At 41.6% G+C, this 258,828-nt stretch overlaps 15 protein-coding genes, 2 long non-coding RNA genes and 1 pseudogene across 33 annotated transcripts; 10 read left to right on the top strand and 8 right to left on the bottom strand.

Annotated features, from left to right (window-relative positions):
* Window positions 1–42,163: 42,163 nt before the first annotated feature.
* Window positions 42,164–45,960, bottom strand: atp23 (ATP23 metallopeptidase and ATP synthase assembly factor homolog). Its single transcript, XM_086269271.1, has 6 exons — window positions 45,565–45,960; window positions 45,323–45,368; window positions 43,909–43,990; window positions 43,686–43,823; window positions 43,317–43,400; window positions 42,164–43,231 (listed from the first exon to the last, which is right to left on the bottom strand). Exons 1-6 carry the CDS (start codon window positions 45,710–45,712, stop codon window positions 43,028–43,030), a joined length of 702 nt encoding a protein of 233 aa, XP_086125397.1. The 5' UTR covers window positions 45,713–45,960; the 3' UTR covers window positions 42,164–43,027.
* rpap3 (RNA polymerase II associated protein 3) lies at window positions 45,381–52,423 on the top strand. 2 transcript variants are annotated; one of them, XM_086269269.1, is made up of 17 exons: window positions 45,381–45,500; window positions 46,801–46,961; window positions 47,048–47,212; window positions 47,312–47,425; window positions 48,135–48,262; window positions 48,366–48,487; window positions 48,562–48,632; window positions 48,718–48,852; window positions 48,954–49,081; window positions 49,164–49,285; window positions 49,392–49,462; window positions 49,622–49,714; window positions 50,715–50,914; window positions 51,019–51,190; window positions 51,603–51,700; window positions 51,893–51,993; window positions 52,108–52,423. In XM_086269269.1, the coding sequence occupies exons 1-17, from the start codon at window positions 45,479–45,481 to the stop codon at window positions 52,191–52,193; spliced, it is 1,989 nt and encodes a 662-aa protein (XP_086125395.1). In that variant the 5' UTR covers window positions 45,381–45,478; the 3' UTR covers window positions 52,194–52,423. The 2 variants fall into 2 exon arrangements, with proteins under 2 accessions (XP_086125395.1, XP_086125396.1); XM_086269270.1 differs by lacking the exon at window positions 45,381–45,500 and adding an exon at window positions 46,452–46,606.
* Window positions 52,424–54,616: 2,193 nt separating this feature from the next.
* LOC147310578 (uncharacterized) lies at window positions 54,617–66,262 on the bottom strand. Its single transcript, XM_086270019.1, has 10 exons — window positions 66,174–66,262; window positions 65,914–65,964; window positions 65,535–65,786; window positions 65,182–65,445; window positions 62,969–63,217; window positions 62,617–62,880; window positions 60,404–60,652; window positions 56,149–56,397; window positions 55,797–56,060; window positions 54,617–55,378 (listed from the first exon to the last, which is right to left on the bottom strand). Exons 1-10 carry the CDS (start codon window positions 66,217–66,219, stop codon window positions 55,290–55,292), a joined length of 1,977 nt encoding a protein of 658 aa, XP_086126145.1. The 5' UTR covers window positions 66,220–66,262; the 3' UTR covers window positions 54,617–55,289.
* Window positions 66,263–68,754: 2,492 nt separating this feature from the next.
* On the bottom strand, window positions 68,755–74,756 carry LOC147310577 (uncharacterized). Its single transcript, XM_086268876.1, has 7 exons — window positions 74,377–74,756; window positions 73,425–73,478; window positions 73,031–73,273; window positions 72,649–72,906; window positions 69,459–69,707; window positions 69,256–69,359; window positions 68,755–69,045 (listed from the first exon to the last, which is right to left on the bottom strand). Exons 1-6 carry the CDS (start codon window positions 74,453–74,455, stop codon window positions 69,271–69,273), a joined length of 972 nt encoding a protein of 323 aa, XP_086125002.1. The 5' UTR covers window positions 74,456–74,756; the 3' UTR covers window positions 68,755–69,045; window positions 69,256–69,270.
* A 222-nt stretch (window positions 74,757–74,978) lies between these two features.
* mapk12b (mitogen-activated protein kinase 12b) lies at window positions 74,979–82,935 on the bottom strand. 3 transcript variants are annotated; one of them, XM_086268870.1, is made up of 12 exons: window positions 82,592–82,935; window positions 80,584–80,713; window positions 80,391–80,449; window positions 80,198–80,309; window positions 80,078–80,107; window positions 79,007–79,054; window positions 78,800–78,914; window positions 78,627–78,725; window positions 78,313–78,392; window positions 76,457–76,535; window positions 76,208–76,381; window positions 74,979–75,260 (listed from the first exon to the last, which is right to left on the bottom strand). In XM_086268870.1, exons 1-12 carry the CDS (start codon window positions 82,708–82,710, stop codon window positions 75,196–75,198), a joined length of 1,110 nt encoding a protein of 369 aa, XP_086124996.1. In that variant the 5' UTR covers window positions 82,711–82,935; the 3' UTR covers window positions 74,979–75,195. The 3 variants fall into 3 exon arrangements, with proteins under 3 accessions (XP_086124996.1, XP_086124997.1, XP_086124998.1); XM_086268871.1 differs by having other exon boundaries at window positions 74,981–75,260; window positions 78,627–78,698; XM_086268872.1 differs by lacking the exon at window positions 74,979–75,260 and having other exon boundaries at window positions 76,212–76,361.
* Window positions 82,936–83,874: 939 nt separating this feature from the next.
* Window positions 83,875–101,205, bottom strand: mapk11 (mitogen-activated protein kinase 11). Of its 2 annotated transcripts, XM_086268873.1 has the most exons (12): window positions 100,969–101,205; window positions 93,875–94,004; window positions 93,713–93,771; window positions 93,374–93,485; window positions 91,615–91,644; window positions 89,678–89,725; window positions 89,471–89,585; window positions 89,294–89,365; window positions 88,810–88,889; window positions 88,519–88,597; window positions 88,156–88,329; window positions 83,876–86,973 (listed from the first exon to the last, which is right to left on the bottom strand). In XM_086268873.1, the coding sequence occupies exons 1-12, from the start codon at window positions 101,079–101,081 to the stop codon at window positions 86,900–86,902; spliced, it is 1,086 nt and encodes a 361-aa protein (XP_086124999.1). In that variant the 5' UTR covers window positions 101,082–101,205; the 3' UTR covers window positions 83,876–86,899. The 2 variants fall into 2 exon arrangements, with proteins under 2 accessions (XP_086125000.1, XP_086124999.1); XM_086268874.1 differs by lacking the exon at window positions 91,615–91,644 and having other exon boundaries at window positions 83,875–86,973.
* Window positions 101,206–108,413: 7,208 nt separating this feature from the next.
* Window positions 108,414–118,807, top strand: LOC147310574 (FYVE, RhoGEF and PH domain-containing protein 4-like). Its single transcript, XM_086268795.1, has 16 exons — window positions 108,414–108,675; window positions 111,193–111,333; window positions 111,461–112,025; window positions 112,147–112,624; window positions 112,834–112,979; window positions 113,210–113,366; window positions 113,447–113,585; window positions 113,769–113,827; window positions 114,968–115,111; window positions 116,180–116,352; window positions 116,472–116,502; window positions 116,609–116,692; window positions 116,833–116,958; window positions 117,051–117,194; window positions 117,293–117,433; window positions 118,402–118,807. The coding sequence occupies exons 1-16, from the start codon at window positions 108,555–108,557 to the stop codon at window positions 118,699–118,701; spliced, it is 2,949 nt and encodes a 982-aa protein (XP_086124921.1). The 5' UTR covers window positions 108,414–108,554; the 3' UTR covers window positions 118,702–118,807.
* Window positions 118,808–120,737: 1,930 nt separating this feature from the next.
* LOC147310573 (DENN domain-containing protein 11-like) lies at window positions 120,738–134,136 on the bottom strand. Its single transcript, XM_086268799.1, has 9 exons — window positions 133,248–134,136; window positions 128,683–128,782; window positions 128,312–128,470; window positions 123,387–123,543; window positions 123,157–123,295; window positions 122,715–122,846; window positions 122,424–122,574; window positions 121,719–121,787; window positions 120,738–121,440 (listed from the first exon to the last, which is right to left on the bottom strand). Exons 1-9 carry the CDS (start codon window positions 133,633–133,635, stop codon window positions 121,245–121,247), a joined length of 1,491 nt encoding a protein of 496 aa, XP_086124925.1. The 5' UTR covers window positions 133,636–134,136; the 3' UTR covers window positions 120,738–121,244.
* Window positions 133,535–140,685, top strand: arl1 (ADP-ribosylation factor-like 1). The gene is made up of 6 exons (XM_086268800.1): window positions 133,535–134,358; window positions 135,937–136,074; window positions 138,663–138,744; window positions 139,124–139,235; window positions 139,409–139,587; window positions 139,680–140,685. The coding sequence occupies exons 1-6, from the start codon at window positions 134,355–134,357 to the stop codon at window positions 139,708–139,710; spliced, it is 546 nt and encodes a 181-aa protein (XP_086124926.1). The 5' UTR covers window positions 133,535–134,354; the 3' UTR covers window positions 139,711–140,685.
* A 53-nt stretch (window positions 140,686–140,738) lies between these two features.
* utp20 (UTP20 small subunit processome component) lies at window positions 140,739–164,606 on the bottom strand. Of its 2 annotated transcripts, none has more exons than XM_086268793.1 (61): window positions 164,356–164,606; window positions 164,096–164,176; window positions 163,934–164,000; window positions 163,698–163,830; window positions 163,421–163,609; window positions 163,076–163,157; window positions 162,538–162,675; window positions 162,272–162,427; window positions 162,043–162,195; window positions 161,798–161,932; window positions 161,588–161,665; window positions 161,332–161,510; window positions 161,086–161,253; window positions 160,134–160,222; window positions 159,623–159,728; window positions 159,342–159,492; window positions 159,122–159,184; window positions 158,875–159,042; window positions 158,102–158,178; window positions 157,772–157,851; window positions 157,398–157,653; window positions 157,126–157,308; window positions 155,852–155,942; window positions 155,632–155,717; window positions 154,990–155,115; window positions 154,284–154,450; window positions 153,633–153,841; window positions 153,373–153,516; window positions 153,205–153,284; window positions 152,873–153,108; window positions 152,187–152,331; window positions 151,965–152,052; window positions 151,659–151,802; window positions 150,369–150,422; window positions 150,068–150,220; window positions 149,807–149,962; window positions 149,556–149,696; window positions 149,337–149,474; window positions 149,097–149,236; window positions 148,928–149,010; window positions 148,546–148,838; window positions 148,314–148,453; window positions 148,052–148,208; window positions 147,606–147,704; window positions 147,324–147,491; window positions 146,067–146,233; window positions 145,816–145,963; window positions 145,592–145,708; window positions 145,331–145,501; window positions 145,122–145,253; window positions 144,927–145,037; window positions 144,693–144,842; window positions 144,380–144,562; window positions 142,860–142,991; window positions 142,641–142,773; window positions 142,373–142,554; window positions 142,192–142,263; window positions 141,796–142,083; window positions 141,570–141,696; window positions 141,321–141,466; window positions 140,739–141,231 (listed from the first exon to the last, which is right to left on the bottom strand). In XM_086268793.1, the coding sequence occupies exons 1-61, from the start codon at window positions 164,404–164,406 to the stop codon at window positions 141,076–141,078; spliced, it is 8,436 nt and encodes a 2,811-aa protein (XP_086124919.1). In that variant the 5' UTR covers window positions 164,407–164,606; the 3' UTR covers window positions 140,739–141,075. The 2 variants fall into 2 exon arrangements, with proteins under 2 accessions (XP_086124919.1, XP_086124920.1); XM_086268794.1 differs by having other exon boundaries at window positions 161,086–161,250.
* A 2,168-nt stretch (window positions 164,607–166,774) lies between these two features.
* LOC147310570 (sodium-coupled monocarboxylate transporter 1-like) lies at window positions 166,775–174,526 on the top strand. Its single transcript, XM_086268796.1, has 17 exons — window positions 166,775–167,103; window positions 167,224–167,343; window positions 167,947–168,012; window positions 168,112–168,163; window positions 168,277–168,344; window positions 168,726–168,764; window positions 169,046–169,161; window positions 169,556–169,696; window positions 170,486–170,615; window positions 171,504–171,592; window positions 171,771–171,880; window positions 171,988–172,055; window positions 172,189–172,275; window positions 172,642–172,856; window positions 173,032–173,132; window positions 173,225–173,313; window positions 173,394–174,526. Exons 1-17 carry the CDS (start codon window positions 166,885–166,887, stop codon window positions 173,511–173,513), a joined length of 1,830 nt encoding a protein of 609 aa, XP_086124922.1. The 5' UTR covers window positions 166,775–166,884; the 3' UTR covers window positions 173,514–174,526.
* A 5,447-nt stretch (window positions 174,527–179,973) lies between these two features.
* Window positions 179,974–202,158, top strand: LOC147310569 (sodium-coupled monocarboxylate transporter 1-like). Its single transcript, XM_086269818.1, has 17 exons — window positions 179,974–180,303; window positions 180,424–180,543; window positions 181,147–181,212; window positions 181,312–181,363; window positions 181,477–181,544; window positions 181,926–181,964; window positions 182,246–182,361; window positions 192,843–192,983; window positions 193,776–193,905; window positions 194,794–194,882; window positions 195,061–195,170; window positions 195,278–195,345; window positions 195,479–195,565; window positions 200,249–200,463; window positions 200,639–200,739; window positions 200,832–200,920; window positions 201,001–202,158. Exons 1-17 carry the CDS (start codon window positions 180,085–180,087, stop codon window positions 201,118–201,120), a joined length of 1,830 nt encoding a protein of 609 aa, XP_086125944.1. The 5' UTR covers window positions 179,974–180,084; the 3' UTR covers window positions 201,121–202,158.
* Window positions 202,159–203,935: 1,777 nt separating this feature from the next.
* LOC147310568 (uncharacterized) lies at window positions 203,936–208,056 on the top strand. Its single transcript, XR_015125708.1, has 5 exons — window positions 203,936–204,177; window positions 205,252–205,343; window positions 206,069–206,226; window positions 206,646–206,703; window positions 207,638–208,056. It is a non-coding gene; the product is annotated as an uncharacterized LOC147310568 (long non-coding RNA).
* Window positions 208,057–209,131: 1,075 nt separating this feature from the next.
* On the top strand, window positions 209,132–209,460 carry LOC147310567 (ADP-ribosylation factor-like protein 6-interacting protein 6). The gene is made up of 2 exons (XM_086268291.1): window positions 209,132–209,141; window positions 209,228–209,460. Exons 1-2 carry the CDS (start codon window positions 209,132–209,134, stop codon window positions 209,458–209,460), a joined length of 243 nt encoding a protein of 80 aa, XP_086124417.1.
* A 664-nt stretch (window positions 209,461–210,124) lies between these two features.
* LOC147310565 (uncharacterized) lies at window positions 210,125–226,534 on the bottom strand. Of its 10 annotated transcripts, none has more exons than XR_015125818.1 (7): window positions 225,795–226,533; window positions 214,642–214,721; window positions 213,851–213,925; window positions 212,646–212,825; window positions 212,068–212,568; window positions 210,862–211,584; window positions 210,125–210,719 (listed from the first exon to the last, which is right to left on the bottom strand). It is a non-coding gene; the product is annotated as an uncharacterized LOC147310565 (long non-coding RNA). The 10 variants fall into 10 exon arrangements; XR_015125824.1 differs by lacking the exon at window positions 213,851–213,925 and having other exon boundaries at window positions 210,862–211,306; window positions 211,464–211,584; window positions 225,795–226,531; XR_015125817.1 differs by lacking the exon at window positions 213,851–213,925 and having other exon boundaries at window positions 210,862–210,983; window positions 211,089–211,584; window positions 225,795–226,530.
* LOC147310566 (sodium-coupled monocarboxylate transporter 1-like) lies at window positions 218,220–223,640 on the top strand (annotated as a pseudogene).
* LOC147310564 (sodium-coupled monocarboxylate transporter 1-like) lies at window positions 225,120–235,435 on the top strand. Of its 3 annotated transcripts, XM_086269816.1 has the most exons (17): window positions 225,135–225,580; window positions 225,943–226,062; window positions 226,237–226,302; window positions 226,413–226,464; window positions 226,557–226,624; window positions 227,453–227,491; window positions 227,918–228,033; window positions 228,143–228,283; window positions 230,756–230,885; window positions 230,978–231,066; window positions 231,193–231,302; window positions 231,429–231,496; window positions 231,667–231,753; window positions 233,818–234,032; window positions 234,385–234,482; window positions 234,616–234,704; window positions 234,787–235,432. In XM_086269816.1, exons 1-17 carry the CDS (start codon window positions 225,356–225,358, stop codon window positions 234,889–234,891), a joined length of 1,818 nt encoding a protein of 605 aa, XP_086125942.1. In that variant the 5' UTR covers window positions 225,135–225,355; the 3' UTR covers window positions 234,892–235,432. The 3 variants fall into 3 exon arrangements, with proteins under 3 accessions (XP_086125943.1, XP_086125941.1, XP_086125942.1); XM_086269815.1 differs by having other exon boundaries at window positions 225,128–225,580; window positions 225,943–226,302; window positions 234,787–235,435; XM_086269817.1 differs by lacking the exons at window positions 234,385–234,482; window positions 234,616–234,704; window positions 234,787–235,432 and having other exon boundaries at window positions 225,120–225,580; window positions 225,943–226,302; window positions 231,653–231,753; window positions 233,818–233,978.
* Window positions 235,436–243,859: 8,424 nt separating this feature from the next.
* LOC147310563 (sodium-coupled monocarboxylate transporter 1-like) lies at window positions 243,860–258,444 on the top strand. Its single transcript, XM_086269101.1, has 17 exons — window positions 243,860–244,194; window positions 244,557–244,676; window positions 244,802–244,867; window positions 244,978–245,029; window positions 245,122–245,189; window positions 246,086–246,124; window positions 246,558–246,673; window positions 246,830–246,970; window positions 247,294–247,423; window positions 247,517–247,605; window positions 247,732–247,841; window positions 247,973–248,040; window positions 251,389–251,475; window positions 257,088–257,302; window positions 257,694–257,791; window positions 257,924–258,012; window positions 258,095–258,444. Exons 1-17 carry the CDS (start codon window positions 243,970–243,972, stop codon window positions 258,197–258,199), a joined length of 1,818 nt encoding a protein of 605 aa, XP_086125227.1. The 5' UTR covers window positions 243,860–243,969; the 3' UTR covers window positions 258,200–258,444.
* Window positions 258,445–258,828: the final 384 nt, after the last annotated feature.

Genomic DNA, 258,828 nt, shown 5'->3' with positions numbered 1-258,828 from the left:
CCTACTGGTGTTGGCCAGAGGGGCCGATGGCGCAATATGGCAGCCTCGCTTCTGTCAGTCTGCCCCAGGGCAGCTGTGGCTACAACTGTAGCTTGTAGTGAATGAATAGTGGAATTGTAAAGCGCCTTGGGTGCCTTGAAAAGCGCTCTATAAATGCAATCCATTATTATTATTTTTGATGTAAGAGGAGAATGGCCAGGCTGCTTCGAGTTGGGAAGAAGGCAACAGTAACTCAAATAACCTCGTTACAACCAACATATGCAGAGAATTATCTCTGAATGTACAATAGCTCAGATTTGAAGTAGACGGACTACAGCAACAGAAGACCACAACGCCAGTCCTGTCAGCTCAGAACAGGGAACAGGTTACAGTTCACACGGGCTCACAAAGATGAAGAGAAGAATGGAAAAGTCTTGATATCTGCTGCCACATTCAGATGGTAGGGTCAGAATTTATTGTAAACAACATGAAAGCATGAATCCATCCTGGCTCATATCAGCTATTCAGGCTGGTGGTGATGTAATAGTAGGGGGATATTTTCTTGGCACGCTTTGAGCCCCTTTGTACCAACTCAGCACCATTTAACCCTTTAAATCAGGGGTGGGCAACTCCAGGCCTCAAGGGCCGGTGTCCTGCAGGTTTTAGATCTATGATCCAACACAGCTGATTTAAATGGCTAAATTACCTCCTCAACATGTCTCGAAACTCTCCAGAGGCCTGGTGATGAACTAATCATTTGATTCAGGTGTGTTGACCCAAATCTGAGGCCATGGTTCTCAGCCAGAAAAGGGTGGAGTGCCCACTCTGGGTCGGGGATGAGTTCCTGCCCCAAGTGGAGGAGTTCAAGTATCTCGGGGTCTTGTTCGCGAGTGATGGGAGAAGGGAGCCGGAGATCAACAGATGGATTGGTGATGCGGACGCTGCACCGGTCCGTCGTGGTGAGGAGGGAGCTGAGTGTAAAAGCGAAGCTCTCAATTTACCGGTCGATCTACGTCCCTACCCTCACCTATGGCCATGAGCTGTGGGTAGTGACCGAAAGAACGAGATCGCGGATACAAGCAGCGGAAATGGGCTTCCTCCGAAGGGTGGCTGGCCTCTCCATTAGAGATAAGGTAAGAAGTTCAGCCATCCGGGAGGGGCTCAGAGTAGAGCCGCTGCTCCTCCACATCGAAAGGAGCCAGCTGAGGTGGTTCGGGCATCTGACAAGGATGCCTCCTGGGCGCCTCCCGGGTGAGGGCATGTCCCACCGGGAGGAGGCCCCGGGGAAGACCCAGGACACGCTGGAGAGATTATATCTCTCGGCTGGCCTGGGAACGCCTTGGTGTTCCCCCGGATAAGCTGGAGGAGGTGGCTGGGGAGAGGGAGGTCTGGGCTTCTCTGCTTAGGCTGCTGCCCCCGCGACCCATTCCCCAGATAAAGTGGAAGAAGATGGATGGATGGATGGGTGTTGACCCAGGGTGAGATCTAGAACCTGCAGGACACCGGCCCTTGAGGCCTGGAGTTGCCACTACTGCTTAAACCCTAACCCGTCGCTAACGACGGGTTAGGGTTTGAAGAGTTAAACCCATTTAGACACAAAAGCCTGAGTATTGCTGACCATGTCAATCCCTTTATGACCACAGTGCATCCATCTTCCAATGGTGCTTCCAGCAAGATGCACAAAGCTCAAACTGGCCTCTTGAAAAAAATAAGCTCACTGTTAATAAAATGGTTTCCATGTTTACCAGATCTCAATCCAAAAGAGAAACTTCGGGATATGGTGCAACAGGGATGCAAATCTGCATTAACTGTATGATGCCGTCATGTCAATATGAACCAGATTCTCAGAGGAATGTTTTCAGCATAGTTGAGCCCATCGTGATTGTAAGCTGGTAACAGATGCTAATGTTACGGGCCCCAGGAATGGTGCCACAATAACAAAGAAGAAATCCCTGCAAACACAGGTAAAGTTCAGGAGCAATGAAGACAGTGCACTCGGTTTGCCTCTCAGATTGCATCTCTTATTCAAGTTTCAATAAACATGAACAGCATTAACAATATCCACGTGTGCATGACTTTTTCAGTCCCAGTGTCCATATCTGTCCATTTCCCCAAAGTCACAAGTAGAAAAATAAATGAATTCACACTCTACACGTTCCACTATTTTACATGTACTTCATGCGATCGCTCAGTCTAAGCAAAACAAAAGTACACACCTGCTCTTACTTAAGCAGTTGGAAGCCACTGTAATCTACAATGAATTTACAGCAATATACGACTGTACAGATTCTGAATACTGAAATTGAGCAGAATTAGACACACATTTACAGCACACTGAGGATGAAACTCACTTTTGCATAGCATGGGCAACCTCTTTCTATTTCACATGTCATTAACACCCACATATTAAACAGCTTTATACTTTTCCAAACCTCAATGACACTTTAACAATAAAACATCTTTGTATCATAAACTTTATATAGAATAGTAAAGTGTGCGGGAGTACCAACTTTCATAATGAAAAGAAAATAAATCTATATGAATGACCTTCCTACAAGACAACGCTCTGGGCGCTACGACCCACAATACAAAACATTACCGCGCCATTTCTGCTAGCGGCCTGCGCAGCCTGACCCCGCTGTCTCACACTGATGCGAGTCGACCGCGCGGCAGTGCCCATAAGTGTTACAGGTACTGTTCTACTTCTTCACAAGTTAACATGGAGATAAAACATTGTTATGTACAAACAGTGGTAGTATTTCTTTACCAGGTACCAACCTGCAAACACAGGTAAAGTTCAGGAGCAATGAAGACAGTGCACTCGGTTTGCCTCTCAGATTGCATCTGACTCGTGGGCGGAAGTCCATCCCCCTAAAGCAACCGGGTTGCACCTGTCTTGGAATAATATTTCCGCCTGGGGTGTTGCTCCATTTCTTTGTACTTTCTATACAGTTTATGTGACAAAATAATGCACTGGTTAGGTTGGTCATGTTGTCAAAGTCATTTTGGATATTAATAGCCACAGAAAATAACTGATAAACAAATTAAATAAATTAATTAAATGATTAACACAAAAGTGGCCATGCATTTTGGGTGTGCCACACAATCCCCTACAAACAAAAGTGGCTCCCGACACTTGCAATTAACAGTGTAAACTTCCATTAACTCTGAATCAAGCTTTAACTCTTCACTCAATATACTCACAAATTACAAATACATATGGGTGTGCAATGATTTTCTACATTTTCTGAATACCCAACACTATATGTACCCAAGGTCCTATGCCCGTCTTAAACTCAGCAGCAGATCGGGTAAGTGACAGCGGAGTGTACACCAGGCATAATATGGATGGGTTGGACTGAATGCCAGTACGATTGTGGACACTGGTGCATATAGAACACTGGCTGTACACCCACAGAACTAACAGCAAGACGTGGCTGATACGTTGGCTGGCCAAGGGAAGAATAGGTCAGTATCTGGCCAGGTCTCCTCTGCCTTGTAGATCTCCTTAGTACGGGCTGAGGTTCAGGTTGAGACCCTTGAGTGTTTTCACTGGAGTCATTGGTCTGGGGCGCCAGCTGCTCTTCGCCAAACTCTGGTTCCTCCACAGGGGGCGAAATGTCATTCTCTCTCTCCTGCTCCATCTCTCCTACACTCACTCGGTCAAACTCTGATCCCATAGGAACATCGCCACCCTGCATGTCACCAGGTGTCTCAGGACTTACCAATGACCCGCTCACTGGGACCTGATTAGGAATGTCCCGATTGGTCCTTAATGATTCTCTGGGTACCCGCAGCCAGTAACAAGGTGCCTCCTCATCTGTTTCAGATCCACTTACATCACCAGCCTCTATTTGGTCGACCGTTTCACGTGGCTGATTTGACTTTCCTTTTGCCCTTGGCGGTCTATCAGGCATGCGATCATCTGTAATGTCTGCTGGTAGATCATTAACTTGAAGCAACAAATTTCTGTGGAGGGTGCGAGTATGGTGACCTCTGTTTTCAGGGCTGACCTTATAAACTGAGTTGTCACCAACCTGCTCTCTGACAATGTAGATAGTTTTCTCCCAATAGGGTTTCAGTTTGCATGGACCTCCCCTTTCTGCAACGTTGCGAACAAGAACCCTGTCACCTGGTTGTAGGGTTACACCCCTGTTCCGTTTGTCATAATAGTGCTTGCCTTTGGCACTCGAATGTTGGCTGTTCGTGCTGGCTATCTTGTATGCTTCGATCATTTTCTCCTTCCATCGTTTTGCATATCCACTTGGAGTGTCGGCCTCGTCCTCAGCTACCAACCCAAAGAGGAGATCGACGGGGAGACGTGGATGGCGACCATAAAGGAGGTAATATGGAGAAAACCCAGTGGACTCATGTTTGGTGCAGTTGTATGCGTGCACAACGTGAGACAGGTGATCTTTCCAGTTCTCTCTCTCTTTCTCGCCCAACGTCCTGAGCATTTGTAGCAGAGTCCGATTGAACCTCTCTGCAGGGTTGCCCTGTGGATGGTATGGGGAAGTCCTAGAATGGTTTACACCGGCCAATTGCCTGAGAGTCCTAAACAACTCATTCTCAAACTCCCGGCCCTGATCATGGTGAAGCTTAGCTGGATAGCCAAACTGTAGGATGAAGTCACCGAAGATTCGCTCCGCAGCGGTCTTTCCAGCCTTGTTTTTAGTGGGGTATGCTTGTGCGAATCTGGTGAAGTGGTCGACTACAACCAGTATGTATTCGTACCCACCCCGGCTGGTCTCAAGGTGCAGAAAGTCAATGCATACGAGCTCTAGGGGCGAGCTCGATGTAAGGCTCCCCATAGGTGCCGTCAGGTAAGGCTGGCTTTTTTTGCTTAATGCAACGACATTGTCTGGTGATATATTCCTCAACCTCTCTCTTCATAAAGGGCCAATAAAAGCGATCTCTTACTAGGCTAAGGACTCTTTCCACGCCAACATGTCCCATGTTGTCATGGAGGTGTGAGAGGACAGTTTGTTTGTAGATGGCAGGCAGGACTAACTGCTTTCGGCTGGGAGTCTTCCTATAGAGTAAGCCATTTTCCACCTGCAGCCTACTCCATTCTCTTTTTTTTTTTTTTCCATTCTCGTGACAATTTCCTTGTGGACTTGTCCAATGTTCTCCGAACCTCATCAGTTAGATCTCTGTTATTCTCCTTTAACTCTAACATTTTGCTGATAACAGGATCTTTCCGCTGCTCATCTGAGAGCTCTTTGCAGCTGATGACTGGAAATGTTCCAGTGTCTGCATGTGTCTGGTGTTGTGATGTTATGTTGAGGGCTGCCACCCATGCTACATCCCCTTTTTCTGCAGTCCTAGTTCCCTCCCAAGTGGCACACACTGCCTCTTCTGGTAGTCTTTCTGAGCACTGATCCATAAAAACACTGATATCAAGTGGACAGCGTGAAAGCGTGTCTGCATCAATGTTCTGTTTGCCTGGCCGATACCTGATTTCAAAATGGAAATCGGCAAGCTGCCCCAGCGATGACCCACAGCATTGAGCTTGGCTGTGCTCATAATGTAGGTCAGGGGGTTGTTGTCCGTGAAGACCGTGAAATGGGGCGCATAGTACAGGTAGTCGACAAATTTTTCACATACTGCCCATTTCAAGGCCAGAAACTCCAGTTTCCCACTATGGAGGTGGTAATTCTGTTCTGCTGGGGTCAGTGTGCGTGACCCATAACCTATCACCCTCATCTTATCATCTTGTTTCTGGTACAGGACCGCCCCCAGGCCCTGTTGGGACGCGTCTGTGTGCAGTATGAAAGGGTGATCAAAGTCTGGGTAGGCTAGCACTGGTGGGCTTGTTAGAATGTCTATGAGACGCTCAAGAATCTGTTGGTGTTGGCTGCCCCACTCTACTGGAGTCCGTGAAGATAACTGCGGCCCCTTCCCCTTTTCTCTTACAAGGTTAGTTAGAGGTGGGCTGGGGTTTGTCTTGAGCAATTCATAAAGCGGTCTGGCTATGCGGGAGAAGTCCTGCACATAAGCCCGGTAGTAGCTCAGAAAACCCAGTAGCCGCCTGACATCACCGACTGTTTGAGGGGCTTTTTGCTTTAGCGCCTGTACTGCCTCTAGGTCCTTTGGGTCTATCCTCACTCCATCTGCCGACACCTACCTACATACCTGACCTCTTTGCGGAGTAGCTCACATTTCTCAGGGCGGAGCTTAACTCCATGGCGTTGCAGAGCTTGAAGTACACGCCGCAAGACCTCAACATGTTCCTCAAAGGACCTGGAGAAACATAGCACATCATCCAGATAAGGGATGCAACACTCATCCCTGAGTGTGTCCAACATTTCCTCCATGCTTCTTTGGAAGGCTGCTGGTGCATTAGAAAGGCCAAACGGGATCCTGACCCACTCATATAAGCCCCATGGGGTGGTGAATGCAGTCAGGTGCCTGGACCCCTCCGCGATAAAGCCTTGGTGGTAAGCCTTGCCCTGATCTAGGATGGAAAACCACCTGTAGCCTCCGAGTGAGTCAATCAGGTCCTGTATGCGGGGGAGGGGGTGCCGATCTGGCACAGTCTTTTTGTTGAGAAGCCGGTAATCAATGCACAGGCGCAATGATCCGTCTTTCTTTCTCACACAAACAATAGGGGCAGCATATGGCGAGTGTGATTTTACAATCCACCCCTTCACAAGCAACTCCTGTATATATTCTTTAACCTCCCTGTACAATGGCTTTGGGACTGACGCATAAGCCTTTTGGACTGGGGTGTCATCTTTGAGTCTGACATTTGGAGAGAGGGTATACATCCAATGTCACTGCCGTCCTGTGCAAAAGCAGCTGATTCCTCATTCAACATTTTCTCGACTATTCTCTGCTGTTCTGAACTAAGGTGACTGAGGTCAACCGGTGGTCGCCACAGGTCAGCAGGGGGAGTACCAGGAGAGGCCACATTAACTTCAGCCTTCAATACACAAGCTTGTGTTGGACCCCCATCTCCAACGTCCTGTTCGCCTGGCTCCAGAACTTTGGCAACATGTTGGATGGAGCCAAGTTGGGACCTCTTTGGCAGAGTGATTACTTGGTTTGTGTGGTTGGAAATTGGCACTCTAACAAATGGTTGTTTGGTGTTACTGATTTCCAACAATCCTTCCCCCACACTCAGCTGCTCTAGCGTGGCGCTATCCTCTAGTGGCTCATACAGGACAACAGGGTTGGAAATGTCAAAGGTAGATGGTACTTTACATCGCACATTTACCGTTTTACCAGGTGGAACATAAACATTTTCCTTCCCTACCCTAATGGTGGTTATACTGTGGTTTGACTCTTTCTGCAGATTGATAAAGTTGACCATGGCTCTTGCCTGTTCCTCCTCCACTCCTAGGGCTTTGCGGAGAAGGCTGAGGATCATAGTGTGTGCATCTGCATCACACTTATGACTATTAATCATCCCTTGGAGGACATTGGCTCCCAGTAGTGGCTGGGGGAGGGGGAGCTGGCTGATTAGGAAGGGTACTTCCATTGTAAGGTTGGGATCGGTGTTCCACGGGAGATTAACTGTTAGCTCCACCCACCCATCATATGGGATTGGCTGTCCATTTGCTGCACACAGGTCAAGGCTTTCCCCAGGATCAAGAAGTTCTTGTAAGGGCCTCACTGCATATTGGGGAATGAACATCTCCTTCCAGGATCTATCAATGATGCTCACTTGTGTGCCAGTATCAAATAGTACTGTCACAGCATAGCCGTTGACAAAACAATTTAGTAGGCTCTTTTTACCAATCAATGGCACTGTTCGGGCTGTACTGTCAGTAACTGCTTGGCTTTTCGGTGGGGAGGGCTGGCTTTCTTCTTTGCAGCGTTTTTTTTTCCTTTCCCTTCAAACGTCTCAGTTTGCTAGTGGGCATTACTGAGTGGGACTGGGGATTTGGGATGGTCTCTGTCTGTCCCTCAACAGAGACCGGCTCCCGTTTCCCGGCTGGTTGGTTCGTTTTAAACAGCCAATTGCCCTATGCCCGGCATCCCCACACACAAAGCAGTGATTACAGTTTTCTGAGCCTTGCTGCATACATTTGGTGCAGCTGGGTATTTTACCTCTCCTTGTGTAACGGAGCGGAAAGGCTGATTATGTTTCCAAGATGGTTTGTGTTTTTTAAAAGGAAGGAAACCTTCCTCAAAGCGGGCAGAGCAGTGGAGCCGCCGAGGGAAAAGCACACGATACAAAAACTGTAGAATTAAAAATATAATTTATTATATTTAAATAGTTAAAAAGGTAAAATGAATTAAAACAACCTTGGCCAAGGGAAGACACAATAAAAATCAATAACACACAACATTAAAAGTCCAGTGGAATCCACCACGGCCTAAAAGTCACAGAAAAACTAAGAAATCCAGCGTAGTAATAAAAGAGGGAAACCCAGCAGAGTCCTCGCCTTCCTCCTCGCATTCCACGTCCTGGTGCACTGAAGAAAGGGAGGGAGCGGCAGTCACTATTCCTTTGGCAGTTTACTTTATAAAAAAGGATAAGTCAAAGACTTACCTGGGAGGGCAGAGCTCTCAACTCCGCCCGCCGCTTCCTTAAACTGCAATCGGCACCGCGGTCTCACTGCTTCTGTTCTCCCGCAGTGCACGAGCTGGCTCTTGTCGTTATTGCCACTTGACTGCTGCTACGCGTCCCTAGTCACTGGTAATCTCTTTTCCTCCCCAGTCGCTGGTCATCTCTCGCTCTCCAGTCGCTGGTAATCTCTTTTCCTCCCCAGTCGCTGGTCATCTCTCACTCTCCAGTCGCTGGTCATCTGCTTCATCTGATCATCTCTACTCTCTGATCGTCTCTCGCTCTCCCCTCTGATCGTCTGTGTCTTTCCTCTGTCTGTCTCGCATTCTTCGTGTTGCATCCTCTGTTGAACACCGGCTCCAACCCTTTTATGTGTCATTGAGCACTCTGTAAATTACCTTTCCTTTCCTCTTCAGGTGTGTCCAATTAGTCAAAACGGGGAAAAGGGCGGAGTCTCTCCAGGACAATTTGACGATAACTAAAACATGCAAACTAAATAAAACACTACACAAAATATAACCAATGCATGCAATATAAAAAATAAATATGTACACTTCACATTAAAATACAGCACAGCAAAACAACGTCCGTCCTTCCCTGGATGACATCTGCAGCTGAAGGTTGACTTGGTGGAGGGGTGGGTGCCTGGTTAACAAGAGGTTGGGTGCCATGGAATTGGTCCTGGCCTGGCGTTTGGACAGGTGCAGTCTTTGATTGGGTTGTATGAATAGCTGCCGCTTGTTGGCCCATTAAAGTCGCAACCATGTTAGTCAAAGCCTCTACTTGTGCACTAAGCTGTTGGATCGCATCATTATCCCCACTCTTTGCACTCACATCTCCTCCTTCCACCTGGACACTATGTGTATGTGTTGTCTTTTGACGGGGGGCATGACCTAACCTACGCTGGTGTTCATTTTCATCGCTAATCATCTTCATAACCTGGCTGAGAATCTCCTCATCAGTGACGTCGCTGTTTGAAAGGAGTGGCCTTAGTTGCTGTCTGATGTCAGTATGTTTTGTGCCCAGGCCTTGGTAGATACTGTGAAGAAAGACTTCCTGAATAGTTTTGGGTTCATAACGAATGTCTGTACTGACCTGTTTTGATTGGAACAGGATCTTCTGTTTGAGTCCAATCATGCGGTACAAGAACAGTTGTGGGGTTTCTTGTTCACTCTGTCTTGCACACATAAGCTCTTGGAACAATTCAGTGCTGTCCTTTTCACCCAGGTGTGATCTGAGAAAGCCCTTGAGTTCATTCACAGTGATTTCATCTTTGTTGATGAGCATATCCTTGAAGACACCTGGCTTTACAATTCTCAGTACACCCCGGATAACCTCAGTCTCTGTGAAACCCTCTCTAATGCCTTCATCTATCTGTTTACACATGCTGCTGTAAGTTATGTCAGCATTGTGGTCCCCAATCTGGCCACCATGTACCTTAAATTCCCTCCGTTGGAGGTAAGAGAGGTCCTTTAAGGAAACCATTCTCTCAGTGGTTACATGTGATGAGGGGTGAGGTATTGCTGCATGTGTTACTGGGTCACCTATACTGTGTGCCCCACTAGGATGTGTGTTACTTGCATTTCTAAAATGCTGTGGCTCTCCACCCCGCTCATCATTTATGATTCTAGGCTGGGTTGGTGGTGCGAGCCTGTGCACCAAAGTCAGTCTGCTGTGATGTTGTAGGCTCTCTGGGGATGGAAAGTAAGGGGGTGGTATGCTGTTGAGTGTTAGTAACTGGTGGTAACTGGCCTAAGGTAGCATGTGTCACTGTAGTGCGCTCGACTGTCTTAGCACTAACAACTGGTGACTCCAGTGGCTGCGCCACCCCATTAGCAGTGTTCAATAGGCCACGATTTTCAACCATACTGCATACAAGATCATTTAGCACCAGCAACTGACTCATTCCCTCATCCTCAGAATTTAACAAAGCATCTGACTGCATATAGTTAATAATGCAATCCACACAACCTTCTTCATCAGTGGACTCTAATTCACTACTCTGGCTGTCTGTGACCAGGTCCCTTGCGAGCTGATAGGCTTCTGCACCTGAAAGCTTATACAAGTTCTTTTTGATGCTCCAAACCAGCTCCTTGCGCGCTGCTGCCATGATGAGCTTCATCTAATGAGACACAGAGGTGCAGTTCCGTTGGTGGAGTGAAGACCCTTGTACAGATCTTGACTTCTCTTTGTGGACACCCACCAGCTGTCGTCTCGGCTACAGCGATGCCATCTCACGTTGACTTTCTGGTTCTAGTATCTCTGGACCCTCTTCCTTAGAAGACTCAACAGGAAGTGGATCCCGGACGAGCCCCCACAATTTGTTACGGGCCCCAGGAATGGTGCCACAATAACAAAGAAGAAGTGCACTCGGTTTGCCTCTCAGATTGCATCTCTTATTCAAGTTTCAATAAACATGAACAGCATTAACAATATCCACGTGTGCATGACTTTTTCAGTCCCAGTGTCCATATCTATCCATTCCCCCAAAGTCACAAGTAGAAAAATAAATGAATTCACACTCTACACGTTCCACTATTTTACATGTACTTCACGCGATCGCTCAGTCTAAGCAAAACAAATTACACACCTGCTCTTACTTAAGCAGTTGGAAGCCACTGTAATCTACAATGAATTTACAGCAATATACGACTGTACAGATTCTGAATACTGAAATTGAGCAGAATTAGACACACATTTACAGCACACTGAGGATGAAACTCACTTTTGCATAGCATGGGCAACCTCTTTCTATTTCACATGTCATTAACACCCACATATTAAACAGCTTTATACTTTTCCAAACCTCAATGACACTTTAACAATAAAACATCTTTGTATCATAAAATTTATATAGAATAGTAAAGTGTGCGGGAGTACCAACTTTCATAATGAAAAGAAAATAAATCTATATGAATGACCTTCCTACAAGACAACGCTCTGGGCGCTATGACCCACAATACAAAACATTACCGCGCCATTTCTGCTAGCGGCCTGCGCAGCCTGACCCCGCTGTCTCACACTGATGCGAGTCGACCGCGCGGCAGTGCCCATAAGTGTTACAGGTACTGTTCTACTTCTTCACAAGTTAACATGGAGATAAAACATTGTTATGTACAAACAGTGGTAGTATTTCTTTACCAGGTACCAACCTGCAAACACAGGTAAAGTTCAGGAGCAATGAAAACAGTGCACTCGGTTTGCCTCTCAGATTGCATCTGACTCGTGGGCGGAAGTCCATCCCCCTAAAGCAACCGGGTTGCACCTGTCTTGGAATAATAGTTCCGCCTGGGGTGTTGCTCCATTTCTTTGTACTTTCTATACAGTTTATGTGACAAAATAATGCACTGGTTAGGTTGGTCATGTTGTCAAAGTCATTTTGGATATTAATAGCCACAGAAAATAACTGATAAACAAATTAAATAAATTAATTAAATGATTAACACAAAAGTGGCCATGCATTTTGGGTGTGCCACACTAACAAAGCTTTGCAGACCAGTATCTATGTGTTGTAGCTGTCTATCAAAGTGAGCCTTGAACCCACGAGGTGGGCTGCTCTTCGGTTGTCGCTGATACTTTGGATTTGTGGCATACCACAGAAAGGGCAGAAGTCATATTTTGCCAAAAGAAAACCCTTCTTTGTGTCAGAGTGAAACTGAGTGTTAGAAACAACAACCTAAACTGCCGACAGCAGCCATTCTCCATGCTTTTCGTGTGTGCCTGTTTGATCTTTGATGGCGTTTTGTTTTGTTTTTTTAATCCTTCTTTGTAGTCAACTCCACTGTGGTTTGCTTTCATGTTTAAGCCAACTTTTAAACCAATCGCCATTAAATTTACTCACAGTGTCATCACCATGGGGCTACATGCTGTTGGTTTTTTGGTGGACTGCTCAAAAAAACCGAAATGTATGAGAATTCTCAAAATCCCTCTGTCGCTCTACGTAGCCAAAAAGCAAACAAAGAAGATCAATGCGGGGCCATAAATCCTGCATGAGTGGACTGTATTAGAGTCAGAGCTAATAAATATTGAAACGAGAAGACGGCATGTGTCACTGGAAGAATACTGGCCTTTTGCCTCCTTTTATTGGCTTATACGTTTTTATGTCTGGATACTGAAGAGACCCATCCTGCACCACACGAATAAATCTTGTAAGTCCGAAATGTTGTTAATACCCCTCCACCCTCAGCTTAGCAGGCAAAGTATCAAGGAAAACAAAGTGTTAATGTCATACAAAAAGATAAACCAGCAGAAACTATGATAGGGGCCAGTAGCCTATCATTAATAATAGCTCTTTAAATAACGGTGCTTATAACTAAGTAACAACATGTAATTTGCATTAAACCCACAAACTGCCGTTAGAACAGTATGGCACAATATACCTTACTCCATACTAGACTCTCTGTTTGCTGGATGACTCATCCCCCTCCCCTAATCCCCCCAGCCCTTCTTGCCTGGCGGTTTGTTGTTTCAGGCCTCTCCTCTTCAACATGAGGAAAAAAGGTGTGCTTGTGCACCGGGCTAGCTGTTGAAACTTGCACTTGGAACTTGTCTTGCGGCTCCCTGGCTGCCACAGTGGAGCTGTGTGTTTATGAAATGGAAGATTCACGATGGTGGTGCCGGCAGTTTGGAAGAGGATTTAATCAGATCCCCTATTCAGGAGCAGTAACTTTAGTCTTCCACTCGGTCTACTGTGTGAAAAGCATTGTAGAGGAAAGCAGTGAAACTGACTGCTTTTCTTGTAGTCATGTTCACCGTAAAGTTCTTTGGATTCATGCACTCAGTTTGTGTATGGAAACACTGATGTAGACTCTTGCTTTCATAGGATGTGTTATTTCTCTCTCATCCTTCTGGTTGACTAATGTTTAAGTACACCTGGCTGTTGGCTACGCTGGTCTGGTTTGTATGCTTTTACCCCAGTCTAAAGGAATGAGGGGGTTTGTTGGAAGTCTTGCCAGTTCTTCGAGGAGGCTGCGATTAAGACAAGATGGTGGAGCCACACACATCCAAACACCTGGGAAGCAGCTGCCGTGCTTTTGCTGCTGAAGCAACATTCAAGGACTGGTCCACTTTTGTCTAATAATCTAAAGTCAGCGCAGAGCCGAGCTAGTTCACTTCACAAAAGGACTTCTCACAAACACGGCCTGAAGCATGGATAAAATGGGACTGGGGAGTGATAAATGATAAACTCAGTGGATTCTGATTACACTTCTTGTTCGACAAAATGTGGTGATATTTATAGGAGTGTCACATTTTATTGTTTTGCAAGTAAATAGTCAAACCTTTGCGTGAGCTCGATGATATATGGTGATCTGGTGCTGTATGTAAGGCATTCATAAACAGATGTTGGAACAGAAGAGAAAATGTACTTTCAGGAGATGTAGTGGTGAAGAAAAAGAAGAAGTAGAAAGGGGAAAAAAAATTAGTTTGAATGGTAGATTTATGACTATGAATGTGCATCAGATACCCAAACACTGCACAATACTTAGAAGTACTTTAGAAGAGAAGTTTGGAAATCTGGAGAGTTATCTTGGCAACTTTTGCTTTGTCTTTTGTTGCAAAATCTGTGCATAAACAGTAGAAATCTTTTGCATTGTAAAGTAACATATTTCAGTTAGTAGCTTCCACGCTGGCCCTGGTGCACCCAAGTTGACCGTGGTACACAACGGGCTTTGTGTTTTGCAGAACATTACAGATATTCCTGTCTAGAGATCTTTTAGATCTCTGTAGAAAATGAAAACACAAATCATGATTGATACAGTATACAGTCATCATCCATCTATTTGTTGTCTTCCAGTTACCGAAAGTCAGGTCACGGGGGAGGTGCACGAGCCAAGGTATTCCAGAAGTCCCTCTCCCCCTCTCAGCAACACTTTCCAGTTCATCCTGGGGTATCCCAAAGCATTCCCAAGCCATGCATGACAGACATATAAAACCTTTCCAGCAGATTCAGAGTTTACCATGCTGGCTTTAAAAGTGTGCCCATCTGTTGACTCCATGTTAAATCACAGAGCAGAAATAAAATATAGAAAATGAATAAAGTTAGACTTAGCTACTGTGACATCACCTTTAGTTTTTGGACTTCACGTTTCAACTGGGAAATTAGCCTCTTGCCAGTCTTTTTTTTTTTTGAGGGTGTAGCACTAAGTAATCAGTTAATTGAAACAAGCTCGATTAACAAAGTGCAATAAAGTGTACACATCCTACACTTATTACTGCTAATTGTTGCTATGAAATAGATACATATAATCAAATTTCACTTATCCAAAATGGACCACAGACCTGAGAGGTCTGTTAGTACAATTAACCACATAGCAAGCCATACTGCTTTAGGTAACAAGTGAGTGCTGGCAGCTGCTAGGTTTCCATTAGACACTGCCTTGATTAACCAAACTCAGCGTCCTCAATCTCCCAATCATATTTGTGGTGTTGGTAGTATTTTTAATGTTATTATTCAGCAAATTGCAACTTTCTGTGTAGTCAATAGAGTACAAATAGAAAATCTTCTCAGTATTTTATGAATAGGAAATTGGCTGGTATGTTTGAAACACACCCATACAGTCTATGCGCTCACATTTCTAAAACCAAGCTAACGGACGTTAGCCGATAGCCTACTACTGGACCTTTTCCTAATTTCTGGCCCCTAAACACCAAAATGTTCATATCCAAAATGCTTGGGGCAATTTTGTGGTCCACAAGACAGTGGGTTCTATCGCTGTGGCTTCATCCATCTTTGATAAATAGTTTTTGATTATTATTAAAAGCCACCATTTTCTACCTGCTAAATACAGCTGATGGAATATCCGCATCTATCTCACTGGAGTTTTCAGTATATATCTTTGGCTGGTGACGAGATAGGCCAGCTAGGCTGATGGAAAACAACCTTTTTCACAACCTATAAAATCCTGCAAGAATTATGTTAAAAAGCTCAGATTCAAGTCTGCTGACAGCAAGAAATTCTCAAGGTTTTTTTCACCCCAACTGCTGTGCTCGAGGTCCTTTCCTGTAACAGAGGGAACAACTTTAACTCCACTTTAGTATTTTACAGCTGGTCTGGTGGATTCAAGTCTTCTTATCAACAATATGTGATCTGCCTCTTGAAAGCAAGGTTTTACACTATGCATGTTACAATTAACTGGGTGGATGTAATTCCCCTCAGAATGGTTTATTTACTCCTAAAGTCTCTGAAATTGCTGCAACCAAAAAACAATTTGTGGCCTAACAAGCGACTGAGGCATGGAAGTTTCCCACTCTAACAAAAAAAAAAAAAACAAGACTGTGTATCCAGAAGTCTCCAGCAGTCAGTGACAACCTTCCCATTTCCAGCCGGGGGAAACACCCGCCAGATTGCAGAATAATTTCCCCTCTTTGATTCTGTGTCCAGAGAAACGAGACAGGAAGCTGACTGTTCCTCCAGACCACCAATGACTGGCAGACAAACATTGGAGCTCACTAATCCTGGTCTCAGATCAGACTCTGATCTCCATTTTCAGACTGTACTGTATACACAATAGCAGTCGCATGCCGATCTAGGTTCAGCTCCTTAGGTCATCGTTGCTCTCGACCCCCCAGGGTCTGAGCCAAGAAAATGAATTTAGCATGCCATGTTCTTATCAAACTGCCAGACACCCTGAATTTTGTAGCTAATTTGCTTTCATTATTACCAGATGTGGTGACATGCAGACAGATGTTTATTATATTAAATAGCTACAGGCGGCTCATAGAAATGATTATTCCTCTATTATGAAGCTCGGGAAAGCTGCTCAGGGATTGGTGTCTGAAATTTACGACTGCTGAGCTGTTTTTCCAGGATTATATATGCTTCGTCGATACTAGAATACAGATTTAAAAAATGAGGTGACCCTGGATTGTTGGTATGTAAGGTCACACTCACTCTGACTTCTCAACTGCTGACAGATGAATCCAGAGAGATTTGTGTAGTGCTGTTTTCTTGGAAGGTTTTCACCTTTCCTGGCTGTCCATTTGGGTTATCCTTTTATGTAGCCAAACATTTCAATCATTGCAGATTATCTTCAAGCCTGCAGAGAATCTACTGACCGTATCAGACAAGAGAAACAGCACTTGCTTGGCAAAAACACACCAGTGCCAAATTCAGCCTGGAAACACTGAGCTGGAGAAATCCCCTGGCCGTGTGTGACGTTCACACGAGTTGCCATCAGTGTGAATCCCAGCATGGACTCCATAAACCTCCATCAGCCCATCTCTTTTCGATCTCTAGCTCTTTGTACGATTAAAAGCATATACAAGAGCTTTGCATCTTGCAGATGTTACCATAAATCACCAGTTGGCCCTGCCTCTGCAACTGGCTGCCTGACAAATGCTCCACAATAACTACAGCCCCCACCCCACCCTTCCAGTAAAAGAGAGAGAAAAAAAGAAAAGGGGGGTAAAAAAAAGAAAAAAGAAAGAAGTCTGGAATTTCTACCCGGCTGCTTGTAACTCTTTCAGGACTATTGTAAAACCTCAGCCATGTCAGCACAGGTGGAAACCTGAGGGGTCGTAAAACTAGAAAGAAAAGAAGCCCGCCCACTCCAGGCTTTCTCTTTCCCCCACAATGTCTTAAACTCCCCACTGGCCTGGCTAGCCCTCCACTGTGACTAATTCCACACAAATCTAAAGAGCTAAATCAGTCAGTCTGCCTGTGTGTCTGTAACCGACACCCCCATGCCCGTAAAAAAGACGTGACCATAATGGCTGAGATGGAGACCAGGCTGTGAATCACAGTCTCTGGGGCTTTGGAGCAAAATGCTGTCTGTAGGCAACTTTCAAAGCTTAAATCCTCACCACCATCCGTGCAACTTTTAAAAGTTTTACACTGATATTGACAAGGAGGGGAAGCCAATTAAGGGCCGCTGGAATTGGACAGTTGAAGTCCAACTTTTCCTGTTCTGCAGGTTATTTTACGCTGTAAATTGATTTGAGGAGTGGCTGACAAAGTTGGATGGAAAGTTTGAAATCATGGGATTCAAAAGTTACAGAAAAGTGTCTGGCAGTTTGGATCAGTCATCGTACTATACATTAAAAAATATCCAAATTTTCACAAAGCTTAAGTGCTGAGTGATTAGCTTATCATATAGAGTGGGAGCAGAGTTAGTGCACAGATTTAACAAGAGAGATAGTGGCGGGCTCCAGGGATGGAAGTATTTTGGTTCAGAGTTAAGTGTCTCAAAAACTGTTGGATGACTTGCCATGAAATTTCTGTACAGATATCCAAGGTACCCAGAGGATGAATCCTAATTACTTTGGTGATCCCCTGACTTTTCCTCTAAAACCCCTAAGACATAAAGGATTTCAAAAGAAATGACTCAACATTTTTTATGCATGTATTGCCATGAAATAGAGGACAAAAATCCCTGTTCAATGTTGACTAATTTGTAGTAACTTTAGTGATGCCTTAATGCTTCATCTAGAGTCATCTGCTTCAATATAACTTTAGTTCATAAACAAATATTTACTTTGCACTCCTATTAGCTTAACCTTTTGGAAGCGATCAAATATTAGCATGCTAAAAGCGTTTGGCACCACCTATAGCAAAACTTAAAAAATGAAATAAAAAACTGGACAACTGTACTCACTGACAACTGCTATATTTATATATTATAAGTTATAAAGTTACATAATTGTCTAAAGGTACACTGAAGGTGGTAAACATTGTACCTGATTAATTAGCGCATTAGGTTAAATCTTGTTTATTTTTTCTTTTATTTATCTACTAAACTTTCTATAATTGGAATCTTAAATTTATGGCATCTTAAGGGCAAAGGTTCTGCCTGGAGAACTCTATGATGAGGATGCTAGTTAGCTTAGCATAAATCATTTCAGTTATGCTATTAGATTACCTTTAGCTCTCTAACAAAGTTCAGCTGTGCTCTTCTAGCCTTGTTTTAGATACGGTGTTTTATAATAAGGTTTTGGTGGGTGGGAGTGAGGTGTGAGGTCTGGTAGTGATGAGAGTGGAGGTTTATAAGCAAGACACTGAAAACAAACTGCCCGAGGGTTAGCTGTTTCCCTGCACCTGGGATATAGTTGCTTTGTTTGTTTTGTTTCTTAACAGCTCTTACTTATTATCTCTCGAATACTTACATATTGCAAATGCCAAACTAACAAATTGTATGTTGTGTATTTTGATACCATATAATTAAGTCTCTATTAAATCTGAAAGTATCTTTAAAGTGAAAGGAACATTACTGAGAACAACTGATATTGTTTCCATTGTTCCACACCCAGAAACTCTCAAACACTTTACCAATTAGGAAGTAATTGCTGTTGATGTTTAGCTTAGGTTAACCATTCGGTCTGGATAAATCAGGTCTGGTGAAGCACTAACCCACATTTTTTCCTTTTTTACAAGCCACAGTAGGAGATAAATGAAGAAAGGTGACCTTGTGGGTTAAGTTTAAGATCCAGGTGGTTTCCGCTCATCCTGTCATTGCCCATCTGATGCTTCAGACAGGCTGCATTCCTTCATTGTATGTAAAGAAAGCTGTGCTATGGTGGCTAGTAGTTGTTGCAAATGGCCTGCAATTATCTTTTCAGTTTGTCTGATCCCCTTGACAGAGTATATGGAGAGCCATTTCAAAGCAGATGATGATAAAAACACCCACAGATACAGTATAGAAGGTGAATTATGGATAGCCCCATACTGTATATTTCAGACAGACAGAAATGCAGATTGCAGTAATACCTTTAAGAGGCAGAAATAAAGATCCACACAACAGCAAACTAATCAGTTTGGCATGTCGTGTTGCAACACGCCCAACGCTGACTCAATTCTAAATCTTACTAAATCTTTACATGTGGGCTCTTGCTTCAGTTGCACATCTATCCATATTTTTTTCAGTGCAAAGTGCTTATTTTGCCGTTACTGTCTTATTTCCTACTGAATACTTAAGTAATCTCTCAGAGAGCCTTTTGTGATATATTGTATCTTTTCTGCACACCGCTGGTAGAAGAGGGATTTAAACAATTATACAACAATGTATTGATCCTCTTGGGGTAATGCACAGCAGCAAGTAGTGACTCAAATAAAGCGAATAATAAATATCAGTGGAAAAAATGCTAAAATTTGTCAAATAAAAACTACGACAAATGGATTTGTGTAGACCCTCCCTGCTTTTAGACTGTTTTTAAAGGGGCCTTTGGTAGAATAGCTCAGTCGTCACTCTTCGCCTGACTTTTGACCTTATAGAGCATCAACACTTCAGACACTCCTGGATCAAACACACTGACACTGAGTGTGTGCTTGACCCCAGATTATGTGCTAAAAATCTCACACCTACAAGCTGATGCAAACTTGCCATAGAAACTATGCTTTTTTGTTAGTTAGCAAATGCTGTGTTCCTGTTGCATTCCTTTTTAAAAAATGATCAATTTCATGCATTCTTTAATATTTGGACGCTCCTTGCCTTTTTGGATGCTATCCCCTCCACCAAGCTGTTCTCAAAAGACGTGAGTGATGCTGTCTCTGGGAAATGATGGGAAAAGCCTAGCGCTGACAATGAGCAAACAAACACTAAAGGTTTTTAATTTCAGGCCAAGCCTGCTGTCAACAGCTCGAACAAATGAAAGCAAAGGAAGGAATGGGGATTGGTTGGGGGGGGGGGCAGCAAAGACCAACAGGACACAGTGTTCATCGAGCCTCTTTCTTTGAAAAAAATCTCTCCCTTTTGTTGATGCTGAGAGCTCTTTGTAGAGTCCTAATCTGATAACGGGGTGTGAGTGTTTTCACAAGTTAACCTCTTTACTATTTACTGAGACCCAGGGACGCCAAATGGCGCATGTGAAACCTGCTGTGTTATACTGGGGAGCGACACTTCCAAACAAAGGTTTAATGATGTTCTGATGGTTGGCCTACAACTCACTTGGATTTTCAACGGCTTCTTTGGGAAGGAATGTTTAGACCGCTGAGTTTATACGTTAGCTGAAATGTCACAGCAATTCTTTGATACTTTCTTCATGTGTGCCAGTTTATTAATGAGTACAATGTGGCCAGTCTGTCCGCTGGATTCCATCTTGGCTGGGTGGAAAGTGAATCCAGATCCAAAGAAGTTAAACTCGAGTAGAGTGTAAGGACAGAAATCAGGAGTTGCTGTACAGAAGAAACGCAGCTTTGCATTTCTAACCTGGTCTCTGACAATACCATCATACCCAGTGAGCTTTGTGAGCATGTTCTGGCAGGCACTGTTGTGCAAACAGCTCAGGCTTTTTAAAGCAACTGAGCTGTCAAATATTTATTGTTTGGTTAAGGGTTCAGTGAGAAATTATGACATCAGTTACAGGAGCAACAGCTAGGAGCTGAGGAGATGGGAGAGAAAGGGGGGATTTCCCACTTTTTCCTCAGACAAACCCTGTCTGAGTCAAAATCCACAGATCTGTCCAGAAGGACTGCACTGAGGCCTGATGGGTCTGTCTTTGACTGATTCTTTTAACCTAAAACAGGCTTTTCAAAGCGACCGTGTGCTAATATTCTGGGTTTGAAACAAGCAGTTTAATGACCAGGGTGATAAAGCATCATTCTCTCCTGAAACCTGAGTGATTAAAAAGCAGTTCTCACCTTAGAGGTCGGATAAATTCAGAACACTGTCTTAATAGTTTATAAACCAACAGCAGGGGAGTTCAAAAGAAAAGTTGGATACAGGGGAAAAAAGCCTTTGATGGAGTTAATTGGGCATACTTTTTCACCTTTTCACTGCACTTAACAAATTGGTTTTTGGAGACATTCTCGAAACTCCCAAACAGTCGCACTAGTGCAGCCGTTAACTGAATCAACCTTTCCAAAGTGGATAAAAGTACCAGATTTTGCCGTGTTTGGCCCTCTGGAGCCATTCATTTGAAAAATATCATTAGCCTTTTGAAGTTTTAAAATTTCAAAATGTTCCTATTTGGCCATAATTTCGATTTTAGGAAGCAACATTTCAACCACTAGATACATTTCAGAGGTTTTACTCTTGAATTGTCATTTTTACTGCAAGTCAAATTTATAACTTTGCCAGAGAGTCTTTAAAATCATTGCAGTGGTACATATGCTGCATGTTGCTCCAATGGTCCGATGACAGGTCAGTATGAGAGTATTGGCCTTTAAGCTTTCTGACAGCACCATGACGTTCAGACATTTAACATTCATCCAGTGCTAATTTATTCCCGAATGTCATGTATTTGATGCATGAAGGCTTTCCTTTACCCTTGGCTCAGCTCTCTCATTGCTGGCACAATGCTTATTTATGTAACAGGCTAACACAGAGAGACAGATAACTATTTAGTGTCACACCAGCAACTACTTTAACATCACCAATTAATCTGACAAGCAGGTCTGTGGATGGGTTCACTCCAAGAAACGTCCTATGTCAAAGCAACCAGTGCACAAGTTATTTGCTATATCGGCTGCATCACATAACTAATCTAATCACATCTGTGTCCTCTGCAACTTTTACTCTTCTTTTTTACTCTCTCTTAGCACACAAAGCTACATCCACAGACCCATTTTTAATGCTCATCATACACTGTGCACACCCACATGGTATTTGCCTAAAAACACCTCCTTTTGCAGGAGCTGGGAATCAAGCCACTAACCTTGTGAATGGTAGGTAATCTGCTCACCATAAACAATAAAAGATTTGATGTCCACCCAGGAGATGTGACTGAAATATGTAGTGTGTAGTATCTGTGCAAAATATTTAAGAAGAAAACAACAACTCTGGAGTGATTTCAAACTTCTAAAGTTGACTTTTGTGTGGCAGAATGTGAATGTTTTGATACTGTGATCTTTCAGAAAGACACATGTAGTAGCATTTGGGTAGCGGCACTATACTCACCAGGCTTTCAAACATGGATGCACACTCTCCAAGCTAGGCATAGAGATTGTGGAAAGTGGATGTGGTAGTGAGTTGCTGCATGGTCTGCTTATGCTAACAATGATGTATTTTGAGTATAGCACCAGTTGTTCATTACAATTAGTATAACAATATAGCGTACCATTAACTATCACCAAAAATATCTGCCTATGCAGATTATATCATTGTATATCTCACAATCCCAAAAGACTAAAAGACCCAAAAGATCTCGTAGGACTACTCAACGAATCAATGTAAATCCACAATTTTCCTCTTTGTGCTGACAGCTGATGTGTATAAAACTCCAACATTCGCAGGGACAAAAGGCAACATCTGATGCCTCTGTGTTAATATTTCCACTTATTTCTTTAGGATTGCCAAGAAGTCATAAAGTACAATAAAGCTTAAAACTAATACGCACATGCCACTTTTCCTTTCTTGAAAGTCTGGGATTCATTTGCCATGTTTAGAGACATATGAATGAAAACTGTTTAAATAACTGCTAAAAAACAATCTGACAAAGAACAGCCTCATATTGAAGCAGAACATCCATGATTGATACTTAATGGCCCATACATCAGTCCAAATGTATTAAAAAACTGCTGAGAAATACAAAAATAATCCCTCACAGGCTTAATATGTTATGCGCTTGTGGGCCCACCCAGAAGAGTGACTTGCAGCCATTTGTATTTTTTTCATAAACTATTTTATCATCCAATGTGTTGTACAGAAAGCATACACACATCCTCCCACGCTGACTAAGCGAACTCCAGATGGAAAATGGAGCCATCTTTCCCCCAGCACGCAGGACAGGCATCTCTGCACTCTTTTCATAACAAAGATTTTTAAATGTTTTCCAGACTGGATGGCAGCAGCCTCTGTGTGGCGACTCCATCAGCGTCTTGGATGATGTCTTGGCACTCTCGGATAGATTTCTGAAACATAAATACAAGTACTGGCTGCCTGCTGGAAAGGGGCTCCAACAAGCCTCCTACTTAGTTGTTCAGTGCCCCCTCTCTTTGGGGGAAGGGGTGTTCACATGCTCTTGTTTGCTGAAAATAGGTAGATGTTCTCTGTTTTAAGTAGCATAACTTTTTAAGGCATACAGCAATCTATTATTTCTGTCCAGAGTGAATTTTTACAATATATGTGGATTTATGGTGCTATTAAGTAAAATAACAGCAATGAAAGCAATGAATGAAAACGTACCATTTGATGTGCTATGATTGCAGAGTATAGCAGAGTAACTTAAAATGAAATTAATAATGGTTTCAAACAAGCTAAAGGGCGCATCTCATATAAGGAAAAATATTGAAAGTCAAGGTAAAGGTGGGGAAGGGTTGGAGCGAAAGAAAAGGGAGGAAAGACGGCCCTGCAGAGGCTAACATGTCTTCTGGCCTGAATTACTATCATTATTGTAATGACTCTGTAATGTTTTCTTTCCTGAACCAGTAATTGTTACCAAGCCTGCTGTTCAGAAGTGCAGGTGGACAAATTGCTGCCAAGCATTACTTTCCATGATAGCGGGGAAACATAATCATTTCCATCTCGGCTTCAAACAGGACAGTGCCCTTTCTCAACCAAACTGGTGGCATTTGTGATAGTTAGTATACACGCTTGAAGAGTATAAAGCAAAAGAAAGAAATAACTTTTGCTTATGGGATATCAACCACTCAACCACACTTGCTGTACATATTCTGTTTATGTTAACAGCCTTGTCGACTCCTTTTAGGCTAAAGAATTATAACATTACTTTACTATTAGCTGACAATAATGCAAGAGAATTGTTTTAGAACAGTTCCTTTATTAAGTGTAGCACATTATTAAAATATCTCACAGCACATAAAACTGTATTTACAAATTTAACTAAAAGGATCAAATTATAAAAGTCATATTATTTATGCTGCAGAAAAATGTTCCTACTAGTGTTACATAGATCAGTATTACCACTGCAGAAACTTCAGGTTAAGTTAAAAGTTCAAATACTTTATATCTCCACTAACAAATGTTATTCAAAGAGAAATCATAAGATTGACAAGTGGCTAGGATGTGAGAATGCATCTTTAAAAATAGCAAAACAGCTCAAATTGTACCTCAGAAGCAGCTTGTCTAGCACACCAGAGACCACAGGGCAAGCACTGCCTGTCTTGCTTGCCCTGACAGAAAGCTGCTGCCTCGGTGTATAATCATGTCTTCCTCTGGGTTTTTGTCTGAGCCTTTACTGTGTAACCTGTTTCCTCTATGTAAATTTTTGTGTCTTCATGTTTTATAGTTTGGACCTTTTGCTGTTTCTGGATTTTGGTTGTTATATTTTGAAGTTTGCATTTTCTGTTGCTGCACACTTTTTGTCTGCAATTGCTGTTGAATGAAACCTTAACAAAAGGAACTACAAAACAGATGATTGATGAAAGCAAGTTAGTGAAGTTTAATATTTCTTGTTTGATTGATTTTTGAAAATTACTGCAGTTTCTGTTGTTTAGGAAGCAAAAAATTTTTTTTTTACCTACTTGCAATGTAGTGCATTAGCCTCTAACAACTAGGGCACAGACGGCTGAACAATATTCAATTAGGGCTGAAACAATAACAGATTTCTTTAGCTGTCTATGTCATGTCTTATGGATTGTTTTTGCACTTTTGACTGTTATAAAACTAATGTTAGGTGTATATATATACATATATATGTTATAATATTTGTTATGTTTAATTTGTTCCATTTTCAGTTAAATATATGTTTGAAATGTCTTGCAAATAATTGCATTCTGTTTTACTTTGGGTCCCAACATTTCAGGAAACAGTGTTATACCTCTAGTTACTGTTGTAATGGCTGACTAAATGATATTACTTTATCTTTAAAGGTCATTTCATAAAAACAAATGGGAAAGAATGCACATTTTTCCTGCTGTTTTCTTATTTCCCCCTTTTTCCAGTTAACATGAGCATAAGCTATGTTGTACTTGCAGGTACTGACCCTTTTAAACTTCCACGGTCCATATAACCCACATGAACCTCCACCCAGCACCACCACCACCTGCGGCAAACTGTCCATGACTCTTAAAACCAGCCAGATGTTGCCTTAAGTCGAGGATTTCTGTGCAGTTTCACGATCAGGATTGATGCTAATTGCTTTGGTGAGGTGGGAGATTTTTATTGCCGTGTAAGATGTAGAATTGCATGTCTTTATTTAAACTATGAGGAAAGGATATCTCATTAAAGTAATCTAATTACTGAAATCATTTATTGTTCTCAACATACTTTCCTACATTTCCCAGAATTGCCTCCAACTACCCCAAAGGGAACATGACTGGACTTGTTGCTCTCAGCAGTTTTAAAAGTAAAAGGAGGGTTGAAGGAAAAGAAGAGCAACATTTTTGTTTAAAACAAAGGAAATTCTGGCTTGTTTTCCGCTACTACTAAATGTATTTCAGGAAGTGGGTTGCTGAACATCAGTGCAGGTTTGTGAGTTAAGAATTTAACACGAGATCTTTACCCAGAACATTAAATAGAATATTTTAGATTTGCAGGAGATGTATTAGAATTTGCTTTGTCTTCCTGGCCAATCTTCAAAGAAGAGATTGAAACATGTTGCTGCAACAGACTGCTCTTAGGCTTCTTTCCTACTCTTTGCTTTCTCTCCAAAAGGATTTGTCTTTTATTTTATGAGAACATTTGTTTGAAGTTACACTAAACCTTAGTTTTTCCAGTGTTGACCATTTCAGTTACAGGAGGAAAGGCACCTACTCTTACTCGGCTTTGTGATTATTTTATAGCAATTTAACTGAACAATCAACATTTAACATCTAATTAATAATAAATTGCTAAGCAAAAAGGCTATAACCTAACATTAAGATGACCTTTAGTTATATAGAAGTTGTGTTTAAGAATATCATACAAATTACTTGCATATATGTTAAAAAAAACCTTAACGTCTGTATTTTCTGCTTTTTCACTACATCCAATGGGCACATAATGCAGCCTTGGATGCCACATTCCCTTTGCAAGACATTAATGTGACAGAAACACTTATTCCTTCTCTCCCCCCCCTTTCTTTTCAGTCCCAGATGCAGGCAACATCAAAAGCAAAATCTACATCTTTTGAAAGTGTTGTAATTGCCAACATGAATGCAGCGCACATGTGACACACACTGCATCAATCACACGGCAACACCTGACTTTAATCACCTCCCCATGGCCGCAGTAATCGTTTTGACACCCACAAAATAGCTGAGAGCTAAATGCTTGAAAGAGGAAAAGTAGGATATTAAAAACTATAATTTTTAGAGCGGGGAATGAAGAAAAAAAAACACATGACAGCCACCAGCTCATTTTATTTTATTTTTTATAGAATGCACAGCAGTCTTAAATGACTGTGTTGTTTAGTTCTCTTCCCTGCAGTAAATTTGAAAAGAATGAACGCAGGCAAATAAAAAACAAAACATTAATTCAGCTCCACAATCCACAAATAATAACACAAAGATGTAGTGTTTTTTTCCCATTTTGATGACACGGGGAGGGGGGATCTTTCAGGAAGACATTGTGTAATCTTAGACTTGACCACAATGACATGGGTTTCAACCACGGGGAATTTGTAAAATGTGTTGCTTATGTACTTGACCTCCCAGAAATCATTAGATAGTTAAACAGAAGAGGGCAGCACCATGACATCTGTTAATGAGGTTCTGCATGTTCTGCTAACAACTACTGATGTATTCTACTATGAAAATTCCTCACTGACTGCATAGGGTTTATGTGCTAGTCCTACAAAGTCAACTCAACATATTCTGCTGTTTGTTTCTAACATAAAAGCCCGACATTAGAGCTCATAGTGATACATTCAAACATCAGCGGTTATTCAGTCTTTTCAGAAGTAATTCACTTTACTGACTAAATATGTGTTCTCAAAGATGAATAAGCCTACCAGTGTAAATGATCCGTATTCTTGTAGCTGCAATTCCAGAGAGAATTCCAAGAGAGACTTGGCAGCAGATGATGACCAAACATAAAAAGCTGTATACATGCAAATTCCAGTGATAATGTGATGTTTACAGTTTGTGCTGCTGTAACTTTACAGCTGGGCTTCTTCCAGTGCAGTTCAACACACTGCATATACAAAAGGTATTCCTTCAGCACAGATCTATAATTTGTGGGGTTTCCAAACAATTGTAAACTGAAACTGATAAACTGAATTGCAGTAAATTACTAAAAAAATAAATAAATAAATATAAAAAAAAAAAAAACACCCAGCACGCCCCTGCGGGCGGTTTATCCTTCAAGCTCGGGTCCTCTACCAGAGGCCTGGGAGCTTGAGGGTCCAGTATCTTAGCTGTTCCCAGGACTACGCTCTTCTGGACAGAGATCTCCGATGTTGTTCCCAGGATCTGCTGGATATATATATATATATATATATATATATATACATATATATATGGCAGCACAAATGAACCAGCTGCTAGTTAACGAGAGACACCCGGAATGGCTAACCGAAGGTCGGACGGTCCTGATCCCCAAGGACCCCAAGAAGGGACCGGTCCCCTCCAACTACCGACCAATAACCTGCCTCAGTACTACATGGAAGCTCCTGTCAGGCATCATATCGGCTAAGATGAACAGGCACATGGGTCAATACATGAGTGGGACACAGAAAGGAATTGGCAAGAATACCAGAGGCGCAAAACACCAGCTACTGGTAGAAAGAACAGTCAGCCGAGACTGCAAGACCAGACTGACCAACCTGTGCACTGCCTGGATTGATTACAAGAAGGCCTATGACTCAATGCCCCACAGCTGGATACTGGAATGCCTAGAATTGTACAAGATCAATGGGACCCTAAGAGCCTTCATCAGGAACTCAATGGGGATGTGGCGTACAACACTAGAGGCCAACTCCAAGCCCATAGCACAAGTCACCATCAAGTGCGGGATCTACCAAGGAGATGCTCTGTCCCCACTGCTGTTCTGCATAGGCCTGAACCCCCTCAGTGAGATCATTAACAAGACTGGCTACGGATACCGACTACGGAACGGAGCAGTTGTCAGCCACCTCCTGTACATGGATGACATCAAGCTGTATGCCAAGAGTGAACGAGACATCGATTCACTGATCCACACTACCAGGCTATACAGCAATGACATTGGAATGTCGTTCGGACTGGAGAAGTGTAGTCGGATGGTAACAAAGAGAGGGAAGGTAGTCAGAACTGAGGGGATTGAACTACCAGAAGGCAACATTGCAGACATAGAGGACAGTTACAAGTACCTGGGGATCCCGCAGGCAAATGGGAACCATGAAGAGGCCGCTAGAAAGGCTGCAACCACCAAGTACCTGCAGAGGGTCAGGCAAGTCCTGAGGAGTCAGCTGAATGGTAAGAACAAGATCCGGGCCATCAACACGTACGCCCTGCCCGTGATCAGGTACCCTGCTGGGGTAATAGGCTGGCCAAAGGAGGAGATAGAAGCCACTGACATAAAGACAAGAAAGCTCCTTACCATGCATGGAGGGTTTCACCCCAAGTCCAGCACCCTGAGGCTGTACGCTAAGCGGAAGGAAGGGGGCCGGGGACTGGTGAGTGTCAGCACCACAGTCCAGGATGAGACAAGGAACATCCAAGAATACATTGGGAAGATGGCCCCAACTGACCGAGTGCTCAGTGAATACCTCAGGCAGCAGAAACCCAAGAAAGAGGAGGGAGACGAGGAACCATCATGGAAGGACAGGCCCCTGCACGGTATGTACCACCGGCAGATAGAGGAGGTGGCTGATATCCAGAAATCCTACCAGTGGCTGGACAAAGCTGGACTGAAAGACAGCACAGAGGCACTAATCATGGCAGCACAAGAACAAGCTCTGAGTACAAGATCCATAGAGGCTGGGGTCTATCACACCAGGCAAGACCCCAGGTGCAGGCTGTGTAAAGATGCCCCAGAGACAATCCAGCACATAACAGCAGGGTGCAAGATGCTAGCAGGCAAGGCATACATGGAACGCCATAACCAAGTGGCCGGCATAGTGTACAGGAACATCTGTGCCGAGTATAATCTGGAAGTCCCGAGGTCAAAATGGGAGATACCCCCAAGGGTGGTGGAGAATGACCGAGCTAAGATCCTGTGGGACTTCCAGATACAGACGGACAAAATGGTGGTGGCTAACCAACCGGACATAGTGGTGGTAGACAAACAGAAGAAGACGGCCGTAGTGATCGATGTAGCGGTTCCGAATGACAGCAATATCAGGAAGAAGGAACACGAGAAGCTGGAGAAATACCAAGGGCTCAGAGAAGAGCTCGAGAGGATGTGGAGGGTGAAGGTAACGGTGGTCCCCGTGGTAATCGGAGCACTAGGTGCGGTGACTCCCAAGCTAGGCGAGTGGCTCCAGCAGATCCCGGGAATAACATCGGAGATCTCTGTCCAGAAGAGCGCAGTCCTGGGAACAGCTAAGATACTGCGCAGGACCCTCAAACTCCCAGGCCTCTGGTAGAGGACCCGAGCTTGAAGGATAAACCGCCCGCAGGGGCGTGCTGGGTGTTTTTATATATATATATATATATATATATATATATATATATATATATATATATATATATGCACACCGGATTATAAGGTGCATTAAGCGAAAGAAAACAGTCAGATAAGTCAAACTTTACGCAGCTCATTCTTCTTGCTTCCTCCTCTTCCGTACCATTGTTTTATCTGGCAGATGCTCTATTCCCATGTTGTTGCAGTATATTAATGACTAACCTCGTATTGTGGATGGATTATCTCAGTTGTTCTCCTGACTGAAGTTTGGTCCATTTACAGCATCCTGCCATGCGATTGCATTTGTCCATAATCATCGGGAACCCTGCCATTAACAGTGGAAAAAAGTTAGCGTTCATCCTCCAGCTTCACTGTTTATATTATGCTAACATAGCTGTGTCGCTAGCAATCACGTAGCACATCATTATATACCAGCTAGCCCAACTTCAGTAACCCTACAAATGTCACTGCTGGTTAGTTTTCTGTCTTCATTTATGTTGGAAGTGATAGCAGAGCTGTACGTTTGAATTTTTCAGAAATCTCTCAGTCAGAACATGCTATATCATGTTTAGGTGGAAACTAGCGAGCTAATTTCCTGCTAACTTCTAACTCCGTTAAATTTAATAAATCCTGTTTTCATGGATGCCTGGATGTTAAACTTAATTGTTACACCTGGTAAAGCAGCAACGCTGATCATTTTTATTAAAGATGAAAGAATTTAGACAGTTTTTGGCTCTCAGTGATGCTGCAGTGTTCGTTTGTTTTTGGGACCTGAAGCAGCACCATGAGCACCATGTACCACATGAAATTGGTTCGAGGTCAGTAAGCACAACCTGAATTCATAGATAAGGCACACTGTCTATTTTTGAGAAAATTAAAGGATTTTAAGTGCGCCTTATAGTGCGGAAAATACTGTACCCCAAAACATGCTCTATGAAAAATATCTGAACCTTTTTGATTTTATTTATAGCTAATAGCACATTGAGACAACAGAAGTTGACCCAAAGTGCTCTATGAGACAGGCACATTTACATTGCAGGTCTTCAAAAAACCCAGTTTCAAAATACATGAAAAGCTTAAACTTAAGTTTTGTTGTGTTGTCTTAATTAATTATTGTTGAAAACTTGCATTGATTTCGTGGTCATTAAAGTGTGTTCAGCATTTGCAAATTGATGTTGACTCATGTAATAAGTCATGACACACTGTTCTCCCCTATATAAGCTGTATCGGTATTGATATCGGCAATATTGGCCCTGTATTTAATTGGTATCAGATCCATAACAAAATGTGCAGTATTGCACAGCACTATATACTGTATACTTTCTGAATTAATTGTATCTCCTGTTTCCTTAGCAGCTTGAAAGAGTTAGTAAACATGCCTACTGTCACAGTAGTCATAATACAGCTATGTTACCTCCCACTGCGGTTCTGACACCTAAACTTTGTCCTTGGAATAGCCGGAACAGCCGTGACTTTTAGCATTAACCTAGCTGAAAATGTAGCTTCATACTGGGCTCTACAATTAGAGGGTTTTAGAGCCTTGTCAGTGAAAACAGCTGCGTGTAAAAATGATTCTGAGACTAGGGAGTGTGAAACGGTAAAATTGTGGGCTATAAAATCAAAACAACTAAGAAACATGAAAACTCTCTGAAGAGCTGAAGGGAAGTGCATTTGTGTGTTTGCTGCTACAAGTCACTCATTTTAGTCATTGTTAGAAGAAGAATATCGACAACAGAAGCTTGTTTCTTGATTTTTTTAAAGGTTTAACAGTGTGACCTAATTGAATACAAATGTTTAAACACCTAATGGAAAATAAAATGTATTGTGCTTTCAGGTCAACTCCCACTGGGTGGCTTGTCATGCTTTGCGGTGTTTTTAAAGGTCACCTCGCAGCATTAGCAAACATTTGACATGTATTTTTCCTTGTGTATGTATGTGTCGTTCACACATGTTATTATTCAACCCCTGGATTATTGTCTGAGTTAGCGAGCCTCACCATGTTGTGGGGGGGGTGACTCATGCAGCATGTTGAACCATGTGAAACCACAGCTCTGTGCCCTTGTGTTAGTTTGCCAGGAGGCCTGCAGGACTGTCGGAGCGTGCCTTGCAAGCCGTTTCCATGCTCTGTCAGCGAGCAAACTTGCAAACAGCTGCGTTTTCCATCAGAAGTGGTTTCAGGAGATGGATTTCTTTCCTGTCTTCCTCGGGAAGGGGAGGAAGGAGAGGGGGGTTGGGAGGTAAGAGCTGCAGATAAAAGTGAGACGTGCCTCGTACACGCTGGTACAACAAAGTCTTGAATTTGCGCAGACCAAAATTTACTGATGGGAACGGGCAACTTAAAGAAGGTCAACCTGGCCTGTGGGAGAAAACCAATCAAGAGTGTTTTCCTAACTAATGAACTGTGAGATGAGTCACTTCAAGTTACATTAAAGGAAGGGCTTTTTAGCAAGAAGTCTGGCGTCTTGTCCTGACTTCAGGTTCAGTCTTGTGTGCAGTTTTTATAACTTAATGCAGGGATTTAAAATGCAAACAAATCATTCAGGAGGTCTGGTTGATGCTCAGGTACTCCTCTGTACTCCTACACCTCCTCACATGCTGGGTGTATAGACACTGTATGCAAATACAGGATTTGGTGTGCACTGTGTGACTGTTCCTCATGTTAATGCAAGGGTTAATAAGGTGGATTAAGGCAAAACAGAGAACTATATGATACAGAAAGCAGCGTTAGAGCGACCTCTAGTGGATCCAAGTGTAATTTTAGTAGGTAATCAGAGAAAAGAGGAAGAAAAATTTGGGGAGTGTTTTGTACAGATTCTGCAAACGATGTTATTCTCCTGAGAAATGTGACAACACATTTTAATTTGATGACGTTTTCAAATGAAATACAGAAAGGCATGTACAGATGTTATTAATGAAAGTGTGGAAGGTTAAGAAGCAGGCTCAAGTGTCTCCAGGGAAATCAAAATATTCTTCCTTTCCTCATCAGCTTTAGCAGAGCTGCCCTCAAGCAAGGCTCTTAATCAATGTCTGTATTCAACCACAAGGATAGCCAGTGGCAAAATGACCAAAGATTAGCCTTCTAATATAATCATTTATAGAAAGAGAATCAGTTTTAACCACATTTCCTTTTGGTATTGTTGCAGTCAATGCAGCCTTTGTACGTGCGCTGCCTTTGTCACTTCACTTTGAGCCTTTATCCGAGCCACCCAAGTTCACTCCAAGGTCGATGTGTTTCTCTCACTCCAGCACGTGTGATAAGTAGAGCGTTTTAAGGTCATATTCTATGTGTGTTTTCTTTTTGTTTACTCTGTAATTGCCCGCCGACTGAGAGAGACAGAAAAGTGCCCGAGCCAGTGGCTGATCAATAGCGGTGGGTGCAGCGTTAAAAGCGGCATAGCGGGCCGATCCTGCCTCATCCGTCGCTGACTAATGAGTGTGATGTGTGGTGAAGATACAGGGTCAGAGTCATCCTCACCCTCCTGAGTAATGAACCCCATGCTGAGTTAGAGTGCATGTTAACTCTCTGGGAAATGATAATGAGACAGAATGCTGCAGGAGTTCGAGATGTGCTCTCATTTAAAGTCGTGTTTTGATGATAACAACCTTAGGTTGTTGTGGTGCTCTTCCCCTGGTCAGGACTCCAGTGATTTGTCCTGAGAATCAATAACTGCACAAGTGCCTCTGAGGTGTGTGACCTTTATAAGCCCAGGTTACTGGGCAGGTTGGACCGAAAAGGTGTGAAAAGACACAAACTACCAGTAAATACCAATAAAGAAAAGCAAAAGTGTATTTGTTGCCAAGTCTTTGCATGTATGAAGCTCAAGAACACAGTGTAGCAGTTGAAGTGATCAAAAATTTGACCTTTCAGTTATCGAATAGTAGGCCTGTGTCTTGCCAAACGCTCAGTCTGTTGTCCCAATTCCTATCTACGATGTCAGAGACAGGAAAATGTCAGCAAAAAAGAAAGAAAAGAAAAAAGGAAGACACGGTAATCCCTCCAGTTGTGGATGTTCAGGTTCAGCTGTTCCGCCCGCTGCCAGAGCTCAGTCACACAACTGTGACAAAGCCTTCAGATTGGAGGACACTTATCTGGACTTGGGACGCAAGAGACAAGAGGTCAGACTAAATTGGCTCACCAGAGAGTGGAGTCCACCCTTCAGGCAATCTCCTACTCCTCCCTTCAATGAATTGGAAGTCCCACCGGTGGCACGCTTTGGCTCCGAGAAGGCCGGACACGTTTCACAAGTGGGGCGAGGAGGAGAATGAGGTGATCCTCCGACGTCCTTGGAGTTTTGCATGACAAAGTATTGAAAGGCAGGAGAGCATTCAGTCTTAGCTGTCTTCACAAGGCTGCCAGTCTCCAGACCGCTGATCTGGTCCCTTGGACAACAAAGAAAAACGACAAAATATGTCAGAGTTTGATAATAAAATCAATAATTCTTCCTGAAGAAACAGAGAGTTGAACATATTAGTTATTCAGTCGAATTTTTATGTATATAGAGGAGTACAGGGTTGCACAGAAAGGGCTCTTAACATCTCCACTGATCCTCAAGAGTCTTTCATCTTGAATCCTACCTAATTAAGTTCTCACTCCACAGCTTCCTCTCAGCATGATGCCAAGCTGATTGCTACAACAAAGGCTGTGACTTTAGAGCTGATATGTGTTCTTTTAAAGCTGCACTAATTGATATTTTTGTACAGGCAATGGAGAAATTGCCTGCATTTATATTATAGTTGTCACTTTTGGTGACAAACCCACAGAGAATAATCTGCAAAATTCTCTGTGAAATTTTAACACAACTCTCCAGAGAGATTTAAGTACCTTTGTTTATGTTTGACAGCCCACAACTTCACAGTTTGAGTTCGATCAATTCAATTTTGATAGTGCCGATTCACAGCAACAGTCACCTCAAGGCACTTTATGTTAGATAGACCCAGAAGACCCTACAGAGAAAGCCCCAACAATCAGACGATCCCATACGAGGAAGCACGTGGCACCAGTAGGAAGGAAAAACATCCTTTTAAAAGCGCTCGTAAAACCAGGCTCAGGGCAGGGCAGCCATCTCAGGAAGGAGACAAAAGACACACTGTGGAAGAGACCCAGAGATTATTAATAATCTGTGTATTTTGCATAGTTGACGTAGACCAAAACAAAGCTAAAAGATAAAGAAATGGTTACACTGCAAATTTATACTAATGTCTTCTAGATCACCGACCTGACTCACTGATACCAGGCGGCGAGAGTTGAGACTCGGGTGTGAAAATGATGATTTTCAGGGTTTTTAGCATTATTTTTTTGATCGTTTTTATCGTTAACTCGGTTTCCCCGGGTCTTTCCCGTGTGTTATGAATGAAGCTTCTCTTTTTTTGGTACCTCTACTGGTTTTATTTTGTTGTATTTATCGACACCTTAAAGGACAGTCCGTGAAAATATTGTCAGACATAAATCGGTCGGTGGTGCAAAAAAGGTTGGGGACCGCTGTCCAAAAGTTGAGCCACCCCTCATTTCTTTAGATTTCAGGAAATGGATTTGTGTATTTATTGAAACAAGTGGAAAGGGGAAAAGTTTCAAGCTTGTACAATAGCTTGAAAATCAGTATTTTGGTATGACCACCTTTATTCTTCAACATGGCTTGAACTCTCATAAGCAAGCTTTCTTTAAGTGGTCTTCAGGAATAGTTCTTTTAAGAATAGGTTGGCTTCAAAGCTCTTCTTGCTGAATTCCTTTTGTTCTGTTGTCTGTAAAGATGAGCCCGCACTGCTTCAATAACGTTGAGGTCCGAGCTCTGGGAAGACTAATCCATGTAGAATCACCAGTGTGTGAATATGTGTGTGAATGGGTGGATGACTGAATGTGTAAAGCACTTTGGGGTCCTTAGGGACTCAGTAAAGCGTTATACAAACACAGGCCATTTTTACTATTGGAGGTCCATCTAGGTATGCTTTTACTGCATTTGCATTGTGTTTGGGATCATTGTCATGCTGAAAAATGAAGCCACTGGCAATCACATGTTTTCTAGATGGTGCTGCATACACGGTCAAAATCTAAAAGAACTTTTGTGTGTTCATAATGCCATCAGTTTTGACAAAATCCTTAACAGCACTGGCTGAAATCGAGCCCCAAACCATGACAGAGCCACCACTGTGTTTTACAGATAGTTGTAGGCACTGACTGCAGATGTCGGCAAAAGCAGAAGAAAGAAGTGAAAACAAAATCTGCATTTTTGCAACAGAAGATACAATTTAAAGTTGGTTTGTTGCTAAGTTGTCTGTGGTTTACCCCTTGAATTCATTACACTTAAATGAGTCATAGGTCAGTGTTTTGTGGCTTAAAAAACAGAAGAAGACCAGGTCATGGTCTTCCTTGGAAGAAAAATATAAAGAAATTACTTCTGGACATCAGTTAGATTTACTTAGAAAAGCTAGTGTTTGTTTTTGTGTGAGATTGGCATGCAGCCCAAATATCTTTATTGTGTACAACATTTAATTTTCTGTCCCTAAAACCCAACGTCAAGCCAGCTTAATTTTTCTAATATTTCGATTTTTCTTCTTGTTAAATTTTCTTAGGATACCAGGAAGGGAATGCTAACGTTTCATATCTCTGATTTACAGTCTCCTTGAATGAGCAAAGACAAAGTGTGGCAAGGTTCAAGTCACAAATTTACCCTCTAAATGTTATTAAAAGTTAATAACACAAAATTTTGCTTTTCTCTAATCGGCTTTTCAGTTCAACCTTGTGTTCTTTTGTATTCAAGATTTCTTCCTCCCTTCTTTTCTCGCCTTATTTTATTAATTTCTCTGTTTATCTGGTTTAATCATGCATCTGCTTCCTTTCTTTTGTTGGTTATAATTCTCTCAGCTTTCGGGGTTTTTGTCCTTCTTCAATGACTTCAACTGCATCTTCCTGGGCTTTTAGTTTAGCCTGCAGAGTTTATCAAATTACTTTCAAACAAATACATGACTCACTTGTCAAGGTTAGCAGAGGTGGCTGCTAGGATTTATTAATGAGCCTGTGGCTTTAGGGAGAGTTAATAAAAAGAAAAAACAGCCCTGCTCTTACCCTGGGACATTGTCCAGCGGTTGTTATGTTAATCACTTAGGCCTAATTAATACCATGCATATTATTAGCAAAATGAACATTCAAATGCCAGCATGCGTTAATTACTGCTGCAGAAGTCCTCTAGCCTACATTTCTCTTGTGAATTTTTGACAGTCTGCCAGTGCTAATTTACCTGAAGCCCTCTCATCAGCGCCAGAAATTATTGTATAAGTTTACAGAGTCAACAGAGAGATGGAGGATAAAATGTGCATTTAAACCCCCCACAAAAAACAGCAACTTTGAGGTGTTACTGAACTGCATCTCTTTAATGCAGAATTCATATTACCTGTGTGCTTTTCAGTGTCTCTGCTGTTTGACTGTCCATCCTAAAACGGTGCCTAACTCGTACACAGGATGTTTAATGGTTGTTTGAGATGATCCACGATCTGGTGGGCATACCTGTGTGCGTTTTAGAGGGATTTCCTGATCTAAGCTCCAGTCCTTTCATTCTAAACAAACACCATTCAATGAGCCACAAATCCCTCGACTTATTGTTATTATTGAGGCAACGTGGGAAAAGGAAAAGGGCACTTACCTGGCTCACCTCCTTGTACTTTGACTTCAAACGACTATACGTGATAAGTCTGCATGCAGATATTTTCAATGTATTCACGTTTTTAACTCTTGCATCCAAATGAGCAATAAAGACTTACTCAGTAGGAATATATAGTTGTAGTATGGAAGGAAAGTACAGCTTGGTGGTTTTTAGGTTGTGCCTACAGGTCAGCACAGTTCAAGATACAGCAATTTATGTCAGCACCATTTCTGTGGTAAAAGAATGAAAACAGTGAGGGGGGGGCATTGTAATTTGGGTCAGCCAGTGTTGTTATATTTAAATTATGCGTGCCCCGACAGTAATGGAGTCAAGCCAAAGAGGGCTGTGTTAAAATTCTAGAAACCTATAGTAATATGAAGATGATCTCAGCCAACTTTAAACAGCTCCTTAATTAATCCTCCTCTTGCACACGTAATTAATTGATTTACATGCTCACCTCCCCACAGCAGTCTCAAACAGTGCTTTCCTGCTGGGGAAGTTAATTGTCAGGTTAGACAGTCCCCCCCCCCTGAGAATTTGCAGTCTGAATTATAATTTCAACTTTTTTCCCAGCGTTTTGGCAGTCAACAGCCTAATGAATTATCCTGTGACACTTACATAAAGAAGTTTATGGAGCACAACAAATGCTATTTGTTGGCTGTACTGGGTACAGTACAACAAGAAATGTTTCTGCTTTTATTGCTAAGGGGGAGGCTGTTTTATGTTTTAAGAAGATCTGCTACTTGTCATTGTCTTTAGCGTCTTCAGTTGCATCCACACTGGAAGGAATCTGTAATGTTGTGGCAACCACACACCGCAGAAAGTCAATGACATTCAGTGAATTCAAGCGACTACATCCGAAAGAAATGCTAGCAGTGCTAAGGAGACAGGTCTGATGTTGCTGTCCGCTGGGAGCAGCTGCTTATCTGTCTGGAACTTGAAGTCCCACAGAATCCTAGCCATGTTGTTCTCAACCACCTTCGGCAGTGTCGCTCATTGGGGACAAATCCATATGTGGCACCAATGGGGTGGCTGTGGCTCTCCCAATGCTTTCATCGGCGTGTGAATTTGTGTGTACATGTTAGATAGAAAGCACTTAGATGTAGGAAAAAAGTGCTTGTATGTACGTGTGTGGGTGAATGACATCTGCTGTATAACATGGTTTGAGTGCTCAAGTAGAGTTAAAAACTGCTATTTAAGAACCAGTCCATTTACAATGTTCCTGTACACCATCCTAGCCACCTGGGTGTTCCTTTCTGTGTTCAGGCTCTGACACTCATTAATTCTTAAATCTAAATGAAACAATTCTACGTAACTACGGAACAATTTTGTAGCTGTGAAGCCGACAGAGCCTGTTAGCTTAGTTAGCGCAAAGATAGAAACACAGTATGCTATTTTTGCTTTCTGCATTTTGTTGATATTAAACTAATGAGTTACTTAGAATTGTCACTTAGTAACACTTGTGATTTAGTAGCTCTGATGTTGATAGTAGGAGGATTAAATTAATTGTTGTTTCCAGTTTTTGTGCTGAACAGCTAGCATTAGCCTTTCATTTAGCTCTTGTTAAGGAAGCAACCTCCAAATATCTCTAAATTACTTTTAGTATTACAACTACAATAATAGCTGTCACAGTGTAATTGTGTAATAATTGCAGTGGTAATACTCTTACATTGTATTGTTTTTACAAGGTTAAACTTTGCAAGTCATATTGTACTGCCCCATTATATAGCTGTCTATTTTGTAGCTTGTTCTTTTCACGTCACATTTGTGCCTTACACCATAGCATCAGCAGATAAAACAAGGTGGCCATCTTTAGATATGCACTCTTGTCCTCAATCATCTGACTGTGATTGTTCTCCTTAGGCTAAAGGACAGGAGACTGGGCTCAATGTATTTGCTATTGTTCACAGGTTTTCCCCAGAGTACTGGAGTCAGGACAGAAAAATGACCATCTTGGCCACAGCCTGCCAAGTCAACCAGTCTTTTCCCTAGGTCTCTCCTGTGTTGCTTTCTTTCATTCACAGTCATTTCAAAGTCACCCGAGACCTTGAAAGGGAAAAAATATTTCTTTCTGAAATGTTTTAAAAATGACATGTTTTTCTCTGAAAAAAGAACAAGAGAAAAAAGCGTTGTGTAAACAGTCTCAGACTACTTTCAAGGCTAAATAATTCAACGGTTTCTCATTATCAGCTCCACTCCCGTGAAGAGCAGACACCTTAAAACTTCACAAAGGCAAGTGGGCGTCCTTGCTTTTCATTGTCTCTCTATGCTACAACTAAATCTGACATTATTCTAATTAATGAGATGAGTTCATTACTGCTCTTGGGGTTAATGTGTTGTCCTCCACAGATTAGTGAAGGGATTTCACTTTTGCTGGAGTACCTAATTAGATCACAGTGGGTGCTGCCTGCTTAAATAGATGGAATAATGAAAGTCGTCACTCTTCTCAGCAGCAACTTGATTACTGCGCCCTATCTCTGCTCATAAAAGGCTCACATTCACCTGGAACAGGACTCAGTGAAAGGAATTCAATTATATGTATCAATAAAACAGCAACAGCACTTTCTTTTTAAGTTTGAGTTGGACTAACTTGGCTGTGATGATCAGAATTCTTGGGCCAAAACTGCCATCTAAAGGACCAAGACAGTACTGCAGTCATACATTGTTACGCATCGAGGTTAAGGTATTACTGTTTCTGGACACAAAATTAACAAACCATATTTGAGAAATTAGTAATTAGCATGCGGCAGAGGAATACACAAATGCTGCATCTAAAGTTACAGAGATCATGATCATCTCTTTCGCACAGTCTGTTTTATTCTTGAACAACCGTAATACATAAGTGTTAAGAATAATTAGTTTCTATACAAAAAACATGATAATGTGATTTTCCAAATGAACGTTCCTTTAATTTGTAAGAAAATTGTAACGTACGTGTATTGACATCAGTATCATGTCCTGTATGATCCTGTTATTATAAATAAAAATCATTTCTGATATAATAAAAATGGAAAACACGTTATCACAAAGGTTTTAAGCTCTTATTCAAAGTGTTTGTGTGTTCTCCTTCCATTTTTGCTTAAAAATACTCACTGGCCACTTATTATCACTACTTACACCTTGGTAGTACCATGTTGTCTATGGCAAATTCTGATCATACCATGTGAATGTGGCAACAGAGTTCATCAGAGCAGGCAATGATTTTATAATGTGTAGCTGAGTTTTGATGAGTGTGTAGTATGTTTTCTGTCTTTATCTTACAGAAGTGCCACCTGGTGAATCACGGTTGCCTTACTATCAGCTTGAAGCACTCCGACAATTCTCCTCTGACGTGTGACAAGGCATTTTCACCCAGCAAACTGCTGCTCTCCGAATATTTTTTCTCTCTCTTTTTTTTTGAACAGGTGTACCTACAAAAAATCTTTAACCTCAATGGCATTCAATACCTTTATGTTCTTTTATAGCTACACTATTTAAGATATTAGTATTAAGAGAATAAACAGAAAAACTGAAGGCTATTCGTAGTGTAAAATAAGTAATTGCAACACACCTAAAATATATACAATTTCCCTCGGGAGATGTTGGAGACCAAAGCAAGGTTAAAATCACACTTATTATTTGGTTTACAGTCATTAAATGGCCTGAAACAAAACTCCAAATTAATGTTAATCATGTTTTGTGCGTTTTACATATTCAAAGTAGTAACTGCTAGCTTAAAATGCTCAACTTTAAACCTTAATTCTTTGCACGTAATCCTAAATGTCTCCCTTATATGCATCTTTATATTGTTAAGAATACAACGGCAGGGCTGTTGTATCACTGAGGTTACATCCTCTGCAGTTTTTACCTACTTGGCACTTTAGAAACCTGAGTAAAATTCAGCATTCTTTAATTAAAATGCTAATATGGTGATTTTTTTTTAATCAGCCAATTTCTGTCATTTATAAATGAACGTATTCCTAAGAGACTTAAACTAGTGAGAGAGTTTGAATGACCTTAAATCCTGACTACATTATGGAAAACTAAAATAAGTCATCGTAATAATTAAAAGTATTTGGCAGCTAGCATTTGATATGTACACAATTCCACTAGTAATTCTATTGTTTTGTACTTATTTATTACTTGTGTGTATGACATTGCACAAATCCAAATATCATTTTTGTCCTTTGTTTTCTTCACATTAATCCCACTGCCTTGAAGCTTCATTTTCTCTGTTGGGCTTCTTAAAATTCACCTAATCTCTATTGCCCGTCCCACCCACTTATCGTGTGGTTTTGTAGTGTCTTCTAAGAGGAGAATATTGAGTAGCATATTGCACTCAGACACTAGTCATTAGGCACAGGAACTGTTGTCTTTGAGATAGGCTGAAGTGGTGGAGGAGAAACAGGAGGAGGGATTATGAGACTAATTCCCTCATAACTTTTTCCCCTCATTAATTTTGTTGGAGGGCATGAGATTCTTTAAATGCTAATGTCCAATAAAGATGTCAGCAATGACATTTTACAGTGACTGCACAGATGTGAACAAGGTTGACTGTGTTGTTGTGGAAGAACTTTTCCCACTCGCCTCATCTTACTTGTCTCACATGTTAATTTGAAGGATCCTTTATTGGGATTAAACATAACGTTCTGACACGTACACTTACTTATCCTTCTTATATTCAAACAAGGTCAGATGCAACGGGTATGTCCTGTCCTCAAAATAACTTTGTGGTACTGCTTGAGTCTAGCTAGAAAAAAATATTGGCAACCACCAGCGGTACCCCTCAGCCTTCTAGTAGACACACAAAATCCTACGTCACCTCATTGTCAAGTTATCGCACTCACATGATTTTCAGAAAACTTAACTCTGAGCTGGAGGTCGAGGTCATTGAGATTCAAACTCAGCCGAGATTTTTAGTAGACACACCTATGACATCAATATGAAGCTCCTACGTGGCCTCTTTCTTGAGTTACCTCATTCACAAAGTTAAGTGTCCCAGCCACGATGACAATAATCCCATGAGATTCTTACAGCTGAGGGGTAAAAATCTACACACAAAACCCCAAAATCAAACATTTCCAGAGGAAATAAACTTTAATTCACATACAATTTGATTCTATTTAATATACATACAATCAAGTATATTTAGAGGAAATTGATCGAGGTCAACGTGGCAACAAGTTGATGAGCCACCAAGAGAAATACATCCTTATTTGTCATCATAGCACACGCACCGATGTACAAAAAGGCAATCCTGTATTTCCTTAACAGCACCCATTAATCACCTAAAAACAAAGGACAAAAATCACTAACACTTCCAGAGTAAAATCAGTCCTTACAATCCCACTACGCTGAATTAGTGTCCAAAAGGTAGCAGGTGAAATGTATCTGTACGCAGCTCCTTTGTTTTCTCCTCCAAGGACAAATCATCGTCTGAAAATCCCTTTTGAAGGGATACGATTGTTTCGACACACAGTCATTCTGCTGAGGCTGACCACATTGCCAAGCTGCAGTCGGCCCTGCGCAGCACCCTTTGGGAGTTTCATGAAAATGCGGCGACACTAAAGGTTTGCATAATATCGGTCCCTGTTCATGTAATCTCTGTACGCAAACTTGGCGTCTCTCTTGCTGTGCGGGATCCGTCCGAACGGCGCATGGTCGTTGAAACATGAGTCGAAGACCTCGTCGACTATTTTCTCCGCCTCGGCTCGGCTAATTTTCCTCACGGCCAGGATGGAGCGAAGGGCGCGGCCTCGGACGCACTCCTGTCCAAGGAAAGCACACGAGTTTGGTTTGAAAATGGAAGCTGCGAGCTAAAATCTGCAAATAATTTTTGACCGGTGAAAGTACCTGATGATGCCGCTTAAAGCCGAAGTTGAATCTAGCAACTTCGTTGGTGAAGGAGCAGTCTCCGCTCAGGTTAGCTGCCCGGATCTGAAACAGAGGCACCAAAAACTAGAATCTTTGAGGAGCTTCACTCTGTGAGGCTTAACCAAATCCTCCCAGAATCCAGTCTCACTACTCATCAGTAAGTTTCACGATGCTTCCAGACACTTAGTCAGGGGGGAGCAACATTAGGGAATCTAAACAGCTGATGCCTCCCTACTGTTGGAAATTCCAGATCATTCTCAGTGGAGCTTTTGGACACTAGTAGTATTATGGAACTACTCTTGTTATTCAGTCCCAGTTTTCTTGTGAAAAGAAGACTTCACCACTCACCTCTGAACAGGCCAGATGTCTGAAGTTATTGAACCAGTCCACATGGGCCCGGCAGTGGTCAAAGGCATGTATGAGCTCATGCGTGACTACTCGGTTCATGTGGGACTGCTGGTGGATGTTGTTCTGACACAAAACGATCTGGGGGGAAAAAAACCCAACACAAATACGGTCAGTTCTCATAGGCCCGCACGGTCTGCAACACCTCTGTTCTTGTGTTTCCTACCTGAGACGAGGCCGCGTCAAATCCACCGCTGACCGTCCCGTCACAGTCCTCACAGGAAAAGTGCCGATCTTTAAACACTTTACTGCATCCAGAGAGGAAAAGTGAAAACACTGTGACGCTCTTTATTTTGTAAAACTGTGCTTTGGCATATTTGTCACACTAACATGTTTAAGAGCAAACAAATTGTAATATTAGACAAAGATAACACTAGTTAATACAAAGTGCAGCTTTTAAAAGATTATTTCATTTATTAAGGGAAAAAACTGTCCAAACCTACCTCACCCTTTGTGAAAAAGTAACTGCGATTAGAACTGCAATCAAGTGTTATAAACAAACTGGTAATGAGTCTTTCACATCACTGGGGAAGAATTTTGTCCCACTCTTCTTTACAGCATTGTAATTTATTTTGGGGGTTTTAGCCATTCAGAGGTGGACTTGCTGGATCGTGCTGCAGAACACAAGTGTGCTTGAGCTTCAGAGCATGAAATGATGACCGAGCTTACAAGCAGTCCAGACCATCACACCACCATGTTTGATTGTTGGTATGCTATTCTCCTTAGTTTAATACCAAATGTAACAAGACACAAAACCTTTCAGAGAGTTCAACTTTTGTCTCATCAGTCCAGAAAATATTTTCCCAAAAGTTTTGGGAATCCTCGTCTCAAATGTGAGACGAGCCTTTATGTTCTCTTTGGTCAGCAGTGGTTTTCTCCTTGGGACTCTACCATGGATGCCCAGTCTCTTTCCTATTGTTGAATCATGAACTCTGACCTTAGATGAGACAACTGAGGCCCGCAGTTCTATAGTTGTTGTTCTGAGTTCTTTTGTGACCTCCTGGGTGAGACATCAGTGCACTCTTAGAGGCACTCCTGGGAAGGTTCATCACATCACTTTTTAAGAGCTTTTAGACGACTTCACTTTGTTGAACAGGTTCTATTTAAAAGATTTCTTAAAGGTCTGGTGGTAAACAGGCCTGGATGTGGTTAAAGAAATTGAACTCTGCTTTCCAAAAACAAAAAAACGTTGAAATATTATCGACAGGTAACTCATGTAGGGTGGGCGATTACTTTTTCACACAGGGCCAAGAAGGTTTGGGTAGGCAAAAATGTATTTATGTTTTGGGGAAGTGAAAATGTTAGTGAATTTGTTACTCTGGAAAAAATTGAAATGGCTTTTTAAGCATTTGTACTTAAGATTTTTATATGTATATAGTAGCTGTAAAACGAATAATCTGCAGCAAAGTTAAACTTGTAAAACTGTTCATTTCGACTGCTTGTTAATAATAAAAAGCAACAGCAAGAGTATCCCCCCTTTCCCATTTGTTGGGACTGCTCTGTATATAGATATCACTACAGTAATATGAGACTAACAGTGGAAGGTCAAGCGTGGTACTTTATTTTGAAGTGGCACGTACCATCCTGAACTCTTCATGGCACTGAGGAGGAGTTTGGCGTAAGGACCTGAGAGAGAAGCACACAAGCTAGTTAGCATTATCATTCACTGCTAACTGAATCAGCTAACGCTAAAAGTGCTGCCAATATAGACTGTGACTTTGTACACTGCAAAAGGCATGCAGTCCCCCGAACCGGCAGGTATTTGCTTCTTACTGCTGAGGTGACGTTCCCTTTTTAAAAAGTAGCTAACACTGATACTCACTGGTTTCCACTGCGAACTGTAACATGACCTGACACTTGTGGTTGAAAGTGAACAGGCTCTCTGCGATTGAGGTCTTTTTGTGCTCTCCCGGTTTTCTCTCCGGGAATAAGTCATATCCATATTCCTCCTCTTGTTTAGTCTGGTCCATTGTGCGAAATGCCCAGAGTATGAAAATGTCACCATGAAGGTCCTCCTGGTTAGCTGCAGACAGCTAGCAGGAGGGGTCGTCACTGTTTTGTAGGTCACGTGGGACATTTAGGTCAAAGGTAATGAATATGGAAATTGAGTTTGTTATCGCTGACGTCACTATTATGAAAAATAAAAATAAAATATAGAAATATAATTCAAAGAAATGCGGAGAGCAATAAAATGTTAGTCTTTTATATAGTTAATTGGCTAGACTACAGTGAAGATCGTCTATTCGGAATGGGCAGAAAAGTCGTTAACTCGAAGTGGGTCTGAGGACCAAAATTAAACCAGTGTATCAAACGTTTTCATTTATAAGCTGAGTATATTTTGTGTTTCGTAGTTAATGTACTGTCAATCTACAGGCGTGTCAGCTTATAACAAATTATATGGAGTGACATTTGTGCCTTTATTATCCAGTCAATAGATTTGCGATTATAGATTGGAGGCAGAGTCCGTGCAGGTTTGGAAATGTGAGTTCAAAATGCAAAAAGTTTTAGATTTTATCTTTTGATGCTAGCCATCCACTGGCGAGTCTTCACTGGAGTGACAGCTTGAAATCATCCACAGTCAGGGAACTTAGATATGTTTACTTGCAATAAAAATACACTGCCTTTAATTTTAAACTTCTCATGTTTGGGCGCACATTAAAGTCACCAAAGTGACCCCACACTAACATAGACGATCTCTGGGTACGTGCAGTGCTGCTCACGCAGAGCAAAGGCTGCTGGGACCTTGCTGTCATGGCTGCGAACGTAAACAGAAAGCTGTGAATAAACGGCACTTTTTTCTTGTAGTTTTTAGCCAAACTAACGGAAGCTAAACTCTAACTGTGAAGCGGGAAGAGAAGTAACAGGTATTTCACACGTTTTGAGCAGCAACAGTCCGTTTATTTTATTTAAGTAAAGCAATGTTTTTGCTAGCCAGCTAGCTTCTAGCCAAAGAAGCGTGACGGCGTGATTCTCGTGTTTTCTTCCCGACTGCCGCACGAACCCAAAGGCGACAAGTGCCGCTAAGAGTTTGTCCCCCAAACAAATGTGTGTTTCACAGGGAGGGACATGTCCGTGGGAAACAAAGCCGCCGAGTTACAGCTTCAGATGCGGCAAAATGTGGAGGAGCTGCACAGCTTTGTGAGGGAGCTGGAGAACTGGGAGGCGGACATCAAGACGAAGGATGAGGAGCTGAGGACAGGGGTGGTTCAGGAGGTTCAGGTATGCCCCCCGCTGCAGACAGCTCGCGAGGCTCTTGGTGAACTGAAGTCCGTCCAGGTGTCAGCAGCTTCTTGTCTCTGTTGTAGAAAAAACTCCCTCCAGTGAGGAACAGGGACTACAGAGCCAAGAAAAGGGAGAAGAAGAAGAAGAAGGAGGAGGTTACTGGAGATGGTGACACAAAAACAGAGGAGGCCAAACAGGCTTCGAGAATAAAATCATATGACTATCAATCCTGGGACAAGTTTGATGTGGTATTTTTAAAAACCTATAAAACACACTTGGCTTTAGAAGTAAAACTTGTATGCAATCTGCTACAACTTTTATTTAATTTGTTTGATTTGTTGTGGCAGGAAAAGGTAATGGAAGAAATGGATAAGGAGGAAGATTGTCCTGCAGAGTCCAACGAGTCAGACTCGGAGGAAGCTTCAGTAGATCCAGAGAAAGCGCTGGCCGAGAAGGAAAAGGTGGATATTATATGTGAGGCATTAAAAAAAGGAAAAATAGATGTAGTACTGTACAGGCCAATCATGATCAACCCAATGTACGACATAGGGTTTTACAGGGGCTTGCAGTCACGATGTAGGTTTAGATGTCCTGCTGAAGGATAAATCTCCAATCAGGTGATCATGCAGGATACATCAAAATAAGTTATATAATCTGAAAGGGTCTGATACTCCTTCAAGGCCAATATAAATTTTTTTTAATACAATTATATTATAACCAAAAACTGCCTTTTTAAAGTGTTTTCCAGGTAAAAACACATCAAACATGTGAGCTATTTGATTACTCTTTGTCACAGACATTTGATTATTGCAGTTTTTACCTGAAACTATGATTTATCCCATTATATTCCAAGTTTCTTATAGAGAGTGTGCACTTGTATTCATTTATCCTTGCTAACAACATTTTTTTTTTGTCAGATGTTGTTGATTATTCATTTGTGGCGTTCCATATCCAATGTTCCCCTCATAACATGGATGAGCAGTGATTCTCTCGTCTGATCTTTAATTTTTAAAATTTCATGTATTGGCCTTTATAAGTCTAGATACCGATATATCTGCAGATGGTTAATGAGCACTTATATACGTTATGTTGTAGGATTTACAAAGATCAGAAGCCCCCCCCCACACACACACACACACTTTACAGCTATAGTTTCTGTTTAATTTTCAGGGTAACAATTTTTTTAAAGATGGGAAGTACGATTACGCGATTGAATGTTACACGAGAGGAATGGCTGCCGATCCTTACAGCCCCGTGCTTCCCACAAACAGAGCTACATCATTCTTCAGGCTCAAAAAGTGAGTCGGAGCACCAAGAATGAAATCACACAATTAGAATGTTTGTGTAGTTTTTTTTTAATTTTATTTTTTTCATTATTTTTTCCATTTTGTGTTTGTGCAGGTACGCTGTGGCTGAGTCCGACTGCAACCTGGCAATCGCTCTTGACAGCAAGTATTTCAAAGCGTACGCGCGGAGAGGAGCAGCGCGGTTTGCGCTGAAGAAGTATGAACCTGCATTAGAAGGTAACAAGCGTACCAACAAGACAGTATATTTTAATTTGAGCGCCCTTAGATGACAGTAAAAATATCCTCTGTAGATTACGAGATGGTTCTCAAGCTCGAGCCTGACAACACGGAGGCACAGAATGAAATAAAGAAAATCAGAGAGGTGGGTTAGTGCACAATGTGTGTTTGTGTGCGCACAGTCAACTTGGCGGTTCATCCTCTTTGATCTTCTCCTGTGTCCGCTTCAGGCCCTTGGACATCAGGTGGCTGCCGTTGCAAGCAAAGCTGCAGAGCCCCTGGAGGCCCCTGCAGTCGATCCTGATCAACAGAGACAGATAGAGGAGCAGCAGAGGAGACAGGAGGCGGTTTTCCAGAAGGACAGAGTAGGATTTTTGATGATGATTCATGAAGGTTTTCATGATTTTAGCAGTGTTTCTGCTTTCTTCCAAAAGATCTTAAGTGATGAGGGTTATTGTGTCTCTAGGGGAATGCCTACTTCAAAGAAGGGAAATATGAAGCAGCTGTAGAGTGCTACACCCGAGGCATGGAGGCAGACCACATGAACGTGCTGCTGCCCGCCAACAGAGCCATGGCTTATCTCAAGCTGGAGAAGTAAGGATACTTTTTCTTGACACACATTAAAAAGGCCTTCTTGTTTCTGACTGGCTTTGTTTTTCCTTTCCTTCTGCTGCAGGTTTAAGGAGGCGGAGGAGGACTGCACTAAAGCCATTTTCCTGGACAGTACTTACTCCAAGGCTTTCGCCCGGAGAGGTACAGCCAGAGTGGCACTAGGAAAGCTGGAAGAGGCCAGACAAGGTGCAGTGTGTTTGTGTTTTTATGAGCCCAAAAAACGACATTGTGTCTTCTGTCTGTTTGCTGTTGGGTTGGTTTTAATCTTCGATTCTGTTTGTGTGTGTCACAGACTTTCAGCAGCTGTTGAAACTGGAACCTGGAAACAAGCAAGCCCTTAACGAACTCCAGAAACTGCAGATGGTATGTGTCAAAATCCAGTCATTAGCCCAAAACTAAGTAGTCATAGAAGAAGAAAAACAATTAAATAATGAGTCAAAAGCATTAGCTCCATTAGCTTCTGATGTCTTTATTGGGCTTGAGATTTTTCTCCTCTCACTTTAGTCTTTCTCCTGGTGTTAGTACACAGGCTCCAGTGGCCGTCTGCAGGCTGTGAACGGCTCACAGATGAGAACAGTCCAACCAATAGACAAACCAACACACCTTCGCTCAACCGTGAGTAGCAAATGTCTGTTTAAAAAGCATTTCCTGGATTGCAAGCGTCACTCTTGGCACCCCTTATTGTGAGGGACCAAGCAGCCAAAACAAAGAGGACACAGGCAAAAAAATATCTTCAAAAAGGGTTTTCTTTATTTTAACCCTCAAAAAGTCCAAAATTCAAAACCATACTTGCAGGCCCATAAAACAGGTCAACTAAATATAACTCTACAAAAAGTAATTTCCAGAAACTTAAACAAAACAAAGTGAGACACAACTTAACTCACAAACTGACCTAATTACAAAGACACATGAGGGTAGCTTTTATAATGATTTGGCCAAACCATTTGAACACAATAGGGGGGAAAACAAAAACACACTAATATTAACTAAGCACAGAATAACCTAACTAAACCTAAAACACCCCTGCTCCTGGTAAGCCCATGGTTGGTCCTGCTGAGCAGGCATTTTGTCCCCAGAGTCCTCAGCCACACCTTTTGCCCAGACAGGAAACAGCCACCGCCCAAACCCAGGTAACTCAAAGAGAAACATAATTAATATAACAAAACATTTTAGAAAAACCATACAATGCTACTATGTGCGCGCCTCATAATACCAGTGTTAGGTTTAACCAAATGATTAATGAATTATATTAATGAAGAATACTGCAAAGCAAAATAATAAAGTGAAAAATGGACTAATTTACCCCTGTGTGGCTGCTGCCATCACACTTAGACTAGTGTATTTGTAAACTAATATGAACTATGTGAAAGTGGATTTGTGATCCAGCGGAGCTCCGTTTGAACACGCTGCTGAGAGAAGACAAACACTTATTTTGCCATTGCTTGCATGCTATTTTGTTTTGTTTAGTTTTGTTTTGTTTTGCAGGCCCATAAAAATCTTCAGTGCACATGTGACTTTTATTATGTTAATTTTAATCTTTCCTGGAATGACCAGAATCAACGGTGGGGTCCTTTTAATTTTATAAAGCTTGACAAACCTTTTTTTTTCTCTGCAGAAACCTCTGAGGAGGATAGACATCGAGGAAATCAGCGGAAAGATTGTGGTGCCCGAGGGGGAATCAGGGGCATACAAGCCCTTGGTGCAGGAAGTGGTGAAGGAAGTAGAGGAGGCGTCTTCTCCCCTGTCTACATCCCCCAGCGCCAAGATGATCAAAATCGAGGAGCTGTCAGAGGTCCCCTCACAGGCATCAGAAAAGTAGGTGTCAGCATTTTTGAGTATTGCTCTTAACTTTTCTGCACTAGTTGTTATTTTATTGTATCAGTTTTTGTCCTATTAAAAGTTATTCTTCATTTCACCAGACAGCCCAAACAACCAGAGCAGGCAGAAACCGTTCATCCTCCTCCTGAACCATCAACCGAACCTTCCTCAACAGGAACAGACCTGCCTCCTCCACCAACAAACAGCTTCCAGCTGGAGGTGGACCTCCGCAGGATTGGAAACCAGCCCGAAACTGTTTACAGATATCTGAAGGTGAGCCTCCATGCGCTTTTCTTTGTCCCGTCTTCCTCCCCTCACCTCACCCAGTCGCAGCAGATGAGCCTGGTTCTGCTGTTAAAAGGAAGTTCTTCCTTCCCACTGTTGCCAAAGCGCTTGCTCATAGTGTCATATGATTGTGGGGGCTTTCTCTGTTTTCATTATATTTTTGTAGAGTGTTTACCTTACAATAAAAAAGCACCTTGAGGCCACTGTTATTGTGATTGGGCGAGTATAAATAAAATAAAATTGAATTTCTATCAAGTTATCAAAGATTTTTGGCTAACAGGAAATAGCTGTTCTGAACCAAATGTTTAAAAAAATGAAAATAGGCTGCTGGAGTTTGTTTTAGCTGAAATTGTCGTCTTTGTTCTTGCTTTTTTTGTTTGTCTTGTGTTTTTATGTACAGCAAATAAAATCTGAGGCTTACGCCAAGATTTTCCACAACTCCCTCGAACCTGATATCCTCAGTCTTATCCTGAGGACTCTACATGACTTCTACATCAAGTAAGTTTTTTTTTTTTGTTTTTTTTTTTTTAAATGGTGTCTACGTCAAAGTTATGGTTAATCGTAGTATTATTATGCATTAAGCATCCTGTTATTTTCAGTCATACTCAGACAAATAGGTGCAGCTAAACTCTTAAAGTAGTGAACACGTGTAGCTCTGTGGTGGATTTAAAAAAACAGCTTTGTTTGCAGGAATGAAGAGCCGGCCGTCATACTGGAGACTCTCAGGAGTCTTGCAAGCGTGAGGCGCTTCGATATGGCTGTTATGTTCATGTCATCACCAGAGAAGAAAGGTGGAGTCTTTACATGATGCGCCGCTGCAAACGGCTCATAGGTTCACTTTGTCTTTTTCATCCACATTTTTCCAGCATATTGATCATTTCTGGGGGGGTTTCTTTTCCTCACAGTGCTCAAAGAACTGTTTGACTTTCTTCACCAAGCCGACCTGGACAGATCATCTATCACGGCTTTGCAGAAGAAGTATGGCGTGTAATTGCATTGAATGGAAATTTGGCGCCTCAGACTTTGCATTTCAGAGAAAACCAAAAAAATCAGCTGTTGTTTGTTTGCTGAATAAACTTTTGTTTAATAAGACTGCAGAGATGTGAATCTTTCCTCTGGAAAGGCGCTGTCGTTTTCTGTCATAAGCGAGTTTATTTAAAGTTGGAGGCTGGGAATTCAGTTTCAGCTGCATTTTAATAAAAAATAAAGAAAAACTTTTCACAGAGGTTCACTTGACTGTTGATTAAGATAGACTCTGCAATTTGCAAATGCAATAAAAGCAGATGTTTACCTTCAATAGCAAGAAATTGTTCAGAAATGTAAATGGAACCAAGTTATTAATCACAGATCCTTTATGGGGTTTTTGGAATATCTAGGCAGGCATACAGAGGCGATATTTAAACGTACCACTCCTATTGTCCCAAATTTAAGTTTGTAAAAGTTTAATTGAGAATTAAAGGTTTTAATCAAATTTTAGTTGTGTTAAAACTCTGTAACAATATGAATGGGTCTGTGTGAGCAGTTTGAAGTAAGCCAAGAAAACTAAATAAGTTTTCAGTAAACTGAACACCAAATAAAGAATCTTTTTTTAATGTGTTTGGACTTCGATAATTTGATGAGTCTCCCCAGGTGTGAGAAATGGAAGAAAATGAGTTTTAGTAAATACCCAAGCTGTTGAGTCTTAATAAAATCCAGGAAAATGTGGAACCGAAAGGTTGATTCTGTTCATCTGGATGCAGCGTTTTCAGTGGGAGAAACGTTTGGTCCAATCCAAGTGACGTCTTCAGTCTCAGCTGACTGCAGGTTTCACCAATTTTGTAAACAGTACATTTGCATAATGACTGAAACCAGCCCACTGAATGAACAATGGGCTGTGAGGTCAGTTCATTGATCAATATGCAAATTGTCATGATCAAAGACCTGAGTATCGCTCACAGCATTGTAATATGGTGACAGATGGACCCTTAGGCCCCCTCTCCAGTTCAGAGATGTCCTTTTCCTTAAATGACCTCTTTGATTGCCGATCAAACCAGCGTTCCTCCCTGTCCAGGATGTGTACATCCCCATCATTAAAAGAGTGTCCACTGACGAGGTAGCTCTTCTGTGTTGTGCCATCCGCTTAGCCAGATGTTTGGTTTCCGCGATGTATAAATCATGGCAATCCTCCTGGCACAGCGTACGCTATATTACTGTGTTGGAGGACCGATTCCTTGGGGTGGACCAATTTTAGGCGCAGCGTGTTTTGGGCTTTAAGCACCACAGAGACTCGGTGTTTAGAAAAAATGTGTCTCAACTGTTCTGATACTCCTGACACATCAAGGATCACTAAGGGTTTTAGCTTAGGGAGCATGTTCTTCAGCTTCCCTGGCCGCTGTGTCTGTGGGGATGGTGTTGGCTCTATGTTGTAGTGTCCTGATGACACCCAGTCTGTGCTCAAGTGGGTGATGAGAGTATGTGGTAGTTGTAAATAGTAAATGTGGTAGTGCAGCTACAGAATGGGTAAACATAGCCTTGCACATACAGTATATATGTTACTGATGCTTGTGCAGAGCGGACCAGTGGGTGCAGTTCTTCTAGCGTCTCCATGTCAGTGAGGCTCTGCAGTGAAAAGCACATAAATCAGTGCACATGAACAACAGCTACAAACACCGAGCCATTTTCTGATGGGCACAGAAGAGATGCCAGTCTAAATTTTGTTGTACTTGTATAACGACAACAAAGATGATCCTATCCTGTTATTGTAATTACAATAAGTGGAGTTATTTCAGTTGCAGGTTGTAACACACAGTAGCATCTTGATGAATCTAACTCACCCAACCACCTTCAGTGTGAATGCCTACCAAACTGTTGCATATGTCTGCATATTTTTAAAATGCAAATGTTAGCTTTTGTACAGCAGGTGGAGCCAAAGCTAAAACAAGACTAGCTAAATGAGAAACTGGGCATGCTTTCCAGTTCCAGAGCAGTTTTAAGACTATACACACACTCTTACAGGTGATTTCACTGCACGGTCAGATTTTATTTGTTCAGATTTTCAGGATACAGAAGAAAATATCTTGCCACGTGTAAGTCGTCCTGATCCCATACGTTCTTGTTCACATGCTAAAGAATGTCACAAATATCTTAATAGCTATGCCTCGTATGCGCCGTCCCTTCTGTACTCTGATATGAAAGTCCTTTCAGCTTCACTGATTAGAAAGTACAAATAGAGACTGGCCCATTGTAAACAAGTGAGACGAGCATAAAGTGCTGCATTGTCAGGTTGCAGGTGAGTCATTCACTCTCAAAGCCATTTTATCTTGAGCTGATTCACAAAGGCCGGAAAATCTGACAGAGAAAAACACACATATATGAAAAAGAAACATTTAACAGTGAGATAAAAACTCCACATCTTTATTGTAGTTAACACTATAGTAGCAAATAATAATAATTGTAAAAAATGCTTAGAAAATTAATAACAGATTGTCACGGTGCTTGGTATTTTGACAAAGCTTATTTATTTATTTATTTTCTGAAAAGTTGCAGTGAAGTTGCAATGTGTTTGACCCCTCTGGGCCACTGTACTTTTGGGATTTTCAAGGTTGTTTTCTTCACGTCCATTCTCTCATAGTTTCTTAGTGTCTGGTTTCAGTCTGCTTTTAGTTAGTGCCTTCCATTTTGTTAAGGCTCCACCACCAAGGTAGATGTTCCCACTTTTAGTTACTTCCTGTTTTAATATGGTACCTATTTGTCTTCAGCATTTTGTATTTAGCTTTACTTCCCCATGCCTCTGAGTGTTTGTACCTATGTGCTGTTCCCCAGCTGTGAGCTCTTCCCTTGATTAGCCTTGTGTGTATGAGCAGCTTTAGTTTTCCCTCATTCTTTGTCTATGTGTTTCTTAGTTTAGTTTTTCCTTGCTCTCATGTTTTCCCTGGATTTTGTTACCTTTTCGACTTTGTTTTAATTTGGACTGTTGCTTCATATATTCGTTAAATATACATTGTAAGTTTTCATTTCAAGGTCCACTAACAAGACAGATAATTGCAAAAATAACAACAATACAACAGCTGATTACATCATATCTCAGGCGAGTTCTGTCGCTACTCGATCACAGTGTGAAGGAAGCAGGAATGATGAAGGCCAGCAGCAGCACAGCTGAAGATTCTTCAAGACGAGTGGCCAGGCTGCGGTTTGCCGCTGAACAGGAAAAAGCAAAAATATGTGTCAAGTCAACACTTGAACCACACGACTGGACTAACTGTGGAAAAATGACTTCCTGCAGCTTCTGCTGGACTCTACACACAGTCCTGTCTTGATGCATGCTCAATCATCCAGGTAAGGAAATCCCAAAAAGTTGATTCTGTTCATTTGGACTCGTTTTCAGCAGGAGTTTTGTCACTTGGATGAGTGAAAATGTAACGTCCAGATGAACACAATCAACTTTCTGGGATTCACTGTGATCACGTGATTCCAAAAGAGAATGAAGTCTCACAAGATCAGATGATATTTGGTTTTAACTTAACTTTAGCAAGTAGCAACACAAATGATGCACTGCCTAATAAGAAGTTCTCAGTGTCTTTATTGTTAACTCGCAGACTTAAAAACCTTTACGTACATGCCACCTGCAGAGACTGAGTCGTGGAGATGTAAAGATGTGAGAGGGAGTTCTGAGCTTTGCAGGTCAGAGACCCAGAGAGAGTGCTGGGAGGTGGAACGATGGAAACCGGGTTTCCTTCTACAGTACTGAATGTCATGCCATCGAAGTCAACTCTCCATATATAGTTGCAGGAGGGGTAGCACTCAGCCGAGCAGGTGAAGTTGGACGCAACTCCTGTAGTGAGAATTCCTGGGCCACGTATCTGTATGTTTGAAGGTCCGGCTGAAAAGTTTGAAAATAAAAAACATTTGCTTGAAGTTATTGCTGCTAAGACAACTTACGAGATCAAACTGAATCTTGCTGTCACTACCTGCTGCTTGCAGCATCTTTTGGGCAGCGGCTGCTGTTTTGGTAACAGGATTGACAGCTGTGCACGTCAGGTTTTGGGCTGCCTGTAGTTCTGTAAGCTGCAAGCTCAGCTCTGGGCCCTGGGAAGTCACATTCCCCCAGGTCCAGGTGAACTGACATGCAGGGTAACAACTGGCCGAGCACTGAAAACTGTACAGTATCCCCAGAGTCACTACATCAACCACACTCATGGCTACTGACGCTGGTCCATCTGAGGTTAGAAGCAGAACAGACAAGATGAAAAGCTTCATTTCTTACTCAACGCTGCAAATGCTTTGCTAATAGAAAGATACATATTTCAGTTATATTGTGGAATATGTTTTTTTCCTTATTTTGCTTTTTTTAACCACTGTATTATTTGCCTTTATCACAAATTACTGCATCAATGTAGTCTGACACAGAGGCAGTGACTGAGGTGTCAGTGAAACAGAGGTTGCTTTGATAGTCATACACATGGTTAGTAGGGGTGCAACGATACTCGTATCGATATTGAATCGTTCGATACAGTGCTTTCGGTTCGGTACGCATATGTATCGAACAATACAAAATTTTTAATTTATTTTATCAACTTTCCTTCTGACGATGCTGTCTGTGTTGAGCGCTCAGTGGATCTGCGCTCGACAGTGCAGCCTAGGCGGAGTAGTCGAACCCAGATTCACTGAGCGCAGGGCAAGCTAGCAGACAGAAGTTAAGCTCTCGTTGCAACATGGCAAATTGAACCTCCCCCACCCTCATTCAGATCTGGCGTTTGGAACTATTTTGGTCTTCATGTGATGTATTACCCTGAAGATAAGCGTGTCATGGACTAAAGTAAAACAGTATGTCGGATGTGCCACGCAATGCTCAATTACATGGGTGGGAACTACTGCGTTAGCGCAGTTAGCTCGTTAACGTGTTGATGCCATCCAGCCCCACGCACAGGGCGATCCGCGGTAGCTCGTTAACGAAGATTTGCAGTGTTGTGGCGTTAACATCATTTCAGATTAACGCTGACAGCACTAGTGGGAACACAACGAATATGACTGCACATTTACGCCGACATCATCCTAGTGCAAAGACAAGTGGAAGCAGAGAAAAACAACAAGCACACATGCTACAAACTTTACCCGAGTCATTTAGACAGCCATTAGCACATGATTCTCCTTATGGGGACCTGATATGTTTAATGTGCTGCTGAGAATATACCCCAGAAGAAGCCTATAGTATAGCTTTTATTTTGGAAAGAGCCATTTCTCTGTAATAAACTCTCTTTTCCAAAGATGAGTGATTTCTCAATCAGATTTATTATTTTATCCCTTTGTTGTTCCAGCAACATTAAATTTTAAAACTGTACTTTTGAGTTAAAATATATTTATAATTTTAATAAATGACAAATGAAAAAAGCATGAACATTTTTTGTATCGAAAAAATATCGAACCGTGACACCAAAGTATCGAACCGAACCGTGAATTTTGTGCATTGTTGCACCCCTAATGGTTAGCAAACCATGATGGATGCTCATGTAAACACAGCTAAAATATCAAACAGTAAGCTCAGTTTCATGAACACTTACGAACTTTCAGCTTTAAACTGAACTCTGATACCTGTCATGTGTAGAACAAGAATACTGAATGTGTTGAAGCTTTCTGGGAAGAAACTGAACCAACATTCACAGCTATTAGGACTTAGACTGTAAGATTTCCAGCTGGATTTATACAGTAAACAACCTCTGGTTAAGCAGATGGTATAAAACAGAAAAGCTAACTACTCAGGCCAGGACTCTGCAGCAGAGGTGGGACCAAGTCATTGTTTTGCAAGTCTCAAGTAAGTCTCAAGTCTTTATCCTCAAGTCTCAAGTCAAGTCTCAAGTAATGTCAGGCAAGTCAGAGTCGAGTCTCAAGTCACTGGTGTAAAAGTCCGAGTCAAGTCACAAGTCTGAAACTTTGAATTTCAAGTCCTTTCGAGTCTTTAAAAAAAAAAAATGAAAAAAAGCATGTTGCAGTTATGCTAAATGTAAATATTAGACCATGTAATTTTTAAATCTGTGTTTTTCTCAACACATGACAAAATAGTGAACTTAGAAAATATACACAAATTGTGAAATTGCACCTCTTTAAAATGCAGCTCAATTAAACTTAGCTCCAAGAATAATTTTCACCAACAGTTCTGAGATAAGCTGCATGTTATTCTTGGATGCGGTTGTAGGACCAGCTTTAAAATCGCATGACAAAAATATCATACACATTAAAAAAAACTGTATCACCAACGTAGCCTGGACAACATTTGCTAGTTAGATGAAGTCAGCTATCTCATCGTAGCATATTTATATGCATATTTATAATTATACGGTTCTTGGAGTGAGTGCATACACTCATGAAGTTTAGTAACTTCAGGTCACTGCAACAAGCCCAGGTACAGTTTACCGACGGATGGGTGCAGGACCTTGAAATGCACCGTGTAGAACGAAAGACCATCGTACGTATCATAAGTTTACCAGTCTCACAAATCGTCTTCATAAATACACATTCCTTAACAGTTTATTAATAGGACCTTTGAGCTCAACGGTAATTAATTAGCAGTGGAAATAATTTCTGGTAGCATCACAGAAATGTAGCAGTGACAATAATATTGTATGCTGTAATCGTACTGGACAATTAGTGATACAAAAAACCTGTTTTATCCTGTGAATAAAAGTATATGTTTTTGTCAATGTACCATAATAACAGAAGCGAAACGCAATATTGTGTCAGGATAATTCACTATTTATGCACGATAAATAAAGGAGCATAGCGCGACAATTTCTGTTCAGCACCAGACTTGCTTGTAACCTATATCACTAATTATGTTATGAAAATGACGTATTAAGTACTAAAAAACACTGACCTTTGTGTAAATGCTTGGAGCAGACTAACCTGTGAGCTGGAGGGTTCTGGGACGTTATATTTGATCTTTGAATGGCTGTGATCCAGGCCATCCGTGGCGTCTTTGTTACTTCGGAAACATGGCTCGAACAATTTCTCTTCAACGACGTAATCCTATAACAACCGATCTCTTTACCCGTCGGCTTCCCGTGGCTGTCATGCGACCGGCTATTGCAGTTAATAATACAACGGCTTCTTGACATTTTTGTGTTTCTTTTTATCGCTGCATAACTGATTTTAATTGAAAGCCTGCGTGCGCTAGTACCGCTTGCCACGAGTTCCCAGAATCCTTTGCGGTTCTACCCGTGAATGACGTCACATTTTCAATCTCTATATAATATGCATGTTAAATTTTATATTTGGGGTAAAATATCAAGTCTTTTCAAGTAAACCGGTTCAAGTCCAATTCAAGTCCCAAGTCATTGGTGTAAAAGTCCAAGTCAAGTCACAAGTCTTAGAACATTTTTTCAAGTCAAGTCTAAAGTCATAAAATTAATGACTCGAGTCTGACTCGAGTCCAAGTCATGTGACTCGAGTCCACACCTCTGCTCTGCAGTCCTTTTCCGCCTACAGGCGAGTGGCCACTCTTGTTCAATGACAATGATGAGGGTGTAAACACCCTGGACCAGGAGGAACGCCACCTCTGAAACAATTTGCATATCAGTGATCGTGAAGCTGACCTCACAGCCCGTCAGCAGTGCAAGTTTCAGTCATTGTGCAAATGTACTGTTTATAAGGTTTGCACACAAAACTCCCAATGAAAATGTAACGTCCAGATGAACACAATCAGCTTTCTGGGATTCACTGTGATCACGTGATTCCAAAAGAGAAGGAAGTCTCACAAGATCAGATGATATTTGGTTTTAACTTAACTTTAGCAAGTAGCAACACAAATGATGCACTGCCTAATAAGAAGTTCTCAGTGTCTTTATTGTTAACTCGCAGACTTAAAAACCTTTACGTACATGCCACCTGCAGAGACTGAGTCGTGGAGATGTAAAGATGTGAGAGGGAGTTCTGAGCTTTGCAGGTCAGAGACCCAGAGAGAGTGCTGGGAGGTGGAACGATGGAAACCGGGTTTCCTTCTACAGTACTGAATGTCATGCCATCGAAGTCAACTCTCCATATATAGTTGCAGGAGGGGTAGCACTCAGCCGAGCAGGTGAAGTTGGACGCAACTCCTGTAGTGAGAATTCCTGGGCCACGTATCTGTATGTTTGAAGGTCCGGCTGAAAAGTTTGAAAATAAAAAACATTTGCTTGAAGTTATTGCTGCTAAGACAACTTACGAGATCAAACTGAATCTTGCTGTCACTACCTGCTGCTTGCAGCATCTTTTGGGCAGTGGCTGCTGTTTTGGTAACAGGATTGACAGCTGTGCACGTCAGGTTTTGGGCTGCCTGTAGTTCTGTAAGCTGCAAGCTCAGCTCTGGGCCCTGGGAAGTCACATTCCCCCAGGTCCAGGTGAACTGACATGCAGGGTAACAACTGGCCGAGCACTGAAAACTGTACAGTATCCCCAGAGTCACTACATCAACCCCACTGAGCACCACTAAGGATGGTCCATCTGAGGTTAGAAGCAGAACAGACAAGATGAAAAGCTTCATTTCTTACTCAACGCTGCAAATGCTTTGCTAATAGAAAGATACATATTTCAGTTATATTGTGGAATATGTTTTTTTCCTTATTTTGCTTTTTTTAACCACTGTATTATTTGCCTTTATCACAAATTACTGCATCAATGTAGTCTGACACAGAGGCAGTGACTGAGGTGTCAGTGAAACAGAGGTTGCTTTGATAGTCATACACATGGTTAGTAGGGGTGCAACGATACTCGTATCGATATTGAATCATTCGATACAGTGCTTTCGGTTCGGTACGCATATGTATCGAACAATACAAATTTTTTTATTTATTTTATCAACTTTCCTTCTGACGATGCTGTCTGTGTTGAGCGCTCAGTGGATCTGCGCTCGACAGTGCAGCCTAGGCGGAGTAGTCGAACCCAGATTCACTGAGCGCAGGGCAAGCTAGCAGACAGAAGTTAAGCTCTCGTTGCAACATGGCAAATTGAACCTCCCCCACCCTCATTCAGATCTGGCGTTTGGAACTATTTTGGTCTTCATGTGATGTATTACCCTGAAGATAAGCGTGTCATGGACTAAAGTAAAACAGTATGTCGGATGTGCCACGCAATGCTCAATTACATGGGTGGGAACTACTGCGTTAGCGCAGTTAGCTCGTTAACGTGTTGATGCCATCCAGCCCCACGCACAGGGCGATCCGCGGTAGCTCGTTAACGAAGATTTGCCGTGTTGTGGCGTTAACATCATTTCAGATTAACGCTGACAGCACTAGTGGGAACACAACGAATATGACTGCACATTTACGCCGACATCATCCTAGTGCAAAGACAAGTGGAAGCAGACAAAAACAACAAGCACACATGCTACAAACTTTACCTGAGTCATTTAGACAGCCGTTAGCACCTGATTCTCCTTATGGGGACCTGATATGTTTAATATGCTGCTGAGAGTATACCCCAGAAGAAGCCTATAGTATAGCTTTTATTTTGGAAAGAGCCATTTCTCTGTAATAAACTCTCTTTTCCAAAGATGAGTGATTCCTCAATCAGATTTATTATTTTATCCCTTTGTTGTTCCAGCAACATTAAATTTTAAAACTGTACTTTTGAGTTAAAATATATTTATAATTTTAATAAATGACAAATGAAAAAATCATGAACATTTTTTGTATCGAAAAAATATCGAACCGTGACACCAAAGTATCGAACCGAACCGTGAATTTTGTGTATCGTTGCACCCCTAATGGTTAGCAAACCATGATGGATGCTCATGTAAACACAGCTAAAATATCAAACAGTAAGCTCAGTTTCATGAACACTTACGAACTTTCAGCTTTAAACTGAACTCTGATACCTGTCATGTGTAGAACAAGAATACTGAATGTGTTGAAGCTTTCTGGGAAGAAACTGAACCAATATTCACAGCTATTAGGACTTAGACTGTAAGATTTCCAGCTGGATTTATACACTAAACAACCTCTGGTTAAGCAGATGGTATAAAACAGAAACGCTAACTACTCAGGCCAGGACTCTGCAGTCCTTTTCCGCCTACAGGCGAGTGGCCACTCTTGTTCAATGACAATGATGAGGGTGTAAACACCCTGGACCAGGAGGAACGCCACCTCTGAAACAATTTGCATATCAGTGATCGTGAAGCTGACCTCACAGCCCATCAGCAGTGCAAGTTTCAGTCATTGTGCAAATGTACTGTTTATAAGGTTTGCGCACAAAACTCCCAATGAAAATGTAACGTCCAGATGAACACAATCAGCTTTCTGGGATTCACTGTGATCACGTGATTCCAAAAGAGAATGAAGTCTCACAAGATCAGATGATATTTGGTTTTAACTTAACTTTAGCAAGTAGCAACACAAATGATGCACTGCCTAATAAGAAGTTCTCAGTGTCTTTATTGTTAACTCGCAGACTTAAAAACCTTTACGTACATGCCACCTGCAGAGACTGAGTCGTGGAGATGTAAAGATGTGAGAGGGAGTTCTGAGCTTTGCAGGTCAGAGACCCAGAGAGAGTCCTGGGAGGTGGAACGATGGAAACCGGGTTTCCTTCTACAGTACTGAATGTCATGCCATCGAAGTCAACTCTCCATATATAGTTGCAGGAGGGGTAGCACTCAGCCGAGCAGGTGAAGTTGGACGCAACTCCTGTAGTGAGAATTCCTGGGCCACGTATCTGTATGTTTGAAGGTCCGGCTGAAAAGTTTGAAAATAAAAAACATTTGCTTGAAGTTATTGCTGCTAAGACAACTTACGAGATCAAACTGAATCTTGCTGTCACTACCTGCTGCTTGCAGCATCTTTTGGGCAGCGGCTGCTGTTTTGGTAACAGGATTGACAGCTGTGCACGTCAGGTTTTGGGCTGCCTGTAGTTCTGTAAGCTGCAAGCTCAGCTCTGGGCCCTGGGAAGTCACATTCCCCCAGGTCCAGGTGAACTGACATGCAGGGTAACAACTGGCCGAGCACTGAAAACTGTACAGTATCCCCAGAGTCACTACATCAACCCCACTGAGCACCACTGAGGATGGTCCATCTGAGGTTAGAAGCAGAACAGACAAGATGAAAAGCTTCATTTCTTACTCAACGCTGCAAATGCTTTGCTAATAGAAAGATACATATTTCAGTTATATTGTGGAATATGTTTTTTTCCTTATTTTGCTTTTTTTAACCACTGTATTATTTGCCTTTATCACAAATTACTGCATCAATGTAGTCTGACACAGAGGCAGTGACTGAGGTGTCAGTGAAACAGAGGTTGCTTTGATAGTCATACACATGGTTAGTAGGGGTGCAACGATACTCGTATCGATATTGAATCGTTCGATACAGTGCTTTCGGTTCGGTACGCATATGTATCGAACAATACAAAATTTTTAATTTATTTTATCAACTTTCCTTCTGACGATGCTGTCTGTGTTGAGCGCTCAGTGGATCTGCGCTCGACAGTGCAGCCTAGGCGGAGTAGTCGAACCCAGATTCACTGAGCGCAGGGCAAGCTAGCAGACAGAAGTTAAGCTCTCGTTGCAACATGGCAAATTGAACCTCCCCCACCCTCATTCAGATCTGGCGTTTGGAACTATTTTGGTCTTCATGTGAAGTATGACCCTGAAGATAAGCGCGTCATGGACTAAAGTAAAACAGTATGTCGGATGTGCCACGCAATGCTCAATTACATGGGTGGGAACTACTGCGTTAGCGCAGTTAGCTCGTTAACGTGTTGATGCCATCCAGCCCCACGCACAGGGCGATCCGCGGTAGCTCGTTAACGAAGATTTGCCGTGTTGTGGCGTTAACATCATTTCAGATTAACGCTGACAGCACTAGTGGGAACACAACGAATATGACTGCACATTTACGCCGACATCATCCTAGTGCAAAGACAAGTGGAAGCAGACAAAAACAACAAGCACACATGCTACAAACTTTACCCGAGTCATTTAGACAGCCGTTAGCACCGGATTCTCCTTATGGGGACCTGATATGTTTAATATGCTGCTGAGAGTATACCCCAGAAGAAGCCTATAGTATAGCTTTTATTTTGGAAAGAACCATTTCTCTGTAATAAACTCTCTTTTCCAAAGATGAGTGATTCCTCAATCAGATTTATTATTTTATCCCTTTGTTGTTCCAGCAACATTAAATTTTAAAACTGTACTTTTGAGTTAAAATATATTTATAATTTTAATAAATGACAAATGAAAAAAGCATGAACATTTTTTGTATCGAAAAAATATCGAACCGTGACACCAAAGTATCGAACCGAACCGTGAATTTTGTGTATCGTTGCACCCCTAATGGTTAGCAAACCATGATGGATGCTCATGTAAACACAGCTAAAATATCAAACAGTAAGCTCAGTTTCATGAACACTTACGAACTTTCAGCTTTAAACTGAACTCTGATACCTGTCATGTGTAGAACAAGAATACTGAATGTGTTGAAGCTTTCTGGGAAGAAACTGAACCAATATTCACAGCTATTAGGACTTAGACTGTAAGATTTCCAGCTGGATTTATACAGTAAACAACCTCTGGTTAAGCAGATGGTATAAAACAGAAAAGCTAACTACTCAGGCCAGGACTCTGCAGTCCTTTTCCGCCTACAGGCGAGTGGCCACTCTTGTTCAATGACAATGATGAGGGTGTAAACACCCTGGACCAGGAGGAACGCCACCTCTGAAACAATTTGCATATCAGTGATCGTGAAGCTGACCTCACAGCCCGTCAGCAGTGCAAGTTTCAGTCATTGTGCAAATGTACTGTTTATAAGGTTTGCGCACAAAACTCCCAATGAAAATGTAACGTCCAGATGAACACAATCAGCTTTCTGGGATTCACTGTGATCACGTGATTCCAAAAGAGAATGAAGTCTCACAAGATCAGATGATATTTGGTTTTAACTTAACTTTAGCAAGTAGCAACACAAATGATGCACTGCCTAATAAGAAGTTCTCAGTGTCTTTATTGTTAACTCGCAGACTTAAAAACCTTTACGTACATGCCACCTGCAGAGACTGAGTCGTGGAGATGTAAAGATGTGAGAGGGAGTTCTGAGCTTTGCAGGTCAGAGACCCAGAGAGAGTCCTGGGAGGTGGAACGATGGAAACCGGGTTTCCTTCTACAGTACTGAATGTCATGCCATCGAAGTCAACTCTCCATATATAGTTGCAGGAGGGGTAGCACTCAGCCGAGCAGGTGAAGTTGGACGCAACTCCTGTAGTGAGAATTCCTGGGCCACGTATCTGTATGTTTGAAGGTCCGGCTGAAAAGTTTGAAAATAAAAAAACATTTTCTTGAAGTTATTGCTGCTAAGACAACTTACGAGATCAAACTGAATCTTGCTGGCACTACCTGCTGCTTGCAGCATCTTTTGGGCAGTGGCTGCTGTTTTGGTAACAGGATTGACAGCTGTGCACGTCAGGTTTTGGGCTGCCTGTAGTTCTGTAAGCTGCAAGCTCAGCTCTGGGCCCTGGGAAGTCACATTCCCCCAGGTCCAGGTGAACTGACATGCAGGGTAACAACTGGCCGAGCACTGAAAACTGTACAGTATCCCCAGAGTCACTACATCAACCCCACTGAGCACCACTGAGGATGGTCCATCTGCTGGGAATGGTTGAACAGATAAAGCTGTTACATTCAAGTAAGTTATTGGATTGTAATTTTTGACAAAAGTTCGAGATAAAACATCATTTTTATAAGATTTAGAAACATAGTGATCGAGGAATCTTACATGTAGAGTCTGCTGTGGTTCTAAGTAGCTCAGTTGTGTTGCCATAAAATCCTTTATCATGAAAAATGTACAAATTTCATGTCAAATTAACACCATATATTCCATATGTTCCAGGTCACACTACAATAAATAAATTCAACTTTTAATTCAATAAGTCCATAAAAAAGTTTCACCATACCATTTTCATAAAAATCTGATAACCTGCGCTTAGATAATTCCAACTCATGCAAGCGGACGTGAGGTGTGTGTGTCTTCCTTACCAGGCAGACACGTGAGCAGCAGCAGACAGGCTGACTGATGAACCATGGTGTCCGCAGATGCTGAAGTATCCACTCTCTTATGATCATAAAGACTGTACAGTCCTTATAATACATGGGAGAAATGGTATGCCCACTGTTATCAACCACTCAACACAAAAAGCAAACAACCTCGAGGGGTAAAAGAAGTACATGTTGGTTATCAGCTGGTTCTTTTGTCTGGGTTTCTTTTTTTCTCTGAACAGTGCTGCAAAAAAAAAATCCTGTGCTCACAGATCTGTCTCTCTCCACTTTTAAATCACGTCTCAAAACCCATCTATTCAGAATTGCATACACCTGATCTGTCTTAGTTCATTTTTACCTTACTCAGCTTTTATACTTTCATGCTTGTGTTTTTGTTTTTTTACCTTAAGTCTAAATCTTTTTTTGCCATGTTTATTGTATTTTATTGCTGCTATTGTTTTTGTGTTATTGTAAGGTGACCTTGAGGGTCTTAAAGGCGCCTATAAATAAATGTATTATGTGGCCAAGGTAGAAACACTTGCCATTGAAGCTAAAACGTTATAGTTAACCTAGTTAATCACAGATATGTTGTAATTCAAGTTGCCAGGATTTTTATAAACTTCAAAATTATTATCCCAAACACACAATGGTTAGTCCAGCTTTCTTTCCTAAGATTATTTATTTATTTTTCTGTATTTCACACTTTATTTTAGATTTTCCTTTTTGTTTCTTTGCGGCTCTAGTTCCTCTTCAATTAGATTTAAATGAGACAGCACACTTACAGTATCCGTTTGTCTCATAGTCACATTTTTTCCTATCCGTCCATTCTCTTCCACATATCATTTTCAGGGTTGCTGGGGCCTATCCCAGCTGTGTTAGGGCGAGAGGCAGGGTACACCCTGGACAGGTCACCAGTCTGTCACCGGGCAAACACATAGAGACAGACAACTATTCTCACTCATATTCGCATTTATGAGCAATTTAGAGTTACCAGTTAACCTATCCCCAGTAACTGCATGTCTTTGGACTGTGGGAGGAAGCCAGAGTACCCGGAGAGAAACCACTCAAACACAGGGAGAACATGCAAACTCTAAACAGAAAGACCCCGGCCTGATGGTGGACTTGAACTCAGGACCTTCTTGCTGTGAGGCAACTCTGCTAACCACCGGCACGGTGGCATTTCTGACACTCTTGGATGCCTATACCCACAGGCCATACATCTGAAACAGAAAGTTCTGTTTGTGTAACCATGTATATAAAGTTGGGCTGATTGGAAATCACAGTTTTAATGTTTGTTTCAAATTTAAGTCACATTTGGTGTTTCTGCTTTTATCTAGTCTTTTCTTTTTTACTGCTGATGAGGAAATTGCTGCACATCTTAAAAGTAATGAGACCTAATACAGAGCTGAATCATTTGACATTTATATTACACTTTTTTATAATGTGCATTAGGATACTTAAAATTCATCACATCTTCAGCAAAATAATTCACCACAGTTTTACTGAGAAGAGGTTTGACTTTATGCAGAAAAGATATAGAATTAATAAATACTTAATCTGCTAATTATTGCAGTCAGAGCAAATACGTGCAGGTCATCTTCCTGCGATGATTTACAGTGTCAGTGTGGAGGTGTCGTTTGGTGTTTTCAACATTTATTTTTATAAAACCAAAATGAAAAGTTCATTTGTTAAGTAATAAGTTCATGCGCCTTTAGCAGCTCAGTGTTAATTGCCAGTGCTCTTTGTGACATGAGATTACAGCCTTTAAATGCACAAGTGTGGGAAACACTTAACAGATTAATTCATAGGTAACCGCAAATAAAGTTCTAAATGTGATAAGATTTATGAAACATATGACATTTTCCCTGAGACTGCAAACATTGTGAAATTAAATAACACTTGACTGCTCATTAAGTGCAGATTCTTATCAACAGGAAACTGTGGCTGTGCTGGTTACTCATTCTTTCTTCTGATAAAGCAGGGCGTGAAACTCATTTCAGTTCACGGGTCACAAACAGCCTCATTTAATCTCAAGTGTGACAAACCAGTAAAAAAGCGGCATAATATTAAAAATAAATGAATAATAGAAATTTGAACTTTTTCACATTTTCTCCTGGCTTTAAATGTTGCTAAGGCCAAGTGAAACACACCTGCCACCCATCGCCTTTAAAAATATAACACTAAAAAAGTTTTTTTCTCATTAAATTAACTTTTCTTATTTACTGATTTAGTAGGAAACTGAGATGACTCAAGTATGTGTGACTTCACCAGCTTTTTTTCTTTTGTTGATTGAGTGACAAAGCAAAAATTTCCCAGGTACAACTTTTGTAACTGAACTATATTAAATTTTTCAATTTTAATTCAATTTTATTTATATAGTGCCTCAAGGCGCTTTATATAAATATATTTTACGTCTTTATGATTTTCAGAAGCTTCAGCTCCTGTAGTAAAGCTGATAACACCACACATGGATTAATAGTGATTAGTTGTGATTTATTTTAGCACTGATTTTCCATTTATAAAGATATAAGTGTTTGCCTCTAGGTTTACCCAAACCATTTAAAAAAAGACTGTCATTGAGTTCCAGAGTAGGTCCGTTTTTATTAATAGAGATGATAATTTTGTACATGTCAGAAGAAGAATGTGTTCTTTGTACACATTTAAATTGTATCAGTGCAGAAGAATGTCAGTTTTGTACGAACACTCCCTTCGCATACAACATTTCAAGTTAATTTATCAAGTACAAACATGGATCCGCCTATTAACAACATGTGAGGCAAATGCATAAGATCAATGTGCACTAGGCTACAGGTGAGTCAGCAATTCAGTGCCATTTCTTCGCAAAACTGATCCTCAGCGCCTAAAAAAGGATCTGAGAGAAAAGAACACAGAGACAAGAAGATAAATTATTTATCTGATGAAAAAAAATGTTATTGACACTAAATTGATGCTGACACTTAATAAATACTGTATAATAATAATACTCAAACGTAATAATAAACATGCTACTACTACTACAGCCAAAAACTATTTGTGTAATATTTAATAATGATAATAAACTGTGCAACATGAAGAGCCTCACCTGTTCTGTACTCAATCACAGTGTGAAGGCAGCAGCAATGCCGAAGGCAAGGAGCAGCAGGGCTGATGTTTCTTCAGGGCGAGTGGACAGACTGCGGTCTATCACTGAACACAAGCAGAAAGCAAAGATCTGAGTCAAGTATCAGTAAAAACAGTTAATATCTTGTAAGCTTTACATCAAACCATGGTTTTCAGCCTGTCTACCTTTCATCTGTACAGTTTTTAGGGCTGTAACTGTCTTCCTTGAGGCAGTATTTTGTGCTTCACACTTGAGAGTCACCGATTTAAGCGGATGATCCAGTGTCATCTCGATCACATTGCCCCTCACGGTCTGACTGTCCACAGACGACAGGAAGCGACAAGAAGGGTGACATTCGGCAGTACACACGTATTTATACGTTTCCGCAATTTCTACAACGTCTGGGCCTTCAATCTGAACCTTTGATGGTCCAACTGAAAGACAGATGATTTGTGAAACACATTGTCGTACAAAGTTAATATACAATTACCTCGTCAATATCTCTTTTAAACACACTACCAACAAACATGTGTCATGACAGCAAACATTCGCTTATCACTTCTGTTTCTTAGGTTAGGAAGGTAGCTAGTAGCTGGCTATACTGTAGCGGTGTCCCAAAACGTAGGCCGCATCCTTCGGACCGGCCTTCGCGGTCTACGTGGATCGGGTCCTTCGAAGACCGACAAGGCCGGAAGTGCGAGGCTGTGAAATGGGACGGTCTAGCCTTCAGATCTGCGTCTCCGTCTCGGTGGAGTTAAATAAACTCAGCCATCTGCTCCTTGCTATCTAAATATAACCGGACGCTGGAGTAAATTCACGACCATCTCACACTTCTGTTTAGTCAGTTTTCTGTTTGACATTTATTCAGCTGTGCGAAAATCCCAGAGGAACCCACCCGAGTTTAAAGTTTAATTTAATCTAATCTAATCTAATAACTTTGATCTCAGCCAAACCAATTTACTCCGGAAAAAATAATACACCGAAAAAAGCCAAACAATTACATTTTTAAGTTATCCGAGTGACTGCAAAAGTATTCAGCCCCCTTGAACTTTTCCCCATTTTGTCACATTACAGCCACAAACATGAATCAATTTTATTGGAATTCCACGTGAAAGACCAACACAAAGTGGTGTACACGTGAGAAGTGGAACAAAAATCATACATGATTCCAAACAGTTTTTACAAATAAATAACTGAAAAGTGGGGTGTGCATAATTATTCAGCCCCCTGAGTCAATACTTTGTAGAACCAGCATTTGCTGCAATTCCAGCTGCCAGTCTTTTAGGGTCTGTCTCTACCAGCTTTGCACATCTACAGACTGAAATCTTTGCCCATTCTTCTTTGCAAAACAGCTCCAGCTCAGTCAGATTAAATGGACAGCGTTTGTGAACAGCAGTTTTCAGATCTTGCCACAGATTCTCGATTGGATTTAGATCTGGACTTTGACTGGGCCAGTCTAACACATGGATATGTTTTGTTTTAAACCATTGCATTGTTGCCCTGGCTTTATGTTTAGGGTCGTTGTCCTGCTGGAAGGTGAAGCTCCGCCCCAGTCTCAAGTCTTTTGCAGACTCCAAGAGGTTTTCTTCCAAGATTGCCTTGTATTTGGCTCCATCCATCTTCCCATCAACTCTGACCAGCTTCCCTGTCCCTGCTGAAGAGAAGCACCCCCAGAGCACAATGCTGCCACCACCATATTTGACAGTGGGGATGGTGTGTTCAGAGTCATGTGCAGTGTTAGTTTTCCGCCACACATAGAGTTTTGCATTTTGGCCAAAAAGTTCCATTTTGGTCTCATCTGACCAGAGCAGCTTCTTCCACATGTTTGCTGTGTCCCCCACATGGCTTGTGGCAAACTGCAAACGGGACTTCTTATGGTTTTCTGTTAACAATGGCTTTCTTCTTGCCACTCTTCCATAAAGGCCAACTTTGTGCAGTGCACGACTAATAGTTGTCCTGTGGACAGATTCCCTCACCTGAGCTGTAGATCTCTGCAGCTCGTCCAGAGTCACCATGGGCCTCTTGGCTGCATTTCTGATCAGCGCTCTCCTTGTTCGGCCTGTGAGTTTAGTTGGACGGCCTTGTCTTGGTAGGTTTACAGTTGTGCCATACTCCTTCCATTTCTGAATGATCGCTTGAACAGTGCTCCGTGGGATGTTCAAGGCTTGGGAAATCTTTTTGTAGCCTAAGCCTGCTTTAAATTTCTCAATAACTTTATCCCTGACCTGTCTGGTGTGTTCTTTGGACTTCATGGTGTTGTTGCTCCCAATATTCTCTTAGACAACCTCTGAGGCCGTCACAGAGCAGCTGTATTTGTACTGACATTAGATTGCACACAGGTGCACTCTATTTAGTCATTAGCACTCATCAGGCAATGTCTATGGGCAACTGACTGCACTCAGACCAAATAAGAGTAATATTAAAACTTAGTAGCTGCCGCCATTGTTGGAAACTGGAATTGGCTGGGTCGCGCTATGAATTCTGGGATATGGTGGGCCATGAAGGACACACCCGACCCATCCTTCAAATTTGGGGAAATGAAGGACGCATTTGTTGGCTGCATTTGAAGGAGTCGATGAATTGGGACAGCCCTCATCGCCTGGCTGTGACGTAACGGGTCTTCAAATGCAGCCTCCAAAGGATACAGCCTACGTTTTGGGACACATATAAATGGTTATTGTTAGCCATTTATAATTCTTAGATACAAATTTACTACCCATGGGTCAGAGCCAGCCAGCAGGGTTGGTAAAAGAAAAGCATCAAAGCAGTTGTGAGATGAATAAAGAGGATCAGTGCAACTTTTGGTACACAAATCTCTTGCTTTTGTTAGGTATGGTAAGGTAAAATGGGATGTACAACAACTATTTTAATATCTGAAAAACATTTTTTCATCATTTGTAGCTCTTTCCAGTAGTAGGTGATTTTGTTTGAAGTTGTTTAAGTGTGGTAACATATTAGAACTTACTGCAGTTTGGAGTAAATATTTATTATGAACCTAATAGTTTTGCATTGAAGAAAATTTTTTTTTTGTCTATACTGTCAGTTGTGGTTCTTAGAAAAAAATGAATTGGTGCATCACTACATAAAACAAGTCCCTTTGACACTTCTGTTTTTGTAGAAGATTAAATATGGTACAAAACATCTAAACCTATAAACTTTAGAGTTAGCAAATGAAAGGCTTGCAGTTCTGCTTGGGCAGGCTAACCGTCTGTAACAATCTTCTTTAAATATTCAACTTCCAGATTTCTTCTATTTAAAAAAAATTACTGGAACTTAAGAAGTAGTTATGACCATATCCCTCTTTTATTAGTAAAATAATCTTTGTGTAAAGGTATTTGCTCCCAGTTTTGCATTTGTCTCCAAATCTTGACTTACATGTCACAGCTATGTTTTGAGTAGCAGTGGCAAACAGCCCAGAGATGCGATTGGTGGCTTTGCAGGTGACAGTTTTGGAGGTGTCCATCTCCCGAGGAGTGATAGAAACAACATTTCCTTGACTACGGATCCATGGGCCTTTATCTGTCCTCCAGCTGTAGTAGCAGGATGGCTGACAGTACGCATAGCAATTATAGGTATGGCTCACTGTGGGATTCATCAAACTGGGGCCTGAAATGGAAACATTGGTAGGTCCAGCTATAATAGAAAAATATATATTTGTCATTAGTGGAACCAGTATGGGCTAGTGTCCGTAATTTTTCACATGACAATAACTCAGTGAACTGCTCTTAGTTTTGTAAAAGATCTAACAAGCTCATACCTAAAACCTGGATGTTCTTTGTTGCCGTAGCACTCAGCCCGTTGTCGCCTGAGACTGTACATGTCACTGTTAAAGAAGGTACCCAACTATTAATAGTAAAGGCTAGCATGTTGCTTTGACCCACGGCACTTTGTCCATCCAGAGACATGGAGTAGGTACATGTCCCACAACTGGAACCGCACTCAATGCTGCTTGGCACACCCACCGTCACATAGTTTGGGCCAATAATGACTGGTTTCAAGCCTTCAGAAAATGTCACAAAAATTGGTACTTTATTGCACATAATGTTCAAATTTATTTACAGCTACAGTTCATTTATTATATATTGTTTATGATGATACCTAGAACAGCATTAGCATAAGACTTGTATTGAATTAAATGTAAAATCACTTACCACTGTCAGCCAGTTCAGAGGGCTTTCCATCTGAAGACAGTACTGGGTGAAAGCCTAACAACCAGTAAAGCAAACTACATAAAACATGTAACCTTTTAAGTTTACAAGAAAATGTAGGCCTAAACAAAGTTTCAGCTATTTTGGGCTGTTTTCGGTCATACAAGGTAAGGAACAGATTGTTAACAAGTTTTTTATTTGGGATTGTTTTTATTAATCAACTCTACTTGCTGCTTATTTTAAGCTAACAGGTATGTGAAGAATCATCTAACGTTAGCAAAGTGTAGCATTACTGCAGGCCTTGTGCTGACTTTACACTTCTTCTGTACTTGTGTTTATAATTACACCGTGTTAGTATTATCTTGTTAATCATGGCCATAGACCTATGCATATATCTGTGCAGGTTCTCAGTCATCCAGGTCATGCTAATCTAAGGAGCTTGGAAAGAAAAACAACTGGACTTCATTTCACCTCACCTCACCATAAAGAAGTCCAGCCGCTTTTCTCGCCAAGCTCCTTGGATTACTGATGCATAGGCTTACAGAGGCTGATGACTAGATATTACCAGTAACTATTTTACTTGGGAGGCTTAAATAAATTGCATAGCCTTCAAATTGTTTTTATGAATAATCTTCACATGGATCCATAAGTTACCCACTACTAACTTGGCAGCTGTTGAGCTTAAAGTTATACAAAAAATATACGATAGCAAAACATATTTTAAGAATCAAAAATAATAGTGCTCATAATGTCTAACTTGATTCAATTTACTTTTTCAGCATACTTTTGTAGATAAATATAGAATGTTAAACGTAAGAATTTGGAAAAACAGCAACAAAACTGAAAAAGCAGAAAAAGGTTAACTGTCAATAGAAACGCGTTAGCCCTATGTACAGTGTGCCACGCTAACTTTTTTATCACAGCTACATTTGAGTTCATCGAAGGATTGTGTTACCTGCCAGAAACAGAAACACCGAAATTCTGATGACATTTGTGTTTTCTCCTTTTGGTTTGGATGTGAAGGTATTATCCATTTTTACTGTACGAAGCTGAAGTGTATCTCCGGGAAACAGTCCACTGACACAGAGCAGTCAGGCAGCCAGTCAACATGACTAAGCACACAGCTCATATCAGTAAGAGCTGAAAAGAAATCACCCTTCTTCGTCACCGAGCAATCCATTGCTTTTGTTTCGTAGCACAGTGCGACCCATAGTGGTTACACAAAGGTTTCAGAATTTCATCAGCTATGTATAACCGATTTAGATGGATGAGTTTGTGCACCTTGGGTCAATTTTCCAGAAGCTGATTTTAAAGAGTGGAGAATTACACTGCAGCAGTACTCCCATCTTTGGGCTACAGGCTCAGAGCCAGATAAAAGGAGTGCTTTGAATCTAGGGTGGTGATAGTTGTAGAGAGTAGCCCAAAAAGGAAATGTCACAGGTCTGACCACTCGAACAGCAAACATTTAAATAGAAAGGCATTTATATAGCAGTTTTCTAGTCTTATTGACAATTCAAAGCACTTTATATATCTCAAACTAATCAAACACATGCATATAATAAACTACAACACAACAACTTAACACAACTTAAAACAACTGAATAGACCACATTTATTGAAAGCAAACATTTTGACAAACTAATAACATTCAGTCTTTCTACACAAATACTAAATGTCAAAGGAAAAGAATACTTGTGGGTGTAGGTGCAAGTAGGTGCAATTTTATTTGTAAGTGTGTGTGTGTGTGTGTGTGTGTGTGTGTGTGTGTGTGCTCTTAAAGTGACGTCTCTTTCGAGTCCTTGGGTGGCCTGAAGGTCAGTATCTCTGTGAAAGTGTGACCTGCACAACACAAAAGAGGAAACTGTTATTAACAGCAATGCTAAACTCAAGTTTAACAACTAAGACACTGCCTGCCTTGCTGATTATGTTACGAATCAAGGCAGCTTCTGTGTATTATTAGATTTGAAATCTGCATCAAGTAAGATTAGCGTACACTGACCTCTTTTGGCCTAGGGAAGGTACTGCAACTTCATGGAATTAATTTTTTTTTTTTTTTTTTTTTTTTTACTGTCATTCACATTGTCAATTTTTACCTATTATCTATACATCTTTTCTGTATGTTTGGGGTTATCTAAAGGAAAAATCTGGTTCTTCAGCAGTTAAATGCCCCACTTTGTTTGGTTGTTTGGTGTTAACCAGGAAGCATTAGAGGCTTTCTTAGATTTGTTTTTTTAACCTGAAGAACAACTGCTGGCTGCAGATTAGAACAAAAAAAGGAGAATTGGGGGGAAAGGACCAAAACAGTAAAGATCTGTGCCAAAACATTAACAGCTGAGTAATAGGTTTTTTGCAACTCGATTAATTTCAATTGAATTCTATTTTATATAATGTAAAATCACAACAACAGTCATCTCAAGGCGCTTTATGTTGTAAAGACCCTACAAATATACAGAGAAAACCCCAACAATCAGATGAGCCCTGTGAGCAGGCACTTGGTGACAGTGGGAAAGAAAAACTCCCTTTTAACAGGAAGAAACCTCTGGCAGAACCAGCCTCAGGGAGGGGCGGGGCCATCTGTCGTGACAGCTGTACCTCCCATTCTACTTTTAAATACCTTCAGAACCACAAGTAAGCCAGCAATCTGATAGTGTGATGTAGAGGGGACACGGTTTTATGAGGTCTTTTAAGCTAAGATAACATGATTTTACAATCGATTCTGGATTCAACAGACTTCTGTCATATTTCTTTCAGAATATTTTTGAACAACTCCAGTATTTTTTTATTACGTTTCCACAGGTCCAGCGGCAGTTCTGTGTTGTCTAGGGTCTGATCGTATGGCAGCGCCTCGGTCTCCTCCTCCGTATCTCTGAACTCACTGAAGAAAGGGAGGTCAAGCGCCTCAGAGGCGCTCAGCCTCTGGTCAGGGTCCAGAAGCAGCATCTTTTCCAAGACACATACAGCTGTAATGCAGAGACATGTCATATTCTGGATGATAGTAGCTTAGTGTAATTTATGGATGGTGTATGATCACGTACCATTTGAGCTAGCTTTGGAGAAAATTGAGTGCAAATCCTTTTTTGGCACTTTTGGTAAGCTTCTGATGTAGTTTCTGGCCTGTTCGCAGAGGGAGAGGAAGAAGGTTGATCATTTGAAATATTAAATCAGTGACAGCACATATGTCTACTATTGTCATTTCAACAAGCCCCACCCACTTACTGCTCAAACCTTCTATTTGTGAGGGGCAGCCAATCATGAGAAAGTTGCTTTAAAAGGAGGAGGGGGCTGCACCAAATCAATCTAATGCAAACCAAGATTAAAACTTTTGGAAATGGAATTGAGCATAAGAGGTGACCTTTCCACATGCTTGATTAAAGTCTACACAGGAAAGTAATTCTTTAAAGTCTAATTCAATGCAAATGTCACCTGAGTGCTACTCATGTAGAATACAAGAATAAGACGCATGCACCAGTTTGGCGAAATGTACCGTATTTTCCACACTATAAGGCGCACTTAAAATCCTTTAATTTTCTCAAAAATCGCCAGTGCGCCTTTTAACCTGGTGCGCCTTATGTATGAATTCTGGATGTGATTACTGACCTCGAACTGATTTTATGTAGTACACGGCGCTCAAAAATCTGTCAAAAAATGTTTTAGTACGACTTTGGTAAGCTATGAAGACACAACGCTTGATGGAATGTCGGACAATTGTGACTACCGTAGTCAGAAGCCTTGCGGACTCTGTGTAATCTGGGTCTAAAATTCCGTCAGCTTCAGGTCCCAAAGTCAAATGAACACTGCAGCATCACTGAGAGTTAAAAACTGTCTAAATTCTTTCATCTTTAATAAAATGATCAGCGTGGCTGCTTTACCAGGTGTAACAATTAAGTTTAATATCCAGGCATCCATGAAAACAGAATTTATTAAATTTAATGGAGTTAGAAGTTAGCAGGAAGTTAGCTCGCTAGTTTCCACCTAAACATGATATAGCATGTTCTGACTGAGAGATTTCTGAAAAAATTCAAACGTACAGCTCTGCTGTCACTTCCAAAATAAATGAAGACAGAAAACTAAACAGCAGTGAAGTTTGTAGGGTTACTGAAGTTGGGCTAGCTGGTATAAAATGATGTGCTACGTGATCACTAGCAACACAGCTATGTTAGCATAACATAAGCACAGTGAAGCTGGAGGATGAACGCTAACTTTTTTCCACTCAATAAAGGTTTATGCGAGGGTTCCCGATGGTTAGGAACAAATGCAATTACATGGCAGGATGCTGTAAACTGACCAAACTTCAGTCAGGAGAACAACTGAGATAATCCATCCACAATATGAGGTTAGTCATTAATATACTGCAACAACATGGGAAACGAGCAGCTGCGAGAGAATTCAACATTAATGAATCAATGTTACGGAAGTGGAAGTAGCGAGAAGAATGAGTTGAGTAAAGTTTGACTTATCTGACTGTTTTGTTTCACTTAATGCACCTTATAATCCGGTGCGCCTTATGGTACGAAAAATAGAGCATTACAGTAACTAAGAAAATAGGTAAGGAAGATGCACTGCACTCGACTCCCAGTGCCGAGAAAGTCCTAAACACAGCTACTCCTGTGCTTTCAATCTGAAAAATATGTGTTTCAAACATACTGTGAGAAAAAAGGAATGGTTTTGATAAACTTCTGTGCATCTTTTTGTGATGAGAACTGTGAAAACGCTGTGACCAACTTTGTATTGGAATGCATTATAGCAACTATGAAACCAGACTGACCACAGCTGCTTTTCCCTTTGAGGTCTGAGAGAGCAAATTGCATATCTTTTACAGCCCTCCCCTTTTTCAACTTTACAGCCAGTGTTTCATACTCAAAGGGAACTGTAACCCCAGGTTATTACTTACATCTTGACTTTGTAGTTTCACAATAAAGTCAGGAGATGGGGTTCCTGTAATCTTCATGATTTCCCTCAGCTGGTCCAGGTCTGACAGTGAAATATGGTTAAGAAGGGTGTGTTTAACTGATTTTTGATATTCAATTGTGAGCTTTCTTTTCAGCTTGCAAGTGGGATCAACATGAAGAGACAGTAAAAATAGGAAAATGGGGAATAAGTCTTAATTTTGCTGTGAAGTGAAGGATTCAGGTGGTTAGTCTTAAACATAGACTGCATATAAAAGATGGCAAGGGTTACACGCTAGACTAACACGGTGAAGGATACGGTCGTTGCCTTTGAACAACGGCTTTCCCAGAAGCATCTCCGCCATTATGCAACCTGCCGACCAGATATCCACTGCAACCCAAAGCCAAGCATCTTTATCTGCAATTTTGGATTAAGAAAGAAATATATCCTCCTGATTTTTACCCCCATCCCTATAAGAAAGATAGCTGTACCAGTTTGCGTATAGTGCATCCAGTTGAGGATAACCTCTGGCGCTCTGTACCACCGTGTTACCACATAGCCGGTCATTTCAGAATCAGCCTGCCTCGCCAGGCCAAAATCCAGAATCTGAAGTGGAGGAAATAACTGAACTTTAACAGAGAACGTGACTACGTCTAGAGACTTCACATCGATACATCTTCTTTGTTATTCGGCATTACCTTTAACTCACAGTCTGGGTTAATGGCTAAATTTCCAGGTTTAAGATCCTGTGGTGAAAAGAAATGTTGAGACCAATGAGACCAAGAGATACAAACAGTATGTGATTCAGGTTTAACATTAGTCATTAAAAGTAGGAATTCAACTCAATTTTATTTACATTCCATGTAACAACCCTTATTATTGTGATACAGCACCACTAGGGGGTGTTGTCCTGATATTGTAGTAGTTGGGGAGACTCCTAGTGTGTGTGTGAGTGCAGCGGCAGCCATTACAGCCGAACAGTCTGTTCAGAGAGAGACCTCATCATTGTAACGCGATGGCACCGGCGACTACCCATCCCCGCACATGTAAGTATGGACAGAGGAGAGCCGTGGAGACCTGGCATGTATGGTCTTATGTTGCTAACATCAAATAAGGTCTGTTGTTCGATTTAACTGACTGGCCTCGAGTTATCCAGCTAACCTACACACCACATGCCCGCTGGACCCACTAGCCGCTCTTTCTTCGCCAGACTGCCGTTACAATAACAGACATTGCCTCAAAGTGCTTTATATTGTATGCATAAATACCCTAAAATTTATTAGATTAAATTACATAATCCCCTGTGAGAAAGCACTTGGTGACAGTAGGAAGAAAAAAATCCCTTTTAACAGGATGAAACATCTGGCAGAGCCAGGGTCGGGGAGGGGCGGCCATCTGCCGTGAGTGGTTGGTGGTGAGGGGAGAAGAAGAGAACGGAGGGAGGCAGGACAAAGGATTTGGAATTGGAAGGCTTGTTTCTTTAGCAGGGCTAGCAAGGGTGAAAAAAGGACACATTTTTTAGCAGTAATTGATACGTTTTCTGCTCTAATAAGCAGTTCTCTGAGAGGCAGGAAAAATCAAGGAAAGGCTTTTGAAAATAGACATTTCAATAACACGATCTAACAGTCAGCGTATCAGACAGAAACGCACACACTCACATAACAAAGCTCCCTGTGTGGGAATCGAGATGAATGGGACCGAGTATAAAAAAGAGAAAGTAGCCCCGCCACCCCCAAAGCTCATAGTCTAAAAGGTCAAAGGTCACCTACCCTGTGAATGATCCCTGCTGAGTGGATATACTGTGGAGAAAGCAGAGAGAGGGGGCATCAGATCAGCTCACTGAAACACTTTCCTGTTGTTTCAAGAAATTTCATGAGGGTTTCATTCACCTTGAGTCCTTTCAGCATCTGATAGACGAGGAACTGCACTCTGTCCTCCGATAACCTCTCCAGCTTCATCAGCTTGCCGAGGTCGGTGCCCATGAACGGCATCACCAGATAACTGCGGAGAGGCATGGGATCAATTCAAATGAGCTCTGTCTGATTCTTTAAGAGTGGTTAAGGAGAGCAGAGAGAAACTTACAAGTCACGAAACCGGTCGAGTGAGATTTCAGGAGTGAAAACATCCAACAGCCCAATGACCTGATAAGCCAGGAGGGAAAAAAAGCTCAATTAAAATCCGACTGGAATGATATTTAATCACATCTCTTCTCCTTCAAGCATGAACTTCAACATCTGCTATAATGTGAGTCGTATTTGCTGTTCCCGCGTCTTACGTTTTCGTGCTTCATGTGTTTGAGAAGTCGCAGCTCTCTGTAGGCCCTTTTGGCAAAAAGTTTGGTCTGGAAAGGCCGGTGGAGTTTCTTGATGGCCACCTGTGTCCCTATCCGGCGGTCCCATGCTGAACTGATGAGCAAGAAAACAGGTTTTATTGTCAGACTGAAATTTAAACTGGAATTACAAACCCCGATTGCACAATGAAACGTTTTTTAATGATCTGAATTAAAACCAGAAACAACTGCATCTTTCCATGTTTTTTCCATAGAAATGTGTTTCTTTTGTTGTGTTCTTGGTTTCAGTCAGGCACCTGCCCCATTTTTAGTGTGTGTGTGGATGTATTTCCCAGTTAAGCAAACTTGTGCTTTTCCTAGCAGGACAAGTCACCGTGTCTGCAGTGGGAAAAAATGTAGACTGCAATGTGACTGGAGACAAAGTGCATTCTGAGGAATTAACTCAGGGTCTTTAGCTTGACCCTAACAATAAGAGTTGGGGGTGGGTTTTCTTTGTTGACCCTCAGTCACAGTACACAATGCAAAGAGGGGCCCTAGACAGCCATCTGTGGAGAGACCACTGACCAAAAGAGCACATACAACCAGGACCTGATGCTTAGATAGGCTTTTATTGCAAGATAAGATGCAGTGATGTGCAGAAATCTTGAGTCGCTTTTCATTTATTTACAATTTCCTAGAAAAATGGGAAATGGAAACAGAGATTTATTGAGACAAGTGTTAAAACATACATGGAAATAAAGCATATAAGCCAAAAACAGAATTTATAATTCTAATAAGCTTGAAAGTGGATAATTGGTAGGTCCAACATCATTCTTTAACACAGCCTGATCTCTCTTTGGCAAGTTTCCTTGTAGTTTCTTTAAGAAGTCTTCAGGACGGACATTCAAAGCTCTCCTTTGGATGTTGACTGACTGATACTACACTGCTTTGACAGTGTTGAGGTCCGGACTCTTGGGGAGGCCAATGCAAACACATACAATTGGCAATGTGTTTGTTATCAATATCCATTTTGACGAGATCTCCAACAGCTGGCTAAAATGGAGCCTCAAACCATGACAGAACCTCCAACATGTTCTATGGATGGCTGTAGACACTTGCTGTTGTACCTCTGTGCTGTCCTCTGAATCAATTTTTTAAATTTGTATTCATCAGCCCACAACACCCGTTTCCACTGATTTTCAGTCCAGTTCTGGTGTAATTTCTCTTCGTCCTCCTTCCTTGACAGCTGCCCTCAATAAACAGTAAATGGATCAACTGAAGAGTCAGGTGCATCTCTCAGGTCCTGTGTCAGCTTGGTTTTTTTTCCAGTTTCTTAAGGACAGGACTCTTTTTTTAACAACACACTGCACACGCTGCTAAGACATGCCAAGTTTTTGGCTAATAGCACTTTGGGAATTACCTTGTTGGTGCAAGGCAACATTTCATGCCTGTCCAACTGTGTTACTTTGGTATTTCTCATAGATTCAACTGAAGAAACAGGAACAAATGTTGTGTTTTTGCAACAAGCTGCTAGGAACAAAGTGCAAAACTGATTATTTGCTAAGCTGACTGTTGTCTGTAGGCAACACTTGAGTTAGGTGTCTTCTTCATGCTTTGCTGACCAATCAGCGAACAAGTAAGCAGGGAAAATAATCCCTCTGAAAATGGTCAGGTACAAGGACTGGACTGAAAATGGGTCAAAAAGGAGCCAAAGAAAAACGTTGAAAGATTTTGAGAAATCCCGAGGAAACAATTTAGAAATTACAAGCAAGCCTGGCTCCCTGGAAGCAAAATATAAAGAAATGAAAGGAGGCTCAAGACTTTTCAGACCGTACTGTACTTTATAGCCTTTCACAGTATGTACACAGACGTTGCTTAAAGTCTAACAGACTTGTCCAACTGCATAACACGCACAGGATAGGTTGAGTTTGTTGACAATCAGTCCAACACAACAGATTTTTTCTTTTTTAATCAAATTCTTTTAAAACTTTCAGCTACAACTTGCATAACTCACCACACAGTCCCATATGCTCCCGTTCCGACCTGCTTCAAGTCTCGATACCGCTCCGGTACCTCCCACACGGTTCTGTTGATCTCCTGCCTGTAGAACCCCGTCCTGGAGCGCACAGCCATACCCTACCGACGAACAAGGCTGCGGCTCCGCTCCAAACTCTCATGTGAAGAAATAAAAGTTCCACAGTAAAGAGCAGCTGTAGAAACTGCTGGGGCGCAAAATTCCTCCAGATGCGATCTCTTGTGCGCTTTGGAGGATCGATACTCACGGCCCCCCAGGACGCACACGCAGACTCACGCGCACTGAATTGTTAGTGGTTGTTTCTGGTCGCCCATGGCACTCCGTGGGTGTGTCTACAATGTGGGGGAAAGACTGCAAAACATCTGTCCACCCTATAAGGTTAGGTCCCCCCTGCGTCCCTTCAGAGCTAACCTTGGCTTCTAACATAAAGTCAGTAAGCTTTCTTTTTTTTGTTTTAGGGATTTTTAGGATTTTGATATTTTTTTGAGTTAAGTTATATTTTCTTTTACACCTGGTTGTGTGCACCTCAGTTTAAATACCTGATATACATGTCAGTGCTTTTAGCAGGGGAATGTCCAGAGTGGGCGCATGGGGTGCCTTGACCCCAAATCCAAAATATAGGATGTCTGAGCAAAATCCATGTTCAGCCGTCTTAATTAATTATTGGCAACACAAATTTAATTGTTTTGAATTCCTTCTACAGTGGCTCTGAGAGTTCAAACGCACTGCAACTTTAGAAAATTTCTGGAAAGCACAAAAAACACAGTGGATGTTAAATAAACACAACAAAAGCAGAAAAAGTGAAACAATGGAAGTAGAAAAAATGCTAGTGTTTGGGGGGGGAAGATAAAGATGTGATGGAACAGCTGCAGACACGACAGAAATCCAAATATGCGAAGGATTTTACTTAAACATGCTTAAAAGAAGGGGAGGATTCACTGGTGATGTGAGGGAGAAAAGATGCTAGGCAATGTGTCTTTTAATCACATTATTCATAAAATACTGTTTATGTTTGCTATTTACTGTTTAGCCTGTCATCATGAATTACTACCCCCCAATAACAAATTCTGTGTTTTGTGAGGGGTTTTTGTGTGGGGGCTCTTGCTATTTTTTTTTCCTCTTTTATTCAACTTTGATCGTCTTTGTGTACTTTTCCAGTGCTGGTGTTTTCTTACATTGCAGTGCATTTTTCCTCACAGGGGCACTGTATATTTTTGAAATATACAAAATATACTGCAAATTCCCTGTGAGAAAACCCATTTAGTCAGTTGGAACACCCCATTAAAAAGCAAACAAACAAAAATGGAAAACCTGTTTTCTTCAGAGCAAAACAAATACTAAATGATGAGGTTTGTAGTGTCTGAGTTTTACATGTAAAACCACCATCATCATCTAGATTGCTTTATGTCTTTACAGTATATATTTATGTCAACAATGTATTTTATTCACAATTAATGGTTCTAGTCCAAACTATAAAAATCACACGTTTAATGATATGAAGTATGCAAGAATGATGTGTACTCTATGTGAGACATTTTGGCAAACAGAGATGATCGAGTTTATTCTGTTGAAGCCAAAGCTTAAAAGTCATGGTACTGTCTGATGACGAGAAAATCCTTTGAATCATTTGGAAACTAAGAGCTGACATTCATTTTAGCGATTTGAAACTCAGGACTACAGTTGACTCACACGCCACCATGTATTCAAAAGTCATAACTTGTAACAAACATACATACATACATATACATTCAGTTTGCAGTTGCTAATTAAATCCACCACATATACAACATAAGCACATAACACTGTAACATTCAGAGCTCACACCTTGACCGAGACACAGTTTTGATTAATTTAGACTTCAAATTCAACATTTTTCATCCAGTATTAGTGGACAACTTGCACAAAAGGCTACATGTAGCACTCCAGTGTGAACCAATCTGGGGGGGGGAAAGAAAAATAAAAGAATAAACTTTCTTTCTTGTGTCCTTAAAGAATTATTCTTCACGCAGAAGTAATCTTGCTGGTTGAGTTTAATGTGAGCAGATTGAATCAAGAAACTCAGAAGACTTTGCATTACTGCGATGGAGCACATATGGATATGTCCACGGGTACATGGTAATTTTTTTAAAACAGCGTTTTTCTGCTTTTTTGTTGTTAAAAAAAATTGTATTAAAAAAAAAAATCACAGTGTCACACTCATTTACCTTAATTATGAGTGGACAAAAGGCCAAATGCAGAGAAAGAAGCTATGTTTACCAAAATGCCCGCGTACATGTGAGCAAGTCTGGGATACAATTCACTTCATGTAGCTAGGAGTGGTTTATCTGTCAAGACACATGCTAAAATTCAATTCATATGCTGTAGTATTAAACCTTAAATAAGTGCCAATGATGTGTATAGACCATTCTTTACTGACAGAACTGTATCAGTACATTTATTCTAGCTAGTTTAAAAAACCTAACTAGGCTACAATAACAGCTACAGTTTCACCTTAGCTAGTCTTGTGAATGCCTGCGCTAATACCTGACATCGGAAGGCAAGCCAATTCACTTATTTGTTTTATACCTGACATTCTAGCCAACATTTGCCAACATAGTTTACATATTGAATTAAACATCAGCAGCAGTCAGATATAAATGTGAATAGAGTGTTTAACTGGCTTACTTTGCTTCTTATCCTGTTGTTCAACATGGACAATTAAAATGATTCAATTACAATTTAAACCTATTATTTAGTTTGTTGCATTCAACTTCAAATACCTTTCACTTGATATTTTCACTGACCTTCAGGGCAAAATCTGTGGTTTGTTAGCTGTGCTTACAGTGGTTTAATACCATGCTATTATTAAAACAGCAGCAGCAGCAAAAAAAAAAAAAAGTTACGAGAACTGAAACTCCAGTTTGTGGCAAGATGAGTGACACATCAGTGGGGAAGTCAGCCATTTGTTAGAAAAATGCATATATGCGTTCGGCTTGTGTGCTTACGCAAATATTTCCAGTCAGAGTTGCTAAGCATGAATATTTATGTTACAATGTTGCACCAAGCTTTTAACTGCAGCAAACTAAAATACACGTAATGGAGGTTAAAAAAGAGATGATCCAAGAATTATGGAAAGAAAAGAAAAAGATGCTTAGGTAACATGAAAGATGACTAATGAGCTCCCTGGTTGCCACAAGCAGCCAAATATGGCTGCTTTCTGTGAATCATCAGTCTGTGGTGTTTGACCGGTCAATGCTTGGATGAAGCTACAAGTTGCATAACAGATTATTATCCAGCATTGTTAGACACCTTCTGGGAACTGATTCTGACAATTTGCACAATGTCTGTAATGTTAACAGTTGTAAACACAAATGGGGATCTGTATAAGACAGCAGAGCAGTAGAGAGACCTTACGGAGCAGGGCCAAAGCCAACAGGTGATCGGTTGACAGCGGAATCTGTATATGAGGAAAGAGACTCACACTGTAAACACAGATCTGCAGGGCAATCATTCTGTTTCAGCTTTGGCATATATTAATTATCTTGCTAATTAATAGCACAATTGGTGTTTACTATTCTGTAAGGATGGGATGACTTTTCATCCATGGAAGAACATTTTCAGACATGAATTACAAAGACAGAGGAGGTGAAACACTGGTTACATTTCCTGGTAATGCCTCTTTCTCAACCCCAAACTGGTTTAATAGCAGTGTGGCAGACACAGTAAGCAGTGGTTATAATACACCACCAGTAATATGCTTTAACAATAAAATGCACAGAAGTCATGCATCAGTAGTATGCAGGCTGAATGCTAAGCTGTTCTGTGATGTGAAATGGTATCACTGCAAGCATGATTTTTATATATGAAAGCTTAATGGCATTCGTCTTGATGATGACACAGCATTCCTGTTGTTGCTTTGGAAATCCTAGTGTGCATTTTTTCCTCCTCCCACACCTTCTGTTGGTCTTTAAACAAAGTTCAGTTTCTTAAAGTTGCTTCCTCACATGAATCCTCACGTCCTCCGTGGCCCCTGATATTGAGCAGTTCCTTATTTTACCCTCAGTGAGCGGAACCATAACAGGAAGCAACTTTCTGCACTGGTGAAATCCTTTTTTTAAACTCGAAAATGTTCCCTGTAATAGTAATGTTCACATGTGATCCCATGGAGACCATCCTGCCCTGCTGCTCAGACAAACTCATGACAGGAAATCAAACACAGTCATTTCCTTTGCTTGTTTTTCCAGCCCTCCTTGCATTTATTGACTACATGGTCCTTCTTCAAGCAGAGGAGGCAGAGCAGTAAAAGTCTCACTGCTCCACCTGAAGGCTGTCAGTCTTGCTGCCAGATGCTTTGAAGCTGTTCACCTCTTCAAATACCAACTCTGTGGACGTAAATGAAGAAGAAGGGAGAAGAAACACTGTTAGGCGTGCTGCTCAATATTCGGACTGTAACAATAGAAACAATAAAAATTGTGACATTGCAAAAGCACCTTCTTGATGTTTCATGGCAACAACACAGGATAATATAATGTGCATACTTTAAAGTTTCTTCAGGTTGCTATATTAGTCCAATATAGCAACATATTACAGTCGATAAAACCCAAACATAAAGCATAAACTAAAGCTGGCTGCCCCTCCCTGGTTCTGCTGGAAGTTTCTTCCTGTTAAAAGGAAGTTTTTCCTTTCCACTTTTGCCAAGTGCTTGCCCTGAGGTCCTTGGATGGTCATCTCTGTGTTCAATATAAATTGCCTTCTTTAGGTTTTCAACAAACTTAAAGAAGTCCAGATGCTTTTCTTTCCTCGCTCCTTAGACTACGATGGCCTGGATGACTGAGAACCTTCACAGACATACCACCCACCATAACATTGGTACAGATGGTGTTTTAAGATCAAGACCGTGTGGGGCTATAGACATGACAGTGCTGCCCCCCCTGCAGAATAATCCATCTCATTACACCCCCTAAAACTGCTAGAGAATGATTTGGCAACGATGAAAAAAGAGCCCAAGGCACAGACCCAGGCTCAAAACTCTCCAAACTGCCTCTATTGGTTTTGCCAAAACAAACTCCATCCACAGAGGCCCCGTCCTGCCACCCACAGGACCCCATGAATTAGCTGCCAGTGTGCTCTTGCCAGACACCACAAGGTTTTCCCAGATGTCACGTGTCTATGCCCTGGCTGGTCAGAGTTGTTTTGGCAGCACAGTATGAGGCAGGTGGTGTTGTGGTGAATACTAGTCTCCAATATTGCACCATATTGCTTAGATGGTGCATTTCTGCAACACCCATGCAATATGAAATGTGAAAATCAGTGCAGCTTGAATATATTGTCTTCTTGTTCCAACAGACTTTTATTTCAAATGGTACTTTTTTTATTTGCAGAAGAGGAAGTTGCTACTGGCACCACAAATCTAAAACCTCGACAAATGTCTTTCATAGTCATATTTTCTAGTTTGACAGCAGGAACTACAGCAGAATTCTGTGTTTCAGGTAAGACGTGAGTATGGTATCTTCTGTCAGCTGTTTTAAATCATAAAATCACCAAATTTTAAAAAGAGGCTTTACCTTTCCATTCTTCTAAAGTTCGGTCTTTGCTCTCCAGTGTTTGGTCATAGGGCTGGGCCTCTGGCTCGTCATCTGGATCATGGTACTGGGAGAAGTAGGGGTGGGAAAGAGCTTCGCTAGCTGAGATCCTCCCGTCACAGTCCAGAACCAGCATGCGCTTCAGCAGATCAACAGCTAAAAGAGAGACAAAAAACTAGACAAATAAAAGAAGGAAATAGCAGGAGGTCCAAAATTTAATTTAAGCCTATATGGTTAAAATGCATTTCAAATTTGCAGGCTGGAGAGAGTAACTTTTAGCAGAGTCTTAATGGTTTTCAATTGAATTTGAGAAGCTGATAATCCAATCTGCAGTCCATCACCCACCCAGTGGATTTGCCCCTCTGAAGATCTTTTCCAAGTCCTGTTGGGGCATGAAGGGCAGAGATTGGATGTACTTCTGTGCCTGCAAATACACACCAATGTTACACTCATGGCAAGTCACAATTTGGATAACATGTCCAACCACTGGTGATCAATTATGTCCAACACTCAGACATACTGACAGCCAGGTCAATGGAGTGACTAATCAATCAGAGCAGTTTGCTTTTGTCAGTAGAAACAGCTTTTGCGGAAAGCATTATTTTGACATTCCCAATCTCTTTGTAGAGTCCTCACATGTTCAGAGCAGATCTTCTTTAACAGCTCTGGTGTCGGAGTTCCCACCACCTCCATGATTCTCTTCAGCTGGTCGATATCTTAGCACAGGAGGAGTTAAGGGCCATCGAGATTTGCGGAAGTCATCAACTCGCAAGATTTGGCTCATTAGAGTATCTTTTCACATACCGAGGCAGATCGCTGCTTAAAAGACATCTCGAAGCCTGACAGCACAGAAAGATCAGTAAATCAAATTTGTTTTAGAGCCCCTCCGAGACACTGAATACAACAGCCTAGACAATTCAGTCTTTTGTGTTTGCTCCTATTCATTCCCCAGTTTCTCTCTGTTGAAGCAGCTCCCCCCATAGAAAGGCCTATGATTGTAATGCAAATCCACAAGAGGTCCGCATCCATGGGACGGTTTAAAGAGGCAATGGAAGGTTCCCACTAAGACAGAAGAAAAGCTGCAAATTGCGGTGGACTCACGCCACGATGATAAGGATACAGTCAGTGCCGGGAAAAAGGACTTTTCCCTTCAGTAGCTCTCCCATAATGCATCCCACTGACCAGATATCAACTGAAACAGAAACACTACAGGTTCAGCCATTCAGCATTTGCCCATTTTATTGCTGCCAAATGCAAAATACTTTGAAAACCTCATTTTCATTCGATGGCATCTTACCATTCTGATTGTAGTGCATCCAGTTGAGCATGATCTCTGGTGCTCGATACCAGCGAGTCGCCACATAACCTGTCATCTCATCATCTGTCTGCCTGGCTAAGCCAAAGTCAAGGATCTGTAGGACAGGTGAACATTTTATTTCCAGATTGATGGATTTCATTGGGTGTAATGTAGCATTTGTAGGGTTAAACTAAAGACCAGTCTTACCCTAAGCTCACAGTCTTCATTCACTGCCACATTGCTTGGCTTGAGGTCCTGAAGACGTTGGTTAAATAGATAGAGAAACATCACAAGAATTACAACATATCTGAAACTCAGCAGCATGAGCAAAATAACCATTATCCCATTTTCTGATCGACTTTTTTTTCAAAATGTGAAATGTACTCTCAGAATTTCACCCAATGAAACATGTGTTACACCCCGGCCTAGGCAACCGGGGTGCAACGCAGGAAAATAAAAATAAGGAAAATAAAACCACGAAGGCCCTCCACCAAAATCCCAAAACGAAGGAGTTTCAAACGAAAATATTAACAAACCCATTCACAACTATTTACAACAGACTATTTATTTACAACAAAAACACCAAACTATTTACAACACGGGGGAGATCGCGACCATGACATACTGAAACACAAGGCTTAAATACATAGAAGGAGCAATCAGGGAATGGACCACAGGAGGGAAACACAGCTGGGGCAAATTAGAACTGACGAGACAGGGAAAATGTAAACTGAACACACTAAGATAACACAGACTTTCAAAGTAAAGCAGGAAATACATAACAGTCACGCAAAAACAAAACACTGACACACCGAAACGTAACATTTCCCCCTACCCAAAAATCAAACATGTAACCCCAAGTGAAATGTTTGATCAAAACCGGATGAAGGCTGGTGGAGGCTGGAGCGGTCCCACGGACCCTCCAGCGAAGACGGATGAAGTCTGGAGCGGTCCCACGGACCCTCCAGCGAAGGCAGACGAAGGCTGGAGCGGTGCCTCGGACCCTCCAGCGAAGACAAACGAAGACTGAAGCGGTGCCTCGGACCCTCCAGCAAAGGCAGACGAAGGCCGGAGCGGTGCCTCGGACCCTCCAGCGAAGGCGGACGAAGGCTGAAGCGGTCCCTCCCACGGACCCTCCAGCGAAGACGGACGAAGGCTGATGAAGGCTGGAGCGGTCCCACTGACCCTCCAGCAGACGACGAAGGCTGGGGCGGTCCCACTGACCCTCCAGCAGACGAAGGCCGGAGCGGTCCCACTGACCCTCCAGCAGACGAAGGCCGGAGCGGTCCCTCGGACTCTCCAGCGAAGGCAGATGAAGGCTGGAGCGGTCCCACGGACCCTCCAGCGAAGGCGGATGAAGTGTGGAGCGGTCCCACGGACCCTCCAGCGAAGACAGACGGAGGCTGGAGCGGTCCCTCGGACCCTCCAGCGAAGGCGGACGAAGGCTGGAGCGGTCCCACGGACCCTCCAGCGAAGGCGGACGAAGGCTGGAGCGGTCCCTCGGACCCACCAGCGAAGACAGACGGCTGAAGCGGTCCCTCCCTCGGACCCTCCAGCGATCCCGGACGAGCCCCCATATGTTACACCCCGGCCTAGGCAACCGGGGTGCAACGTAGAAAAACAAAAATAAGGAAAATAAAACCACGAAGGCCCTCCACCAAAATCCCAAAACGAAGGAGTTTCAAACGAAAATATTAACAAACCCATTCACAACTATTTACAACAGACTATTTATTTACAACAAAAACACCAAACTATTTACAACACGGGGGAGATCGCGACCATGACATACTGAAACACAAGGCTTAAATACATAGAAGGAGCAATCAGGGAATGGACCACAGGAGGGAAACACAGCTGGGGCAAATTAGAACTGACGAGACAGGGAACATGTAAACTGAACACACTAAGATAACACAGACTTTCAAAGTAAAGCAGGAAATACATAACAGTCACGCAAAAACAAAACACTGACACACCGAAACGTAACACATGTTTATGTTATAATGCCGGACAGTCTGGAGGTGATTTTATCACCTTAAAACATTTTAAGAAATGAAATAGGAAAATGCTTAAGATGTTGTCGTTTCAACCACCAAAGTGCAGCAGTGGTCTCTTGACCAAGGCAAGAAGAAGGAACTCACTCTGTGGATCAATCCAGCTGAATGGATGTACTGTTCAACAGGTGGCGTGGCAGGGGTACAGGGGGAGGAGAGAGAGAGAAGATGGGGGTCAAAAGTGCAGCTCAGAATTTAACTTTCTGCCTCTTTTGTCTATCGGAGAGTGAAGAGCCAGCATCTACAGGCAGCTGGATGATTCAGTGTTAGATGGCAAATCTTGGAATTGTGGATTTCAAAGTCTGTGTGCACTTCAGTGTAGTGATTTCAATGTTACATTGTATATAAATGATCAAAAGTTTCACAGTTTCACAGAACTGTTTTGAAGCCTCGCCATCCACCATCTTTTGTTTTTTGAAGTCACATGTCAGTGGTACACTATGGTAGCAGTGTGTCAATCACCCTAAAGCATATTGAACTTTTTTAAAAAACAAAAAACAAAACCAAACATAATGGGATGTATAGAACGAATGTCTTGTTATATAAAGTCACCAGAAAAATGTCAGAAATGATGTGTTTTTTTCAGCCAGTCTTCAGCACGTTTTAGGCATCAACAGATTAAAGGTGGACCTAGTGTTTGCCCCCTTCCTGATTTCCTAGTGTGTTGCATATTTGTCACACTTAAATGTTTCAGATTGTCAAACAAATTTTAATATTAGACAAAGATAACCTGAGTATATAGAAAATGAACTTGATAAAGTGAAAAAAGTTACCTAAACCTACCTGGTCGTGTGTGAAAAAGTAATTTCCCTTCTTGTTAAATGATTGATTAACTGTAATTAATCGCCATGTTTTGAAAATTTGAGTTCAGTTTGGCTAAACACACTCAGGCCTGATTACTGGCAGGACTGTTGAATCAAGAAATCACTTAAATAGAAGCTGTCTGACGAAGTAAAGCAGGTAAAAAGAGCTCAAAAAGCAACACATCACGCCACAATCTAAAGGAACTACTGAGAAACAAAGTTACTGACATCTATCTGTCTGGAAAGGGTTAAAAAGCCATTTCTAAGGCTTTAGGACTCCATTGAACCACAGTTTGAGCCATTATCCACAAATCGAGAAAATTTGGAACAGTGGTGATGATTCCCAGGAGTGACCAACCGACCAAATTTACTCCAAAAGCATATCAACAACTCATCCAGGAGGTCACAAAAGAACCCAGAACAACATTAAGGAACGACGGGCTTCACATTTCTCAGTTAAGGTCAGAGTTCATGGTTCAACAATAATAAAGAGACTGGGCAAAAATGGCATCCATGGGAGAGTTCAAGGAGAAAACCACTGCTGACCAAAAAGAACAGAAAGACTCGTCTCGCATTTGCCAAAAAGACTTTTGTGAACTGACAAGACAAAAGCTGAACTTTCTGAAATGTTTTAGTCCCGGTGGTAGTGTGATGGTCTGGGGCTTTCTGTCAAAACATCCTGAAGGAGAATGTCCGGCCATCCGTTTGTGACCTAGATACGGCAATTTGTGCTTACTTGTGTTACCTTTCTCTAAATATTTAAATTTGTTTGATGACCTGAAGCATTTAAGTGTGACAAACATGCAAAAAAGTGATCTCCAGTTAAAAAAACAAACAAACAAACAAACAAGAAAGAAAGAAAAAAACAAGATGGCGATGACCAAAATTCCAGGTTTGTGTATTCAAATCAGAGTCTGTCTGTCTTTTGTATACAGTCTATGATTCGCTGCTGTTACATGTGTCTGCTGGCATTAAAACAGACACAGCTGATTATTCATGTTGCAGTGTGGCATGCAGGAGATACTCGTGATGCAGTAAATTACCTTGAGGCCACGGAGGAGCTGGTAAATTAAGAACTGCACATGCTCATCTGACAACCTCTGAAATTTGACTATATTATTGAGGTCTGCGCCCATCAGGTTAGTCACCAGGTAGCTGGAAAAGAGGAGAGAGTCTACATGAGTGAATGGGGGAGGGCATTTCAGTTCAGAGGAGAACATGGAGGTGCTGCCATAGCAACCATCTGACATCTCTACAAGCCTATAATCCCCCTAGGATTGCCTGTATATATGCATCAGTATGCCCTCTAATAAGAGAAATATCTAAAAAGGTGGACAGCTGTACAGCTTGTAGAAAACACCGAGGGAAAAACAAAGATTTACAGCTCATTGAAGTCTTCTAATGTGGCAGCAGGTGTGAAGACGTCGAGCAGCCCTATTACCTGCAGAGACAGAAACAGAAGCAGAGCGGATCAATAACGGAGCGAAAAACATTCAGAGAGCCACGTCTGTCTGTCTCTGGGTATTTTTATAAGGAGCACTAACATTCTCGTGTTTCATGTGCTTGAGAAGCCTGAGTTCCCGGTACGAGCGGCGACTGTGTATGAGAGACTGGAAAGGCCTGGATAGCTTCTTCACCGCAACCTTTTGCCTTAAGACCACATCGTACGCCGAACTGCAAAGAGCAAACAGATAAAGCATTTAACACGTGTGTGGATATACTTAAATGCAGTGCCATTAACACACGAGCTAGGCTAAGCTACTACTTCACGCTGTGATGAATGCCTGAAAGTTGAAAATAAAAAGAGAAACGGGCTGGAAGAGTTTGAAACGCAAGCAGACGGGAGAAGTGAGTGAAAGAGGATGTGGTGGAACAAGGGAAGCGAGGATGTCAGATATTGTAAAAGTGCTGCTGGGTTTTTTTTCATCTCATCTCTTTTGAAATGTAGATGTCACTCCACATATTGAACACTGAGCCCTGCTGCGGCTCATGCTGAATGCCTTTGTGGTGCCAGTGTCTTTTCAGGCCTGCCAGCTTTGCAACCGCTCTTAGAAAGAATAATAATACAACCATCAGAGGGTGGAACAGACCAACAGGAAGAGCGGGTGGGAATTGAGTAACAATGCATAACATTGCAAAAATAGACCAAGAAGTAAGAAAAGGAACTATGACCTGAAAATTTGTGTGATGAACAACACTTGCAAAACAACTGATGCAATAAAACGACTGTAAACATTTGACATTTTAAAACAAATATCATTTACATCTGGCAGCATGGATGAAATGTTTTACTCCGGTTTATGATAACATACTGTACATAAAGGATGGACAAAGCTTCCTGTTCTGATAAGTAAAGCCAGAGCTAAGTGCTTTAAAACCTGCATTATGTCTACTAGCCAGCGGGGGGGGGGGGGGGGTTACTCCTTTGGGCGCAGTGCCGCATTCCAGATTAAGTCTGAATTTCTTTATCTGGAACACCCTTTCAAGTCACATTTCATACTTAGAAAGTAAGAGCAGCCCCGCCAACCCTGAGCTAACAATCCAAAGTTGCATAAGTGAGCATAAACAGCAGTAAAACTTTAAAACTAATCTGTGCTGCCACTGTTGGCTAGCACTGACTCGACTCTATCCACGAATGTGCTCCAGTAGTGGTTTTAAGCTAAAAGCAAAGAAGTAGTATGCTCTATTACTCGTGATACTTGAAAAACTCTACCTTGCTAAGAACTAAGCAAGTTTTTTCTCGCTTTTCTAGCTTTACTACTGGAATTCACTAACTTCAGAGAGATTTCACTCCCAAGTTTCGACATCTGACTTCTGAGGTAACCGGAAAGTGACATAAAAGGAGGTTAGATTGCACAGACGTCATTGGGAAAATTATCCTAAAGCTCAGTTGATTCATGACCTCAGTTTCAATACTTGAAATGTGCAATTCACTTGTATTTTTATTTTTTATTCCTATTTATTCTATTTATCCCCTTCGTATATTTTATTTATATTGTCTCTGTATTTATATATATATATGTGTGTGTGTGTGTGTGTGTGTGTGTATATATATATATATATAATATTCTGTAACTCTGTAACTCTGTAACTTCTGTCGGTGCTGTGCTTTTTTGGAAATCGAATTTCCCAGAGGAACCCACCCGAGGGATTAATAAAGTTCTATCTTATCTTATCTTATCTCTTATCTTATCTTAGTTATCATTTTCCTGGTGAGCTTATGGTCTCAATTGCTAGTCTCAAGTCTTATTTTATTTAATATATTATTATTACATTGTTATAGTACATTTATTCAGAATTTTTCCATTTTGTAATTGGGAAGTTGTTACCATATGACTGTGTAGCGTCCTTGATTTCCAGAAACACAACAAGATCAAGTCACAAATGCATAAATCAAGGCTTCAGAGTGGGACTGTGTAAAGTGATTGGTGACATGATGGTGCCTACATGTTAAGCTTTAGAAATCCTGTGTACGTTAGTGATTAGTATATATACATAGTGGCCTCATCTTCTCACCTAAGATGCCAAGGGAATGAAAACGCTTTTAACCAGAAAGCATCAAATTATTCTTCTAATTCATAACATCTTTGTTTAATTGAGTGTCCTCCTGTGCAGGTAAAAAGTACTGTTCCCTACAGAGATTGTGAATGATGTTCTTAGGCCATTTAGCAGCTTAATACATTTTTTCTTTTACCCTTAAGACCTGCAAAGATTCAGCTAACAGCAGGTATAACGTCTGTTTACTTTCAGACAGTTACAGTAGAGGTGTCCATGAAATGATGCATGTGTCCTGTTTTTTTTTCCTATACATACTATAAATATTGCTGTATCTTTTCCTGCTGATATATAATGCTTACGTGCTTTAGTTTGCTGCACTTTTGCACACTTCAGTGCATCCATGCGGCTCTCCGTCTCCAAATCACCTGCTGACAGCCCGGATGTCCCAGCTGGGCTACGTCCAGGTCAGCAGCCAGCCTCCTCCGTCTGACATAAAGCAGGCCTCACCGCCTTGAGCATATCTTCCCCCCTGCCATCTTCCATACATGGGTATGATGCACCATTCTCAACACAAACAAGCTAGCAAAGGCATCGATTTCTCCACTGTCCTTTTGTCTCAGTATGCCTTTAATATCCCAGCTCTTAATGCACATTGGGTTTCTCAGACGGAGACGGTGGAAGTAAACTGTTTTTGCAATGAGGAGAAATGTTTCATATAGATAAGATAGCTAGCAGTCTAAACAGTGATATATTCAGATTAAATTTAAGAGAAAGCCAAAAATGATTTGAGGGAGGCTGCTATATGGTGCTAAATCAAGTTGTCTGCATTAAGAGAATTTTATGTTATTTACATTTTTTTATAGGAATTATGCAAAGCTACGCAAACAGCTGCTACATTTAAATTTGTCTTCCAATAAGCTTATTTCACAGCTTTTACCCTGTGATCATTCACATGCTATTTATTCATAAGATCCACAACAACTCAGAATCCCAGTGTGCTTTTTCCTCCCTAATTTATCAAATTTCCAATCAACAATCTGACAAGCAGAGATATAACAATCTCGACAGGAGAAAATGAAGCAGTCATGTTTTATTCATAGTAATCCAAATGCAAGGCTTCATGCCCAAAGTCTAGTGAACAGATGTTACATATGCTCACATGAGATGAAAGCAGCCTTGATCAGCTCAACATATATTCTGTCTTGATGTTCAATCTCGAGCAAACGGTCCAAAATTGTCCCATTTTTTTGGTTGCGAGAAACCGAAGCAGAAAAGGAATATTAATTGGGATTATGGCTCAAGGCAGGAAGCTGAGAAGACAGTGAGGCTATATTAGACATAGAGTATGACAGCAAAATTCAAGAAGCAGTGAATGGTAAATTATTAAAACAGCTTTGTATTCTTGGTGCTACTTGCTCTAGTGTCTGTACTCCAAAGTTATTCCTTATGTATTTCCATGCAACTATTCCATTTTTCTCTCTTAAATCTGCCTTTTGATTCCCCTACTCCCAGTAAGGATGGGGGATAGATGTTCTTCAGCTCCAGCTATAATGGATTATATGAGCTTGTCGGGTCCTTGACCTAAGGCCTATTTTCTCGAGAGATTGCACTGAGAACATGGATCATTTGTGCACATTTCAAGACCTGGACTGCTTGAGTATCGACCCCCCTCTCCATCACGACACGACAGATACAGATGCCATACCCTTAACCCCATCCCCCTACTGTTTGCTAATCAAGTCTTGCCATGAGAAAGTCAGTGACAATAGCTCAAGATCAACATTAACAATGCAGGGAAGCACTCGGTGTCAGCATGTGTGTGGAGGAATGCCCTTTGTGTATTTGTATAATTGTATAATAATCTAAAGCTCAACCATTCGCACTTGGCCTGTCTAGAAATTATGCTTTGAGAAGCAGGTGAGTAAGATAAAAGGATTAAGAGACCTGCTATGGAAGAAAGGTTTGATAGCTAAAAACAGTGGATAAATGGTTAAATTAATTAGCTAAAACAACTAGAACGAAGCTGATTAACCCTTTAAAACCTGAACCATGAAATAACTGCCAGGAAGTGTTTGTTGAACCTTTAGACAAAATATATATAAAAATACATCAAATGTTAATCTGCATATGAGTTTTCATTTGTATCGCATTTGCTACATTAGCCATATTTTTGCAATTTAGTCATTACAAATGTGTCATGCAATTTATATCATTTTCGGGGGTAAAAAAAAGTCCCGCTGATGATGCACAAGTCTCAAAAACTCCCCAAAACACGTGTATCAAATACGATACACTTGGCTTTAAAGGGTTAAAACAGTTGACTGATAAGTGTTGGAAGCATTTAGCTTTAAAAAATGGATCGTTGGATAATGGATAAGTAATTAATAAGTGGTTATTACTTCTTTTTTTTTTTTAAAGAATGTAAGTAAGCTAAATAATGGATGAACTGGGCTAACTTAAAATAGGTGTTAAATGGATTAAATAGTTAGCTAAAATTATAAATAAATAAATAAATATTTTTAAATGACATACTAAGGAGGAGTAATGCTATATAAAGGATGAATTAAACACTTGCTAATACCTTAATAATGCTTAGTAATGTGACATTATTCTAAAGTGCTACCACTAAACCTCAGATAAACGGATTCATTTGGCTATAAACTGTTACATGCAAACTCTAAGAGGGCGTCATTGTCCACTTTTATATATAAACAAGGGAAAAAATTCATTTAAATCAATATAGTTTGATGATCCAGAGTAATATGAGTGAACAGGTTCTGTGAGTTCACCTGTCAGGGCTGTGGTGATGTGTGTTAGCCAGGAAGGGTTTGAATAGCTCATATCTATAGCCTACTGGCAACAGTTATGCATCATTTTCAGCATGAATCTGTCCTCAAAGGGGGGATTATGAGAGTCACTCACAATGCTAATGTTTACTTCAGTAATTAAGACTCAAGAAAACAGTCTATCAAATCATAATCATCCTTTTATGTAACCAGAGAAGAAGTCTAGAAAGTGCGTCTTGTGGCAGTAGCTAGCTATAAATAATAACTCTGCTTCTGGCATTGACTTTTCTGTCTATACACAAGCTCACTGCACCTTTAGAGAATATGAGTTACAAGCGTGAATTGCTTAGGGCATTTTTTTTTTCTCAAGAAGGACAAGATACGTGTTGAATGGACTTTTTTTCATAATGCGTCCTTTGTACCATGAGTATCCAAAATGGGAATCAGACCTTAAACTTACTTTAAAAAATGTCCATGTGAGTATTACCTCGAGGCTGAAAGGCAAAGTCATGATCCACCCCTGTGCATTTTTAGTCTGCTGCTATTCTGAGCAGAACTCTAAAGCTGCAAATAGGCAAGATGCTAACGCTCAGTACTCCTGTGAAAGCTTCTATCACGACGTGAGGTAAGTGAGGGAGACACACATCCCATCATCCCATCCCAGTTCAAATGTTGCCTTAATTCAAATCTGACAGAAGAGGATGTTAGCCATCAAGACATAAACTGCTTTTGTGAGGACACAGGCAGTGACATCTTGGGTGTGGTTTAACGGGCTGAGATATGAGCTCTGTATATGTGTGTGACTGGACACAAGCTCCCACTACTACTGTGTAAGAAGGAGGTAATAAAGTGAGACTAAGATGCAGGAAATTCAGCCTGGTTTTGGGTTCGGTTATTGGCACATTTTTTTGCCTGTGCAGAGAAAGCTCAAACAGAAAATGACACATCAAAACTTGACAGGCGATTCCAAACTGGCTGCACAGAGTGAGTGCTCCATCTGTAGAAACTTGGACTCCCTGCTATTATATCCTCTGCCTCTTTTATTTCCTTGCTACAAAGCATCACAGGATTTGGGTTTAGACTTACAGGATTTGGGAACTTAGCAACGCTGACCTAAAATTTTAGAGTTTCTCATTTTAGCCTGAAAAGGCTGAGTGGGCTTGTGTCATGTGATGTCGTCACTTGGTGTCTACCCGGTTTACTGTGGAGGTGATGGCATAGCTTTTAACTACCTCTCATAAGGCTTTTAGAGTCATTGGAGGAAGGTCCGTTATATTATATCTGTAAACTTCTCTACAGTGTTTGGGCGTTTCGGCTCATAGATAAGTGTTTTGCTCAGCTGCCAGGATCAATCAGTTTGTAGTGGAAGGTTTTTCAGACTACTCACAGCTTTAATAGTCATTTCTCACTGATACCACTGAAGCTGGCAACATGCAAATCCGCTTAAATACGTGGCACAATGTGATTATTCCTCAGGGATCTGTCACACAAACACAATAACAATTTTGTCTGCGTTTTCATAGCCTCCTGGTAACAGCTTAATTAATATTAACTGTCATAGGAGGTTATGCCATGACATATCGCCATGGCAACGGCATCCCACCGGCTGAGGCAGATTTATCCAAATCTAAGGCAGTTACATTTTGCAAAATTGATAGTGAATCCACACATAGTGTGGGGGTTATAAACAAAGGAGAGTGAGTGTGCAGGTGCAAGGAATACAGCATCAAACTTGCAGCTGTGTTCCCATTCCAGATGTGCTACACACACACACACACACACACACACACACAAACACACATATATATATGAATATCTGCTGAGGTGCTACTCAAATTAAATCTTAAGATTCGAGACTTTTTTCCAAGACTATTTCTGTGTGTGTAGAAGCTGGGTGGGGGTGAGGAGAGGGTTATTGGGGAAATTCCTGTACTGTCTCATTCTGTCTTTCCCTCCCACACACAGGCTGTAAGACCCACAGACAGTGAGCGGTGGGACAAAAACAAGCCCTGCAGACCTGCCTGTCTTTCTATAAGGCTGACATCAGTGCAAGCAGTGAAATCTTATTCATGCACATAAAAACAGGGGCGGAAATGGAATTTGAAGGTGTTTTGCTGAATATTGGGAGCATGATAATTAAAAAAAAACGCCAGTAATAACAGCAGTGAAGACAATAAAACCTCCCAAACAATCAGTTAACAAAGCAGCTCGGTCCTGAGAGACACACACACATAAAGCGCTGTAGTCTACTGATGCATCATGAACAGAAATACCGTAAATGTTGTGACTGTTCAGCCTCGCCCCTCCACTCTCACAGCACACACACACATACATACACACACGCACACACTCACCACACCGAGCCGTAAGCTCCGGAGCCCACCGGCGTCAGGTTCTGATAGCGCTCTGGAACCTCCCACACAGTCTTGTTCAGCTCCTGCCGGTAAAATCCCGGTCTGGCGGACATTTCTGCGAGCCTGCTACAGAAAATAAAAGGTGTGCAATAAAGGGGAAGAGGGGGAGAATAGAAACGAGAGGAGGAAATCGGTAGATTGGCCGCCGTCTGCTGACTGAGCCAAGCTACTGCTGCAAGCACTGCACCGGCCAGTGACAGGCTCGCTCTCTCTCTCTCTCTCTCTCTCTCTCTCTCTCTCTCTCTCTCTCGCTCTCTCTCTGTCTCTCTCCCACTTCTACACACCCAAGAATTTGTAACACAAGATAATAGACCATCATTAACAAAAACAAAGATTTATATTATATTATATTATATTATATTATATTATATTATATTTTAGCTGAGTGTGCAGTTTCAATTTTTTATTTCATCGTCTCAAGGCTTTTTATATTGCAAAATAAAGAGTTTCCAGTTCCAGATCAGATGATCTCCTGTGACCAACCTGACCCTGGCAAAGGTAGGGAGGAAGAACTCTCGTTTTACAGCCTGTGGTAGCACCATGCTCAGGGATGGGCAGCTATCAATTTTAACTGGTTTGATGATGACAGAAAAGAGAAGTGTGGAAAGACCAGAAGCAACAAACAGGACAAAACATAGTCTATGGGAGAGAGAAGACCAAAGTTAAATGCATGGGGTCTAAAAACACAGGGAGACGTGATCAGTCATTGTAGGAGCGGGGTGGTAGCTGCAGACTCTGCCTCCCTTTCTACTTTTAGACACTCTATGAAGCACAAGCTAGCCTGCAGTCTGTGACAAATGTGTTCGGCTGGGTGGTTTTGATGATATGATGTGTTTGAAATGTCTGGGCCTGGTTATTCGGAGCTTTGTGTATGAAAAAACTGGGATTTTAATCTCAATTCTGGATGTAGCCGGGAGTAAACAAAGAGCAGATGATCTGTGAGGGATATGTTTGTAGCATTTTAGATCAAATGAAGGCTTTTCGCTAAGGAATAACAATAATCAGATTTGCAAGTAATAAATACACTCTTCTACAGCATGTTCACAATTTTGACAATATTGCTCAAATGAAAGAAGGCAGGCCCACACGTAGCTGTAGATTAACAGATTCATTTATGTTGTCTGGCTTCATCTCCATAGCAGTGTAAATGTTTGATGTGTTTCTAAAAAGACTGCTTAAGCAATGCTGCTCTGTGAAACCTCAGCTGATATCTCTCTGATATTATGCTGACTTCTCTGTGTGTTGCTTCTGTGTGTTATGCTCACTTCTCAAACCTGCTAAAACCAGATTCTCAAATGGCACCAAAGGAGAACTAGCTCTTTATGAGCCAGTTATTTTTGGTCATAACAACCTTGTAAATTACCATTGAGGAAACCTACTTAATGGTGCATTCACCACAAAAATCAGTGACAAACCTATTTTGCATATCACTGTTTTTACAGACCAGGTTGCTGAATGTAACGCCATGAATTATCTGCTTTTGTCTAGCATATATCAGCCTATAGGCCTTCAAGGTTTATTGGGAAACACATACAAAGCAATGGCTTTGCTTCTTACTTCTTAAATCTTGTGTGGCCAATTATGTACGTGGTTACGCAAGTCCAGCAGCTTTCCTTCCACTGAAAATAATATCAGGGCCTCATGAGTTACACTGAGTCTGAGCGACTGGAACGTGTTCCGCCTTTATAAAGAAGACCAAACCTGAGTGGGCCATTAGTGGTGTAATGAGTAGCTCCCGGCACTCTGAATCCAATGATTTGAGTTCAAATTTCAGTGGAACCTCATAATAAGAAAAGAAACACAGGCTGTTTAGAAGCTGGAGTGTTTCTTATGTAAGTAGATATTTAGAGTCTGTGCTGATTATAAAGCTGTTGCTTAGAACTTTTGATTTCAACGCCTGTAACCCCATATCAAGCAGCTTGACATCTGTGCACTTGGTCTAAGACATACTAAAAAAGACTCTCAGCAAGGGACAAGAGCTTTGTGTTAAAAGTTCAATCACCAGCTCACTACATGTAATTTCCACCTTTTCCATCACAAGTTTAGATGCATTTTTTTGTCTGAATATTTTATAGTCTTATTAACAACCTCTGACAAGAAGTATATTTTAAGGAGAAGAAGCATGTTTTGTCTAACGTGAGGATGCCTAGTCAGTTAGCTGATGATGCAGCTTCTTTTTTTAGGTACAGCAGTCGAACCTCTGATGACATCAGCCTGAAGAGAAGCTTTAAAGGGGACATATGAGATATGAATGTGATACTAGTAATTTGACTGAATAAACTTTATTAGAACCAAGGCGAAATTATACAAGCTTGAACTGACGGTATTGCCATTAAATTCCTGAGCAGTTTCAAAGGTGTGCACGATATAATCTCACGATATAATGTAATATAACTTCATGTTTCCTCAACCCTTAACCAATAAATCCACTAGAGGGCAGGGAAAACCAGAGTGAAAGACCCTATTCACTGGCAGTAAAATTAGCTCGGTTACATTCATTTGATTAGCACTTGTTTTGATTGTTTGTTTCTTCATCTGGCAGTACAGTACAAATACAATCCTTATCAGAAGGATAACTTCGTAAGATTATTGATAACAAATGAAAATAATGAATCATCACTGATTATTGTCATTTACTGAGTATAACTGAAGAAGAACATTTATCCCAAAGGGGGTTAAACAAGCCTTTGAGTATTACAGTATTTCCTGTGCTGCAGTTTAGTAGACATGTGTGATGAATGTAGCTTTAACACTCCTGATGATCTTCATCATCAGCTGTCTGTGATGATGATGCTGCAGCAAATGAGGAGGACATGGAAGACCACTCGGGAACAAAGAATCATAGTGACAACCACGGGACAGATGAATAATAATAATAACAATAACAATAATAATAATAATAATAACAACAACAACAACAACAACAACAATAATAATAATAATAATAATAATAATAATAATAATAATAACAGATGAAGGTGGAAAACAGTAACAGCACTAAAGAAAAACAAAAAATAGCAATATTGTTGGTAATTACTGCATGTATTAAGCATCTGTTGGTCTTCACTGTTAAAGTAAGTTAATTATGTGTTTTGATCCTTGACACTGACTGTATATAAAAGATGGACATGACAAGCGAGTGTTGGATCTGATCCTGACCTACTGAAGTCTCATATGGTAGTGATGTGTTAATCACGACGTTACTTTGAAGTTTACCCTCCATTTTAAGTCCAGAGGTGACCATCAATTACAAAGTAATCCTCATGCTGTATACCAAACAGTACAATACAACTTATCCACAAAGTGCTTGTTCTAAATCACAGATCTAGGCAGTAGATGCCTGAATGCCACGTACTTCTTTACAATGAGATTTAATTAATCCTAATCCGTTAGGAGCTGCCCCCTGCTGGCTTTTGGAAAGAATTCAGGTTTAATGCACTGTAATGACGGCACTTTTACCTGGGTGTCCACATCACTCAGGACCTGTCATGGTCCTGTCACATCAACACCCTGGTTAAGAAAGCCCGTCAGCGTCTCTTCTTCCTCAGAAGACTTAGAGACTTCCATCTGCCACTGAAGGTGCTCAAGAACTTCTACTCCTGCACCATCGAGAGCGTCCTGACGTCAAACATCTGCACCTGGTTTGGGAACAGCACCAAGCAGGACAGACGAGATCTGCAAAGGGTGGTGCGCTCGGCAGAACGCATCATTCAATCAGAGCTCCCTGACCTGCTGTCCATCTACACCAAGCGGTGCAAGTCCAAAGCTAGGAAGATTATGATGGACCTCTCCCATCCCAACAATGGACTCTTCTTACTGTTGAGGTCTGGGAAGCGCTTCCGCTCCCTTAAGGCCAAAACAGAGAGAATGAGGAGGAGCTTCTTCCCCCAGGCTATTCGGGGCCTGAACCAGGTGTAGGACTGGACTCTTCCAAACACGTCACTATAAGACTGGACTCTCACACACGTCACCACACGCACCACCACACATTTCCTATAATCCTATAATTCCTATAATTTATAATCCTTATCTTTATAATCTCTTCTGCTATTTGCACATTCTTTACTGTAATTTCCTAAGTTAATTTGTACATTTTTGTAGTAAATTGTAAATATTGTAAAACTTTTCTTCTGTCATTTAATGGTCGGGCATTGTACAGCTACAAGCATTTCACCCCCATGTCATACTGTGTATGGTTGTGTGTGTGTGACAAATAAAATTTGAATTTGAATTTGAACTTTTCAGATCTAGAAACTAGAGTGTGTCTTTTATATATGCTCTATGTTCTTTAACAGCCATGTCTTCCACTCTGTCTACTGTTTACACATGTTATTACCAGGCAGAGAAATCTCAGCCCTCTTTCTGGGTGCTTGTTTCATTTTCTGCTGCTTCTGTCAAACTTCTGTTCTTTGTTGTCATTTATGGATTAGTACTAGCTCTCGACGCTTCAGCTGTTGTGATCAAAAAGGCAAATTTATTTTTGATCCAAAAAGCTCTCTCAGGAGATCCGTAACTTTGTCATCATATCAGAAATAAAAAGCACTGAGAAATCAAGCGAGGTCCAAGATGGAGACAACACTGGCCTGTGTCCCATACTTGTGACTAAACTTGCTCTGGCCCCACTAAGTTAAAGTGTTTTATACTGGCATATACTGAAAAGCATCAGCTTTCCTGACCTACAATGTCATGGGTCAAACGCACAACTGGCAAAAAATGTCACCCTCAGGGACGCCTGCATCGTCATTGCTGTCTCTCATACTGTTTACAGCACGTTTGGTGCTAAAGCACATCAGAGGTAAAACCAGATCATCAGGGCACAACATAAACATTTAAAATAGTGTAATTATCTTGATAACTGTGAAAGTTTAAATAAGTGTCCAAATCTATGACACTAGCACTATAATTACAGTGTGTGTTAAAATGCATTGGTTCCCATAGTGGGGGGCGCAAGGGGAGCCCTATATGAATGATTAAAAAAAAAGAATGGTTGGACACTGCTAGCATAATGGACAGGTTTTTAATGGGGCTCCTACAACCGCAAAGCAGAAGATGAAGCATCGCCAAATATGCTTCCAAACCAACGTCCTTCCAAGCCAAAGACTAGAAAATATGATGAAGCATATCTTGCCTTTGGCTGCACAACGGTGGTGCCAAGGTAGGAATCCCGAATAGAACTGGGCTGTCCAAATTTATGTTTTTAAACCCATTTAAAAAAAAAATGCAATGTTGAATATTCTTACACAGTAAAAAAACAAACAAAACAACTACACGTAAAATAATTACACCATAAAGATGGTTTGCTTTTCCATTATTTAAAAGAGGTAGTACTTTATTTTATTGCTACCTGTGATTTGTTACAGTTTACTTTTATGTGTTTCATTGTTTACAAAAGGTTCGAGGTGTGAAATGAACCGCAATGGAGTTTGAAAACAAACCATGGTGTGTGTGGTTGGAGGATGTCTTTGTGCCGGAGAGGGGGGTTATTGTAAAAACAAAGGGGGGCCTAGCAAAAAACGTTTGGGAACCACTGCATTAGAATAAGTTGGGTAAACTGGTGCATTGGTTTTTTCCCCTATATTGCTGTTCAATATATTTATTTAAAAGATACTGGACAGTTTTTCATTTAATACATGGGGGGTGCAGGTGTCAATGCACAGAAACTGGTAAATCTACTGAATGACAATGGCTTTTCTATTCTAGGTTTATGAAATGTGCAGTGATATGACATTTAATAGTGTCTGTGAAGGTTCTCAGTCATCCAGGTCATCGCAACCTAAGGAGCTTGCAAAGAAAATCGTCTGGACTTCTTTAAATTGCTTGAAGATGTTTCACCTCTCATCTGAGAAGCTTCTTCAGATGGTGGAGAGTCCCAGATTTAAGCCCTATTGGAGTGTCCCCACAAGAGGGACATGGACCCCCTATTGATCCTCTACCTAATCACACGAGTCAAGGTGTGAATGCGGGTTTGGGCACAATCAGCCAAGGTTTCAGGGGAACCCACTGTGAAACCTGGCCGCACCTTATCATGTGATTTCCTGAGGTCAGATGGCCCAGGATGTGAGTGGGCATTGAGCGTCTGGGGAGGGATCTCAAAACTGGATTATAGATGGCAGACAGTTGGTGTCGTAAACCACCGCCTCTGTTCAAAGATGGTCGCTCACAGTGGAAAAGCACAACATCCCGATGCACTTCAGACCCAGCCAAACACTCAGCCAAAAACTGGTTCATCCCAAAAACAAAACTCCAAAACACAAACAACAGCGTTGTGTATGCTGTACAGTACAACGAGGAATGCTCAGACCTCTACATTGGAGAAACCAAACAGCCACTTCATAAATGCTTGCCACAACATAGAAGAGCTACCTCGATGGGACAAGACTCAGCTGCCCATCTGCATCTAAAGGACAAAGGACACTAAAGGACACTTTTCGGGGACGCCAATGTTCACATTTTGGACAGAGAAGTCAGATGGTTTGAAAGAGGAGTGAAAGAAGCCATCTATGTCTTCAAGCAACTTAAAGAAGTCGAGACGCTTTTCTTTCCAAGATCCTTAGACGACATTTAGTAGCCATTTTCTGTTAGCATTCTTTTGACATTATTAAACACAAAAATTACAGATACCATGTATGGCGCTCTAATGCTCTCGTGGGTGTATTGGTAATACTTACAAACAAATATGTTGTAATCAATAAGCACTGTCATCGTGGTATGATGCTGTTTCATCAGTCTTAAACCCACTGGCTTCCTCAAAACGCCTCGCCCATCTCACGGTCTTACTGGGCCAACATGCAGTAAAGCTGAAGGCGGCTTGTTGTTAGTGCACTTTCATTTGTAACTGCTATCGCTACAAATGACTGCTTAAAATAAATTTGCCACTTTATGAGCTCACCTTGTGTTACATCATTTGGAGAAGGGCTTACTGCCACTTTATCCCCCTGTCTTCGCCTCAGGACTCATTGTAAAAAACATTTTTTGTGTGTGTTTAAGGCAGCGTGTCAATAAACAGCTTCAAATACAAATGGCTTATGTTTACTTCCAGGCTCTGGGGAGGCCAGTCCAGGTCGATTAAAACATGATTGTACTTTTTTTGCAGTTTTTGCATTAATAATTCCATAAATTTTGACAACACCCCCAATAGCACTGGGTGAAATGCAGCCCTCATCTATCGATCCATCTATAGATATATATAGATGACCAACCATATATATAGATGGCCAATGACCAAAGCAATATTGCTTTGGTCATTGGCTGCTTGCTCAGTCATTTCAGTTCCGCGGTTCCATCCACAGTGGTGAAAGTGATTGCGCTCTCTGATTGGTCTGCGTCCTCCTCCAGTGGACTTCAATTAGAGGCGGGGATTTATCAGCAGCTGTACGTGACGTTAGTGACGCTGATTAAACAGGTGAAGCAGGATCTTGTATTTGCTGGTATTTCGCGTTTGCTCTCCGATTGATTAAGAGCTCGTGGACTTCAGTGAAGCGTCTGCTTCAGTGGGCAGAATTTGAAAGCAGGGCTGCTCTGTCACCATGTTTGACCTGAAGAAGAGGAATAGTTTGACTCTGAGGGACAGCCGTGGGACGGAGGAGTTCAGACGAGTGGCGGTCAGACGGAAAGTCCAAGGTCCTGTGGGTGACTGTCAAACCTCAGGTGAGATACTTTGCGCTTTGGAAGGCTTTATGATGTTATTGGCTTCTAGACTGCATCAACTTTGGGTGTTAATTAAAAATAAATAAACAGATGAGAGTTTAGCTTTTGTGTTGATGCTAGTAGTTTATCCTTTCAAGGGGCAAATGTAAACTGCAGTGAAAGCTGGTAGATATAAGCTAATATTCACAATAAAACTCATATTACACTCATACTCATAACCAGTACTTATTGTATTCTGTATTATCCCGTTTCTATGTGTAGTTGCCAGTTTTACAAATTTATAAGCTAATACTAGTGAACTCTAAATTATCAGTCCAGCAGTAGAGACTGCATGCTATAAAGTTTATAATGTTTAGCCTCCGGAGGCCATTGTTTGTGGTGCTGTAATTGTGCATATAATATTTATACTTTAAAGGGCTTTCTAATATTTTGTCTGCAAGTCGAAACGCTTAAGAGCAAAGAAAATGCATTGAAAATAAAAAGGCACAGCTAACACTGGCAGTTTTGGCTCTGTATGAGGGTGACCAGGGCAGCAGGGTAAGGGCATTGACCCTCCTTGTTATGCACGGATTACATCAGTTAATACTATTTTGGTTGCTTTGTAAATCCAGTCCCTTTGGATTGTTCTCTCTGTGTGTATTTGAATTTTTTTTTAGCCACATTTGGCACCGTAGCTTGTTGGATTACTGATGTGAAATCTCTTCCCCCTGATTCAGCCTGGACTTTGGCAGTTTGTGCTTTGAGACCACCATTTGTCAGTTCCACTCAAAAGCGTCCACACAAAGTCTTACTGTTCCCTCACTGAGGCAGAATTATGTGCTTAGAAGTATGTTGGTGTCAATGGTACTGTCGCATGCAAGAGTGGCATCCATATTCTGAATGCAAATTATTCTTTAGGTTACCACTCTATGCAAAAAGCTGTGTTCTAAAACACAGCTTTTTGCATAGAGTAGTTTTTATTGCATGTTCAGAAATGGGAAGAAAAGGCAAAGATTTCCTTAAGATAACTTAAAACATTGCCTTTACTGTATGATGCAATTATGCTCAGCGCCATGCCCTCTGCACGGCAGAATAACCCACTCTGGCTCTATCTAAAGGTAAGAAAACCTAACAGTAGCTTTCAGCTGGTAGAGGAAAAAATAACAAATTTCCCAAATTAGTTGTTGATTGTTATTAAGAATTGTATTGTTGAATGATCTACCTACGTGCCCTTTAAAAACCTCATAGACACAGTTTCACTTTATGATAGTTTATTTAAAAAAAAAAAAAAAGTCAGTGTGTTTCTTTGCAGTTCCTCTCAGATTCATGTTGTCTTGTAAACGCTGATGTAACTAATAAAACTGGCAAAGGTTAGACTCTGTGATGAAATACCCAGAAGTAAGAAGAGGAAGTATTACATAGAGAATGTCGGCTTTAGCCCCTCCACGTGACCAATCAATCCACCACACTTCAGCAAGGCGTTAGTTGGAAAGCTTTACACTCTCTAACAAGTAGCTAATATTACTGCGTAGGTTTGGCTATAATGTGCAGGTAAGGAAACGATAAGTTACACAATTACAAGTAGTTGTTGTTGGGTAAGGATGTCAGTCAATACAGTTAGAGGTCAGATTTCAATGAAGCCATAAATACTGTGTGTGGTTTCTTTTGTTTTGTTTTGTTTGTTTTAATGGGACTTTTTTTTGGGGGGGGGGGGTAGTTAAACTGGTCGTAACTATTACGACCAGTTTAACTAACAATGAAAAATGCTTGTGGAGGATTTGGAAAGTAAAAGAATCCTTACTGTGTGTGCATGAATGAAAAGGGAGCTTTATTCAGTCACTGCAGAGAATTCAGGTACTTGACTTTTTAATATTAACAAGATTATTAATAACAATATCATTGTGGGAAAATCACCACCTGATAGAAAGCATGAAATGGACTAGCACACTTTTTTTTAAAATTTATTATTATTTTTTTAAATAAAACCTTTAAGTACGTTAGTTAAGAATTGGAGGGGGCAGCTAACGTTTTCAGAAAATGAAAAAAATATTTTTACTTAGAAATAAAAACAACTTTTCTTGATTTATAAAACTTAAAAAAAAAGCTAAGAATATTTGAATGACACTTGCACTCTTCTTCATAAATCAATAAAAATTTTAGCAGCTGAAGAAGAAATGCTTTAAAATAACCAGGAAAAATGTCCAGTGAACATGCATAAAAACATTTAACGAGATTAAAAAAACAAAATCAGAGCTTTTAATAATGCAACTATAGTAGAAATTTTGGTAAAGGAAAATGACCTTGAATCATCCTCTTCAGTTTAGAGATGTCTTATGTTGTTCCCCGAAAGCAAAAAGGAGGATCTGTGAGGCAGATTCCTGGTCTTTGGCTGTAGCTGATACTAGTGAAAAGTTTAAATTGTGGCTCAATGATTTTACAATGTTTAAATGTTTAGTTTTCTGAATGTGTAACCAACTGACTACAATAACTACAACATGCAGAAAGCATGTGTGGTTTAATAACAGTGTTTGTTTTCAGATGTGAGCAGTGGTGTGAGTGGTTCATACAACGGTGGCCATGCTCATGGCAGAGTTTCTGGACCAGAACTGATCGCAAAAATTGCTACAGAAAAAGATGATGAGAAAAGCCCAACGAAGAGATCACCTTTTAAACCCCAAGGTAAGTTTAAAATCCTGCAAACTGCATACACAACTTGCAATGTTGTTGCCTCACATGGCAAATTTGTTACTGTAGCTGTTCATTGTTCTGCAAAGATGCTCAGCAACCACAATGTCTGTCTTTGCAGTGCCTCCTCAACCAGATCACCTCCAGAGCCCTCCGAGGGTAGGACAAGATCAAGCCTGCAGTCTCACTCCAGGAAAAGTGCCACCCCAGCAAAATAATGGAACAGAGGAGAACCAGAATAGATGCAATGGCGTTTCTATTTCCTGTGTAAGCCCACAGAATTGTTTAGACTCTCCAAGTAAAGAAGGGGGACGTTATTTTCTGAATGGGGTTTTGGATCCACACATCAACCCTGCCAGACATCCTCAGGGGATTCTGAATCTTACAAGCAGGCCACTATCAGGATCTCCAAGCCCAGGCAAAAGAGGCATTCAGAGCTGTAGCCCTCTGAGAGAAGAAGGCCACAGCCCCGGTAAGCTGTCCCCAAGAAACTATAGACCTCTCACGGGAAAACTACGTGCTTCGAGCCCTGTTCAAGGGAAGATGGGAAGCTACAGCCCTGCCAAGAGTTCTAAATCCTTGCTAGGACTGCACAGAATCTCAAGCGAGAAAATAGAAAGACGGGAGAAGAGAGCAGGAAAGTCTCTGAGTGTGCCTGACCTGATTGTGTATTTGGATGAGAGCAGGTAGTTGTTCAGTTTGTGATATGTTCTTGTAGTGCGTGTTGCATAGCAAGTGTAAAAGTCTTTTTTTTTTCTTTTTTTTTAATTGATTACATTTATTTATTTATATTTTTTTCCCCTCTAGGATTCCCTCAGATAAAGCTGAGCGCTCTCCACTCAAACTGCTGCACTCACCCAATTTTAATATACCTGCCATCACCGTCAAAGCATCAGCTAAGCATAGACGCAGTCTTACCACAAATGAAGAGCATCTGTTACACAGCGGCATAGAGCATTTCCCAGGACAAATGAATGGCATTGTGCAGGAGAACAAACAGCCAGCAGCAAATGGGATGAGGCAAAATGACAAAATGGAAGAAGGCAAGATACCTACAGGGTATGGCTCCAAGTTTTGCTGTCAGTGGACAGTGGCAACCACAGAAGATGAGAAGATTCACAATGAGAGAGCTGAACAAAATGAGGAGGAGAAACAGAAGCAAGAAGAGAGGGAAGGAGATGAGGCGAACAATAAAGAGAGCACAGAGCAGAAGCTGTTTAACATCGCTACTGAACTCCTGCAAACAGAGAAGGCCTATGTGACCCGCCTCCACCTGCTAGACCAGGTGAGTGTTTATGCTGTTGGCACGTCTAAAAGACAAATATGTGCACAATGCTTAAACGGAGAGTTATTGAAATGAAACTTAAAAACTGTTTAATCCTGTAGAATAATCATGTTATCACTGCTGTTCATAAGTGACGTTTACTTGCTGTGTAGAAGATTAATATCTGTGAAACTAAATGTGATGTTGCATTTCGCTGCCTCCCACCTCAGGTTTTCTGTTCACGCCTAACAGAAGAAGCAGGTCGAGGCTCATTTCCTCCCGAGGTGATAAGAAATATCTTTGCAAACATTTCCTCAATCTACTCTTTCCACAGCCAGTTTCTGCTGCCTGACCTGGAGAACTGCATCACACACTGGTGAGTCTTTCAGAGAGTTGGTACACTTCATAAACTTGCAACCCAAATACAAACTGCCTTATTGTTATTATTGCTATTTATACAGTTAACCTGAGAAGCTCATAACCTTCATATTATCATAAAGCTAAATGCTTTTGCACTCTTGTCCAAATTATTGTTTCATTTTAAAGCCAATGTGAACCAACATGTAATGGCTCCCTACATTTGCCCTCTCATCTGCTTAAATGTAGGTGTAAGAGCCCAGGCCTGGGTAAGGTTCTTCTACAGCACGCACCCTTCCTGAGGATGTACGCTGACTACGTCAGAAACTTCGACCATGCAGTGGAGCTGGTGAGGACCTGGACCGAACGCTCCTCTGCTTTCAGAAACATCATCCAGGACATACAGGTAAGAAATATTCTGCACGGTATACATCATCGCAAATTCATATTCCTCTCTCATCACAAGGTTTTGTATGTCTGTTTTAGAGTCAGGGGATCTGTGGCAAACTCACCCTGCAGCACCACATGTTGGAGCCAATCCAGAGGGTTCCACGTTATGAGATGCTGCTGAAGGATTACCTGAAGAAACTGCCTGAAGATGACCCGGATTATGAGATTACACAGAGCAAGTTGTCTGTGTATTTATACCATTGACCTGTTCATTTTGTTATTGATGGTCTTGTCACACCATTAGTAATGGATGCTTATGTTGAATTTTTGTGTTGCCTTATTAATTACTATACATTCATCATCACTGTCCCCCATTTTTCTGCCTACTGTGTGTAATGCCTCCTGTCTCCTCCAACAGAGTCCTTGCAGACCATTTCCATGGCAGCCACACACTCTAACAGTGCCATCCAAAAAGCCGTATGTAACATTACTGATACTGTTTAGCAATGTTGTAAGGTTTTCCAGAGGTGTGGACTTGAGTCACATGACTTGGACTCGAGTCATTAATTTTATGACTTTAGACTTGACTTGAAAAAATGTTCTAAGACTTGTGACTTGACTTGGACTTTTACACCAATGACCTGGGACTTGAATTGGACTTGAACCGGTTTACTTGAAAAGACTTGATATTTCACCCCAAATATAAAATTTTACACGCATATTATATAGAAAGTGTGCACCATTAGTTCACTTCATTTATTCAAACCACACTCCATACATATGTGTGCGTGAGCTGTAGCACAGCCAATCAAATTAACCAGATTTTTTAAAAAAAACTAAAAAAAAAAAACTTCAAAAATGCTGCAAGGAGTTATTTTTTCAGGTACATAAACTATGAAGTAGTGAACAAAAAACCGAAATGCAATATGCAAAACATGCAAGAAGAGAATCACAGACAGATGGAACAACTTCCAACTTTCTCCGACAGTTGAAGTTGCATAAAGAACGGTAGGTGGTGGTGCTTTTGCTACGATGAGATGGCTGACTTCATCTAACTAGCAAATGTTGTCCAGGCTCCCTTGGTGATACGTGTGGGGTTTGTTTTTTTGTTTTTTTTTGTTTTTTTTAAATGTGTATGATATTTTTGTCATGCGATTTTTAAAGCCGGTCCTACAAGCGCATCCAAGAATAACATGCAGCTTATCTCAGAACTGTCGGTGAAAATTATTCTAGGAGCTAGGTTTAATTGAGCTGCATTTTATAGAGGTGCAATTTCACAATTTGTGTATATTTTCTAAGTTCACTATTTCGTCATGTGTTGAGAAAAACAAAGATTTAAAAATTACATGGTCTAATATTTACTTTTCTTTTTTATATTTTATTTTATTTTTTTTAAAAAGACTCGAAAGGACTTGAAATTCAAAGTTTCAGACTTGTGACTTTACTCGGACTTTTACACCAGTGACTTGAGACTCGACTCTGACTTGCCTGACATTACTTGAGACTTGAGGATAAAGACTTGAGACTTGCAAAACAATGACTTGGTCCCACCTCTAAGGTTTCCTGATATTGTCTTGAACTGTTCCAGTATTTTATCTGTGAACATTTCCTTAACAGGAGGGTCTGAAGCGACTCTTGGAGATCTATGAGATGGTTGGAGAGGAGGAAGTCGTGAATCCAACCAACGAGTTTCTCAGGGAAGGTCGTCTGCTCAAGCTTGCTGCCAGGAACACATCAGCCATGGAGAGACACCTGTTCCTGGTTGGTGTATATAGAAACACATGCACACCCTATCTGTGACTGATTTTTCTCTTACCTCTGTCGTAAAGTTAGTAATATAAGTGGCTTAATCCCAAAAAGTTGATTCTGTTCATCTGGACGTTTTCGGTGGGAGAAACGTTTCGTCACTCATCCAAGTGACGTCTTCAGTCTCAGCTGACTGCAGGTTTCAATCTTATAAACAGTACAGTAATGACTGAAACCAGCCCAGTGAAGGAACAATGGGCTGGGAGGTCAGTTCCTCCTTCATGATTATGAAAATTCTCATGAACACTGATCAATGGCCATGAGTACCATTCAGAGTTGGGGAATGGCTGCACCCTTAGATCCCTCCCCAATTCAGAGATGGTCTTTCCATTTTCACTTGAATGGCCTTCTTGACTCTCACTTAAACCAGCATTCCTCCCTGTCCAGGATGTGTACATCCTCATCATTGAAAGAGCGTCCACTGGCCTGTAGGTGTGAATAGTCTGAAGAGTCCTGGCCTGGTGAGAAGGCCCTGAGTAAATGTGGTTATCCTAGTTGGACATTTGTCAAAGCTGAGCGAGCACCTAAAGAAAGCTCCAGCCGATCGAGGAGAAAAGGACAACTGCTCCATAAGCTAAAACTCTTAGTTATCCCTCCACCCCAAGGAATCAGTCCTCCAACACAAACAGAATAACATAGTGTACGCTGTTAAGTGCAGGAGGATTGCCAGGATTTCTACATCAGGGAAACCAAACAATCTCTGGCTAAGCAGACGGCACAGAAGAGCCACCTCGTCAGGCCAGGACTCTGCAGTCTATTCACACCTACAGTGGACACTCTTTCAATGATGAGGATGTTCACATCCTGGACACTCATCACTTGGATGAGTGCCGAAACATTTCTCCCATTGAAAATGTTACATCCAGATGAACAGAATGACCGTTTTGGGATTTCCTTACCTGGATGATTGAGCTTGCATGAAGACATAACTTGCTTAAATGGATATCTTTGTTTCACTCCAGCTGTCATCAGTCTAACACTAGTTCATTGCATAACTGATTGCTTGGTAACTTTTATCTACAGTTTAACAACTTCCTGCTGTGCTGCTCTCCAAAGTTCAGCCTGGTCGGTCAGCGTTTCACTGTGCGCTGCAGGATCGGGATGGATGGGATGCAGGTGCAGCAAACCACCAATGAGGATCATCCATACACCTTCCAAATATCTGGAAGGGAAAGGATCCTTGAGCTGCAGGCCAGGTGGATGTCATGATTGAAGCACATCAGTTCTTCTTGTTTATGTTTTTAACTATTTACTTAGATTGTTTTGAACAGTTACACTTATTAATTGTAAATGCATTCAATTTTGGTTTTCCAAGCTCCAAGCAAGATCGGGATGAATGGATAAAGGTATAATCAGATTTTATTTATTAAATTCTATTTTCTAGACATTAAACGATACATTGATTAGGAAAAAATGAGTTTTCTCATCTTCTAAAGCAAGTTTTGTCCCCAGGTGATTCGTGAAGCCATTGATGTGTTTCAGAAGAAAAATGATACCTTCAGACTGGCTTCTAGGGAGCTTATTGTAGCAGAACCAGTAAGTTGTATCAATTCTAGGAATATGGAGTAAAGGAGGATTTTCTTTCCTCAATGTTTATTCATCCATTCTCCTCAGCTTATTTAATTCAAGGTTGCCGGGGGGCTGGAGACTGTTTTAAAACAAAATGTGTTCCACAGACAGAGGAGCTTGGCAAACGAGCCCCTCGCTGGATCAGAGACAATGAGGTGATCCTGTGTATGTCCTGCATGGAGCCTTTTAACGCCCTTACCAGAAGAAGACATCACTGCCGTGCCTGTGGTTTTGTGGGTGACATGATAAACTGCAGCTTTGTATCACACAAAACTGAACTTTATCTGAGAACAGCTCACACATGATGGTTTCTCTGTTTCTACAGGTGGTGTGTTGGAAGTGTTCAGACTACAAAGTGGCTTTAGAGTATGACGGTTACAAGCTGAACAAAGTGTGTAAAGCTTGTTACGCCATCCTGACTGGCCCGAGAGGGGAGGGCTTGGATGGAAAAAAGAGAAGAATGCTGGATGTGAGCCTTGTCGTTTCAACTATTTAAACTTTATGGGTTGTTTTAGATCAAAAAGGCCACCTAACAAATTTTGATCATTGGTTTTTGTTTTTCCACAGTCCAAAGCATCTCCAGGGCCTACTGACAGTGTAATGAGTGGTTTCCTGCAGTATGGGGACAACCCCCAGACCTGGCAGCGAGTGTGGTCCGTGCTCACCAGGGCTGAGCCTCCGGTTCTTTACCTGTACTCCGTTCCACAGGTAAAGTGCTCTGAAAAAGTCAGGAATAATAATAATGTTGAAGGGATTTTGCTTTTACGTATAAGGGTAAAACTGTGTTTCTTTGGGACACCAGGATATTATGTTGCAACACAGCAAATACTTTATACAGTCAAATGAAGACAGACTTGAAATGCAGCTGGGACTGTAAAGATGGTATGGTACAAGCAGTGTTTGCCCCTCAGCTGTAAAAGACTGATGGGGTGTTGCGGTCACCCTGCCGGGCAGGTGGGCAACGCGGACACAAAGTTTGCGAAAGTGATAACTCGAGAATGAAGTAATGTAGGACTTTTAAATTGATACCATAGGTGCATCTACTTGGGCATGGGTGAGGATCTCCAGGCCTTCAGGGCCAGTGTTCTGCAGGTTTTAGATTTTACCCTGGGTCAACACATCTGAATCAAATGATTAGTTCATCACCAGGCCTCTGGAGAACTTCAAGACATGTTGAGGAGGTAATTTGGCCATTTAAATCAGCTGTGTTGGATCAAGGACACATATAAAACCTGCAGGACACCGGCCCTCGAGGCCTGGAGTTCCCCCGCCCCTGCACTAGGGGGTTGAGGGGTATGACTGGCCACCACCAGTGTTTGGATAATTGGTCAAACACTCCTTACTGTACAACAGAACCCTTTGATGACAAACGTCCTTCGTGTCTGACTGGAGTCTTCTGTTATTATTAAACCAGTGAAGGCAAAGAGAGCCTACCTATGCCAAACATGCTTTTAAATACATCCCTCCACAAGTCATTTGGTCTCCTGGTGCACATGGTTTTCTTTCTGTTCTTAACGAATGTACTGCTGGTTGGTGTGCTGCCCCTCCCACAGGTGAAGGATGGTGTCATGTTATAAAAGGGTTCAGCCTCCAGTCTTTTATTGCAGCCCTGCTATGGGTCTTGTCATTTAAAACAAACCCTTTTTGAATCATTGTTTGTGTCCCTACATTTCCAGGATTTAAAGCCCCTCTTCACTATACCTCTACTGGGCTGCAGCGTAGAGGCTTTCCCCCAGGCGTTTCAGGGTCAGTCCTGCTTCTGTCTGACCCAGTCCAAAACCAGCCACACTTTCACCTGCGATTCTCGGGACATCAAACGCAGCTGGCTGAGTGCTCTGAAAGTTGCTGTGACAGGATGGCGTACAGCATGCTCACTGGCTGCTTGTGACAACAGCAGAGGAATCAGGTCTGGCATTAATGGGAGTCTCAGTGGTGAGAACTTTGTAGTCAGTGGCAACAAGGAACATCGCTCTTGAATGTTTGTAGTGTGTCACGTATGCAACAGCAGAACAAATGTCCATTGTTGTAAAATGAAAGTTCATGAATACAAAGGTTACAGTACTCTGAAAACTGTCTTTAAAAGTGTTGTGCACTTTATTTCAGAAATGGTTTACAGTAAAATAAATAAAGTGAAGGCGTTTTAACGTGAGTGAGACTATCCCTTCAACTACGACTGCATTTGCTTTAGCTCTGTACAAGTGCTAAGGTGCCAAGTGGAGAGAGAAAATGTGCTCAAGGTTATTTTCTTACAGCAGACAGTAGAACACACGATTGCAAAGAGTTCCAGTGACACACAGAGGCTCTGCGGGATCACGATCGCCTTATAAAACACATTCAGCTGATCCCATTTCTTCACATATTATTACAGTAAGTGGATATTTACACTCAACAGTTTACAGCTAAGCAACAAAAACACGAAAAGAACTGGAAAAGGAATGTTTACATCCTGTCATGTCTGCAGCACATAGAAACCAAAAGCACCAGGTTCATTTACTGTACAGTGTGTTTCAGTCACTGAGATGATGAATACAAATGTTCCTGTCTGACTGCATGTCCATGAAGCGGTCATGTGATGACAATAAAGAAACTTCCTCACACATTGGCTGTAGTGTTTGATGGCAGTTGTATCTGACTTGTGGAAACGTGCAGGCTAAACCTGAAAACATCCCACAAGAAGGAAAGCAGATTTGAAGCTCCATTAGGATAGTTTTTCACTTTTACATGAACAATTGTGACAGGAAAAGCTTTACTTTTGATAAAATTGCCACCAGAGCTCTGTCCTTTATACATGTTGGTTGTGCAGTAGAACCTCACATTTAAGCCAGCTTTTATCTACGATCAACAGTTGTTTTAACCAAAAACTGATCAATCCAGTGTGCAGCTTACAAAACAGCTCTACAAACTTTGCTGCTAGCTGGTGCCGTGGTCCTATCTGCTAAAAGAGCTAACTCGTGCTATTTTAGCAGTGAGCTTTTGAAGACAAAGGAACTCTTAAAAAAACCAAAAAAAAAAAAAAAAACCTGAACAAACAAATGTATAATTATAAAAAAATGCATTAGTGTTTTAAATAAAGTGAACCTATATTCTCATTTCCAGCTAAATGGTTCAGCTCTAGGACTAGGATGTACTTGAAGGATCCTTGCTCAACTTATAAGGGGCCTTGGTGTAGCCCTTGAGTTCATCCTGTGTTTGAAGTTTTAGCTCACTTTCACCTTCTCTTCTGATTGGCTGCCCCTCCGGACAGCAAGTGGGTGGGGCATCTGCTACCATATTAGGAATATCCTCTCTTACTGACATCATACAGAGCCAGGATCAGTCTAAGACCTGAGCTTTTGTTTAAAGCGATTTTTTTTTTTTTTGCACGTACACTGACCTCAGTATTTCACAGTATCATCTTCTTTCGGTTGCTCTCTATAGGAGTCGCCACAGCGAATCGTCTGCCTCCATTTCACCCTATCTCTAGCATCCTCTTGTCACAACAACCCTCTGCATCAATCTTCTTTGTCTCCTTCTTTTCCTCCTGCCAGCAAGCTCCATACTCAGCATCCAGAAAAGGAGGCAATAAAAAGCTAAAGCACTCACCCCCTGACTTGCTGGAGGTGAAAATATATAGTGAGTTCATTCTCTTCCTTACTTTCTCTTGACACTGGAGATGGTAAATTAAAATGAAAAATGAAAGAGACTTTGGGTGCCAACAAGCCATTTCAAAACTCCTCTGTGTGCATGGAGACAAATGATCTGTAGACTTAGCTTTGCCTGGGAGATGTCAATGAAATTACTCAGCAACATCTTCCATTAGCTGCTTTAAATGCCACTTAAACGCTTATGCTTACGGACTTAAGAGGAAGGCAGTTTGACCTGTTAGTGAGGATACAAAAAAGGAGGCCCTGATATCGACAAAGAGGCTTCTTAATTGGATGTTTAAATCCAGCACTTGATACAAGGAGAGCAACAGTGGCCTGAAATTTGGCCCTCCAGACACACATGGACACACGACACAAAGGAAAAATCGATATTTTATACAACAACCCTAACTCTTTTACTTAGATACATTAATTTTCAGTTTGAACAAGTTTGAATAAAAGTTTCCATCTCTCTGTCTTCATCTTCCACTAGATGCCCCAGTTCTGTTTGTTCCAGTTTAGCATCAGTTATATCATCGATCCTGGGTTCGGAGAGGCTTCCTACGGTGTTCAAACGACGCGTTTCTTTCCTCGGCCGAGTTTGAGAAATTCAAACAGTTACTTTATCTCCTCTGTGAAGCTGTGCTGAGTAAAACTAACTACGTTACTTTCGTTTGTACCACAGCAGCTGACTTATTGTTGATCCTGCCAACAGGTTATGAAGGAGCAAAACTACAGCAAACAAAAGAAGCAGGTGGAGATAGAAAACAAAACGAAACAAAAGCTCCAGAGATGTTTCTGGACGCTCAAACTGTCCTGAAGACTCCATGAAGTGCAGCACTCTCAGTTGGCTCGAGGCAAGTCAGCCCACCTTCTAAAACCAGCAGTGGCGACTCTCAGCTGCAGCACAGCTGCTCTGACACCAGCAGGGTGTCGTAGCCGTAGATCTCCAGAAGGTGGAGCAGGAAGAGCCTGTCTCCGTGCGGATCCAGGCCCATGGCCCTCACGCTCTCCTGGGTTACGGTGGGGTCGGGGCTTCCTGCCACCTCGCTCAGCGTCTGGAAAATCCTGTTGTTCTGTTCCAGGAAAAACCTCGGGTAGACCAGGCAGACAAGGCAGACGAGTCAGTCACTGAAATCTGTTCAATCTGTTCTTTTTTCCTCCACTATTCATAACAGTAACTGTGGAGAAATCACAAAATCAGCACAAAACGACCCTCTGTGACACGTAATAGCTACCATGAGGATAATAAAGCAGGCTCACTGCCTGTTCACTGTTCTTTCTCTACAATCTTCATAAGATAGAGCCGTGTCTGCTCCGAGTACTGTAGTTAGTCACTAGACCGATTAAATAAACTGCTCTGTACTCACAGAATAAAGAGATCCTCTTCACTGGACACACAGTCTCCATTCTCCTCCTGGGAGTACAGCAGCATCTGTCTGCACACACACACAATTTACAGAGGTTCTCATAAGACAAAGTCATCCCAGCGTGCACACATGCAGCTGCTAGCAGTAAAACGAAGGCCAGGCTAGCAGCCCTGTGAGGCTGTATGTAGGCTTAACATGCTAACCCCACCAGCCAGCAGGTCCGAACCACCAACATTAGCACGACTAAATGTATAGAGTTAAATCATAACGCTACAGCTGCAAACTGTTTCTCCTGGGTTATCATGTTAACTTTTGCTACATGTAAGTACAGTAGGGGCAGCAGTGGGTCAGTTCTGTGAGCAAAAATGCCGTACGGAGGTCAGAGGTCAGAGGAGAATGTCCAGACTGCTCTGAGCTTACTCAAATACCTGCTGGGCCCAACCAAAGTATGCAGAAGAGCCTCTCTGTGCACACAATTCATTGAACCTTGAAGCAGATCGGCTCCAGCAGCAGAAGACCGCACCGATAGTCACTCCTGTCAGCTTAATGAAGGTATGCCATGAAAAACTAAGGCCGTTCTGAAGCTAAAAGCGTACTAGCAAGATTTACCAAGTGAAGAAGAATATTTGTAAAAAAAAAAAAAAACCAAAACAAAACTCAAACTTTTGAGCCTGTTAATGTTTTAAAAAGCAGACTTTAGCCTACCTCTGCTCGGTGAGCTTACGATACTTTTCCCTGTCGGCTGTGCTGAGGCGGAGCAGCGGCTTCAGGCCGTCTCTGTAGGTCTTTACATTCTGGTTATCTACGTACACGTCGTACAGATCCTTCTTCTCCTCAAAGATCTTCTCAGTGGTGCCTAAACATACAAACATGCAGAATCCCTCAAATTTAAGAACATGCTCAGCTCTCCTGGTTACACATCAGCCCGATGAGTCTGTTTTTTAGTGAGGCTTTTTGTTTTTAACAAACGTCAACTTATTTTGAGCATCTACTTACACGCGACATAGGAAAGCTCGTTCTCCAGGGCGCTGATATCAGCCACATTAACGTAGAAGAAGGGCCGGAACTCGGGCACGGCCACGCCCACCCCGGGGATAGAGATGTTTGCCAGGCAACAGCAGCAGTACACTGACGGGGTGGAGGGAGAAATTAGAGAAATGATGCACGAGTGTGGGGGAGACCGAGAGGAGCAGAGCAGGTAATGTGCGCGTGATGTGTGGGCTAACAAAAGCTGCTACAGCTGGAAAGGAACTGTTTGTCCTGTGATGTGAAATCCCCACACCGTGACAGCTTAGTAAACAACAAAGATTTAATTGGCTGATTCTGTTTTTTAAGGACTTGATTAACATTTCCGGAAAGAAACATTTTTCACTACCTTGCTGAGGACCAGATGACAAGCAATAACAGGGAAGTCAACCTTCATCCAGATGTTTCTCACCTCTGTAGCAGACCACACCCACGGGTGGAGGAGAGAAGATGAGGATGCGTCGGCGGAGAAGAGCCAGTTTCCACAGTACCATGATCTGCTCCCCGAAGAAGCGGATGAAGTGGGACATGCAGCCGGCCGGGTGGGTGATCTGCTCCAAATGTATCCAAGTGAAGAAATATGCATTACTGAAGAACAAATAATCATTTAAGCTGTTTTAGGAATAAAATGGTCCATCCCACCTTCATCTCAGGATGCATGCTGTGGTTGATTGCTGCACTCCAAGCATTGGCTGGTAACGCAGTGACAACAGCGTCTCCACTAGGGGGCAGAAGTGCTCTCTTGTCCTCATAGAAGGCCTCAAGGTGAGAGTAGTGGCCCGGGGACTGAAGCTGGAGCCTAGAGAAAGGTAACAATGGCATCCAAAAAAAAGAAAGAGGTAAAAAAAAACAAAAAAACAGCGGGTTATTAAAAAGAAATGCAGATACCATATGATCAGTTTAACAGACACCGTCTCAAATCAGTTCACTGCTCTGTGTCTGCACAGATGGTGCTGCTCAGGCCATCAGCTAATTAAGTTAAAACGCAAACACTGTTCATCAGAGCGAGCCGTGATTTCAAAATAAAATGTGGAACACATAACTCTCGCTCATTAGTGCAGCGGTGTTGTTAAACCAAATGATCATCTGCAGGGTTTTGTTACACAAATGAATTTCTGTATGGCCCTTAAATCATGCTTTAATGTGGCTCAAATTCCCATCAATATGCGGTGGACTGGACGTCAGTCTGAGGGAAAGAAAATGCTACCAAGAAGTCTCAATAACTAACTTAAAGCTGCCAAATGAAAGCTATTCACATTTTTTTCAGGACTTACTTTCCAAGTAGTATCAACCTTAGTCTAGCACATCAGGATAAATAGAGCCCAACCGGATTTTTGGAAGCCTGATACTGATACCAATATTTGGTGATTTAAAAGTCTGATATCTTGATATTTCAGACAATATCTTTTTCTTTCACACATGAAAGAAATAAAAGCTATCTAAAAAAAACGTGTTATGTTCAGTGATTTATTAAATTGTTTACCCTGCTCAGATCAGCTGATTATTTAATTTGTAGTGTTGTTGGTGGCAGGAACCTCTGTAAAATGAAGTCACTGCAGAAATGCTAAAATCTGTAATCCCTCAACTGGTAACTTTATCGTGCACTCATCTGGTCTGCATCAGCTAGCTGGTGTTATCTGATAACTTAGCACCTGCCTCAGCTGCAGCAGCCAAAATGATAATGCTGACGTTTACCAGGGGTCGTGGGTAAAGTTAGGGCAACTGCATCCATCTTTTATATACAGTCTATGAGTTTCATTGAGTTTTCACTGATAAACTAGATTGGAACAGCAATGTAATATATTCAGTTTTAACATTAATAAACTGCATTAAACTCTTACTCTGTGCTGCCAAAGCTACCATTCTGTCAAAAAAGGGGGAAAGTCACGCTAGCTCATTAATTTTTTTCCCAATATGCAGCTTACTCCTCATGGATTTGAGCTAAACTTTAAGTTGATCATGTTTCTTAACTCCTGAACCTCAGAAATGATTTAATATTGTCTTTATTTCAAATTTTATTTCTTCCAAATTAGAAACTAAAATTACCAAATGCTCCTTTTTGGCCTGATAAATCTTTTTTGTTATTGTTGTTGTAAACCTACTGTGGATCCATTTTCTGTGACTCAACTAGTAAAACAGTAGTTTCAGCAATGAATCTTATTAAAGGCCTCAAAGGTTCATCACACAGGGTAAGTACTTATCAAGTAGCTGTTTGTGCTTAATCTCAAATCAAGGTAGAATTCTAGTCGCTCTGGCTCCACTGTCGGGTTTTACTACAAGATAAAGGGTCACATTTATCACCTGTAAATGTTTTTAATGTGTTTTGTGTTGCAGTGGGAGTTGCTTAGAGTTTTCAGGCTGCAGTTACTCTATGCCAAGACACAATTTCATTCATCACACCTTTCTTTTTTTAGCTTTTCCCTGCAAAACTAATGAGTTCCACAAGCTGCGAGTGCAAAGAGAAAACAAATAACAGAACATGTTTAAAAAAGCAGCGAGATCGAGCGAGCGAGGGGGGAAACTCTTCGCAAATTGCTAAATATCTTAATTGCCTTGTGACCAGCAAGAGAGGCCATTATGTAAGAAACAGACGACTACAATGGCAGCCAGCAGATGGGGAATGTGGTGTGAGCTATGTTGGAATTGGTGAGTAAAGAGCATGACCGCTGCATGACTGGAGGCCAGGAGAGGCCAGGGTGTAGGAACTGTGGAAAGAGGAAGAGAGGACTGTCAGGGAAAGCAGGGAGAAAGAGAGTCCGAGAACAGAGGGAGACGTGTTCGAGGAGCTGCTGAGGAGGAAGTGTGGCACGGCTTGGGATGAGGCACTGGAGTAAAAGGGCCTGTGCACACCACTAGTAACAATAAAGGGAAGTGAAGTGTTGTCTGGAGGAATGTGCTTCTTTTCAGAGAAAACAGGAAGCATGGAAAGTGCGAGCTGTTGCTGTAAGCAAGCCGGTGTCTTCTGTTGCATGTAGAGCTCTCACTTATTTGTATAGAAGAGATCGAGCGATTCTGAGCGGTGGAAGTAAAACGGCGCCGCCGGCTCCTCCACGTTGTCCTTAACCCCAAACTGCTCCCTGTGCAGCTGCTCGACAGCAAACACACCAGTCTGCACCAGGTGTGTCTGTGTGCTAAGGGTGTTCCCACTAGCCAAGTTTGCACACCCACATCAGGCAGAAATTTCTTATGATTACATCTTTTCAGACTTGTTTCAGCACAGAAAGGAAACATGGACACTGAATGCTCACTGTTAAGCTACTGATTTTTTTTTTGGTGATTAATGAAATAATGATATACAGAAATGATCGTTTAGCCTTTAGTCTCAGTGTCACTGCTCTTCTGCAGCTCCTTACCAAAACTGCACTGTGTGATAACAATGAGAGGTGAACTATAGGCGATAAGACTGTACGGGATACACTGGTGCAGATCACATGACAGAGGATCAACAAGGAAGCCTGGTTCTGTGCCAATTTAGTCTTTGTGCACGTGGACTCAGGGTATCTCTGTTCAGAGCATGTTGCACGGCACTCTGCACAACTGCACAGATTAACAGTGAAGAGAGGTGAAAATTAGCACTTCATTGCTGCCAAGCACAAGATTCCATTCCACATACCAAAAATAGCTGTAGAGACACTGATGTTGTCTCTTTGTAGGACACTTAGTGATAATCTTTTTAAACCGTTTGTTATTCTAGTGAGCAAAACTCACTCAGAATTGGCCAAAATCTGCCATTTTCTTAATGCTACATTTGGTTGTGAATAATCATACTGACCCAGGGTGAGTCTAATCTCTAATAAAGACACAATATAACACTAAACATTTATCGATCAATGAATAACTCATTGCAGTTTGTTCAAAGTGGAAGATTTGCTGAATTTATGACTTCTCACTATCTTATCGATTGATCTCAGCACTGAGAGAAACACTGACTTGAAACATGGACATTTAAACATCTGATCTGAGATCAGGACATACTTATTCTCTGGGAGAAGACATGTGGTCTGATCAAAACCTTCTTCTGATATATTTATCCTTTCATTTATCTGGATTATTAACAAGTGACCAAAAAGAACCTACAGTACTGCGTACTCATTTCTTTATAGTTTTTTTAATAGAACAGCTGGTAATAGGTGCAGGAATTTATTGTAACATCCAATCATAACAGGAAATACTTTATATAATACAAATTCTTGATTTAAAGTTAATATTTGGTATGCCCACCTTTATTCTTTAGCCTGAACTCTCTAAGTTAAGCTTTCTTATCATTTGTTTGATTAGTCATCTGGAATTTGAAAATGTTGACACTGACCTTGAGGACATGACTTTCAGATTCCGTTTGTCTGCTGCATTTAGTTTTTAGCCCTGTCACTTCTTCTCCTATCCTTCACTTATCCAGTTTCCCCAGATTTTTTTAAGGACGCATTGCACACAGTGCCATGATATGCCAAATTTTCAGCTAATGACCCTTTGTGATTGACTTAGTTTGCAAACTTATTTCAAGCTTATCTTTGGCATTTTTGTAGATTCAACAAAAAAAAAAAGTGAACAAAATATGTGTTATGTGACGTGCTGCTGATAACAAAAGTATCTGAAGATGGGTGTTATGCTTAGACAAAACTCTGGTTATTCTGTTTAGATAGTTGAGTAATTAAAAGTGTCAAGTGGCTTAAAAACATTCCCCTGAAACGGATGGGCACAGGGACTAAAAATGAGTTAAAAAGCAGTGAAACTCCAAAGGAAATGTGTTGAAAGACCTTCAGAAACCCTGCAGAACTATTGTTTAAGCAGACATTAAAAAATTACAAGTCTGGCTATTAGGAAGAAAAAAAACAGAGGGGGGGGGGGGGTCAAGACTTTTAATCAACACTGCATTCAGTCACTACAGGTAATTACATGTTGTGTACAAGTAACATTAATTGAGGTGTACCACAGGGTTCTATTTTAGGTCCTTTTAAATTTTCAAACCAGTTTTCTTAGAGTTCAACTTGAACAGTCGACTAAAACGAAGGTCAACTCTTTTTCATTATAAACAAAAAGTCACTCACTCACTGGCCTTAAACCAGTTCAAAATAGGCATCACATCACATAACTCCAATTTCCACTGTCTTTGAAAAAGTTTCCTTTGCATTTTGTGTCCGTTCGGTAGGGGTTTTATATTTCTCTCAACTGTAGCTTGATGTTCATCTTATTTTGTTGCCATTACTGTTTTTGAAGTATTCTCTATTCAAAATATTATGAAAGCTAGAAAAATACATGCACACTCCTACCAAAGAAAGGGGATAGGTGCCGGGCCAAAAACAGATAGGAAAACAGCCCCCCCTCCCCACCCCCTGCTTGCACACTGCAGGGATAATTACATTGTTAATTCATGTGCACTTTGGGTAAACTTCTGTTGCTTTTAAACATGCAATATAAATAAGAGTGACCCACAATTCCCAAAAATATGCTATTTTCTTTACTAAAAAACTAAACAGTACACTCAGTTGGTTGGTCTAAATGTTTCGTTGATAGAAAGTCATAGATCTTGATGAGCAGAGCTCTCCATTGTACAAGCTCAGTGCTCTTACCTGACCTGGTGCTCCAGGAAGCTCATGTAGCGGTAGAGCAGGGTGTAGGAGGGAGACAGGATCCCAACCGACTTCATCCTGGCCCCCCTCTCCACCGTGCTCTCCACTGCCATGTTGGCAAAGCAGGCGAGGCCAAAGTAGCAGCCCTTACGGAAGTAGCTGTGGAAAGAGGGGAGAGGGACACAGATGAGGCCGTGAGTCATGAAAAAGCAAAGATGCTGCCAGATGGCTGTTCCTTTTTTTTTTTTTTGTCAGGCAACACTTTCCTCGGCTCTGTCCTGCCAGGATGAGGACATGGGGGTGCATCCTAATACTTAAAATTAGCGACTCGGCTGTGTAAGAGTGTAAGAGACACAGATACTGATCCTTACATGAAGTCTGTGCTGACTCGGTGGGAGCCGCTGGCAATGGCTTTGAACTCCACTCCATCCAGGTCCATGTCTTTGGGCAGACACCACTCCAGCATGTTTCCTATCACACCCAAACAGCACAGAGACAATAATAATGATAAAACTTGAATAAATGGATATAGGCTGATACAGGAACAGACAGTGTGTTTTCAGGAGTCCAACTATATTCCCTGGAATTCATTACTTGTTGGTTGACGCAGCTGAGCAAATATGAGCTGACAGGAGCTGAGAAACCGAAGGTGACTCAGCCAGTGTGCCTTTCAATCTCATCATGAGATCTCTGCGTAAGAGTTTCTGCTGAAATATGAGCTGATCAGTGCTTAATATGAAGTTGCTGGTGTCTGTCATCCACGAAGAAAAGATGCTTTACCGACAGCTGGTAGTGACTTCAAGTGTTTAACTTTGACTCTCATGCAGTGCTAGGTGTATGGACCAGATGTTACTCATGGGTCTTGCTAAGAATGGAAAGTCAAAGTAATTTTACAAACATCTGGTTTTGCTTTGATCTATGATCTATGGGTGTGGATGCACAACTAACATCCGGGAGGAATTATCCTAAAATCCAAATTTTGTCTAAACATTCTCACAGCATCCTACAGCATTATTATAGGTGGAATAACAAAATCCCTGTACACTGAGCCTGGGTGTGCCTGAGGTTTGTTCCTGTTAAAAGGGAGTTTTTCCTTCCCACTGTTGCCAAGTGCTTGCTCATAGGGGGTCGTCTGAGTGCCTAAAGCTGCTATAAAGCAGCTTGAGACACCTGTTGCAGTAATTTGATGCTATATGACTAAAATTGAATTATATTGAATTCTGTCTAGGACCTGGTGCACCTTAGGACACTTACACTTTCCAGGAACACATTTGCCCAAATAACGCATCCACATACCAGATACAAATACGAGAGAAGTTACTCAGCAATGAAAACCACGAACACTTGCCCACAACGACAATACAGCGATTCTGTGATGCTCAATATATTGCATGATAATCTAAATCAAATTTCATAAGCATATTTGCGATAAACTGCTTTATTTACTAACATGAGCACATATGAGCTCAGGGACTGAACCTTCAAGTACAAACTAATGATGATTTTTTTTTCATGTGTCCATCTGCCTCTGTGTTATTATGTTTCATTTCGATGTAAGGAATGAGTCATAAAACGGCGCTTCATCTCGTATCTGACATCAAATGCTGTGTATCAGAAAACAACCTTGATGAAGAACTCGTGTTATATAACTTCAGTTCAGTGCCTTTTCTAAAAAAACATTATAAAGTATTAAAATTAGATATTTGCAGAGTACCACAAGATCCAGAGGACACATATATTTCTATAACTTAAGGAGGAGAAATATATGTATTTATTCACCATGTTGTTTGTCTGTATACGTGTTATTATTTTCCAATTATAATGGTATATCAGTTCAAGTAATTAGCTCTACTTTGCTGTTCCTCACTGTCTGCCATTTTTCCATTATTAACCTTTTTATCCAGTACAAATTTTTTCACTTCAGTTCCCTTCGCTCTCATTCATCTGATAAGTGCTGCCAATGGGAGTCACGCCGAAGTGAGTCTGCCCACATAGCAAGCAGGTCTGGCCCGGATCTGGTATCAAGCCGGCACTGCTGGCTGACTTCTGGCATGATAAGACGTATGTGGTGGATCAATCTCTGGCTCCTCTAGTCTGCATGTCAAGAGTATGAATGTAGTCAGGAAGAACTCAGTTTAGAGAAAGTGTGTGATTGGGTAAATGTGGCATGTTGTATAGAGCACTTTGAGTAATCAGGGAGACTAGAAGCACTATATAAGAATCAGTCCATTCATTGTGTGAACAGAGTTTTGTCATGTTACTTTTGCACTGTTTTGCATGTTCTGGCACATGTTGTTTTTACATGGCTTGATTAAGGTACACATTAGGCTGACATCTGGGACCAGAGCTGAAACTATTCTGAGCCGGCACAGGGCCAGCAGCAGTGTGTCTACAACTGGCCCGTGGCTGCACACAACTTAGACATGGCCCACATACCACAAAGAATGACGGCCCTTTGGTGACCCAGATCAGGTTTACCAAAGTAGTCCACATATGGGCCAGCACAGGACCACCAGTTTGTCTGCAACTGGCCTTGTGCTGGCCCATGTGTGGGCCCCATCTGTCAAACCAGATCTGGGCCACCAAAGGGCCGTCATTCTTCGCAGTATGTGGGCCATGTGTAAGCACACTGTGTGGGGCCAGATCCGGGCCATACCAGGTGGTAGGTCAAACCAGCATGGGGAATCCTTTAGTTTCACTGGTGTAGTGTATAGATAGCTGTGTCACAAGAAAATATATATACACATCGATATTCTAACAATGTTACAGTAATGTGCATAGAAGCTTTAAGAAAGAAATCATGGTAAATAATCATAATAACTCCCCCAGTAACTTTGCTTTGTTTGATATGTGATGAATAATGAATAACACTCAAAATATGAGTAATGACAAAAATAAATATATTCACTGTAAGTAACTGTATATGTATGTGTAAATAATTTCATCTTACAAATAATGATTTTGATTATTTCATATAAAAATGTCTGTGAAGGTTCTCAGTCATCCAGGTCATCATAGTCTAAGGAGCTTGCAAAGAAAAGCGTCTGGACTTCTTTAAGTTGTTTGAAGACGTTTCACCTCTCATCCGAGAAGCTTCTTCAGTTCTAAGGTCAAATGGTGGGGAGTCCCAGATTTAAACCTAGTGGGAGAATATCTCCCCACAGAGGGATAAAAGGACCCCCTGATGATCCTCTAATCGCCTGAACCAAGGTGTGAAACTGGGTGTGGGTCCCAATCAGTGGTGCATGCTGTACAGTGCAGCGAGGAATGCCCAGACCTCTACATTGGAGAGACCAAACAGCCACTTCACAAGCGCATGGCACAACACAGAAGAGCCACCTCCACAGGACAAGACTCAGCAGTCCATCTGCATCTTAAGGATAAAGGACACTCTTTCGAGGATGCCAATGTTCACATTTTGGACAGAGAGGACAGATGGTTTGAAAAAGGAGTGAAAGAAGCCATCTATGTCCAGTGTGAGCGACCATCTTTGAACAGAGACGGTGGTTTACGACACCAACTCTCTGCCATCTATAATCCAGTTTTGAGATCCCTCCCCAGATGCCTTAACGCCCACTCACATCCTGGGCCATCTGACCTCAGGAATTCGCATGATAAGGTGGGGCCAGGTTTCACAATGAACACACCCGAAACCCTGGCTGATTGGGACCCACACCCAGTTTCACACCTTGGCTCAGGCGATTAGAGGATCATCAGGGGGTCCTTTTGTCCCTCTGTGGGGGGATACTCCCACTAGGTTTAAATCTGGGACTCCCCACCATTTGACCTTAGAACTGAAGAAGCTTCTCGGATGAGAGGTGAAACGTCTTCAAGCAACTTAAAGAAGTCCAGACGCTTTTCTTTGCAAGCTCCTTTGACTTCATATAAAAATATTTGCCATTATATTATGTTGTGACAACTCTACCATTATAAGACACTATACTTCTATATTGATGCATCCTTCCTTTATAAACATATCTGGGTGGCGTTCGACTTAGAAGGGCACTGATGTTTCTAAGTGGTGGTTAAAGAAGAATTTGTCCAATGTGCCGCTGCTCGTTTGATCTGGTTTTCTTTTAAAATCCTACAAATGAACATCTTTTGTGTCATCCTGTTTTTATCATACCACAGACTAGACTCCTTAACAGAATGATGTAACTGGAAATTATATTGTGGAGATAAAAATGTATTATCACGTGGTTCCAGCAATAAGCAAGCATGTGGGATCGGGTCATGAGTGGCCTGGAAGTCCACGGTAACACTGATGAGTGGGAACTGGGAACTGATTCAGCTTCAGCTTATCTGGTAGCTTGCTGGTTTCTAATTGAGGTCTTTCAGTGAAGCCCCTGTAACACAGGTACTTATGATTCTTTTCGTCAAATCTAGAAAATAAAACTGCTCATCACACCATGCTCCTGGTCTTCACTCAACCAGACACCGCAAAATCATAAAGTGGCCAGCTCCACCCTGTAGGGAATATCCTGCACTGCATGCCTCCAAAGCATCATCATGAAGCCTTAAATCCAGTGAATCGTAACCTGATCTCCTGCCTCCTAAGTAACTGTTTCATAGTGGGTTCGCCCCTGTCTTTAACATATCTGTCATTAAAAATGTATGGCTCTACTGTGCATAAAGCACCAGCTGATTGATTTTCTACCACAGCACTCTTCCTGACATTTTGTCATGGCTTATTCTGCCACTAGGCTTGCAGAAGATGTCGTGCCTTTAGATAATGTCTCCAAACTACTGTTGCAGGTCAGAAAAAGCCACACCTGTGGTGGTCTGCAGACTTGGTCATTCTGAGCGTCAGACACAACAGCTGCATCTGTTTATTCTGACCTGTCTATAAGCTGATCATTGCCCTTCTTTTAAAGCCTGCCTGTATTTGTTTTTATAAGGTTAAATAAATTCCATATAAGTACATTTGATGTCCCACCTGATCTGGTATTGAATGTAACCACAAACACCGACACTATCTGGTCCTTTTCCTCCCATTTCACCATCCTGTCTTCTAGCGACACCTCTCTCGGTCCTGTATCCGAGAGATGCTCCTCCTTGTCGGGTGGCAGCGCTTCGTCTGTACCCGCCAGATCGCTGGAGGTCGCGGGCGGGGCGCTGCAGCCGTCTGCGTTGGAGACAGACCTGCTGGCAATGGGACCCCCTGGTCCGCTGCTCCACCCAAACCCGGGCGCGGAGCATCCTAAGGCACGGCTGTTGGAGGGACTCGACAGTCGTTCCTTCGTCGGAGAAGTACCTCCGGTCTTCTCCGCGGACGGAACCTCTTCCCAGTCTAGCAAAGGGGCTCGGTCCGACCGCTCCACCATCCTGGCGGTCCCGCCTCAGTCTCACCGCGGATTTGTAAATGATGTCTCAGCCGACAGTGACCAGGTCCATTCGTGGATAACTAGAACTCAGAGCAATTTCTTCACAGCGAAGTTACTCCTAATTCATAACGGCTATTCATAACGGCTGCATCTCGTTTTAAATAAACATTACGTATTAGCAGCTTGAAAGCCTAGCTTTAAAATCTTTCCAGTATCTGGTGATCATAAATTTGATGCTGTTCAGAGAGGGCAACTCCTTCGTCTAATGCGAGTTGCGTTCAAAACTCTTCGCAATTTTATTTGTCACATTCCCTTGGCTGAGACTGGCTTCAAAACAGTTAGGAACGCGACTGCTTTTTGTCTTCTTGAATGTAGCCTGCGCTTTAACGTCTTCTTTTCGCGTGCCGCACTTTCGATCACTACGATTATATTTTTATAAAGCAGCGTAGCCAATACGACACATTTTATAGTAATATTTTTTTTTATAAACGGTCAAATTATTAATTTATTAGCCAGAGTTACTGAAGTTTGCTCCATTTGTCGCGATTTCTTTATTTTATATTTTATTAGCGCTTTTGTGTGTGACGAATGTTGCTAAGCAAACTCCAAGCGACAAGTTGGTGACGTCGTTCAGCGACACGTCAACCACACGGAAGAAGATCCGCATCCTGTGAAATCTGGCACTTTAGTGTGGAAATAAGGACCCTGGCTTTATCAAAATGGGTGAGTATTTTCACAATTGCTCAGCAAAACGTGATTTTGTGTAGTTACATGTAATCTTCGTGTGTATTAATGATTATATCCCGGTATATCCCTGTTTGTTTGTTTAATTTAATGTGCGAGTGTAGCCAGTTAGCTTGCCTGCCAAAATTAGCAACTTACAGTGAATATGTTTTGCTCTTTATTAACAGCATGTTGTTAATATTCCCCGACCAAACATTTCTGTTGTAATTAAAACATGAACATACTGGCATTGATCATGAATGATGACATGCATTTTATTTTCTGCTAATACCAAAACTCCATAACACTGTGTGTAGCTAAGCTAACTGCAGTTTGCCTGGTTGACAGTGACAGTAAATCGGTTAGTAGCTTCCATGGAAATCAGGAAGAGAGTAAAGAACTACAAGCCTAAATGTATTCGGCATATTCGCCTTTTTGGTCACTTCTGCTTGTCAAATCAAATCAATTTTATATTTATAACACCGAATCACAACAACAGTTGTCTCAAGGCGCTTACGATAAATTAAAACCAATAGAAATTGCTTTTATTTTATAATTTACACAGCTTTTTAACTTTGGTGGGAAAAATCATAAATTATATACATTTTCATAAAGATTTTAAGAACTGAAGCAGTGGAATCTCTCGCACAGGGCATCATACATTTTCACCTACTTAAAAGTGAAAAGCAAAGACTTGCGTCCATTGTTGGGGGCTGTATAGTATTTGGTATTCTGTACCTGTTTGGTCATTTATGGTTGTGATAAAAAGGCATGATTTTATCTGTCCAATTATGTCTTTGCGTTAAAGCATCTGCAGCTAAGCTCCCACGTGTTCAGTATACCTACAGTATGTAGTATGTGTGTGTATTATCATTAATACACTCTGCAATTAATCTCGGGCTTTGCTAACTGCTAGCTTGGTCTCTGTCGATGAAGATTTTTATTTTGGCCGGTGTTGTGCCAAAAAGTGATCGTCTGTCAAAAAATGATTAAATAACATTACAATTAGATAAATAACTATGTTAAACATATGTCAAATTTATCCATAGCCATGAGTGAAGTTAAGTTACAAGGGAGAAGCTGCAATCACTTTCTGGCAAAGTGATTTTTATATATCCTTTATTTACCCAGTTAAAAACTATCATTGACATTGAAATTGTCTCCTTTAAGAAGGATATGGATAAAGGGGTAGGAGAAATTGCAACAAATATAACATAAAATTTGTATAAAGATATTTGAAGTGGCTAAAAAGGTCTGGATCGGTTATAATGTGGGTACAATGTCACAAAGTCATAAAGATACTTTCGAGTTAATTTCTCTGTTTTTCATAAAACCCCATATAAATCCTGTTGACTACAATCTTTTAACCAATGCAAGCAGAGACATTACACATTTAAAAAAAACACATAAACATCGGAAATGACTTTTTGGCGCAACACCAGCACTCTGTCAATGTTAAAAAAGAAAAAGCAATACTACCCCTAAAAATCCAAGGGAACTAGGTGTTTGATGAAAAGTAAATATTTCTGCACATTCATCCTTTTTTCTCACTACTCCTTTCTTTTTCTTCTTCTTCAGGTGGTTTCTTCTCTAGTCTCTTCTCTGGCCTGTTTGGCACCAGGGAGATGAGGATTTTGATCCTGGGTTTGGACGGTGCCGGGAAAACCACAATTCTGTACAGACTGCAGGTTGGAGAGGTGGTGACCACAATTCCCAGTACGTATTTGTTTTGTCTGTATCTCGATTGCACATTTAGTGGCTCCATAGTGTAGGGGTTAACGTATTCACCTTAGAGATTCTAGACTGATATCAAGAGGGGAGTCAAACCCAGCTTCAAGGGAGTCACAAGCTAGTGTTCTCCTGTGGTATTCCCAAGCCTGGGAGGCATCCATCATTAAATCTGCCATATACAATGTGGGTCTCCATGTATAGATTTGCTATAGTGAAGCCTTTGAAAAAAGGGAGCAGCTGAATGTCTTTATGCCTTCATTTTCCTGCTGTGTCAAGTTCAACTTTAAATTTTCACACTCGTGTGCCTGACGTTCAGGAGCTCCAAACTCCTGCTGTTTTTCTGCTTCGAGAAATATTTGTATAAGCAATACCACACCCCCTCCCCTCCTCCCACATTCCAGTAATTCAAAGTGAAAAAAAGCTACCGATATTGTTATTGTGAAGAAAAATGCTGCAGTGCCTGTTCCACCTGTACCCGTATGAGACATGCTCCACCAGCGCGGTGCTGATGCAGAGCCTGTTCTGCCTTGGTGTCTTTTGAAAGCCAGCCAATATTTTGACAGGTTTGCCAATGATTTGTACATGGCATTACTTGCACAAGTAGCTTTGATATCCATGTGAGATGAATCATGCAGCAAAGAACTGTGCCACTGACTTTGGGCCCAGCAATTATGTGGTACGCTGTGCTGGTGGAAATACATAAACCGTTTTATGATTGGTCACCTCTACTGTGATTTTGGAACAGTGGTGAGATATTATAGGTGGATTTAACTGTTACATGAAGTGCCTCCCTGTAGGGCTGACACAAACGATTATTTTGATAGTCGACTAGTCACCGATTATTTTTGCGATTAGTCGACTAATCAGATCATGCATCCATTGGACGGAAAATGTACAGCTTATTGCACCAGCAGCATCTGCTCTTATATAACTATCATTAGCTTACAGCTTTAAGTGTTTCATTTGTACGTGCTTTGTCTTTAGGGGCCACCGCATATATTTATATATAAACATATAAATAAAACCACTTTTTTTTTTTTACATTAGTAATTCCTTTTGTGCATAATTTTATATTGTTGTTAATAATAAATTAATTAAAGCAACAAAACAACCTGAAGAGCCGGTTCGGAGCCGAAAGAGCCGGTTCTCTAAAAAGAGCCGGAAATCCCATCACTACTGAGCAGGGCCGCGCTATGAATTCTGGGACACTGCTTCTTCTTCTTCTTCGGGGTTTAACGGGAGCTGGCATCCTTGTACGTGCAGTGCTGCCATCTTCTGTTTCAGTCCGTTATTACACTCTTAAATCCTGCTACTTATTCCTGCGTCTTTTGTGATCTTACAAAGCTTCAAACGACGCGTCGACTATTAAATCAGTCGTCGACGATTTTAATAGTCGACGTAATCGTGACTAGTCGACTACCTCCCTGCTAAGATAACCCAGCATCTCCAGCACAGATGACCTGATCCACAGCCAGATAAAATTAGTGCATTTGGCAAAGAATGGCCTGACTGATTTCCATGGCTCAGGTTTTATGTTGGCGAATGATAAGAAAATGTAATGTGGTTCAGTGAGAGAAAAAGAGAGAACCAGTGTAATTCGTGTAATATGCCTTTAATCAGCTGCCAGACAGTGGGAGTTATCAGAGTTTGACACATCAAAGGCCAGCGAGCCGAGCAAACTAACGAAGCACTCTGACCCCAAACATCCCTTCTGTGAGAAACCTGTTTTATGCAATCACAGCGGATTTGACTTGGCATCATGTCAGATGACATGGAAGCTACTGTAAGTAGATATGAATACAGGTTTGGGGTTTTTTTGTTGCAATTTTTGCACATTGCACTTTATGTAGTCCTGTGTTGATTGTCTGTTATATGTAGCACCGTGGTCTTGTCTTGGAGGAATGTTGTCTTGTTTCACTGTGTACTGCACATGGCTGGAGTGACAATAAAGCCTCTTGACTTGACTTGAGTTGAGTTGTGGCTGGGACAGAAAAGGTTTAAATGTATTGCTATGGAGACAGAGGTGTCTGTATAAACCAATCGAGAGCAACACCATAAATATCCAAAAATGTTCAGCTGACCTCGAGACTGGTTTTAATCAGATTTTGGTTAATTTAGTTTTAAGAACTCAAACTATCTTCTGTGTGTGAAGTTCACTTCACAGGTTGTTTACATTTTTAGTAGTTCTTAATCACAGTTCCACCCAAACTTCCCTCAAAGCCATGTTGCGTCAGTGAGTGAGAATCTTTTTATTTCTTTTTTTGTAAGATACCTGACTTATTTAGCTGTTATTTAAAGATAAGGGTATTTTGTTGTTTCCCATAACAAACAGGAAACCGTTGGATAAAACATTACAATAAAAACCCTTTAATACACCTGAAGTGATTGGAGCTACTCAGCTGCTTTCACATATTTCTTTTCCTAAATAAAGTGTTTTAATATTGAGCCTTATTTGTCTTTCTATGTCATCTTTAAACTGCACCACAAATATCTTTGCAGTATGCATTTTCTCCTCATCTCGTTATTATAGTGCATAACTTGATTATATGAATAATATTTTCTTTTGTCGGCAGCAATTGGTTTCAACGTTGAGACGGTCACGTACAAGAACCTGAAGTTCCAGGTGTGGGATCTGGGAGGACAGACGAGTATCAGGTAGGTGGTGCTGTGAAAATGCAAGAAAACAGCCTCCTGTGGATTTGTTAAGAGTAGAGAATTGAGGCCTGCGTGTGTTTCTAACTGGAGATTTACATTTTTCTTTTCATTTGAATAAGCAAAACAATTTCATCTTTGGTTGAGACCATACACAGATTACTGCTGTAAGAAGCTGGTGTGTTCTTAGCTCGCCATCATTCATTTTCATTATTTTCTCAGTGTTTTCACCTTCCAAGTGTTTGGTATCTTTGCCTTCATCTTTATTTTTGGATTGTTGCACTCAGTCTCCACCTCTCACTCGCTCTTTGATGGAGTTCCTTCCTCTCATCCTACCTGTCTCCAGTTTATCAGCATTTCTATTTAATTTTCTGCTTCACAGGCCCTACTGGCGCTGTTATTACTCAAACACAGACGCAGTCATCTACGTCGTCGACAGCAGTGACCGTGACAGGATGGGCATCTCGAAGTCTGAACTGGTTGCTATGTTGGAGGTAAGTGTGCTAACTGTCAGCTAGCAGGTGATAATGAACCCAGCAGCTGGAGCTGTAAACGGCTTCCGTCATTTGTTTCCGTTTGTCTGATAATGTGCAGCAGCTGCTTATTGAAAGTTGGAACAAAAAGGTCCACTTTTCACGCTGGAGTTTTGTGACCATGTCTTGTTCAGGAAGAGGAGCTGAAGAAGGCGATCCTTGTGGTGTTTGCAAACAAACAGGACATGGATCAGGCCATGACACCGACCGAGGTGGCCAACGCCCTGGGCCTGCCTGCCCTTAAAGACAGAAAATGGCAGATCTTTAAGACTTCAGCCACCAAAGGCACAGGGCTGGACGAGGCTATGGAGTGGTAGGCTGCTAATCACACAGAGCAATGAGACTAATGGAAGGATATCATTTACGTGTTCTCCTCTGAACTCGGTTTACTCTCACTGCTTGCAGGTTGGTGGATTCCCTGAAGAGTCGGCAGTAAAAGGCTGGCACCTGTTCTGTCAGAAGTCTTGTAATGGACTGCTCCCCATTTCCCTTTTTACATTGGACAGGTGATTGCACTCCTACCCTTCCCCATCACCTTCCCTACATTTGACCCATCTGAAGCCTTTGGCCGAGTCCTCCCCATGCCAAACGCCTCTGAAGCCTGGGACCGAGCAGCAGAGGCTGCAGTAACATGTGGACTGGACACAGACAAATGAAGGTTTGGGAGAACTGTAAGACTGCAGCAATGGATGAGCAACAGTTTAAATGTGGTGTCAACATTTTCCTATATCTTGGCAACACAAAGTGACAGCTGATAACTGTGACATATATAAATAAATGTTGCTAATTTTATTAATACATTTACGGTAGTTTTGAAGTCATCATGGATTAAAAATATTCATTCAGCTTCAGTTTTAAATCCTCTTGAAGGATGCTTTGCAGCCAGACAGCATTTACCATGTGACGAGCACTACAGTCACTGAAAAGATCCAGCAAATATCCACCAGGAGGCAGCGTTTGACCATTAAAGGCACAAACATTACAAGACCCGACAGTCCTGCTCCTGAGAGGGTGAACGTCCACCTCAGTGCAGAATGTTTATAGTACACTGGACTCGCATTGATTTTCCATTCCTCGTTGAAAACAACATTCACTAAATCGCAAAAAAATTATTTTGACTCAGAATGTGGAAGAACACGTTTCTTTGTATCAGCCATCGTCTAGCCAAGTGTTACTGCAGCCTGACCATTTTTTGTACTATATAGCAGGCAGATGGTTTGTCACCAGTTTCTATTTTTCCTTCTGTTGATTTGTTTTAAATAATTTAGGGGTTACGTTTTTGGGTGCAGCTTTGGCATATTAGTCTTTCAGCTACTGAACACTAACTGTATGCTCAAAGTTTTATGGTTGTATCTGCTTGTACAGTGAAACTTATTCTCAGTAAAGTTTGCTTTCAGTGATTGTATCAGCACTGAGACTTGTTTTTTTGCTTTTCATCGAGTGACATTAGACATGACAATAAACAGATGGATCTTTTTTAATTACAAATACATGTACATTTAACTGCACGGGATAGAAATTGGGGCAAAACTGTAGCCTGTTCACAGCAAGAAGATATAAAATAGATTCCAGCTTTGCAATTCACATGAATGAGTGCTGCGCCGTGACGTGTAACAGACGTTAATTCTGGGTTTTTCCACAGCGTCCTTGCTCTGTACACACAGTCAAGCTTCTGTTTGGTCTTTTGTGTTAAGTTGAATCGGAAGCCCACAGGATTCTGGGTATACTCTTATCCATGCTTCCTTTTGAGTCTGTTCTGCATCAGCTGGCCTAGCTTTCATCCCCTCCTAGCGTCCTCGGCTCACTGCACCATGGCCAGGTCTTTGAGCGCGTGGCTTCGCTGCTTCTTGGCTTTATATCCAGGCCGGAGGAACTCGATCTTCCTCTTTTTGGCTTCGATTTTGTTCTTGTGCTTCTTCAGCTTCTTCTTTGCAGCGATGTCTGGGTTTGCGACCGCCTGCAGAGACCGGAGGAGAAATTGTGAGGACGATCGATGGCAAATTAAAGCTGTTTCTCGTGTGTGTCTCATTGCGATGTCTATCATACCTGCATGGCTCTGTGTTGTTTGCGTGCCGCTCGTCTCTGTGAGAATTCCTTCTGGACGGCAGAGAAGGCCAGAGAGAATCTCTCCAGGCCCACATGTTTCTTCATCAGCTCGATGAGCTCCTGAGCAAGGTTCTTCAGTGTGGGATCTGGATCAGAGATTAGGAGACAACAGGGGTCATTCGGTGTATCTAACACTTTTTGTCAGGATGGTTTTTTTTATTCTTGGCAACACTGGTTCAGAGCAGTTACCCTGGTCTGCGTATGTGCTGTCCAGCTCTCTGTACAGTGGCGTGATTATTGTGGTCAAATACGGGGCGAGCCGTTCTTTCCCCAAGTCCATGGCCATTGCTCCCAGGAACTTAAACACGCACGTTCTCTGAGAGAAATCACAGTGAAGGACAAACAGTGTCACATTACGGGCACTTCAAATCATCACTGGGTTTAAAAAAAACAAGACAAGTGTTTCTAAGTTTACCTTGAGGGGAACTTTGGGAGCATATGCAGCTTCTCTCTTTGCCATCAGAGACAGCTTCTTCATCAGCCACAGCAGGGAAGGAGGCCTGTCTTCTTTGTCATCTTCTTCCTCCTCCTCCTCCTCTTCTTTTCCCTCTTCCTCTCTCTCCTCCTCTTCTTCATCTCCCTCATCACCATTCTCCATTTGCTCATCCTCTCCCTCTTTCTCTTCTTCCTGAGGAGTTATGATTTGGGACTCGGGGGAAATGAGGTAGATCACCTTGCCGACGAACAGCAAGTTCTTGATCACCTGTGGGTGAAGCAGAAGCGCCTCTGTTAGCCAAACACCTGTATGAGCTGATCTTTAAATGTATGAGGTGCAGGAAGGCAGGTGTGTGGCTCGGTGGGGTTTGCGCACCTGCTCTCCTGACGCCGTGTCCAGGTACTTGGACTGCAGCTGATAGCAAAAAGACAGCGCCAACTCTCTCATCTAGATTTCAGAAAACAAAGGGAAAGAAGATTTCATTTAAAATATAAGATGCAGAAATGAAGTCTGCTGCAAGAGGGGAAAAAAACAAAAACAAGCATCTTGGCTCTACCTTCTTATCCAGGTTGCAGGTGATAAAGTCGGTGGCTGCCAACTCTGATGAAGCATCTCCTTCGCCTCTCCAAACGGCGACCAGCTGCTCTGCCCGGTGAGCTGCAAACAGCTGGCCGAAAAGCTGTGAGGCCGTTAGCCACACCCAGCAGTGAGGGTACCGCAGGTGGGCTTCGATGTGACCTAAAATAAGGCAAAGACATGTTTTAATGAGCATGTGCAGAATGCATTTGTCAGTAACGGCGAGGTGATGCATGTGCGCTCTTTACCCCAGATGTTCCGGAGTGTGTCACTAGGCTTGCTGAGCTCCAGGAATCCACAGTGTTTGCTCAGCTTAGTGAGGAGAGTCAGATAACTGAAGAGCAGCCTGTCAGCTCCTTTCTCCTCCTGCTCCTCTTCGATCTGAAAGAGAAGGTTACAAATTAATCATTTATTCTGAACTCACTGCCTTCAATCGCACTTCTGCTCCTCCCTGTGTGATGACTCACATCTTCATAGTTGTCGGGGTCGATCTCCTTCTCCAGCAACGGCAGCAGGTCCTCCAGTCGACGGGAAAATTTCTCCTCCTCCACCTCCACGAACAGGCCGCATATCTGTGCCCCGAGACGCCGCAGGCTGACCTGGGAAGGAGAACATTTCTCAGTTTAGAATAGAATAGAATAGAATTCAACTTTATTGTCATTGCACATGCACAGGTACAGGGCAACGAAATGCAGTTTGCATCCATCCAGAAGTGCTTAGTGATATAGATATATTACAATATATATTAGCAATAATATAGATATGTAAGTATATTACAGAAATGGGTCTATTATGTTATAATGTACACGGTATGAAGTATGTTGTGAATATTCTATAACTATAAGTATGTACAGGCTGTAGTTTATACAAGGACAGATTTTGTAATAGGACCTTTAATATATGGAGGGCCAAAACTGCCAAATGTTGAATAAATAAATAATTGACACAAGACATAAGTGCATCAAGTTTGTTTTTCTGTTGAAGAAATGTAATCTTTCATGCAGCTTATTAATTTAATGTCACTATTTCCAAATGTAGCCACTACATGCACAATTAAACAAATTACATCAACCAGTCAGTTATGTAACCATCTCCTAACTGCTTATAGTAAATAAATGTGACCGATGAATGATTTATTGTGGATTTTGGCCCTTCATAAATTTTGACTAGTGCTGTTAGCGTTAATCTCGTTAATAGGACGTTAACGCCATAACCGCATTCACGAGGCAAATCCCCGTTAGCGAGTTAACGCGGATCACCGCATGCGAGGGCTAAATGGGGCGATCCGCGTTAACTCGCTAGCGGGGATTAGCCGCGTTAATAACGCTGACTGCACTAATTTTGACATTACTACACTATAAAATATAAACAAAACGTTAAAAATTATCTATTATAACGGTTCACTTTAACTAAAAAACAAGCAAACTGTAAAACTGTTCCCCTGCAAAAATCTATACAATCACGGGCCACTTTAGGTACACCGGCTCAACTTCTCATTAATTCAAATATCTAATCAGCCAATCACATGGCAGCAACTCCACATATTTGGGGATGTAGTCATGGTCAAGACAACCCGCTGAAATTCAAACTGAGCATGAGAATGGGGAGAAAAGATGATTTAAGTAACGTGGCGTGGTTATTGGTGCGAGAAGGGATGGTTTGAGTATTTCGGAAGCTGCTGGTCACACAACCACCAACAGGGTTTACAGAGAATAATCCGATAAACATAAAACATCCTGTTTCAGGAGAACGGCCAGAGTGCTTTGAACAGATGGGAAGGAAACAGTCACTCATAAAAACACAACCAAAATGCAAAAGAGCATTTCTGAACGCACACGTCTAACAATGAAGCAGATCGGTTACAGCAACTGAAGACCGCAGCGAGGGCCACTCCTCTCAGCTAAGAACTGGAAACTATTCCACCAAGAAATAAAGCACGTATGAAGAGCAAATGAGTTCCAAACCAGTAAAGCGTTTTTGTATGTACCTTTTCTGCATTCAGCCAAGTGCTGACAATGGAGAACAGCGTGTTCTGGTTGTTCGAGTCCAACTGTGTGAGCAGAGTCTTGATGGCCATGGCTGCCATCTTCTTGCACCGCGCCGAGTCATCGTTGACCACAACAAGAGCAAGCGGGGCAAAGAACAGAGCGCTGTGCCCCAAGAGAATTTTCTGAATGGGAGGGAAAGAAAAGAAGAAGCAATGTTTGACAACAGGACTGATGTTGTGAATGTGCAGTGCGGCTGGATTTCATTATCCTGCAGAGTATGCCGTTTCTATTATTTTGTATATTTTTACACACCTGAGGGAAAGTCTGGAAGATGTATGCCAGCATCTCCAGCACTGACTCCCTGCCCGTGTCTTGCTCATAGCGCAGCTGTGCCACCACAAACTCCAGGTGTAGTTTCAGCTTCTTCCCCAGCGGGTAGTCCAGCAGGTACTTCAGATAGATCTGCACCACATAAAAACATCATTTAGAAGCTGCACCTGAGAGTCTGCCAATGAGTCGGTGTGAAAGCAGAAAAGGAGTTTGTACCTGTCGACAGTGGATTCTGATCATAGCGTTGCTGCCAGTAACCGACAACTTGGCCACTTTTTTCATCACCTCCTCCATCTCGGGAACAACGAGCTTCCTGGACAGAATTGCCTGGAGTGTACACACACACACACACACGTAAGCACACCGCACATTACATTAGAAATGTTTCTGACTACAGCTCCACTGGTTTACCTTGAGCAGACCGAAGGCAGTAGCCTGGCGAGACTGGTCGTAGATGTCCTCCTCGGCGTATCCCAGAAGCACCTGCAGCTGCGTCTCAGAGATGTTGTTGGTTTTCACATTCTTCACCAGAACTGTCATGGCCTAGGAAAAAGAAAACATGTTACCTCATTCTCGATCATCTTTAAACCTCACTTTAAAGAGTACGATGCATTTTATACCTTGAAGCAGTTCTGGACCAGGTGGTAGTTCTCCCCGCGGGCGGCTCCAGCCTTGGAGTAATCCTTCAGCAGGACAAAGAGCTGCTTGGTCAGCTGCCCAGCGTTCTGCTCTACTGCTGGCAGAGGGAACTTTAACAGCCAAGTGAACGCTATCAGAGCCTCTGTGATCACCTGAGAGGGACACAAGCAGAGGTTGATGGAGGTTTATTTAAGCAATCCATGATAAACGAAATAAAAAGATGCCCAGGTAAGTGTTGGTACCTTGACATGCATGGAGTCGAGGCAGGTGAGCAACAAGTGCACAAAAGGATCCAGCATTTCCAGGACTGAGGGATCGGATGATGTCACTTTGGATTTCTTCAAACTCAGGTGGAGCAGCTGAGCATTAGACACGTGCACACATTAACACACATTTATTCCTTCTTGAGATAAAAGTACAGGGTGCCATGTTACAGAGATCATTCGTATTGTTGGAGAAAGCGCACCTTGAGGCCGGCATCCACCAGGATGTGCATGTTGGTGCGGCTGCTGACGGGAGCTTTCTGACCTCCTCTCTTTGGAGTGGGAGGCAGGAGCAGACAGCTGGGAGGGGGCAGTCTGGGATCTGGGGGAGGCTTAGCTGATGCTTTGTCCCTACAAGCAAACATGACATAGGCAGGAAATTGGACAAAATATTAGAAATAATTTATTGCACTCTGATATTAGACTGTGTGTGTGTGTGTGTGTGTGTGTGTACCGGTCTCTTTTTGTTAGAAGTGGCAGGCTCTGGCTGACAAGGCCATGGCTCAGCAGAAGGATGTCTTGCGAAGTCATGCCGCTGTTGACAAGCAGACCTGAGACCAGTCGCCGCAGTACTGCAGCCACCCGATTACACACCTTCAAACTCGATGTAGCCTCCAAGATCTGGTTTGAGAAAAATAAACGTTAGAATAAAAGTTATATACGTGCGTTTATATACCCGTCACCAAATTTCACCAAAATTTGTATCGACAACGGCATTTTGTTCGACGTATGAATTTTGTTGTTAATAATTAACAATTTAGTTAAAAATGTTGTTGCTAACGAAAGAAAACATGGACTTAAAAATTAAGAAAGAAATACTATTAAGTAATGTTAAAGATGCTAGCTAGCTAAAACAGCTAACAAAATTTATTTATGTACAAGAGTTATATAAAACGGATGTGTATTAAATATATGGTTATATTTAATTCAATCCAGCAGCTAGTTAGCTAACTACCTAGGTAGCTAACTAGCTGACAATTCAAGTATGTTAGATAGCATTTTTAATGAAGCTAAACTAGCCACACAGTAGGGCTGTTACGTCACTGATGTTAAGAAATGCTTTGCAATTTTTTGTAAACTCCATGTAAGTACTAGCTATGATTATTGTTTATATGTTTTTGTGTTTAAAGTTGTTACTTAATTACTTTGTTACTTAATAATAGATTTTAGAGATTTTAAAAGCTATAAGTTAAAAAGAAGAAAAAGAGCTCAGGTGATTTCATCCCGAAAACATTACTGGAGTGCAGATAAGTTATAACAGAAAACTAATTGTAAAAAAAGTCATTATTAGAGGCCTTCACAAAGGGTATTTAGCTAGGCAGGTAACCTTGTGTTTGTACATTAATCAAAGTCTTAGTAAAGGCAAGAAACATGATTTATGTGATCAGTAGCGCCTGATTGCCAAATATTTCATGTCAATAAGTCTGCTGGAAAGTTTTTAAAAAATTTAACCGAATGTAACCATCTTTATTTTTAGCTTTTTTAGAATTATTGATTTTTAAAATATTTTTTTACATTTTATATTTGATAACCTGACAATCAGTCAATAATTCATTATTTGGCACATTTAGATGCATCTTCATCCTGTCAGGGTAATCTTAAAACTGACAAAAAACAAACAAAAAAATCTTGTTGGCCACTTGGAAATATTATCCGCCACTGTGACTGATTACCAATTATCTTCTGTTTCTAAGTTCAAACCCCTCCTCACCTCCTTCAGGGGCAGTATGAGCTTGGTGATGCTCTCCTTGCTGCAGAATTGTGCCAGTAGCTCGTACGAGTCCATGCTCTTACTGTGGCGGGCCTCCATCAGCTTGGAAACGATACCCTTCACTTCCTTCTCCTCGGCGACCGTCCCAAACAGCTCGTTATTGAAGATCTGGTCAGTGGAGCAACAATAACAGAGAGGAGGAGAGTGTAATAGGGGGACAGAGATTAATATAAACACAAAAAAGTAAAAAGAAAAAATGTTCCTGAAAGACGTCAAGCTTACATCAATGAGCATGTTCATGCAGGGGTCCAGGTCTCCACTCTTTAGGGTTGGAGTGAGAGCTGAGAGCAGCTGGTACACTGTGAATGTTAACACGTGGAGCTGGATGGAGGAGGGACAAAAACAGACAAATATTAGGCTGATCAGGTTTGCCTCATGTCAACAAAGGTTTCTACTGTTATGACATCAACTGTAACATTAGATTATATTTCCTGTCTAGGGTTAGCTCAATTACATGTACTCATACAAGTCTGAGCATGCACATAAAAACATAACTGTCACGCTCTTTTATCACGTTTTACTTACTTGTACTTATGTTGGCATACTTCTACTTGAGGTACTCTTTTAAGCACATACTGCTGCATGATGCGTGCGCTATATTAAAGCTAAGGTGACCTGAAGCATTTATTGATGTTTGCAGGACTGCATTGTTGCGTGTGTGTTCCTACCTGGTATCCCTTGACCAGAACGCCTTGCATCTCTTTGAGCAGGTACTGCAGGTATCTGCAGCCTAAAGTCTCGATTATCTTCACCAGAGTTCCCCTTGCCACGTCACGGATCTCCTGGAAACGGTTCCTCAGCAGAACACAAATCTTGATCAGAATCCTGTAACAGAAGCAGAAATAATCAATCGGATGTCATATTACTGTCTAAGGTTTGAAATACACAGCAGATGATCTTTTTTGTGCTTATGGACACACGGCTGCGTACCCGGGGAGGTTGACCTCCATGACGTGCGGAGGCAGCGTCTGCATTAGTTTGACCATGGCGAAGGCGATTGGTATCCGCACCACCTCCTCGTCTTTCACATCCTTTGACTTCACTACCTTGTGCTCCTCGTCACGCTTCACCTGGAGGAAACCCACACATTATCACCAACACTCTGCTCCTGAAGGTTTTTAGAAAAACTACCAACACATCCACACGTTCGTGTGCATCGTACCTTTGCATTGAGACACTTGTGGAGACGGGGCAGGACGCTCTCATTAACAGTCTGATGGATCAAACCAATCAGAGACTCCAACTCCTCCGCGCTCTGCGGCAGTCCACTCACTGCCGTGGATAATTTAGGAGCTGCCTGCGCCTTGACTTTAGTGGCAGGAGCTTCCTCCATTTCCATGGTGACATCAGTGGAAGCATTACCATCGACTTCCATGGCTTCCTCATCGTCGCTCGCGTCAGATTCGTCATCCGCAGCTACGTTCTCGTCGTCTGCGTTGATTTCCACACTCCCAGCTTCCCAAAGACACACATTTATATTTCTTTACTTCATTTATTCATGTAGTTAGTCAACAAAATTCATGTCACCCCCCAGAGCCGCTCACCCTCTCTGGCTTTGGCGGCTTCCATTTCTCTGCTGAGGGTCTGGTGGTCAAAATGGAAAGCCTCCAAGACTGTGACCAGCAAACTGGAGCAAGTAAAGCAGAACAACAGGTAGTGTAAAAAGAAAAGACAAAAAAGATATACTCAGATTACAAATATATGCAACCTTACCTGACAGCCAGTTTCTGTTCAGCCTGCGCTGTCTGCAGGATGTGGACGAACTGCTTGAGGTAGTAGAGGTATTTGGACCAGGTGAGCCTGCGACATACCGCGCCCACCACCTCCACCGATGCTGATATCATGTTCTCATGCTGCAGTATGGAAGGAGGGGAAAGAGGAAAGATTTTAGACACAAAGAAAAAGGAAAAAAATACGTCCTTAACTTTTAAAATGAAACCACAATCAAGTAACCTTCAGCATCTTTTCGTCCAGCAGGGCCGTCATGGCGTACGGCATGATGTAGTTCTGGAGGGAACGAGGCGTCAACAGCACCGTACCCTCGGTCAGCTGTTTGGCGAGCTTCCTCAGGGCACGACCCCGACGGTGGATCTGAACAGAGAGAAAAGGTGATCAGTGGGATAAAGGAGGAGGAGAAGGCAGAAGTGTGAGCTTTTGTGTTCCCTCTTTTACCTGGATGTGCTTCATATGCTCAAAGAAGTCAGACTCGGGGTCGCTGTAGTTGGCGAGCTGCACCAGGTCTCTAAACTCTTTCTTGGAAGGAAAGGTCTTCACCAGGCAGGCCAGTATGGTTGTATACTCATGCTGCACACTCTTGAAAGATAAAGAAGCACAACAGAGTGAGCAAGTGAGTTTAGTGGCTTCACAGCATCTGTGTCATTTGACAGAAACAAGAAAGCGGTAACCATAGTTACAGCTGTTACCTCCGTTTTGCTGCGGAGGCCCTTGTGCACAGCGTCCAGGATGATGTGTTGCACCACGTCCCTGTAGATCTGTTCTCCGGGCCCAACCGCTGCCAGCTGGGCGATCACTGCAGACAGACACAAGGTGGCGTTGTCTCCCAGTGACATGTCCCCGATCTGCATCGGAGGAGCGAGATGAGAATAGAAGCAAAACATCAGCCAATGAAATGTTTATCCTGAAGGTAAACAACTTCTAAAGTGTAACAGTGAATATTTATTTACCTCATAGGTGTGGAAACAATTGTGCATGACAGTGCTGATGTAGTCCAGGTCCAGAGTCTGCATGCCTTTAACTCGTCTGGTGGCGTCTTGGAACGCTGTCAGACGCACGTCAAAATGGATCTCATCCAAGTGTCGACTGTCAAACGCGTTCAGCTGCAAAGGTGAGCACAGGAAAAGCCCGTTAGCTGCTGCTCTTTGTATCGTGACCCAGACTGAACATGACGGCAGAGGTTACAGTTCAGACCTGTAGAAAAGTTGGACATTATTTCCTCTCTAATGTTCCTCATCACAGTCATCTCACCTTTGTTGCCAAGTCAGTGATGTATGTGAGTGAAGGGTCCAGATCCGACAGAGTCTGAGAACAGAGCAGCGCACAGGAGGAGTCAATTAAAAGGGCTACAAAAACTAATAACAACTTTCTTTTAACTGTTTTTTATAAGAACATTGGTTATTTGCTATTTTGGTTATTTTTCTTCATTTACACTGGCCATCGCAGGCCACATACAGCCCACCAGACTGGTCAAACTCCACTTTCTGTCAGTATACAAAAGCTTAACTACAAATTCGATCCCTGAGATATTTTATTATTAGAAAAAGAAGTGCAGTTTCAGCAGTACTTTCTACACAATGAAGGAATACCGGCTTAAACTGTAAGCAGTAAACATTTAAAATTACAGAAATCTATTACTGGATTACATTAGTGTAGTATGAATGGTTATGGGAAAGTTCTGTATCAGTAGAAAAATCTGCAAAACTTGTGAAAATACAGTTCAAAGTTCAAATTTGATTTCCCCCTTCACATTTTCCAGTGCCGGGCCACTTCTGGCCCCCAGGCCTTATGTTTCACACCATTGTTTTATGCTATTTTTGGACACCCAGTGTAACGACATACAATAATTCCCACAGCTAATGTTGTACAGGAGTGAACACATCTCTCTTTTTATTTTATGTGGCTTGATGCACTGTCACAGAACAGTTTAGCTAACATAAAGGATATTCAGTGCGGTGTAGCTAAGTGAAAACAAGAAGAAATTTAAAGACCTGCAGTTCCTTGAATGACCACTTGAGGCTGACTCTAAAAAACCAGTCAATCCCCATAGACTCTCATGATAAATTCACCAACTCACATGTCTGGTACAAAATTCTCAGTTCATAACAGCCGACAGGGTGTTGAATTTTTACATAATGCACCTCTTTCAACTAAGGCTTAAAATTAGGCCTAAATAGGGACAGAACGACAGGCGGGAGCCAACACATGGCCGCTATAGCAGCTAGCTAGCTAGGTGTGCAGTGAACTGGAAAAGTAGTCGAATTTTTATTTTATTTTTGCTGAGTATCATTTACTCTTAGCTGGTAACTTCAAATACAGTCATCCACCTCCCCCCGATATGAATAAGAATAAATAAATAAATAAAAATAACCCAAAGCCAAACACATTTCAACACAGTGGCTAACAGGACTGTGGTGGAGAAAATGGTGAGATTAAGTGCTCTGGCCTGCTTTGCATCTGTCCACAGGCTGATGGTTGATCTCACCATGCCTATATTATAAGTTCCAGGCAGCGTAACGCTGCATTAGTTCTCTGCTGTACCTTGAAGACGTTGGTGAGGGCCTGCCTTGGCAGCTTGTTGTGAATGATGGAGAAGAGTTTGCTGAGCGGCCGGAGGAAGGCGGAGGGCTTGTCACACTGTCTCAGCAGGTTCTGTATGGTGGCCAGGAGGTCGATTTCTGTCTCCTGAAACAAAGTTTATCTTGAGCAGAACTTCTCGAGCACACACCATAACACTGCAAAACTCTGGCTTTTATGTAAAAGTTTTTATAAATTAATTAATTAATTACTACAGATTGTTAAATGACTGTAATTTCAAGGTTCAACAAACTCAGTTGTAAGTCTTACTTGTGATTTGTTGCCTTTCTGGAGGTAAGGAAGCAGCAGGCTGATAAGCATCGAGCTCTGCTCCTTGCTGCTCACGAATCGGCTGACCCTGGCAGCGAGAGAGTAACACATCCTACTGTTAGCTGGGGAAGAGTCAACCGCGTGTATAACGATAACCACAACCACAATCATAATCATAACCTTTATCTCAACCCAAAATGAGTCACTTGACATTCAACTCACTTGGACAGGATGTTGAGCTCTTTGGCCACCTGTGCCCTGAACTTCTTCTTCTTGAGTCTGTCTGTGTTGCGTACAATTCCGCTGAAGTAGCGCAGCAGCGTGGGAATGTGAGGCAGCAGCAATCTGGAGCCTTGAGTAAGTGAATCTGGAGGATACAACATGTGCACGTTTAACGGTGATCAGCAGCAGAGGGAAATGAATCCTATTCTACATCCTAGAATGTAGCTAAGTCCAGTGGAGTGGTTGGGTTTAAACTAGATTAAAACTAACAATCCTCTTAAAAAAATTAGAATACTTTAAAATAAAATAATTAAACATATTAACCAAAAAATTGACTTAGCTACATTTTGGACCGTCTTTCCGGAATGCAGTAGCTAGCGAGCTGATCGGAGACTGTAACAGCCAATCAGAATTTTTGCCAGTCTGTGATTGGTTAGTTTTGTGGCAACAACTGAGCGAGAGGGGCTGTTATTGTGTGTGTATATGTGTGTATATGGATAATAGCAAACACTGAAATGCATTTCTTGCACGCGGAAATTAATTTTGTTTGCTCAAATTAAACTTTTCTTCACGCAAAATAATTTTCTCCTCAAAATGCAACATTTGTGCTTGCAAACTTTTTTTACATGCGCTCTGAATAGAAGCACAAAAATAACGCCATCAAATTCCTGTCACGATCTGCTAACCTGCTGCGATGAGAGCTCCCTCTGCAGGCTGTGGAAACACACAGCCGTTGACACTGAGCTCCGTCTCAGTTTCTGAGGCAACAAAGTCTGCAGCTGTTGCCAAATACTCGGCTATGTCCATTACTACTGCGATGGTTGCTGGAGATACTTTCTTAGCTGAGAGGAGGGCGAAGACATTTAGAAGGATGTCACACTCTGGGTGGTCCGGCTTCTGCTTGGCAAGGAGGGGGAAGTACCTGAGACGGTAAAAAAAATATATCTTTGAGCACGCTTTACTAAGCCTGGATGAAGCTTTCAGCCGACACTCAGAAACATTTGTGAAGGATGCTGACCTGGCATCTTTGGACCACACATGGATAAGTTTCAGCAGAGGGGTGGGGGAGTAGGTGCTCTCTGTTGGGAGACGGCGCACCTGCATATAAAAAACAAATTTAAACTCATCAGAAAGCCGGGACAAAGTAAAGAAATACTCAGTAAGAATACAAAAATCTTTCTCTGACCTGAGGCCAGACTGCTGCCTCAAAGACAGCATCAATCTCATCCGGCCTGAAGCTGTAGGTGTCGAAGCAATTGAAGAAGTCCAGGATCCTCAGGATCCCGAGTCTCCTCAGGTTCTTCAGAGGATTGATGCAGCCTGCTCGCAGCTGAGGAAGCAGATACGAACTTCTTTATTTTTATGTTTTACAGAAAGTAATAAGGACTGTTAAAAAGTGTTAGGACTATTAAACAACTTCAACCCTGAAAGAATAATTCTGATTACCTGTTCTCTCTGGTCCAAAATGGTGGACACGGACGCTGTGACACACACTAGGATCTGCAGCACTTTGGGCAGGTAGACGTGGATGAGGTGGCCCAGTTTCTGGATCACCACATTTATAGTGTTCAGCAGGCTGTGAAGACGGCCCAGCGGCAGGACAGCACACAGGTCGGTCTCTGCTACCGCCCTCTGAACTGCAGCCAGACATGAACCTGAGGACACAGGAGGAGGAAACGATGAATGAAATATTGGTTTGCAGCTCTCTGCGAGTGCCTGTTGTACCCAAATAGTCTGTGGAAGCACTTTGCTAGATGATCTCGCTTGGATTATCTGATAATGTGCAACAATGTTGTCCAATATTACTTCGGGCTCTCAACAAAACTACATGGCATCTGTTTCTAATAAAGCCTTAAAAGTCGAGCATCTGTTGCCGTTCTACAAACATAGAAAATGTATATATAAACTGTAAATAGATGCAGGCACTCTGCAACCTTCCTTTTATGTAGGAATGCACCAGTTGAATCAAGTCCCTCACTACAAAGCGATGCGTTGCAGACAAGATGCACATTTTACCACAAACTGACTCGGATTAATTGCTACCCGTTGACACTCTGTCTGTTTTTATAAATTACTTGTGACGTTTTCATATCCTACCCTGGCAGTGATGGCTGACCGACTCAAAAAGCAGGTCAATGAACATCTCCAGCTCCTCAGCCTGACATCCTGCCAGGAAGCGTAGAATGATGGAGGACCGGTAGGTAGCGCTCGCCTTCCCCTGAAACTTGCTGCCTGCTTTGGAGCGCAGACGACCAAACAGGATCCTGCGTCGTACACAACACAACACTGAGCTGTACAAACTTACGATAAAATACGGGATTATCTGAAAGAAATTTTCCCCTTAAAGCCAAAATAAATGTAGAAATGAAAGTTAAAGGTAGTAAAAATGTTTTACTACTTCTCCACAAATCCACAGCATGAAGCTGTGATCATACTGATTTATGTAAAACACTGGACGGATGTAATGCAGAACAAGAAGCTTGTTCCCTGTAATTGCTATCAGACGCACTATTAAAAAAGCAAAACACAGAAGAAATGTTCAGTAACTGGAGGTTATCAGACCAACAGCCAGAATCTGAACAAAAGCAACATCCTCTTTTTCTCGAGGACACCAGAGTTCATCTATGAACTAAAAACGCAATATGTAACCTTATTTAACAACCAAGTAAAAATACTGTGCAAGAGTCAGAAGTTTTGGGCAAAACACCTTCTCTTTGTTGTTGTTGTGTGGTAAATTAAAATGATGATATTGCTTATGCATGCTTATGCTGCCTCTACCTTTACAGTGGAACTTGTACAGTACCTCATGAGCAGCGGTATAAGTTTGCCTCTGTGGGAAGCATCAACCACTCCGGTCTCCTCAGAGATGTTGAAATGGACGATTTCCTCTTTGAAGTGTTTGTCATCCAATAGCCTCTCAAGATTCTCCCTGAAAAAATGCAAACACACACACGCAGGTCTAATCACTCTGTAAAGGTGTTGCAGAACCTTTGCTAAAATATCTTCTCCATATTGTAATAAGTTTCATAAGCACAAACAATACATGTGTCATATGAAAGAATAAGAATTCCATCTACAAAATAATGTAATTAAGACTCTGAAAGCAGCTCAGTGTGTCAGGCTGATCCTGAACAAAGCAACACACACACACACGTGTCTGTAATGCTAACGGCCCCTGGATCAGACCGTCTGTCTGCAGCTTGGCTGAATGTGTGGTAAATGGATATCTTGATAACAGACAGCAGAGAACATAATGTCAGACAGAAACAGCACGGAGGTGGAACTCAGCATTCCTACATCTGTAACCACAGAGGGCTGATGATAAGAGCCTTAACAATAAAACCACTGAAGAAGAGACGGAGGGAGAGAGAGCTGCTGCCAAAGAGAAATTGCACTGTAATCACGTCCTCTCCGTCTCCTGAGGTGATTAAGGTAGTTTCCTTACTTGTACGGAACTATGTTGGGGTCCTTGTACGTGATGACACACTCCAGGGCCACTTGCTGAATCTGCTGATCCTGATGGGTGAGCAGCTGAACAACAGATAGATAAGAGAAGAAATCTGTGATACAACTGCAAGAAAATAGCAACTGCCTCAAAAATGACTCGAGTAAGGGAACAACTCGTATGTTTTAAGGACAGGGTGTGCTACAGACTTGGGCACTACCTGATTATAGAGCTCACGGAGGCTGCTTTCCAGATAGAGAGCTCGAGGGTTGGTGAACTTGGCAAATACTTTCAGATGAGCGATGAGCTGTCTGAGAAACAAAAGACAAATTCAGTTCATTATGTTCTTCTACTTACTGTACAATACACTAGAATTATATTATAGTTATATCAAAGTTTTATTTAAAAAATGAAAGTTTTCTGGTACATATAAGTTGATGAACATACTTCATACCGTGTACATTATAACATACCATAATAGACCCATTTCTGTAATATACTCACATATCTTTATTATTGCTAATATATATTGTAATATATCTATATCACTAAAGCACTTCTGGATGGATGCAAACTGCATTTCGTTGCACTGTACCTGTGCATGTGCAATGACAATAAAGTTGAATTCTATTCTATTCTATGAAGTCTTTATTTAATTCTGCACACTGGGTAAAAACTACCCCCATGCCCAAGCACTTGCAACACATGGCCGCCCCTCCCTGAGTCTGCTGGAGGCTCTTTCCTGTTAAAAGCGAGTTTTTCCTTCCCACTGTCGCCTAGTACTTGTTCATAGGGGGGAAGTGTGATTGCTGGGGTTTTCTCTCTATTATTGTAGAGTCTAAAGCCCCAGATGGCAACTGTTTTTGTGATTTGGAATTATAAAAATAAAGCTGAATTAAATTGAACTGGTAACCCATAGAGCTAAAAAAAAAAAAGAAAAAAGAAAAAAAAAAGAAATTGTGGCAAAAGCTGCAGTTCCCTGATTGGCCACTTGAGGCTGAATCCAAAAGAGACTCGATCCACATAGACTTCCATGGTAAAATGCCAAACGTCAAAGCAGAAATAACATCTGATAAAGGTTTGGTGCAAACACATTTTTGGTCTCTTGGTCACTTTTAACCCCATAAAACCTGGAGAGAAATGTATTTTTATAACTTGCTCTTTTAAACCACATCAAGGTGAAATCTAGGAGAGTGGTCTCTAATAACAAGGAACTTAGGTGGCTTTTTGGGAGATATTTTTAGACAATTATCCAACAAATAAATTGAATGCTGTGCAGTTAAATACCTTAAACACACTTTACATGAAGTCTAAAGTGAAAATGGAAACCAGACATGACACTAGTAACTACAAATAATAAAGCAGCTATCGCTTTGACATCAGAGCAATAACGTGGGTAAAACAATTATGGTAAAATCAAAAACAGCTTGCAAATCAGAACCCTGAAAACAACGTCATCGCTTTGAGGACAGCAGTATTACAAATATTTCTTACTTGGCCGTTGCTCTTCTTGGAAGGGACTTCCTCAGCTGTTTGCTTCCTTCCTCTGCCTCCTCCTCCTCTTCCCCTTTTTCCATGTGCTCAGTCATCCCTGATTTATCCTCCAGGGCAGCATCGCTTCTCTTCCTCAGGTCCTGAGTGGGCGCCACCAGCAGGTCTGTGAGATAAAACTCATTCCTGCAAACAAGCGCCGAGTTTAAGATCAGATAACAGAACATATTCTTATGATGGAATTTAAGGAAAATGGTCAATCAGCTGACACTGACCTGATAAACCTGAGCAGCAGCGGGGTCAGTTCCCGGCTGCGTGGCTCCACTCTGTCGGTAAACTGGGCCATAGCGCGCCACAGTAAACTGCGGAAGTTAGTGAAGTCTGTCCTTTCACTGGGGTCGGAGGCCAATTTCAGCTGCTCTAGGAAAAGAGTCCCCACATCCCCGCTTTCAATGACATCACAGCCTGGCTCGCTCTGAACACTGAGCTTTTCTTCATCATCATCGTCTTCTTCTTCTTCCAATTCCTTCTCTGTTACATGCAGAAAGCAGAATTCCCTTTTAACGTGTTTTTGGCAGTTCAAGGGATTCATAGGTAAATAAATGCCATTATAATTACATGCTGTGACACAAGTACCAAACAGCCTTACCTGCCAGCCCGGCCACCATCTCCAGATGTTCATGGTACACCATCCAGAAGTCCTTGTTGTCCATGCCTCTGGCATGGCTCCTGCAACGAGGAAAGACAGAAACCCATTTACGCCAAATGTTTTCCATGGATACCTCAAAGTGTCAATGTAGTTTTAAAGGAAATGCAGACAAATGTCTGTAATTTGACAGAAAGGCCAGCTTAGAGCAAATCCCCAGCATTCGATAGCAGCATACTCATTTAGAAAGGCCCAAGTAACAAGACTGGAGCATAGATGATGGAACGTACATGGTTCTTGAAGTATAAACAAGCGTGATTATTTTACACTCACACAATAAGTTCAATGACTGGGTCCCACAGTGGCCTGAAGTTCACAAACAGCATTGCAATGAGGTACCGCAGAGGAACCTGAAGTCAAACAAGAGGAAGGTTATCCACCCAAGCATCTAAAAATAAACGGGACTCGTATAACTTCTCTGTAACTACATTATACGGTGGCTCTGAGAGGCCAAACGGACTGCAACTTAAGAAAACACCAGCAATAAGATAAACGCTGCAAAAGCACACAAAACACAACGGAAACAGGAAAAAAGAAAACAGAAATAGAAAAAACTGTTTTCCAAAAGCACAAGGGAAGTGTTTCTGGGGAGACAATAATCTGACGGACCAGTTGCAGGAACCAAAACATGCTAGGTAAGTGTGTTTTAATCACATCATTCACATAATGCTGATGATGGATTTTTAGGCTAATAGTTAGGCTAACACACTTGCCTCTCATCTTTACTTTGCTCATAAAACCGATGAATCCTCTACAACTGGTCCGTCAGGGTTACTGTCTCCCCAGAAACACTTCCCTTGTGCTTTTGGAAAACTGTTTTTTCCTATTTCCGTTGTGTTTTTGTGCTTTTGCAGCGTTTATCTTATTGCTGGTGTTTCTTAAGTTGCGGCCCATTTGGCCTCTCAGGGCCACCGTAACATTATTATATATGCCAACATACTGTATTTATACTCTCTGCAACAATAAAAAAAACAAACTTATCACATGATAAAGAACACGCATCATTATTCATCCTGTCATGCTTTCATCACTGCTCTTCTCCACACCTGCTGGATGGTGCCAGGAGGTCCGCGGGGCAGGCTGCGCGGCACCAGGTCGTGTCTCAGCTTCCGGAGGTGAAGCAGCTTCTCTCTGTAGTCGTGCACTGAAGCCGGCACCAACTGCGCCTGCAGACACACTGCGAACACCGACTGCACCTCCACATTATCCTCACCCTGGACGAAGACAGTCGAACAACATTTCCAATAACTCCAAACTTTAAATGTGTTTAATGAGAATCTGCGGGTGTTGTACCTCAGTCTGTGGAGGGAGCTCTGCATCGAACTGAGAGAAGAGCCTCAGAGTCAGCAGACGAATCTGAATTTTAAAAAAAAGAACAAAACTGTGTTTAAATATGTCTGTTTTCACCAACACCCAAACCACCAGCGCCTTCAGGTTGTGAGATATCTTAACTTTAAGGGGGGAAAATTTGGTCTTTAAAATATTCTGAAATGTCCCGTGATCTGGCACAAACCTTAGAAATGTTGGACGAGAGGTTGCAGTACAGCATCTGGTAGAGTTCAAGCAAGGCATTGTGGGATAGGTGCTCTGAAACCCCACTGAGTGACAGACGGGTGTAGTACAAGTCTGCTAGCAGCAGAGCTGACAGGTCTGTGGGAAATTTCCTGTGACAATCACGACGACAGCGGTTACAGGTTGTTGAAAGGTGTTTTGATCTGATGCAATAGATGGAAACTCATTCGGCAACAGAGAAAGGGTGCTAAATGTGTTTTAGGTCGCACACGCAGAGCTTACTGTAGGATCGAGTTGACTTTTTCCACCGTGACCAGTGAGAGAAGCTGGGCAGAGCTGTCCAGAGACAGGAGGCAGCTCAGGGCTTGCCTGGCTACGAACAGAGCAGCTGGAGAGAGGACAGGAAAGAAAGGAGTCACTCAATTTGCAATTTTAAAAAAATCATTGTTTACTTTTTCACCCCTCACCAGTTTTGGGGAAAACCTCATTAAATTTTGGGAGATTAAATATATAAAGTATTTTAATTTTTTCCTTCATTTAATCTGTTTTTGTTTTGGTGCCCAAATTTAGGGTTGTAGAAATCCCAGACATGAAGTTTAAGGTTAACTCAGACTTTTAAAAAATAACTAAAATCACAACCAGTCATTCTAACTTGTTGGTAAATGATTAATTCCAGTCCTTATTTTATTTGCTCTGGATGTACTTGTTAATTACCCCACTGAGCCGTATGAAACTGCAACCAAATGAAAACATTTGTGTTAATAAAAAACCAACCACACAAATAATCACAAACCTTTCCCTAGTTTCTCTGCCTCGATCTCACACAGGAGGCGGTTTAGGAAAGCTGTCACATCAGGTACGACAGCGGCTGGAGCCAGAGGCCTGAAGCAAAAGAGTGTAAATATTAACATTTAACATGTTTCTCTCTTTTTTTGCCTGTGTATGAATACACTGTAAGCTGACAAAGAAAAAACTGAAACTTTCCCCAACTCTCTGGGTCAGGGGCCCCCAACGCCGACTAAATCTTCTTGTTTTTTGGTACTGGTTTTATTTTGTTATATTTATCTGCGACACCTTAAAGGCCGGTTCGTGAAAATACTGACGGACATAAACTGGTCCGTGGGGCAAAAAAGGTGGGGACCGCTGCTCTGGGTTGCCTCTGAGGTGTGGTCGGTTTTTATTTTAAGCACTCGGGTCGGGTTTGCCATGAAAATCCAGAGGAAGTGATGGATCCCTGGCTCCTGAATGCCTCACTTCTGCTCCCTGGCAGCAGCAACTTTGAGCCACAACTAGTAAAGTTAGCTCACAGCAACCTTTGTCCAAACTACAGGCTCCCAGCACAAAAGCCAGACAAAAGCCAGTTTTACGCATTGAACAGACAGGAGAAAAAGGAATGTATGAAACTACAATGCAGGACCAAAACTAATCCTCTCCAGGCATCTTCTCTGGATGTTGGCTGCCTTTTGTTTTGTTCTCGGTTAAGATGACTTAAACAACGTTGAGCTTCGAGCTCCAGGGGAGGCCAATCCATGACTGATGTGCTTCTGTGTTCATATTTCTATCAATTTTGACAAGATCCCAACAGCACTGGCTGACAAAAGCCCCAAACCATGACAGAGCCTCTAAGACGCTTTACAAATGCCTGTAGACACTCACTGTTGTAGCTCTCTCCTGACCACCTCCTCATTTTGACCAATGCTGTTGCACACGTGACCAAAAGGAGTCTGCCTGCAGGGAGGAGTTACCTGAGATGAGGCAGCAGTACAAGTGCAGCCCACGGCAGCGAGAGGTTACTGACGGGTTGGTCCGGCTCATCGGGAATTTTGATCATTGACAGCACCAGCTCAGGCACAGCTAGTGTCTCTGACTCCGCATGGCTCCGCTGAATTTCCTCCTTCCTGCTAAACACTCTGCTGGAGGAGAAAACAGATTTACCTCGTGGAAAATGACACGACAACAGTAGAAAATAACATTTCACCGTAGAATCTCACCCTGTTGTCTGACCGGTGAAAAGCAGTGGGTAGGTTTCAAAGGCCATGGAGCCATCTGTGGGGGGCGGAGCTTTAGCGAGGATGAGACTGACCAGCACATCCAGGCTGCTGTGGTGAGAGAGGGCATCACCTTGGTTGAACAGCCCTGTGGTGAAGCGCAGCAGGGTGGGGAGGAAGAGCTGGAGGACAGCAGAGGAGGAAGCCAGTTAGTCCGCGAGATTTAAAAGAAACAGAGGAAAATAAAAAGTGAACTCACCTGCTCAAACTGTTTCATGGTGAACATCTCTTTGGTGAACTCCAGAATCAGATCGTGCCCCACAGTGCTCCGAAATATCTAATAAAGAAGATTTCCAGAAAGTCTGCATGTAAGCAACGGGCAACTTTCTCTTTCTGGTCGTGTTTATAATGCAGTCCTTACGCACACTGTGACACCAGACGCAAAAAACCCATCTTTACATGCACAAACCTTTTGCACAGTCTCTTGGATGAGTGAGTTTGGCAGGCTGACGTTCTCCCCGAGGAGCAGAGAGGATGTGATCTGGAGAAGAAGACGGGAGCAGGAAGCTGACAGAGACGAGCTCTGAATCAGCCTCAACACCGTCTGCGAGGACGAGATCGTACCATGAGACGCCACCTTCATATGCCCGCACATAATCCATGGAATTTCTCGCATTTCTATATATAATTCAATCTCTTAGATTCTCCTCTCACCTGGCAGACAGACTCCGGTTTGGTAATCTTGGCTCCACCCTTGTGGGATGCCAGGGTGTGCAGAATGAACAGAAGGCTCTCCAGCTGCTCTGTTGCCGGGTCTGCGTCTTTCCCCTTTGCCTCCATAATATCCAGCACCTCCGACATGCTGGCCTTAAGAAGAGGACACGGCGCCATCAAAACACGTGAAAAAGGCGCAGAAAAGACACAAAATAGAGTCCAGCCTTACCTGGAGGGACTCCCACAAAACCAGCATGTGTTCTCTGTCCACGTGATCGGCTGCTGCCTGGGCCATGTGATCCAGAGCGTCCCTAACAGAGGTCCACGGGAGAGAGACTCCACGGCTCATTGTTGGGCCAAGCTTACGCAATGCCACAGAGAAAGCCTGGAAAGATAAAAAGGTTGCTTAACACATCAGGTTATATAAACAACACCTAAAAGTGCTTAATTCAACCTAAGTGACGTCCATCCCGCGCAGTCACTCTGTTAACTCACATTAGCAGCACAGGAGTGGAACATGTTTCGCACTCCTTTGCACATCTCAAACAGCAGCTGGCCCGTTCCCTCCACCTTCTCAGGGTGCTCCTCTAGGTCGGAGAACACGTGGGTGAGCAGAGCATCGAGATCTGGAACCTGCAGACAAAGTGATACACCAGTTCATCGGGGAAAACGACAACAAATAAAGAAATACAGTAGAAGGAAAGAAACTGCTACAAGCTCAGGAGTTAGCGCAGGTCATCGGTAATCAGAAGTTTGGCAGCTCGATCCCTGGATGCTCCAGTCTGCATGCCAACCTATCCTTGGGAAAGATGCTAACCCAAGTCCCTCCCAACAAGTACATCGGCGTGTGAATGTGTGTGAGTGTTAGATAAAGGTGCACTTAGAGGTAGAAATAAGTGCTGAGTGGACAGGAGAAAAGCACTGTACAAGAACCGTCTATAATAATAGAAGATGTTCAATGGAAATGTATCGCAGCAGATGACAAGTAAATCAAAAGTAACAAGAAGTGGAGACATGAACCCAAATCACCAACCTTTCGCATCAAAAAGGAGAAGCTTTCTGCTGCAAACATGCGGATGTGCTCCTTCTTGTGTGCCAGCAGGCTGCTATACAAACTGTGGGGTGGAAAGAGGTTTCACATTTAACCATCATATGTGCATCTGATCTCTAGTAACACAAGTAACCTGCGAAGGATGCAGAAGGAAAACCAGAGCACTTCTAGGGTCAAATTACAAAGCATACACCCATTTTCACCCACTTTGCTTCCCAAAACTAGCTCCTTAGGTCGTTTTAAGTCTTAAAAATAGATTCCTGATTATCTCAAATTTCATTAAAAAATAAAAATCACTCGCCCCTCTGACTTTATGTAATGCCTCACCTGTAGATATTGGTCATGTCCTTCACCATAAGCCTCCACAGGTACTTGTAGAGGTAGGAGAGGCAGGTGAAACTCCACTCCAGGAGCTCTGTGTCCTTTGTGTCCAGCAGTGAGGTGATCAGAAGGAAGAAATCTGGGAAGTGGGGGTAAAAGTCGGTCTGCAGGTCTCTGGCCAGCTGCACCACGAGGCTGGAGGAAGAAATTAGGCGCTTAGATTGCAGCCTGATGATTCTATGCAAGCCTACAGCTACAAAAAATAACATAAAATACTTCTTACTCTAGCAGGGGTTGGTAGGCCAGACTGTTTTGGACGGCCAGGTGGGTTTTCAGAGATTCTACGATGGACTTCTGATGGAAAACCAGCATGTTGAATGACTGGCTCTTGTTGGAAACCTCTTTCAGAAACGTGGCTGTGAAGGAAAAGTATTAGCTTTGTGTGCAAATCTCTTCAATAAAATACTAACACACAAGCTCCCCCTGAGTATGGGATACTTCATGTTTCCTTATACATACTGAAATGTTCTGTCAAGTTGAGGTCCCTCCATTTTGTCAGTCCTTCAGAGAAGTATGTTTCTACTTCCTGCAAAGAGAGCAAAACAGTCCTCACCAGTAAGACACAGATGAATGGATGAGAGTGGTGTTCGTAATAAGAAGCGGAACATTTTGATTCCAAACCTCAGCGTAAGATCCAGTTCTGTCAATGCGATGGATCACGTTGATGTTGACGTTGGCGAGTCTTTCAGCAAATGTGAGAAACTTAAAAAAGACAAAAACAAACAAACAAACAAAACAAACCCAGATCACATGACTTTAAACGTGCTGCAGATGGTACACAAATTATTCTAAATGTGACAGAGTCATACCAAACTAGCTTTTCCCCAGCTCTGTCTTTGCTGCTGTACTATTAACACGCCGCAGTGTTTGTGGGCTCTTACCCTGAAGGTGTTCTCAGATTTGTGATACGAAGACTTGGATTTGATCTTCATCTTGGCCTCGTCGCTTGATAAGAAAAGAGCGGATTTCCAGAGATCTGTGTGCGGCTTAAAAGACTCATGAAAACTGCACTTTGTTTTTCTTTCTTTCTTTTAGCTAATGTTACAACTGTTTACACACACGCCGACAACAGGAGGCAGCCATGCTGAGCAAAGAATTATGGGAAGTTTTCCTCTCTCCGCGTGGTTAGACCGAAGACAAGCTAAAAGGCGAGAGAAGTAACCCATAGTTACTTCCGGTTTCGTTTGTGCTCTCTCGTCTCTCTGCTTCTCAAGTTATTTAGGTTCTAAATGCACAAAAAAAGAACAAATAAGGATTTTTTAGACTTTGTTAGACATGCCAGAATAGACTTCGACACAAAGAAAACAATAGTAAAGCAGTATTTATCTGAAATAATTTAACTGAAACCTGCCTGAAATCGTTCTACGGAGCGCCACTGGGTCCAAATCATATGACCATATCCCGATTACCTACATTTAACAAGGACAACAGAGTTTGGTGTCCACTAAACTTTCACATTATTGTAAGCGTTATGGGTTATGTTTCATTTAAAGGTTTAATTGACTGGAGAAAAAATATTTATGGTGGATGCAACATTTTTATTTCATAAAGGACATCATCATATCTGCCCATCCATCCAAATAAGACGTGACCAGACTGGTAAACGTGCCACTCAAGCAACTATTCACACTAATAACATCTGAGTCTTTACCAAAAGTGAGAGGCTTGCTGTAAACAGAAAAAAACATACTTTATGGTTTATTATTAATGTATAAATTGTTAGAGTTATATTATTTTTTCATGGTAGTGGCGCTTTTTTTGGAAAGAGTTTAGTTTCTTGAGTGGCTATTTGAAGATGGCTTTAAAAGTTAGTCAGTCCCCAATTTTAAAATGTTCATCTTCAGTCATAAATTAACTTATTTACAGCCTCATACAAAAACACATATTTTCCCCTTTGTGAGGACTATGTTGGGAGTGAATTTATATAAAGGATGATATGTATATAATCATTTATATACTCCCCAAAGATCATTGCATACCTGATGTAGTTCACTGGTTTTTATCATACTTGAGTTACTATGTGGAGATTTGGGTTACCATTTACAAAAGTACACCATGTCATACAAAATAGAAATAAGGGTGCTTAAGTATAGTTAACAAGGGTTGTAGCACAAACATTCATTATTTTTAAGGTCACACGTGGTAAAATAAAAAAAAAATGTAAATTTATTTATGGATAATGTCTATGTATATATTAGACTGTATAATCAAAACAGATATATACAATCAGCTAAATAGGGGTTGGACTTAATAAGCATGTGTTACCTCCTACTGAGTTTCAAACAGGGAATGATCAATATTTCTCATCATTTGAATATAATGTCTTTCTTTTTTTATTTCATATTCATTTATTTATCTTTATTAACATTTATTACATATAGGTCTGAAATAAAGATTCTGATTCTCCAGGTGTTTACAGTCTGTGCGTGTGCAGACATTTCATTACTATAGCATATATTTATAGACAATAACATAAGATATTATTTTCATTTATATCATAGTCTACTCTAGAAAAATGAATATTGCTATATTCCTATTTTTGAAATGATTAATGAATCCCACACAAGGTTTGATAAAGATAAAGTCTGATAAACTGTAGCCCAGCTGACTCTGGTGCTGCAGCAACAACAAGGATTCAAATCCAGAAAAATCCAGTCCCATAACTTTCAAAATCTAGTCCACATTCTCAAAACTGCCAGTAAAATCACACTTTACACAACTTCTCAAGTCCCTTCCCTCTTTTTATCTGCTTTGCTGAATTCTGAGCCGTGTATCCCTTATCAAAAACTACCACACACTCTTCAGACACGCTCAAAAAGTTACGCTCTGCTAGCTCCGGTTATTGTTACATTGGTGGACAGTAGTGTTTTTAGTATGATTTGAAGAGGGGCTTTTTTCTTATACTGAAACAGTAGCAATGAGGAGCAAGATAAACATAATAAACGTTTGTCTCTATGACACGCTGCAATAGATTTTTAATTAAAAAATCATTTTCTTGTGTTAGTGGCATGATCATTTTTTTAAGTGTGTATTTCTGCAAATTGAAGTATAAAAAGGCGAAAACATTGTCAAAAACACACAGTTTTCTCAAAAAAAACCTCTTGAAACACAAGCATGGGGTTGATAAAAAACACTTTTTCTGCGGTCACGAAGACTTGATATCACAAATATTTGCTGGCCTGTGGATTTTTCATATATTGCAGCTACTGTACTTCCCTGGAACTAACTCTCTCTCTATATCCACCTGTCTCCCTCCCTCCCTGCCTCCCTCACACACACCCACAGCGGTGTGATTTTGCTCTCAGCTCAGTGTTCAGTGAGATGGTGATGTGCCAGGACTTCTACACATGGGGGAGGTTTGAATAACTTTCTGAATAAATCTCAAAGCTTTGTTTCCAACTTTGACTAAAATGGCAGTTACCTCCTTCGCATTGGCGGACTATGTGGTGTTCGCTCTCATGCTGGTGGTGTCCGCTGCTGTGGGGATCTACTACGCCTGGGTGGACAGGAGCCGGAGAAACCCCGGGAACTTTTTAACTGGAGGCCGCAAGCTGACAGCTCTGCCCGTCTCCCTGTCCCTGACCGCCAGCTTCATGTCAGCCATCACAGTGCTGTCCTTTCCAGCTGAGGTAAGGTAAAACGCAGATTCACAAGGGACAAATCCAAAATGTGACGGTTATTGAATGGAAGCAAGGCTGAACTTTCTTTTTTTTTAAATAGCTACAATAATTCATACAATCCCTCTGTAGGTTTACCAATACGGAGCCAATATCGGATTTTACGGTCTCTCCTATTTAATGGCGATGCTGATCACATCTGAGGTCTTCCTCCCCATCTTCTACAAGCTGGAAATCACCAGCACTTTTGAGGTAAGAGTACTTTTTCTTCCCCTTTTTTCAGCACTGTGCTGTGTGGATCGTCTGATTTCTGTTTTGCAATTCCACCAGACTCTGTTTACACAGGAATGAAATGTCTACATGTGAAAGATAATTTTGAACTGTTATCGAGAAAGGGACAGAGACATTTGATCACCGTTGCACTACTGTGCAAACAAAAGGCCTGTGTTAGGCTTGGTAAAAAACAAAACAAGAATGACACTGAAAGAATAAAGAGCACGTCGTTTTTGTGGACTGAGATAGATAAAATACAATATGGCCAAGTAACTTGGTAAAAGTCAAAGAAAGTCGAAAGTGGTTTGTAAAGAGAGCCCCGGCTACTAAACATTATGGTGTGTGGTTTTCAAGTTTCAGATGTTGCTTTTGTCTCACTTTATGTCATGAACTATGGTGCATGGAGATGAAAAACAGATTATCGATAGATTCAAACCAAAGAGGAGTAAAGGGAGTGATTGGGTTCGACTTTAAGGCGCTGGTTAATTTGTAAACATGAGACGAAAACATTTTATGACTTGATAGAAATGCATCACCTTACTCATACTTTTATCTTGTCTCTCTACTTCTGTCACTATGAAGTATCTGGAGCTGCGTTTTAACAGAGCAACCCGTCTGCTGGGCACACTGCTGTTCATTGTCCAAACAGTGAGTAAGAGGCCTGTCTACACATAATTACAGGGTTTTGACCTGTGTAGGTAAAACCACATATCAGTCACTCGGGGAACTTTTTTTTTCCTGTGACAGATCCTCTACAGTGGAATTGTCATTTATGTTCCAGCTCTTGCTTTAAACCAAGGTATGTTTGCTTGCGGTCCAACACAGTGGTCACATTCATAAAACATTCCTGCACGAGGGCACTTACGCGTACTCGGTTTTATCCAGTTGACTGACCAGTGGTTCATTCCTCAGTGACCGGGATGAATCTGTGGGGTGCGGTCATTTCCACGGGAGTGGTCTGTACATTTTACTGCACACTGGTATGTAACAAAATTTGATTGAATGAATTCTGCGGTCCCCAATTTTTTAATGCATTTTGACAAGAATGATTAAATAATGAGAAAATGGGTTCATTCAAGCTCAGCCCCGATCACCATCGATCAGAGGATCCCAGTGTCATCATGATGATACACTTCTGCACACCTAGGAAACCTCAGAAAGTGTGCACTACTTAAGCTTCCCTAGACTCATGCACATGTGGAAGTTTTTCAACCTTCTTTTAATGCAATGTCTGACTCAATAATTGTAATCAGTATTATATCTGCAGTTATTGGTTCTTGAAGGTCTAAAAGAGTCATACCACCAAATGGAAATATACAGCAGCCCTTTGTGAAATCTGACTTTGGTCTGCATTGTTACAGGGTGGTCTAAAGGCAGTGGTGTGGACAGACGTGTTTCAGGTAGGCTCCTCGGGGAAATAATAACACACCAGGTGGTTGGTGTGGTACTGACTAAATCAGAGCTCACCCGTTATGCCTCATGCTGCTTGTGGTTGGAGAGACAACAATGTACACTGGTGTTTCATAAATAGTAACTGCACACCACATCAGCATGCTGGTGTTTTGCTTCATTCAAAACACCAGCATTTTCTGCTCTTCTTTACAAGTCAAACACTAGTTTTTATCACCGTTTCCATCAACATTCAATAAGCAAACTAAAAGTGGTATTTTTTTCCCTCCAGCTCGGTGTAATGATCGCAGGTTTCCTGTCTGTCATCATCGCATCTGTGATCCTACAAGGTGGAGTCATCAACATCTTTTCAGATTCACAACACGGAGGGAGAATCAACTTCTGGGAGTGAGTATTCACCAAAACATTAAAATGAACGTTCAATTTAGCAGCAGGAAAAGAGTCAACTGTCGGCAGAAGAGGAACAGTAACACTAATTTACAGTGACAGTTTTCATGCTATGGGTTGACTCAGTATATCATCACTAAATCAACAACAATATACATACACAGCAATAAGAACAATTCTTTCCACAAATGCAGCTAAGCACCGTAGCAGTTCTGTGGAAATTTAATGTCTCATACTGTGGAGCATTCCTAGTGTACTGCTAGTGATTTCACTTGTTGTAAACTCCTTTAAAGCACATTTTTGTGAATGGTGCACATTGGAGATTAGCTAACCAGCCTCTTGAATTCAGAAGCAATCAATAAACTCAAATTTCTCCCTTTTTATGTCTCATCAGCTTTGATACAAACCCTCTGAGAAGACACACTTTTTGGACTGTTGCCATTGGAGGGACATTTCTTTGGACCAGTATATATGGGACCAACCAGTCGCAGGTTCAGAGATACATCTCCTGCAAGAGCATTGCTCATGCTAGACTGTGAGTCTTGTTTTATTGCACGATGTATGTATGGTGGTGGTGGTGGTGGTGGGGGCTTCTCAACAAAAAGCTTGCCTTAAAAATGCCAGTTAGCGGTCAGTCATATGTTACACTGCAGAGACTAATATAGAAATTCATCCATATTTAAAAGACGGGGAGGCAGAGCTTTCAGCTTTCAGGCTCCTCTTCTGTGCAACCAGCTTCCAGTGTGGATTCAGGAGACAGGCATCCTCTGTATTTTTAAGATTAGGCTTAAAGCTTTCCTTCTTCATAAAACACAGTCAGGGCTGAATCAGGTAACCCCGAATCCTTCATTCCTATGCTGCAGTAGGTCTAGTGTTTCTTCTTCAGTCACCTTTTGTAGTCACTTTATGTTCATATACCTGTCTGCCTTTAATTATTAGTTATTATTAATCTGGCTCTCCTCCACAGCATGTCTTTATCCTGTCTTCCTCCCCTCACCCAAACCGGTCGCAGCAGATGGCCCCGCCCCTCCCTGAGCCTGGTTCTGCTGGAGGTTTCTTCCTGTTAAAAGGGAGTTTTTCCTTCCCACTGTTGCCAAAGCGCTTGCTCATACGGGGTCATGTGATTGTTGGGTTTTTCTCTGTATGTATTATTGTATATTGTATTTACAGTATAAACTGTTTTGAGGCACCTGTTGTTGTAATTTGGTGCTATATTAAAAAATAATAATAATAATAATAAAAATATATATATATATTATATAAATGTTTTTTTTTATATAAATAAATGGATGCAAGTACATTTATTTTCTGTTTTCTTCTTTAGTTCTTTGTTCATCAACCTGTTAGGTCTGTGGTTGATACTGTTGTGTGCAGTGTTTGCGGGAATGTGTCTTTACTCAATCTATAAAAGCTGCGACCCCTGGACATCTGGACTGCTTTCTGCACTTGATCAGGTATGACATAGCTGAGAGTTACACTGTAACAAATTACACTCACGCATGATAGAAAGTTTACCTCATATTACTTCTTATAGTTCTTATATAACTGCCCCAACAAGCATCAAGGCACCTAATTTGAGAAATAAACCAGTAAGAACCCATTTTAAACGATATCTTTAGGCACTCTATTACCAGAAATTTGTGCCAAAAACACATCATTTTCCTAGTTTCTTTAGCTTAATCCCAAAACTAACACAGTTTCTCAGGCAAAAAATAGTATTTTCCAACCAACAAGGTGATTTCCAAAGAGCTACTAGTCAGAAACTTCATCTCAGCATGGTGTGCAGAGTGCTCTTTTGGGTGGAAACAAAAGGCCTGTGTTAGGTGTTAGATGATAAAAAAGTGGTAGGCCCAAGAAACTACAGAAAACTACAGTCGTGGTTTATGGTTTTTTCCCATTTTTTCCCAGTAGCATTTAAAGAAACGAGGAGTGTCTCAAGACTGAGAATTCACTTCATTAAACTGTAATATGAAAATGTCCTAACCAAGGCCCTTATATCAACATTTGATAGTTAGACTCACTATTGTTATGAAAAATGTGTAATGGCACCAGTGCCAAAGTACACCCTGTGTTAATCTTTGAGACACTATCATCCTTGAATAAACAGTACTTGAAATCATGGGTGTGTCTTATCAGTGATAAAACCTTACAAAAGTAACAAAGTTACAAAGTAACAAAAATTTGAATATTACTAATCAATGGTAAATAGTAGCTACTTAATTACTTAACTGTGTGAATACTGTTGAACTAACAGTTTAATATCATTATTATCAGTAGTTTGTATAAAGTATGACTCTCTGGCCCTCTTGATCCATTAACCCAGTCTCACTGTTCCTCTGTAGTTGATGCCTTATTTGGTGATGGACGTCTTGGGAGACTATCCTGGCCTTTCTGGTCTGTTTGTGGCAGCAGCATTTAGTGGATCTTTAAGGTTATTGAATATTTAAGATAATACTTTCAACAGATTAAGTACATAATGAAAATTTAGTGTGTTTACTGTAGCAGCTTGCAGTATAATGCTGTGATTGCTATCTAAAAGGCAGGTTAGTTGTATCGTGCCTTGTTTTTGACTCGACTGTTCTTGGGTTTCCTACTATTCCAACCCATAGCACAGTCTCTTCTAGCATCAATGCACTGGCTGCAGTGACAGTGGAAGATCTAATCAAACCATATGCCAGCATGTCAGAGAGACAACTGGCCTGGATCTCAAAAGGAACGAGTAAGTAGATAATCACTGTGTTCAGTTTAAGACTGGCATCGCTAAAAAGCAATTATGAAAAATTATTAACAAATGAACGCCCAATATTTTACCATTATTGTTTGCAGGCCTCCTGTATGGAGTTTTATGCATTGGGATGGCTGGGTTGGCCTCACTTCTAGGACCGATCTTCCAGGTACAAATCTGTCAGTGTGTAAACTCCACGGTTTATTTAATCAAGAAAGGAAAACTATTACAGGATCTATGCATTTGTTAATGATAGAATATGCTGTCTGCAGCTTAGCTGGTATGTGCTTTCCTCTAAACAGGCAGTCATCAGTATATTCGGGGTCATTGGAGGTCCTTTACTTGGACTGTTCACTTTGGGGATTCTCTGTCCATTTGCCACGTCAAAAGTAAGTATATCCCTGTTACACCTAATTCCAAAAAAGGCTGTCAATAAACATTCAGATTAAAAAAAATGATTCAGGAAAAAGTTTTAGTCACATTAGACCATAGAGACCCAGAAAATGTGCCATTTCTTAAAAAAATAACAGCTCATTTTGAACTTGACAGCAGCAACACGTCTCAAAAAAGTTGAATTGAGAGCAACAGAGGCTAAAACCCCCACAGTACTTTATCTACCTTCATACTACATATATCCCTGTTATTTAATAAGGCTTCATCTTTAATCGTCCCTTTAAAACGTTTGCATATCCTTTGTATCTTTTTCTATGGAACTGTACACTTTTTCATGTTGCACTCATTAAAATGTTTTTCAGGGAGCTTTGTCAGGTGTTGTGTTGGGGCTGGCTGTGTCTCTCTGGGTGGCCATCGGAGCGCAGATATACCCTCCTCCCCCTGAAATGAGTCGGCCTCTGTCACTGACCACTGAAGGCTGTAACTTTACAATGACGGACAGCTTCAGCTGGACCTCCACTCATGTCCCAACATTGCAGAGCTCCACAACAACAGCCCCAGTACTTATCAATAGCAAGTAAGTGTAGCTAATAGAAAAGATCCATAAAGTAACTTTTTTTTTAATGCCCTGGATGAACATTTATAAAAAAATTTAGCACACTGATGAGTAGACATTAGAAATCTTGATGACAATTGTTCTTTTGATGGTATGAGCAAGATTTCACTTCTGGTTTCACGACTCCCATCATCAGGCCTGCGCTGGCAGACTGGTACTCAGTCTCCTACCTTTACTTCAGTCCAATTGGAACTATAATAACTATAAGTGTGGGTCTGATAGTCAGCGTGTTGACAGGTAAATAACATCTTTATTCAGCGCACTATGGTTAATGCTGTCCTCTTAGGAGGTTATTGATGCTTTTTGTGTGTTGTTATTGAACATTTCAGGAGGTCGGAAGCTGAATGTAGAATCCAGGCTCAGGCTGACAAAAGAAGACACAAGTCTTTACTACTTGTTTAAATTGATCAAAGACAGAGTAAGTACTGCTTCAGTAAGCGAATGTCATATATGACAGGTTAACTTACTGAGTTTCTGCCCTGTTTTCCCATTTTTTAGGCCATGAGACGAAAAAGAAAGCTTGATCTGAAAAAGGACAGGAAGAAGACATTTGGCAATCCTAATCCTGCTTTCTGTGATGTTGAGCTGGATTTGCCACAAAGCAGCATTTCCACCTAAGAATGTAGCTGCTTTTTTAAAGTATAAGCTTCTTTGTTTCTCTATGATCTTATACAGGAAATGCAATGTAGAAGAGGAATTGTGGTGGGACTTTTTGCAAATGCAGACTAGCACTTGTTTGAATTTAAATTGTGCAATAGTTATTATGTACTGATCAATCAGCAATAAATATGAAGCAATAATTTTAAATGATGCCACAGAAATATATAAAAATCAAAGGTCTATTTATTTAAGTAATAAAGTTTTTAAATCATTTTTCATGTAATCAGATTCCATTAAAGTTAACATATTGTTATGTAATAAAATTACATGTAATTAAATTGATTAGAGTCTGTATTTTTGAATTGCTTCGGAGGCATGAAAAGACAGCTAGGTTCTCAGCCTGGTTCTCTCCAGTGTGATCCCTTGTGTGCCATGGGAGTAAAATAACTATCTTCATAGTCTTGGTGGAAAATGTTACTATTGTGCCAATATGCCATGCTGATATGTTTCAAGCTCTGTCTTCCTGGGCTACAGAAGAGCCCAGTGAAAATTCATCAAATTAACTGCAAAATGCCATATTCCAACCATATTCCACTCAGTAAGCAGATAAATATAGTGTTCTTATATCTTTGAATATGTGTTTGCTATATTTTATATTGATACAACATTTTTATTGGTTTATTTCTGGTTTTGTCAACAGTTTCACACTTTTTCCTTATTAAATCATCCAACTCAACTGTTCCTTGGATTTTGATTAGGAGAGTGTTTAGCTGTCTGTATAGCTGAGTCTACGTTCACGAGGACAACACTTAGTGAGGACAGAACATGCACCGTGCCACGTGGCCCATAGGGCAGAGCCCCATGTCCAATGTGCATGCAGTTCTGCAGAGGCTACCCTGCTTACTTCTTCCCTTCTTCTGAATGAATGTGGCATTTAGGTCTTAAAAGTGAATTAAATGTGTGTAAGTGCATTAAACCTGCATTTTTTTTGTGGTGGCCATTAGTGTGACTGCTTATAAAAAATTATTAAATTCTCACTTCTATTGTAATCTTATTAAAAATATTTTTTAAAGTGGTTGTAGCCTCAGTTTCTAGATTAAGTTCCGCTTAATATGTATATATAAATATGGTAACATTGAGAGTAAGAGTTGATGTCCTGTACAGGGTACCAATCACAGACTTGGGCAACCTTATAGCTGGAAACTTGGCTCTTTAAGGAGCCACGTCTAGACTTGATGCCTCAAAGGATTGAAAAAGTGTCCCAAGAGCCTTTGACTGAAAGTGTTGTTAGACCAGGAGATCCCAGAGGTTATATGAAAAATGCAATTGGCCATATAATTTTGGTCTAAATGGGAGTCACCAAGATGAGGCTCACATCTTACACATCTTTAAACGAGCTGACGGTTCACTCGTTAAGCTGAAAGAAAGATGCTTTAATCACAGGAGTCACACATGTGTCCACTGTACCATCTGGGAACTCTTCTTGTTTACACTCGTAATAACACAAACACTAAATCCTGCTTCTCTGGTGCTGTTTTGTAGCAGTGTGTACACCTGAGACTGTCACCTGTCTGTCTGTCCTGCACTCTCTCTCTGTTTCTTTCTCTCTGATTGTGGAATAAAAGTATGAACATGTGTTTATAAGTTACACTTGTGTTTGAATCCTGCAGCTTATCACACATTTGATTTCCATGTGTGACAACTGCAAGTGTCCAGAGTGAGGACAGACTGAGGGACCCACAGCTGCACATCATCTGTGAGGCTTTGCAGCCCTGATGATCCACCAGGACAAACTCAGCAGTGTGTGAGGAAGAGGAGGAGGAAGAGCCAGCAGCAGCTGACAGATGGAGAGAATAGACAGACTGTTCCCTGTTTGTGAAGGACTGTTAGGAAAGTTCAAAATAACTAATTGTCTGTCCTGAATCAGTCTTGTTAGATAATGTTCAAATGATTTCATCATTCCAGTGTTTTCAGTGTGGGAGAAAGTACTCAGGGCCTTCAAGTTACACACTATGAAAGGCAGCACCAAGTTTAATGTTCAGAAACCTAAAGTCTGTATCAGCAGCAGAATGGACCTAAAAATAAATGTTTGTTCCAGTTCTATGAAGCTTTGAGTATTTTGGATTAGTAGCACTGCTGTGTTTGTTGCATCATATTGCTGTGATTGTTTATATGCTTTATATATTCTGAGGTAAGTTGATCTATAGTGTTACATCATATTCTATAAGGATGTTATGTGTTTGTATACTTTCTGCCCAGTTTGACCCATTTAGCAGAAGTCAGCCTGTTTAAGGCTCTGATATCTATTCTGTGTGACTTAAAGCAGTTATGACATGGTCTGATTTTCTCACCCAATAAAGAAATATTCAATATATCAGTCTACTCTTCATTTTATCAGAAACAGTTATCACAGCTCGTACATTTTCTTTTTATACATATATGTAAACATTGAGCCAAATTTAGTAATGCCAACATACTGAAGGAACATTTGTCTCTTAACCTCCTAGGACCTGGCGTCCACATATGTGGACATCACATCCATCCATCCATTCAACACGTTCTCACTCCCAACTCGTCAAACGTGTGACGCATGGTCAGGCTCCCTCTGCTGCACTTATGGACGCGCAGGGTACCCCTCTCGCGTCGGGAATTGACGTGAAGGGTCCTCCGATTGAAGAGATTGCCGGGAAGTGCCTGTTGTCGGTATATTTAGACATTTTCCAAATCACATTGTAGTGACGTATACAGAACACAATAAATTATATAATGTAAACAACTACCTGAAAAACAGGTAGAACAATACTTTTGTATCGTTTATTGCATTTATGGAGGGAGTGATGTATGCTGGGTAATGGCACAGCTAGCGACTGGGTGACTTTATTCACCCGCTTCGGCTGTTATCAGTCCATACATTAGCGTTATTAGCACAAACCAGTCCCATAGATATGGGCCATCTCCTGCTAGATTGTTCAGAAGGTTGTTCTCATCCATCCAGATGGAGGATCACTAACAGGAGCGTGGGAAGACTCCAGAATCCACTCTGGCTGGAATCCGGTGGATATGCAGTGTGTACAGGTAAGACCATTTAAACGGACAGCATTTATAGAATGACTATTAAAAGTCAGCGAGTGTCAGTAATGTTAATGTGGTTATGTTAGTAATACACCGAGTGTAAGAAAACAATAGTAAAGCAGTATTTATCTGAAATAATTTAACTGAAACCTGCCTGAAATCGTTCTACGGAGCGCCACTGGGTCCAAATCATATGACCATATCCCGATTACCTACATTTAACAAGGACAACAGAGTTTGGTGTCCACTAAACTTTCACATTATTGTAAGCGTTATGGGTTATGTTTCATTTAAAGGTTTAATTGACTGGAGAAAAAATATTTATGGTGGATGCAACATTTTTATTTCATAAAGGACATCATCATATCTGCCCATCCATCCAAATAAGACGTGACCAGACTGGTAAACGTGCCACTCAAGCAACTATTCACACTAATAACATCTGAGTCTTTACCAAAAGTGAGAGGCTTGCTGTAAACAGAAAAAAACATACTTTATGGTTTATTATTAATGTATAAATTGTTAGAGTTATATTATTTTTTCATGGTAGTGGCGCTTTTTTTGGAAAGAGTTTAGTTTCTTGAGTGGCTATTTGAAGATGGCTTTAAAAGTTAGTCAGTCCCCAATTTTAAAATGTTCATCTTCAGTCATAAATTAACTTATTTACAGCCTCATACAAAAACACATATTTTCCCCTTTGTGAGGACTATGTTGGGAGTGAATTTATATAAAGGATGATATGTATATAATCATTTATATACTCCCCAAAGATCATTGCATACCTGATGTAGTTCACTGGTTTTTATCATACTTGAGTTACTATGTGGAGATTTGGGTTACCATTTACAAAAGTACACCATGTCATACAAAATAGAAATAAGGGTGCTTAAGTATAGTTAACAAGGGTTGTAGCACAAACATTCATTATTTTTAAGGTCACACGTGGTAAAATAAAAAAAAATGTAAATTTATTTATGGATAATGTCTATGTATATATTAGACTGTATAATCAAAACAGATATATACAATCAGCTAAATAGGGGTTGGACTTAATAAGCATGTGTTACCTCCTACTGAGTTTCAAACAGGGAATGATCAATATTTCTCATCATTTGAATATAATGTCTTTCTTTTTTTATTTCATATTCATTTATTTATCTTTATTAACATTTATTACATAGGTCTGAAATAAAGATTCTGATTCTCCAGGTGTTTACAGTCTGTGCGTGTGCAGACATTTCATTACTATAGCATATATTTATAGACAATAACATAAGATATTATTTTCATTTATATCATAGTCTACTCTAGAAAAATGAATATTGCTATATTCCTATTTTTGAAATGATTAATGAATCCCACACAAGGTTTGATAAAGATAAAGTCTGATAAACTGTAGCCCAGCTGACTCTGGTGCTGCAGCAACAACAAGGATTCAAATCCAGAAAAATCCAGTCCCATAACTTTCAAAATCTAGTCCACATTCTCAAAACTGCCAGTAAAATCACACTTTACACAACTTCTCAAGTCCCTTCCCTCTTTTTATCTGCTTTGCTGAATTCTGAGCCGTGTATCCCTTATCAAAAACTACCACACACTCTTCAGACACGCTCAAAAAGTTACGCTCTGCTAGCTCCGGTTATTGTTACATTGGTGGACAGTAGTGTTTTTAGTATGATTTGAAGAGGGGCTTTTTTCTTATACTGAAACAGCAGCAATGAGGAGCAAGATAAACATAATAAACGTTTGTCTCTATGACACGCTGCAATAGATTTTTAATTAAAAAATCATTTTCTTGTGTTAGTGGCATGATCATTTTTTTAAGTGTGTATTTCTGCAAATTGAAGTATAAAAAGGCGAAAACATTGTCAAAAACACACAGTTTTCTCAAAAAAAACCTCTTGAAACACAAGCATGGGGTTGATAAAAAACACTTTTTCTGCGGTCACGAAGACTTGATATCACAAATATTTGCTGGCCTCCTCCACACCTGCTTCACGCCCTGGAGGACGGGGCTGTGGCCCCCCCACACCCTCTAGCAGATTATTACATGAAGGAACCTTTTAAAAAAAACAAAAAACAAGCGCGTCCATGCTCACAGGTGTACACACGGGTGATCACACCCACAAACTACACCCTTTTTGGCTCCTACCTCAAAGCACACTGTGTTCTGTTGATCTTATGTGCTGCACAATAATGTTTAACATTTAGTATTTACTGTCATATTCCCATATATCATTGTGATGTTGTTTATTCTATTACTCTTGTTCTCTTCTGCTTGATTTCTTTTTTCTTTCTCAGCAGGTGATCCAGGTGATTGATATATGCATTTTTTTTTCTCTGCCCGTTCTGTTGGTTTTTGTCTTTTGCCCTTCTCCCCCGTCCCTCTTCTCAGCTGTTTCTCTTTCCCTCTTTCTTTCTCCCCTTCTTTCCCCCAGTCAAGTCTGTCCCGTATTCATTAAGTGAAAATAAAATAAACAATAAAAGGTGAATCAAATGGACCATTACGGCAAGGCTGGGATGGTCAGTTTGGTAAAGTAAATCCGTTGGGCATCTTTCTTTGCCTTTAGACAACAATTCTGATGGCAAAAGAGACAAACGGGACAGGCCAAAAAAAAAAAAAAAAAAAGGGCAGGGTTGTCTGGTTCTGTGGCGTATGAGCCAACATAACTCTGTGATGATTAAATGACAACAAATAACCGCAAAGTTGTTTTTATAAATACTTTTAATTACATTATACATGTTTGGACAGCTATTTTCAAGGGGTAACTATCTGCAGTACAGACTTTGATGGAGTGGAAATATTCTCACACTTTCAGTCCAAGCTTCTTCTCTTTTTTTTTACATGCTTGTATTTATTAGCCTCTTTAGTTGACACAGAGACATATGCAGTTTTCACCTTCACTTTTTCCATCCAAACTTCAGCTGAAAACGTGCTGTAATTGGTTTGCCTCAATGCTATGTTGTTCACTTGCACACAGATTTTCCATACGCATGCCTAGTTATTTGTGAATATCTGACCTATAACAAACAGCTGTTGGCTGGCTGCTTAGTTCTGCCTCAGATGAGAGCAACCTCTTTGCCACAGTCGACATACAAATAAATAAACCGTTTATTTATCAGGCTTTTAAACAACATCGAGCTCGTTATACAGTCGTTAGGATGACTTGTGTCATGCATCAGTTTGAAATGTCATCTTGTGACCTTATTATCCCCCGTTGTTGTGATTAAACCTGTATTTGTGACTCTAAAAAAAACAAAAAAAAACAAACAAATATTTGCTGGCCTGTGGATTTTTCATATATTGCAGCTACTGTACTTCCCTGGAACTAACTCTCTCTCTATATCCACCTGTCTCCCTCCCTCCCTGCCTCCCTCACACACACCCACAGCGGTGTGATTTTGCTCTCAGCTCAGTGTTCAGTGAGATGGTGATGTGCCAGGACTTCTACACATGGGGGAGGTTTGAATAACTTTCTGAATAAATCTCAAAGCTTTGTTTCCAACTTTGACTAAAATGGCAGTTACCTCCTTCGCATTGGCGGACTATGTGGTGTTCGCTCTCATGCTGGTGGTGTCCGCTGCTGTGGGGATCTACTACGCCTGGGTGGACAGGAGCCGGAGAAACCCCGGGAACTTTTTAACTGGAGGCCGCAAGCTGACAGCTCTGCCCGTCTCCCTGTCCCTGACCGCCAGCTTCATGTCAGCCATCACAGTGCTGTCCTTTCCAGCTGAGGTAAGGTAAAAAGCAGATTCACAAGGGACAAATCCAAAATGTGACGGTTATTGAATGGAAGCAAGGCTGAACTTTCTTTTTTTTAAAATAGCTACAATAATTCATACAATCCCTCTGTAGGTTTACCAATACGGAGCCAATATCGGATTTTACGGTCTCTCCTATTTAATGGCGATGCTGATCACATCTGAGGTCTTCCTCCCCATCTTCTACAAGCTGGAAATCACCAGCACTTTTGAGGTAAGAGTACTTTTTCTTCCCCTTTTTTCAGCGCTGTGCTGTGTGGATCATCTGATTTCTGTTTTGCAATTCCACCAGACTCTGTTTACACAGGAATGAAATGTCTACATGTGAAAGATAATTTTGAACTGTTATCGAGAAAGGGACAGAGACATTTGATCACCGTTGCACTACTGTGCAAACAAAAGGCCTGTGTTAGGCTTGGTAAAAAACAAAACAAGAATGACACTGAAAGAATAAAGAGCACGTCGTTTTTGTGGACTGAGATAGATAAAATACAATATGGCCAAGTAACTTGGTAAAAGTCAAAGAAAGTCGAAAGTGGTTTGTAAAGAGAGCCCCGGCTACTAAACATTATGGTGTGTGGTTTTCAAGTTTCAGATGTTGCTTTTGTCTCACTTTATGTCATGAACTATGGTGCATGGAGATGAAAAACAGATTATCGATAGATTCAAACCAAAGAGGAGTAAAGGGAGTGATTGGGTTCGACTTTAAGGCGCTGGTTAATTTGTAAACATGAGACGAAAACATTTTATGACTTGATAGAAATGCATCACCTTACTCATACTTTTATCTTGTCTCTCTACTTCTGTCACTATGAAGTATCTGGAGCTGCGTTTTAACAGAGCAACCCGTCTGCTGGGCACACTGCTGTTCATTGTCCAAACAGTGAGTAAGAGGCCTGTCTACACATAATTACAGGGTTTTGACCTGTGTAGGTAAAACCACATATCAGTCACTCGGGGAACTTTTTTTTTCCTGTGACAGATCCTCTACAGTGGAATTGTCATTTATGTTCCAGCTCTTGCTTTAAACCAAGGTATGTTTGCTTGCGGTCCAACACAGTGGTCACATTCATAAAACATTCCTGCACGAGGGCACTTACGCGTACTCGGTTTTATCCAGTTGACTGACCAGTGGTTCATTCCTCAGTGACCGGGATGAATCTGTGGGGTGCGGTCATTTCCACGGGAGTGGTCTGTACATTTTACTGCACACTGGTATGTAACAAAATTTGATTGAATGAATTCTGCGGTCCCCAATTTTTTAATGCATTTTGACAAGAATGATTAAATAATGAGAAAATGGGTTCATTCAAGCTCAGCCCCGATCACCATCGATCAGAGGATCCCAGTGTCATCATGATGATACACTTCTGCACACCTAGGAAACCTCAGAAAGTGTGCACTACTTAAGCTTCCCTAGACTCATGCACATGTGGAAGTTTTTCAACCTTCTTTTAATGCAATGTCTGACTCAATAATTGTAATCAGTATTATATCTGCAGTTATTGGTTCTTGAAGGTCTAAAAGAGTCATACCACCAAATGGAAATATACAGCAGCCCTTTGTGAAATCTGACTTTGGTCTGCATTGTTACAGGGTGGTCTAAAGGCAGTGGTGTGGACAGACGTGTTTCAGGTAGGCTCCTCGGGGAAATAATAACACACCAGGTGGTTGGTGTGGTACTGACTAAATCAGAGCTCACCCGTTATGCCTCATGCTGCTTGTGGTTGGAGAGACAACAATGTACACTGGTGTTTCATAAATAGTAACTGCACACCACATCAGCATGCTGGTGTTTTGCTTCATTCAAAACACCAGCATTTTCTGCTCTTCTTTACAAGTCAAACACTAGTTTTTATCACCGTTTCCATCAACATTCAATAAGCAAACTAAAAGTGGTATTTTTTTCCCTCCAGCTCGGTGTAATGATCGCAGGTTTCCTGTCTGTCATCATCGCATCTGTGATCCTACAAGGTGGAGTCATCAACATCTTTTCAGATTCACAACACGGAGGGAGAATCAACTTCTGGGAGTGAGTATTCACCAAAACATTAAAATGAACGTTCAATTTAGCAGCAGGAAAAGAGTCAACTGTCGGCAGAAGAGGAACAGTAACACTAATTTACAGTGACAGTTTTCATGCTATGGGTTGACTCAGTATATCATCACTAAATCAACAACAATATACATACACAGCAATAAGAACAATTCTTTCCACAAATGCAGCTAAGCACCGTAGCAGTTCTGTGGAAATTTAATGTCTCATACTGTGGAGCATTCCTAGTGTTGTTAAGGTTCACAATTGAGGAGGGAGAGTACAAACCACCCTTGGTCCAGAAGCTCTTGGTCAAACAATGATTTTAATGAATACACACGTGTGGGAAGAACACTCTGTACGCCGACAGCAAGTGATCTCCGACTTACTAAAGCACAAACAATTATTTTATAACATCAGGGTTTGTTTACTGACGCCCCTTCATGCGTCACAGGTACATTTTATACATAGATCAGATCAACACCACAATGACTTTTAACCCAGAAGATCATCTTCTATTTTCATGGCTGGTACTTTCCGTTCTTGTCTTAAAGTGAATTGTTCCTCTTTCTTGTCGAGACATGACTAATCTCTCCTCTAAATAAATCTAACTAATGTGTGTGTATGTGTTGACCTCACATGCTCTTTGTGTCACCTCTTCACCTACTAACTGTCTGTGTCTCGTCCTCAAATGCTCTTTCTCAATTCACCTGTTGCACTTCTGACCTTTCACTAGACCAGAAGCTCACTGAGACTATGTGTATGTCTTCTACTAAATAAATGTTTTAACCAAGAACCTCTACTAAAACCTTAATATGAAATGATCTGATATATAAGTGTTTTGTAAGCATGTATTGCAATTCCTTCTATGGCTCCAAGTCACTTGCACAATAGATTGTCCGAACATCGCGCCGAACAAAGCTTCCAACCCCCAATTAATTGACCGAGCTCCAACTCTTTAATAAGCACAGATATGCATTGTGTATAAAATAGTCATAACTGCACCTGAAATACAAGGTCAACATAATAACTATATGCATAACATCTTAAGGCCATCTTAAAGCTATCTGTTACATTGTTAAAGCAATGATCATACTGCAGATTATATTATGCTGGTCAAATACTTTTTGTTCATCCCCACAATCCCCCTTTCGACCTCTGGCACACCAGAGGTCGATACATAGGTTGTTGTTCACTCCTCAGTCCACTCGACTACCTCCAGATCCATCATCGGCATCATGGACATAGGGGCCACCGCCCCAGGGTCCACTGCCTTTACAATCACCTTCTCTACCAACCTTCGGGCACAAGGAATGAGACAACAACCACAGGTCACCAAAATACCCACCAATACAGATAGAGACAACATAATTGACAGAGCAAGCCCCTTCCACTTTCCCTTTTTTACTCTTTTTATTTAAACCACCCCTTTTCAAACTCTCAATTTGTTACCACTCCTTTCTGTAGGCGCGGCGATCTCCTCCTAGGCTGCTCTTCTTTCTTCGGCCTTCCAGGTGGACTACTGGTCGGCCCGTTGCACAGGTGAAGAGGTTTATTCTGCCTCTGTTCCTTGACACCTGCGTTCTTTGAAGACGAATTTTCCTCCACCAAGCTCTCGTGTGCGGGTGCACTGGAAACTGTCTCCCAGTCAGCAGCTCATAAGGGGTGAAACCTGTGGATTGGTTAACAGAACATCTTATGGTCCTCAAAGCAATGGGCAGGGCTGCGACCCAATTTAGCCCTGTCTGCGCACAGATTTTAGCCAACTTGTTTTTCAAATTTAGGTTCATCCTCTCTACCTTTCCTTGAGATTGAGGATGATAGACCATCCCGAACTTATGTTACACTCCCAACATCCTCTCTACCTCTTGCAAATCTTTGTTCTTGAAGTGAGTACCATTGTCTGATCTAATTCTCTTGGGAAACCCATGCCTTGGAATGTAATGATTGATTAAGCACTTAATCACGCTTTTCGCGTCTTCACGTTTGGTCGCCCATGCTTCGGGCCATCCAGTCAGAACATCCACACACACCAACAAATACCTCACCCCACCTGGGCCTGTATCAATCATGTCGGTATAATCAATCACGACCTCTTCTCCTGGCCTTTCTGGCATGAGAAACTTACCAGCTTCAGGTTTTACTGCTGGCTTTGGGTTGTGTGCCCCACAAATTAGGCACGTTCTGGCCTTTTCCAGTATCATCCTTCTCAAATCAGGATGCCACCATCGGCACAAATTTCTCTCCATCTGTTTCACTCCCATGTGACCAAGCCCGTGAGCCTCATTCACCTTCTGTTCCGCCATTTTGGCCGTTAAAGCGGGACGCCCATCTGGCCCCCTCCACAAACCGCCATCTTGCCAGGCTCCTTTGTTTTCCCACACCCCCTTTTCCTCTGGGGATGTCTCCTCCTGAGCCTGTCTAACTTCTTCCATGCTGTTAGTGCTAACCTCCTCTTCTGGGGTTACCTGCACCATTTGTCTCTGTCCTTTGTAGCCCGCTGCTTCCTTTGCGGCTTCATCAGCTTTCTGATTTCCTTTTGCCACCATACTGTCTGCTTGTGAGTGGCCTTTGCATTTTATAATACTTACCTCGTCTGGGTCCTCCAGGGCCTTTTCCAGTTCCTCCATTTCCTTTTTGTGACAGATGGGTGCATTAGTGGCCGTTCTGAACCCGGCTCTCTTCCACTGAGCCAGTTCCACATGAGCTGCTCCAAACGCATATGCTGAGTCAGTGTAGATGTTCACTCTCATGTTTTTAGCCAACCTCAGGGCTCGAGTTAGGGCTATCACTTCAGCTCTCTGGGCCGACTGTTGTCCCTCAATTTTTCCTGCTTCTTTCACCTGAAACTCAGTTCCTACTCTACAGACTACTGCATAGCCGGCTTTTAATCCTTCTTCATCTCTGTGGCAGCATCCATCTGTGAACCAATCCTCAGCTCCATATATGGGCTCTGCCTTCAGGTCTTCCCTGATTTTTCCTTCAACTTGGGCTTTCTTAATACAGTCATGTGGTTCTCCTGACCCCATTAGGTCTGCCATATTTATTCCTTCATGTGTGAATATCAAATTTGGCGCCTCTAAAATTTTGCTCAACCTTTGTTGCGTCAGTGGAGTCATTGTGAATACCTGTGAGTTCACATAGGCCACTACACTGTGTGTGGTAAGCACTTTCAGTGGGTGTTCCCTCACTATGTGTGCTGTTTTCTGAATTATCTTTGCTACTCCTGCTGCGTGTTGTGTGCATGTGGGATGCCTTGCTTCTGTTGAATTTAATCTTATGCTGACATACATAAGTACATCCCTACCTCCCCCTTTTTTCTGAAACAACACACCATTCACAACTCCCTTTGTTTCTGAAACATCAAGATAAAATGCCTCATCATAGTTAGGTGTGGCCAGATCTGTGGCTCTTGACAAATCCTGTTTTAGCGAAATGAACGCTGTCTCTGTGTCCGGCGTCCAAGGCAATTCAGCCTTCAGATTTCGAACACCAACTTTCTTGATCAGGTCCCTTAAAGGGGCAGTTTTACCCGCATAGTTCGGAATGAACTGCCTGCTGTAACCTGTCAAGCCAAGAAAGGAAAGCAACTCCTTCACAGTTCTTGGTTTTGGATGTGTCAGAATTTGGTCTCTGTGTGTGTTCATTAACCCCACTGATCTGTGTGCGATCACCCGGCCCAGGAATGTTACCTCTGGCCGGACCAACTGCAGTTTTTCTTTACTCACTTTGAAGCCACACTCCGCCAATCTGTTCAACACCACGAGCGATGCTGCCGTACAGGCCGCTGCTGACGGGGCTGCAATAAGAAGATCATCAACATACTGTATTAATGTACAGCCCTCTGGCAGTTGACATGGGGACAATGCCTCTTTCAACACCTGATTGAAAATTCCTGGTGAGAGTGCAAAGCCTTGTGGTAGGCGTGTGTACCTAAATTTCCGGCCTCTGTATGTGAAAGAGAAAATGTCTCTGAGTGACTCGTGCAGTGGGAGACAAAAAATGCATTCGCTAGGTCAATACATGTGAACCACTTTTGGTCCCCAGTAATTTCGGTCAGAGCTGTGTAGGGATTTGGTACAGACACAGTGTCAGTCCTCAGTATGGCATTTATTGCTCTCAAATCATATGCCATACGGTACTTCCCTGTCCCATGTTTTTCCACTGGCAAAATAGGTGTGTTCCAAAATGACCATGAGGGCTCAAGCACTCCTGCCTTCCACAGCCCTTCAATGGTTTCAGCTATACCTTCTTCTGCTTCAGTTTTGTGCTTATATTGTGGTCTGTTAATTGGTGTGTCAGACTTCAGCTGGAACAGGACAGGCGAACAGTTAGCTAAACCTACATCTGTGGGCCCTGCGGACCACAAAGTATCAGGCAATTTTGAGAGCTCAGCTACTGCATCAGGATGATCCATTCTTTCCCTGCCATGTATTCTGGAGATTTCTTTATGTTCTAAGATCACTGCATCGTTGGACAAACAAGTTATGCGATATATTTTACATTTTGGTGCATACCAGACATTTGGAATTTGGGTGCTTTGCCAGCTGGCGTTGTCCAGCGCCCGCTTGACCATCGGTCCCAGATCTCTTGGCCCATGACCCTCGTGGACCGCCAATGTAATGTGAGGGGCTGAATCCTCTCCCACATTGTACCAAGGCAGTTGTTCATCAGTAAATTTCACAGCCGCGGCCACACCTTCTGGTCCAACATAAATGTTATGTGTTCGCACATTCCACGTCTGTCCCTCAAGATCAGACTGGAACTGTTCCCGATAGATATCGTTATCTTCCCTATCATAAAAGAGTGTAACGTGGAAAGGATCTCGCGGGGGAATAGACGGCCAGGCTCATTATCCAGGGTTTCCACAGCTGATAATGTCTCAAAATGCCTTCTTCCACCAGCCTCCCCCAGTAGATTTCGGCAGTGGATTGTTCAGAGTTCTGGACTAGATATTGAGTCTTTTGAAGGTGATCCCAGGCACGGGAATTCTTTTCCTCCAGGCAGAGTAACCATCAGTCCATCTGGTGAGCACATGATTGTGGCTCCCAGTTTCACAAGCAGGTCCCTGCCCATGAGATTTGCAGGCACCTGTGAGGACACCACATATTGGTGTTTCAAAGTCTGTTTTCCCAGCTTTGTCAATGCTGGATCTGTCAATGGCAGTGTCATTGGAATCCCGGAAAGGCCTACCACATTAACTGTGTGACAGGAAAGTGTCGCACTGTCTGGTGTGTCTTTCAGTGTTGAGTATGTTGCTCCAGTCTCCACCAGGAAGGGCAATTCAGTGCCTTCCACGGTCATTGACAGCATGGGTTCTGCCGTCCCCACGCTGTTCAGTTTCTCCGGGCTCCGTCAGTATTGCTCCCCCTCCCAGCCCCAGTCAGCTACTGGGTACTGGGCGACTGGTGCTGCATTCGGGTTTGGAGCTTGATGTGCTCCCCTGTAAGCAGCTCTTTGTCTTGGGCCTCCTCGTGCCTGGGGTTGATAGCCTCGCCTCTGATAATTTCGCAGCGATTCAGGGCATTCTCGGGACCAGTGTCCTTCTGCTCCACAGCTGTAACAGCCAGTCCAAGACACATTGTTAGGATTCCCTGGATTCCGAGCCCTTTGTCCTCCCCTCACGGATCCACCACGCCCTCTCTGCGGTCCACCGGTCCCCCAATTCCCTACTGGTTGACGCTGCCTTGGTGCATTGGCGGGCCAACGGTCATCAGGGTAGAGACCCGGATCCTGATCTGGCAAGTCAGGCACAGGATCGGGCTGAGGCCTTGCCACCATTATTTTCCTTGCGCTCTCTTTATCCTCTTTCTTTCTGTCTCCTGCTTTGTTTTTTGCTTCTGCCAGCTGCAACTTAACCAGCCACGCCTGGGCTTCCTCCAACTCTTTCTTTTGTTTGTTTGCCAAATCCTGTTCCTGCTGAAGTCTGTGGGTCACATGTCTATCCCACTGCACCGAGTCTGCAACGGCAAAATCTGGGTTCTTTTCCAAGTCAACTGCAACCTGGTTGGGCAGCCCTGCCAGCACTGCCGAACGAAACCACGCTCTACTTTCACCCTCCTTCCCCGGATGTATTCCTGTTTCTAACAACCATTGTTCCTTTGCTTTAGCTAAACACTCTCTGGGTGTGTTTTTGGGATCCCAAATAATTTTTGGAATGGCTCCAGAGTTAGGAGTTGGGTACTTCTCCCGGACTGCATCTGCTAAGTCATTCTGCACCTCATGGTATGGCAGGTCATTTGCATATCTGGTTGTTTGAGCTATCTGCTCTACATCTGCTAACCCACCACCCAGCATACAACGTCCGGCCAAAGCGCGAAAATCGCCCAGCGCTAATTCTTCTCCTTCCCAATGTTCTCCCTTGGTTATTGGTGGAAGTTGTTTAACCAATGCTTCCAAATCTCTCACCTTATAGGCGTGATAAACTGGTTCGTTCTTTGGACCTGCTATTAGAGGCAGATTTAAACCAGGGTCAGGAGCTCCTTGTTCAAAACTCACTTTTCTACTCTTCCTCAACTTTCCTTTTCCCTTTGAGCTCTTAAATATGGGCCGTCTCTGTGCTTGGTCTCTCTTCACACTTCTTTTCCTCAAAATTAGGCTTGTACTTGGTTGGGGTTCAGCTCCTCCATCTTCGTCCTCCTCCTCGTCCTCTTCTTCTGATGACGTCGCACGGTCTTCATTCTCCTCTTCTGGCCCTCCCTGCATTACTCTCTGCTTTATAACCTCCAATGCCGTTAATGCCTCTATTGACGCACGTAGGGCCTCATGCATTTGTCCATACACTTCTCCTTCAGTTTTTAACACCAAGCTCAGAGCTATTTTATCACCCAGCCCTTTCTGTTGGGATGTAATAAGTTTGCTTACCTCAACCTCCATCGCTTGGCACTCCTTCTCTGCTGATTTTAATACTCCAGGGGAAGCCAAACGAATAGCTTTCTTAAGCTGTTCAAGCTGATCCTTCAGAGGTTTGCATCCCCTTTTCCCACTAGGTGTCGCACCCGAGCTGTCAGCCATTCTCTGAAACACAGACTTACCTCTTCCAATGGCGTTGGTCGACTCCACCTTCTAGGTCTAGGTCACCCAGACACGCTTAACTTTCGGTTTCAGTCTTCGTCTCGCTGTTCTCGCAACCACTGGCTCCTCTTCCCCTGCTCGGTGACACACAAAGTTTAACCCAGCACTTTAGACGCTGTCCTCGCGTTCTCAAGCGTTGACACTCAATCAAAATTATTCGCCCTCAAAGTGTTAATATATGACACCAGCAACCCTTATGCGCAACGCGCTCACCTCCGTATACTTACCTCTCCAATAGTTCCTCGGATTAGTGTTTTTTCATTTTTTCATTTATTTTAAACCCATTAACGGCGCTGCGCGTCCCTTATATACTTTACAGCAACACACCCTCAAGCGTCCCTCAACTTGTCCCGTACTAATAAATTTAAAACCAAGAAATCACCTTTATGTCATTGTGTCAAAGCTTTCTCCATTTTGCACAGCCTGCCACATGTTTAACAAAAAAATCGCTGCCCGAGAAGGCTCCCACATATCAAGGTGGTCGTTCTCACAAATTTCCAGCAGACCCTCAAATAAACAAAAACAACGACCCAGGCAGGCTTCCAGTTCAGCCTCCTCAATTTCTATGCACACCGAAAACTCATGGGGAGATTCTTCTGTCTCCCCGTGTCCTACACAATTCACCTCCAAATGATCCCCTACAATTGAAATTTCAGTGTGGAATGACGCAGAGATTAACATTCCCTTTTTTATTTACTATATGTAACCTGAATTTTTTCTCTCTTATCAAATAACAAAGGTTATCTTTAAAATTTGTTATTGAACTACTAATTAAGTTGCTTTTTATGGTATCAGTGGTAAACTACCCCTAAAAAGTCCACTTTATTGCGTGTTCATTGAGTTACTTCTATTAAGGCTATTTAACAAGTTCAATTTACACATACTCATTAATCTGTCACGCTTATTAGTGGCTCATGGTTGCTTAAAGCCTATGTCTGACTTGACCACAGAGTTAGAGCATCATTCAATCCTCTCAGGATGACCACTCCACTTACTCTGCATCCAGTCAGCTCATGAATTAACAACACTTGCAGACTGTAACCCTTTTATTTTTTGTTTATGCCTTCAAATCCACCTTAAATCTTCTTACCTAAACGTTGGTTTTAAACACAAACAATTCTTATATTCTACTTTGAAACGCTGTCACCATTCATATATTTACAATGTTATTATATACTAAGCCAGCATTTTAATCGCAGACATTTATCCACATTTGCAAACAATAGTTATAGAGCTGAATAACACACAAAACCGAAAGCATAGTCCTCTCATGCGCTCTGCATCAGCTGCCTCATTTGCATGCACACACACTCTCCATCTAAAAATGGCAGCAGGCAGTCAGTGCATTGCTGACTCGACACACAGCCTCCTCTCACACCAAATTTTCTTATTCTATATTACAACGACGTCTTATATTTACAACCACTGTCAGATCTGTCAGCTTTAGCGCCTACACAATTTCGACAAATTTAAAATAACCGCCCAGCGGATAAACTCCCTGAGTTTTTTGCGACCAATTAACCAGTATCAGACTCTACTGTTTCTGGCCTCATCTCTAAAATCCCTAACTCAATTTAAAAGCGTCAACCAACCCAAACTTTGCCTGAAGCTCTATTTTTGGCGTTTCACAGCCAAGGCTTACCCCGAAGTGTTAGGTTAAAGTTACACGCCCGAAGTCCAACTTCTCCTGTCCAAAAAAGCGCAGACTACCGTTCCAAACGGTAAGGAGACTCTATCTCCTAGTTATTCTGGAGTGCCCCAAGCTCCACAGTGACCAACTGACTATCCCTCTTCGAGGACAATGCCTAAGTGTCCTTGGCATTGGCAAGCGTTACCTCTGAGCACTGCGCTTCCTAGAACCCCCACGGTTCCGTTCTAAAATAATTTATAATACTTTGAAACAACAATCAACACCCAAAACAAGTGTATAACTGAGGCAGGTGCAACCTAGTGGTCAATGGAGACTCCAACTCACAAAATGACCGCTCAGGTCCACTCTTATGACCAAATTTGGACTCTAACCAACACAATAACCAATTCCCTACCAAACTACTTGAGACTCTAACTCAATTTCTTTGGGACTTCAACCCAGTATTTAAACTTTTCTTATCAGACTCTTAACTGCTTCAACTCATGAAATTTTCATCAAAATCAAAACAGACATCCACCAGTAACTTCAGTGAGTAGACTTAAATTTTATCATATCCAATTTGGCACACTTTGGAAATAATTCAACAGGTAGTGCCTTACCTTTTGGATAAGCCGGCTTATGCCCACTCACTTCGACCACTGGAATTCATGTCTGCCCGTCAGACCACCTAAGACCAAATTTCTCCATCTACCCCTCCTCAACCACCGGACGAAGCCCCCAAATGTTAAGGTTCACAATTGAGGAGGGAGAGTACAAACCACCCTTGGTCCAGAAGCTCTTGGTCAAACAATGATTTTAATGAATACACACGTGTGGGAAGAACACTCTGTACGCCGACAGCAAGTGATCTCCGACTTACTAAAGCACAAACAATTATTTTATAACATCAGGGTTTGTTTACTGACGCCCCTTCATGCGTCACAGGTACATTTTATACATAGATCAGATCAACACCACAATGACTTTTAACCCAGAAGATCATCTTCTATTTTCATGGCTGGTACTTTCCGTTCTTATCTTAAAGTGAATTGTTCCTCTTTCTTGTCGAGACATGACTAATCTCTCCTCTAAATAAATCTAACTAATGTGTGTGTATGTGTTGACCTCACATGCTCTTTGTGTCACCTCTTCACCTACTAACTCTGTGTCTCGCCCTCAAATGCTCTTTCTCAATTCACCTGTTGCACTTCTGACCTTTCACTAGACCAGAAGCTCACTGAGACTATGTGTATGTCTTCTACTAAATAAATGTTTTAACCAAGAACCTCTACTAAAACCTTAATATAAAATGATCTGATATATAAGTGTTTTGTAAGCATGTATTGCAATTCCTTCTATGGCTCCAAGTCACTTGCACAATAGATTGTCCGAACATCGCGCCGAACAAAGCTTCCAACCCCCAATTAATTGACCGAGCTCCAACTCTTTAATAAGCACAGATATGCATTGTGTATAAAATAGTCATAACTGCACCTGAAATACAAGGTCAACATAATAACTATATGCATAACATCTTAAGGCCATCTTAAAGCTATCTGTTACATTGTTAAAGCAATGATCATACTGCAGATTATATTATGCTGGTCAAATACTTTTTGTTCATCCCCACAGTGTACTGCTAGTGATTTCACTTGTTGTAAACTCCTTTAAAGCACATTTTTGTGAATGGTGCACATTGGAGATTAGCTAACCAGCCTCTTGAATTCAGAAGCAATCAATAAACTCAAATTTCTCCCTTTTTATGTCTCATCAGCTTTGATACAAACCCTCTGAGAAGACACACTTTTTGGACTGTTGCCATTGGAGGGACATTTTTTTGGACCAGTATATATGGGACCAACCAGTCGCAGGTTCAGAGATACATCTCCTGCAAGAGCATTGCTCATGCTAGACTGTGAGTCTTGTTTTATTGCACGATGTATGTATGGTGGTGGTGGTGGTGGTGGTGGGGGCTTCTCAACAAAAAGCTTGCCTTAAAAATGCCAGTTAGCGGTCAGTCATATGTTACACTGCAGAGACTAATATAGAAATTCATCCATATTTAAAAGACGAGGAGGCAGAGCTTTCAGCTTTCAGGCTCCTCTTCTGTGCAACCAGCTTCCAGTGTGGATTCAGGAGACAGGCATCCTCTGTATTTTTAAGATTAGGCTTAAAGCTTTCCTTCTTCATAAAATACAGTCAGGGCTGAATCAGGTAACCCCGAATCCTTCATTCCTATGCTGCAGTAGGTCTAGTGTTTCTTCTTCAGTCACCTTTTGTAGTCACTTTTTGTTCATATACCTGTCTGCCTTTAATTATTAGTTATTATTAATCTGGCTCTCCTCCACAGCATGTCTTTATCCTGTCTTCCTCCCCTCACCCAAACCGGTCGCAGCAGATGGCCCCGCCCCTCCCTGAGCCTGGTTCTGCTGGAGGTTTCTTCCTGTTAAAAGGGAGTTTTTCCTTCCCACTGTTGCCAAAGCGCTTGCTCATACGGGGTCATGTGATTGTTGGGTTTTTCTCTGTATGTATTATTGTATATTGTATTTACAGTATAAACTGTTTTGAGGCACCTGTTGTTGTAATTTGGTGCTATATTAAAAAATAATAATAATAATAATAAAAAAATATATATATATTATATAAATGTTTTTTTTTATATAAATAAATGGATGCAAGTACATTTATTTTCTGTTTTCTTCTTTAGTTCTTTGTTCATCAACCTGTTAGGTCTGTGGTTGATACTGTTGTGTGCAGTGTTTGCGGGAATGTGTCTTTACTCAATCTATAAAAGCTGCGACCCCTGGACATCTGGACTGCTTTCTGCACTTGATCAGGTATGACATAGCTGAGAGTTACACTGTAACAAATTACACTCACGCATGATAGAAAGTTTACCTCATATTACTTCTTATAGTTCTTATATAACTGCCCCAACAAGCATCAAGGCACCTAATTTGAGAAATAAACCAGTAAGAACCCATTTTAAACGATATCTTTAGGCACTCTATTACCAGAAATTTGTGCCAAAAACACATCATTTTCCTAGTTTCTTTAGCTTAATCCCAAAACTAACACAGTTTCTCAGGCAAAAAATAGTATTTTCCAACCAACAAGGTGATTTCCAAAGAGCTACTAGTCAGAAACTTCATCTCAGCATGGTGTGCAGAGTGCTCTTTTGGGTGGAAACAAAAGGCCTGTGTTAGGTGTTAGATGATAAAAAAGTGGTAGGCCCAAGAAACTACAGAAAACTACAGTCGTGGTTTATGGTTTTTTCCCATTTTTTCCCAGTAGCATTTAAAGAAACGAGGAGTGTCTCAAGACTGAGAATTCACTTCATTAAACTGTAATATGAAAATGTCCTAACCAAGGCCCTTATATCAACATTTGATAGTTAGACTCACTATTGTTATGAAAAATGTGTAATGGCACCAGTGCCAAAGTACACCCTGTGTTAATCTTTGAGACACTATCATCTTTGAATAAACAGTACTTGAAATCATGGGTGTGTCTTATCAGTGATAAAACCTTACAAAAGTAACAAAGTTACAAAGTAACAAAAATTTGAATATTACTAATCAATGGTAAATAGTAGCTACTTAATTACTTAACTGTGTGAATACTGTTGAACTAACAGTTTAATATCATTATTATCAGTAGTTTGTATAAGGTATGACTCTCTGGCCCTCTTGATCCATTAACCCAGTCTCACTGTTCCTCTGTAGTTGATGCCTTATTTGGTGATGGACGTCTTGGGAGACTATCCTGGCCTTCCTGGTCTGTTTGTGGCAGCAGCATTTAGTGGATCTTTAAGGTTATTGAATATTTAAGATAATACTTTCAACAGATTAAGTACACAATGAAAATTTAGTGTGTTTACTGTAGCAGCTTGCAGTATAATGCTGTGATTGCTATCTAAAAGGCAGGTTAGTTGTATCGTGCCTTGTTTTTGACTCGACTGTTCTTGGGTTTCCTACTATTCCAACCCATAGCACAGTCTCTTCTAGCATCAATGCACTGGCTGCAGTGACAGTGGAAGATCTAATCAAACCATATGCCAGCATGTCAGAGAGACAACTGGCCTGGATCTCAAAAGGAACGAGTAAGTAGATAATCACTGTGTTCAGTTTAAGACTGGCATCGCTAAAAAGCAATTATGAAAAATTATTAACAAATGAACGCCCAATATTTTACCATTATTGTTTGCAGGCCTCCTGTATGGAGTTTTATGCATTGGGATGGCTGGGTTGGCCTCACTTCTAGGACCGATCTTCCAGGTACAAATCTGTCAGTGTGTAAACTCCACGGTTTATTTAATCAAGAAAGGAAAACTATTACAGGATCTATGCATTTGTTAATGATAGAATATGCTGTCTGCAGCTTAGCTGGTATGTGCTTTCCTCTAAACAGGCAGTCATCAGTATATCCGGGGTCATTGGAGGTCCTTTACTTGGACTGTTCACTTTGGGGATTCTCTGTCCATTTGCCACGTCAAAAGTAAGTATATCCCTGTTACACCTAATTCCAAAAAAGGCTGTCAATAAACATTCAGATTAAAAAAAATGATTCAGGAAAAAGTTTTAGTCACATTAGACCATAGAGACCCAGAAAATGTGCCATTTCTTAAAAAAATAACAGCTCATTTTGAACTTGACAGCAGCAACACGTCTCAAAAAAGTTGAATTGAGAGCAACAGAGGCTAAAACCCCCACAGTACTTTATCTACCTTCATACTACATATATCCCTGTTATTTAATAAGGCTTCATCTTTAATCGTCCCTTTAGATTTTGTTTGGGCAAACAAAGGTACTAATAATTGACATCAAAGAGAGACAAAATGGCAAAGATGAAGAAAGTCGAAGAAGATCTGGAAGAGATTAAGCATTCACTTAATTCGTTGACGTCGGAAATTGAAAAAGTAAATAAGCAACAAGGAATATTAATGTCGATGATGGAGCAAATCAAAGAACTAAAAGATCTGGTCAAGGAGAAAGATAAGACAATCCATTTTTTGGAAAGGAAGGTGGACGACCTAGAACAGCAGGCTCGACTCGAGGAAATGGTCATTACAGGTCTGGAAACTAAACACAGAACATATGCGAGAGTTACCGAATCTGGGACTGGTGCAAAACGAGGAGAGGACGTGCCCCCGATGGAGGAGCTACAATCGTTGGAACGGCAGGTTGTGGAATTCTTTTCGAGTAAAAATCTTCCCCTGCATAGTAACAATATATCTGCATGCTATACTCTTCCTAGAAGGCACAAAAATGCTCCTCCAGCAATTGTAGTGAGATTTGTTAATCGAAAACACAAAGTAGAATTGCTGAGACGGTCCAGCCTTTTGAAAGGAAGTGGAGTATATCTGAATGAACATCTTACAAAAAGAAATGCAGATATTGCAAGACAAGCTCGTATTTTACGGAAGGAGAAAAAGATTCAAGCAACCTGGACCAGGAATTGCAAAGTGATGATTAAACTGAATGGAACACCAGAAGAAGCCAAGGTTGTAACGATTAAGGAACTTGAGGAATTGGACAATTATACGTGATAATATGATTAAGATAGACAAATGGTTGCGACCAATTATGGCTATAACTAGTTTATTTTTGGCAAGGTCAAATGCTACCTCGGGAGGAAAAGGACAAAAGGAAATTGTAAAATTGGATATGGAAGATAACAAGATCAACGGACTTTAAAATATGTTGATAAATGAATGTGAGATTGCTTAGGATCTTTTCTTTCCTTTTTCAGTTTTTTTTTTTTTTTTTTTTTTTTCTTCTCCTTCTTTTCTCTTTTTTTGTTTCCTTCTCTTTCTTATGAGGTAATAGATAGCGCTAGAATAATTTATGCATTATGTTTGACGACACAGATTATAAATCATATGATTTTGAAGTAGGTATTGACCCTGAAAGGAATGTGCTTAATACAATTAATGTCACATGTGATTATTTTACAGAGGAGCAATTCAGGGATAAGGTTGATATAGTCAATACATTTTCTTTAATTCATATTAACTGCAGAAGTCTTTATAGAAGTTTTGCTTCGATTGAAGATTTTCTGTATAGTCTGAGAGGCAAGTTTCAAATAATTGCTCTGTCTGAAACATGGTTAGATGAGAATAAGGGTTGTAATTTTTGTATTGAAGGATACGATTTGTACTTTGTGAATAGAATTAAGACAAAGGCAGGAGGGGTGGCACTTTTCGTTAATTGTGATTTGAAATGTAAAAAAGTTGAATGTATGTCTGTTGTTATGGATGATTTAATGGAGTCTGTGACAGTAGAATTGGATATAGAAAAGAGAAGTAATATAATTGTAACGTGTATATATAGGAAACCGGGATCACAGATTGAGTTATTTACAGAAGCAGTAGAAAATTTATTGAGTAAGGTTAAGGGAAATAAGACTGTATGTTTGTGTGGTGATTACAATATTGATCTTTGTAAAGTGACAAATGATAAGGCTTCGTCAGATTTTTTTGAATTATTATATGGTAAAGGATTTTATCCTTTAATTATAAAGCCGAGTAGAATAACGGATAAATCAGAAACATTAATTGATCATATTTTTATTAATAGTTTGGAGAATAATATTGAAAGTGGCCTCATCATAAATGATATAAGCGATCATCTACCAGTCTTTTTTATTTTCGATTTAAAAATGAAAAGAAAGAAAGAAGCTAGTTTTGTGAGTTATAGAAGGTTAAGAAATGATGAAGCAATTAATAGGTTTAGACAAGATCTCATGGAAACGGACTGGAAGGAGGTTTATGTTAATGAGGTCAACATTGCATACGGAGTATTTTTAAATATATATTTGGCCTTGTATGATAAACATTGTCCATTGATATCATTTAAGCATAAGAAAAAGAATATAAATAGGAAACCTTGGATAACTAAGGGTCTTGCAAATGCGTGTAAAAAGAAAAATAATTTATATAGGGAGTATATAATATATAGAACTAAAAATGCGGAAATGAAATATAAACTATATAAAAATAAGTTGGTATTAATATTGAGGAAAGCTAAGAAAGATTACTATAATAAAGTTTTTCAGGAAAACAAAAATAATATTAAGGGCATTTGGAATATTTTTAAAGAGGTATTGGGTAATAAGAACACACCCATAGTTCGGCCTAATTATTTTATTAATAATAATCAAGTTGTTAAAGATAAGACCGAAGTAGCAAACGAATTCAATTCTTTTTTTGTAAATGTTGGACTTACTTTAGCAAATCTAATCAGGAAAAATGATGATCCAGGAGATGAGGAAGCCTGGATAGGTGATAATAGAATGGTTAATTCCATATTTTTAGCCGATACTACCATAAAAGAAATAGTAGCAATCGTAAAAAATTGTAAAAATAAAAAATCTACTGATTGTGATGGTATAGACATGGTCATAATTAAAAAGACAATAGATTGTATAAGTACTCCTCTTTGTTATATTTTTAATCTTTCGCTACAGTCAGGAGTATTCCCTGACAGAATGAAAGTGGCAAAAGTAATACCATTATATAAATCAGGAGATAAGCATAGTTTTAACAATTATAGGCCAGTGTCTCTTTTATCACAGTTTTCAAAATTGCTAGAAAAACTCTTTGCACAAAGACTTGATAGTTTTATTGAAAAATATCAACTAATACATGAAAACCAATTTGGATTTCGTAAAAATAGGTCAACGGCATTAGCGTTGTTGACTTTTATTGAAGATATTTCATCTGCAACACATAATAATAAATACACAGTGGGAGTATTTGTTGATTTAAAAAAAGCTTTTGATACGATACAACATTCTATTTTGATTTCTAAATTGTATAACTATGGAGTGAGAGGAGTAGCATTGAATTGGTTAATGAGTTATTTAGAGAATAGGTTGCAATATGTTTATTATTTTGGCAATACTTCTGAAAGACTGAAGATTGTATGTGGTGTTCCTCAAGGTTCTATTTTGGGACCTAAACTCTTTAATTTATATATTAATGATATTTGTGACGTATCTAAAAGGTTAAATTCGATTTTATTTGCAGATGACACAAATTTTTATTGCTCTGGAGAGAATTTGCAAGACTTGGTTGAAATTATGACTTCTGAGATGTTAAGAATAAAAAAATGGTTTGATGTAAATAAATTATCTTTGAATCTGACAAAAACGAAATATATGATATTTGGCAATCGTGTAAAGGAGGATAAAGTCATTATGTTTATAGAGGAAGAATTGATTGAAAGAGTTACTGAATTTCGTTTTTTGGGTGTAATAGTGGATGAGAATTTGACATGGAAATCTCATATTGAACATATTAGAAAGAAAATGGTCAAAAGTATTTATATTTTGGGTAGTATAAGAGATTTATTAAATTATAAAACAATGCGTATTTTATATTTTTCTTTGTTTTTTTCATATATCAACTATTGTGTTGAAGTTTGGGGGAATACATATGAGAATACCATAAAACCTTTAAACCTATTACAGAAGAAAGTTATACGAATAATTCATAATGTTAAATATAGAGAACATACAAACAAATTATTTATAGAATCAAAATTATTAAAATTAGGAGATTTAGTGAAATTACGGACATTATTAATTATGTTTAAGGCTAAAAATAATATTTTGCCTTTTAAGTTACAAAGAGTATTTTTGATGTGTTCAAGGGGAGAAGAGAATAGAAGGAAATTTTATTTTAAACATCAGTTAGCCAGGACTACACAAAGATTAATGAGCACAACGGTTAGGGGTATAAGACTGTGGAATTCACTTCATTATAATTTAAAGAATTGTATAAATTTACAATGTTTTAAAAAGTGTTATATGTTTAAAACGATAACTCAGTATGAAGAATGCGAATGAATGTGATGTTGGTTTGGGATTCGACCGGAGAGAAATGTCAATATTAGTTTGTTCCTGATTTTTTTGGTGCCCACCGGTGATATAAGTTCGATGGTAGATAGGGGGCAGGGTTTAATAAGAATATTTTCTTCTTCCTGCTCCTTTTCACACATGGTTGTTGTGTTTTGTTGACAGAAGATGTGGTTGTTTTGTTTGATTTGTAGTACCAAGTGTGAAATAAATAAAAATGAAATGAAAATGAAATGAAATGAAAACGTTTGCATATCCTTTGTATCTTTTTCTATGGAACTGTACACTTTTTCATGTTGCACTCATTAAAATGTTTTTCAGGGAGCTTTGTCAGGTGTTGTGTTGGGGCTGGCTGTGTCTCTCTGGGTGGCCATCGGAGCGCAGATATACCCTCCTCCCCCTGAAATGAGTCGGCCTCTGTCACTGACCACTGAAGGCTGTAACTTTACAATGACGGACAGCTTCAGCTGGACCTCCACTCATGTCCCAACATTGCAGAGCTCCACAACAACAGCCCCAGTACTTATCAATAGCAAGTAAGTGTAGCTAATAGAAAAGATCCATAAAGTAACTTTTTTTTTAATGCCCTGGATGAACATTTATAAAAAAATTTAGCACACTGATGAGTAGACATTAGAAATCTTGATGACAATTGTTCTTTTGATGGTATGAGCAAGATTTCACTTCTGGTTTCACGACTCCCATCATCAGGCCTGCGCTGGCAGACTGGTACTCAGTCTCCTACCTTTACTTCAGTCCAATTGGAACTATAATAACTATAAGTGTGGGTCTGATAGTCAGCGTGTTGACAGGTAAATAACATCTTTATTCAGCGCACTATGGTTAACGCTGTCCTCTTAGGAGGTTATTGATGCTTTTTGTGTGTTGTTATTGAACATTTCAGGAGGTCGGAAGCTGAATGTAGAATCCAGGCTCAGGCTGACAAAAGAAGACACAAGTCTTTACTACTTGTTTAAATTGATCAAAGACAGAGTAAGTACTGCTTCAGTAAGCGAATGTCATATATGACAGGTTAACTTACTGAGTTTCTGCCCTGTTTTCCCATTTTTTAGGCCATGAGACGAAAAAGAAAGCTTGATCTGAAAAAGGACAGGAAGAAGACATTTGGCAATCCTAATCCTGCTTTCTGTGATGTTGAGCTGGATTTGCCACAAAGCCGCATTTCCACCTAAGAATGTAGCTGCTTTTTTAAAGTATAAGCTTCTTTGTTTCTCTATGATCTTATACAGGAAATGCAATGTAGAAGAGGAATTGTGGTGGGACTTTTTGCAAATGCAGACTAGCACTTGTTTGAATTTAAATTGTGCAATAGTTATTATGTACTGATCAATCAGCAATAAATATGAAGCAATAATTTTAAATGATGCCACAGAAATATATAAAAATCAAAGGTCTATTTATTTAAGTAATAAAGTTTTTAAATCATTTTTCATGTAATCAGATTCCATTAAAGTTAACATATTGTTATGTAATAAAATTACATGTAATTAAATTGATTAGAGTCTGTATTTTTGAATTGCTTCGGAGGCATGAAAAGACAGCTAGGTTCTCAGCCTGGTTCTCTCCAGTGTGATCCCTTGTGTGCCATGGGAGTAAAATAACTATCTTCATAGTCTTGGTGGAAAATGTTACTATTGTGCCAATATGCCATGCTGATATGTTTCAAGCTCTGTCTTCCTGGGCTACAGAAGAGCCCAGTGAAAATTCATCAAATTAACTGCAAAATGCCATATTCCAACCATATTCCACTCAGTAAGCAGATAAATATAGTGTTCTTATATCTTTGAATATGTGTTTGCTATATTTTATATTGATACAACATTTTTATTGGTTTATTTCTGGTTTTGTCAACAGTTTCACACTTTTTCCTTATTAAATCATCCAACTCAACTGTTCCTTGGATTTTGATTAGGAGAGTGTTTAGCTGTCTGTATAGCTGAGTCTACGTTCACGAGGACAACACTTAGTGAGGACAGAACATGCACCGTGCCACGTGGCCCATAGGGCAGAGCCCCATGTCCAATGTGCATGCAGTTCTGCAGAGGCTACCCTGCTTACTTCTTCCCTTCTTCTGAATGAATGTGGCATTTAGGTCTTAAAAGTGAATTAAATGTGTGTAAGTGCATTAAACCTGCATTTTTTTTGTGGTGGCCATTAGTGTGACTGCTTATAAAAAATTATTAAATTCTCACTTCTATTGTAATCTTATTAAAAATATTTTTTAAAGTGGTTGTAGCCTCAGTTTCTAGATTAAGTTCCGCTTAATATGTATATATAAATATGGTAACATTGAGAGTAAGAGTTGATGTCCTGTACAGGGTACCAATCACAGACTTGGGCAACCTTATAGCTGGAAACTTGGCTCTTTAAGGAGCCACGTCTAGACTTGATGCCTCAAAGGATTGAAAAAGTGTCCCAAGAGCCTTTGACTGAAAGTGTTGTTAGACCAGGAGATCCCAGAGGTTATATGAAAAATGCAATTGGCCATATAATTTTGGTCTAAATGGGAGTCACCAAGATGAGGCTCACATCTTACACATCTTTAAACGAGCTGACGGTTCACTCGTTAAGCTGAAAGAAAGATGCTTTAATCACAGGAGTCACACATGTGTCCACTGTACCATCTGGGAACTCTTCTTGTTTACACTCGTAATAACACAAACACTAAATCCTGCTTCTCTGGTGCTGTTTTGTAGCAGTGTGTACACCTGAGACTGTCACCTGTCTGTCTGTCCTGCACTCTCTCTCTGTTTCTTTCTCTCTGATTGTGGAATAAAAGTATGAACATGTGTTTATAAGTTACACTTGTGTTTGAATCCTGCAGCTTATCACACATTTGATTTCCATGTGTGACAACTGCAAGTGTCCAGAGTGAGGACAGACTGAGGGACCCACAGCTGCACATCATCTGTGAGGCTTTGCAGCCCTGATGATCCACCAGGACAAACTCAGCAGTGTGTGAGGAAGAGGAGGAGGAAGAGCCAGCAGCAGCTGACAGATGGAGAGAATAGACAGACTGTTCCCTGTTTGTGAAGGACTGTTAGGAAAGTTCAAAATAACTAATTGTCTGTCCTGAATCAGTCTTGTTAGATAATGTTCAAATGATTTCATCATTCCAGTGTTTTCAGTGTGGGAGAAAGTACTCAGGGCCTTCAAGTTACACACTATGAAAGGCAGCACCAAGTTTAATGTTCAGAAACCTAAAGTCTGTATCAGCAGCAGAATGGACCTAAAAATAAATGTTTGTTCCAGTTCTATGAAGCTTTGAGTATTTTGGATTAGTAGCACTGCTGTGTTTGTTGCATCATATTGCTGTGATTGTTTATATGCTTTATATATTCTGAGGTAAGTTGATCTATAGTGTTACATCATATTCTATAAGGATGTTATGTGTTTGTATACTTTCTGCCCAGTTTGACCCATTTAGCAGAAGTCAGCCTGTTTAAGGCTCTGATATCTATTCTGTGTGACTTAAAGCAGTTATGACATGGTCTGATTTTCTCACCCAATAAAGAAATATTCAATATATCAGTCTACTCTTCATTTTATCAGAAACAGTTATCACAGCTCGTACATTTTCTTTTTATACATATATGTAAGCATTGAGCCAAATTTAGTAATGCCAACATACTGAAGGAACATTTGTCTCTTAACCTCCTAGGACCTGGCGTCCACATATGTGGACATCACATCCATCCATCCATTCAACACGTTCTCACTCCCAACTCGTCAAACGTGTGACGCATGGTCAGGCTCCCTCTGCTGCACTTATGGACGCGCAGGGTACCCCTCTCGCGTCGGGAATTGACGTGAAGGGTCCTCCGATTGAAGAGATTGTCGGGAAGTGCCTGTTGTCGGTATATTTAGACATTTTCCAAGTCACATTGTAGTGACGTATACAGAACACAATAAATTATATAATGTAAACAACTACCTGAAAAACAGGTAGAACAATACTTTTGTATCGTTTATTGCATTTACGGAGGGAGTGATGTATGCTGGGTAATGGCACAGCTAGCGACTGGGTGACTTTATTCACCCGCTTCGGCTGTTATCAGTCCATACATTAGCGTTATTAGCACAAACCAGTCCCATAGATATGGGCCATCTCCTGCTAGATTGTTCAGAAGGTTGTTCTCATCCATCCAGATGGAGGATCACTAACAGGAGCGTGGGAAGACTCCAGAATCCACTCTGGCTGGAATCCGGTGGATATGCAGTGTGTACAGGTAAGACCATTTAAACGGACAGCATTTATAGAATGACTATTAAAAGTCAGCGAGTGTCAATAATGTTAATGTGGTTATGTTAGTAATACACCGAGTGCTAATATAACAGCTTTAAGATGCATTTGTAGATGTTATTACGTGTTTTACCGTCTTTATGGTGCTAGCTTAAAGTTACGGTGTAAACGTTAGCTTATATTGGAGGAAAGCTGTTACTGGTTAAACGATGTTAGCACAGAAATATTAGCTTCTGTCATGACTGATGAAGTTACTAGTTAATAAAGTTTCCAGTAAAGTGATTAATCGCAGCCACAGACTGACAGCAAATATCTCGATTAGCTTCAGTGCATCTATAATAAATATGTGCAAGTTTCAGTGCTTCGTTTAAACTGTATGATACTTATACTGACCCAGGGTCAGTGTAAAATACAATCCTAGCTGTGTGAACAAAGCCTGGCTCCTTTAATCCTGCATGACAAACCTCAGGATGCAGGTTATTATTACTCTTTCCTGCTGGCACACCTGTCACACCTGAGAGTCAGCTAGAAACGTACAGTGACGTGGACATCATGCAAAGACTGCCAGACTCTGTAATACTGCAAATGATCAGTGACTCAGGTTAACACTAAACTTTAAACAGTACCTCTGTGTCTCTGTGTGCTGAACATCTAGGATTGAGTCAGGCTGCATTGACTGTGGGACTTTAATGTGTTAAAAGCAGGTTGAAGACGGCTCAGAAACATTTGAAGATTAAAATTTAGCATTATGGCTGCTGGTGGTTTGTAAAGCCTCTACTCAGCTGTATTTTTGTTACTAATTTATGTTTGTTGTTGTTTAACACAGATTTCAGAAGAGCAAATATGCTTAATAGTTTAACTAGATTTCATTTGTCAGTGTGGGACTGCTGAGTCACCTGAAGAACTCATTTCATTCATTCTCCACATGATGTTCATTTACAGAAATGTTTCACAGGAACTGATTCCTCCCAAAGGTTGAACTAGTGTGTTTCCATAGATTACCTCTGTATGAATGTACTTCTTAAATGAAGGCAAGTGTTTGTCCTTTTTTGTTCCTCAGGTACAGTACGTGATATCAAGGGCAGGCGGTCAACACTGGGGGAAGACAAGAAGCAGACGTACTTCCAAGAGGGAGCTGCAGTGAGGTCAGAGGTCAGAATCTGAAACAGCTCAGGTTTATATTTTAGAGGTTATAAAAAATCAAAATGTATTTATAAAGAAACCTTTAAATAATAGTCATAATTATGATTATTATAAGAAATATCAAACATTTAAGTGGATTTTCTGTTACACATATTGTGTTAGCCCTGCAATAAACTGGCAGCCTGTCTTTGTCCTGTATCAGCTGGGATAGGCTTCATCCTCCCGCAACCCTGAATTGGATACATTGTATTCCAATTATGTAATCTGATCATTTACAAACTCAAGGTTTATAATCAAAATGTAAGTAATAATTATAAAATGGGAAAGCAGAAATAAGTGTGACATGAATGTAAATGTGTGAGCTGACATAGAGGACAGCTACATGCAGTCTGAAAAACCTTTGTTGTCAAGTTTGCTGGTATATCAGCACGAGATCTTCTTACATAGAAGAGACATTAAAGTCTCTAACTCAGTGAAGCATTATTGGTCCCGTCTGTTTGGATAAATATAGTAAGTTGATGTATGTCCATTTATTGACACATTTTCTTAAGTGCTTATCCAGCTCAGGACCACAGTGGAGCTGCAGCTGGATATGTTCACTAAATAAACCTTCCAAAAGTCAACAATAAACCTGCATCCATGTACGTTGTTGTCCACAGGATGAGAAAATCAAACTGGAAGACTGTGGAACATGTTAATAAATGTTTGTGTGTTTATGCCTGTGTCTTTCACAGGAGGCGCTGGAAGGTTTCCCTAATAGTTCCTGGTGAATCAAAGCAGAACCATAAAGGTTGCTGGACTGCATGATGGCCTTACCCCTGAGCAGTCATCCTGTTACAGGAGGAACCAGTTAGAAGCTGTTTTCAAAGTAGCTGAGCAGATTTCATCTCAAGTAAGCAATTAAGTGTTTGTTCGTTTGTTCTGCCACTTAAAGAGCATTTAAGGACGTCTTTCGAGTGTCCAGTTGAATTAATTCTATTGGCTCTCATGGTCATTTGTTATTATAGACATATTTTTCATGTTCATCCAGCTATTTAGTAAATTCTATCTATTTAGTAATATCCGTCAGCTATAAAATGTAATATAAATATAAAAATATCTAAATATCTCCTGTCCTTTATGTTTTAATGATGTAAGTCTGTTTACATTAGCATTCCTCACATATCAATGAGATGCTGTACAGTACAATCCTACTGACACAGCAGAGGGATAACGACGGCTATTCAACATCGTTACACGACACATTCGAGCTGCATGATGCAGACAAAGTGACTAAATCATCTTTTTTGTGGTTTATTGTCTTCAAACCAGCAGACAAAGCTGATGGCAGAAGATGTCGGAGAAGAACTTCAGGCCGTGGACTGAAAAGGTATTTTTTTCTTGTTATCAAAATACATTTGGAGTGGCAGCTTCTACAACTGGTTGTGCTGAAGTAAAGCTTACAGTCTAAGAAATCACAGTGTTGATATTCAGCACAAAGAGAAAAGCTCACTTGTTTGAATTAATTTACAATCATAGTTTTATAAATTCTGACTGTAAACAGCTTTTACAGCTTTGATATTGTTTGACACTCGATATCAGGTGATGGGTTTAATTTAAAGGTTTCTGTGTCCCAATGAGCCATTCACACTGATCAGTGTCAGTTTAACTGTAACACATTCATTATTTAGATTCAACAAAGAAATAACTGAATGTAAAAAAATGGCAGCCCTCAGGCAGGTTTATAGAGATATATGCATGCATTATGAAATTTATGTATCCCAGATAATTGTTATACATCTAGTCATGGCAGACCTACCTCTTCCTCCCAAGTTAACTGCAACCCAAAAGAACTAGTGGGGCTATTTACACACTCACAACCAGTGTGGGGTAAAAAGAGCCACCAAAAAGCTGTCAGCCACAGATGTGCTAGAAGAGTTAGAAACTCTACTTATGGAGAAACTTTCTAAGTCTAACAGGGGACAGGTACTCCTGCCCAAATAACATGATATAACCCCACATACAGCCCAGCCATAAAATGAACCAAGTCATTTAGTTAAAGACAGCATGGGACCAAATGCATGTAACCAGCCTGCATCAACCTGACATTTCTTCCTCCTGAATTAAATGAATGAATGGATGAAAGTTAAATGACTACAAACCTAAAGCCACTAGTTCCCACACTGGAGCTCCCTGACACTGTGTGTTAACCGTATTTAGCTTGTATCAACAGTTGTAACAGGCTAAGCCACCTGAGACACTGCATTGAATGATTGTTCCTGTCTTAATGGTTTCAGCTCAGATGTTCTGCTTTTTCCTTTCAGTAGATCAAAGCAGCTCGTGCTCCTTCTGCTTCCAATTTAGAAGAAGAAGAAGAAGAAGGCGAAGGCTTCAGCAAAGTGGCGTTCATGGTCTCAGTGAACAGTCACGGTCACACACTGCATGTGGTTTTAAAAGCAACATGTCTGTTCACCACAACAATGGAGATGTGTAATATTAGTGCAGCTACGGTTTGTTCTTGAACATCAGTTCTGTTTTCTACTTTGATCACTTAGACCAAAAAAGTGTTGTTTTCAGATTCTTTCTTTTACATCTATAAACCACCTGTTCATTTTTTATTACAATTAGTTTCACATGAATGTTAGTGTTTCCTTTATGATCTTTTAATGCTTACACTACACTGTACACGTCTACATTAGAGACATTTCTGTTGACTCAGAGTTGTGAAATGTTCTTTTATTTGATGCACAATATGAAGTTCATAATTTTCTTACAAATAAAACTCTAATGACAAACATGAACAGCTGTGCTTATTTCTGAGACATGAGTTTTTGAATGTGTTGATATTTACACAGTGTGCATCTGTCTGCTGAAACTGTAATGGTGAACCTGAGGTGATGGTCAACAGAAGGCAAATATAAAACAATATTGAAGTAATGTCTTTACCCTCTGCAGCGTGTGGACGCTGTGCACACAATCACCTTATTCACTGTAGTAAACGTGCACCGCTAGCTCACGTGACTGACTGTCTCCATGGTTACATCGTATATTATTAGCTATGCAAACAGCTTCCAAAGATACCGCCATAGCTCTCTGCAGCTGTAACACTTAAACACTTTGCAAATCATTTCATGTTTTTGATCGTTATGAAGACAGAATATGTTTTTAAGGTCATGCTAGGCGGTTGCTATGGTGGTTGCTGTGGACTTGGCTGGACCGCGTCCGATTCCTGTTATTAGCTGTCCGCCGTAGGAAGGCTGCGTTCCATTTACAAGTAGTGACAGTCTGCCGCAACTCGAACTCAAACCCCGCTTTGTTCTGTAATTATAGGCCTTTTATAGCCGTTCATGACACGCACACACACACATAAAGCATTTGCCTCACCATGAGAATGCAACTTTACCTAACCTAACCTTAAAGTATCTGATATAGGATAGAAAAATGAAGCAACCAGAGATTTAATGATGAAGACTCTGGGTTCTGTAGTTCACGTTTTACAGTCCTGAATGACTCTTTGCATATGATTTATTGAAGAGGACTTTAGAATGCACTTTACATTTAGACTGTTGCTGTTTAATTTTTTACATTGTTGCCGTGTTATGTCATGAATAAGGTTCACCTGCTGGGGGTTTGATGGATCAGCTGGACAATACAGTCAAAGACAGACTTCATTCATCATATGCAAGAATCGTAGTTGGATTTTTGTTGTCACTCGTGTTTTTGAACCAAATATTGAAAACAATTCTGACAGACTGGATACCTGGTCAGGTGTACATTACCTTGTACTCAAGCATCCCAGGACAGAGCCCTGCCCCACCATGAGCCTGGGTGGATACGTGGTTATAATATAAAAGGACCGATACTGAATATGAATATTTCATGAAAATTGAATTATAATACGAATTAGTAATAAGGGTTTCTCTGCGCCCTTATCTACCCCATACTCAAAGAGCTGCGGGCAGAGAGGGTGACAGGAGAGGATGGCACTGAAGAGAAGATGCTCGGTTTCTGGAGTCTCCTGGTCCTGTCAGTATTAGTAGGATGCATCTGCTGTGTCTTCTCGTGGATGCTCACTTACCTTGACTCGTTCCAGCCTGGTATGGATTTCCCAACACTGCGGACAGTGGCCCACGTCAGAGACGTTTAATATTGATTACATATGTCTGAATTGCTAACCCTAACCCTAGCTCAACAGACCACAGTGCCCTGGACTGTCAGTATTATTACATGCTGTGAACATAAGTACCTTTGATCACAGTTTAAAAGAGAAGGAATATTGGAAAAAAGATCAACATTGTGATATTATTTCTTCCAAACTGACCAGAAACATGCTTGTCAGACTCTCACAGCAAAGGATCAGACTCACTGTGCATGACAGCTCGGGCCAATGATGTCTGTTAGATTGTCAGTTGTTTAGTGCTTCTGTACAGTTAGGGTCACCGTCTCTATTTCAGAATAATTAATATGTGGAAAACACTAAAAGTTGATTGTCTTCCAATATTCTAGCATAATTAAAAAACTTTGACTTTAAGTACATATTATTAGTCCTAATGCCAGCATGATTCTTCATAACTCCTGCTTTGAAATACTGAACTTTAAAATTTACCTGATGAAAGATCATTTACAGTGGCACTCTGTCAGGATCATTCTGACTGTAAGATCACTGTATTAATCTGAATCCTTCTGAAATGTGCTGTGAATGAATGCTGATGCAACTCACTGTGGGAAAGCTGTTAATAAAATGAATCTGTGACACATGCAACACATTCACAGAGGAAGAGGACACAAAGGGAGGACACGCAGAGGCTGTGTTGAAGTCAGAAATCCAAATCTTTATTAAAAAACAGGCGGCGGTTACAAACAGGAAGACAAGCAGTCCATCAAACAGTCTACAGGGTCAAACATACAGAGAATTCAAACAGCAGTAAAAAATAACTGGACACTGAAAAACATAAAGCAATGTGTGACGCAATAGAAGGAAGCAGCGCAGTATATTCACTGAATTATCATCAATTACAAAAGAGAAAAAGGACGATTTCTAAGGATCATTTTCTTAAATGCAGTTAGAGTGTGGCTGGTAAAGATGGAAACATACAGAATGTAAACTGTGTGAGTTTGTGAACTTTGTTAGTAACAAATGAGGTAAAAAAAAACAAAAAACAGACAAAACACAGAAAGAGGCTCAGTATTCATTAATAATTAGAAAGAAAAATTCTGGTCGTGGATTTTTACAGTCTTAGTTCCGCTCGCTGTCATCATTATAATCATCATGATCAATGGCGAGGTCCTGAGGTGGGTGGGGCTGTCTCTGGTGATGTCACCATGAAGGAACAGCATCTGGCACGTGTTGGTGAAACATCCCAGTACACTGGTGTAGTTTCCTCTCCAGCTGTTTGACATGTGACACTTGAACATTAAGGGGAAGAAGAAGAAACAGTGTTAGGTCAGGTGACCACTTGGTTTCTAAAGTAACTGACAGGAAGTAACCAGGCCGTTAGAAATGGATGGCATGTGTTTAGAGTTACTGTAGTTGGGTAACTCTACTTACCAAAAGCAGCAGCACACAGATGAAGGATCAGATGCTGAATGTTGCAGGAACATGCTCATGTGTGGTGGTCATTCAGTGCTGCTCCGGCAGGTTAGACAGTCCAAGACTGATATGCTGCCCATCTGAGAGTTTGAAAACACACATGCAAAGATTTATTTTGTATTACAGTCAAAGTTGGATGTTCATTTTTGTCCTTTAAAAATGTTTGTGTATTTGAAAGCACTAACATTTAAGGATGACTCTAATCGTCTCTCTCTAAGAGTGTCTCCTTTAAAGGGGAGACAAGTGTATCCACTGATCCACGTCACTTTACCTGGATGATGACTCCTCCCCCCTCACTCAGAAACACTCCTAATATAACCAAGCAAATAAATAATATTGAAGATTTACTTACATCATTACAAAAACAGCAAAAACATCTCCCTTTGATTCTATTTCTCCATTCCTGCTGAACATCAGGCAACAAATATCTCAATAAATCACAGTAAAATGTAAAGCACATGTTTTCTCTGCTTTGTCTAACCTCTGCAGAGCCTCTGTCAAGAAAAACATAACTGTAAGCATAAAACAAATATACATTCATAACACGTCACTGGACAAACCTCGGTCAGCTGATTTCCTCTGTGCAGTGCAGACGAGCATCAGTCAGCAAGTGACTCTGCTGGTTCTTCTGAGGAAACACCACCGTCTCTCCACACCGTCACCATCTGTGAGCACAAACTGCTGCTCTGCCAGCATGTAGGAATCACATATCACACACACAAGGGTGAAGAAACATCAGAGCTCAACTTTGGATACTTTAGATCTAAACAGATCAAAGCAACTCTTAGTTTCAACAATCAGACAAACAATGATACCAAACTGATTCTGTATGAATACAATATGGTATTTTCAATACAGCTGTCAAATTAATTTATTAAAACTAATACAGATATATGTATATTTCTTTTGATAAATTAGTTTGCTAAATTATAAGAATATATATATATTTTTTTTCATTTAACAATTGCAACTGAAAGAAATTAAATATTGAACAAAAATATATTGTCACATTCTGAGCATGCTCAGCACGCTGACAGACTTGAAGTTGCTACAGATTTTAAGAAGTGATAATTATAGGGAAGAAACTTCTCTTTTTCATCCGTTTAATCAAACATTTGATGCCTCAGCTGTCTCAGTCTATAGCGTTCTGCAACTACAACTAACCTGAAGCTTGGATTTGGCTGCAGGTGCCCCTGTACATCCTTCTCAGCAGCACACATGTGGGTACCATTTAATCACACTTCTTCCTGAGCTTTGCTTCATCACAAGACCAAAGGTGGCATCCTGTGTCACAGTCTTATCATCATCCAGAAGAAACATTTGAAGAAACATCATGGAAAAGAAACATTTACGCGCCTCCTGGTTTTGTTTTCTGATCCTGCAAAAAGACTGAGGACAACAAAGCCCAGAGAACACGAGATACACAACATCCAACATTCAGACTCAACAGCCTCCATAAATGAAGAGCACCAGGTTGGTTCAGTTATAGTAGATATGAGCATACTTCACATTACTGGGTATGAATAATAATGAGGAGGCAAACTTTGAAGATGCAGAGCATGATGTCCCATCATCAGACTGTAAACAAACATCCACCAGGCTTCTTTGTTGCCAAAATTGATGATTCTCCCATCAGGGATCAGTAGAGTGTAGAAGCAGCAGTCACTGAAATATTACCGTTTCAGATAAGAAATCTAGCACATAAAAGCCAGGGTGGGAGGGATCTCTGCAAACTGACTTACCTCTGCAAGTGTGAAGCTCAACAAAAATCTGACTCTCCAGTCACTGACAAACAAAAACTCCAGCTGGGAGATAGAAAACGCTGTCTGGGTCCTGCTGGATGTTGCTGGTCAGAGTCCCACATTAGCAGAGTGCTTCTTGGTCCCACTGACCCATGTGGACAGCGACTGTGGAGAACTGTTCTGGAAAACAGAGAAGAGAATTAAAATGACAAAAAGCCAAACAGGATTTCCACAAAGACTATCTTGGAATCAGCAATCAAAAAAATCACTGGTTCATATTTCAATTAAATATGACCAGGTTCCTCAAATGTTCAGATCTGATTTAATTTAATTTCCTTCACACAGCACATTCGTCCAGGCTGACAGGTAAACATAGAATTAATCTCAGGTAACATGACTCATAGTAGAGATTCAGTAAGAAAGATTGCAGGCTCTAATATTATTACCACACAATCCAAGGACACACCGACAGCTCAGATTTGTAGAACTATTTAAACAAATGTCTTCTGAATATTCAATTCAGGTTCACAGTGGGAGGGTGGGGGGGGGGGGGTCGTGGAATTTTTGAAATAAAGTCTGCAACACAGAAAGAGCTGTGATCAAGCTATTTATTACTGCGCCAACACACATCAAACATCACAGTTCAGTCATGTCAGCGCTGCCACAGAAGTGGTGCTCCTCCTCCTTTATGCATTCCAAGGAAGAGGGAGGAAGTTACAAACTGATCCTACCACACTTCAACGGATCAATGGTTAAGCTGTTTTGTGCCCTTGGCCTTATCAGCACCTGTAAAGGGAGTTGTTTTCTCAAACTGCTGACGCTGAAGTAAGTTCATCTAGTTTTAGAAACTTTCACTGAACAGTCTATAACAGTGTCACAACTAAGCATATGCATAAGCACTTAAATACTTAAAATGAGAATAACAGAACATTTCTATTACAGAGGCTAGAGCCTGTCCCAGTAGTCACAGGTAGAGCACACCTGGACAGGTCACCAGTCTGTCAGAGGACTAACACAGAGACAGACATCAGAGTAACAAATCTATTTAAAATTAATGTAAGTTTGCTGCAGCTGTATGTATGAACATGTGTTTCTGTGCTCACAGTCCACCTCTCAGGAACCTGCAGTTCACTTTTAGTCTACTTTAAACAGACCTCACAAAAGGCTGATGTGGCTGGATCAGTAGTCTGATTTAAGTACGATACCTTTGGCCAGGGATTCATCTGGTGCATCGCTTCACTGCAGTCTTACGTATTTTCCCCACACCTGAATAAAAAATACTGATATATACAAATAACAGCTTCAGCTGATGCAGCCTGACTCAATCCTAGATGTTCAGCACACAGAGACACAGAGGTACTGTTTAAAGTTTAGTGTTAACCTGAGTCACTGATCATTTGCAGTATTACAGAGTCTGGCAGTCTTTGCATGATGTCCACGTCACTGTACGTTTCTAGCTGACTCTCAGGTGTGACAGGTGTGCCAGCAGGAAAGAGTAATAATAACCTGCATCCTGAGGTTTGTCATGCAGGATTAAAGGAGCCAGGCTTTGTTCACACAGCTAGGATTGTATTTTACACTGACCCTGGGTCAGTATAAGTATCATACAGTTTAAACGAAGCACTGAAACTTGCACATATTTATTACAGATGCACTGAAGCTAATCGAGATATTTGCTGTCAGTCTGTGGCTGCGATTAATCACTTTACTGGAAACTTTATTAACTAGTAACTTCATCAGTCATGACAGAAGCTAATATTTCTGTGCTAACATCGTTTAACCAGTAACAGCTTTACTCCAATATAAGCTAACGTTTACACCGTAACTTTAAGCTAGCACCATAAAGACGGTAAAACACGTAATAACATCTACAAATGCATCTTAAAGCTGTTATATTAGCACTCGGTGTATTACTAACATAACCACATTAACATTACTGACACTCGCTGACTTTTAATAGTCATTCTATAAATGCTGTCCGTTTAAATGGTCTTACCTGTACACACTGCATATCCACCGGATTCCAGCCAGAGTGGATTCTGGAGTCTTCCCACGCTCCTGTTAGTGATCCTCCATCTGGATGGATGAGAACAACCTTCTGAACAATCTAGCAGGAGATGGCCCATATCTATGGGACTGGTTTGTGCTAATAACGCTAATGTATGGACTGATAACAGCCGAAGCGGGTGAATAAAGTCACCCAGTCGCTAGCTGTGCCATTACCCAGCATACATCACTCCCTCCGTAAATGCAATAAACGATACAAAAGTATTGTTCTACCTGTTTTTCAGGTAGTTGTTTACATTATATAATTTATTGTGTTCTGTATACGTCACTACAATGTGATTTGGAAAATGTCTAAATATACCGACAACAGGCACTTCCCGGCAATCTCTTCAATCGGAGGACCCTTCACGTCAATTCCCGACGCGAGAGGGGTACCCTGCGCGTCCATAAGTGCAGCAGAGGGAGCCTGACCATGCGTCACACGTTTGACGAGTTGGGAGTGAGAACGTGTTACCATTCGCTACCGCTTATCCTTTTCAGGGTCGCGGGGGGTGCTGGAGCCAATCCCAGCTGTCATGGGGCGAGAGGCGGGGTACACCCTGGACAGGTCGCCAGTCTGTCACAGGGCTAACACACAAGGACAGACAACCATTCATACTCAGTGGCAATTTGGATTATCCAATTAACCTATCCCCACAAACTGCATGTCTTTGGACGGTGGGAGGAAGCCGGAGTACCCAGAGGGAACCCACGCAGACACGGGGAGAACATGTAAGCCGGCGAGCACTGTGAGGGTCATGTTTTTTGACTTTTCCAGTGCTTTCAACACCATCAGGCCGACCCTCCTGGGTGATAAGTTAGCAGCGATGCAGGTGGATGCTTCTCTGGTGTCCTGGATTGTTGATTACCTGACAGGAAGACCACAATATGTACGTCTCCCACAGTGTGTGTCTGACAAGGTGATTAGCAACACAGGGGCACCACAGGGGACTGTCCTCTCCCCCTTCCTCTTCACCCTCTACACCACAGACTTCAGCCACTGCACAGAGACCTGCCATCTTCAGAAGTTTTCTGATGACTCTGCGGTGGTTGGATGCATCAGCAGGGATGATGAGACAGAGTACCGGGCTGTGGTCGACTCCTTTGTCACGTGGTGTGAGCAGAATCATCTGCAGCTCAACGTGGCAAAGACCAAGGAACTGATTGTGGACTTCAGGAAGACCAGGAAACACTTGACCCCTGTTTCAATCCAGGGGGTCAGTGTTGACATTGTGGAGGACTATAAATACCTTGGAGTACACATTGACAATAAACTGGACTGGGCTAAAAACACCACAGCACTTTACAGGAAGGGCCAGAGTCGTCTCTATTTTTTGAGGCGACTGAGGTCCTTCAACATCTGCCAGAAAATGCTGAGGATTTTCTATGAGTCTGTTGTGGCCAGTGCGATCCTCTATGCTGTTGCATGCTGGGGGAGCAGGCTGAGGGTCGCAGATGCCAACAGACTTAATAAACTGATCCGTAAGGCCAGCAATGTTGTGGGGATGGAGCTGGACTCCCTCAAGGTGGTGTCGGAGAGGCGGATGCTGTCCAAGATAAAGACAATGTTGGATAACACCTCCCACCCACTCCATGACATGTTGGTCAGCCACAGGAGCTCGTTCAGTGAGAGACTGAGATTACCGAAAAGCACCACTGAACGACACAGGAAATCATTCCTGCCTGTGGCCATCTCCCTGTACAACGCATCCACTTAACACACTGTTTGCTGCTACAGCTACACATGTTTCTTTTCCAAATATTTATTTATAAGTGACTTATGTATGTATGTATGTATGTATGTATGTATATATATGTATATATTGTACTATTCTTAGTTAGCGTATTGTCTGTCTTGTCTTAATGTTGGTTTAAAATGGAGCACTGTAACAAAAAATAATTTCCCCCAGGGATCAATAAAGTATTCTGATTCTGATGTAAACTCCACACAGAAAGACCCCGGCCTGATGGTGGAATTGAACTCAGGACCTTCTTGCTGTGCGGCAACAGTGCTAACCACCGTGCCACCGTGCTGCCCCATGTGGACATCACATTTTGGGTTATTTAGACCAAAATACTCAATTTTGCTCTACATGGGCCTGATATCCACGTACGAGGACATTATACTGCCACTGTTCTATCAAATATTTTAAACGGATATCCTCATATGTGGCTCTTATTGTTCTTAAAAACAAAAATAAGGTAAAAAAAATCTGATAATTCTCTGTTTTTACATTCATCAGGCACCAATATGCCCAGATATCAAAGAGAAATTAAAAATGCATGTCATGGAAGAGTTCGGGTCTTAGGAGGTTAAATATAATACATATACATATACACTGTCAAAGATAATTGTCTTTGAGTGAAGATTTAAGGTGACAGGACATATAAATAACTGCAACTTGAATCTTTACTGAAGCTCAGTATTTGACACAGAGTTCACTCACATGAATTTCACTCACATGTGCTGTACCAGTGTACCTGCACATGTGATGTCACAATAGAAGTGATTTGATTTGAGAGTTCAAACTCACTGCTGTAATAACCTATAATGATTAATATAATAACTATAGTATTGGTCATCTCATATTTACACTGACTTTAGTGAACATGAACAACATTAACTAATTGTTATTTACTAGCTAATCTTATATGTAGTGATGTGACGTTCTGTATCGAGGCTTCGAAGCCTGTGTCGAGTAATTGAGGGGGCGTTTCCGCGATGCGCGTATCGAGCCTTGCTTCATTTATGGGAGGAGCTGAAAATGATGACGTCCGAAGCCTCGCTGCCCGGCTGTACCACGTGACTGGTTCATGAAGTGGTTCGAACTTTGCCGCGAGATATGACAGCGATATAAACCCCTCAGACTTCATTCAAAAATGTGGATGTTTGATGGAGAGTTGCGGTTAGTGAGAGTTTGGAGACAGTTTGGAGGTTTATGAGAGTGAGGAGAGAAAGTCAGGAGAGAATGGAGCCAGCTAAGAAGAGGAGGACAACTACTGTCCACACCCCAACCACACCTCACAGTAAATGATCATTTCCATTTTAAGCATTTCCAAATAATCATTTTCCATACTGCCAGTATAAATATACACAGTATGCTGCCATCACTACAATATACATGTTTTACACACTCCTTGTGTTGTTGACATTTACAGGCTGTGTGCAAAAGGCCACACTCTTCAAATTCATGCCAACTAATATTTTTACGTCCAGTAGGTCTCCTACTAGAGCAAATGAAGCTTCAAGAAGCTTTGCGCTGGGATGAACCAATTGGATGAAAAGCTTCAGTGCTTCATGAAGCTTCATCTGCCCATCACTACTTATATGACTGTTCAGTACAGATATGAAGCCCAGCAATCATGTTTTACAGTCCTGTGGTCTCAGCCTCAGATACTTATCAAATCACACAAAGCTCATGTAGAAACGAACAAAACATGTTCTCCCTCATTACCCGCCTGTTTCCAATCAGTGCACAGCCTTAATCAGGAGTCTTAATCAGCGTCACCTGTGGAGGTTGTGGCTAACAACGAACATAACTATAGGTGTTTAGGAATATATAAGCTGAAGAGCTCGGACACATAGCGAGTTTGTGCGTCATGGAGAGCAGGGTTCGCAGTGATTTGTAAAGGCCTATCTGGCGTTATAGTTAGTTTTGCTCTGACTTGTAACAAAATGTGTGAGGACTTGGCTGGAGCTGACTCGTTGCACATAGCGGACTATGCAGTTTTTGTGTTGATGCTGCTGGTGTCCGCAACCATCGGCTTACACTACGCTTGGATCGGAAGAAGGCAGCAAAATACCCAGGAATTCTTAACCGGAGATCGAAAACTCACCGCTCTGCCCGTCTCCCTGTCACTGACCGCCAGCGACCTGTCGTCCATCATACTGATATCCATTCCGGTAGAGGTAATGTGCGGGATTGGCCTCAGATTAAAATTCTCTCATTGCACTTTCATTTTTTCCTGTGATTGGCTTTCCCTGCGAATATTTGACTTTAAACTGTACTTGCATAAGTATAAGGACCTTCCTCGTGGCAATTAATACAACATTTAAGTAACAGAAAAACTAATTGCATAGAACTTTGAGTTTATAGTAAAAACATTCTGTTAGCTAATAAAATATTCCAAGCTGTATTATTGGAAGTATGACTTTTATATTTAAAATATCTCAGATGAAATGTGCATTACATGTCTTTACACTGACGGTAGTTTAACTGGTCCAGTCCATTTGGCCCACGATGAAAAATGAGTTTGATAATTTTAAGAAACTCCATTCTGGGTTTCTTTGAGGCCTGGGCTTTCATCATCAGAGTTCAGCCTTTAACCTATAACAATTAGAATATTCTCAAGTAACACTCAAATATGATCAACAGTTAATTACGGCACCGGCCGGAGTACCGGGAGCAGTTTGGAAGAACAAGAAGACGCGGAGACTGTTCTAGATTGTCATCCCAAACTAACTCTGTTTATTCTTTTGTGCAGCAGTTTTTATAGGCAGACAACAGGTTTCAGTTCAGACCCTGCCCACTGGGTGGGGTGGTGTCCTTCGACAGTTGGAATCCTTTGTTCAGCAAGGGCAATAAAGATACACTCACAAGGCCTATAAATCTTATACAGAGGTCTCCTACATCCGTGAGTTCTGACACAACCCAGATGGTCTTCACATAAACATCTTCTGCAAGGGAGTGATAAGTAAAAGAGTGATTTGTTGGTGTTTTCCCTCAAACCTTAGTATCTACTTTCACACCATAAAATCTTCAGTTGACACAGCAAGAGAAAATGACGGTTAACATAAAGAGCCTTGTTGAGTCACAGAATCTTCTGTCTAATATCATCAAAAAAAGTACCCAGTAAATGCTCCCATAATACTAAAATATCTAATATCCACGCTGTAATAAAAACATCCGTAATTTAAAGGGAAGAAATCAGCTTATTTGGTTTCTGGTTAAACCAGTTATGATTTATTGTGTAATAAAATGTTTGTTTGTTTTTTAATTAGACTGCTCTATGGTACAATAAATGCACCACTAGTTTGTTTGTTTTTTAAAAAAAGTCTGTTTGGATGCTGTATGAGTAACTGTCTTCTCTACCAAGTATCTGGAGCTGCGTTATAACAAAGTAACCCGTCTGCTGGTAACATTCCTCGCTATTATTCAAACAGCGAGTATGGGAGTAAGCAAGTTTTAAGACGTGTTTGGCTAGGGCCACATATCTGTAACCAGATGGCCATTTGTCCTTTTTTTTTTTTTTTTTAACCACAGCTCCTTTTGTCTGGACTTGCAATTTATGCTCCAGCCCTCGCATTAAATCAAGGTATAGTCAGGCCAAAGCTGACAGGTTCAGGAAACATTACTGCACAAGTAAACTTGTGGGTACTTGAGTGACCAGTATCTTAAATGTTCCCACTTCTCTGCAGTGACTGGCTGGAATCTGTGGGTGGTAATCGTGGTAACAGGAATGGTGTCACGGCTGCCGAGGCGAGCCGTGTGGATTTAGAAGGAGGACCCAAGATGCAGGCAGTGGATGAGATACCGGTGGTTTTATTTACAGAGGTGTAGTGGCAAACAAACAGTGGGGCATAACAAACAACTAAAGACACCTAAACTGGGAGAACTAAAATAACAGACCTGGGAGCATATGACAACGGATGATGAATAGCAGAGAGACGCAGACGAGGAACAGGACACCGTGGAACACAGACTGACACGGAGGAACACAGACTGACACCGTGGAACACAGGGTAACAGACTGACACAGAGTTACACAGACTGACACGGAGGAACACAGACGAACCGGCAACAGGCAGGAGAACACACAGGGCTTAAATACACACACCAGTAATCAGGGGATGCGAGACAGGAGGGCAACACAGCTGGGAGGAATCTGGGCTGACGGGACAGGGGAAACGTAAACTGATCACACTCACATATGACACGGACCTTCACAATAAAACAGGAAACTCAGATACATGGAACCAGACAAGACATTGAACTAAACAGACAGATTCACAACCAGATGGGGAGACACCATAGACAGACAGATACAGACGCAGACTCAGAGGCAGATCGAAAATAACACAGAACTTAAACAATCATCATCTAGAAAATGATAACAAACTAAAAGCGCTGGGTCACCGACCCAGGACCATGACAAATGGTCTGTACGGCATACTGCGCATTGGTATGGAACAACAAAAGCTGCAAAAGTCATCTCTCTCTCTGCTATACATTTCCCTTAAACTGAACTGTTTCTTGCTTTGACTGTCTGGATTTAAATGGGCTCATTATTTCAGGGTGGAATGAAGGCAGTGGTTTGGACAGATGTTTTCCAGGTAGGCTTCGACACGCAAGATTACTGTTAATGCTACATAGCCTACATAGAAGAATATCAAATGAGTCAATTTCGAGTGCCAGGACATTTGGCTTTAATTCTAAATCACAATTAAACTTGAATTCTAGTTGTAGCAGTGGGGTAAATGTCTTGATATAATCCGATTTTTATCTTCTAGGTTGGAATAATGTTAGCCGGCCTTCTGTGTCATATCCAAGTGTCTCTCCTTAGGAGTCTCTATTCTGTCCAATTCACAAGGAGGAAGACTGAACTTTCTGGAGTGAGTATAAGGGAAGAAAGTAAAGTAACTTTAAGAGCCTGCATATTCAAACCCTTGCATCTCAATACTGAGGAATTGTTTTGGCAAATTGAGTACAATTTTGCACCATAATTCAAATGATAGAAATGTACAGTACATTAAAGTGTGTATTTGAGCCCCACTGTTGGAACTGAGTGCAACAAAAGCACTGCTTTCTTTACTTGGATTTAAATCACAGTACTTGAACTAGGCACGTTGATAGACTGAACTTCTGGAAACAAATTGCTTCTGTACTATAGTCTGAAAATAAGCCAAAGAACTCTGGCTGAACCCCAATATAGGGAGTGATTGTCCAGGTAAAGGCAAACATTTTTTTATTTTTTTTTAAACCGCTCTAAATGAATAAGTCAAAACGACTCAATAGCCCAGGGGTGTCAAACGTAAGGCCAAGGGGCCATAATTGGTCTACCAGAGACTCTGACCAAAGTAGATAAGAAAGAACAATCAATTATTATTATTTTTTTTTAAAAGTGGGTCAACAGTAAAGACCTCCAACAATTTTTAAACTTTACACATTTCTTACATTTTAAGATGGTCCATTGATGGATTTGCAGCTATATTTAAATGTATAATTAAACTGTACAGAAAGGAAGTGACTGGTTCAGCCCATGTCTCCTGCAGTGCTAAGGCTTTGACATCCCTGCAGCAACTTCTGACATGTTTGACCATATTAGCGTACTCTAATCTACTCTTACTCGGGCTTATTTGGATAGATTGCAAAGATGCTGAATATGTTACAGTGCTGGGGTTTAAAATCACATTAACTTTTCTGAGCAAATATTATTCTGCCTTTTCACTACAGTATTGTCTTGTGACAAACACCAGGCCAGTTTTTCCTGGAAACCTCATTGACATATCTGTGTAGGCTCTTAGTCATCCATCATCAGTCATATAAGGAGTTACGGGTCATATTGATGCATTTGCGTGAAATCATTAGGGTCTGTAGTTACTGTTTTTTTAAATATGAATAAAGTTGCACAATTGTCACTTCACTTTAGATGATTCATAGGTATACGGTTTTCCCAGTTTTGACTTGAACCCTCTGAGGTGGCACACATTTTGGACCATAGCCATCGGTGGGACACTCGGCTGGACAATGACCAGTGGAACTAGCCAGACTCAGGTTCAGAGATACAACTCCTGCAAGAGTATCACTCATGCCAGAATGTGAGTCATAATTTAATGGGAGGATTTTATAACTGAAACAATACTATATCACTTAAAATGTGGAAAATTTTCAGGCTTGCATATGGAAGTGTAAAAATGTGCTAGTCAACTTTCTGCTTGTCTAATCTATTAAGTGCAGTGTACTTGCAAGCAGGACCATAGAATACTCAAAGTCTAGACTTGGTATGATTTAAGGACCCTCAGTCTTGTAACTAATGGGACCCGGATACAGTGCATCCATAAACAAGTGTAGATTTTTCTTAATGCCAGCCTGGCAAGAATGGAAATTTATCCTTTCAACTGTTTCACCTGGTCTCTTTCAGAGCTGTGTTCATCAGCGTGGTAAGTTATTCTTTGTTCCTGGGATCTGCAGTGTTTTCAGGATTGTGCCTCTACTCTTTCTATAAGGACTGATCCATGGACAGCTGGAACAATTTCTTTTTCTGATCAGGTATTGAGGTTCTGTGTCATAACTTATTCCCTTAAAGTACTAGTGGATCTGCCTGTGGTTTTACAAGCAACAAGTTGATCTTTGTTTCTTCATAGCTGCTGCCATATTTGGTAATGGATATCCTGAAAAGCTACCCTGGCCTCCCAGGACTCTTTCTTGCAGCAGTTTACAGTGGCACCTTAAGGTTTTATACTTTTATTTGCTAATAAAGTATTGCAGTTTCCAACATCAAAAGCTGGGCCTCATCCTGTACTTAATGCATCTTGTTTCCTAGCTGGTTCCATCAGTTAAATGATTGTCAAATGTTACGTGAATGGTTGCAGACCTTTTAATAACTTTTATTAAGCTCAGCACAGTCTCATCAATCATCAACACATTGGCTGCAGTGACTCTAGAGGACCTGATCAAGCCAAATGTCACACTGACTGACAGACAATTGCTTTACATCTCCAGAGCACTGAGTACGTACCTGATCTGTTCACAGTACATGGTGAACTCTGTCCTTTGAGCACTGGTATGTGACTGAGGCTAAAGCTGAATTAGTTATAAATCTTCATGATTAAAATGTCAGTTTTTACACGAAGTTGTTGCAGGTTGCAGTATTGGAGGGTTGTGTGTTTCTATGGCTGGCCTGGCATCACTTATGGGACTACTTGCTCAGGTAGTGAGAATCTGTTGATACAAGTCACAACATGAAAATACATAAATCTTAAATGTGGCCTACCAAACACTTGGACTTTTTAAACATGTGCGTGTGTATATAAAGCATTTAAGGTTTCACTTAGGATGTTTTGATGAAGAATAATCATCGGTGAGGTCAGTGGAAGTCCTGTTTGGTCTGTTTGTTTTACTTTTACTGGAGAAGCACAATGTTTAAACACGTTCAATAAAGGCGCTCAGGAGGCTATTGTGGAGCAGGGAAATTATTTTACTGCTATTGTTAAATAATTGTCATCATTACCATTGCATTAATAATATAATCTGGAGTTTATATTGCATTCAGGGGTTGAACAGTGTGTCTTTCAGAAAGGCTAAAAGTCACAGGCTGACAGGAAACAGGCTTGCAGAGAGTTTGCAGAAGCAGGAAGTTATTTTGAGCAGCAGGCTAAGACGAGGCTTTAACAATGTAACAGATAGCTTTAAGATGGCCTTAAGATGTTTATGATGATGTTAATTTTGTATTTCAGGTGCAGTTATGACTATTTTATACACAATGCATATCTGTGCTTATTAAAGAGTTGGAGCTCGGTCAATTAATTGGGGGTTGGAAGCTTTGTTCGGCGCGATGTCCGGACAATCTATTGTGCAAGTGATTTGGAGCCATAGAAGGAATTGCAATACATGCTTACAAAACACTTATATATCAGGTCATTTCATATTAAGGTTTAAGTAGAGGTTCTTGGTTAAAACATTTATTTAGTAGAAGACATACACATAGTCTCCGTGAGCCTCTGGTCTAGTGAAAGGTCAGAAGTGCAACAGGTGAATTAAGAAAGAGCATTTGAGGACGAGACACAGACAGTTAGTAGGTGAAGAGGTGACACAAAGAGCATGTGGGGTCAACACACACACACACACACATGAGTTAGATTTATTTAGAGGAGAGATTAGTCGTGTCTCGGCAAGAAAGAGGAACAATTCACTTTAAGACAAGAACGGAAAGTACCAGCCATGAAAATAGAAGATGATCTTCTGGGTTAAAAGTCATTGTGGTGTTGATCTGATCTATGTATAAAATGTATCTGTGACGCATGAAGGGGCGTCAGTAAACAAGCCCTGACGGTATAAAATCTGTGTATGCTTTGAGGAAGTCGGAGATCACTTGCTGTCGGCGTACAGAGTGTTCTTCCCACACGTGTGTATTCATTAAAATCATTGTTTGACCAAGAGCTCCTGGACCATGGGTGGTTTGTATTCTCCTTCCTCAATTTTGAACCTTAACACTATAACAGTGTGTCTGCAATAACTGATTATCAAACCTTTAACACAATATCACAGAGGGCCCAGAACAAATACACATGGTGTTCCAAATGCAAACACAGCGTAATCTGCAGAAACGACCCAAATCCCAGGACAAAGAGCACGTCCCTATCTGACATCCACCAGCCACAGCACAAGAAAGAGGTCCTTTAAACATGCATCCAGTTTTCTGGTGGTGGCACAAAGCACTATTGTTACCCAAGTTTTATGTGTTTGGGTTCACACTCGAAATTCTAAACTTTATTCATTAACTTTGAGCTTAACCTGAAAGGACACGTGCGCGCACCGCCTGGAATAATTTATCTTACAATTTAATAGACTACCTGGAGGTGATGACACCGCCTTCCCAATGATCTACAAAACACTGCCTGATAAACGCTTTAGCTTTATTTCAGTTTTGCTCCGACTGATAAAATGTCCGGGGATGCTCACTTGCTCGTGGCAGCAGACTATGTGGTGTTTGCTGTCGTTCTGCTCCTGTCTGCTGCTGTTGGTTTTTATTACGCCTGGAGAAGCAGGAGACAAGGAAACTCCAGGGACTTTTTAACTGGGGGCCGAAAACTCAATGCCCTGGCTGTCTCCATGTCCCTCACTGCCAGCTACATGTCATCCGTCACTGTGCTCTCCAACCCAGCCGAGGTAACGTGTCGGGACTGTCCTGGATCTGCACTCAGCTTCCTCAGCGCACAAACATTTATTCAGAGCTTAAATTAGAATTTTATAAAATGCGTAAAACTGTGATTTCTGTGCATTAGAAGACGGCTGGAGTCAGCTAACCGAGCATTACTTTGAGTGCACCGCTTTCAATTTCAAACAAATCAAATAACGAATTTAAAGTTTTCGTGTTACTCACCAGAGTTCAGCACTGTTCATATGTTGCTCCAAAGCTCGTTCAGTATCAGCAGCATCAGCGTTTCAAATGATCTCCGGCAAAGTTTCACCAGCCAACCAGCTGTTTTGCTATTTTGTGTTTCCATAAATCTTTTTCAACCTGTCTGTAGGTGTATCGCTACGGAGCCATATTTGGCTATTTAAGTATTTCCTATGTAATAGCAGTGGTGTACACATCCGAGGTCTTTCTCCCAGTTTTCTACAGACTGGCCATCAACAGCACATATGAGGTAACTGTGGTTTTGTTTTCAACATTATTTTTGCTATATTTTAAACTGTTGGCTGGGCTACACCTGTCAGTAAGTGTACAAAGTACTAGCTTTGAATTGGAGGGAGTGAGGGGAACTAGAAGTTTCATGTATCAGTATCAATATGCGTCTTTTCTCTGTCTGGTCTCTGCCAAGTATCTGGAGCTGCGTTTCAGCAGAGCCACTCGTCTCCTGGGAATGGTGATCTTCTTTTTTAACGCAGTAAGAAGCCAGTGGTTCAATCTTTGTAGTGCTTTGACTTCTGCACATAAAACTACGTTGGTATCAGCAGAGACATGTTGTTGCTGTGACTTTCTAACTTTTTGCCACAGTTGCTCTACACTGGACTTGTAATTTATGCTCCAGCTCTGGCTTTGAACCAAGGTATGTCAGCTCCAGTTCACAGCAGTTAAGTTCGTGAAGGGATCTTGAACAAGAGTGTTTCCCCTGTTAATGAATTTCCCTTCTTTTTGCAGTGACTGGTATGAACCTGTGGGGTGGGATTATTTCGACAGCCACTGTTTGTACTTTGTATTGTGCACTGGTTAGTAAAACATTTATTACATACGACACACACACTGCAGTGCATCACATTGTCAGTCGAACCTCATCGAGCATCACTAAGCCAGGAACCTTAAGAGACCCCCACTTTCACATTCAGCAGAGATTAAATGAGAATATTTACATTTTCCTAAAATTCACGAGGTCCCCTTCCCATTTACCCTTTAAAACAAAATATCTCTCATTTAACATCACCTCTGATTTCTTGACGTTTTCATTTGGATGATTTAATTCAAATGATTTGTTTTGTTTCATGAAAAATATGTGCCCATTTTTAAAATTTGATGTTTTCACCTGCAATCACTAAGGGTCAAAAGTTGAAACCGTGATTGCATAATGTGTTGCGTCACCTGTTTTTTTTTTTTTTCTAAAAGTCTGCAAACATTTGAAAGCTTAGAAACCAGTTGCTGTAGTTTACAGAGCACAGTGTTTTCTCATTCATGGGTAATCTAGGACTTCAGCTTTTCAACAGTCTCCACAAAAAATGTGACTCTTCAGACAGGACAAATTTTCACTTTGCTCCACTGCAGATTAAACAGAGGTATACAGCTGTCTGTGGATGCATTAGTTGTTAGTAATCTCTGGCACTTTTCCTTCGCCTGTCCATTGTCCTGTCCCCCCCTTATTAATGTACTTGTTACTGAAAAAAGTAACGTCGTTAGTGACGCCGTTATTCCCATCACTTGTGCTTTCTGAAAATGTTCTACTACAGAATACGGTCACATATTTCCACGTTATGCATTCTGTTCATAAATACAGCTTCCTAACCTTTTTGACAGAGATTTTTCTTGTTTTGTGGCGTTTGTTACAGGGTGGCCTGAAAGCTGTGGTGTGGACAGATGTTGTTCAGGTAGGGTTCTGGATCAAATAAAACGAAAAAAAATACACAAATGCCTCCAAATAGTTGTGGTAGATGGCTGCCCCTTCCTGACGTTCACGTTTCTTCCTGTTAAAAGGGAGTTTTTTGGTTCACACTGCCATTTGATTGCTGGCGTTTTCTCTGGATTGTAGGGTCTTTATCTTACAATATAATGTCCTTTTGTTATGATTTGGAACCATATAAATATATTCCATTGCTATGTAAGTAAAACTGAATTAAATTGCAATCAGGTTTCAGTCTAATTTTATCGACACCACAACCACGTTTGAGTCATGTCTTGATTCTTTGCAGTATTCATGTAAATTAGCAAGAATTTGATAACTGGGACCAAAATCTGTCAACATAGTTACAGAATACAGATCTGCCAACCAAACAAATCTCTGATTTTTCTTCCAGATTGGAATAATGTTTGCAGGCTACATGTCTGTTATAATCAAAAGTGTGATCTTAAAAGGAGGAATCTCCACTATCTTGTCAGATGCCCAAGAAGGAGGAAGAATTAACTTTGTGGAGTGAGTATATGTGTGTGTGTGTGTGTGTGTGTGTGTGTGTGTGTGTGTGTATGTGTATGTGTGTGTGTGTGTGTTATACTAAAATCATCCTTTCATTGTGTAATCCCAGCTTTGACATAAACCCTCTGAGAAGACACACTTTTTGGACACTAGTCATCGGAGGGACAGTTGGTTGGAGTGCAGTTTATGGGACCTACCAACCTCAAGTTCAGAGATACAACTCCTGCAAGAGCATTAAACATGCCAGATTGTGAGTGATTCAAAGGAATGTATTCCTTCCTTCCTGTTTAGCTTGCAAAACTAATAATTAAAATAATAATAATAAAAAATTTTTTTTAAAAAAGCAACAATATATGACACGTCTATTTCCACATCTATGTAAATTCTGATTCAGCCAAAGACACTACATTGGTGGGGTTTGCTGGCAAATGACACGTTCTTATCATAAACTCGGAAAAGATAGCTATGAAGCTATTATAAATGATGACATAATTTAATTTAATTTAATTTAATTTAATTTAATTTAATTTAATTTAATTTAATTTAATTTAATTTAATTTAATTATTTATTTCACACTTGGTCAACAGTTTCCACAGTTAGTTCTTTCAAACAAACCAACTACACTTTCTGTCAGTAAAGCACTGCAACCACGTGTGAAAAGGAGCAGGCAGAAGAATATATTCTTATTAAACCCTGCCCCCTATCTACAATCCAACTTATTTCGCAAGTGGGCACCAAAAGTCAAGGAACAAACTAACATTAACACTTATTTCCAGTCCTAACTCAAACCAAACAACAAATTTACAATCAGAATATACCACTCCACCAGGCACGTGCAGAGGGGGGGCTAGAGGGGCTTAAGCACCCGCCTCTTTCCTGATGGGTGCCCTTTTGATAAGGCAACTTTTTAAAAAAAATTATTATTTTTTTTTTATGTGTGTGCGTGCGGAGTCCTGTCTGTGCCCCTCAACAATAATATTTAACTATTAATCACAGTTTTGCTAAATAAAAGGATCTGGCTTGCATCAGTCACATGATCACATTTAACCAATGATCGCCCTCGACGGCAGAACGCGCTGGTTACGAGACGGGAACGAGCTCACAAAGAGCACGCGCATTTTTAGCGGTCCGGAGCTGTAGGAGAAACACAAGTTATCTCAGAGACACAGACTGATGCGACAAAACCAGTAAGTAGGTGTACAGCGTACACTGTAGTGTGTAGCACCCAGGAGTATTAGCTTATTACGTACACGTTGGTAAGATGTCTTGTGTCAAATGACGAACTGAAACAAACGAGCGTGCTGTGTGTGCAACAGCGCGACAAACATTACCTGTCCTTTTATTAACTGCACAAGTAGTGCTGGTCATAGCTGCTGGCTACCTGTGTAAGGCTGTCATGGGTCTGTAGCTCTGTCACCGTTTTAGGGAACATATTTAGTTTTAAAGTATTTAGAACATATTTAGTTTTAAAGTAAGTTTCCGGGCTTTTCCTGCCTTTCTGGAGGGATTATATTTCACTAAAAAACGATCTAATATGCATGTCCACATAATTATGCATTATAATAATTATAATACATTAAAAAAACACACGCTGTATTTTAAAGAACATACATTAAGAAGCAGATTATATTAGATTTATATTTTAAATAAGACAAAATTTGGATTTTACAGCAGTAAAATGATTGTATCTCTACAGTTTAAAAATGTAATAAGCTTTGCCCCTGCACAGAGTGGATAGTGAAACAAATGGAATCATCATAATGACATTATTTCATATTTATTACTTCCCCCTCCTCATTGCTTTATTATTGTAGCTCTAGTAATAAATAAATTTAAAAAAAAGATTCTGGATCAGCACCATGATGCCCATAGTATATACAGTATTCTGAAGAAGGTCTAAAATGTCATTGTGTGTGCATGTGTGTGTTTCATTTAGATGGATTTTTAAAAAAAATATTACTCATGATATAACATTGTCCAGACATGCCTGGTAAGGACATGAGGAGGAAACAGCAGGAGCTGTGTGAGGCTACTAAAGGCAGTGCTATAACATTTTTCTGTCATCATTTTATTATAGATTAAGTGCAAGAGTTGTTAGGTGTGGATAATTAGATTATAGTTTATTGCAATAGCAAGTTGTGCCTTGTTCTCAGATAGACAGCAAGTGGAGAGTGATATATGAAATGATGGGATGGAAGGAAGAAGAGAAGCAAAGAGTGAATCACAGGCAGAGCCTAAATTATTTCTCACAGTTTTTTGTTGCCTTATGGTTCCAAGCGCTGTCACCAATCTTTGCATTTTGTTATTATCTCATGACACTTGTTTAATCAGCTACCATCTCTCCTATGGACTTTTTAATGTCTACAGTCTCAGATCAACACAGCCCTGCCCTTCCCATATTAGATTCTTGATGAATGTGTGTTGTTGTTATTCAACCTGGTTCAATGTGCCCCTTTTTAACTTTGAGCATCCGCCCCTTTAAACCTCTCTGCACGGCCCTACACTCCACATAGTAACGAGGAGAAAAGATAAGTAAATAAAATAAATGAAACAAAAAATAATGGATCCTTATTCAATTAACTCCAACTTCATTCACATTCTTCATATTGAGTTATCGTTTTAGACATCATCAGCATACAGTGATAAGAAATATAATCTCGTTTGCTATGCTACACTGATTTTTGTTTGCATACGTCACTTTTTCGTGTTGTGTTTTTTCAGAGCTCTCTTCATCAACGTGTTAGGCCTAGTTTGCACCCTGACATCGTCAGTGATTTCAGGGCTGTGTCTTTATTCGTTCTATAAGAACTGTGACCCATGGAAAGCTGGACAAGTTTCATCACCTGATCAGGTCCATACACATAAACAAAGAAACCACAGGATGTTTGTTTTTATTCAAGTTATTTTATGATCTTAAAATAAAAATCTTTTTTTCCTTTACAGCTGTTGCCTTATTTGGTGATGGATATCTTGGCAGATCACCAAGGTCTTCCAGGACTATTTTTTGCTGCAGTCTATAGTGCCTCTCTGAGGTTCATACAACATAATTTGATATATTTTTATTCATGTTGCATGTAACATTTAAAGCTGTGCCACATTTGAAGTGTCAGTTATGTCCATTAGTCCAGAGTAAACATGGTTCATTTCTTCATGTTCAGCACAGTTTCTACTTCAATCAACGCAATGGCTGCAGTGACCACGGAGGACCTGATCAAACCACGCATTAAACTATCTGAGAAAAAGCTTCTCTTAATCTCCAAAGGGCTGAGTAAATAACGAGTTTCCTGTTGTTTGTTTATAACACAGACTGCATGTTATATTAGATTAATTACTGCTATATGGATGCGGCTGGTAGTCGATAAAAATGTCATTTTGTGATGTGATGTTTTTGCAGGTGTGTTTTTTGGAATTGTATGCGTTGCCATGGCTGGACTGGCATCACTCATGGGACATATTATGCAGGTAGAGGGATCTGTTAATGCAGAGCTGTCAATGTGTTCAGGCAAACACATCCAGGAACGTTGTTGTTGTTTATTAGAAAGCATGTTAGTTACGTAAATAAGTAAATTTTTCACCTCAGTAAATACGACCATTCTTAAAGTGTTTTTTGAGCTGCAGGTCTCTTCAAACAGGCAGTGTCCATCATTTGGGGGGTCACTGGGGGTCCTTTACTCGGTCTGTTCAGTTTGGGTGTCCTCTGTCCATTTGTCAACTCCAAAGTAAGTCCATTCTCATTTTGGTATTTTCCTAAATCAACCTAACATCAATTTATCATCGTATAACATAGTACGGGAGCATTTTTCTTATTAACAGTATTAAAAAACACTTTATTAAATGCTTAATGTTTTTAAAAAAATGTTAACAGCAGGATAAAAATAATAATGACCAAACTCAGGGATGTGTGCCGAGTCCCCTGCTGTACGCTCTATACACTCACGACTGCACCCCCCACCCACCCACCCAACATTCGTATGCTGTAAATATTAACTTTAACAAGTTTGCTGATGACACAACTGTGATTGGGCTCATCATGACGGGAGATGAGTCTGCATACAGGGATGAAGTCGAAAATATGTCATCAAGGTGCAGCTGAAACAATCTGGTCGTCAATACCAAAAAAACCCCAAAGAAATAGTAGTTGACCTCAGAAGGAACAAATCTGACCCCCAGCCCATACACATTAATGGGGACTGTTTGGAGAGGGTCTCTGACTCCTGGGCCTGCACCTGGGTAGTGACCTATCCTGGAAAACAAACACCACAGCTATGATCAAGAAGGCACAGCAGCGACTCCACTTCCTGAGCGTCCTGAAGAACAACGCCTTAGCCAAGGAGCTGCTAGTGTCCTTCTACAGGTGCTCCATTGAAAGTACACTGACACACTGCATCCCAGTGTGGTTTGCCAGCAGTACTGCTTAGGAGTAAGCATCACTCCAGAGGGTCATCAACACAGCACAGAGGATCATCAGCTGTGATCAAGAGCTGTACTCTTCCCTGGAGGAGGTGTACAGGTCCTGCTGCCACAGGAAAGCCTACAGCATCCAGAAGGACACCGTGACAGTTTCACCTCTCATCTGAGAAGCTTCTTCAGTTCTAAGGTCAAATGGTGGGGAGTCCCAGATTTAAACCTAGTGGTAGTGTCCCCCTGCAGAGGGACAAAAGGACCCCCTGATGATCCTCCAATCGCCTGAGCCAAGGTGTGAAACTGGGTGTGGGTCCCAATCAGCCAGGGTTTCGGGTGAGTTCATTGTGAAACCTGGCCCCACCTTATCATGCGAATTCCTGAGGTCAGATGGCCCAGGATGTGAGTGGGCGTTAAGGCGTCTGGGGAGGGATCTCAAAACTGGATTATAAATGGCAGACAGTTGGTGTCGTAAACCACCGCCTCTGTTCAAAGATGGTCGCTCACAGTGGACATAGATGGCTTCTTTCACTCCTCTCTCAAACCATCTGTCCTCTCTGTCCAAAATGTGAACATTGGCATCCTCAAAAGAGTGACCTTTGTCCTTAAGATGCAGATGGACTGCTGAGTCTTGTCCTGTGGAGGTGGCTCTTCTATGTTGTGCCATGCGCTTGTGAAGTGGCTGTTTGGTCTCTCCAATGTAGAGGTCTGGGCATTCCTTGCTGCACTGTACAGCATACACCACATTGTTAAGTCTGTGTTTTGGGGTGTTGTCTTTCGGGGTGAACCAGTTTTTGTCTGGGCGTGTTGCTGGGTCTGAAATACACCGGGATGTCATGCTTGGAGAAAACTCTCCTGAGTTTTTCTGATACACCGATAAGATTCTGATAAGAAGGACAGACGCAACAACATTGTCATCCCCTATGTAGCCGGTGCAACGAGCTCACCCGAAACCCTGGCTGATTGGGACCCACACCCAGTTTCACACCTTGGCTCAGGCGATTAGAGGATCATCAGGGGGTCCTTTTGTCCCTCTGCGGGGGGATACTCCCACTAGGTTTAAATCTGGGACTCCCCACCATTTGACCTTAGAACTGAAGAAGCTTCTCGGATGAGAGGTGAAACGTCTTCAAGCAACTTAAAGAAGTCCAGACGCTTTTCTTTGCAAGCTCCTTTGACTACGATGACCTGGATGACTGAGAACCTTCACAGACAGACTTGTACATACTATTTTTTTTTCTTTGTTTAAAATTTATCGTACATCTATACTTGTTTCTCTTAACAGTGCCCCCTTCCACTTGTACTGAATGGGTTTACATGCAGTTTTTGTTGTTCAAAAGCGCAATGGCAATAAAGATTCTGATTCTGATATTTGTCCACAGGGAGGTCTATGTGGTCTCGTGACAGGATTGGCTGCAGCTGTCTCTGTGAGCATTATAGGGATGATATCCCCTTCTCCTCCTGAGATGACCCGACCTCTCTTTCTGAGCACTGAGGGTTGTAACTTTACTACTGGTAGCAGTTTCAATTGGACTACCCCACTGCCAACAGAACCAACTCTTTTTACCACAACCCCAGGACAGAATACTGATGACATGTAAGTGTGGTCGGGTCTGTCTTGAATGAATGAAATATTATCTGGTGAGATGGGATGACGGAGCTTTCCTATAATGAACGAAAGTATAGTAAAATAAAAAAAAGGCCATATGATTTAAAAAAAAGTGATATAGTAAGGGGCAATGTTGTGAGGTCATTAATAATAATAATAATAATAATAATAATAAACCTGGTGGAAAGCATAAATGTGCCCTAGTCTTGTTGAATATATTTTTCATTTGCAAACTGTCTTCACAAATTCCTTTGTAGCCTTCAGAATACTTTCATAATATGGTGTAATTACATTAATAAGACATTTGTTAACAAGATATCTACTAATCTCTCACCACCAGACATGCGGTTCAGTGGCACTCTCCATCCTACCTTTACTTCGGTGTCATTGGAGGTTTAACATCTGTTATTGTTGGAATAATCATCAGTCTCTTGACAGGTAAAAAACAAATGAAATAAAATAAATAAAGATTTTGTCATTAATTACCTGTACTTGGGAATGGATCTGTGATCTCATTTTCTTATTATTTCATAAGGACTTTTTGTATTTGTTCTTCCACTCATCATTTCAGGGGGATTGAGGGAGACGGTGGACCCAAGACTTATGCTAATGAAAGAAGACACTCTTTCTTATCACCTGTTCAAACGTGTCAAAGATGGGGTATGTGCTGAAGAGCAAAGGTATCAAAAGCAACCGACTGATGACAGGCGCTCAATTCTGTCTTGTACTTTTCCTTCCTTAGGTCATGGGAGGAACAGACAATGTTGGTCAGCCAAACAAGGAGGATGGAATCAATAAACCTGCAGTAGGGAAATTTGACAACAATACCCGTGTCTCATCTTTTTAATGACTGATACAGCTGAAGAATTTCACAACAAAGCTGCTGTAAAGCTCAAATCCAGGATTGTACTCATCTGACTTCATAAGAAATGAGACCAAAGGAACTGAGTTGTCAGCGAGAAAATAATGTTTTTATTTTTCCAGTGATTCAGTAAAAAGTAGAAAGCACTTCTTTCAAATATCTACTTGTGTACATGATGATTGCATGTTTCTATTGTTTAGATTAACAAATTATTAATAAAAAGCCACATGATAAACATTCCAATTCAAATTTATTGTACAGCGCCAAATCACAACAACAGCTAACAGCTTCAAGGTGCTTTATATTGCAAGGTAAACCCTACAATATGACCCCCATATTACCAAGTACTTTGGTTACAGTGGGAAGAAACCCAAATGTCAACAAAGCTAAGGGCGGCGAGGCGTCATTGCGGGTGCCGCTCAGTTTTCAGGCCCCTCTTCTGTGGAACCAGCTTCCAGTTTGGATTCGGGGGACAGACAGTATCTCTACTTTCAAGATTAGGCTTAAAACTTTCCTTTTTGCTAAAGCATATAGTTAGGGCTGGACCAGGTGACCCTAACTGTAACATCAGTAAAACCTTTTCTCTGAATGTATTATTATATTATAGGCGACTGTTGTTGTGGTTTGGCGCTATATAAATAAAATAAATTGAATTGAAAATTGAAGGCTGGCTTCAGGTACTGTCTGTAGTACGCTGCTCCCCAAGGGTATTTACGGCCAAGATACAGGAGCTTGTTTGGAGATGAGAGACACATTTTTAAAGCTCTACAGCATTGCACACCACCCAGCCTTTTCTGTTTTAACACCAGTGTACTCACATTTTTGTACAGCCTGAGAACTTCAGTTTTTGGCCATGGTCTTTCACACTTTTCAAAGCAGAAGAGGAGAAAGTGAAGGCCAGGAGAGAGAGCACACAGAAACCATTACACAACAGTAGAAAGTAGTAATGGCCCGCTGAAGCTGAAGCTCCGGTGCGTGTGTCAAAAAAATCAACACACTGCTTCAGAAGCACTGTATCGAAGCTTGATTCATTTGGCCAGAGTCACGTGATTAGTGACGTCCGAAGCTTCATTTAGAACCTAACTGCTTCGGTATCTGATTCAATGGTTTATAAGAAAGCGAATAATTCGCGGGATTTGTGGAGTGTTTTGATGGTGACGGATAGCGAACCACTGATCATTCCACTGAGAGATTTGGAGCCAGCGAGGAATAGAGGTGGTTCTGTTGTGTGGGAGGATTTTGAGTTGATTTTTGTCAATCGGGTGGATTTTCCAGCTTTGTGTTCTGGCCGTTTGCTTTTGTTTGTGCGTGTTTATTTTATCTTTTTTTTTATTTTTTATTTTTTATCTGAAAACGGGAAAAAGGTAAAATGTCAAAAATCTGCTTCCATAATATAAATATTGTAGCGTCCCTCGACAGAAGACACAGACGATACCCCATAGGGTACCCTGAAGGAAACTGTTGCAGTTGGGCATGGGATTTGGCTGTGGGTCCCTTCCGTGCTGTACAGCTGTCACAGCGGCGGCAAAAGTCCTCTACATCCCATCTATGTCGGGCCCAATAGAACCCCTGCCGGAGGCGGCGGAGTGTTTTGGTGACACCAAAGTGGCCAGACCCTGGGGCCCCATGCACTGCGCGAAGCACCATCTCCTGCAGGGCCCGCGGGACAACCAACTGCCACCTCGTCTCGCCCGTAGCCGGTTCCTTCCAGCCCCTTTGTAGCACTCCATCGTGCCGCCGCAAGGCATTAAACATGGACCAGAGTCCCTTTGTGGCCCGTGACAACATGGCGATTTCCTCCCATTGGGGTTGTCGCTGTTCCTTAATCCACCCAAGCACTGGCTTGATGTCAGCATCCTCCTCCTGTTGACGTCTCCACTCCGTTACATCCACAGCAACCAGCCTCTGACTGGATGGCCATTCCTCCACCCCCGTCACAGCACACTTTACATCGGGCACCAATTGGTCCTCCTCCTGAGCTTCCTTCCTCTCACAGTAGTGGCATCCATCCTGGGCACAGGGTCTGCGGGAAAGCGCATCTGCGTTTCTGTGTTGCACGACCGCAAAATCATAAGCCTGCAGGTCCTCAATCCAGCGTGCTAGCTGCCCCTCTGGCTCCTTGAAAGACATGAGCCACTGCAAGGCAGCATGGTCAGTTCTGACCGTAAAGTGGAGGCCCCCGAGGTAGTACTTAAAGTGGCGTATGGCACATACCACTGCCAGCAGCTCCCGCCTTGTGACACAATAGCGGCGCTCAGGTTTGTTGAAGGCCCGACTATGGTATGCCACCACTTTCTCCCCGCCGGGTGTCACCTGGGCTAGCACTGCACCAGATCCGACACTGCTGGCATCTGTGTCAAGGACAAAGGGCAGAGTGGGGTCAGGCGGAGAGAGCACTGGGGCCCCCACTAGGGCTTCCTGCAGTGAGGTGAAAGCTACCTGGCAGCCTGCTGTCCACTGGAAGGTCACACCCTTTTGGAGCAGGTGGAACAGTGGCGTGGCTATGCAGGAGAAACCCCTTACAAACCGTCTGTAGTACGATGCCAAGCCCAGGAAGCTCTTTAACTCCTGCACAGATTTTGGGGTGGGCCAGTCCTTAACAGCTTGGGTCTTATCATCCATGGTGCTGACCCCCCGGCCCCCAGTGGGTGGCCCAGGAACGCAACCTCATGTCGCATTAAGCAGCATTTCTTTGGGTTGAGTTTTAGCCCTGCTGCCAATACCCTCTCCAGGACCCGTCTGAGGGCCCCGAGGGCAGCGTGGAAAGAAGCACCATGGACCAAGATGTCATCCAGGTAAACCACGCATTCTCCGCGGGGAATTCCAGTGAGCACCTTATCCATGAGTCTCTCAAACGTGGCAGGGGCATTGCAGAGGCCGAAAGGAAGAACTTTAAATTGTCATGAGCCTCCGCTGGTAATAAATGCAGTCTTTGGTCTGGCATCTGGTGTGAGGGGTACCTGCCAGTACCCGCTGCGTAGGTCTAGGGAGGAGAACCATGAGGATCCCGCCACAATGTCAAGGGTCTCATCTATACGTGGTAGAGGATATGGGTCCTTCTTTGTCACCTTATTCAAAGGCCGGAAATCTACGCAGAACCGCCAGTCTTCCTTCACTTTCTTTGGAACCATAACAACTGGGGAGGCCCAGGGGCTGGTGGATGGTTCAATGAGTCCAGCACGCTGCATCTCTTGCAGAGCCCTCTCCGCTGCAGTCTGTCTGGCCAGGGGGAGGCGTCTAGGCCTCATCTGAATGGGCTGTGCATCTCCAGTATCGATGTCATGTTGAAGGAGGTCAGTGTGGCCCATATCATCCTCTGAGAAGGAGAAGCAGTCCTTAAAGTCCAGCAGCAGCTGCCAGAGCAGGCCCTGCTCGCTAGCAGTCAGTCCATCGCAATTCTCCTCCCACACCCCCCTCACAGCTGAAACTCTCCCGCCCTTGTCCGGCGGTTCCTTGGGGAGAAGGGGAGGGCATGAAGCGGCATGGGGTGCAGTTGAGGTCAGTGTAAGTGGTTCCTTGGGGGCGGCCGGACTACCAGTCAGGTCCGGGGAGGAGTCGGCTGCCAGCTCAGAAAGGGCGTGGGCCTCAGGGTGATCAGGTTGGGGTGGCCACCTCAACATCCGAACAACACCACTGTCAGGGAACGAGAGCGTCCCCCCCCCCTTGTGTCAATAACGCAGTCCAGTGCCCTGAGTACATCCAGCCCCAGTATACAGTCTTCCAGGTCTGCAACCCATACAGAGCAGCGGACTGACTTCCCCCCCACACTCAGGGTGAGCAGTGCTTCCCCTAGCATGGGGGCCCGCTCTCCCGTCACAGTCTGAAGCTTCACCATGGTAGGGAGGATGCGATCCCCCCTTCCCACCACATCAGGTCTTAAAACTGTCGCTGAAGACCTGGTATCCACCAGGGCTGAGCACCATAGTCTATTCACAACTAATGGAGCATACCAGCAGCTGCCAACCCAAGTCCTGCCCAACAAAACAAGACGCTCCACCTGTCCATCCACAGCTCCGCAGGGGCGCTGTGCACCCCCGTGGGCCCTGAGCTGGGTTGTTCCTCTCGGAACAGGAGGTCGGGACACAGCCCCAGGGTCCTGCATCGTCCCGGTTATGCAGACCCCATGTCGTTTCCCTGATCCTGGCGGGCGTGGGGACAGTCTCGGGCTAGGTGACCCGGCCGTCCACATCCCCAGCAGACCCTCGGCCCTCTTCTCGGCCTTTGTTCCCCACGTAGCGTGACAGCTCTCACCAATTGGGTCAATCCCTCCGCCCATGCGGGTTCAGCAGCGCCCGGTGCAGTCCCTCCTGTAGTCCCCGTCTGCAGTCCCCGTCTGCGGTGGCCTGGTCAACTCAGTCAGGGGTTTAGCAGCCCCAGCACACAGTAACTCTCTGTAGCCAGCTCCAGGGCCTCCTGAAGGGATTTTAGGGTGAGCTAACAGTGTCTGGATCCTCAGCTCATCTGGAAGCAAGGCCTGGAGGAAGTGGTCACAAGCTAATTCGCCCTGGATGGTGGGGGGCATGTGGGCATAGGTGCGGTGGACCAGCCCTTCAATGTCATTAGCTAGGTCCCTAATGGATTCTCCTGGTCGACGGCGGCGGCTGCACAGTTCGGAGCGCAGCAGGTTCGGAGCAGAGCAAGAACCAAACCGCCTCTTCAGAGCCCCAACCAAAGCATCATAATCCCCCCTGCCCTCTGGGCTCAAAAGCAGCAAGCTAGACAGGGCATCGCCAGTAAGGCACATAGCTAGCTGCAGGGATTTCTCTTCAGCAGACCACCCACCAGCCCTGGCCAACAGTTCAAATTGTGCATGAAAAGCTTCCCAGTCAGCCTTGCCATCATACCTGGGGGTCTTCATGGAAGCGTGGAAAGTGCCTCTATGCGTCGGTATGTCTTTCTCCACACCCCCAGCCGCTGCAGAAGTCCCCAAATAGCTCTTTCGGCCACTCGAACGGTGAGAGGATGCAAAGCCGGCTTCTCTCGCTCACCCGCTCTCTGTGCTCCGTGAACCTCCGGTCCCCGGCGGAGCAGTCGTGTCCGTGAGCTTCCGCTGTAGGTTTTCGCTTGATCTTGGAGTAATCCATTGGAAGCATTCCGCAAAGTCCCGCAAAAATCTCCAGCGTCCACAGCCAATGCCGTGAGTCGGGGCGGCATGAGCGCAGATAACTCCGGAGGTGAAAGCTTCGCTTTTACTTCTGACACCAGTGTAGCGTCCCTCGACAGAAGACACAGACGATCAGCGTTCCGGTTACCGGTGTTTATTCAGAATAGTAACACGGGCTACTGTGGGCCGTAGCCAACGCCAAAACAACAGGGAAAAAAGTGCGCTCTACAGCAACAGCACAACCCCCGACACTCTCTCTCTTCCGCCCCACACCACACACACTCTCTCTAACCCCCGCCCCCGAACACTCTCAGCCAACCACACACCTGCTCTCCTCCAGACTCTCTGTCATTGGTAGCTGATCTGATTGACAGGCCAACCGGCCTCTAGACTACCGCACATTCAAGGACACTCAGTAAATCACCATGCTGCGGGTGTGGTCCAACTATGCCATAAGTAACTGGCAATTCTGAACACAAAACACTGATAACACAACAGTCAACTAACTTGTAACCCAGTCCATTACAATATCATTAAATAACTTTAGAAAAACTTCCACTTGACTCTTTACATGTAATGTTGTAAAAATATATATTTTTATTGTTTAATTAATCTGAAAATGTTAGTCTGCCAAATGTGCAGCAATTTAATTTATTTATTCTCTTTAGCTGATAGTTTGTGGGGCCCAGGTAGACTGTATAACTGCATATCTACCAGTTTCTCTGCACTCCAGCCTCCTCTGTGCCATGTGAAGGGATTTTCCTTAAGGCAGGAGAAATGATCTCCACGAAAAGGAACAGGTTCGGCCATCGCACACTAGAACAAATTCTCTTTTTAAATAAAAATGAAAAAGGGTTACCTTAAATGCATCATGTTTTTAATTTGCAAGTTCATAAGCATTTTCCTTTTCCATTTCACAATCAATTCTACCCCCAGGTCAAAAATATGTCTGGGAAAATTTCCCTAATATAATATTATTTATAAATACACCCGTCTAGCAATTAATTGCATAAGTGCATGGAGGCAAGACCTCAGAGCAGAAGCATATTCCATAATGTGTTGTACATTATTATATGTATATATTATATTAAACGTGGTATTTTTCAATTATTGTATTTACCAACATCAAGAAGTCACAAGCAAAGAAAGACCACACCATGGTGCATATTTAAACAAGGAGAGTTTACTGGTCAAAACTATTTATTAAACAAATAAAACACATTTTTAACCACCAAAAAATACACGTTCAAAGCAACACAACAGCGGCCCAATATCAGACAGAATTCCACTCTGTAGAGTGGGCAATCATAATGAAGCAGTTGGTTTTATTTTGTGGATTCAAGCTGCTCTTCATATTTTTGGCCACCAGATGTCACCAGAGAGGACTGTGTTGAAAAGCTTCGAGTAATGAACCGTTTTTCAATACAAGCTTCAGTGCTTCAGGAAGCTTCATTTGGCCATCACTAGTAGAAAGTAAAATTAAATAGTCGGGGGGGGGATGACGACTGACGACTGCTCAAGTGAACTACAGATACCTGAAAGTTGTAGGCCCTAGTAGGGCCTCCTGAATTTGCCTGTGTCAGTGTGTCCTACCATCTGTCCTGCCTTAGGTGCACCTTTTTCTTTTGTACAGCTGAAAGGTGAGCTCTGGTGCCAGAGAGCCATGTTAGTTGCAGTTAGTGAGGGGTGTGTGTGTGTGTGTGGGTGGCTGTGTTCGGTGGTTATTTACCCCTGCTCTGCGGAGAAGAGTGTTTAATGACTAAACTCTTTTTTTACTTTTCAGTTTACTGACCTATGCCTGAGTTTTTGTTTGTTTCTGAAAATGGTGATAGCGGCTTGTCCGTCTCTTTTAGTTGAGTTATTAATAGAAACTTTAATAACACTTTTTAACCCTTTTGCCTCCCTGTGTCCTTTTTCCGACCCAACACTTTTTGTTACATTCCCTCATCGCCTGGACCCTTTTAGGGGAAATATAAAAAAGTATTTGTACTTTGTTACTTAACACCTCTGGGCCACATAGTTTACTTAATGCAGCTTGTTTCCTAGCTGTTTCCATCACTTAAATGATAAATGTCAAATGTGAAGTACAGGATTTTAATAACTTTCATTACACTCAGCACAGTCTCTCATCAATCATCAACACATTGGCTGCAGTGACTCTAGAGGAGCTGATCAAGCCAAATGTCACACTGACTGACAGACAATTGCTTTACATCTCCAGAGCACTGAGTACGTACCTGATCTGTTCACAGTACATGGTGAACTCTGTCCTTTGAGCACTGGTATGTGACTGAGGCTAAAGCTGAATTAGTTAATAAATCTTCATGATTAAAATGTCAGTTGTTACACGATGTTGTTGCAGGTTGCGGTATCGGAGGGTTGTGTGTTTCTATGGCTGGCCTGGCATCACTTATGGGACTACTTGCTCAGGTAGTGAGAATCTGTTGATACAAGTCACAACATGAAAATGCATGAATCTTAAATGTGGCCTACCAAACACTTGAACTTTTTAAACATGTGCATGTGTATATAAAGCATTTAAGGTTTCACTTCAGATGTCTCTCACAGGCAAGAACCATCATGGGTGGGGTCAGTGGAAGTTATAGAACTGTTTGGTCTGTTTGTGTTGGGTATCCTGTGTCCATTTGCCAACTCTGCCACTTTTTCCTCTTCCTTTGATTTCATTACATATATATGATCAGATAACCATGACAGGACAGCTGCACACAGATTGAAGATGCATTCAAAAACATTGAGCCAACTTAAACGTTGAGTCAATTGGGAAACATCTCCCTAAGTTAACAAGTGACTTGCTCATTTAAAATGAATTTGACTCATAGTCCATCCATTTCTTCCACATATACACTCCAGGTCACGGTTGGACTGGAACCCATTCCCGCTGTCATTGGATCACTGTAAAAATAAAAAGTGACTAAATTATTCTTAGCACCTGCTGGGGTTATTAAACCCTAAACAATCAGAACATAGATGGGAAGGGAAAGGTGGGATTCATAAAATCCATCAAATGAAATGTTAGAGTGAACTTTATTGTTATTCGTACGAGCATCCAGCATTATACCCTGCACAGTGAGAAACTAAAACAATCGCTTCACATGTGAAAAGGTACAACACCAGGGAAGCGACTAATCACTAAACAGAAGAGGCAGTTTATGAAACTCTTATCAGCCACTTACAATTTATTGTTATTACTGTGGACCCATTATGACAATACAACAAATGAAAAATACTAATGAAAAATTTCCATTGAGAATGAGAAACAAACAAAAAGAGGAAGGTTTCTGTCATTGAATTATTTATCCCTTACTTTGGTGTATAATATGAATGGTCATGGTGAACATCTTTATCAGGAAAAACTGTGAAACTTATGAAAATACAGTCAAAAGTCCTAAGTTTAAGCTCTAAAGATATCCAGTGGGGCAGTCTTTTGGCCCACGGGCCCTATGTTTGGCACCTTTAGTCTATAGGATTACTTTTAATGGAGAAGCACAATGGTTAAACAAGTGCTTAGGATGCCATAACAGTGTCTTAAATGCAATAACCGATTATTAAGAGAGCCCAGAACAAATACACATGGTGTTCCAAATGCAAACACAGTGTAATTTGCAGAAATGAACCAAATCTCAGGACAAAGAGCACGTCCCTGTCTGACATCCACCAGCCACATGCATCCAGTTTTCTGATAGTTTTCTGGTGGTGGCACAAAGTACTATTGTTACCCACGTTTTATGTGTTTGGGTTCAAACTCTAACTTCTAAACTTTATTCATTAACTTTGAGTGTCAAGTTAACCTGAAAGGACGCGTGCGCGCACCGTCTGGAATAATTTATCTTACAGTTCAATAGACTACCTGGAGGTGATGACACCGCCTTCCCAGTGATCTACAAAGCACTGCCTGATAAACGCTTTAGCTTTATTTCAGTTTTGCTCCGACTGATAAAATGTCCGGGGATGCTCACTTGCTCGTGGCAGCAGACTATGTGGTGTTTGCTGTCGTTCTGCTCCTGTCTGCTGCTGTTGGTTTTTATTACGCCTGGAGAAGCAGGAAACAAGGAACCTCCAGGGACTTTTTAACTGGGGGCCGAAAACTCAATGCCCTGGCTGTCTCCATGTCCCTCACTGCCAGCTACATGTCATCCGTCACTGTGCTCTCCAACCCAGCCGAGGTAACGTGTCGGGACTGTCCTGGATCTGCACTCAGCTTCCTCAGCGCACAAACATTTATTCAGAGCTTAAATTAGAATTTTATAAAATGCGTAAAACTGTGATTTCTGTGCATTAGAAGACGGCTGGAGTCAGCTAACCGAGCATTACTTTGAGTGCACCGCTTTCAATTTCAAACAAATCAAATAACGAATTTAAAGTTTTCGTGTTACTCACCAGAGTTCAGCACTGTTCATATGTTGCTCCAAAGCTCGTTCAGTATCAGCAGCATCAGCGTTTCAAATGATCTCCGGCAAAGTTTCACCAGCCAACCAGCTGTTTTGCTATTTTGTGTTTCCATAAATGTTTTTCAACCTGTCTGTAGGTGTATCGCTACGGAGCCATATTTGGCTATTTAAGTATTTCCTATGTAATAGCAGTGGTGTACACATCCGAGGTCTTTCTCCCAGTTTTCTACAGACTGGCCATCAACAGCACATATGAGGTAACTGTGGTTTTGTTTACAACATTATTACTAGTTTTGCCTCTGATTTGTAGGGAGTGAGGGGAACTAGAAGTTTCATGTATCAGTATCAATATGCGTCTTTTCTCTGTCTGGTCTCTGCCAAGTATCTGGAGCTGCGTTTCAGCAGAGCCACTCGTCTCCTGGGAATGCTGATCTTCTTTTTTAACGTAGTAAGAAGCCAGTGGTTCAATCTTTGTAGTGCTTTGACTTCTGCACATAAAACTACGTTGGTATCAGCAGAGACATGTTGTTGCTGTGACTTTCTAACTCTTTGCCACAGTTGCTCTACACTGGACTTGTAATTTATGCTCCAGCTCTGGCTTTGAACCAAGGTATGTCAGCTCCAGTTCACAGCAGTTAAGTTCGTGAAGGGATCTTGAACAAGAGTGTTTCCCCTGTTAATGAATTTCCCTTCTTTTTGCAGTGACTGGTATGAACCTGTGGGGTGGGATTATTTCGACAGCCACTGTTTGTACTTTGTATTGTGCACTGGTTAGTAAAACATTTATTACATACGACACACACACTGCAGTGCATCACATTGTCAGTCGAACCTCATCGAGCATCACTAAGCCAGGAACCTTAAGAGACCCCCACTTTCACATTCAGCAGAGATTAAATGAGAATATTTACATTTTCCTAAAATTCATGAGGTCCCCTTCCCATTTACCCTTTAAAACAAAATATCTCTCATGTAACATCACCTCTGATTTTTTAAATTTGATGCTTTCACATGCAATCATTAAGGGTCAAAAGTTGGAACCGTCATTGCATAATGTGTTGCATGGTCATAAGCAGAGAGGTCTCGCTGCGCTGCCCTTAGACAGTTAACATGACGAAGCTATTGAGGAAAAAAACGCCACGTATATCTTGTTTATCATGACTCTGGTTTTACGTGGCCTATCACCACAATTTAAAAACTGGTATATATCACCTTGTTGCTTTGGCATCTTAAAGTGGTCATGTAATTGGCTTACCACGACCACTTTATTCTTCCTCAGTCAAACAGCAGCACTCATGCGATTGTTTTGCCCCTTAGCTACAGGTGTTGTGCCAAATTACAGCTGCTTCCGTGCAACTTCTATAAGATGCGGTAAGCTGAAGACAGCTTCAGCCGTCTGTTTGTTGAAAAATAGTAACAGACCGCATTTTCTTGTTAGTAACGGTAACGGCGTTGTAACAAAAGGAATAGTAATTAGTTCGATTACTCATTACTGAAAAAAGTAACGTCGTTACTTGTAACGCCGTTATTCCCATCACTTGTGCTTTCTGAAAATGTTCTACTACAGAATACGGTCACATATTTCCACGTTATGCATTCTGTTCATAAATACAGCTTCCTAACCTTTTTGACAGAAATTTTTCTTGTTTTGTGGCGTTTGTTACAGGGTGGCCTGAAAGCTGTGGTGTGGACAGATGTTGTTCAGGTAGGGTTCTGGATCAAATAAATTGAAAAAAATACACAATACAACATGCCCTCCAAATAGTTGTGGTAGATGGCTGCCCCTCCTTGATGTTGACGTTTCTTCCTGTTAAAAGGGAGTTTTTTTGGTTCACACTGCCATTTGATTGCTGGCGTTTTCTCTGGATTGTAGGGTCTTTATCTTACAATATAATGTCCTTTTGTTATGATTTGGAACCATATAAATATATTCCATTGCTATGTAAGTAAAACTGAATTAAATTGCAATCAGGTTTCAGTCTAATTTTATCGACACCACAACCACGTTTGAGTCATGTCTTGATTCTTTGCAGTATTCATGTAAATTAGCAAGAATTTGATAACTGGGACCAAAATCTGTCAACATAGTTACAGAATACAGATCTGCCAACCAAACAAATCTCTGATTTTTCTTCCAGATTGGAATAATGTTTGCAGGCTACATGTCTGTTATAATCAAAAGTGTGATCTTAAAAGGAGGAATCTCCACTATCTTGTCAGATGCCCAAGAAGGAGGAAGAATTAACTTTGTGGAGTGAGTATATGTGTGTGTGTGTGTGTGTGTGTGTGTGTGTGTGTGTGTGTGTGTGTGTGTGTGTGTGTGTGTGTGTTGTGCGTGTGTGTGTGTGTGTGCGTGTGCGTGTGTGTGTGTGTGTTATACTAAAATCATCCTCTCATTGTGTAATCCCAGCTTTGACATAAACCCTCTGAGAAGACACACTTTTTGGACACTTGTCATCGGAGGGGCCTTTACTTGGAGCTCAATTTATGGGACCTACCAACCTCAAGTTCAGAGATACAACTCCTGCAAGAGCATTAAACATGCCAGATTGTGAGTGATTCAAAGGAATGTATTCCTTCCTTCCTGTTTAGCTTGCAAAACTAATAATTAAAATAATAATAATAAAAAAAACACCAATAAACAACGATATATGACACGTCTATTTCCACATCTATGTAAATTCTGATTCAGCCAAAGACACTACATTGGTGGGGTTTGCTGGCAAATGACACGTTCTTATCATAAACTCGGAAAAGATAGCTATGATAAATGATGACATCATCAGCATACAGTGATAAGAAATATAATCTCGTTTGCTATGCTACACTGATTTTTGTTTGCATACGTCACTTTTTCGTGTTGTGTTTTTTCAGAGCTCTCTTCATCAACGTGTTAGGCCTAGCTTGCACCCTGACATCGTCAGTGATTTCAGGGCTGTGTCTTTATTCGTTCTATAAGAACTGTGACCCATGGAAAGCTGGACAAGTTTCATCACCTGATCAGGTACATACACATAAACAAAGAAACCACAGGATGTTTGTTTTTATTCAAGTTATTTTATGATCTTAAAATAAAAATCTTTTTTTCCCTTTACAGCTGTTGCCTTATTTGGTGATGGATATCTTGGCAGATCACCAAGGGCTTCCAGGACTATTTTTTGCTGCAGTATATAGTGCCTCTCTGAGGTTCATACAACATAATTTGATATATTTTTATTCATGTTGCATGTAACATTTAAAGCTGTGCCACATTTGAAGTGTCCGTTATGTCCATTAGTCCAGAGTAAACATGGTTCATTTCTTCATGTTCAGCACAGTTTCTACTTCAATCAACGCAATGGCTGCAGTGACCATGGAGGACCTGATCAAACCACGCATTAAACTATCTGAGAAAAAGCTTCTCTTGATCTCCAAAGGGCTGAGTAAATAACGGGTTTCCTGTTGTTTGTTTATAACACAGACTGCATGTTATATTAGATTAAACTGAGCACTGCTACGTGGATGCGGCTGTTAGTCAATAAAAATGTCATTTTGTGATGTGATGTTTTTGCAGGTTTGTTTTTTGGAATTGTCTGCGTTGCCATGGCTGGACTGGCATCACTCATGGGACATATGATGCAGGTAGAGGGATCTGTTAATGCAGAGCTGTCAATGTGTTCAGGCAAACACATCCAGGAATAGGAATGGGTATCATTTAGGTTTTATCCGATACCAGTACCAAACCGGTACTTTTGAAACGGTGCTGGTGCTTAAACGGTGCTCGAACCGGTGCTTAAAGAATGGAGAACACACACTTTGTCCAAAAACCTCTTATGTTTAGCTGGTTTTTTTGTAAAAAGGTAACAATGTTAGCCTTTTCTGCAGCTATAGGGCATATATGGTGTTACGTCCCTCTGCAGCCTCTAATCTGCTCAGTGTGTTCAGATGGTGCTAATTGGCCACACCTAGTCAGGTGTGGATAAAAGCATACCTGAGGCAAGTGTCCAGGGAGCTCACTAGTCTTTGCCTTGGTGGTACAAGCCATTTGAGCCAACCTGCTAAGCCATTTTAAGCTAAAGCCTCTTCACACTAACACTCTGTTATTCATCTCCGTTTTTATGTTGCGGCTTTTGAGCTGGGTCGTAACATAAGTGGCGGCTCGTCCGGGATATTTGGACATTTTAGTGGAGATTGCATATCAGTTTTTTGTATTGCTTTTAAGTGGGTGAGTGAAGGTGTTCACTGTGATTGAGTAACGTCCCTTTAGTGAGTGTGTTTCAGCTGGGTGTCTGTGCTGCCCTTTCAGCGAAGCACTTGTTTGTTGTTTTGCTTGTTTTAATTTGTTGTGTTTGGTGGCTATTTTGGGTGAGGGTACGCTTCAGAGTTTGGTAGGAGACTATATCTCTGGTCTGCTGCCTGCTCTTGAGTTCGTGTTTAAAGTTGCCTCGAGCCTGGTACACCACTGAAGACTAGGATAGGTAAAGTTAGTGTTTTGTTGTTTTTAGTGTTTTAGGCTGGGAGTTGCACATAGTAAATCAGTGGCACCAAACTTGGTAGGAGGTTTGAGACCATTCATGATTATGGTCTGTAGCTGAGGCAGGTAGGCTGTTTTTAGGTTGGCATTGTGTGTACACCATGTGTGTGCATATGTCAGTGTTGATGGATGCTAATGAGATCTTTGTGAGGTGAGTGTTTTGTGTTGTGACCGTTAGTGTTGTGGGGAATATGGCTATTTTGTTGGATCACTTGTGAGTGTTGTTGGCCAGGTGATGGCAATAACACTGTGGGGTGCTGAGCCACCCTTGATGTGATCATTGTGTGGCCGTAGCTCTCCATTTTGTGGTTGGTCACTAGTGTGCTTGATTTACTGAACTTTTTGGATTAAAGTAACTTGTTGTGGTATAGGGCCACTTGTATGTGACTGTTTGTGTGGTGGAGACAACAGATCACTTAGTTGTGGTTTTGTGTTGTAGCAGATCAGGTAATCATTTTGGGTTTGACTGTTGTGCTCCTTTGTGTTGGTCACATGTTACTTCAAATCCTCATGCCCATCCATGCTTAAATATGCCAACTTATTTTTGAGGGTTCAAGGCTTCAGAGGGACTTTTAATTTCTTTAGGGGTCCTAGAGGGACCCTTTTAAGGGAGGTGTTACGTCCCTCTGCAGCCCCTAATCGGCCACACCCAGTCAGGTGTGGATAAAAGCATACCTGAGGCAAGCTGCAGGGAGCTCACTTGTCTGTGCCTTGTCTTTTAGCCAACCTGCTATTCCATTTTAAGATAAAACCTCTTCTCACCCATACTCTGGTATTCATCTCCTTTTTTATGTTGCGGCTTTTGAGCCGGGTCGTAACAATGGTATCACTCTTGGCTGGAAGCAGTGCTTAAACAATGGAATAAACACAGACTTTGTCCAAAAACCTCTCATGTTTAGCTGTTTCCCTCTTTTTCTTTGGTCATTTTAGCCTTTTTGGCCAGGGTGAAGGGAGTATCTGCCATCAAACAAGAAGACAGCCGCATGAAACTACGACTGAAGGAAACGGTTTCCAGGGCCTAATCCGTGGATCGACTTCCTTCGAGGCGTGGACGTCTATCAGCAGAGAATGTACCTTCACCTATCAGCAGAGAATGTCCCTTAGTCTGTAACACAGTCAAATATATTCTCAAGTAATATTCAAGCATGCCATTCAGCGTGTTAGTACGAGCTCGGGAGCAGCTTGGGAGAACAAGAAAACAGAGACTGCTTTAGATTGTCTTCCCAAATTGACTCAACTTTATTCACAAGTACAACAGTTTATATAGAGGGTAAAATTCATGAGACAGCAGGTTATCAGTTTAAACCAGTACAGACCAAGATAAGGGAGCGTCTTCCTGCCCTTGGGTGAAGAAGCATCCTTTGTGTAGTTTATTAGTTCAGCTACAATTGTGATTATCTCAGCGACATATTTTCAAGGCACAAAACGAAGAGTTCTTACATTAGTGAAATCTGAAACAAACCATCTGGCCTTCAACAGGCGTCTAAAAGATTAAGAAACTAATGTAGCTGAGGGAGTGATCTCTGTGGTATTTCAACCTTGTACCAGCCTGTGATTCTCACACATCAATTCTTGGGTCAAAGAGAAAAACACTGAAACAAAGGGGCCTTATTGAATGACAGAGTTTTCCTGCATAATGTCACTATAAAACAATATCCAGTAAATGCTACCATGGTACTAAAATACCTAACAACGACGGTGTTTGCTAGTTCACCTTACGTGCATTAAATTAATAACGTGGTTAGCCTACTCAACGTAAATTACACACGAACAACATTAAACTACTCACGCAGAAAAGAACGGCTGCTGCCATCATCATCCGTCATCATTTCTGCTACACTGGCAGGGCTAGGGGCCAGGACTCTCCTCTTCGGGTTCTTGGGGGATGTTGCTAACTCCGGGTCCGATAACAGGGGCCACACCCGCAGTAGATGTGCTCGGTGTGAGGTCTCGCAGCAAGCTATCAAATACGGCGCACTTCTCGGCTTTTAACAAAATGCTACACGTCGCCAGGTGTTTCATCAGATTCGAGGAGTTACCTCCCTTGCACAGTATCAGCTTAAAGCACTTGTTGCAGGCTGCTGAGTTTGCATCTTTTGCTGTCAAGTACAGCCAGACTTTTGACCGCTTCGCCTTGGGCATTTTTAATCTGTAGCTCTGCTCTAAAAGAACGTACAGTACGTACCTGGGCCCGCCTACTACGCTTGCAAAGGTAAAATGATTGGCTAGAATCCAAAGTGTATGACATCTCAGGAAAAAAACGAAAACACCGAAATGTGCGCTGCTTTTCGGTCTGGTTACTACCGTTTGTCAGAACCGGTACTGGTACCCATCCCTATCCAGGAATGTTGTTGTTTATTAGAAAGCATGTTAATTACGTAAATAAGTACATTTTTCACCTCAGTAAATACGACCATTTGTAAAGTGTTTTTTGAGCTGCAGGTCTCTTCAAACAGGCAGTGTCCATCATTTGGGGGGTCACTGGGGGTCCTTTACTCGGTCTGTTCAGTTTGGGTGTCCTCTGTCCATTTGTCAACTCCAAAGTAAGTCCATTCTCATTTTGGTATTTTCCTAAATCAACCTAACATCAATTTATCATCGTATAACATAGTACGGGAGCATTTTTCTTATTAACAGTATTAAAAAACACTTTATTAAATGCTTAATGTTTTAAAAAAAAATGTTAACAGTAGGATAAAAATAATAATGACCAAACTAAGGGATGTGTGCTGAGTCCCCTGCTGTACGCTCTATACACTCACGACTACACCCCCCACCCACCCATCCAACATTCGTATGCTGTAAATATTAATTTTAACAAGTTTGCTGATGACACAACTGTGATTGGGCTCATCACGACGGGAGATGAGTCTGCATACAGGGATGAAGTCGAAAATATGTCATCAAGGTGCAGCTGAAACAATCTGGTCGTCAATACCAAAAAAACCCCAAAGAAATAGTAGTTGACCTCAGAAGGAACAAATCTGACCCCCAGCCCATACACATTAATGGGGACTGTTTGGAGAGGGTCTCTGACTCCTGGGCCTGCACCTGGGTGGTGACCTGTCCTGGAAAACAAACACCACAGCTATGATCAAGAAGGCACAGCAGCGACTCCACTTCCTGAGCGTCCTGAAGAACAACGCCTTAGCCAAGGAGCTGCTAGTGTCCTTCTACAGGTGCTCCATTGAAAGTACACTGACACACTGCATCCCAGTGTGGTTTGCCAGCAGTACTGCTTCGGAGTAAGCATCACTCCAGAGGGTCATCAACACAGCACAGAGGATCATCAGCTGTGATCAAGAGCTGTACTCTTCCCTGGAGGAGGTGTACAGGTCCTGCTGCCACAGGAAAGCCTACAGCATCCAGAAGGACACATCCCACCCCGCACATCACCTGTTCCAGCTGTTACCCTCAGGAAGGCGGTACTGGACAATTAAGGCCAAAACAAACAGACAGAAACAGCACATACGCCAGGGCTGTTGCATTTATAAATACACTTGGGAGATAAGCCACTGCAAAAACACAACCTTCAACTGTGCAATATTTTTTTTCTTTTTAACTGTGTAATATTCTTGTTCGTCTTTTAATTGTGCAATATTTCGAAGGAACTGTGCAATATTCTGAGGACTGAAGCACTGTGTGGCAACCGTATTCTCACTTGTACATTCTTGTATACAGACTTGTACATAGTCTAAGGAGCTTGCAAAGAAAAGCGTCTGGACTTCTTTAAGTTGCTTGAAGACGTTTCACCTCTCATCCGAGAAGCTTCTTCAGTTCTAAGGTCAAATGGTGGGGAGTCCCAGATTTAAACCTAGTGGGAGTATCCCCCCGCAGAGGGACAAAAGGACCCCCTGATGATCCTCTAATTGCCTGAGCCAAGGTGTGAAACTGGGTGTGGGTCCCAATCAGCCAGAGTTTCGGGTGTGTTCATTGTGAAACCTGGCCCCACCTTATCATGCGAATTCCTGAGGTCAGATGGCCCAGGATGTGAGTGGGCTTTAAGGCGTCTGGGAAGGGATCTCAAAACTTGATTATAGATGGCAGACAATTGGTGTCGTAAACCCCCGCCTCTGTTCAAAGATGGTCGCTCACAGTGGACATAGATGGCTTCTTTCACTCCTCTTTCAAACCATCTGTCCTCTCTGTCCAAAATGTGAACATTGGCATCCTCAAAAGAGTGACCTTTATCCTTAAGATGCAGATGGACATAAAAGACGGTCTTTCTTATAACTTTCCGGAGTTCAAGTTTTGCAACACGGACGCTCCGTTTGCAGACCCCCCATTCATCTCACCTGAGACGCCTTTGTTCTCTGTCCCTGGAGGCCACAAACGCCGACGCAGAGGGAGAAGATCTGGCGTTCTGGTTCGACTGAGACGGCGCACTAACAGACCACCGTTACCCAGTTTATTACTGGCTAATGTGCAGTCTCTGGAGAACAAGCTGTGCGAGCTTCGGGCACGGATCTCATTCCAGCGAGAGATGCGGGACTGCTGTGTGATCTGCCTCACAGAAACCTGGCTATCGGACAAGGTACCGGACTCCGCAATACAACTACTGGGGTTCTCTGTGCACCGCGCGGACAGGTCACAGGATCTTACTGGGAAAAGCAGAGGCGGTGGTGTATGTTTCATGATCAACAACAGCTGGTGTGATTATGCGAACGTGCACCCGGTCAAATCCTTCTGCTCACCGGACCTGGAGTACCTGATGATTAAGTGCCGGCCATTCTGGCTACCGAGGGAATTTACAGCAGTGATTATTACGGCCGTTTACATTCCCCCACAAGCCGACACTGACCGAGCACTCAGGAAACTGTACAGCGCGATCAGCAGCGAGGAAACCGCACACCCAGAGGCAGCGTTTATCACAGCCGGAGACTTTAATAAGGGAAACCTGAAGAAAGTCTCACCAAAACTCCACCAACACATCCATTTCAACACTCGTGGAGACCGGCTACTTGACCACTGCTACACCTCTTTCCGGGATGCGTATAAAGCCCTCCCCCGCGCCCCATTCGGCCAATCAGATCACCGCTCCATCCTGCTCCTGCCCGCCTACAGGCAGAAGCTGAAACAGGAAGCTCCAACCCGGAGGGCGGTGCACTGTTGGACGGACCAATCGGAGTCTACGCTGCGGGACTGTTTTGATCACGCGGACTGGGAAATGTTTCACGTGGCTGCTAGGGACATTGATGAGTACACAGACTCAGTCTGCGGATTTATCAGGAAATGCGTGGAAGATGTCGTCCCATCCAGAACAGTTAAATCCTTCCCAAATCAAAAACCCTGGATTAACGGAGATGTTCGCGCGGCACTGGCGGCACGGAGCACCGCCTTTGCCTCCGCGAACACATCGGACCACAAACACGCACATTACCAACTCCAGAAGACGATCAAAGCAGCCAAACGTGAGTACAGGGACAGGGTGGAGCAACAGTTTGACAACCCTCGGAGTATGTGGCAGGGACTAAACACGATCGCAGACTTTAGAGGGAAAACCAGCACACCGCAGACCACGGCCTCTCTGTGTGAGGATCTAAACGTATTCTACGCTAGATTCGACACAGCAAACACCATGAGACCGGACAGTGTGTGCACCACGGATGACGTCAGTGCGCACACTGTGTCTGAGGAGGATGTGCGGAAGTGCTTCAGGAAGGTGAACGCACGCAAAGCTACTGGTCCGGACGGGATTCCCGGCCGCGTCCTCAGGTCATGCGCGGCTCAGCTGGCTGGAGTGTTCACGCACATCTTCAACCTTTCCCTCTCTCTGTCTGTAGTCCCAGCCTGCTTCAAAATGGCCACCATCGTCCCTGTACCCAAATCCTCCACCATCTCCTCATTGAACGACTGGCGACCTTTAGCCCTGACCCCCATCGTAAGCAAATGGTTCGAGAAGCTGGTCAGGGACTTCATCTGCTCTGCACTACCCGACTCACTGGACCCTCTACAGTTTGCATACCGCCACAACAGGTCCACTGATGATGCCATAGCCCTGACACTACACACTGCCCTGTCACACCTGGAGAAGAGAGACACATATGTGAGGATGCTGTTTGTAGATTACAGCTCAGCATTCAATACCATCGTTCCCTCGAAGCTGGACAGGAAACTGCAGGATCTAGGACTGGGATGCTCCCTCTGCAGCTGGATCCTTAACTTCCTGTCTGACAGACGCCAAGTGGTCAGACTGGGCAGCATCACCTCATCCCCCATCACACTGAACACTGGTGCTCCACAGGGGTGTGTACTGAGCCCTCTCCTGTACTCACTCTACACCTACGACTGCACAGCCACTAACAACTCCAACATCATTGTGAAGTTTGCGGACGACACTACAGTGGTGGGTCTTATCACCAATGGTGATGAGACGGCCTACAGGGAGGAGGTCAGCGCCCTGACCCACTGGTGTCAAGACAACCATCTCACACTCAACGTCGCAAAGACAAAGGAGTTGATAGTGGACTTCCGGAGGTGCAGAGAAGTACACAAACCCATCACCATCAACGGCGCTGCTGTGGAGAGAGTGAGCAGCTTCCGGTTCCTTGGAGTACATCCGGCTGAGGATCTTACGTGTTTAGTACACATAAACAAAACAGTGAAGAAGGCGCAGCAGCGCCTCTTCTTTCTCAGGAGACTGAAAAGATTTGGCATGAACCCCCGCATCCTCAGGACCTTCTATCACTGTGCCATTGAGAGCATCCTCACTGGATGCATCACCACCTGGTATGGCAACAGCACCGCCTACAACTGCAAAGCTCTCCAGAGAGTAGTGCGGTGCTTTGAACGGATAATTGAAGGTGAGCTTCCCTCCCTCCAAGACATCTACAGGAAGCGCTGCCTGAGGAAAGCGGGGAGGATCATCAAGGACTCCAGTCACCCCAGCCATAAACTGTTCAGACTGCTTCCCTCAGGAAGGAGGTTCTGCAGCATCCGGTCCCGAACCAGCAGACTGAGAGACAACTTCTTCCATCAGGCCATCAGACTGCTGAACACGTCATAGACACCTCAGCTTCACTACTGGAACTTCAACATTATGCACTCCATACTGTACAGTAATGCCACTGTTTTGCACATGTCTCAACTCTGTATGTTTTTATATATTTTATTTTATTGTTTACTCTATTTAATTTGTAAAATATGTGTATACACACACACACACATGTAGAAAAACATTTAGTATACACATCCAGAAATGCATATACTATTATATATTGTACATATATTTATTAGTTTCAGATTTAGCCATTCTTGTATTTTGCTTGTTTACGTTATTGTATTTTGCACAACTCTGTTGCTTGTGAAGCTCGCACACAAGAATTTCACTCACATGTTCTGTACCAATGTACCTGCACATGTGATGTGACAATAAAAGTGATTTGATTTGATTTGATTTGGACTGCTGAGTCTTGTCCTGTGGAGGTGGCTCTTCTATGTTGTGCCATGCGCTTGTGAAGTGGCTGTTTGGTCTCTCCAATGTAGAGGTCTGGGCATTCCTCGCTGCACTGTACCGCATACACCACATTGTTAAGTCTGTGTTTTGGGGTTTTGTCTTTCGGGTGAACCAGTTTTTGTCTGAGCGTGTTGCTGGGTCTGAAATGCACCGGGATGTCATGCTTGGAGAAAACTCTCCTGAGTTTTTCTGATACACCGATAAGATTCTGATAAGAAGGACAGACGCAACAACATTGTCATCCCCTATGTAGCCGGTGCAACGAGCTCATCCAAAACTCTGGCTGATTGGGACCCACACCCAGTTTCACACCTTGGCTCAGGCGATTAGAGGATCATCAGGGGGTCCTTTTGTCCCTCTGCGGGGGGATACTCCCACTAGGTTTAAATCTGGGACTCCCCACCATTTGACCTTAGAACTGAAGAAGCTTCTCGGATGAGAGGTGAAACGTCTTTAAGCAACTTAAAGAAGTCCAGACGCTTTTCTTTGCAAGCTCCTTTGACTATGATGACCTGGATGACTGAGAACCTTCACAGACAGACTTGTACATACTATTTTTTTTCTTTGTTTAAAATTTATTGTACATCTATACTTGTTTCTCTTAACAGTGCCCCCTTCCACTTGTACTGAATGGGTTTACATGCAGTTTTTGTTGTTCAAAAGCACAATGGCAATAAAGATTCTGATATTTGTCCACAGGGAGGTCTATGTGGTCTCGTGACAGGATTGGCTGCAGCTGTCTCTGTGAGCATTATAGGGATGATATCCCCTTCTCCTCCTGAGATGACCCGACCTCTCTTTCTGAGCACTGAGGGTTGTAACTTTACTACTGGTAGCAGTTTCAATTGGACTACCCCACTGCCAACAGAACCAAGTCTTTTTACCACAACCCCAGGACAGAATACTGATGACATGTAAGTGTGGTCTGGTCTGTCTTGAATGAATGAAATATTGCCTGGTGAGATGGGATGACCGAGCTTTCCTATAATAAACGAAAGTATAGTAAAGTAAAAAAAGCCATATGATTTTAAAAAAGTGAGTAAAAGGCAGTGTTGTGAGGTCATTAATAATAATAATAATAATAATAATGATAATAAACCTGGTGGAAAGCATAAATGTGCCAAGTATCCTACTGCTGGTTTTTAGCCAAGCTCGCAGTGGCACTGTAGTCTTGTTGAATATATTTTTCATTTGCAAACTGTCTTCACAAATTCCTTTGTAGCCTTCAGAATACTTTCATAATATGGTGTAATTACATTAATAAGACATTTGTTAACAAGATATCTACTAATCTCTCACCACCAGACATGCGGTTCAGTGGCACTCTCCATCCTACCTTTACTTCTGTGTCATTGGAGGTTTAACATCTGTTATTGTTGGAATAATCATCAGTCTCTTGACAGGTACAAAAAAATGAAATAAAATAAATAAAGATTTTGCCATTAATTACCTGTACTTGGGAATGGATCTGTGATCTCATTTTCTTATTGTTTCATAAGGACGTTTTGGTTTTGTTCTTCCACTCATCATTTCAGGGGGATTGAGGGAGACGGTGGACCCAAGACTTATGCTAATGAAAGAAGACACTCTTTCTTATCACCTGTTCAAACGTGTCAAAGATGGGGTACGTGCTGAAGAGCAAAGGTATCAAAAGCAACCGACTGATGACAGGCGCTCAATTCTGTCTTATACTTTTCCTTCCTTAGGTCATGGGAGGAACAGACAATGTTGGTCAGCCAAACAAGGAGGATGGAATCAATAAACCTGCAGTAGGGAAATTTGACAACAATACCCGTGTCTCATCTTTTTAATGACCGATACAGCTGAAGAATTTCACAACAAAGCTGCTGTAAAGCTCAAATCCAGGATTGTACTCATCTGACTTCATAAGAAATGAGACCAAAGGAACTGAGTTGTCAGCGAGACAATAATGTTTTTATTTTTCCAGTGACTCAGTAAAAAGTAGAAAGCACTTTCAAATATCTACTTGTGTACATGATGATTGCATGTTTCTATTGTTTAGATTAACACATTATTAATAAAAAGCCACATGATAAACATTTCAATTCAATTCAGTTTTATTTATACAGTGCCAAATCACAACAAAAGCTTCAAGGCACTTTATATTGTAAGGTAGACCCTACAATAATACATACAGAGAAAAACCCAACAATCATATGACCCCTGTGCAAGCGCTTTGGCGACAGAGGGAAGGAAAAACTCCATTTTAACAGGAAGAAACCTCCAGCAGAACCAGGCTCAGGGAGGGGCGGGGCCATCTGCTGCGATGGAGTGAAAGAAGGAAGACAGGATGAAAGACATGCTGTGGAAGGAATAGTCGGAATAGTTCAAACATAAGTGTTCCTCTCTTTCTGGAATGTTTGAATTTCTCTGACCAGGAGGGAAACGTAGACTTTAATGAAACATCCACAGGATACAA

This window comes from Aulonocara sp. 'chitande type north' Nkhata Bay, linkage group LG17 (genome assembly GCF_057382095.1).
Source record: "Aulonocara sp. 'chitande type north' Nkhata Bay isolate Kocher_YH1m ecotype deep benthic linkage group LG17, A_spYH_male_GT1.1, whole genome shotgun sequence".
Classification (NCBI taxonomy): domain Eukaryota; kingdom Metazoa; phylum Chordata; class Actinopteri; order Cichliformes; family Cichlidae; genus Aulonocara; species Aulonocara sp. 'chitande type north' Nkhata Bay.
Note: the sequence above shows the minus strand (reverse complement) of the source record. Positions and strands in the feature narration are given on the sequence as shown.

Coding starts and splice junctions, on each gene's coding strand:
- LOC147310569 (XM_086269818.1), top strand. CDS start 180,085: ATGGCAGTTACCTCCTTCGCATTGGCGGACTATGTGGTGTTCGCTCTC. Junction 200,464..200,638: donor CCAGTACTTATCAATAGCAA/GTAAGTGTAGCT, acceptor TCCCATCATCAG/GCCTGCGCTGGCAGACTGGT. Junction 200,740..200,831: donor GATAGTCAGCGTGTTGACAG/GTAAATAACATC, acceptor TGAACATTTCAG/GAGGTCGGAAGCTGAATGTA.
- LOC147310564 (XM_086269815.1), top strand. CDS start 225,356: ATGTCCGGGGATGCTCACTTGCTCGTGGCAGCAGACTATGTGGTGTTT. Junction 226,465..226,556: donor AGCTCTGGCTTTGAACCAAG/GTATGTCAGCTC, acceptor TTCTTTTTGCAG/TGACTGGTATGAACCTGTGG. Junction 230,886..230,977: donor AAGTTTCATCACCTGATCAG/GTCCATACACAT, acceptor TTTCCTTTACAG/CTGTTGCCTTATTTGGTGAT.
- mapk11 (XM_086268873.1), bottom strand. CDS start 101,081: ATGTCCGCCAGACCGGGATTTTACCGGCAGGAGCTGAACAAGACTGTG. Junction 88,890..89,293: donor CCTTTTTCCCGGCACTGACT/GTATCCTTATCA, acceptor TCCTGTGCTAAG/ATATCGACCAGCTGAAGAGA. Junction 86,974..88,155: donor AACTTTAGAAGAATGGAAAG/GTAAAGCCTCTT, acceptor TTACGTCCACAG/AGTTGGTATTTGAAGAGGTG.
- rpap3 (XM_086269269.1), top strand. CDS start 45,479: ATGCAGTCCCCCGAACCGGCAG. Junction 48,488..48,561: donor GTATGAACCTGCATTAGAAG/GTAACAAGCGTA, acceptor TATCCTCTGTAG/ATTACGAGATGGTTCTCAAG. Junction 51,191..51,602: donor CTGTTTACAGATATCTGAAG/GTGAGCCTCCAT, acceptor TTTTATGTACAG/CAAATAAAATCTGAGGCTTA.
- utp20 (XM_086268793.1), bottom strand. CDS start 164,406: ATGAAGATCAAATCCAAGTCTTCGTATCACAAATCTGAGAACACCTTC. Junction 159,185..159,341: donor TCTCGTCCAACATTTCTAAG/GTTTGTGCCAGA, acceptor TTTAAAATTCAG/ATTCGTCTGCTGACTCTGAG. Junction 148,454..148,545: donor ACAAGTGTCTCAATGCAAAG/GTACGATGCACA, acceptor GGTTTCCTCCAG/GTGAAGCGTGACGAGGAGCA.
- LOC147310574 (XM_086268795.1), top strand. CDS start 108,555: ATGTTTGACCTGAAGAAGAGGAATAGTTTGACTCTGAGGGACAGCCGT. Junction 112,625..112,833: donor GCCTCCACCTGCTAGACCAG/GTGAGTGTTTAT, acceptor CTCCCACCTCAG/GTTTTCTGTTCACGCCTAAC. Junction 113,828..114,967: donor ACAGTGCCATCCAAAAAGCC/GTATGTAACATT, acceptor TTTCCTTAACAG/GAGGGTCTGAAGCGACTCTT.
- LOC147310577 (XM_086268876.1), bottom strand. CDS start 74,455: ATGGATAATACCTTCACATCCAAACCAAAAGGAGAAAACACAAATGTC. Junction 73,274..73,424: donor CTCTGAACTGGCTGACAGTG/GTAAGTGATTTT, acceptor CATTTTCTGAAG/GCTTGAAACCAGTCATTATT. Junction 69,360..69,458: donor AAAAACTGTACAGATGAAAG/GTAGACAGGCTG, acceptor GCTTGTGTTCAG/TGATAGACCGCAGTCTGTCC.
- LOC147310573 (XM_086268799.1), bottom strand. CDS start 133,635: ATGGTGGAGCGGTCGGACCGAGCCCCTTTGCTAGACTGGGAAGAGGTT. Junction 123,544..128,311: donor TTCCTGGAGCACCAGGTCAG/GTAAGAGCACTG, acceptor ACCTTTCTCTAG/GCTCCAGCTTCAGTCCCCGG. Junction 122,575..122,714: donor CGAGCTTTCCTATGTCGCGT/GTAAGTAGATGC, acceptor TTGTATGTTTAG/GCACCACTGAGAAGATCTTT.
- LOC147310578 (XM_086270019.1), bottom strand. CDS start 66,219: ATGGTTCATCAGTCAGCCTGTCTGCTGCTGCTCACGTGTCTGCCTG. Junction 56,398..60,403: donor AAAGATGCTGCAAGCAGCAG/GTAGTGACAGCA, acceptor TTCTAACCTCAG/ATGGACCAGCGTCAGTAGCC. Junction 56,061..56,148: donor AAAGATGCTGCAAGCAGCAG/GTAGTGACAGCA, acceptor CAAACTTTTCAG/CCGGACCTTCAAACATACAG.
- LOC147310563 (XM_086269101.1), top strand. CDS start 243,970: ATGTCCGGGGATGCTCACTTGCTCGTGGCAGCAGACTATGTGGTGTTT. Junction 244,868..244,977: donor TGATCTTCTTTTTTAACGTA/GTAAGAAGCCAG, acceptor TCTTTGCCACAG/TTGCTCTACACTGGACTTGT. Junction 246,125..246,557: donor TGTGGACAGATGTTGTTCAG/GTAGGGTTCTGG, acceptor TTTTTCTTCCAG/ATTGGAATAATGTTTGCAGG.
- LOC147310570 (XM_086268796.1), top strand. CDS start 166,885: ATGGCAGTTACCTCCTTCGCATTGGCGGACTATGTGGTGTTCGCTCTC. Junction 168,765..169,045: donor TGTGGACAGACGTGTTTCAG/GTAGGCTCCTCG, acceptor TTTTCCCTCCAG/CTCGGTGTAATGATCGCAGG. Junction 173,133..173,224: donor GATAGTCAGCGTGTTGACAG/GTAAATAACATC, acceptor TGAACATTTCAG/GAGGTCGGAAGCTGAATGTA.
- mapk12b (XM_086268870.1), bottom strand. CDS start 82,710: ATGGCTGTGCGCTCCAGGACGGGGTTCTACAGGCAGGAGATCAACAGA. Junction 79,055..80,077: donor CAGCAGGGATCATTCACAGG/GTAGGTGACCTT, acceptor TTTTCACCACAG/GATCTTAAACCTGGAAATTT. Junction 76,382..76,456: donor CTCCAAAGCTAGCTCAAATG/GTACGTGATCAT, acceptor TCTGCATTACAG/CTGTATGTGTCTTGGAAAAG.
- atp23 (XM_086269271.1), bottom strand. CDS start 45,712: ATGGACCAGACTAAACAAGAGGAGGAATATGGATATGACTTATTCCCG. Junction 43,991..45,322: donor GCCATGAAGAGTTCAGGATG/GTACGTGCCACT, acceptor CTCTGGATGCAG/TAAAGTGTTTAAAGATCGGC. Junction 43,232..43,316: donor GCTTTAAGCGGCATCATCAG/GTACTTTCACCG, acceptor TTCCTTGGACAG/GAGTGCGTCCGAGGCCGCGC.
- arl1 (XM_086268800.1), top strand. Junction 139,236..139,408: donor AACTGGTTGCTATGTTGGAG/GTAAGTGTGCTA, acceptor TGTCTTGTTCAG/GAAGAGGAGCTGAAGAAGGC. Junction 139,588..139,679: donor CTGGACGAGGCTATGGAGTG/GTAGGCTGCTAA, acceptor CACTGCTTGCAG/GTTGGTGGATTCCCTGAAGA.